Below are 249,147 nucleotides of genomic sequence, written 5' to 3' on the forward strand. Positions count from 1 at the left end.
TTAAGTTATTAAATTAATTTATATTAAAAGTATTATTTTCCTTATATTCTTTTTATAATTAGTAATAATTTTAATATATTATAATTTAAATAATTATTATTAAATAATATTCCTTTATAATAAAAGCTTATTTCTTATTTTAATTACTTTTATTATTAATCTTAATAAAGAAAATTAATATAAATATTTAAATAGCTTTATTAATTTTATTAAGCTTTAATTAAATAATAAATATTTAAGTAATAATGCTAATAATAGCTTTAAGTATTTTAAAGTATATAATTTTAATTAAAAAAGCCTTAGCTTAATTTTATACCTTTTAATTATTCTTTTCTTAGTTTTTCTTAAAGTAATTTTTAATAAACTTAATAATATATTATTTATAAAATACTTTATTAATTTATTTTAATCTTAATATAAATTCCTTATTAAAATCTTATATTTTATTTTTTAAGATAGCCATTAAATATTTATAAATAAATATTTTAATATTCTTATTTATTTTACTTTTTTTATCTTTTAATATAAAATTATTTTATAATAAGTAATAATTTTTTATTTTATTAAAAATTATTATTATTTAATAATTAAGTATATAAATAAATATAATAATAAATTTATAATTCTTTATTAATTTATGCTATTAATATTTCTTAAGTAAGATATAATTATAATATAAAAATTTTTTAAGTAAAAATATAATATCTTAAAAGTTAAAAAGCTATTAAATTATAAAGGTTATAATATATTAAATTCTTAATTCTTTATATTTATAAAGCATTCCTTTTATATTAAAGAAATTAAAGGTAAGAAAGGCTTAATATTATCTTATTAAATTTATTAATTTAATTAATTTTTTTAACTTAAAATAAAAGTTAATGCTTAAAAAATATTTTTATATTATCTTTATAAATTTATTATTAAATATTATTTATTTTATATTAAAAAATAATAATTAATTAAGGATTTAAAATTATTAAATATTATTTAAATAAACTTTATTTATAATAATTCTTATTTTAAAGAAATCTTTAAAAAAGTTAATATTTACTTTTTAAGCAAAGTTTTATTAATTTTAAATATTTATAATATTTAAAAATTATAATATTTTATTAAGCAAATCTTTAAAATTATTAAAGTAAGAAAATTTTATAATTATTAACGTTAAATTATTCTTTCTTAAATTAATAAGCTTAATTATTAAAATTAAAGTATTAAGGTTTTAAAATATTTTATAATATAAGGGTAATTAAAAGCGCTTTTTTATCTTATCCTTTTAATTAAAAGATATTTTAGCTTTTAATTATAAAGAAAGGAGGTAAAGAAAATAAGTAATAAAGTAAAGAGTAAGTAATAAAAGTTAAGTAATAAAAAGAGAAGGTATAATAATAAAAAAAGCCTTATATCCTTAAAAATTATTATATAAATAATTAAGGTAAAAAAGGTTAAAAATAAAAAAGAAATATAATTAATATTTAATTATAACTTAAAGCAGCTTTTATAAATAATTATTATTTATCTTTAAATAAGAATTAAATAAGGGAAAAGATTAATATATATTAAAAATATATTATTATTAAAATAGCTAAGTAATAGTTAACCTTTAACCTTTAATTAATAATAATATAAAAGTAAAAAAAAAAAAAAAAAAAAAAAGAAAGATAAGAAGAAAGTTTAACTATAAATAAATAGGTATAATAATGCATATAAATTAAAGTAGCAAAAGCTAATAACTTATTACCCTTAAGTTAAATAATTATATTAATTAAAAAAAAAAGCAATAAGAAAGCTTATAAGTTATTATTAAAAGCTATTAGTTTATTATTTTATTAATAATTAAAGTAAAAAAATATATAATTTTTTATTTTTCTTAAATAATAGCTAATTATAAAGTACTTTCTTTTTAATTTATAAATTTATTAAGTATAAATTAAAATAAGTTACTTAACTAAAATTTCTTTATAATAAAAAAATAAATAACTTTTTTATAAATAAGGAATTAAAGATAAATAACTTTTTATTAATAATAAACTAACCTTAATTAAAAGCAAAATAGTAAATTACTTTTTTTAATAATAAAATAGCTTATTATTAATATTACTTGCCTTTTTTTATTATAATAACTTTATATATATAAATTTCCTTTCCTTTTTTAAGTTTCTTTTTTTTTCTTTCTTTTTTTAATATTCTTTTAATTTTAATTAACCTTTAAATTAAGCTAAAATTAAAATAAAATATTATAATCCTTTTATTTTTAAATATCTTTTTATAATAATATCTTTATTATTAAACCTTTTTTAATTAAGATTAAAAAGTTTAATATAAAAGGATTTCCCTTTTCCTTTTTAAGCTATTTATTATAATTTATAAGCTAAGTAAATCTTAATTAAAAGTATTTATATTTTCTTTAAGCTAAAAAGCATTTTTAATAAAAATTAATTTATTAAAATTATTCTTTATAATACTTTTATAAAAGGCATTTATATATATAAAATAATTAATATTAAATAAAATTAATACCTTACTTAATAACTTATTAATCTTATTTTTAAAAAGATAATTAAGGAATTATTTAATAAGTTTCTTAATAAGCTATAAAAAGAATAGTTTTTAAATAATATTAAGAATTTAATTAAAAGCTATATAAATATTATTATTATTAAAAAAAGTAATAAAGCTTTTTATAAAAAGTATATAATAATAATATATAATTACTTTAATTATTATTATTAAGCAGCTTTATTTATAGCCTTTTATAATTATTAAAATACTTTCCCTTATAAATATTACTTAAAGTATATAAATTATAACTTTTCCTTAATTATAAATAAAAATATTTTTATTATAATTCCCTTTTTTAATTATTATTTTTTATATAATTTTTATAATAATGCTTATATTAATTATATTTATTATATTAAAGGATTTAATTATATCTTTAATAAATATAATAATATAAAAAAAGTATAAAAGATGATAATAATTAAGTAAATAAAGTTTAAAAGTATATTTAGCTTTATAATTATTATTAATAAGATAATATAATTTAAAGAAATAATTAACTTTAATATTATTTAAAATAAAAAGGCTAATATTATTTAAAATTAATAATTATAACCTTATAATATAAAGTTTTTATTATATTAATTATAAAAGTAAGCTTTTAATAAGGTATAAATATTAATTAAAGTAAAAAAAAAACGGAAAAAGTAAATTAAGTTATTAAAAAAAAAAGAAAGTTTTTAATTTTAATAAAAAAATAATAAATAAGTATATAGTAAATTTTATAATGCATTTTTAAAAAATATAATATTTTATATTTAAACTTAAGGCTAAATTTAATTAAGTAAATAAATATATATAAAAAGAAATTTTATATTATAATAAATATATATATATATATATATATAAAAAGATAACCCCCCCCCCTTTAAATAAATATTTAAGTTAAGATTTAAAAATATTATTAAGCTAATTATATTAAGAATATTAAAAGTTATTTAATTAAAATAAAGAAATATTAATAAATTATAAAGGCTTATTTTTTAAGTTTCTTTATTTTATATATAAGTATATTATAAATTTAGTATTTTAAATATTAAAATTTAAAGAATTTAATAAGTTTAAGCTTATAAATAATTAATATATTTAAATAATAAATAAAGATATATTTAATTAATTTTAATAATAATTAAAGTTAAAGTTATTTAAGATAAAGTTAAATAAGTTAAATTTTATTAAAATATTTAAAAAGAAGTTATTATTTATAATAGCTATAAAATTAATTTTTTAAAGTAAATAAGATTTAAGTTTTTATATTTTAAAATAATTAATAAATCTTTTTAATTATTTTAATAAAAATATACTTAAAAAGTAAATATTATTAAATATTTAAAGTTTATAAATATTATTATAATAAATTTTATAAATAATAAAAGAATTAAATTAATAATAAATTAATTTTTAAAATAAAAAATAATTAGCTTTTCTTTACTTATTAATAAATAAAATTAAGTTATTTTTTTTTAAGGAAATAAATTAAAGGAAATTATAATATATATCTTATTATATAGCTTTTCTTTTATAATTAAAAATTAATTTAATTATTATTTTTATATTTTATAAGAAATTAAAAAGTAATTAAAGTTAAGAATTAAAAATATTTTAAAAAAATATATTTAAAGTTTAAATTTAAATATATTATATAAAAATAATAATCTTAATTAAAATAATTAATTTAAAATTATAAAAAAGATAAAAGGAACTTTTTTTATAAAATTTTTTAAATAAAGTTTAATTAATAAAAAAAGCATAAAATAAAATTTATATTTAGCCTTTAATTTCTTTATTAAGTATTTTTTTAATAATAATTATAATAATAAAATGCTTATATTTAATAATATTATTAATATAAAGATTATATATTAAGATTATAATTTTTTTAACTTTAATTATTAAAAAATATTAAGTAAATTAACTTATATTTTTTTATTTCTTATTTATTATTATTTTTATTAAAAGCCTTTATTTAAAAAGGAATTTTTAAATAAAGAACTTTTTAATGCTTTTTAAATTAATTATTTTAAAAAATATAACTTTAATTTATTTTATTAAGTTATATTATTCTTTAATTAACTTATTATATTTTTAATTAAAAAGTAAATATTAAATATTAATATAAATCTTAATAAATAGTTAATTTAATATAATTAAAATAATTTTATTATTATAAATTTAAATATTTTACTTATTATAATAAGGATAATTAATAATAACCTTTTTAATATTAATATATATTTCTTTTTAATAATATATAATTTAAATTTAAAAATAAATAATATTTCTTTTATAATACTTAAGAAAAGTATAATAGTTTTTAATAATTTCTTATTTTTAATTAAAGTTATTAATAATTTGCTATTATAATAAATTCTTTTTAAGTTATTTTTAAAAAGTTTTTTTATAAATAAAGAAATAATAAGTTTTTTTATAAAAGAATAATTATTATTATAATATTAAGTTTTTAAAATAAGTTTTATAATAAAGATATTAAGCAATTTTAAGTAATTTTTTTAATTAAAAATAATTATTAAGTAATAATAATTTTTAATTAAATAATTAAGGTTAAAATAATTAATTAAGGAAAATATTATATTAATTCTTAATATTTTTTTTAAATTCATAGTTTATTTTATTTAATAGCCTTAATAGCTTTTTAAAAAGTATATTTATAAAAATATTTTTAAAACTTTTAATATAATAAATAATAAAATTATATATTTTAATTATAATTAGCTACTTTATAATATAAGTATTTAATATATTTAAAATTAACCTTTTTAATTATTAAATTAAAATATTTAAATTTATTTTTAAAATAAAATAAATATTATAAATATAAAAGTATAAGTACTTAATTATATATAAAATAGCTTTGCATTCTTATTTTATTATATTATATAGCTTTTAAGCTTTTATTTAAATATTATTTTTATATTAAACTAAGTATTATAATTTATTTTTAATTTATATAAAGTATATACTTTATTTCTTAAGATTTATATTTATTATAAAAATAATTTTATTATTAAAATAATTAATATTAATTAAATATAACTTTAAAGTAATTATAGCTTTAAAAATATTTATAGCTTTTTAATAATTTAAAGTTTATTAATAAGATATATTTTTTTTAAAAGATTAAATAATAACTTAATAATAATTTTATAAAAAAGTATTTATACTTTATAAAAGTTTAATAAGCTTAAAAAAAATTTAAGCTTAATTATATTCTTATAAATATTTTATTTATTAATTTTAATAATTTTTTTATTTAATAAAAATTAATTAAATATTTTATAAATATAATTAATAATATTAATTTATTATTTATATTATTTTAATTTAATAATATTAATTATTTTTTTAATTAACTTAAAATTATAAAGAATATTATTAAGGTTCTTAATATATTTAATTATATATTTTTAAATCCTTAATAAAGTAAGTATTTTTTTATTTTTATAATTTATTTTTAAATTTTTAATTATAATATTATTAAAAAAAAGTTTATATATTATAAAAATTAAATTATAAAAAATTTAAATTATATATTATATAAATTAAGTAATAAAATTTATAGCTTTTATAAATAAATTATATTATTAAAATAATTTAATTAAAATAAAGAAAGTTATAATATTTTAACTTTTTTTTATTTAACTTAATTTAATTATATCTTAAAAAAAAGTTAAAAAAAAATAATATTTTATATATTATAAACTTTTTAATAAATTTATTTATTAATAATAAAATAAAGGTATTTTTAATTATAACTTTATTAGCTTTTAAAATATTATTAATAAGTTAATAATTAAAGTTTTTCTTTTTTATAAAAAATTATTAATTTTTATAAATAGCATAAAATTTCTTAATAACTTTATTAACTTATTAATCTTTAAGCATTTTAATAATTATTTCTTTTAAAGCTTTTAAAAGTTAAATTATTTTTACTTAATATGCTTTATAAAAAATTATTTAAATAAATTATAATAACATTATATTAATATTAATTTAAGTAATATAAAATTAATTTTATATTAAAGATTTCTTTTAATTAAAAAGTAAATAAAAATAATATATTTTTTTTCTTACTTTAAAAAAAAGAATTATAATTTTTTTATAAAAAAGTATTTAATTAATTAAGCATTAATCTTAATTCCTTATTAATTAAAGAAAACTTAAATTAAATTTAAGCATTATATTTATTTTTATAATTCTTATTTATAATTAATTTTATTTCTTCTTTATAAGTAAATTTTAATTAATTATATCTTTAAAAATAATATTATTAAAAGAATAATTATTTATAAAATAAACTTTAATGCTTATTTATTTATAAAAAGTTTTAATTAAAAATTAAATAATTTTATTAATTAATTTAATAATAATTAAAGTAAAAAGAATTTTATTAATTTATTTTTTAATATATATAGTTTTTTTTTATAAATAAATATTATAAATATAAATTAATATTTATTAACCTTCTTTTAATGTAATAAATTTTTTAAATTTTAATTTAAAAATATTTTATAAATATAAAAATTAAACTTTTTATATTTTTATTTAAAAAAATATTTAAAATCTTTTTATTTTTTTTTATTTTAATATTAAAATAAATTAATATAATTAATATATTAATTAATATTAAGCTTTAATTAAGGCTTAAAGAAAATAAAAAAATGCTTTTAAAAATTAATAAATACTTTTAAAAAACTTAAGCTTTCTTAAATAAAGCTATTTTAAAAAGCTTTTAATTCTTTTATTTTAAATTATATATTACTTTAATATTATTAAAAATAAAATAAGTATAAAAATATTTCTTTAATTATTTAAATATTAAGTTTATATTTAAAAAAAAGAATATTTTTAAAAAAATATAATATAAGGTATTAAAAGCTTTATTATTAATAATAAAGAATATAGCTTTAATTTTATTTAAATTAATATAAATTTACTTTTTTATAACTTTAATTAAAAATAAGGAATTTTTATTATATATTATTAAGTTTATATTATTAAGTAAAGTATATAAAAATTTATTATATTTATAATATAATAAAAATAAAAAATTTATTTTAATTTTAATATTTAAGAAAATAAATTATAAAAAGTAATTATTTATTTTTATATAAATTATTAAATAAGCTAAATTAAAATATTTTTAATTAATTATATTTATAATAAATATAATAATAAAATTAACTTAATATTAAATAATTTATAATAAATTAATTAAAATATTAACTTTAATATTATTTTTTAAAAAAGTAATTATATTAACTTTAAAAAATAAGTTTTTAATATAATTTTTAAAATATATTAATTTAAAAAATACCTTTAATAAAATATATATCTTAAATTATATTATTAATAAGTACTTAATTAAAATTAAATTAATATTATTAAGCATTAAAATATTTATAATATTTATTTTAATAATTATAATTAAAATTACTTAAATTGCTTTTTCTTTAAGTAATAAAAGTTATTAAATATACTTTTTTAATTTTAAGTTTATTATATTTATTAAACTTACTTTTATTATAAAAAACTTAATATTTTTTTTTTAAGTTTAATTTTAATTAATAAATAAATTTTTTCTTTTTTTTACTTTTTTTTTATTTTTTAATTATAACTTATTATTAATAATTTAAAGTTAATTATTTTTTACCTTTTTAAAGTTTTTAAATTAAATATAATTAGCTTTTATAATTTTTATAACTTTATTTTAATTTTTAATATTCTTAATTATATACTTTTTTTTAATTATAATAATATTTATTTAAAAAAGCTTATTATTATTTATAATTATAAGCTTTTTTTTAATATAAATTATATAATTTATAAAATTTATAAATATTAAAATTAAGCTAATTTTTTTTTAATTATTAAGCTTTTAAATTATTTTTAAGGCTTTTAATAAAGCCTTTTCTTTAAATAAAGAATTTATCTTAATAAGCTTATAATATTTAATTATATAAAATAAATTAAATCTTTTTTTTTTAAATAAAAACTTCAATTAATTATAAATATATTTTTTTAAATTATAATTATTTTAATTATAATATAATTAAATATAAATAAAATTTAAATACTTTAAAAAATTAATTTAAGCATTTTTAAATAAGCTAAGAAATATTAATAATTCTTTTAATTTAAAAGTTATTAATAAGTTATTTAAAAAAAGTTACTTAAGCTTATTATATTAATATATATTATAATCTTAAAAAGTATAATTATAATAAACTTTAAATAACTTATTTTTTTTAAAGAAAAGCATTAAAATTATAACTTATACCTTATTATTATTAAAATTATTTTAATTAAGTTTTATTAAAGGCTATTAAATAAAATTTATAGCTTTTAATTTAATTATTTTAAAATTATTTTATTATTTATTATAAAAAAAAGCTTTAATATTTTATTAAAATAACTTAAATTTATTTTTAAACTTAATTAAATTAAATTTTAACTTTATAAATCTTTTAATAAATTTATTTATATTTTATAAATCTTAATTATATTTTTTAATAATATTAATATAATTAAATTTAAATAAAAATTCTTAAGCTTATAAGTTTTTATTTTAAAGATAATTTAAAAAATTAAAATTATTTTAGCTTTTTTAAAGAAAATTTAACCTTTTTAAATTAAATAATTTTAATTAAAATTATTTTATATAAATAAATACTTATTTTACTTAAAATATTTAAATATTTAAATTCTTAATTAATAACTTTTAATAAGATATGCTTAAAATTTAATTAAAAAATATTCTTTATTAACTTATAAATAATTCCTTTTTTTATTAATTATTTTTTTAAATATAATAAAAATACTTTATAAAAAGGCTAAGTTATAATAAAAGAAATATTATTTATATTATTAAATTCTTAATTATATTTTATAATCTTTCTTTTTTATGCTTTTAAGTTATTATAAGGGTTATTATAAATAATATCTTTAATAATTATAATTAAGTTTATATTATAAATTTAATTATTAAACTTATAAAAAGTAAAAAGCTTTTCTTTTTAAATTTTTTAAATAAATTATTTAATAATAATGCTTTTAATTATTTTTATTAAGTTTAAAATAATATAATATTATTTAAGTAATTTTAAAATTTAATTATTTAAATAAAAGAATTAATAAATAATAATCTTAAAGCTATTTAAAATCTTAATAATATTAATTTTATTAAACTTTAAAGTATTTAAATTATAAATTATAAATAAAGCTATTTATAATAAAATTATTATATTAATAAAAAATAAAACTTTTAAAATATTAATTTAAGTTTTTAATTTATTATTAATAATAAATTATAAAGTTTAATTAAAATAAAGTTAATGCTTTAATTAATAATAAATAAAATTAAATTTTTCTTTTTTTTTAATAAATTTCTTAAAATTTTTTTTTTAACTTTAAGTAAAAAAAAATAAATAATTTTTAAAATTTAAAAGTATTTTTAAAATAAAAATAAATTTAAAAGGGCTTTAAGCTTAAAAGTATAATATATATATTATAATAGTTTTTATTAAAATAATAATAAAATAAAGAAACTTAAAAGTAATAATATTTTTAATTAAAGTAATTATTTTTAAAAAATTTATTTTTAATATTATTATAAAATACTTAAATTAAAATTTAAAGAATAAAAATATTAATAAATATAATAAATAAAATAAACTTAATAAAAAAATATTTTATTAAGAAATAAGAATTATAAAGCTATAATAAAGAAAGCCCTTTAAATTTATATTTAATGCCTTACTTATTAATATTATATTAAACTCTTAGTAAATTAAATTTAAATTTAATTAAAGCTTAAATAAAGTTATACTTTAAATTTAAATTTCTTATATAATTTAATTAATATAAAAATATATAATATAATGCTATTTATTAAACTTATAAATAAATAAAATAAATATTTTAATTTTATATTATAACCCTTTTTATTTTAAATTTAAAGTTATAATAATAATAATAAATATTAATTAAAAGTTTAAAGTATTTTTAATTAATATTAAATAATATTTATAAAGTTTAAATTTATTATTTTAATTTTAAATTTATATTATTATTATATTTTAAGCATAATTTTTAATAAAAAACTTAAAATAAGTTTAAAACTTAATAATATATTAATATAAAATTAAAATAATATTTTATTTAAATATTAAAAGTATAAAAAGTACCTTAAGATTAAAAAATAATTTTAAAATATTTATAATATTATTATAAGTTTAATTATATTTAACTTTTCTTTATAATAAATTAAAGATAAATATAGGCTTTAATTAAAACTTTAAGCTAATATATAAAAAAGTTTAGCAATATTTAATATAAAAATAAAAAGAAATAAAATTAATAAATAATTAGCTTATAGCTAACTTTTTATTTTTTTTATTATTAATTAAAGATATATAAAATTAAAATTATATTTAAGCTAAATTATTAATAAAAATAAGCTACTTAAATAATAAGAAATAGGTTTTATTAAACCTTTTTAAGGATAACTTAAGGAAAAGCTTTAATATAATAAAGAAGGAAAATAAGAATAAAAGGGAATTAAAAAAAGGGAAAAAATAAATATTTTAAAAATTCTTAAAAATAAGAAAAGCTTAATTAAAGCATTAAATATATAAGAAATGAAAAAAGTTAATTTCTTAAAAGAATATTTAAAATAAGCGTAAAAGCTAGCTTTTTATAGCTAGCTGAAATTTAGCGCGGTATCATTTCTTACGTAATTCCCTGCACCCGCCAACATTATTTATATTACCTAGGTTATATTTAGGTAATAAATTAAATAAAGATTAAAGGTAGCTATAATATTTAGGTATAATGCAATCCAGCCGGTTAGTTTCTTATTAATATTTAAGGTTAAGAGCATATTAAGATAATTAATATATATAATAATGAAAAACTAGGATAATAAGATATAATTTCTTAACTTTTAAAGCATCTTAATAACCCTTAACGTTTCCCTTTTATTAATAATATACCTTATCTTTATATTTAAAAGTTAAAAAAGCATAAATAAGATTATATATATATTTTTAATTATTATATTAATTATTTTAATTCTTATTAGCAAGCTTATAAATTAAAAAAGCATTGCTTTAATTATAAAATTTAATATATTTATATTAAGATAAAATTACTTATCCTTATTAAGTGCAGCGTTTATTATATTTTATACTTTATTATATATATTTATAAATACCTTAGCATATTTTTAGTTTTATATAAAGTTATTATAATTTTATTAATGCATTTAATAAGATTGCTTGCTTATTAGCATAGTTTTTTATACTTAATTTATATATAAGGTTTTAAAATTTAAATTAAGAATACTTAATTAGAGATAAATTCCCTTAAATATAATAAAAGCCATAAAAAAGTATTTAACTCCTTTTAAGTCTTTAAATAGTTTTCTAGCTATGCCTATTATTAAAACCTTTCTTAATATTTATACATTAATTTTATAGCCTTATTACTTAATTTAAAGCTTAAAATAATAATTTATTTTATAAATAAAACTATTTTTAATAATTTTAAGTTAATTTGCTTAAATTTAAATTTAAGGAAATAATATAAATATAAAAAAATAAATAAATTATTAAAAAATTTAGCAAAGGCTATATAATTATTAATAAATTTATTAAATAAGGCATTAAAATATAAAATATATTTTATTATTAATAATAATTTTAATTCTTTAAACCTTAAAATTACTAGCTAAGCTTTAAAAATTATATTTCTTAATACATTATATATATAACTTGCTTTAGCTATGCCTTAAAGTATTTAATTTATAAAGTATTATATATAAAAAGTAATTATTATTACCTTATACTTATTTCTTAAGGTTATTATTACTTTATAATATTTATATATTACATTCCCTTAAAAGAAAACCCTATAGCTTAATTAAAAAATATCTTTAAAAATATAAGCTTAATTATAATAAAGCTATTAAGGTAATAAGGTTATATTATTTATAAATTAATAATTAAATATTATCTTAAAAGTATTAACCTTAAGTAAGAACTTAATATATATTACTTATAATTTAATTATTAGCTATATTTATTTAGCTTTTTTTAATTTTAAAAAGAACTTTAAGGTAAATTAGCGCTATTCCCTTAAATATAATAATTATCTTAATTAATATAATAAGATATTAAGCAATAACTTAATAATATAGCTAATTAAGTTTATAGTCTTAATTTTATTTAAAAATAATGCAAAATAATCCCTTTAAGTATATATTAACCTTTAAGCTTAATTTTAGCATTATTAGCTATTTACTATATTACCTAAGGTAATGCTTATTTTCTTAAATTAACTATTAATTATTAATTAACTTTCCTTTAATAATAATTATTAAAAGAAGCGCTTTTTAATATTTTAATTTAAGTAAACCCCTTATAATATTAGCTTATATATAGCTTTAATTATTATTTTTTTAATTATACTTAAAAGCATTAACTTCCCCCCTAGCCCTTATTCCTTAATGAAAATGGCTAAATTTAATAATAAATCCTTCTTAATTTAGTTTAAATCTTTAAATATAATATTAAAAGCCTACTTACCTTAATCCTATTCTTTTAAAGTAAATAAGGCTTAATTTATATTATTATAAATATTTAGGTTTTATATAAAGAAAGCTAATTAATTCTCCTTCTTTATTATTTTATTTTTATTATTTAAAGTTAAGGCTAATGCTATAATTTTATTATTATCTTTTTTTTAATCCTATTAAGGCTTATTTATCTTTAATAATTAATTAATTAAATATAAGCTTGCTGCATTATAAGCCTTTTTTTTATTTATAAAAATATATATTAATAATATTAATAAGATAAATATTATTATTATGGTTTTTAATTTAAATTTAATAATAAGGGATAATGGCTTAATTATTTAATTATAATTTTAAAATAATAAGCAATTAATATATTTAATTAAGTTTATAAATTAAATGCATTTAAAAATATTCCACCCTTTTTTATAAATTAGGTTTAGCAAACCCTTTTAAGGCTGAAAGTTATTAATTTATTTTTTACCTTATTATTTTAAGTTTATATTAAGGATTTACTATTATTTTATATCTTAATATTCTTATTATATTTTAATATCTTTATTAATTTTATATTAGCTAAAAGGGCTATTAACTTAATATAATGCGAATTTACTAAGGACTTGTTATTTCTATTTAAGAAATTACTTTTATTATTTAAGGAATTATCTTTATTGCCTTTCTTTAAGCCTTCTTAATTTAGTTTTAGTAGTTTAAATGCAAAGAAGTTTGCTTTGGCAAACTTTATAATGCTTTTAATACTTATTTAACCCTTTAAGGTTAATATATTTAAGTTATAATTAATAATTACTTAATTTCTTTATAATTAAGTTTAACTTAATATTATATTATAAGTATTATTATTCTTAGTAATATAAGCTTAATATATAGTTAAAATTCCTTTAATTATAATAAGAATATTAATATAATAATGAATAAAAGCTATTAAATTATTAGCTAACTTAAGGTATATTTCTTGCTTAACTTTTTTTATAATTAAGTTAAGGTATTATATTATCTTTAATTTAATTAATTTTCCTAGGGAATTATTATTTACTATAAGCTAATTTATATTAATATTAGCTATATTACTTTTAATATATTTTAAAGTTAAAGTTTTAATTTTAAAAAGAAACTTATTATAATATATTAGCTTTTTAGTTGCATTTATAACCTTTTTTTTGCTTTTTTTTTCTTTAAATTAACATTCTTAATATTTATTAAATTAAGTACTTAGCTTATATATTATTTAAATTCTTAATAAAAGGAATTAATTTAAAAGTTAAGCTAAACTTAACTTAATTTTTATACTTTATAATAAGAACTTAATATTAAATTTATTATTATTTTATTTATTAATTCCTTAAATAAAGATAGTTTCCTTAAGAGCCTTTTAATTTAATTTACTTATTAAGATTTTCTTAAATATTTTTTTAAGCTTTATTAAAGTTTCTTAGCGTTTTTTTACCTTTAAGTTTTTATTTCTTGCTAGGTATGGAAAACTAAATTATATTATATTCTTTAATATGGATAAGGTAATAAGTTAATAAGCCTTATATAAATACTTATTATTTTTTAGTAAAGCCTTAGTTTAAATTTACTTATTTTTAGCTATTAATAAGTAAACTTCCCTTTTTATTTAAGTTTATGCTTTTTATATATTAAGTATGCTATTTATTACTTTCCTTAATTTTAAGGAATTCTTTAATAATAATATTTTAATTAATATTTTTATAATTTAAGCCTAAGCTTAGGCTATATATTTAAAAAAGGCGTAAATTATTAAGAATAAGCTTCTTAGCTTTAATCTTTACCTTAATTTTATTAATTTAATTAAATAATTAATTAAAATAAAGGTAAGCTTAAATATTATATTCTTTTTTATTATAATTATAATATATTTATATAAAATCTTACCTTTTTACTTAAAAGTAAGAAGTATTATAATTATCTTATTCTCCTTATATAAAGCTTTAGCTTATATAGCTATTATAAATTAATAATTACTATACTTAATTATTTTAATTTAAGGAAATATAAGCAAGCTTATTTATTAAGTTTTATTTTTAATTTATTATTTTAATTTATAATTATTATCTTATATTTTATTAAGCATTATAATTAAATCCTTAATTTATAATAAAATAAGTTAATAAGCTTAATATTAATTATATTTTTATAATTTAATTATATATTATCTTTATAATATTTATTATTTAGCTTATAACTTAATTTTAATTTATAAAAGCCTTATTTATTACTTTATTTTTTAAAAAGGGATTTATTTTAATATTAAGTAAAAAGTAATAATTAATAATATATTAACGAACCTTATTAAATATATATTCCTTAATTAAAATATTATTACTCCTTATTTTCTTATTTATATATAATTAAGTTGCAATTAATTCTTAAATTTTTTAATCCTTATTATAAAGTTTACTGCCTTTTTAATTAAAAAAGTAAAAAAATAGCTAATAAATTAACTTTTAAAATTATTCTTTTTTATATTAATAAAATAGCTTAATGGCTTAATATATATATTTTAAAATTAATTTTATAAATTTATAAGTAAAAGTATATATTTAAGTCTTAATTTTATAATTTAAATTAATAGTTTTTATTTAAAAATAATTCTTAAAAAGAATAGAAACTTTAGGCTAAGCTTATTTATTTAAAGTAAGTTTTAAATATTAATTAATCCTAGCTATATTTTTTAACTTAAAATAAAAAGCTATCTTTATTTCTTAAACCTTAAGGATTTTATTATTAAGTATTATTTTTATGCTATATAATTTTATATTATTAATATATTTCTTTAAGCTTTTTCTTAAAAGTTTTAAAAAGATATTAATAAAGAAAGGAAATATAATAAAATAATTTAAAGGTTTTATTAAATATAATAAAAAAGTTTTAAATTTAAGCAAGCTATTATAATTTAATATTAAATAATTAAGAAAGAAATTATTTAAATTTAAGCAATTTTAAAATTTTTCTTATAATAATAAAAAAGCAAGCTTTAAAATAAAGTTTTTAAGTTTTAAATTTAAATTTAATAATAATAATTTAAAGTTTAAGTTATTAATTTTTATTTATATTTTTAATAATATTTTAAACTTTAATAAGGCTTTTTAATATACTTTATACTTTTTTATTAATATAAATTGCTTTACCTTTAGCATTAATAAAATAATAAAATCCTTAAAAAAGTTATAAATTAAAATATATAATAAGCATAATTAGTTTATTAATTTACTTTTTAAATTATAATTTTAAGATTTAAATTTATTACTTAAAGAAAAAATATATATTTAATTAAGTAAAACTTTATTATCTTAATTTAAAAATATATAAAAATAAAGAAAGTAAAGTAAATAAATTTAAAAAATTTAATAATTTAATTAATATAATAACGTAAACTTAGCGCAATGTTATTTTAATAATATAAGCTTTAGCTTTATTTAAATTTAAGAGTTTAATTAATTTATTCTTATTATATAAGTTATTTAGCTTATGCTTAGCTTTAATTTTAAGATTTAAATTAAAGAATAAGCTTTCTTAATGTAAATCTTAGCAAAACCTTTATAAAACTTTTTAACTTATATAAGAAAATATATTACATTATAAATAATGCAAGCAATTTGGAGGATTTAAGGTATGTATTACTTAAATAGGTTTAAGTTTACCTTCGGAGCTAAAAATTGCCTATCTAGGGCCCTTAGGGGCTAAACGCCCCTGCCCGCACCACACTTTCCAATCCTGCTTGACGTTTTGCTGTTAGTGAAGCAGAACATGGCAGGAAATCATTACGTCAGCAGACCAATTCTAAGCGGCAGGCCCAAGCCAGACTCGGCCTGCGGCTAGCCTGCCGGCGAACCATCTCAGTGTGAAATCAATCCCCACTAGTCAAACTTCGTCACTGCTGGCTTTCTTTGTCCACATGATTTCTGCAACCGCCCGCCAACATTAGCATTGTTCGAGTGTATCACTCTGCAACCTCACCACACCTGGACACACCTCAAACATTTCTCCCACACCCTCACCATCAAAGGAGAGAGTTTGTCTCCAAGTACTATGTCACAGTACTACCCCCCTCCCCCGGGGGTGGACCGACGCCAGAACGCGTCGCGTAACTATCCACCACCCCCACCACCTGTCAGTGATGGTTATGGCGGCGGCGACAGTTATCGACCACCTCCTCCTCCCTCCTACAATGCTCCGCCCCCGCCCCCATCAGGCTATGATTCCTACGCTCCTCCTGGGCATCGCAGCGACCAAGGAGGCCGTTATTCCCGCAATGATCGCGATGACCGCTACCAGCCCTCGCGCCGTTCCGACAACCACCCGCTCCCTCCGAGACCTCAAGACCCGTATCCCACCTTTCGTGGCTCTGATTCATTCCGACCACCCCAGGGTGACTTCAACTTTCGCTCGGAGAAACCCAGGGGCGTAGGTGATTCATACACCAGCTACCGCCCAGACGAACCCAGATCGCGAGCAGATCCGCCTCGCGGTCCCGCCCGGGGTCCTCACAACGATCGGCAATCGTATCGTCCAAACGGTAATCGAGGGCGTGGTGCCTACATGGGAAGACGCCCTTGGAGGCCCTTCATAGCAGCTGATCGTGCTATCCTCCACACGACTGACAACAACAAGCCTACGGAAGACTTTGCAGACGCCCAGAATGGAGTGACTTACAGGGCACTCGATCAACTATCAGATAGTGATGAGGCCGACATGGACATCTCGGATGACGAAAACGATGCCGCGCAGCCAACTGCAAAGCGCGCGCGCACAGCGGGCAATTCGACTTTGGCCGATGAAGCTCCTAAGTGGTCCAACCCGGACCCTTACACTGCACTGCCTCCTGAGCAAGATCCAGACAAGAAGAAGAAGGATGTGGTTCAATTAATCCGCAAGGCCCGCGTTGAACCTGCCAAGAACACGAGGACCTCGCTCCTTGCTGATGACGAAGACTTTATTCGATGCGACTCTGGTAGTGAGGACGACGGGGACGAAGAGGAGTTCATCGATCCCCTGACTTACAGCCGCCAGCGTTCGAACAACCAGGGAGCACCGCAACCTACTTCCGTGTCGGCTGCACAAGCCACCAGCTCAGCACCAAGCAAAGCCTTAGCGACTTCCACTGCTAACAAGGCAATAAAGCGGGTCGATTTTGACATGGACTTGCCCGGGTCATCAGATTTAGGTTCGCGCAAGCGCACACACGATGATGTGTTGAAGCTACCAGCTCACGCACAGCTCAAAGCTGCGCCTAAGAGGCCTAGTGGAGGTTCTATTGTCTCCGATTGGCGACTGAAGAAAGGCGAGAATCACTCGCCGTGGGTTACGTCTCCAAGCTCGACAACTCAGGTCAATGTCAGGTATTGAAGACACCGCTGACAATTCCGGAAGCCAGGCTGACTGACACTATGCAGGTTCCACATGGAAATCAGCGACTTCTATGATTTGGTGAGACCACGTGAGTTCGAAGACCGTCTTCGTGGAAACCTCGTCAATGAGCTTAATCGCATCCTTGACAAGAACGGCAGTTGGCGGGGCCGTAAGCTGCATGCTTTTGGGTCCTTCATGTCTGGCTTGTACTTGCCAACTGGCGACATGGATCTTGTCTTGTGTTCTGACGCCGTGCTCTCCGGAGGTAGCACGCTGCCTGTGGGTCTTAATCAGCTCAAGCAGTTCAGGAATTACCTCCGTTCGAGCCGCGTTGCAGTCCACAACCATTTCGAGATGATCTCGAAGGCGAGGGTTCCCTTGGTGAAGTATGTCGACAGCAATACTGGCTTGAAGGTTGACATCTCCTTCGAAAACCCCAGTGGTGTTATTGCCATTCAAACCTTCAGGGCTTGGAGGGAGCAGTACCCTGTCATGCCTGTTCTAGTGACTATCATCAAGCAGTTCTTGTTGATGCGTGGCCTTAACGAGCCGGTGAACGGCGGTATCGGCGGCTTTTCTGTCATTTGCATGGTCGTAAGCATGCTTCAAATGATGCCGCAGATCCAGAGTGGTGACATGGTGCCAGCACACAATCTTGGTTCTTTGCTCATGCATTTTTTCGACTTGTACGGCAACAGGTTGAACTACAAGATCACAGCCCTCAGGCTCAACCCACCAGGCTACGTAAACAAGGCAGGTTGCACTCAATCCCCATCTGGTTCTCAAACGCTAACAAAATATTCTTGGCTCAGAACCAAGTCACTACGTTCACTTACAAAAACCCTGACCGCTTGTCCATCATCGATCCCAACAATCCTGCAAACGACATTTCAGGCGGTTCCCAGAACTACCCTCAGATCAAGGCCTGCTTCGCCGAGGCACACAAGCTTTTGCAAGAGAGGATTGAGCGGATCGCGAGAGGCGAGAAACACAACAGCATCCTTGAGATCATACTAGGAGGCAACTACGCCATGTTTCGCGAGCAGCGAAACTACTTGCGCAAAGTGCACCGCAAGGTTTTCGGCTACTGCGACGAGTGAACACGTTCGTGAACAAGGGAAGGGGATGACGCAGCCGGCTGATCGTCCTCACTGTCCCAGACGAACCCGCACAGGAGTGGAAACGACACAGGGAGGTGTACAAGGATTTCGGCGTTGGGGAGGAAGTGCGGTCGGTACCTTGAGAATCACCCGGGCGACATCCGAACGTTTCTACTTGGTCTTTTAGTCGCGGCGTTTACGGTCACGGCGGATTTTACGCTTACGGGATACCCGGCAGCAGCTAAAACGCTGTCTGCCATATCCAGCAGCCGAGGTGCTGCTGGATACCGCTTTGCCTCCGGTTCTTATCCCTCCCCAAGAAAGACACTGCGGCTCCGAGCTTAACTCCAGCAGATATGTATGATAGACTTTGTGGTCTTCAGCCCGACATGTCACGCGTCGGTGCTGATGCCCACGCGCCCTTTCGGCCATCCTCCTTTGCCCAGGCGGCTTACATTTGTAGGCTGCAAGGCGGGTCGACAGAGTCGGGGCGCAACCTCTTGCAGCGGGCATCATCGAATGGGCCCTAATGGACACCTCAATCTCCAGCTTTCTCTTTTTCTTCTTTATTCCTTTTCGGTCATGGTGTAGCCGTCGATTACTGCACTCTTCTCAATGCGCTCGTCGCATGGTACTACTGATTCTTCTCTAGGCAATGACTCAGAAGGGTCCATCACTGAAGTCTGCGACACTGATCACCCTCGATACGCAAATGAGCTGGCCCGAGCCAGACATACATCCCTCGCCTTGCGCGCGTCATGTGTGGTGGCACCTGCCACTCGTTCAACGCCAAACAGCAGCAACCTTGACGGTGGTGGATCATTTCTGAGAGATCAGGGGTGATCCGCTGCCACTTTTCTCACTGCAGACAGTACTTTATGTCTGGCTGTGGAGAGGAAATTCGGCATGCTTGCCAAGCAAGTACGACCTCGCCTGAGCTGCGTCGAGTCGAGCAGCGCAAGGGATTCCGGGGGTCACAATATCGACAACATTCCGAAGAAATTCCTTTATCGTCGATTGTCAAACACGCAGGACTTCGACGCTCGTGCTGAGCAGCGCGAGTCGGGCTTACTTCTGGCCAGGAAAGAAGCTTGGGGCACGATCACAGCTGCATAGCCATCAGTCTTCGCCGATCCAAGTCTTGGCAACTTGTCGGATGGGGACCAATATTGGTGCTTAAATCAGTTCCAGCTCTTGCGCACCGTCAGCACCTCGTGTGTTCGAGTCATGCGAGCTCGCTGTTTTGCCAAGTCGGTGTGGCATTCTCGGCATGGCTGCAATGTATGTGCATTCTGGTGCCGCTGAGGCACAGTGAGCCTACATCTCAGTCGAATCTCTCCAACACAATAAAGGGGGCGGCTGAACTTCGGTCGCAGCTGACTGCTGTGCCCGGCAGCCTGACGGCGCGTTGCAGCCAGGCCGTCGAGTGCAAGTATGGGGAATAACGTCCGGTCGGAATTCCTTTCGACCTCCGAACCTGACGATGCTCCACGGTGTCGTCCTAGATCCCGTTCGGCTGATAGCTTGTTCCTTCGGCTCTGATTTTGGCTCAAAGACTACTGCATCTTTCCCCACCAGGAAGCTGGCAAGACCAGACGACCATCTTGATTGCCGGTCCTAGGGCGCGCTACACCAATAAAGGAGGTCTATCAGTCCGTGCCAAGCTGCAGGATCTCATTGCTGAGATCGATGCGCTTGAAGTTGGGTTCGCTTATATTGGCCCGGTCGAGGTGGCCCCATATGGATGTCACCTAAATAAGCATGTAAATACTCCAGCGCAGGGCAGGCCACCAGCTCGGACATTGACTTCATCAACAACTCCGTCCTGTCGCTGTCCCTCAGTCTGCGTTTCCGGGACTCGTGTGCAAAATGTGACCGGCTCATTACCAGGGAGGCAGCTCGGTTGTCTCCTTGAAACGAAACAAACATTATGCCAAGCCGACTTACATGAGGGAAGTCGGCAATCCCTCTGCAAGGCATTTGTTCCAGCGGCTGGCCCAATGAAAATCAACGTTATACGAGTCGGCCGCCTCGGTAATCGCATTGGGCCCAGGGGAGAGGACCACACCACTTGCATCTTGGCGTTTCGTGAGCCGCAAGATGACGAACTGGGACAATTCTTATCTCAAAGGTTCAGGTGTCCATTCAAACGCGTACGTTCTGGGGGCCCATGCTTCCTTAGTAATTTATGTGGCTGGTATGGCAGTGCGAAATGAACGCATTAGATGGATATTTAAAACCAAAATGCAAAAAATTTAGGACTTAGGTATGCATTTATATAGAATGATAATAATGCCTTTTAAACATTCCTTAATTATATATTCTTCTTAATTAGCAATTTTAATATAAATAAAATGTTAAATAAGAGAATTAATTAAGCTTTTTTTCCTTATTTTTATTTTTCTAAATTTCCTTTATTTTATAAAATGCAATTATATTAATTAATTAAGGAAACTTAAGTATATAAAGTACTTTTCCTAATTACCCTTATCCCATTTTTTTAATTCTTAAATAAAATAAGTATAGCTTAAGAAATAATAATTAATAATTATTTAAGAAACTTAAAAAGGTATTTATATAAGTTAAGAAAAATTTGCTAAAAAATAAAAGAAGTTAAAAAAAAAACCTATTATTAAGGATAAGTAAAGAAATTAGGGGCGTACCTTAATCCTTATATAGGTAGCAGCTTGGATATAGACCTCCTTGGCCGCGAAGCTAGCCCGTTCTCCCTAGCCATACCTTACGTAAGTGCAGCCCCTGAGCCACACTTAGCTTCGCAGCCAAGGAGGTCTGTGTGTTAGAGATAAGATAATTCCACTTATGGGCCGGGAGATCCCCATATGTGGGGGATTTAGATGAAGTTTCCGCCAAGCAGGTAAGCCACCGCTTGCAGGGATTGCAACGGACCGTAAGTTGATTGGCTAACACTTGTGGGCCGCCTTCGTTCAACGAGATTCGCATGGCAGGAAGAGAACCGCCATGGAGCACAGAACAATTCTACTCCACGCCGTGGTCCAAGGCAATTACCTCGGCATGACGAATTCCACCCTCCCCGGGCGGACGAAAACGATAGTTGTGCCATAGACGGTTAGCGGGCCTACCTTAAATCTTGGCACTTCTCAACTCCAAGATCGCTTTAGAAAACGCATCTCGCTCATTTTAAGGAACATAAAGAGTACCGGGTTGGGCCTTAAGTAATGCTTAGGCAAGGCCTACCGGCCACTCGCTGCGCTCAACCCTTCGCCCCAGCCGGCCCTTTCTTAATTCAATTGCCAGCCTGGGAGAGCAAATTCAATTTAACTTGAGATATCAAGATTTAAAGTGGGCCCGCTAACCGTCTATGGCATAACTATCGTTTTCGTCCGCCCGGGGAGGGTGGAATTCGTCGTCCCGCAATTACCTAGGCTCGGTAGCTTGTCTAATAGGTACCATCGATCATCGATCTCTGGGGTAGACCTGGCCCGCCGGGCCCATCTAGCTGGGGTGGCTGGGTTGGCTGATGATCAACGGTGGGAATGGCGCTTCCATCCTCACCCAACACGCAGCTACCCACGCGGGGAGGATTATGGAGCAGACCTAGGCCGGATGTTTCGACTCCAGTCTTCCCCTGAAGGTGTTGGCCAGTGCCTTCCGAGATCCCTCATCTGGCTTGTGTTTCCCCTGTCAGAACAAAAAATGGAGTGATCTGGGCGGGAAAAGTTTCCTCGTTGACCCCATTCGTATGTAAATGTCGTCCGCCTCTGAAATTGGCAGGATATGTGATAGTTGAGGGGGCGTGTCTTGGCATCCCTGAGAGCAGCCCAGGTGTATAAGTACAAAGTGAAAGCCTTGAATATACTTCCAGCCCCAGGAGCAGAACAACCAGTCTTGACTCTGTTCACATATTCATTCCTTACACTGAGCTAGTTCTCGGGTACCCTTCGTTCAAGTCCTTCTTTGCGAGCTAGATCTCAGCCCCATCTGCATTACTCCCTTCTTGGGTTCGAATACACAGCACACCCATCTTACAAGCATCAACATCTATCTCGTCAACCAAAATCATGAAGGCTGTCACCGTTCTCTCCCTCCTCGCGGCCGTGGCCCAGCCGCACCCCACCCAAGAGCGTGCTGCTGAGAAGGCCGTTCGTGCGCCTCACCCCGGCGCCGCCCACCAGCTCGACAAGGCCGGCGGCTTCTCCCGCTCCGCCGCCGAGAGGCAGAAGCCCAAGCGGGCTCCCCAGGGCTGGGGCTACGGTGGAGGCTACGGTGGCTGGTGGGGAAACCCCGGTGGTGAGCAGTCGGGTGCTCCCACCGCCACATCTCCTGGTCGCGTCGCAGCTGCCAGCTCCACGTCTGCTGCCAGCACCACATGTAAGTTCTCGATATCGCAGTTGCCTGTTGCACTTTGGTCATTTTACTGACCTCCTATAGGGGATCCTCCTTCGGACCTCGTCCAGGGCCTCACAGAGGTCTGGGACAAGTACACTACGGACAACACCGAGTTCAAGAACCTTGGCTATGACCACATCATGGCCACCAAGGCCAAGATCCAGTACTGCGTCCGCTGGGACGCGAGCAGCAGCACCATCACCGCCGCTCAGCGCCAGAAGCTCGAGACGGTGCTGAGCACCCAGTACAACAAGTGGGTGTCCAAGGCCCTGGCCGGGTTCGACGGCTTCCCCTACGAGTCGGTGGACGTGTCCATCTCCGGCTGGGCCACCAACAACACCGCCCTGCTCGAGGGCGACACGTCGGGCCTGAACATTTACACCGACACGGCCGACGTCGACGGCATTCCCGAGTGCGACCCGGCGTGCGGCCGCGCCATGCACTACACGGACAACGACTTCAGCGGGTGCGCCAAGGGCGAGGCGGGCCGGTACGACGTCTCGCTGTGGCTGAGCCAGAGCATGAACGGGCAGATGGGCGGCTTCGGCGGCGACTGGGGCCAGCAGCTGCCCGTCGACTACATGCTCGACAACCTCGACACGGAGAACATCCACATCCTCCTGCACGAGATGGGCCACACGTACGGCCTGGACGACTTCTACGACTGGCAGCCCACGGGCCAGGACTCGTTCATCATGATGGCTGGCTCAGCCACCGAGATAACGGATTTCGATGCATGGATGGCGCGTGACTGGTGGAGGCACATCAAGAGCAGGTACAGCCTGTAAGCTTGGGGAGTGGGTGTTGAGCTGTATATATACTATAGGAGTCTAGCTCTTTGTTCTTGTCAATAGTTCTATTAGTTGGTGTACGATGTCATCAATTGGAGTCCAATCATGTGCTCCTGAGCGCTGACCGTTCCAAGTTTAAGTGGGCCTGATACTGTATGCCTAATGCAAGTTTTGCATGGCCACGCACGTAGTCTTGGCGAATAGCGGGGTCATCTGAGTCGAATCCGAGGTGTACGTTCTTTTTAGTAGTAGGAATAGCTATTTTCTTTTGTAGTGGGTGCGCGCACGCAAAGAGCTGGGATGGGCGGCACCCAGAAGGTTGGTAGGCGGACACTGCTGGCCTCCGTATGTAGATAAGTACAGTAATGTGTCACTCGGACTGAGGAGGGGCATTGCTTGCCCGGAGACTGAAAGCTGCTTACTGCTTACTACAACCTGGCTCAGAGCCGCCTTCTTCTCCTCTTTACACTTTCACGGTCTTCCATCATTTTGTCATTTCATGATATGGGCAACGAAATCTCCTGATTTCATCACTCTCATCCGCGAAGGTTACTTTGCCTACATCAGAAAGACCTTTAAATCCGAGAAGACAAAGTGAAAACCATTGCGCGGCCAGTGGTCCAATCGCCTTGGTCGGGATGGTTGCTCGAAAACCTCGCATCTTCGTCCGATCGCGCCACCGCGTCCGGGTCACTTTCAAGAAATGTCGGCACCCCAAACATGATTCCGGGTATAAGTCTTGGTCCTCGTACAGCTCTCATCCTCCGTCCATTTCCGCTGCGTCATCTGGGTCTCACCCCTCAGTCTCCGATCCTGTTGAGTCAGACGAAGAGGCCGGGGAGCTTTCATGGGAAGACCACGCTGCCATTCACGGACCTCGCCTCGATGCATCCACGGGCCAGATCCGGTTGCTCCAGATCCTCAGAAGACAGGATCCATGGGATGAAATTGTTCATTGTCACATATTCAAAACGTGTCTCTTTGATGAGATCCCGGGGCCGCCTCTCTTCAATGCGCTCTCATACGTATGGGGAGACAAGGAAAGTCTGAAAAATATCGTCATCAATGGGACCATCATTCCAGTCCGGTCGAACTTGGAAAGTGCTTTGCGTCACTTTCGAGACCATCATTTTGAGGTAACACAAGGGCTACCTCTTTGGGTTGATGCAGTGTGTATCAACCAAGACGATACGGAAGAGCGCAATCAACAGGTTAGATTGATGCGCGAAGTCTACCAACGTGCTCACCACGTACTGCCTTGGCTCGGAGAGGGGAACTTCGACACTGATTGGCTATTACCATTGCTCGACAACGAAGACTTTCGAAAGACCTTTGAAGCCGTCAGTACCGAGCATTCCGAAACTATTGCAGCATCGACGCCCTGGGCAATGCGCGCTCTCGTGGTTTTTCATCGTGATCTGTTGGAGCGAGCTTGGTGGACCCGCGCTTGGGTGATCCAAGAGCTTCTTCTAGCGAAACGGGACCCAATTCTCATCATTGGAAGGTATCACATTTGCTGGCAGCGGGTTGTCCCTGTTTGTCGGCATGCTGTTGCCTTCTTCGAGAGAGCCGGCTATTGGGTTACGTATTACGACATATTTCAGAGCACATACGCAAATAATGCTCCTCTCCAGGAAGAATCATCCTCGAGAGGAGTCTCACATCCAGGGGTGGAGGCCTTGAACTACATTCGAAGCAAAATGCCAAAGTATGGCTACGTTCCATTGGGCACCATGTACGTCGGTGTGAATGTTTTAACCAAATTATGGGCAACACACCCGGCAGATTATGTGTATGCTCTGCAAGGTCTTGCATGTGATGAAGAGAGAATGACCGTTGACTACTCCAAGCATCCACTTGAGATCTTTCATGATTTCATGCGTATGCTCTGGACTTCTAGGCATTTCAGGGCATATCTGGCGTCTGAGTTCAATTACCAGCGACGGGCCGACTGTGGGGAAATTCCCGGTATTCCATCTTGGGTTCCGGACCTGTCAAAGCAGCACAGGTTATCAGTTGTCAGGACCCCTCGCCCCAGCCAACCGTGGAGAACGGCTGAGGTGAGAGTGTCTCAGGATGGGCGGGTGTTGCATCTCCAGGGCATCTATTTGGATAAGGTTTCCCGCATCTGGTGCGCCGGGCATGAGGGGGATTCGGAGGGATTTAATGCCTACAAGCCGCTGGTTCGTGACTTGGAGCAAGGCTTTGGGGATTGGCTATCCAACAACAACAATTACAGACCAAACTGTGTCCGGAATTCCCGCGACTTGAAGACGCGTTTTGTTTGGGGGCTTCTAAGTCCCCACTCTCCCAAAATCACGAGAGAGTATAACTGGCTCTGGGTTAAACTATGGGACAGAATCTGTGAATTACGCGATGAAGACATCACCTCGGAGCTGGTTTCGGTGTCACTGGAGGAGATGCACACTGAGACATCATCAAGGGAGGCTCTAGGTGAATTTTTGGGTTCTTTGAACACCCTCGCCAACGTCGCCGTTTTCGAGACCGATTCGGGGCTCATTGGGATGGGACCAGTTCACATGAAAGCTGGCGATTGCCTTGTTTTCCCATTTGGAATGACTTGCCCATGGGTCATACGACCCGTTGATCCTAGCCGCCCAGAGGCACACGAGCAAACCATGGTTGGCGCAGCGAACATCGAAGATTTCATGTTCGATGAAGGAGAGAACGAGAAGGCACGTGGCCTGCTGGATGAAGCAGTGGAATTCGGCGTGTTCAAGGCGATTGATATAGAGTTGGTATGACAGCTGGCGGAAACACAATCACAGATGGACGAGTTCACATAGACATTGTTCGTATTCTTTGCTGGCTTCAAGTATCCGGCACTCTCTGGGTACCCCTCCATCGCATAATATAGAACTGCTCTCAGCTAACTACATAGTGATATTCACCCTCCTCGCCCTCATAATATCTGTGCTATGGAGCAGACTCTGGAGCCGAGACTATTGTAAGGATAGCACCAATGATGGCAAGGTCTCACATAGGCATTTGGAAGCGTTGGTAAAGATTCAATACTTTGTCATATTGAAGAATACTAGTATATGACTCACTAGCAAATTGGTCACGAAGTGTTTTTACGCAGAAAAGAAAATCAAGGAATCGTAATTTACGATTATGCTGCTGCCTACCACTTCTTACCTCCCCTTAACGAAATTCGAGCCCGCTAGATAGACCTGACTACGATGATCATGGTGGCTAATACGGGCCGGAACTTGAGGGTGGTGGTGGCGGCGCCACAGGCCTTGGTGGTTATTAAGGGTCTTCATTATAAGGAAAGGATCTACTTAAAAAAGAACCATAGCACTTATCCATCTTAGAAAATAACGCAGCATTTCCAACGCTTATTTATATTATAAAAGCTACTTATATTATAAAAAGAGGGAAATTTAATTAAAGAAAAAAGAAAAAAGGGAAAGTTAAGTTTAATTATACTTTACTTTATAAATATATTGCTTAAATATTATTTTCATATTACTTACTTATCTTATATTATTAATTACTTTACTTATATTTAACTATCCTTATAATTTAAACTTTTCAACCTTTTTAAAGAAGTAAATTAATTAAAATATTAATATAATACCCTTTTATTTTTATATTAATATATAATATAGCATTATAATATTTAATTAAGATAAGCTTAATACTTTTATTATTAAATTAAAAAACTTAATTTAATATTATTTTTAATATTTAACTTTTATTAACTTAATTATTAAGGTAAAATATAACATGGTTTATTATTAAGTAATGCATATTATTAAGTAGCGCATTTTTGCAATATTTATTAACTTTTGCTATTTATAACACCCACTTAATATAAAGAAATCAATTAAATTTAGCATTAATTAATATTAATTGCTTTTAATTATTTATTTTTAATTAATTTTATTAATTTAAAATAATTAATATAAATATATTATAAGTTTAAAATAAATAACTTTTAATAAAAAACTTATATTTTATATTAAATAATATTAATTATATTATTAAAAATGTAATTTATTATAAATTATAAAAAAATTATATTAATTAATATTAATTCAGCTAAATTTATTATAATATAATTAAAAATTAATTAATTAATCTTTTTTTAATTTTTTTATAAGTTTTTATATTATATTTAATTTTATTATAATTATTATATTATTATTTAATTAATTTATTATAAATTAATTCTTTAATAATATTATATGTTTTATTAATTAACTGCTTTTTCTTTTATTATTTTTAAATAAAAGCTTAAAATTACCTAATTATAAGTACTTTTTTAAATTATATTTAATTTTTTTTAACCCTTTTATACTTAATAAATATTAAATTAATATCCTTAAATATATAAACTTAAGTCTTTAAAATTATAATTTTATATATTATTACTTATATACTTTTTATTATATAATTAATAGCCTTTATAATTAATATAAGGAAGTTATTTTAATAAATAAAAATCTTATTTTTAATTAAACTTAATTATTAAATAATTTATTAAATATTTAATAATATTTAAAAGTTTTATTTTTAAAAGATAAATAAAAAGAAATTATATTAAAGTTTATAAATAAATATTAAGCTTAAAAGTTATAAATTTAAAATTTTAAAATAAAATTTTAACTTTTTTAAATATAAATTTAACATAAATTTAATATTTTATATTATAAAAACTTTATTATAAGTTTATTTAAAAATATTAAAAAAACTTAAATTTAATAATATAATTAATTAACGCTTAAATAAAAAGATTATTTTTATTATATATATATATATTAAAGATAATATAGTTTATTTTATAAAGTAGTTAATATTAATAAATAGTTAATTCTTTTAATTTTATTTAACTTTAATTAACCTTAAAACTTATTTAATATAAAATAATTAATAAAAATTAATATTAATTAATATTAATTACTTTAAATTCCTTATTTTTAATTAATTTTATTAATTTAAAGGAGTAATAATAATATAATATAATTAAGAATTATTAAGGTTTATATAAAATGGCCTTTTTTAATATTAATTATATCCTAGTTTTTTAAGTTAATTTTACTTTAATTTACTTATATAAATATTTAATGCATTAAAAATTAATAATATATATTTTAAAAGAAAATAAAATCCTTTTAACTATTTAAGTAATTAATATATTTAAAAAAATAATATAAAATTTTTTAATATTTCTTAAATAATATAAATCTTTTATATCTTTAAATAAATCTTATATAAAAAGATAAATTATATATTAATAATTATAAACTTAATTTAATTAAAAAATAAATACTTATTTAATATATTATTAATTAAAATGCTTAAGGATTTCTTATATAACTTTTTAATATAAGAAATATAATTAATTTATTATTAATATTATAAAATATAAAACTTATTAATAAGTATTAACTTTAATGCTTTATAAATTTATAACTTAACTTAAAGATTAAGTTTAATTATTGTTATAATTATTAAAAGGTTATAATAAGCTTAAGCTATTACTTAAGCTATAATGCATGCTTATACCAAGCTTATATTATATTCAACCCTTTTATATAATAAAATGTATATTTAAAAGATAAATTTAAAGTTAAGCCCTTTTAAAACTTAATTTATTTCTTAAATATTATAATTTATAATTCTTTTTAAGTACTTTTTAATAAATATTTAAAGCTAACTTATAATATTAAATTATAATCTTTAAATTATATTAAGAAAGATATTTATATTATAATAATAAATAACTTTATATTTAAAATATTAACCTTTTTATAAAATATATAATTAAGAATTTCTTAATTTATTTTAATATTAAATTATAAAAATACTTAAAAAGTACCTTAACCCCCTTAGCTATTTATAATAATACTTATTAATGTTAATAATAATATTATTATATTCCTCTTTATAATAATACTTTATTAATTTATAAAGCTTAAAGTATATATAAACCCTTTTAATGTACTTTTAATTTAATATAAATTACTTTTAATTAAGCTTTTATTTAATAATAATTAAAATTAATTTTTAATTTAAAATATTATAATATAATATAAGCTATAAATTAATATAAACTTTATTAAAAGTTTTTAAAAATATTAAATCTTTTTATAAAGTTAACTATTTATTAAAATATAATTATATATTATAATATTTTATAAATAAAATAAACTTTAAAATAACTTTAATTTAAATAAATTCTTTAAATATTTAAAATATTATTATAAAGACTTATATTAATAAATAGCTATTTTAATTAAGCTTAAAATATTTTAAATATAAAATTATAATAACTTTACTTAATTTTATATTTAATTTAAATAATTAATAATATAAATTAAAAGTTTTAATTAATTAAATAAAGTAAAGTTAAATTATTTTTATAATTACCTTTCTTTATAGCTTTATAATATAATTATTAAAATTATTAATTTAGCTTCCATACGATTAGTAATAAATAAATAGAGTATATAATTAATTTAGCTATGGTATAAAGGGTAGGTTGCAGCAAAGCTGCAGCCTTTCCTTATTTAGCTATAGGCTAGCTATAGTAATTTATATACAAGGCATATAAACATTAGCTAGTAACTAGCTAATACCAGTTAATAGCTGCTATTAATAAGATTAGTTTAAACCTTACATCTTTAAATTTATGCATTGCTTATAGCGCATTCATTATATAAACACGCTGCATATAATGCTTATACATATTATTCTTATATTAGCAGTCTTTTATATATATGCATATAAATGCTTTAAAATCATGCTTTTCCTTTAAATCATTGCTTAATTAATTAAATTACTTAATTAATATAAATATCTTATTCTTTAAGGGGCTATAAGGAGCTAAGTACCTTATAGCCATTGCTTTAATAAGTTAAGTACAAGTATTTAAGTATAAGTATATTTAAATGTTTTAAGTACTTAAATTGCTTAATTAAATTATTTAATTATTAATACTTTAAAACTTTAAAGTATTTAAATACTATGCTTTAATTAATTAATTATTACTTTAATAGCTTCTTTCTTTTTATTACTAAGTTAGCTAAGGTGCTTAAGGAATAAATTAAGCTTAAGCTAATAGTAATTGCTATTATTATATTTTTCAATAAGGAAAAGGTTATTATTATGGAAAAGGCTATTATTATAAGGCTTGCATTAAGGGTATTATTAGCTAAGGAAAAGATTATAATTAATAAAGAGAAAAAAAAGATATTAGCTTTTTAATAATTAGCTTTATAATAATTAACTTTATTTTAATTAGCTTAGGCTTCTTTTAATATTTATATACCTTTAATTATAAGTAAAAGATTATTATTATAAACTTCTCTTAAGGCCATTAAAGTAATTCTTAATTATTTACTTAAGCTATAATAATTAATACCTTTGCTATTAGCATATAATTATATCCTATATATACCTTATAATAACAAAGTATTTATTTAAGCTTATGAAAAAGCCTTTAATTAATCTTTTAAAAGCATTCCTTTATTTATTTATAAAACTTACATTAAAATTCATTAAAAAGATCTTTATTATAGCTTAAATAACCCTTAAGGCTTTTAATTATATTAATAACCTTTTCTTTATTAAAGAAAGGGGTTATTATTAATGCAAAGGTTATTGTTATTAAGATAAATCTTATAATAATTACTTATAAAATAAAAAGAAAGGAAAGAACGTTTTTGCGCTATATTTATAGATTAATAATTAGCTCTTAAACCATTTACTCATAAGTAGTGGCGCTTAAATATTATTACTGCCTAGCAAACTAATCTTTATTAGCTTTAAAGCAATTTATACTTAAAATCTTATTAAAGGGTATTAATAAGGAAGGCATTAAAAAGAAGGAAAGTTATACTTATTAATTAAATATTAATTATTATTAAAAAGTAAATATCTTAAAAGTTTAATTAAGTTATTTATATAGCTAAATTAGCAATAAATCTTAATTAATCCCCTTAACAATTTTAAGCTAATTAAGTAAATAAAATAATTGCATTAATTGCTTATTTTTACTAATTAATACTTTAAAGTATTTAATTAAGCATGTTAATTAAGTATATAAATTGCTTAAAAGAAATATTATTTATTAATACTTTAAAGTTTTAGTTTTATTAAGTATATAAGGGGTTTTTAAAGGGTTATAAGCTTTAAAAGTATTATATTAATGCCTTAAGAGTATTAATTGCAAATAAGGGCTTTCTTTAAGGGTGCTAAGCAAGGGCTTTTTAAGGGTATTAAGCAAGGGCTTCTTAAGGGTATTAAGCAAAAGCTTTTTAAAAGTGTTAAGCAAGGGCTTCTTAAGGGTATTAAGTAAGAGCTTTTTAAGGGTATTGTAAGGAGAGCTAAGGGTATAATGATAATATAATTAAAAGTTAAGCATTTATTATAAATTAATTAATTTTACTTAAAAGTTAAGCATTTATTATAAATTAAATAAAATTAAGTAAAGCTTATTATTAATTTATTTAATAATTAAGGATATTATAAAAAGGCTTTTAATGGCCGGGAAAAGTTGTAATTACTTAAGGGTATATTAAGGAAGGCTTTTTAACTAAGGCTTTTTATAATTATTATTATTACTATTAATAATTTATATTAATAAATGTAATTAAAAATTAAATATCATTATTATAAATTAGTTTTTAATGCTTAGTTAAGCTTTTTAATAGCTTATAATATTATTATTAATATAAAATTCCTTAATGGAATTATTATAAGTAAATAGGCTTTTAAGGAATAAAATTTATTTCTTTAATATTTAATTATTTATGCTTGCTAAGCAAGTATTAATTAATATTAATTTGGCTTTTATATAGTTAATAATAAATAAATAAAGTATATAATTAATTTAGCTATGATATAAAGGGTAGGTTATAGTGAAGCTGCAGCCTTTCTTTATTTAATTATAGGCTAGCTATAATAATTTATATGTAAGGCATATAATTATTAGCTAGCAGCCAGTTAGCACCAATTAATAGCTACTATTAATAAGACTAATCTAAACCTTGCACCTCTAAATCTATGCATTACCTATAGCGCACCCACTGTATAAGCACGCTGCATGTAATGCCTATACGTAATATTTTCATAAAAATATTAATTTTATATATAAATTATAATAAAGTAATAAATATATATTATTAAATTACTTATAAATTAAAAATATAAAATTTTAAATATTAATAATATATAAGCTTATTCTTATGCTTTTTAAAGCCCTTAACTTAAGAATAATAAGTAATAAATTAAAATATAATAATAATAAATATAATTATAATAAGCATAATAAAGGGCTAAAGCATTAAAAATAAAAGGCTATAAAAGTAATAAAGTACTTTTTTTTTAGCTAATTAATAGCTAAGCTAATATGCTTTAAGTTTTTAAGTTTAAAAAGAAAGCTTAATAAAAATATAAAATATATTTATATTATGATTAATAAAGATACTTTATAATAAATTATAAACTCTTTTTTAAAATTATATTAATTTAAATTTAAATTATAAAGTTAATTATACTTTATAAAAAGAATTTTATTAGCTTTAAAAAAAAAATTAACTTTTAAGTAAAGTTTTACTTAAAAGCATAAGCTTTCTTTATAAGCTTAATTTATATAAAAATAATATTAATAAATATAAAATAAATGAAATAAATCTTTTTTTTAATCCTTATTATTATAAATTATAAATATATTATTATTATTTAAATAAATAATAAATATAATTATTATATTATTATAAGTAAATAATATATATAAAAAGTAAAATTAAAATTAATAGCTTTATTTATCTTAAAAGATTTAAAAATAATTATTAACTTATTATAAAGCTAATATATTATATATATAATATAACTTTTCTTAAATATTAATATATAATACGTTTTTATCTTAATTTATATAATTTTAAATATAGCTTATTCTTTTTTATTTAGCTTATTTTAATTATATTATTATAATATTTTATTAAATTTAATTTATAATTATATAATAATTATTAAAAAAAAGATTAATAAAATATAAATAATTTAGCTTAATTAATTTTTAAAATAATTATAAAAGCATAAATAAATTACTTATTTTATAATAAAATAATAAATATTATCTTAATAAAAATAAGCTTAAGTAAAGTTATTTAAACTTTTTAAATTATAATTTTTTAAAAAAAATAATAATAATATAAAGTAATATAAAGTTAAGTTTTTATAAAAGGAAATATAAAACTTTATTAGCTTTTTTAATAAAAAATAAGCTTTTATCTTTTTATTATATTAAAGTTAATTTAATTATTATATTTACTTATTATTAATAAAAGATAAATTTATATTAATATTATTATAAAGCTTATTATATAATATACCTTAAGATTAATTATTTAAGCTATAAAAATAAGTTATAAAACTTTATAATAAAAGTTAAATAAAACTTAACTCTTTATTTATAATAACTTTAATTCTTTTAATATATAAAGTAAATAAAAATAATAATTTTATATAAATTATTATTCTTTTTTCTTTATTAAGAAAATATTATATTTCTTTTTAATATTTAATAATTTTTAAAGTTAAATATTTATATAGCTTTTTATTAAATATAAATAATAAAAAAAGTAAGAATATTTAATAATATTTTAAACTTAATTTAAATTATTTAAGTAATTAATTTATCCTTTTAATTTATTTAATATACTTATTATATTTTAATAATATATTAATTTAATTTTAATTAATATTTTAAAAATTTATATAATAATGTATTTAAATAATATATTAATATTTTTTTAAGTTTAAAAAGAATCATATAAAGAAGGTATAAAAAGTATTATATTATTTATAAAATATTAAATTAAACTTAAATTAAAATAAATATAAGTTTATAAAAAAAGAAAACTATTTAAGCATTATTATTATAATTAAAATAAATATTTAAATAAATTTAAAAAAAGAATTAATATAATTTAAAAATAAAAAGCATTATAAATAATTTATAATATTTAAAGCTTTATAAGGTTTATAAACTTTTATTATAACTTTATTAAAAACTTTTTTATAATTATTAACTCTTTTTTTTATTTTATTATTAAAAATATTTCTTTTTAATAAAAAAATAAAAAAGATAAATTTTTTTATTATTTTAAAATAATATTTATAAAAATATTAATTTTAATTAAATAAAATTTAAACTTAAGTAAAATAATAAAAATAAATTATTTAAAAATAACCTTTAATATATATTTATTAATTTAAAAAAAGGCCCTTTATTTAATTATTTATTACTTAATAAAGCTTTTTTTAATATACTAAAATTATATTATTTATAATAAAGAGCTATTAATAATAATTAAAGCTTTAAAAGCATAATTATTTATATTTTAAAATATATTTTACTTATTTATAATATTTATAAATTATAAAGGCCTTAAGTATTTTATTAACCCTTAATTTCTTTTAAAAAGGTAAGCTTAATAAGTTAAAACTTTATCTTTTTTTTATTATAATCTTTAATATTATTTAAAGATATAAATATAATATCTTAATATATTATTATAATAAAAATAAAATAAAATAACCTTAAAAAAATTATATAATTAAAATGCTTTAATTAATTTTAATAATAGTTTTTAATGCTTATATTATTATATTTATAAGGTTATAATTATTTAATAAATTAACGTTAATTATATTTTAAAATAAGGAAATTTAATAAAATTTATAATATAAGATTTATTATAAAGTAATTATATTTAATTAATAATAATTTCCTAAGAAAGTTAAAATAATAATTTAAATTATTAATTATACCCTTAATATATATAGCATACTTTAATTTTAAGGCTAATTATAACTTTTAAATTAAAAATTACTTATTATATTAATATTATAATAAGCTTATAACTTTTATTAAAATAATATATTATAAGCTATTTAATATTTTATTTAAAATTATAATATATATTATTAAACTTAACTTAATTAATAATTATAATAAAGCTTGCTTTATTTTATTTCTTCTTTAAATTATTATTAATTTTTAATATTTATTAATTTTATAATAAATTTATTAACTTATAAAAATAATTTATATTACTTAATAATTATTATAAATTGCTTTTTTAAATAAAGTTTCTTAAAAATAATATATTTTATAATTATAAAGAATTATATATAATGCTTTATTATTTTATAATAATATTATTATAAGTTTTTTATATTTTTTATTAATAATTAAAACTTTAATTAAATAAAAGTATTTTAAGAGTTTTTTATATATTTAAATAAATATAAAATGCCTTTTATTTATAGCATATTACCTTAAAATAAATAATAATATAAAGTAAATAAATTAAGAAATATATAAAAGTATTTATATAATATTATTATCTTTTTATAAGATAATTAAGTTAATTATCTTTTAGCTTATTAAATAATATTAAATAATAAAAATTTAATTATAATTAATTAAAGCTTAAATTAATTAATAAATAAATTTAATATATAAATAGTTTTAAGCTCTTTAAATATAATAATATTTATAATTAATTTTAAGGATTAAGTAATTATATTTTTAAATTACTTTTAAATTAAAATAAATATTATTTAAGCTATTATTATTTTTATTTAATAATAATAAAAATAAATAATTAATAAATATTATTAAATAATAAAAAGATTTTATATTAATAATTAAGCATAATTATTTTTAAGGTATTTTTAAATTATTTAATTAATAAAAAAGCTAAATTAATTATATTAAAAATATATTATAATAAATATCTTTATACTTTAAATAATTATTTTAAATATATTAAGCTAAATTTATCTTACTTTTAATATTAATTAAATATTATATTAATCTTAAATAAAGTAAATAAAAGCTAAAATAAAAAGTATTTTATAAAGAAAATTTTAATAATTAAAAATATATTAAGTTATTTTTAAAATAATTTCTTAAGAAATAAATTTATATTAAGTAAAAAAGCTAAAATATATTAATATAAAAACTCTTTAAAAATTTATAAAAATTAATAATCCTTAACTTATTTAAAGTATAATAAAGGAATATTATTATTTATAAGGAATTATTTATTTAAAATAATTATAAAATAAGCTTATATTAAGCTTAATAAGCTTATTTAAAAATAAGGTATAAAGTAAATAAAAATTATAAATAAAGATAAAATAAAAATAAATAAAATCTTATTATATTATTATAAATTATTTAAATAAAGTTATAAAGTAAGCCTTAAGTATTTATTATACTTAAATAAAGTATAATAATAATAAGATTTAAATTTATAACCTTATTTATATGTAAATACTTTTAATTAATTAAAACTTATTATATATTTATTTAATAAATACATTAAATTCTCTTTTTATAAAATGAAATAATATATTAAGTTAAAAGAAAATTAAGCTATATAGCTAATCTTTTATAAGGCAAAATTATATTAAATATATTATTCTTTTAAAATTTCTTTATTATTATTTATTTAAATAAATATATTAAAAATATTTAATTATAAAATTAATAATTATAAAAGCTAATAATAAAGCTATAATAACTTAATAATAATATAAATTAAATTTATAAACTTTTTATTTAAAAATAAAGCTTTTAATTATTTAAATTTATTATAATTATAATAAGGGGCTAAGTTAATTAATACTTATAATATAAAGCATTATAATTAAAAAAAGGTAAGTTTTTAAAGTTTTCTTTTTTATTTTCTTACTTTTCTTTCTTAAATTTATTATAAGTATAATAATAACTTAAATTATAGCTATATTATTTAATATTAAAAACTTAATTAATAAGAGTATTTAAAGTATTAATTATTACATTAAACTTCTTATAATAATAATTCTTAAATATATTAAAATATACTTAAGGCTAAATTAATATTAATATAAAAAAATAATAAAGAGGGGTATTTTATATTAATAATATATATATTATTAATATAATAATTAACCTTAATTTTTTAATTATTATTAAGAATTATAAATGTGGTTATGGACGTGCCATAAGGGGACAGCAGCACTATGGGCGATAGGCATTATGGGCAATTGGCATTAGAGCATTGGCAGGCAAGGGTTATATATAGCAGTACGTAACCACCCTAGATAGTTTATAGCTAAAGAAAGGTTTTGCAGTCTATGGCTGCAACCCTTTTTCTTTTTATATAGTTAATTTAAATATAATTAATTTGCTATTAATTAATATATATTAACTTAATTAATATTAATTAATAAATATTTATAAGTAATTATAAATAGCAAGGTAAGCAAGCAATAAATTTATATTATTATTAATTAAGCAGTAATTATTAATAATAAGAATTATTATAATTAAGTTGCAATATTTATGCTAAATAATTAATATTAATATTATAAAAGTAGGTAATTATTAATAATAAAATTTTACTTAATTAAGTATTAATAATTATATTATAATTAAAATTAATAAAAAGAAATTAATAATGCCTTAATCTTTTTATTATAAAGATTTAACTTATTAATTAATAAATTCTTAATAATGCCTTAAATTTATTAATTATATAGCGCGTTTTATTATATAGTTAATATTAAAAGTGCTTATAATTACTTTACTTTAGCATAAATAATAACTTATATTTACTTAAGTTAATAAATACTTTTTAATAAATACTTTTTTATTATATAATTAATATTTTCTTTTTATGCTTTAAAATAACCTTATTATATTTTTTTAATTACTTTCTTTCTTTTCCCTTATATATAAATTACTTAAATATTTTAATAGCTTAATAAGATAATTAAATTTAATAATAATACTAAGGAAATACCTTTAAATATTAATAATACTTTTATATAAAAACTTTAATTACTTTTTAACCTTAATAAAAGGTTTTAAAGTTAATAAATTAATCTTAACTATTAAGATAAATTAATAATAAAAGCAAATAATATAATTAATTAAATAAAGATTATTATTCTTAAGTTTATAAAGGAAATAATAAAACGCTAAAATATAAATAATAATTTACTTTAATGCTTTATAAAAAACTTTACTTTTTAAAATATAATAATATTTAAAAAGTTAATTATTATTTAAAATTTTAAGAAATTTCTTTAAGAAAAAAGAGTTAATATTAAAAAAAGCATTAATAAGTAATATATTAACTTAAAAGTATTGCTTATATATAATAAGTATTCTTTATAATAAGAAAAGAAATTATATAAAGCAATTAATATATATAAACTCTTTAAGTTTTATACTTAATAGCTTTAATTTTAAAAGTTAAAAATAATAAATACTTAAGAAATACTTATTATTTAAAAAATTTAAAAAACCTTAGTTATTAATATAGTTTCGCTATTTATAGCTTTTACTTTTTCTTATTAAAATTTAAAGTAATTAATTTCCTTTATTAAAAATAATAAAGAATCTTAAAGATTATAACTTTTTTATTTTTAATTATTTATAAAATTAAAATAAAACACTATTTAATTAACTTTCTCATAATAAATATTATAATTATTATTATATAAAAAGAAAACCTTTAATTAATTAAATATAAGGGCTTTCTTAAAATATTAAGAGATATTATCTTAATAAAAATTAAGTTTATTAAAATACTTAAAAACTTTATAACTTAAGAAATAATTTATAAGCATTTTCCTTAAGGAGTTAATAAAGATTTTATATTTAATGCTGCTATTTATTATAATATTAAAATCTTTATAAATATATAATTTATATTAAAACCTATCCCCTTAAGAAATAATAAATAATCTTTTTAATGCTAATAATAATGCATAATTTAATAAGATATAAAATAAAAATAAAAATTAAGGTAATAAATTATATAATTTATTAAATAATAAGATAAGAATCTTTTTTAATATTTGCTAAATAATAAATATTAAATTTAAATAATTTTATATAATATTTTTCTTAATTTTTAAAAATTATATTAAAATTTATTATATTTATTATATTAACATAGGATTTTTTATTTATAATATATACTTAAAGCTTAAAGCTTACTTTAATATAAAGATTAATTATTAATAATATTTTTATAATTAAACTTTAATTATATTTAATGAAATATATATTAATTTAAAAAATATTAATAAGTACCCTTAAGAAGTTTTTATTATAATATTTAATAAACTATAATTATATTAATAAATACTTAATGTACTTTATTAAAGGAATAACTTTTTATAAATAATAATTATTTATGCTTATATAAGCATATTAAAACTATAGCATATATTTTTTAATCCTAAGTATTTATATAAAGTATTATTTTTAAGATTAAAATCTTTTTTTAAACTTAATCTTTAGCATAATGTTAATTAATATTATAATAAAAATAATTAAAGTATTAATAATAAGGAAAATAAAATATATTATATTAATTATTAATATTAAGATAATAAGCTATTAAGCTATAATAAATATAATTAAAAAGGCTTTAGCTATAATAACTTTAATTAAAATAACTTTAATTAAGGTAACTTTAGTAATAATAGCTTTTATTTTTAATATAATTCTTATTATAATAATTAATAAAATACCTTAAGAAATAAAAAGTATTATATTTATAATAATATTATTATTATTAATTTTTAAATTACTTATTAATAAAATATTAATAATATTATAATTAATATTTTATATAAATAAAGTATGTTAATTATAAGGTTATTAATATTAATTATATTGCATTCTTTATTAAATATAAAAAATTTAATATAAGAATTATCTTTAATAAGGAAAAATATAATTAAAAAAAATAATATAATATATTATTAAATTATTATAAATAATGCTTTTCTTTATAATTTTTTTTTAAAAGATATAATTATTAAAAAAAATAATATTAATAAAAATAAAGAAAATATAATATTTATTTTTACTTTTTAATTTACTTTAATTAAGAAATATACTTATATTTAATTTTAAGGCATTATCCTTAATATAAATATTATAATTTTTTTTATAATAAAATATAAATAATATTTTGCTTTTTAATATAAAAACCTTTTTATTTAACTTAATACCTTATAAATAAGAAAAGCACTTATTAAATTTAATAAAAAATTATAGGCTTTATTTTTAAAAATAATAATAATAAAGGTTATAATTAATTTAATTACTTTTTATATTATTAAAAAATATATTTTTTTCTTACTTTATATAAGTAATATAAATAAGCTATATATTTATTTGCAAAATATAATAAATAAATTAATTTAATAATAATTAAATAGCTTTAAAAAAACGTTTTTAATTACTTAAAAGTAAAGATATTTATAATACTTTTTATATACTTTTATTATATTCTTTATAAAAAAGGAATTATATTAATTATATTAATATTTTAAATATTTATTAATTAAACATTTTAATTACTTATTAAAAAATATTAAATATAATATAAAAATAAAAACTTTAAAAGCTATTATAAAGTTTTATTATTATTATTAACTTTATAGTTTTGCTTTATAAAGATTTAAATTTATTTTAAAAAATAATTATAATTTTAATTATAAGATTATTATTAATATTATATATCTTTTTAAAAATAAGCTTATCCTTTATATTATTAATTTAACAATAATATTTTAAGTAATTTAATTTTTTAAATTACTCTTAATTAAAAATATATAAAAAATATTTTATAAGTATTAAATTAATATTTATTTTAACCCTTTTAATTAAATTCTTTATAATATTAATATAAACTTTGCATTTATTAAGTTTTAAAAGATAATATAAATAATAAGAATTACTTATAAATAAGTTTTAATAAAAGCTTATTAATTTATTAATAAAATTAAACATTATTATGCTTTTCTTTAATAAGCATTTAATATCTTATATATTAAATTAATTATTATTTATATAAAAAAAGCTATTCTTTAAATAATAATAAAGGCTATTAATAATACTTATAGCCTTTAAAACATTATATTTATATTATTTATTTTTAAGGCTTATTTATATTTTATAAAAAACTTAGCTTTAACTTTTTTAATATAAAAGTAAGCTAAAGTTATTAAAATAATTATAAAGTTTTTAAGGAAAATAAATATTAAATAATAAGTAAATATAGCTTTTAATACTTATAATAAACTTAATATTATAAAAACTCTTAATTTATTATTATAAAATAATATAAAAATATAATAAAAAAAAAAAAATAATAAAGCTTATATAAACTTTTTATTATTAATAATTATAATTTTACTTTAAGTTTTTTAAATAACTTAATAATTTTTTAATTTATAATAATATAATTATATTATTATAATAAAATAAAAAATGCTATAATTTAAACTTTATAATTAAATAATAGTTTATAATATATTATATATTTTAAGCTAAATTCTTTAAATATATACTTAAATCCTTTAAAATTAAGATAATAAGAATAATTTTTAAAAATAAAGAATAAATTAAAAACTCTTATTAAAATATTTTTATTATAAATATTTATTATTTAAGCATTTTTTAATTAAATATTTATTACTTAATATAAAAAAGATAATTATAAATTTATATTAAAGCTTTAATAAAATAATATAATTATTATATTTAAAAACTTATTTAAGGAATTTAATTATAAGAAAGTATTAAATTTAATTAAATATAATGTTTTTAAGTTTATGCTTTATAATAAGAAGATATATAGCAGTATATAATTCTTTAAGTTTTAAATAATATATAAAATTAAGGGTAAAATTAAAAAGCTTTATAAAAAGTTATACCTTATAATAGTTAATTATAATAATTATAATAAAAAAGAAATTTTTACTTAATTCCTTATTATTTAGCAATTAAGCTAATAACTTTTAATTACTTTAATATTATTTCTTTTTTAATAAGAAATATATATTAAGTTTTAAGATATTATTTAAGCTTATTTATAATTAAAGTTAAAGCTTAAATATATAATACTTATAAAGTTATTACTAAAGATTTATAATAAATATCCTTTTAATATTATTATATATATTATTAAACCTTTATATAATATTGCTAAGTTTAATATATATTAATAAATAATATATTATAAATATTATTATAAGAAATTAAGTATAATTATTTTTATTTATAATTTATACTTTTTTATCTTAAATAATAATATAAATAACTTTAACATTATAATTATATAAATAAATAATACTTTCTTTATTATTACTTTAATATTTTTAATAATAAAGAAAGAAAAGATTAAAAAGGTAAATATTTAATATAAGCTAAAGATAATACTTATTCTTGAAATAATACTTAATTTTAATAATATAAAGATTATTATTATAAAGAATAATATTATTAATATATATTAAAAAGATTAAAATATAAAGATTACCTTTATTTAAATTACCTTTCTTAATTAAAGATAATAATATATTAAGTAATAAGCTTATAATGCTTATTTAGCTTTTATTTATTAATTAAAAGCTATATTTAACTTATTTATAATTACTTAAATTATTAATTTAAATAAAAAAAATTATATTAAACTTAATAAAAGGCTTTAATAATAAGCTAATTATTTTAAATATAATATATAATATATATTACTTAATTTAATTATAATTAAATTGCTTATTTTTATTAATAATTCTTTTATTAATAATTAAGATCTTAGCTTTTAAATAAGCTTTATTATTATTCTTATTAATGAAATTTAAGGTAATAGCTTTATAAAATTAAATATTTATAATAATATTATTTATTAATTCTTTATTAAGTATAAGAAAGTTATTAAAAGTGTTTTAGCTTTTAAGATTTATAATATAGTTTATAAATTTAATATAAGTATTATTTTAATAGCTATTTTATATTAAATTATTATTTATTTTAATATTAATATTATTCCCCTTATAATTTATATAAATTTATACGTTTTATATAAATGCTTAATTAAGCTTAATATAATTAAAGAGAAATGCCTTATAATTAACTTAATAATACTTTAATAATTATATAAAAAATATAAAATCTTTAAGATTTAATAAATTATTAATAATTATAATTTAATAAATGCCTTTATAAAAAGTATATTAAATAAAACTTTTAAGTAATTTATAAATATTAATATAATTATAATTAAGATATAAAGATATATTAATTAAGGATAATTATTTACTTAGGTAAAAAGAAAAAATATATTAAGAATTAATGCATTGCCTATTATTAAGGAATATATTTAAATAAAAGTTAATAAAAGTTAATAAATTAAATTAATTATAAATAAAGTTATAAAAAAAAGATTGCTAAAGCAACTTAATTTTTGCTTTTATTTAATAAAAGTATATAAAATTAATAAAAGTTTAAATTTTTTTTTATTAATTAATTATAAATTACTTTAAAAAATAATATAATATAGCTTATATTTAAAATTACTTTTTTTTTAAGGATAAATTTTATAGCTAAGATTTTTATAATAATACCTATATATTAAAAGTTTAAATAATAAAGGTTATTATTATTTCATAAGTACTTAAGTTGCTAACTTATATTTAATAAGCATTTTTAATTAAATTTTACAATTTAATACTTATATATTAATCTTATATATATTTTATTTATTAACTTAATTAATATTAAATATTTTCTTAATACTTAACTTCTTTTTTTTATTTAAATACCTTATTTATTAACTCTTATAACTTATCTTACTTATCCTTTTTTTTATAATTAATTAATCTTTATTTAATTATAAAAATTAAGTATAATTAAGTTTAAGTTAAATTAAATTAAAATATATTATAAGCTAAAAATTAAATAATAATATTATTAATTTAAAGATTTAATTTAATCCTTATTTAATTTAAGCGCTATAAGCAATAAAAGCATAAATTTATAAAATGCATTATAAATAAAATATTTATATAATAAAAGTAATAATTTATACTTTATTAATTAATATAATTAAGATAATTTATTATATATAATTATTAAAATAATCTTTATTTATTAATTATGTATTTTAATAAAATAATTAACCTTTAACCCCTTAATAATAACTTAAACCTTTTTATATACTTGCTTTTTATAAGTACTTAGTATAATTAAATAAATACATACCTTTAATTAATTTAATTAATTAATAAATTTAAACTTAGCGGCTTTAAGTTTAATTTAACTTCTTTTTCTTATATACTTTTTAAAGATATATATAAATTACTTAATTAAAGATTATTAATATAGTTATAAATATACTATAGGGAAATAGCAGCATTATAAGCAATAGGCATTATAAGCAATTAACATTAAAGCACTAACAAGCAAGGGTTATATGCGGCAACATATAACTACCCTAGATAGTTTATAGCCAAAGGAAGGTTTTGCAGCTTATAGCTGCAACCCTCCTTCCTTTTATATAGCTAATTTAAATACAACCAATCTGCTATTAACCAACATACGTTAACCCAACCAATAATAAAGATATTTATTATTTTTTAAATAAAGTATATTAAATAATAATTATTAATATTAATATTATTAATATAATATATAATTATATTAATATTAATAAGAAATAAAAATATATTAATAAGTTATAATAAAATTAAAAACGTATTCTTAATAAAGTTAATAAAAATATTAATTAAAGCTATATTATAAAAATAAGCATAATTATTTAAATAAATAATAAAAATAATAAAAAATAGCTTTATTAATATAATGCTTATAATTTTATAAAAATTAATAATAATATAATTAAAAGCTAAAGTAAATATAATTATATTATTATAAATAATAATAATAAATTTAACTTATTTAAAAATAAAAATATAGCTATTATTAATAATAATTACTTCTTTTAAATAATATTATGCATTTTATAATAATAATAAATTAATAAATATATATAAATATTAAATATATTTTTATTTATAATAATAATAATTAATATAAAATATATTATAATTATTAAAAATATAAATAAGTAACTTATTAATTTCATAAAAAGTTATAATATATAAATTATAAGGAAAGGATAGCTATTTAATAAGCTATTAATTTTTATTATTAAAATTATTAAAAACTTAATATAATTTTATAATATAATATCTTTATACTTAATTAATAATTATAATAAACTTATATTAAAAAAAAGATAAGTTAACTTTAAAAATTATATTATTAAGGTAATAAGGGAGCTTATTATTATTATTATTAATAATAATAATTATATTAAAGCTGCTATATTAATTATTAAAACTTATAATAAAAACTATTTTTTATTCTTCTTTTTATATAATAAAAAGAAAATAAGTATTAAAGAAGATATTAAGGAATTAAATAAATATTAATAAGCTAAAAGAATGGTACTTAATAAGTATAATATAAATAAAAAAGGGTATATTAAGAAATTATTAAGGAATTAAAAGGGTATTAATGCATTAAAGTAATAACTTTTTAATAAAAAAGGATAATTATAAGGAAAATATAATAAGCGTAAAAAAGAATAGCTAAGAAATTAAATTATAAAGAAGTTAAAAAATTATATAAATATTAATTATATTAAGAAAAGCTTTTTAATTAAAGGTAAGATAAAGTTAAAAATAATTAATATAAAAAAAGAAATAATTATAAAAGTAATAAAAAAGTTATATAAAGATAATAAAATAATATATATAATAAGTATATTATAATAATAATATAATATTAAAAAAAAAGAATTATAAAAAAAATATAATTATAAAGAAATTATTTTAAGTAATAATAATAAATATAATATAAAGATAATAATTATAATAAATAATATTAATATATTAATAAAAGTATATTATAACTTATAATTAATAATATATATATAGCTTATATATAATTATAATATATTAATAAAGAATTATATATATAATAATAATATTATTATATTATAATAACTTATAATATATATAATATATACTTTATATTACATTATATTAAGCATAATATATAAGCATAATTAATATAAAAATAAAAAAAATAATTATTATTCTTAAAGTAAATAAATATAGCCTTAAAATAAATATATAATAAAGGTAAATATATAATTAATATAAAATTGCAAAAGCCTTAAGTTTAATCCTTGCTATATATAATATAAAAGTAAGAAAAGAGTTATATAATAAGCTTAAGTTATTGCTTAAATTATAATATATATTTATATTAAGCTTATATTATACTTAACCCTTTTATATAATAAAATATATACTTAAAAGATAAATTTAAAGTTAAGCCTTTTTAAGGCTTAACTTACTTCTTAAATATTATAATTTATAATTCCTTTTAAATACCTTTTAATAAATATTTAAGGCTAACTTATAATAAAGGTTTTTTATAAAAATTTAAAAATTATTAAATATTAATTTAAGTTATTTTATAATATAATAATTAAATATTAAATTATTAATAATAATCTTTATAATTTTAATAAAATTAACTTTATAATAAATATAATAATTATATTAATAATTATTATATATATTAATAAATATAAAAAGGTTAAATTAATTTAACTTAATAATAAAAAATAAGTAATAATTATTAAATATATTAATATAAATAAGTTATAAATTTTATTATTTATAATTATTTAAAATACTTATTACTTTATTAATTAAATAATAAAATTAAGTTTTAAAAATAATTAAATTATTAAGCTTATTTTTAATAAATAAATAAATTTAATACTTTAATTATAATTATAAACATATTATAAGGGAATAGCAGCATTAAGCATAATAAGCATTATAAATAATAAGCATTATAAGTAATTAGCATTAAAGCACTAATAAGCAAGGGTTATATGCTGCTATATATAACTACCCTTAAATAATTTATAATTAAAGAAAAGTTTTATAACTTATAATTATAACCTTTTTTCTTTTTATATAGTTAATTTAAATATAATTAATTTATTATTAATTAATATATATTAATTTAGCTAATATTAATTAATAATTACTTATAAGTAATTATAAATAATAAGATAAGCAAATAATAAATTTATATTACTATTAATTAAATAATAATTATTAATAATAAAAACTATTATAATTAAATTATAATATTTATATTAAATAATTAATATTAATATTATAAAAATAAATAATTATTAATAATAAAATCTTATTTAATTAAGTATTAATAGCTATGCTATAATTAAAATTAATAAAAAGAAATTAATAATATCTTAACCTTTTTATTATAAAGATTTAACTTATTAATTAATAAGTTCTTAATAATACCTTAAATTTATTAATTATATAATGCATTTTATTATATAATTAATATTAAAAATATTTATAATTACTTTACTTTAATATAAATAATAACTTATATTTACTTAAATTAATAAATACTCTTTAATAAATACTTTTTTATTATATAATTAATACTTTTTTTTATACTTTAAAATAACCTTATTATATCCTCTTAATTACCTTCTTTCTTTTCCCTTATATATAAATTACTTAAATATTTTAATAACTTAATAAAATAGCTAAATTTAATAGTAATGCTAAGAAAATACCTTTAAATATTAATAATGTTTTTATATAAAAACTTTAATTACTTTTTAACCTTAATAAAAGGTTTTAAAGCTAATAAATTAATCTTAATTATTAAGATAAATTAATAATAAAAGTAAATAATATAATTAATTAAGTAAATGCTATTATTTTTAAGTTTATAAAAAAAATAATAAAATATTAAAATATAAATAATGATTTATTTTAATGCTTTATAAAAACTTTACTTTTTAAAATATAATAATATTTAAAAAGTTAATTATTATTTAAAACTTTAAAAAATTTCTTTAAAAAAAAATATTATTAAAGAAAATATTAATAAATAATATATTAATTTAAAAGTATTTCTTATATATAATAAATATTCTTTATAATAAAAAAAGGAATTATATAAGGCAATTAATATATATAAACTTTTTAAATTTTATACTTAATAGCTTTAATTTTAAAAGCTAAAAATAATAAATACTTAAAAAATATTTATTATTTAAAAAATTTAAAATATCTTAGCTTTTAATATAATTTTATTATTTATAATTTTTACTTTTTTTTATTAAAACTTAAAGTAATTAATTCCCTTTATTATAAATAATTAAAAACTAAAAGATTATAATTTTTAAAGTTTTTTATTATTTATAAAATTAAAATAAAACTTTATTTAATTAATTTCCTTATAATAAATATTATAATTATTATTTTATAAAAAGGAAATCCTTAATTAATTAAATATAAGAACTTATTTAAAATATTAAAAGATATTATTTTAATAAAGATTAAATTTATTAAAATAATTTATAAATATTTCTTTTAAAAAATTAATAAAAACTTTATATTTAATATTATTATTTATTATAATATTAAAACCTTTATAAATATATAATTTATATTAAAATTTATTTTTTTAAAAAATAATAAATAATATTTTTAATATTAATAATAATATATAATTTAACAAAATATAAAATAAAAATAAAAATTAAGGTAATAAATTATATAATTTATTAAATAATAAAATATAAATTTTTTTTAATATTTATAAAATAATAAATATTAAACTTAAATAATTTTATATAATATTTTTCTTAATTTTTAAAGATTATATTAAGATTTATTATATTTATTATATTAATATAAAGTTCTTTATTTATAATATATACTTAAAGCTTAAAGCTTACTTTAATATAAAGATTAATTATTAATAATACTTTTATAATTAAATCTTAATTATATTTAATAAAATATATATTAACTTAAAAAATATTAATAAATACTTTTAAAAGGTTTTTATTATAATATTTAATAAATTATAATTATATTAATAAATACTTAATATATTTTATTAAAAAAATAACTTTTTATAAATAATAATTATTTATATTTATATAAGTATATTAAAATCATAATATATACTTTTTAATTTTAAATATTTATATAAATTATTATTTTTAAAATTAAAATCTTTTCTTAAACTTAATTTTTAATATAATATTAATTAATATTATAATAAAAATAATTAAAATATTAATAATAAAGAAAATAAAGCATATTATATTAATTATTAATATTAAAATAATAAGCTATTAAATTATAATAAATATAATTAAAAAAGCTTTAATTATAATAATTTTAATTAAAAATAATTTTAATTAAAAATAATTTTAATAATAATAACTTTTATTTTTAATATAATTTTTATTATAATAATTAATAAAATATTTTAAAAAATAAAAAATATTATATTTATAATAAAATTAATTATTAATTTTTAAATTATTTATTAATAAAATATTAATAATATTAAAAGTAATATTTTATATAAATAAAATATATTAATTATAAAATTATTAATATTAATTATATTATATTTTTTATAAAATATAAGAAATATAATATAAAAATTATTTTTAATAAAAAAAATAATTATAAAAATAATATAATATATTATTAAATTATTATAAATAATGCCTTTTTTTATAATTTTTTCTTAAAAAATATAATTATTAAGAAAAATAATATTAATAAAAATAAAAAGAATATAATATTTATTTTTAATTTTTAATTTATTTTAATTAAAAAATATATTTATATTTAATTTTAAGGTATTATCTTTAATATAAATATTATAATTTTTTTAATAATAAAATATAAATAATATTTTATTTTTTAATATAAAAACTTTTTTATTTAATTTAATATTTTATAAATAAAAAAAGCGCTTATTAAATTTAATAAAGAATTATAAGCTATATTTTTAAGAATAATAATAATAAAGATTATAATTAATTTAATTACTTTTTTTATTATAAAAAAAATATATTTTTTTTATATAAAAATATAAATAAATATTATATATTTATTTATAAAATATAAAAAATAAATTAATTTAATAATAATTAAATAACTTTTAAAAGATATTTTTAATTACTTAAAAATAAGGATATTTATATATTTTTATATATTTTTATTATTTTTTTTATAAAAAAGAAATTATATTAATTATATTAATATTTTAAATATTTATTAATTAAATATTTTAATTATTAATTAAAAAATATTAAATATAATATAAAAGTAAAAACTTTAAAAATTATTATAAAGTTTTATTATTATTATTAACTTTATAATTTTACTTTATAAAGATTTAAGTTTATTTTAAAAAATAATTATAACTTTAATTATAAGATTATTATTAATATTATATATTTTTTTAAAGATAAGCTTATTTTTTATATTATTAATTTAATAATAATATTTTAAATAGCTTAATTTTTTAAGTTATTTTTAATTAAAGATATATAAAAAGTATTTTATAAATATTAAACTTTAAAAAATAATATAAATAATAAAATTAATTATAAATAAATTTTAATAAAAGTTTATTAATTTATTAATAAAATTAATTATTATTATATATTTTTCTTTAATAAGTATTTAATATTTTATATATTAAATTAATTATTATTTATATAAAAAAAGTTATTTTTTAAATAATAATAAAGATTATAAAAAATATTTATAATTTTTAAAATATTATATTTATATTACTTATTTTTAAAGCTTATTTATATTTTATAAAAAACTTAGCTTTTATTTTTTTAATATAAAAGTAAGTTAAAGCTATTAAAATAATAATAAAGTTTTTAAAAAAAAAAATAAATATTAAATAATATATAAATATAGCTTTTAATATTTATAATAAATTTATTATTATAAAAATTCTTATTTTTATTATTATAAAATAATATAAAAGTATAATAAAAAATAAAATAAGGTTTATATAAACTTTTAATTATTAATAATTATAATCTTACTTTAAATTTTTTAAATAATTTAATAATTTTTTAATTTATAATAATATAATTATATTATTATAATAAAATAAAAAATATTATAATTTAAACTTTATAATTAAATAATAATTTATAATATATTATATATTTTAAGTTAAATTTTTTAAATATATATTTAAATCCTTTAAAATTAAGGTAATAAAAATAATCTTTAAAAGTAAAAAATAAGTTAAAGACTTTTATTAAAGTATTTTTAATATAAATATTTATTTTTTAAATTTTTTTTAATTAAATATTTATTATTTAATATAAAAAAGATAATTATAAACTTATATTAAAGCTTTAATAAAATAATATAATTATTATATTTAAAAACTTATTTAAAAAATTTAATTATAAGGAAATATTAAATTTAATTAAATATAATATCTTTAAGTTTATATTTTATAATAAAAGAATATATAATAATATATAACTTTTTAAGTTTTAAATAATATATAAAATTAAAAGTAAAATTAAAAAGCTTTATAAAAAATTATACTTTATAATAATTAATTATAATAATTATAATAAAAAAGAAAGTCTTACTTAATTCCTTATTATTTAATTATTAAGTTAATAACTTTTAATTATTTTAATATTATTTTTTCTTTAATAAAAAATATATATTAAGCTTTAAGATATTATTTAAGCTTATTTATAATTAAAGTTAAAGCTTAAATATATAATATTTATAAAGTTATTATTAAAAATTTATAATAAATATTTTCTTAATATTATTATATATATTATTAAATCTTTATATAATATTATTAAGTTTAATATATATTAATAAATAATATATTATAAATATTATTATAAAAAATTAAATATAATTATTTTTATTTATAACTTATATTTCTTTATTTTAAATAATAATAAAAATAACTTTAATATTATAATTATATAAATAAATAATACTTTCTTTATTATTATTTTAATATTTTTAATAATAAAAAAAGAAAAGATTAAAAAGATAAATATTTAATATAAATTAAAAATAATATTTACCCTTAAAATAATACTTAAATTTAATAATATAAAGATTATTATTATAAAAAATAATATTATTAATATATATTAAAAAAGCTAAAATATAAAATTTATTTTTATTTAAATTACCTTTCTTAATTAAAAATAATAATATATTAAGTAATAAGCTTATAATACTTATTTAATTTTTATTTATTAATTAAAAGCTATATTTAATTTATTTATAATTACTTAAATTATTAATTTAAATAAAAAAGATTATATTAAGCTTAATAAAAAGCTTTAATAATAAGTTAATTATTTTAAATATAATATATAATATATATTATTTAACTTAATTATAATTAAATTACTTATTTTTATTAATAGTTTTTTTATTAATAATTAAAATCTTAGCTTTTAAATAAGCTTTATAATTACTTTTATTAATAAAACTTAAGGTAATAATTTTATAAAATTAAATATTTATAATAATATTATTTATTAATTTTTTATTAAATATAAGAAAGTTATTAAAAGCATTTTAGCTTTTAAGATTTATAATATAATTTATAAATTTAATATAAGTATTATTTTAATAATTATTTTATATTAAATTATTACTTATCTTAATATTAATATTATTATTTTTATAATTTATATATATTTATATTTTTTATATAAATATTTAATTAAGCTTAATATAATTAAAAAAAACGCTTTATAATTAACTTAATAATACTTTAATAATTATATAAGAAATATAAGATCTTTAAGATTTAATAAATTGCTAATAATTATAACTTAATTAATATTTTTATAAAGAGTATATTAAATAAAACTTTTAAATAGCTTATAAGTATTAATAAAATTATAATTAAGATATAAGAATATATTAATTAAAAATAATTATTTACTTAAGCAAAAGGAAAAGGTATATTAAGGCTTAATGCATTACTTATTATTAAGGAAAATATTTAAATAAAAATTAATAAAAGTTAATAAATTAAGTTAATTATAAATAAGATTATAAAGAAAAAATTATTAAAATAATTTAATCTTTATTTTTATTTAATAAAAATATATAAAATTAATAAAAGTTTAAATTTTTCTTTTATTAATTAATTATAAATTACCTTAAGGAATAATATAATATAGCTTATATTTAAAAATACTTTTCTTTTAAAAATAAACCTTATAGCTAAGAATTTTATAATAATACTTATATATTAAAGGTTTAAATAATAAGAATTATTATTATTTTATAAATATTTAAGTTACCAGCTTATATTTAATAAGTATCCTTAATTAAATTTCGCGGTTTAATACTTATATATTAGTTTTATATATAGTTTTATTTATTAATTTAATTAATATTAAATAATTTCTTAATAATTCCTTATACTTAATTTTTTTCCTTTATTTAAATATCTTATTTATTAATCTTTATAATTTATCTTATTTATTCTTTCTTTATAATTAATTAATCTTTATTTAATTATAATAATTAAGTATAATTAAGTTTAAGTTAAATTAAATTAAAATATATTATAAGCTAAAAATATAATAATAATATTATTAATTTAAAGATTTAATTTAATCCTTATTTAATTTAAGCGCTATAAGTAATAAAAGTATAAATTTATAAAATGCATTATAAATAAAATATTTATATAATAAAAGCAATAATTTATACTTTATTAATTAATATAATTAAGATAATTTATTATATATAATTATTAAAATAATCTTTATTTATTAATTATGTATTTTAATAAAATAATTAACCTTTAACCCTTTAATAATAACTTAAACCTTTTTATATACTTGCTTTTTATAAGTACTTAATATAATTAAATAAATGCATACCTTTAATTAATTTAATTAATTAATAAATTTAAACTTAGCGGCTTTAAGTTTAATTTAACTTTTTTTTCTTATATACTTTTTAAAGATATATATTAATTACTTAATTAAAGATTGCTAATATAATTATAAATATATTATAAGGGGATAATAGCATTAAGCATAATAAATATTATAGGCAATAAGCATTATAAGCAATTAGCATTAAAGCATTGGCAAGCAAGGATTATATGCTGCTATATATAACTACTATTAAATAGTTTATAGCCAAAGGGAGGTTTTGCAGCCTATGGCCGCAACCCTCCTTCCTTTTATATAGCCAATTTAAATATAATTAGTTTGCTATTAACCAATATACATTAACCCAACCAATATTAATAAATATATTAAGTTAAAAAGAAATATTAATTATTAAATATTAATTATAAATAATTATAAAAGTTATATATTAATTAAGTTTAATTAATATTATAAGAATAATATAATTATTATTATTAATATATTATTATATTTATTTTACTTATTTTACTTATTTTACTTATTTTACTTATTTTACTTATTTTATTTAATAAATATTATATTATATTTATCTTTAAATATATATATAATAATAAAATTAATTTTTTTATTTAAGCTTTAATTAATTATATTATTAAGTTTAAGTTTTTTTTATATTTAAGGTAATTTATAATAAAACTTTAATTTTATAATTTTTAAGCTTAATATTTATTTATAAACTTTAATATAATTTTTTTTTTATTTCTTTAAAAATAAAAGTATTAAATATTATTTAATACTTAATAAATTATTAAATAATTAAGCTTTATTAAAAATAAAGTTTTTATTTATTAAAAAAACTTTTTTTATATTAATTATAAAGATTATTAATTAATTAATAAAAAATATATAATTAATAATATATAAACTTATTATTTAAAAAATTAAGTTTAAATTTTTAAAAATATTAATATAATATTTATTAAATATTAAAGGATTAAAAAAACTTAAATATAACTTAAAAAAGTATTTATAATTAAGGAATTTTAAGCTTTTATTTAAAAGAAATAAAAGAAAAAGTAATTAATTAATTAAATTTTAATTATATTAAAATAACTTTAACTTAATTAATATTAATTAATATATATATATTTATTTTAATAATTAATAATAAATTATATTTTTAATAATATAATTAATATTATTTAATATAAAATATAAATCTTTTATTAAAAGTTACTTATTTTAAACTTATATTATATTTATATTAATTACTTTAAATTAATTAATATTAACTTTTTATTTATTTATTAGCTTTAAGATAATATTAAGATTAATTATTTATTAATATTAATTACTTATTAATAAATTATATTATTAAAATATTTAATAATAATTATTTATTTTTAATTATTAAGTTAAATTAATTTAATTCTTTTATATTTATTATAAAGTTAATTTTATTAAAATTATAAAGATTATTATTAATAATTTAATATTTAGTTATTATATTATAAAGAAGCTTTAAATTAATTTTTAATAATCTTTAAAACTTTATAAAAAGCTTTTTAATAATTATAAGGATAATTAAATTTAATTTTAAGGTTAAGTTATATATTTATAAAGTATTAAGCTTAATATTTATTAATAAGTTTAACATTATATAATATTAATAAAAGATTATAAAGGGATTTATTAAGTATTTTACTTAATAATATATTAAATAAATATTTGCTTTTTAATTTAATTAAGTTTATATTAATTAATGTATATATCTTTATAAAAGCATTATTAATTTATTTTATAATATAATATAATTTTAAAAATGTTAAAAATTTATATAGCTTTATATAAGTTAAGCAGTTTAATATAATCTTTTTTAAAACTTTTAATTACTTAAATAATTAAATAAACTTTATCTTTTTTAAAAGGTTTTAATATAATAATTATTAATTTTTAATGCATTAAATATTTAAATAAGTAAATTAATAGAAAATTAATATTAAAAGTATTAATATAATTCTTATTAAAAGATAATCCCTTTATTAAAACTTAATTATTTTTATTAATATTATAATTATTTATATTACTTTAAATTAATTAAATTAAGTAAAAATAAGGAATTAAATATAATTAGCATTAATTAATGTTAAATTTAATTAATTTCTTTATATTAAATAAGTATTATAAATAGTAAAAGTTAATAAATATTATAAAAGTATATTACTTAATAATATATATTACTTAATAATAAATTACGTTAGCTTTATATAAGTTAAAAGGTTTAATATAAAGTTATAATAATAATAATAATATATTTATATTTATATTTATATTTATTTATATTTATATTTATATTTATATTTATATTTATTAATTAAGTTAATATATATTAATTAATAATAAATTAATTATATTTAAATTAGCTATATAAAAGAAAGGAAAGTTATAATTATAAGCTATAAAACCTTCCTTTAGTTATATATTATTTAAAGATAATTATATATTATTATATATAATTTTTATTTATTAATACTTTAATATTAATTACTTATAATATTTATTATACTTAATGTTATTATTTTTTTATAATATATTTATAATTATATTAATAATTTTTAATTAAATAATTAATATATATCTTTAAAAAGTATAAAAAAAAGAAATTAAATTAAATTTAAAATTATTAAGTTTAAATTTATTAATTAATTAAATTAATTAAAGATATATATTTATTTAATTATATTAAATATTTATAAAATATAAATATATAAAAAAACTTAAATTATTATTAAAAAATTAAAAGTTAATTATTTTATTAAAATATATAATTAATAATATAGTTTACCACTAAGTAACGAATATTATTAAGTAGTGGATTTTTTATAACTTAGCTAAGTTTAAATATTAATTATATTTTAATTAAATTTAAATATTAAAATAAAAATTATATTATTAAATAGCATTTCTTTTTAATAAGGTTTTTATATAGTTTTAAGGTTAAGGTTATAGGGTTGCAGCTATTTTAAATTAAATTAAAAACTGGGATTTAAGGTATAGCTATAGTAAAGCAAAAGAAATAAGCGAAATTAACCTATATACCTTACTTAATAATAACTTAAAAAGGATATAAACTTTACTATATATATCTTATTATATATTTTAAAATATATTTTATATTTTAAGTTAAAATTAAATCTTTTATAAATATAATTATACTTAAAATTTAATAGTAAATAGCTTAGATTTATTAGCATTTTTTAATAGCTTTTTAAGTACCTTTTCCTTGCATTCCCTGCAAAAAGCTATAAAAATCCGTTACTTGGTGATATCCACCACTTGGTGGTAAACTACGTTAAATAAAGATTATTTTAATAATTATATATAATAAATTATTTTAATTATATTAATTAATAAAATGTAAATTATTATTTTTATTATATAAATATTTTATTTATAATATATTTTATAAATTTATATTTTTATTATTTATAATACTTAAATTAATAATATTATTATTTAATTTTTAGCTTATAATATACCTTAATTTAATTTAATTTAAGCTTAATTATATTTAATTTTTATAATTAAATAAAAATTAATTAATTATAAAAAAAGAATAAATAAGATAAGTTATAAAGGTTAATAAATAAAGTATTTAAATAAAAAAAAAGTTAAATATAAGGAATTATTAAGATATTATTTAATATTAATTAAGTTAATAAATAAAAATATATATAAAACTAATATATAAATATTAAATTATAAAATTTAATTAACAATACTTATTAAATATAAGTTAATAACTTAAGTATTTATAAAGAAAATAATTTATATTATTATTTTTAAAGATAAAAACTTTAATATATAAGCATTATTATTAAAATCTTAAATATAAAGTATTATTTTTAAAATAAAATATAATTAAAAGTTAATTAATTTTATTATTTTATAAAGTAATTTATAAATAATTAATAAAAAAGAATTAAACTTTTATTAATTTAATATATTTCTTATTAATAAATATAAAAATTAAATTATTTTAATAATCTTTTTTTATAATTTTATTATAATTAAATTAACTTATTATTTTTTTTTATTAATTTTTATAATAATATATTTTTTTTAATCTAAAAAAAAAAAAATAATATTATATTTATAACTTATTAAATAATATAATAATAATATAATATTTTTACTTTATATTATATATAAGATTAATATAGCCTTAAATTATTAATTATTATATAAATAAAAATAATAATTTTAAATTTAAATTTAAATTTAACTTTTTTTTAATTAAATAAATAATTATCTTTAATTAATATAGCTTTATATTTTAATTATAATTTTATTAATACTTATAAGTTATTTAAAGGTTTTATTTAATATATTTTTTATAAAGATATTTATTAAATTATAATTATTAATAATTTATTAAATTTTAAAAATTTTATATTTCTTATATAATTATAAAATATTATTAAATTAATTATAAAATATTTTTTTAATTATATTAAGTTTAATTAAATATTTATATAAAAAGTATAAATTTATATAAATTATAAAAAAATAGTATTAATATTAAAATAAATAATAATTTAATATAAAATAATTATTAAAATAATACTTATATTAAATTTATAAATTATATTATAAATCTTAAAAATTAAAATATTTTTAATAATTTTCTTATATTTAATAAAGAATTAATATATAATATTATTATAAACTTTAATTTTATAAAGCTATTATTTTAAATTTTATTAATAAAAGTAATAATAAAGCTTATTTAAAAGTTAAAATCTTAATTATTAATAAAAAAACTATTAATAAAAATAAGTAATTTAATTATAATTAAGTTAAATAATATATATTTTATATTATATTTAAAATAATTAACTTATTATTAAAGTTTTTTATTAAGCTTAATATAATCTTTTTTATTTAAATTAATAATTTAAGTAATTATAAATAAGTTAAATATAACTTTTAATTAATAAATAAAAATTAAATAAATATTATAAGCTTATTACTTAATATATTATTATTCTTAATTAAGAAAGGTAATTTAAATAAAAATAATTTTTATACTTTAACTTTTTTAATATATATTAATAATAAATTATTCTTTATAATAATAATTTTTATATTATTAAAGTTAAATATTATTTTAAAAATAATATTATTTTTAATTTATATTAAATATTTATTTTTTTAATTTCTTTTTTTTTTTTATTATTAAAAATATTAAAATAATAATAAAAAAAATATTATTTATTTATATAATTATAATATTAAAGTTATTTATATTATTATTTAAAATAAAAAAAATATAAATTATAAATAAAAATAATTATATTTAATATTTTATAATAATATTTTATAATATATTATTTATTTATATATATTAAATTTAATAATATTATATAAAGATTTAATAATATATATAATAATATTAAAAAAATATTTATTATAAATTTTTAATAATAATTTTATAAATATTATATATTTAAGCTTTAATTTTAATTATAAATAAGCTTAAATAATATTTTAAAGCTTAATATATATTTTTTATTAAAAAATAATAATATTAAAATAATTAAAAGTTATTAACTTAATTATTAAATAATAAAGAATTAAATAAAGTTTTCTTTTTTATTATAATTATTATAATTAATTATTATAAAGTATAATTTTTTATAAAGCTTTTTAATTTTACCTTTAATTTTATATATTATTTAAAACTTAAAGAATTATATATTATTATATATTTTTTTATTATAAAATATAAATTTAAAAATATTATATTTAATTAAATTTAATATTTCCTTATAATTAAATTTCTTAAATAAAGTTTTAAATATAATAATTATATTATTTTATTAAAATTTTAATATAAGTTTATAATTTTTTTTTATATTAAGTAATAAATATTTAATTAAGAAATACTTAAATAATAAATATTTATATTAAAAATGCTATAATAAAAGTTTTTAATTTATTTTTTATTTTTAAAACTTATTCTTATTATTTTAATTTTAAAAAATTTAAATATATATTTAAAAAATTTAATTTAAAATATATAATATATTATAAATTATTATTTAATTATAAAGTTTAAATTATAATATTTTTTATTTTATTATAATAATATAATTATATTATTATAAATTAAAAACTTATTAAATTATAAAAAAAATTTAAAATAAAATTATAATTATTAATAATAAAAAATTTATATAAGTTTTATTATTTATTTTTTTCTTATTATATTTTTATATTATTTTATAATAATAAATTAAAAGGTTTTATAATATTAAGTTTATTATAAATATTAAAAATTATATTTATTTATTATTTAATATTTATTTTTTTTAAGACTTTTATAATTATTTTAATAACTTTAATTTATTTTTATATTAAAAAAATAAAAATTAAGTTTTTTATAAAGTATAAATAAGTTTTAAAAATAAATAATATAAATATAATATTTTAAAAATTATAAATATTATTAATAGCTTTTATTATTATTTAAAAAATAACTTTTTTTTTAAATAATAATTAATTTAATATAAAAAATATTAAATATTTATTAAAAAAAATATAATAATATTTAATTTTATTAATAAATTAATAAGCTTTTATTAAAATTTATTTATAAATAATTTTTATTATTTATATTATTTTTTAAAATTTAATAAATATAAAGTTTATATTAATATTATAAAAAATTTAATTAAAAAAGTTAAAATAAATATTAATTTAATATTTATAAAATACTTTTTATATATTTTTAATTAAAAATAATTTAAAAAATTAAATTATTTAAAATATTATTATTAAATTAATAATATAAAAAATAAGCTTATTTTTAAAAAAATATATAATATTAATAATAATTTTATAATTAAAGTTATAATTAAATTTTAAAATAAACTTAAATTTTTATAAAATAAAATTATAAAATTAATAATAATAATAAAACTTTATAATAATTTTTTTAAACTTTTTATTTTTATATTATATTTAATATTTTTTAATAAATAATTAAAATATTTAATTAATAAATATTTAAAATAATAATATAATTAATATAAATTTTTTTATAAAGAATATAATAAAGATATATAAAAAGTATTATAAATATTTTTATTTTTAAGTAATTAAAATATTTTTTAAAGCTATTTAATTATTATTAAATTAATTTATTTATTATATTTTATAAATAAATATATAATTTATTTATATTATTTATATAAAGTAAAAAAGAAATATATTTTTTAATAATATAAAAGATAATTAAATTAATTATAACCTTTATTATTATTATTTTTAAAAATAAAGCTTATAATTTCTTATTAAATTTAATAAATACTTTTTTTATTTATAAGATATTAAGTTAAATAAAAAGATTTTTATATTAAAAAATAAAGTATTATTTATATTTTATTATAAAAAAATTATAATATTTATATTAAAAATAATATTTTAAAATTAAATATAAATATATTTTTTAATTAAAATAAATTAAAAAATAAAAGTAAATATTATATTCTTTTTATTTTTATTAATATTATTTTCTTTAATAATTATATTTTTTAAAAAGAAATTATAAAAAAAATATTATTTATAATAATTTAATAATATATTATATTATTTTTATAATTATTTTTTTTTATTAAAAATAATCTTTATATTAAATCCTTATATTTTATATAAAAAATATAATATAATTAATATTAATAATTTTATAATTAATATATTTTATTTATATAAAATATTAATTATAATATTATTAATATTTTATTAATAAATAATTTAAAAATTAATAATTATATTTATTATAAATATAATATTTTTTATTTTTTAAAATATTTTATTAATTATTATAATTAAAATTATATTAAAAATAAAAGTTATTATTATTAAAATTATTTTAATTAAAATTATTTTAATTAAAATTATTATAATTAAAGCTTTTTTAATTATATTTATTATAATTTAATAGCTTATTATTTTAATATTAATAATTAATATAATATATTTATTTTTCTTATTATTAATATTTTAATTATCTTTATTATAATATTAATTAATATTATATTAAAAATTAAGTTTAAAAAAAATTTTAATTTTAAGAATAATAATTTATATAAGTATTTAAAATTAAAGAATATATATTATAATTTTAATATATTTATATAAATATAAATAATTATTATTAATAAAAAATTATTTTTTTAATAAAATATATTAAGTATTTATTAATATAATTATAATTTATTAAATATTATAATAAAAATCTTTTAAAAGTATTTATTAATATTTTTTAAATTAATATATATTTTATTAAATATAATTAAGATTTAATTATAAAAGTATTATTAATAATTAATTTTTATATTAAAATAAGCTTTAAACTTTAAATATATATTATAAATAAAAAAACTTTATATTAATATAATAAATATAATAAATTTTAATATAATTTATAAGAATTAAGAAATATATTATATAAAATTATTTAAATTTAATATTTATTATTTAATAAATATTAAGAAAGATTTTTATTTTATTATTTAATAAATTATATAATTTATTACTTTAATTTTTTTTTTATTTTATATTTTTTTATTAAATTATATATTATTATTAATATTAAAAAGATTATTTAATAAATATTAAAAAAGAGTTTTAATTTATTATTTAATAAATTATATAATTTATTACTTTAATTTTTATTTTTAATTTATATTTTATTAAATTATATATTATTATTAATATTAAAAAGATTATTTATTATTTTTTAAGAAAATAAATTTTAATATAAATTATATAATTATAAAGATTTTAATATTATAATAAATAATAATATTAAATATAAAGTTTTTATTAATTTTTTAAAGAAAATATTTATAAATTATTTCTTAAGTTATAAAGTTTTTAAGTATTTTAATAAACTTAATCTTTATTAAAATAATATTTTTTAATATTTTAAAAAAGTTTTTATATTTAATTAATTAAAGGTTTTCTTTTTATAAAATAATAATTATAATATTTATTATAAAATAATTAATTAAATAAAGTTTTATTTTAATTTTATAAATAATTAAAAATAAGAAAATTATAATTTTTAAAATTCTTTTATTATTTTTAATAAAGGAAATTAAATACTTTAAGTTTTAATAAAAAGAATAAAAGCTATAAATAATAAAATTATATTAAAAGCTAAGGTTTTTTAAATTTTTTAAATAATAAATATTTTTTAAGTATTTATTATTTTTAATTTTTAAAATTAAAGTTATTAATTATAAAATTTAAAAAGTTTATATATATTAATTACCTTATATAATTTCTTTTTATATTATAAAAAATATTTATTATATATAAGTAATACTTTTAAGTTAATATATTATTTATTAATATTTTTTTTAATATTAACTTTTTTTTTAAAGGAATTTCTTAAAGTTTTAAATAATAATTAATTTTTTAAATATTATTATATTTTAAAAGTAAAGTTTTTTATAAAGTATTAAAGTAAATTATTATTTATATTTTAATATTTTATTATTTTCTTTATAAATTTAAAAATAATAATATTTATTTAATTAATTATATTATTTACTTTTATTATTAATTTATTTTAATAATTAAGATTAACTTATTAATTTTAAAATCTTTTATTAAAATTAAAAAGTAATTAAAATATTTATATAAAAATATTATTAATATTTAAAGATATTTTCTTAATATTATTATTAAATTTAATTATTTTATTAAGTTATTAAAATATTTAAGTAATTTATATATAAGAAAAAAGAAAAAGAATAATTAAGAAGATATAATAAGGTTATTTTAAAGTATAAAAAAAGTATTAATTATATAATAAAAGAATATTTATTAAAAGATATTTATTAATTTAAATAAATATAAATTATTATTTATATTAAAGTAAAGTAATTATAAGCATTTTTAGCATTAATTATATAATAAAATGCATTATATAATTAATAAATTTAAGATATTATTAAAAGCTTATTAATTAATAAGTTAAATTTTTATAATAAAAAAATTAAAGCATTATTAATTTTTTTTTATTAATTTTAATTATAATATAGCTATTAATACTTAATTAAATAAGGTTTTATTATTAATAATTACTTATTTTTATAATATTAATATTAATTATTTAATATAAATATTATAATTTAATTATAATAATTCTTATTATTAATAATTATTACTTAATTAATAATAATATAAATTTATTGCTTATTTATTTTATTATTTATAATTATTTATAAGTAATTATTAATTAATATTAACTAAGTTAATATATATTAATTAATAGTAAATTAATTATATTTAAATTAGCTATATAAAAGAAAGAAGGGTTATAGCTATAAGCTATAAAACTTTCTTTTAGCTATATATTATTTAAGGGTAGTTACGTGTTATTGCATATAACCCTTACTTGCCAATGCTTTAATGCTAATTACTTATAATGCTTATTAAGCTTAATATTATTATCTCCTTATAGCATGTTTATAATTATAATATTTATATTTATATTTATATTTATATTTATATATTTATTTATATTTATATTTATATTTATATTTATATATTTATATTTATATTTATATTTATATTTATATTTATATTTATATATTTATATTTATATTTATATTTATATTTATATTTATATTTATTTATATTTATATTTATTTATTTATATTTATATTTATATTTATATTTATATTTATATTTATATTTATATTTATTATATTTATATTTATATTTATATTTATATTTATATTTATATTTATATTTATATTTATATTTATATTTATATTTATATTTATATTTATATTTATATTTATATTTATATTTATATTTATATTTATATTTTATTATATTTATATTTATATTTATATTTATATTTATATTTATATTTATATTTATATTTATATTTATATTTATATTTATATTTATATTTATATTTATATTTATATTTATATTTATATTATATATATTATGTATTATTTATAACTTTAATTTATTATAATTTTCTTTAAATATTTTAATTATTTAAATAATTAAAAACATTTTATTTTTTAAAAAGTTTTTATATTATAATTATTAATTTTTAATATATTAAATATTTATATAAATAAATTAATATCAATTTTATTTAAATTATAATTATTTATATTACTTTAAATTAATTAAATTAATTAAATTAATTAAATTAATTAAATTAATTAAATTAATCAAAAATAAAGAATTAAATATAGTTAATATTAATTAATATTAAATTAAATTAATTTCTTTATATTAAGTAGGTGTTAAGGTTGGCTAAAGTTAATAAATATTGCAAAAGTGCGCTACTTATTAATATGCGCTACTTATTAATAAATTATGTTGTATCTTTCCTGCTTATTATATATGCCGCTATTCTTAAGATAAAAGCTTAAAAGAAAAGGTAATTTATTAAGGGTTTTTATTATAAGGAAAGGATTTACTTAAAAAAACTATAATATTTATTTATTTAAAAAAATAACGCAATATTTTTAATACTTATTTATATTATAAAAGGAGGAAAGTTTAATTAAAGAAAGAGGGAGGAGGGGGAAATTAGTTTAAGTATACTTTATTTTATGAATATATTACTTAAACGCTACTCCTGCGCTGCTTACTTGCTTTATATTACTAATTACTTTGCTTATATTCTACCACCCTTACAGTAGTGGTGCCTGAATCGGAGGTGGAGGTGGAACACACTTTGGTTGAGGTGGAAGTGGATTTGACGGTCCTAAATTTGAAGACATCTGAAAAGTTTCAAGTTTGTGTGAATTTTGTATTTGTGGTTTGTTATTGTGCGCAAATTTTAATCTGGAAGAAGGGACGACAGAAGGAGAGATTCTGAGAACTTGCTCAAATTAAATACCTGGCAGAAGACTGATTTATTCTTTCCTTTCAAACGAACATATGTGTGAACCACTGACCTCATCTCCTTCATAGCTCTCTTATCACTTTCTCCGGAAAGGTTCTGAATTGCTGGGAAACAAGGGTGGGTAGACTGCACACGCGAAGCAATAACTGCCGAAAACCTGATGAGCTTTAGTTTCGATGGTATGGGAGAGAAGGAGTTGTTGAAGCCTTGCAGGTAGTCTCACAAGACGATCAGTTCCGTGCTTGCGAGGGAAAGTATCGGTCAGTCTCAAATTGTGTCTGCCGACCATCTCCCTTGCGTCGAATTGGTGGTTATGGGGAAACCCTGAAAGCCTATGGTATCAGTTACCGCTTCTGGTCTGACCTCTTTGATATGCAGAACACCGCTATTCACAGCATCTCAAGCTCGATGGGAGCTTGTTTCGAAGGTGCGTGGCCAGGATCGACATCCATTCCGCGGCTGACTTCTCTGTCAGGGATCGATATCGATTCGCGGTTGACACCTCTGCCAGGGATCGATGTCGATTGGCGGTTAACTCCTCTGCCAGTGATCGATATGATCCCTGGAAAAGCTTTGATCCACGAGTGGGTTCTTAGATACTCTGAGGGTGCCATCGTCTCAGTCGAGTAACGTTCACCGCAGGCTAGCGATAACCGATGGGGGCTGGGGCTTCCATCCAGGCACCAACTTGCGGCACAGCTAATGGGATGATTTCGTCAAGCGGTCCCCCAAGTATCACGGTTGAGACACAAGGTAACGCCTGTGGTGCTGCCCAAGGCAGTACGTTATGAGCACATGTGAAGGCTGAGCGAGAGTCTCTAGAAGGTGAGAATCATCCCAGGGAGGAATCAAGACAAGAAGAAGAGTAAACGCTGCAAAATCTCCTTCTACACTTTACTTGCAAGCCTCCTTCGCCAATTTTGAGCATGATCAAGCTGTCTGCCGCTGCCTTTTTGGCTGTTGTTGCGGCCTCGTTGTTGGCCCTGTCGACTGATGAACGCACCGTTATGAAGTCTTGGGTGTCTGCTATAGATCATGCTTCGAATGCCTAATACTTTTTTGATTTTTTTCATCGGAACAATGGAATCGAGCATTCGATGTGTGTGTGGTCACACCTTGCAGCTATCTTCATGGTGACTGGGGCTACCCAGATGCCTGGGGTACCACATTCCGTCTCGGCCATCACCTGCTGTCCGCAACCTTGCTGAGGATCATGCCAATCTTTTAGAGAATACTACACCACCGTCACGCATCGTGTCCTCTGGGATATCTCAGTCCAATTGATATCTCCAAGTCTCCTTCAACGCCGATCTCCAAGTCAGGCCTACGTGCTGGTCCGTCTCCACTTCATAAACCAGTATCAGCCAGTCTCGTCGATGAGCAGGCCATCCCTTCGCAAGCTCCAACCTCGATGAATGGAATAAGATTTTGAACAGAGCTCTGGCGAGTCCGCCCCATCACCTCCACAAGAAGCCCAGGTACGAGGCCAGCGTGGCCAGCACGGTGAGCGGCCCAATCGCAGGCGCCGCCCACAGCGCAAACAGCCCAATGTGGATGAACACCACCGCCATGAGCCGCACGACGTCGACGGACGCCAGCATCAAGCATATCAGAATCGCGGCGGCCACCAATGCGACGGACAAGACAGTCACGACGGACCCCAGGCTGGCGGCGGGTTCGTTGACGAAGTCGATCCGACCGAGGTGGAATGGGAGGGTGAAAGCGCCCATGAGGACGACGACGCCGCTGACCCGACGCGGGTTATCCTGCCTGCCCTTTTTGGAGTCATCTTTGTTGTTTGCCCTGTGACCGATGCAGTAAACGCCGCCGCCTCTCGGTTCCTCCGAAGTCTCGTGTGGTAATGTGGTTGGTTGTTTCTTGCTCTCCTTGGTCGCTGCTCCCGGCTGGGTGACTCTTGACTTGAGCTTCTCGAGACTGTAATCGAGACTCGGAAAGGCCTTCTCCAGAAGGTTGGTGATTCGTGGAACCTTGGGTAATCTCGCCATTTCACAGTCTGGTTGCTGTATGCTTGGAAACCCGACAACCGTTGGGGTGCTGGTGAGTTGCGACACTGTGGACGAGGTGATGCTCGTCGACTCGGACCGCTTTAAACCGTGTTTTGCTGTCATCGCAAGATTCGGCTGGCTTCCCGAAACGATGGATGCCCTGACACAGGCTTTGGGGAGAGGTGAGCTCAGTCCAGAACGATAGTTGGATGTCTGCCTACTTACGCCGGTATCCCGTTGCTAAGGAAGCTGGCAGCTCGATGTTTGGGCTGCGCGGTGCAAGGAGACGGGGGTTTCGAGAGAGGAGAAGATGGCGGAAGGGGGGAGACAAAGCCACCTGTGTGATAGTACGAGACATATTGTTCTCGTAGTCCGGCTTAAGAGTGTGTTGATCAGAGATGATTGCAGGTCGAGATGGTCCGGGAAGGGAAGTAACAGAAGGTTGAAGCTATCGCAGGTTGACTTTGGTGCGAGTTGTCTGACTCTCAAAGGTCCCGGGCGGCCTGCTGGCAGGTGATTGAGAAACCACCTGGGCACAGTGAATCGAATCAGGTGAATTGGTGCAAGCGGGATGGAAGAAGGCCTTTTCAATCAACCCCGTGAGCCTAACAGCATCAGTAGTTAGAACGTAGATGGGGCTTCACTCTGCCACAAAACCACATGTCTGCCTCTCCGTTGGCCCATCCGCCTATTCCGTACTCAGATCTAACCATTTGCTTGCCCACTCACATTCCATCACCAACCCCTGGTGTCTCGATTTCTTACTCTGTCTAAATGTTCTAACCCGAATCACCACAGGTGCAAGACCGTGCAATGGGAACAATTGCTTTGTCTCCTGCAACGTGAATGCTCCTTTCGCCCAAGGAGCCCAGCACGCTCCCAGCGCCGAAGAGCGGCCGCCCCAAAGAGCCAAATCAGCGTCAGAAATGGAACAACCAGTCGAGCTGATCATGGCTTGTAAATGAAGGTTGCAGTCTTCGGACTCACTACAAGGACCATGGAAGGGAGCTAGTTTCGGTAGCCATGATGAAATGCAATCATGACCGGTCACAGATTTACTTCAAAATGCTAAGTGGACCTGATGTATATATGTCAGTCTTGCATGGCCACGCACAAGACAAAGATAGGAACATGATAGTAGTCAGCCATATAAAGTCTGATTAGAAGGCAATTCTGTTGTTGTCTTATGACATGCCTTTTATACAAGACTCAGCTCATGTGAATACAGGGTAGCCGCATATGTCTCTGGTTCATTATATGACTGAAACAGGTTGCATGCCTATAAAATGCAATTGGCACCTCGCATCTGTATAAGACACAGTCATGTGGCGGCGCCACGTTCTTGAAACTCCATCGGGAGACCGGTGTCAATATGCCACAGCAATACCGTAAGAGTTTGGGGTTGAATCCCCCAGGAAGCATGGCCTCCAACCAACCGGGGCTCTGGGCTGCTTGGGTACCAATTGCAACCCTCTCGGGTGGCATCCAATGCCAGTTCGTGCACCCACGTTATTTAGCTTCGCCCTGGCCTTCAACGGAACTCGACGTGCCGCCATTGGCTGCCCCCAGCTGTCGTCCGCACAAGGGAAAGGATCGCGCCCAGACCTCCCCCGCAATGAGGCGTCTTGGCCCGGGGCACACAAAGGCGTGACCTGCCATCGGGCCCAAGACACATTAACGAGATGAACTGCAGGGAAGCGTCAAGCGAGGGCGCGATCCTTCGTCCAGATATCAGCCGTCGGGGATCATCGTGATTGGTGCCCAGTCCCGGCCAGAGGATTCTCGAGCTTGGGGAGGTGCAACGTGACGACTCCCGCGGGCCAACCACACCTTGGCGATGACTGCAGCCCAGGCTTTTCTGCAACGTTCAGCCTCTGCTGTTTGTTACCGACAGCGGTGTGTATTGATTATCTATTCGGTCCGTCCTTGTGGCATGACCCCCTTGGCGGAGTGGCTTTCAGGTCTCAAAAGTTCGCCCAAGGGGTGCAGGAGAGGCTTCAAATACCTTGTCTCCTCCCCACTTTCACTGGCATTAGTGAATTTTCTCATCTTGCCCTTCACTCTCGCAGATCCGGCGTGGCTATTAACCATACGGGGTCCAGTATTTGATCTTACTGGTACCAGCTGCATCTCCCAACATTACCGATCTTCCAGGAACCTCAACACGGTTGCCTGTGGTCTCAACTATACCAACACACACGCCAGTTGTTTGTGAAGCCCAGGCAGGCTTTCCATACACAAGATGTATCAAGCAAGCAACGTCTATTTCATCTGCGGCTTCGCCGCCATAGGTATGTCCCACGGACAGTTGACGACTCCGCTCCTGGACAATAACCAACGGCCATTGTTACTTACACTGGTAATAACACTCAGCCGGATCTCTCTTTGGTTTTGACATTTCGTCCATGAGTGGTGTCCTCGGAACTCAGGCATACACTCGATATTTCGACCACCCCCAGGCCCAAGGTTACACCCAAGGAGCCATCACGGCCTCGATGCCCGCCGGCAGTCTGGTTGGATCACTCGCCAGCTCGTTCGTCGCCGACCGCTTCTCTCGCAAGATCGCCCTCCAGGTCTCTTGCATCCTGTGGATCATCGGCTCCACCATCCAATGCGCCTCTATAGACCGCGGAATGCTATGTGCCGGACGTGTCGTTGGAGGTATGTGTTCCATTTCTTTTTCATTGCGATTCACTGGTCCAGAGAGCCTTACACGCCCCCTACCTGGCGATCCCTCAACTGCCAGCACGTTGCTGACTGGTCCTAGGCATGTCCATCGGTATCGCATCCAGCGTCGTGCCCATCTACCAGAGTGAGATTGCTCCCAGGGAGATCCGCGGTCGTGTCGTCTCGCTGCAGCAGTGGGCCATCACCTGGGGCATCCTGATCCAGTACTTCATCCAGTATGGTGCCTCGAATGTAAGAAGTTTTCCGCTTGTTCCCGCTGCTGAGTCACAAGACCCCTGGACGAAAGGCTAATCGCATACTGTATTTAGGTCGGAGGTGGCCCCAACGATCCCGACCAGCCGACATCTGCCTTCCGAATCCCGTGGGGCGTGCAGATGGTCCCGGCAGTCATTCTGTTCATCGGCCTATTCTTCTTCCCCTACAGCCCGCGTTGGCTCGCCTCGAAAGACCGCTGGGACGAGGCACTCGAGGTTCTGTCCCGTACACTCGGCAACGGTGATCGCAACCACCCGAAGGTCCTCGCGCAGTACCAGGAGATTGAGGATGCCCTGCGGTTCGAGCGTGAAGAGACTATCAGCAGTTTCAAGGCATTGGTCGCCAAGGGCATGTTCAAGCGTGTCTTCTTGGGCATGAGTGTCCAGGCTTGGTCGCAGCTTTGCGGAATGAACATTAGTCTGTGCCCCCGATTCCTTGCATCTATCATGAGGCAAAACTGACCTGTCATAGTGATGTACTATATCGTCTATATTATGCAGGGAGCTGGCATAGGATCTCCGGTTAGTTATTGTTCTCCGTACTTAGCCCCATTGATATTCGACATGCACTGACCGCCAATATGCAGCTCCTCACCGCGTCCATCCAGTACATTATCAACGTGGTCATGACCCTCCCAGCCATCATCTACCTCGACAAGTTCGGCCGCCGCCCAGCCCTGATAATCGGCTCCTTCCTGATGATGACGTGGCTGTTCATCAGCGGCTCCCTGCAGCAGTACTACGGCCAGCCCAACACGGACGAGACCCGCACAGTCGAGAACGAGAACATCACCTGGATCATCCTCAACAACCGGCCCGTCTCGAGCGCCGTCATCTCGTGCTCGTACCTGTTCGTCGCCAGCTTCGCCACCACCTGGGGCCCCGTGTCCTGGACCTACCCGGCCGAGATCTTCCCCAGCAAGATCAGGGCAAAAGCTGTCAGCCTGACGACCGCGACAAACTGGTTCTTCAACATGGTGCTCGCGTTTGCGGTCCCCCCGCTGCTGTGGAATATCTCCTACAACATGTACTACATCTTCGGCGCCTTCAACGCCGTCGCCTTCATCCACATGCTCCTGATGGCGCCCGAGACAAAGGGCTTTACCCTCGAGGAGATGGACGACGTCTTTAACTCGGGAATCCCCGCCTGGAGGACCTCGGGTAAGCGCAGCCGTCTTGACCAGCTTGAGAAGGAGATCCAGGAGGGCAAGCTCAAGGTCGGCGCGCCCCATGTCCACGACGATGACACCGTCGAGCAGACCGAGAAGGTCTAGTGGCTTGGAGGGGTCGGCCACGGGGAACCCAGGTTCCAGGAAATGTGGCGATTTTGGAGGAGCTATGGGGGATAATAGTATTTTATAGTTCTGGCCCTCTTTTGGCACTGCGCACCTCTACGTGCACATCAGTTTGGGATAGGAGATACCCGATGATGAATATATTCTGGACCATTTCAGCTGCTCCTTGGAGCTGGAAATCGAATGCTCAATATTTGGGATTGCTGTGTCTCTGTCGTCTTTTCTTCTGGTTGTTATCTGGATGTTCGCAAATGCTTGATGAATGTGCTATTCTGTTATCTTCTCCAAGGGACTGGCGGTGCAATGCTCGGGACACAGCCACCTGTTGGCCTATGTTGCGCAATCGCAGGCAAGTAGTTGCTGCGACGATTCTGGACGAGTGTTAGGAGAGAAGTCTTGAAAGTGACACTTGGCTTCAACACAAAGGATGGCGACATTGTACGGTTCTCAAGAAGCCCCAAGCGTGCCAACAATCCAGGCCCCTTCGATGTAGCTGCATCCAACGCCCCGGTCAGTACATTCCTTTTACGGCACTCAAATAATATTTGCCTCTTGCCATTCTTTGCATCCTATGCTTAAGCCAGTGATGAGCCCTTTTGCAACATGCCTTGTTCGAATACTGGCCAGGCGTATCCAATATTGTGTATGATCACATGTTTCTTGAACCAAATTGGAAAGTTGAGTACGAGTGCAATTGCTGATGTTCGTACCCAATGAGAACACCCGCGTGCTCTTGCTTCCCAGACGACCACCAACTCATGGCACCCTGCCATCCTCTTAATACATAACAATTCGAGGTGCTGGAAAATGAATGCAGCTACACCCTCCGAGTATGTAGTGAGTGGCCTCCATGCAGTCGCCACAAACACGGCAGTGCCATTCTAAATCAGTCCGTACCCATCCTTCCTCGCGGCAGAAAGAGAAGTAGACGGACTGGAGGTCTCGAGCGGTAAGACCCCAGCGGAGCAGCTCCTGTTTTAGGGCAAGGCCGGCGCCGCCGTCTCGCTCCGAGGCACAGAGGCGGTCCCACTTCGCCCTCCACTCCAGGTAGGGCTCGTTCACATAAGGATAAAAGCTGTCGAGCATGAAGTCGTAGCTGTCTTCTTCGAAGAGGACATCGAAAAGGGAGTGGACGTTCGTCCGTTCCAGGGTGGCTTTGTCCTGCCTCGCGACCCATGTCGTGAAGCACGGGTGGACGGCGACAGGGTCCTGGCCAAAGAGAGCGACGAGGTCCAGGTTCTTGAGGGGGTTTTTGCATGCCGTACCGCCCTTGCAGCGGCAGCTCGAAGCGTCGCACTGTTTGCCTGACTTGATGCAGGCACAGCCGGTGCAAGGCTTGGTCTTGGTCTTTGATGAGCCGTGTCCGTACCAAGTGGCCTCAGAGCGCCGATGAATTAGGTCCTTTTGGGTAGCAGCGGTCGAAATGGACGAGAATAAATCGGGCGACGTAAATCTAATTGTCGGCGTCACCTCTGTATCCCGTGAATCTTGGTGAGGTCTAGGCCCGCGAGGAGGAGCTGCCACAGATTCGTCGGCCAGGCTGTCGCGTTCATCATTCTCGTCTATGCTCATTTCTGACCCAGAGTCCGTTTCCGGGCTCCACTGGTCCTCGGGACACGACTCGGAGTCTTCCTCGTCATAATAATCGTATTGCGTCCGAGACCTCTTTGCTGATGCTGCGGCCTTGGTTGGTGATGCGAACGGCGTTCCGGCCGTGCGTTTTGATCCCGCGAGGGTTGTCATTGTTGCTTTCAAAGTTATTGTGGATTTGATAGATGGCAGCAGTGACTATTCCAATGTTTAGGGGGATTTTCAAAGACTGATGATGGAAGGATGAGGTTTGGGATATATAGGCGGCACGTGGATAATGTGTTGTTTGGCATTCCAGAGTCTACCGCGTCGCGCCGCGTCTATGTTGATCAGCGACCAGGGGCAAGGGGGCCTGGCTTGTGGAAACCCTGACCCTCAATCTTAGGGAGATAAAGGCCGGTCTCTCCGACCAACACCCCCCCCCCTTCTCCATCACATTAAAGAAACAAAAACACAACCAGCGCGCTATTGGTCAACTACATTCACCCGTCCTTGGTAAGCAGCGAGAACGATGGATGAGGTCCACTACGAACCAAAGATTTAATAATATGGAAGACGGTATCATTTCATCAAGAAAAACATGGCTTAGTCTAGCTGTTTGAATACAAATCTAATAAATGGTTATGGTTCAGAATCGGCTCCCCAAAATCTTCTCAGTGCATCGTGCATGTCGTTTCCTCTAGCCGGATGGATTACTAGTCGAAATGAATTCACCCGAGCCTCTCCAGCCCCAAACGCCGGTAGCTCATGATGCCTACTGTCCCTCGTCTCAGTCATTCCCTACTTTACAGGACCATGACTCCACCAAGGAAGGCAGCCAGGACGGAGCCAACGAGCGCCAGAGCCTGGAAGTCAACACCAATCAGGGGGCTGACGCTGTTTCCGCTGCTGGAGCTGCTGCTGCTGCTCTTGGCGGATGTGCCTGTGGAGGTGGCGTAGGAGCAGGTCTCGGCGCCTCCGCTGTAGGTGGCGGCGAGGCCGGGCGCGTTGCTGTCGGCGCATCCGAGCTGCACTAGGGCCAGGCCGGTGACCTCGGCGCCGGTGTAGTTGTGGACGGTAGCGGGCATGTCGGTGGCGGTCTGATGATACAGTCAGCTTCAGCTTATTGGGACACATCACAGAATAAGGTCACTTACCACGCTGGTGATGGCTCCGCTGGGAGCGGAGGTGATTCCAGAAGTCACGAGGTCGTCACCACCGTTGGGACGCTCGGGCAGGTCCCAGTTGGACAGGAAAGTAGACTCGGTGATGAGAGAGGCGGCACAAGCTGTGGTCTCCTGCTTCTCGGCGGTCTCGTTGACCGAGGTCAGAGCGGACATGTCGATCTTGAGGTACTGCTCCTTCAGGAATTGGTCTGTGATATGTTAGCGACACGCTTAAGGGGTAATTCGGGTTGTGTCCCCGAGGAAGAACGCATGGGCTTATACATACAATCCTGCATAAGTGTGACCTCCTTGGAGCTGTTGATGGCGACAAGTCCGTACTCATCAGACTCCTGAGTGTACTCGTAGACCAGGCCGCCAGAAAGCACGGACATCTGGTCGCCGTACAGAACAGGGACGTTGGTGAAAGTACGGGGCTTGACGTTGTTGCAACCGTACTCGGAGAAGAAGACAGGGATGTTCGTGTCGGCGAATTCCTCCGTGAGCGAGCTGTAACCTGACTTCTCGAAAGACGAGTCTCCGCACCATTCCTGTTACTGTTAGTATACCAAATCGTACTCGGAGAATAGAGGCGTTTCAAAAAGGCTTTGCTCCTTGAAAATGTCTCATTTCTGGAGCTTTGACACTCGCCATGAAAACTTGAAGCGTTGATGAGGATTTTAAGAACTTACGTAGTCGTTCAAGCCGAAGAAGTCCATTCTAGAGAAGGTCGAGTTCTCAAGCGAGCAGCCCAGGTAGCCCCAGGTATCCTTGAGCATAGTAGCGACATCTGCAGCGGAGTAGCCGACGGGGACGTCCCGAGGAGCATGCAGGGAAATGTACTCCTTGAGGTCACGGACCACGGCACGGATGTAAGCCGGTGCGCTCTTGTCGCTGTCCTCGTTCAGGATCTCGTTGCCGGCGAAGAAGCCCAGCAGGTTGGGGTAGTCCCAGAAGGCCTCGACGACGGCAAAGATGTGGTTCATGTAGTCCTTGGTGTATGTGGACGAGGGGTCGGAGCGGTCAATGTACTCGCCGGACTGGCCGCTGTTGACGTCGATGATCATGTACATGCCGGCAGCGTTGAAGATGGAGACGCATGCGTCGTGGTTCAGGTCGGGCGACAGGTTGTACACCCGGATGGTGTTCACACCCAGCTGCTGCATGAGAATGGCATCTCGGAGACAGGCATCGGCATCGCTGAGAGGGTCGGCCTTGCCGGTGAAACCTGCGGATCCACCAGGCTGGTATCTATTTTATTTGTTAGCTGCTTTGTTCGGGCATCTCATGGAGCTGCGTGAGGGATGCAGGCATATTGGGGTTCCTCTCGTACGTTACGCCGATAACGTCAAATCGGTCTCCAGTCGAGTTGGAGACAAAGTTTGCGCCGGAAATGCTGAGGTACTCAACAGCCGAAGCGAGAGAGGAGAACAGCGTAGCCGCCGCCGCCAAGGAGGTATGTGCTGCCTTCATCTTGTCGGATGCCCACACCCAAGAAAAGCCAAGCTCGGGAATCGAGATGGATAAGCCTAATCGGGGATCGCGCGCGGTTTGGCAGGTCTTGGCACAGATGAGTTCCGATTCGTCGGGTTTTGGAAACTCCAAAAAAGCACGATGCAGAATCTGAAAAAGAGAGACGATGGTTTGGTCAAAAAGAGTGACTGGAATTGAGGGTGATGGTCTTCGTCGACAGGAAGTGTTTACTAAACAACAGAGAACGTCAGCCTGCAGACCAGCCACCTCGAAAAGAGAGAAGACAACCAGGACAATTTCAAGGAAGCAGAGGGAGCCGACCCTGCAAACTGTGGGTTGCCGCGAGCGTGGGTGACCGTCTCAGGGGGTGGGCCCGGTGGAGTATGCGTGTTGATTACGACGCCCGTTCTTTTCTACAGTAAGCTTTCTTGTTTACGCAAGTGCCGCTTGGTTGGCACTCATTGCCCCGTCCAGTCCTCCGAGATCTGCAATAAGATCCACCCTCTGGAAATCCGCGTATCTCCTTGTCGGCCCGCGCAACAAACTGACATCATCTGGACCATTGAAACGCCTTTAATTTGCGCTCGTCGTCCTCGAACATGCATGATAGTCGGTCGATACAGCCCCCTGCCATCCCTGGTCCAGACCATGGGCTCCAGCGCTCACAGAGACAGACCCAAAAGTCAAGCTCTGTGCAGTGGCCCTGTCCCCTGGCGGCGCCTTATTCCTTCGACTCAGTCTCGAATTTGGATGTACGCTGTGGCCCCTTGAAAGAGAAGATCAGAATCCTGTCGGCTCCACGGCATGTCTGGAAAGCTTGTCGTCTCGCCGCGTAACAACTCCGCTCCAGTGTCAGACACAGCCTCAGTCCAAACCGCCCCGACGTTCTAGAGAATAAATGCCGCCGAAGTAGCCCCCTTTCCAGAGATTGCACAACTGCTTTTCCGCTTCCTACACCGCCACACTCGACACTATGGTTCCAGTCGGGGATCTATATTCAAAGACCTTGTGGGTACTTGTTGCTAAGTAGGAAAACACCTAGACTTCTCTGTTACCAAAACGGAGTCTCTCTGCTGGAATTGTCAGCCTCCTCTTTCGATCCGACATTCAGTCACCGGGACATGAGTAACCCCAGATCCAACAAGAGCGTGAGCTCTGTGGAAAGCGCGGTTGCTCCAGCTTTGAGGGATACGAAGACCTAATCGCCGAACCAAGCAACCGAAAAACACGAGACCAGGCTATCTCAACTGCAGGTGCTCGCATTACTCCAAGGGGGCCACTGAGGCGATTTCTATTGCTCGCCGGCTGGTACTCCGTATTGTTACATCATCTTGTTCTCCATTGGAGATTCACTCATCTGTGGTATTGCGAGACGGACGGGAGGTCTTGGTGAATACTCAATTTTTCCGGTCTACGTCAGGGTGGTGAAGATCTAGGATATTTCCGTGAAATTCGGATTTAGCGAGTCTCAATCTACTTTCATGACCTTGGAGCTTTTTAGAAACATTGACAGCCAGCGACGTCCGGTGTCCGGCGATATCTAGGAAGCCCCTTTCTCGTCGATGTCGAGTTTGACCCTAGGCTACAGTGTTTTATTTGGTCCGTTTTCAGCCCTATTGAGACGAATCTACTACTGCTAGCGAATAGACCGTTCGGCCAAAAGACCAGTAATTTCCAATCCCTTGGAAATGCACCCAGCAGTACTATATAAGCGCCGTACCATCACACCTATCGTCATCACTGCCCTTAATGAGTAGATTAAATAGAGTCTCTAGCATATGATTTTAAAGTTCCGCTTATAGATGTACATCATTTCCATCATTTAAGGAGAACCACCCTGTACAATTTAGCTGCAAAGCCTACAGAACCTTATTAATTCTGGAGAACCCATGCTACCCCCCTACTAGTATGATGTTCTTCTGCTGAAAATGCTTACTAAGGTAGATTTGTTCAACAAAGCAGCGTTCAACATGGACAGGTTTAGAATCCATCTGCGCTGTATTCTGTTTTACACAATGGTGTGGGTTGCTGTACACTCAATAAGGTACCGGGCCCGTTCAAGTGTTTGCAATGCTCAAGTGGGTCAGGTTCACTCCACACCACTTGGGCCGAGGCACCAACATATCACGACATTATGTGCAGACAGTAAGGGCTCGGGCAGCAAACGGCTATTCAAGCTTGTGTGTTGTAGTTGTGACATTTAGCTGCAGAAGACCGAGGCCACAGTTTTATCAAACGAATCAAGAAGGGACGGCACACTGCCAGTCACTTGTGATTCAGTCCCCGTGCATGATGGTCCACTAAAGTCTTCCCATTAGAAACCCGGTCCTGTCCCCTGTGCTTTATGGTTCCACCGATTTTGGGTAAAGGTATGCACCTACCTGTATGTAGAACACGGCCTCGATACGGCGAGTGATCCGATGTGCGCAACGGGAGAAAGGTCGACTGCGTATGCCAGATCGTGTCAGCTGAGATGACTTGGTCATGGGTAAAGTACTGCTTGCTTGCTGTGACCACTTACCACAACCCCCAGGGTTTACGTTGTAGGTTGCGCAGTTACCAAGGCTGGGTTCTGCGCAGAGTATCACCTCAACAGTGGCCCGAGCCGTCGCGGCAAGACCAAGGAGGCTCATGATGGCGGTGGAAGCGTTAAACACATTCATCGTGCAAGCGAAGTGGCCTTAGGCACAGCTGACAAAAACACAAAGCTCAAGGGTAGTCTTTTCAGAAAACTCCAACGCGATGCGATCTGATTTAAGTAGACAGAGATCACAGAGCAAGGTCGTCGGTGGTAATTCGGCAAAGAATCAACGATGAGTTGCTGCTGCCTTGGTCTTTTGAAAACCGGGCTGAAGGGTACGATGAGTTCTCCTTAAGGCGGCACCAGCGTCGCATTGGGCCTGCAGCTTCTCGAAATTCCATTCTCAGCCCTCCGAGATGCCCACCACCAAAGCATTCCTCCAGCTTCTTCGGACCGATACCATTGGTCTCTCGCTCGGAGGAAGACCTACTAACCTCCGTGCGTCAGCACGAAGCAAGATTATACGGAAATCCTATCGGGGGGGGGGGGGGATTGTTTACTTCTCCTCCCAAGATCACCTCAGCTGCAACCCTCACGAGGAGGGACCCTTGGATCTCACATGATCCGATCCTAGTCGCTTGCCAGATAACCCTGATCAGATCGCAGATCAGTTCCTGCGAGAGTTACAAGGCGTGATCGTGCCGCCCTGGCAGCGTGGTTTCGTTCCAAGGTTCGAAAATAGAGTTTGGGCCGATGCAGGGACACCCCGCGTGGACCCCGGGGCTTGGCCGGCCGAGCGTCCTCAAAGTATTCCGAAACAGGGTCGAAGGCAAATGGAAGAGATTGCTCGGTGGCACCGATGCTATCCGGTGTACTGATTTACTGCAATGCTTCAGTGTGCTCTTGTTGATGGATGTCGTCACCAAAGGCTTATTTTCTGGGGCCCAAACGATGTGGTACAACATCGAATTCTGTGCTCACTCCTTGCTCGTCAATACCAACAATGTTTTCGCACGCCAAGTATTGAGCTCTGAATTGAATCCAGCGTTATCGTGTGCTTGACAGATCACCCGACGTATTCCATTGCTCCATTACCCCTGCTACCCAGAGATACGAAAAGTCCTGGTATCTTGGTCTGCTGACCGCCCTTCGCTGTTTCTTTTCCAGGTACAAGTGGGGACGCTGTGCCTTAAGAACTTGATTTTGTAGGCTACGCTATTCAGAATCAACATGTACAGGGAGATTAACACTTGGCGGATTCCTTGCTATAATAGCATAAATAACAAATGTTGAAGGCAGTCCAACAGGACAAATGGGAAAGCTCAGTGATCATCCACTGGGCGGCTCGCGCTCTCGAAATCGAAAGGAATCTTGGTTTCGTTCGCGCAACTGGTGGCAAAAGTCGCATTCGCAAATCTCTTCTTGAACGATAAGAGGACCTCGGAGCGGAAGCCATCAATACGGCATTATGGTCCGGCCCAGGGTAGGTGTTCATGTGGGCTGGGTTCCCAGCCGCGCGAGCGTCGGAATACGAGGCCTCGCCCGACTCGATGGAGACAATCGAGTACGAGGCGCCGAGGACGAGCAGGAGCGGCTTTGAAGCGCGGTCAAGCTGGGCCGGAGAATTGAACTCCTGGAACTTGGCCATGGCGGTATCGGACTCGACCGTTCGGTTGGATCAATGCGCAGGTCCACCGTGATTAGGGAAGTGGATTTGTCGCATATTTTCCAAATCTTCGCGAGCTCGACCCGCTGCCCCGGCCTTTCGAATATCCAAGTGGTGTTATACTGTGGGAACTGGACCTTAGTCCCGAGCACCGCGGGACGAATGACGCCCAGGCCCGATATGGGTGGCTGTCGAAGGTGTTGGGGAGCAGGAAGGCGAAGCCACGAAGCAAGTCGATTCGCACCAGGGCGTCGTAGAGCTCGCTCACCAGCGCGACGCCCACGCCACGCCTCCGACATGACGACTGCACGAATACTGTACGAGGTTGTGCTCCGACAGCTTTCAGACGGCATCCCCGCTTTGGGAGTGACTCATGGAAGCCCACTGGTGTGAGAGGGCGTCTGGGAAGGCCTTCTGCGCAGCCACCACGGACCAGTAAGTGCCGTTGGCATTCGCAGCGCTGGCGACGTATTCGTCAGCGCTGTAATTGTTGCGCAGTCCGGCATAGTCTGTTGTAACTACAGCGTAACCAGCGAGGAGAAACGTTGTTTGGCTTTGGTATGTCTACTTGTATTCACTAGGGTATTCTTGAGGTCGTCGTTCATCGTCTATCGCCTCCGGGAAAAGGCAATCTTTTTGCCAACGACGATGAGGCTCGGGAGACGGCGCAGGAGCTTTTTGTCATCGACGACGCTGCCATTGCGTCCTCAGCTCGGGCTTTCGTGGCTCATTGCTTGGAGCCTCCTCCCATTGACCATCTTGTGCGGGCCAGTTCCCGTCTGAGGGGCAAGCAGCACCGAGCATTACGCGAGAAGCCTTCATCATATGGAGCCTGAGGTTCCACCGGTATCGTAGATGGACACATCGCTCCTCGTCTCAGCTACGTAGTTGCATCAGGTTGCACTCTGATTACACTAGGCCACCTGGGCCACTTGAGTGAAGATGCGAACTTTCGGTGACCCGGTCCCAATCGAGGACCACGAGGAGATTAGGGCACGGGCAAAATAGGTAATCCTCACTTGGGGGCAACAGGATGAGCCAGTCTTTAGCTTGGGACGGAACGTTATACCCGTGTTGGCATTAATATACGCCTCGTGTGGGGACCGCGACGTTCGCTAGCAAATTGTCTCCACACTCCGGTCTCTGCAAAGGAGAGAGAACTTCTGGGACAGCGGGGAGGTTGCAAATGCCTGTGAGGCACACTTGTTGGCGGGATAATCCGCCAGCGCTCAAATGCTTTTGCCCAAAGGTCTGCAACGAATGTGGCAGTAACAGTGTATATAGCTGCTTAAGTGAAGGACATGGGTGAGATGTATTCACAAATGGAGTATTACAGAAAAACTAATAAGCTGTTACCACTGGGCTTGGGGTGTAAAAGTTTGTATACACTGCCTTATTATGCACTACCCAAACAGCATCAAACATGCACACGGAGATTTTTATTATTATAATTAGCTAAGTATATAGGCTATCCTATCGTCCTGCTGTCTTGTGACGAGTATCAGGTTATAACAACTAGTCAGACGGTGTATGCAGGGTGCATAATCGCATAAATATGCTATGAGAGTCAGTTCATCTCTTACTCGCTCGCAGCAAAGTGCCAGGTCCGCGAAAATGCTAAGCCCGCGGCATATCCATGTCTAAATGTCTTTCGCCGTTCATCGTTTCGTCAACCATGAGCCAGAAAATATGGGAAATCAGGCAGATAAACACAAAAAAGCGACACGGGTCCGATGAATTGTACAAGTGCCGGTTTTATGACACCAATAATATGAGCAGACGCGCAAGACCATAGTGTAAGCAAATTGTATACGACGGCGTCTCAATGGGTGTCATCCCGTTTGATGGCGGCGTGCGTGCGTCTAGTCATTGCAGTGGATCGGCATCCGTGGGCGGACTCGTTTTTGGGGAAGCGCTCACCAATCATGGACAGATTCTACTGTAGACGAAAAGTCTACTACCCTGCTACCATGAAGCCTTGACAAGCACCTTCACGCACCATCCTTCACGTTTCAGTGCCTGAGAAGGTAGCGATGATGCGACTCGGCTGCTTGATAGCCTGATAGGTGCGCCTTACTGCTGCCGCGTCGCGTCCGGATCTCCGGCCCCACCCCTGCGCCAAGTTCTGCACCACACGGCCTGACAGTCTATGGGACCCAAGGGTCTGTGAAAAACAGTCGTTGAGACACAATGCCTAAGGGGGAGATAGGCACGCGCGTCCGATTGTTTGTGATTACTGAGGTCAGATGCTGCGGGCTGCGTGTCCAAAAAGCCAGCAGTGCGGAGTATTACCGTCGGGAGCAACAGCATGGCTCTCTTGACTGTTTCGGGAGGGTGTTTGTCTGGCAGCACATGAAACATGAAACAATGTTTGGACATTCGTGGTTAGTCCCATCCATTATGTGCATTGCACAGTGTGTTTTCACAGTCCGAACCATCCGTGATCCGCTCATTGCCGAAATGTCTTCGCTATGTCGAGTGTCTGCACGTGCAGGTCGAGACAGATGCAGATGATTCAGAACAGGAGTCATTGTCAGGAATGTGGACGTGCCGCAAGACGCACAGGTTCTCATACACAGTTCCCCGCCTTTGAGGAAACCGTTGGGCACCTAGGTAGTTGGAGGCTCGCGACCACTGCCTGGGTAGCATCGCGTGTGGGCAAAGCCAAGGGCGCCAGGAACTCGGCAGCTGGGGAGATGCCTCGACCACCTGAAGTCAAGCATCCGGGGTTCCAAACGACCCAAAGCGCCCGTTTAAAATACGATGAACCTCTAAGTCCGAGCCAATACGATACACGAAAAATCGGACTGCGATAGCTGGCTCTGGCCTCAGACGCAGAAGACCAGGACCAAGACCTCATTCGATGTTCTACTCAGGCTCACGTATCTTCACACGTGTAGTCCAATTTCCTCGATTTAAGATGGTCATGCAGGTCATACATGATGCAACCAGGCGTCAGCACTCAAAGTTTTGCTAATTCTGTCCCTCGTTGCTTGGCTGCCAATGGCATTCCCGTCCAGCGAGCCGAATCCAGTTTCATTGGCGGGGGATCTGGCGTCTCAAGCACTCGAAAAAGGGAGCTCTTGGAACTCGCAGCGAACTTTGCTGATCTTGTCTCAGCGGCAGCCGCACTGATGCGGCAGTGGTTCAGGGACGCTGCGGCAGCGGTGAGGGTTTCCTGGGGTTGCATTTCCGGGGTCGGCTTTAAGGTTAATGAACTTAAACTGCGCCCCCTGGTGCTGTTCGACAACACCACATAGAAATGACGCTGTCCTCTAACATTGCCGTCCGAACTCCCCTCTATACCCGTTGCAGCACCCTCTGTGTTTCAGAAGTACGGCGTAGAGAACCACGCTCATTAATCCTTTTTCGACGGCTGTCCTCCTTCTCCTCCTGCACAACTTGAGCACACACGGACAGAGGACCCGCAACTCGGCACATGACAAGTTCAACATGTCGAACGCGTCCTCGATATTCGACTTGCTGGGTCAAGTCGACAACCTCAGCGAGCCGGTTCCGACGTTGAACCAGCGGCCGGTTGCGTTTGGTCTGCTGATATCATTTCTCGTAAGTCGCCCGAAGACCGGACCCGCCGGCTCGGACATGATCTCACCAGTCAACAGGCCGTGTCATATATCTGTGCGATTTCACGATTATACGTCCGGTTCCGAGTCACCAAATGTCCAGGCTGGGATGACTTGCTGGTTTTCCTATCAATGGTATGGATGAATGTCCTTGTGACACCGGGCGAGGGCTTGATACTGATGCTAGATCCAGATAGCCAGCCTCGCGCTGACTCTTTCGGTATTACTCTGTGCGTTGCCGTCTAATCCTCCGAGGCCAGATCCCGCCTCTAGAGATACCAATCGGAGCTAACAAGTCATCTCTCACAGGTTTCGATCGAGGGCTAGGGAAGCATTTCATCACCTTCGTCTCTGACCAGTCTAGACTGGTCGACTTCACCAAGGTATGTCTTTGACTGTTTCCGAGCACCCCAACTGGCTCAAAATCAGGGTGTTGTGAGAGTTCTAATCATCTGGCAGAACTCATATGTAATGCACGCGTGCTACCCGACGGCGACGGCGCTCATCAAGCTCGCCATCCTCTTCCAGTACCTCCGACTCTTCGACGAGACGAAATCCATCCTGCGGCAGACGACCTTCGTCATGATCGGCATCGTGTCGCTGTGGGGGCTCGCCTTCTCCTTCATAAGCTGGTTCCCCGCCTTCCCGGTGTCGGCCGGGTGGGACTTCAACGACACGTCCGGCGTCAGGTACGGGTTCGGCAGCCTGGACCCGAGCAGCGTCGTGGCCGCCTCCCTCGCGCAGACGTCGACGAACATGGTCCTCGACCTGATCGTCTTGGCCATCCCGGTGTCGTACTATCTGCAGCCGAAACTGAATTGGAAGTCTCAGGCCAGCCTGATGGTGTTGTTTTCTCTTGGCTCAGTGTGAGTCCGCAGAACGGGTCCCACGCAATTCGCGTTGCACTTCTGCATAACCTATTCTGACAACTCTGGATCGCAGTGTAAATGTCCTTTCTCTGTTCCGACTCATCAGCATCGTCGATACCAGAGCTGGAATCTTCCCGACTTACGACCCGAGCTGGTACGGTTGCGGCGCGATCGTGTTAGCCGCTTTGGAGGTCAGCCTTGCGACAGTCTGCGCTTCTTTGCCGGTATTTTGGCCCGTCATGAAGTTCAATTGGGGAGCTATATTCGTCACCTACGAAGTATCAGTCACGCGCGAGGAGAATTACCTCGCGCTCGATGAGGCTCAAGCGCCACGGGACAGGATCGACCCGTGGAACGCGCATCTGAAAGGGCCATACGTGCATGATATTGAGATGGGGGATATGGCACACCGGAAGGACGTCGATTGGAGCGAGGGGTCCTCAGTGGCGGACTCAGGGTTACAGAAGGTCAAGCATTAAGAGGATGACTTCTGCTCTGCAACATTACTATTACACACTGTAGAGCTTAGGTAACAGTCACCTGTAATTGTACAACTAATGAATTAATGCTGCCTTGGTTATCAAGGCTTAAGCAATGGTATAACGGCCCCGAGCCATCCGGTCAAGCCTTACATTATGGAGTATTTAGTTGTAGCATCAACTCGCATGATTCCAAAACTAATATCGAGGCGCTGCAACAACACTGTATCTGATTCACGTTGTGTTCCTTGTAACTGTGGCCGTTTCTGGTATTTCACTCTATGTTTAGTGCATTTAAGTATTGTGGTGATATAAGTACAGACCCAGGTGAAGTGACAGGTTATATGCAGCTAAACCGCAATGTGAAAGCATTATGTCTACGAACAAAAGCGGCACCTGTGCTGAGCCCGTATCTATCGTCGCAAGAAACGATTTTCTCCTCTTGGTTTCATTCGCCCTTTACAACTCTACATCCAGTTCATGCCCTCGCTGCTCCACTGCGCCGAACTATGACCCAGAAACTTGGCACGCAATAGGTTGAAGCCAAACCTTCTGGAGCTCAATAACAGCCACTTTCAATGCTGATGTCAGGTGAAGTGAGCGAAGAGAATGGGTTGAGGAACATTGTATACATCTATCGATAATTTATCCTCGAAGTTAGGTGTTAAAACAAAAGATCTTTCTAGCCTCAAAAGTGTGTAGAATTCAACTGGTGATCTTTGATCAGTTTCTTCCCAATCTCATGTCCCTTTGAAAATGGGACCACGCGGCAGCATACCTCACAGGGTCTAAAACTCGGACAGATGGGATGTTGGCAGTCAGACAGACGACTCGGACAGCGGATAGGGAGGCGATGCAGTGACGAGACAAAGCCATCAGCATGAAGTAGCCGGAGAGAGAATTGAATACAAACATTGAGTATCGCACCCCGGGCACTAAGATTAGATGTCTGCGTTAAAAGAAACCGATCAAGCAGAATTTGGTCGCCAAGGGTTAGCGACAGTATCACTCAGCCCTCGGGGTCCCGGGTTCACCAGACAATTTCAAGTCCTGTCCGTTGTGATGTGATAATTGCAGCTGATATGATTCGTTCAATTAATAGCCGAAGCTGGCCTCAAAGGTGTTGCCAGACGGGCAGGGCTCTCGTCAGCCTTGGGCTGCACATCACAACTCTTAGGCTTGCGTGATCGAGCAATTCAACCTGGATGATAAGTAAAGGACTATTGTTTTTACATAGGGATGGCATGATCAATGTCCATTATTTTAACTGTGATCACTATGCCTGTAGCAAACGGATCATCCAAGGACTGGACACAAGGGCACATCCAGATGCTACATTTGAAGCGAGGACTGTCAGCTGAGCTGTATGGACTCTTTGCCGGCATTTGCCGTTGGCCCTTGCAAAAACTAGGAAAAGGCGACTGCCTCCGAGACTATCATATGAAAGAATGCGTAATTATGATGCATGTAGTGATAACATGAAGGACAGTGCCAATGTTCTAGGCAATGGTCCAAAGGCTATAGATTGGAGTCAACCCTTAAGTCCCATTTTTTATTAAAATCCTCGCTACGGCCTGCTCAGAGAACATGAACTTTAGTCATGGAATCCATCGGGGCTAAATCCGAAAGAAAGCCAGTCCTTGAGTGGTTGCTTCTAGTCAGTGACGACTTGATCACTTGATCAGTCCGGATGAAAACGCCCTACCTAAGACATGGCGAGAACTGGGGGTTGGCATCTGCCATCCTATTCGCGCATCTTAGATGCCTTCAATTTTCGTCAGCAAGTACCGGCATCCGTTGTCAGAACAACACTGCCCAAAGCAGCTAAGCTGGGACTTCCCGACACGAGGTCGTGGCGGTGGCACGCGAGACCCAGTCAAGCTGGGAGGGGAGACGCGTTGTCGAATAGACGCGTAGGAGATCTGGAACGCGTTTGTCTCAGGCGCGTTCGTGCCAGCTGGAGTGATCCATGCCAGCTTTCCTGCCGAGCCGCCTACGAGGCGTGGTGTATGTATCTGTGCGCTCGACTACGCTCCGCCGCTTGTTGATACTGCCGTTGGGGAAGCCGAGTAGACTACTTGCGGTAGCGACCGAGCTGCTGTTTCTGGATGGCTCCTGAACGAACGCCTTGGTCGCACGACTTGGCGGCAACTGAGCACATGCCCGTGTGCGACTGGCCGCTCGCGGGACGCCAGGTAACGCCAGGCAGCCCAGGCCTCCCCAGGTCGACCTTGGACGTTGGTGTGGAGCTAGCCCAGATGGCCGAAACCGCCGGGACTTGCAGTAGGGCGAGTAGTCCCACCCGGCGTGCTGGAAACAAGCTCGATGTGCCGATGCTGTGGAAAGTATAACGTTGTGATTATAAGTTAGTTTGGATGAGGATTAGGGCGGGACGTAGGGCCACTCCGCGGACAGCGTGCAACCCAGATCTCGACCGCGCCTGTCCACATCAAATTTGAGTGGCCCGCCCCAAGGCACGCTACGTTCGCGAATCGAAAGCGGCCAGATTAAGGTTATTCGCGCCCAGAAGTGGGCACGCGTCCTGGTTCGTCCGAAGGTTTGGAGACACGATGGGACCAAGGCGGTATAATATATTGTCAGAACGATATTATCTGTGCAAATGATATGTGGGTACGTCGAGGCAGAGGTCTAGCGTCAGAGGACTCATGTTTTCCAGACCGGTTGACTCGTATTAGTCAATTCTTCTCAAATTTTTGCTTAGTGTTTTCTTTTCTTCGCTGGCATCCTGTCGAAATCTTGGCGTGTGTGCCTCCACAGATCTAGCCGACTTCCATTTGGATGCCAGCTAGGCAGGAAGCCAAACAAGTTGTCATCCGTGAGTTGGAGCCCCGGTGTGATATCTGGGAGTCGCACCATGACCTGTAAACTGCATCATCAAAAGATTGTTTGCGGAGGATGCGGAAATTGCTTCATTCGACCCGTCTCAAGCGAGATTCTGTCGGAACTTGCTATAGAATGTCGAATTAATCCCAGGGCGGGTCCTGTACAGGGTTGTCTCCTGTCGCCGGGAGGGCCCAATCAATTGACGTGTGGGGCGATCGAATTCATCTGTCTGACACCAGGGAGAATCCCGTCAGTCCATGGGATTCGCAGTTCGAGCCTGCTGAAGTGTGCTCGGCTGCAAGCAAGTCCAGCCCTTCGTCACACGGGTGGCGACAGCGGAGTTGTCAGGAAATGGACAGGCATATGTGTGAATCTTCGACAGCATGATCACACGCGTTTTGTGGCCTCCTGTAATCACCATGAGATGATCTTTCAGAGCTTGACGACGATCGAATCAAACTTGTTCGACTGAGGCCCAAGCGTTTCCCGGATCCTTCGTCGGGACTTTTCCACGTGTTGGCTCGGGAAGCAAAAGGCTGAAGCCTCCACCAGGCCGAACCACAATCAGACCGTTGTAATGACTGATTAGATACGGGTTTCCTGTTTTTGAAACCGAACACTGTACGATGAGCACGTCTATAATGGGTTGTACGAGCCGGATCGCCCGCCCTGATACAAGGGAAGGCTTCTCAAAATTGGACATGCACTGGCCATCTTTCGTCTGATATCTGGCCAGCTTGTCCGATGAACCTTGTCGGCACCCACTTGCATTGGGCAGTGGTTCACCTGGCGTACGGGGATCCCCAGCCCGGTGTGCCACGTTTGTCGAGCCGCGACGGCTCCCAGCCGTCCGGCAGCAAACAACCTTTAAATCCGTTAGGTGATCTTCGACGATGGTTTTGCCCACGAACAATGAGTAAGCCCATGGCCGCAGAGATGACTGTCGAATGCTCTAGGCCAGGTGCCCCGCCAGTCCGCCAATCTGTCAGTCCGCGGCATTGTTCTATCGTTGTTGGCTGCGACTATGACAAAAGTGGCTTTCTCCATGCTCAGAAGCTCACACAATACTGTGATTCAAATGTTTTCAATGAGATCTGGATGAAGGCTCCCAAGCACGGAGTCGGCCGATCAAGTCAAACGGAGACGTTCGCAGCCGATTATCAGTGCTGCAGGTGATATGTGACGGGGATGCCGCGACTGCTACGGTCTAGATTGCTTTACTTTCCCCCCCTCCTTTCTTTCTCTTTTGCTTGGTCCATAATGTGCAACGTCGGTTCCCTGTGCTGTTCGAACCACGACTAACTTTTAATTCAGTCTGATTGGCTTTGGCAACAGGAGCGAAAGGGGCCAGAGAGGCAGACCTGTGGTGCAGGGCGTGCCCGCAAGCTTCGCCCATGGCCGCTCCGCGTACCAAAGGAGTTACAGTGGCCCGCGTTGTTTGCCCACGCGCGGCGCTTGTCTGAGTTGGGCAAGGGGATGGGCTCAGGCACAGGCCCATTATTGGCTCGCGGGCCAGAACACTGCAGCCCGGCCTTGGGTCCCTTGCAGACGCACAGATGCAGATCTCAGGGGTTTGCATCTGTTTGAGGCAAGCAGAAGCAGTGGGCGCTTGTCAAGGACTGTATCAACCGCCGTCGGCTCGGCGAACCTAATCAGAGTCGATTCGTTACCTGTGTTTGCAAGTTGTGGCAACAGGTTCATCGGGCTCCGCACGGCATCCGTATAAGCCGTTCTGCTGTCTCGTCCCGTCCACACGCTCAAAGGATCTGATAACGCGGTGCTGCAAGGGGGGAGGATGACAGTGCGATGCGGCACGATACACGGTCGGCCCCGAGACAGACAATCTCCCAAGCACCAGTATGCTGATATGGTGAGGACCCCGCGATGAAGTGGTGCGGGATTGCTTTGACTCGCCTGAGTTGTGAGACGATGCACAGGCTGGATCAGCTCACGGTTCATCGACTGTTGTGCTGTGAGGTAAGTCGCCAATCATCAACAGAAAGAGAAGGGCAAAAAAAAAAAAGCTGCTGGGCCCGGTCAGCCCTGTTGCAAAGACGCTGGTGGGGGGTGGGGGCAGTTTAGCCCAGCGCGTCGTGACTGTCTCGGCGCCAGTCGTCTGAAGCTTAATGAACGGCGGCAGACAGTCAAGTCCGACGAAGGCAGCCGAGCTCGCAGAAGCAGATTGAAGTCAGATCCTCCAGCCGCAGCATGATGTCGATCACGCTCGAGAGGTACAGCGAGCAGGTATACGGCAGAGATGTTCGGCAGGATCTTGACTGCTCTAGTGGCACCGCTACTGCATATGCCGAAATGTGTATGCAGGTCTGTCCTGCAGGAACGCGGGTGTCCTGTCAGCCTGTCCGCCTGTCCAACTGAAGGGTTCGATGGAGGGCCTGCGGCTGCTTGCCTGGTCCAACGTCATCAACCCGTTCTCGTCCCATGTCTCAGCTAGGGTGGGCAGTCTTCTGGAAAGACGGTGCAGGTGCGAGCTCTCGCTCTTGGGACGAAACGAGACAGTGAAGGGGGGAGAGAGAGACGACATGGAGGGCCCGAGTTGGCAGGGACCAATGCAACGCCAGATGCACGCGAGCCGAGGACCACACTGGAACAAACAGAGTTATGCTACGGGTGGACCTAGCAGAGACGATAAGTTTCATCCAGAGTTTATGATAGTAGTGCGTGATATGGTGAGTGATGTGGCTGTGGGGGCAAGGCTTCATGAAATGAAGATGTGTGGGTGGACTTTCTCTGTATGGACAGTAATCCTCCATGTGCGGACAAAGTTTAAGTTAAGCCCTCCAAGGTCTGCCAGGATCGTTCCCACTGCCGACGCCCTGCAGTTCGGACTTCGCACCCTGCCACCCTGGTGCTTGCGTGTGCTACCTGTACCTGCTAGGTGCCCAGCTATGGTACCGAGCACTACCATCTTCAATACTACGATACCATATCATAGCAAATACTTGTTCCTACCTCCTGCCTCCTGCCGTGGCTGGCTGGCTGGCCGGACATAAACCCCTGCCCCTTGCCGCTCTGACACTCAGGTGGCCCCTTCCCCCTCCCAGGCAAGTGCGGCCCCCTGTTCAGCCCCACAACGTTCCCCGAGCCACTCACGTCGACGTCTTCCATAGTGGCAATCCAATGTCCGGTCGCGCCTGCATCTACTCATTTTTCGATTGTCAATCTCTCAGTCTCTCTCAATCTCCCCCGGCCGGTGTACTTGTCTCTCGTCCCCTTCGTCCCTTTTCGTCAATGGGAATTCCCCTGACCTCGTCCCTCTTTTTGTCCTTGTTTGTGCCGCCTCCGTGACACCTGTGTGTGTTCGTCGTCCACTCTCGAACCCCAGCCTTCGTTCTCGTCCGTGCGACTTGTCGGTCCAGGTACTGCTTGCCGCTGCCATTCTCTCCTCCCTCTTTCCAGCGCCTACGGTTACGACTACGACCAAGACCAAGACCACATCAGACAGGCTTTCTTGGTATCTCCCGCCCGTCGAACCGTGTCCCCCGTTGACCTCGACTTGGTCCAGTCGCATTTACTTCGCTCGCTCTCTTGACAAATTACAAATCCTCGTTCCCAATCTTCTTGCGGACCGGCGACTCCAGACGAAATTCCCTTCCGAATCAGAGCGTCGGATCCGATCAGGTCACTGCACGGCAACCGAGACAATCTTTCTCATGCCCCACGGCAAATCAGCCAACGACAGCCCGTCCTGAGCCCTCTCTGGCATGTGAGCATTCCAGCTTGTGATCTCACCAATCTCCATTCTTCACGGCTGCGGATTTTCTGGCGTTCGACAACACGTCTTCTTCTTGTCGCCAGCCTGGTTCGCGGACGACCACCGGCCTATTCGTGCATCTCAACCGCGGGTGCCCAACATCGCCATCTCGCCACCTCTTTCACCAGCCACCAGCATCCTGGGACAATCATTGATCGCTACTCAGCCCTGCTTGACGGCAAGGGGTCACTGATCTTACCCATTTGTCGTCGTGTCCATATTTCTTCGGCTGGATTTTGCAAGGGTCCGCAATCTGAAGCCAGCTGCTTCTGTGCGCACCGTCCTGTCAAACCGGGTTCCCTCCTGTTCTTTTGAAACGCATCCGACACCGGCTACACACAAAGGTGAGCAAACACCCACAGCACACAATATCCCCACGTTTTAGCCTCAACCCCAGGCATTTATCCCCGCCTTGTCTGGGTGGCAGAAAGGGATGGTGCTTGCCAGCCTGGCTGTGTAGAACGAGAAGCTATGCGCCGGAGTTGGACAGTTCCTGCCAAGGCTTGGGGCGCATCATACGAACAGCTACAACTTCAACTCAATTCTTTTGTCTGCCTCCTTTTGAATACCGATCCGCCATTTTGCTGATGTAAAAATTTCGCAGCTCTCCGTATCGCACGGTCACAGCTCGTCGGATTACGTACCTTGACCTTATCTTCGTCTGAAATCCAGTCCCATTTCCGCTCCCCGAGAGGCTGAGCGGCGACATTCCTTGCTCCTACCCTGCGATGCAAACCTTGAATTGATGGAAGGAATCCTGTGAAGACGGCACTCTTCGTCATTCATTAGCCCACAAGGCACCACCAAACCTCTCAGCCACTGCCGTTGACCGAGCAAGCCAGCACATTCACGATGAACCGATTTAAGACCAAGAAGAGAGTCAAGGATGACGCGGCATCCGCTCGCCCGTCTCTCGAGTCCGAGTCCTCTTTTTCTCTTTTTAGCCGAAAAAAGAAATCACATGAGCAGGAAGAGAAGAAGGAGATCGACCTGGCAACCGCGTTGCCTTCCAGCGACGATTTCCGTACGAGCCTGCTGATGTCGGGACTCTCTGCTCGCTTCTCGATGCTCCGCGAACAGGACGACCCAAGCACCAAGATAGGCAAGGCTAGCGACGACAGCGTCTTGCTTCCCAAGCGACACTCAAGGATGAATGATTTCAACTTTGGTACTGGAGCAGGCCTCGGAGATATCGCTGAGGTTGAATCTATCAAGGCACCACCTTTCTTGCGGACCGATTCCACCGCTTCTGAGGAGTCCGGCTCAGTGCTGTCAAGGGCACGGCCCGTAGAAGGTAATGTCATGTTTGGCGGGAGGCAAAAGATTTATAAGATTGCAGTCGGCTCCTCTTCATCTAAGAATTTAGGTGACGGCATGAGTGGCCGAGCCTTGTATGACAACGATGTGTCTATGTCTGCATTCCAGAAATGGAGGCAGACTGCAAAGGAGCAGGACCAAGATAACGAGCTTCACGGCGAGGCGGTAGGCGAGGAGTCAAGACCGGTGGAGGACTCGTCATTCACAAGGGCGGAGTCTCCACTGCCCCAGGGCTACAACAAGAAACGTGAGACATCCTCTACGACTTCTTCGACTCCCTCTGGCGGGCGCAACTCGACTGCTGCAACCTCCGTAATCTCTCAACCTACCACGCTCCACTCCCAACAAACAACTGCAGCATCCTCAGCTACCTCCACGCCCGCTCTAGAACGACATGTCACTCGGACGAGGAGACTTTACGAACAAGGCCTGACACAGGATCTCCAAGAACAGCAACACTCGGTCCTGTCGAGGGTCGACACCCTCACTCGCCGGCCTGGAGGAGTGCGGACTCCAGATCTGGGACGAAACTCGCCGTCCCCGACTATGCATTCGTTTTCCGACCGCTTTGGGGAGCGTCGGACCATCTTGTCCAAGGCTAGTGCCCCAAACTTGAGGTCCATGAGCCCACCAACTACGGGATCCTCAGTCGGCACTTTGGACCTCAACACCAAAGCCACGAATGCCATTGACACAAAGACCTCTTTCCTGGCATCACCGCCCCTGAGCCCCCCGATCAGCGATCACAGCGCGAGTGACCAACCGAATCTTTCCATTCAACCGAAGGATCTTGGCAAGGCAACTGCCATGGGCGTCTTCCAGAGACCGTCCCAGCCATATGACGACTCCCGCTATGCAGAAAGGCAGCTTCAGTTGAAGCAAGGCCGAGAAACTCCGACCCAGCGATCCCGAAAAGACTCGAGCACGTCATTTACCTACTCTCGGTCTCAGTCAGTAGCATCCAACCGACAGCAGGAGTCAGATTCGAAGGCAAACGTTCTGTCGACCCAGGAGGAAGCTTCGGTCGAGAGCTCGCAGCAAAATGATCCACTCGAATCCCCTATCTTGAATGATCTTGTCCATCAACCATCGTACTCGCCACAAGTCAGGGTTCAACGGCCAGCCGATCAAGACCACCCGGCTTTGCGAGGCTCCGCCATCCCAACACCACTTTCCGTTCCACAAGCACCCAACGACTCGCAATCGAATAATGCTGATCTGCTAAACGTCAAACCCAAACAAGTCTTGTTAGGAGACTCGCCCACTCTGGGACCGAACTCGGGACTGGGCGGTTTGGTTCGGCAACACCTGCGGACTGAAAGCGACGTCTCGTCCATTTTCGGCACTCATGACAGCCGGGAGTCTATGGCGGCACCAAAGAACCCGTGGGAGGATCAAGACTGGACAACGTCTAGCGGCCAAGAAAGCGAGCGCAGCCTCCTTGTTCAGCCCAAGGTCTCAGCCCACAATGAGGAACTTCCTAAGTCCAATGATCACACGAAGCCAGACAGTCTCTCAGGATCGCCGCACTCGCCAGACGAGGAAGATGAATTCGCGAGTCAGCTGGCGAACGCACGGCGCCGCGTGAGGGAAAAGCTTACCTCTTTTGTTGAGACCGACAACACTCCGTCCTTGTCACCCCAGTCGCCATCAGACTCAGCTCGGGACCTGCCTCCACCGTCATCTCGCTCTAACCCGCTAGGCATTCTTCGGGGCAAGGGCAGCCGGGGCTCATTGATTGATCGAGGGCGCGACACCACAACCAAGTCCAATAAAATGAACGGAACGAGCGCCACGACGATGCCGACCCCTCCGAGCTCAGTCAAGCTAGAGTTCGATGAGCACGATCGGAGGACGCCAATCGAGATCAAGGAACACCCCGAGGAAGAGAGCGAAGACGCGGAACTGAAGGAGGAAGCCAACGCCCATCCTGGCCTCCGTGCCTTTAGACAAGCGCGGCGCGAACTGCAGAAGCGCAAGGAGCTCGAGGCTCTGGCGAGACACCCGCCACAAAACGGCCTAGTCACGAGCTCACCCGCGTCGGAGAAAGGCGCCCTCGAGCTAAGGCGCACACCCAGTAGAGAACTTCAGCCGGCTGGGTTTGGCCAGCGGCGCAAGGCCAGTGACGAGCACAGTGGAAGAATATCGCAACCACCTCCACTGTCACAGTCAAGAACTGCAAGAGATCGAAGCGGCTCTGAGGACAGCGCTGGCCAAAGTCGATCGCGAAGCAGGCCGACGCAGAGGTCCAGAGAGAACACAATTTCGAACGACGACCAGAAGCTCAATGCTGCAACGCGCAGACCTAAGCTTCGCTCACCCGGCCTGCCAGGTACTGATATCAGACGCTCGCCTCACATGCCCCCATTGAGAGCCGCTACAGGTGGTCCACAGTCGGTCGTGCCCGGCCCGTTCCTCGACAGGACCAACTCTGGAACTAACCTGAGAGTCCTCCCTCTCCGGACAGGCACCGAGCCTTTGTCCGCTGGGGCTTCACCGCTTTCGCCACGAGGCGGGGCCTTTCGAGCAATCTCGTGGCGCCTTCTCGTCCAGCGAGGCTACTGGATCAGCGCCTCCAACACCAACGTACCCACCCCCGCGGAGGCCTTCGGTCGCACACCCAAGCACGACAACGAGCACACTCAATGATTCAATGAAGAGAGTCATCAACAAGAGTGACATTTCGGAGCCAACATTCATTATGTCAACGAGCCGAGTCCCAACAATGTCTGTTACGGACGCTCGTGAGGCCGAGGCCAGGTCCAGGAGCCAGTCTAGGTCAAGGTCAGATAGCAATGCTGGCGGCGGCTCACCACCACCACTGCCGCCTGTCAACCCCCGGCGCAAGCGCGAGAGCTCTCGGACGCGGACGATTATCAATGGGCTGATGGGCCGCAATAATACCGAAGCAGACGAAGCTACTCTTAGCATGAGCACCCCCCATCTGCCACTGGCGAGACCGCCAGTGGCCCCATTCGCGGACTCGTCAGCCGAAGATAGGAGGAGTGCCTTCTCAGTCAGCGATGACGAGAAGCCAGCACCTCGCAAATTGCTGAGGAAAGCCAGCTCCGAGATTAAGCTTGATGCTCGCGCCAGCGTCGCTCCACCCCAGGTGGCGATTGGACCGCCAGCTGGAAGGGCCGTGATCACGTCCAATATGCGTGGCCCCGCGACCCCCGCGGCCAACATTCCCGGTGGAATGTTTTAAGACGATTCGTTGCGGTCCCGACACAGCCATATCCATCAATCAAAAAAAGAATTGAGCGAGGGTGAGAAAAATAAGTGATGTACGGTAGCAAACCGTGGTCCACAAACCAACAGTTGAACCGATTTCTACGACAGGGCATGGCTGGCGTCGATCTTTGCTTTACATAAAAAGAGCTTTCGGGGCTGAGATACCTATTTGTATACTGCGTTATGGCACATCTGGGCCTCGATACTTTATTTCCTTACTATACTTAATGGACACTCGGCTTGTTGTCTCGGGCCGGTTGTAATTTACTCCCGGGACCAGTGGGTCAGGACACAGCACGATGAGGAGCAGCGAAGACATCTGTCTCTCGGATCGGTTTTAGCCCATGTCTTCGGCTCAGGGTGGTGAGTGTCCCAGCCTTGCAGGTGGGGCGGGGCACACATGAGGAAGCGCATATTGATACCACCACCTCACTCTTATTGCTTCGGACAGGCGGCCGAGGTGTGCGTCAAGCCATGAACGTGCTGCGAGGCGAAGATGGAGATAATTCTTATTTAGTAGTTGCTCGGCATATGAATACAGTGAATTTGTGAGCATCGAGGTTGCCTTGTCCCTTTATCTTGCTCCGATTTGAATGGTTAGCATTGACTTCCACCCAGCATATGGATGTTGAACATAATACAATGGCATACTTCTTCGCTGGGGTCAACGCTTCTTATATCCCATTGCAGCTCCGGGGCTGCGCGAACGCCGAGCCGGCCTGTCTTGCTGACCTGCTTTACCAAAACAATGTTAGCCCCGTCCGGTGGTCTCTCCAATTCACCGCTCGTGGGGCAATCAGCTTCTGGCACGAAGCTTACCTAGATTCAGAGGGGTTCCCTCGTCTTTACTGCTCACATAATATAGCTACTGGTTGGTACTCAAGAAAGCAGCCTAGGCTTCCTCTTCCACGGCCGGCCAAGCGAGCCTCAACTCGCTCCCACAGCCGACTCACTCCACAATGGCGGCGGCTGCTTTCATACGTCCCTACAAGCCCTCAGACTTTGCTGCAACGGCGCACATTGTGAGTGGCGCCTTGCCATCCGTCACACAACTCGTGCCTGGGCCCTCTCCCATTTCACCTCCAGCCCCAAGATTACACGCCTCTAGCTGACCGCTCCCTAACCAACAAAGTGCCGGGCGACCCTGCCCCCAGGCCTGGCCGAGTCGGAACCGGCCGTCCGCCTCGCGCCTTATATATGGACTCACCAGTACACGCTGCTCTCGCCTTCGACCTGCTTCGTGCTGGACGACGGGTCGGGCGAGGCGGTGGGCTACGTCATCGGGTGCCCGGACGTGTTCGCCTTCGCGGACGGGTATCAGCGGTACGTGGACGAGGTGCTCCTCAGGCCGGCCGCCGACGGCGATGGCACGGTCTCTGGTGCGGCCGTGCCACCACCGCGGCAGCTCGATCGCCTGGAGCCGTGGTTTGTGTCTGGAGGAGCGGGGGCTGCCGTGAATGAGGAGTGCCTCAAGCAGTTGGCGCATAGCCCGTTTTTGCTGCTCATCGAGGAAGGCGAGGGCAGGGAGGGGCTTGTGAGGAATTATCGGGCGACTATGCATGTCGACCTGCTGGAAGGGTGGCAGGGCCAGGGCTGGGGGCGGAAAATGATCGAGGGGTTCGTGGCGAGCGTGAGGGATGCTGTCCGGGAGGTCGGGGGTGGGTTGGATGGTGGGAGGGGGGTGCATATTGGTGTGGCTTGGGAGAACAAGAAGGTCGTGCCGTTCTATGAGAAGGTCGGGTTCAGGGTGTACGAGGGTGGCGGTCAGAGAGAGGGTGGGACTATCTGGATGGTTTATGAGTTTGTGCAATGAGGCCACTGAAGGTTGGGGTCGTTGCCAGTCACTTCCGTCTTTTGGCAGTGGCGGGACTCAGGAGTCCAAGAAGTTGCCAGCAAGCTGTGAATAGGAATCCTCAAGCCGTGTTAGACCTGTAGCCCAAACGACCCCTTCTGAGGCATGTTCATGGATAGGACTTCTTCTAGACTTGATATGGCATTACTGCGCTTCACATTCAGCATCCCAATGCTATGTTGCGGGACGTTGGACAATTCGCTTGCCGCGACGTTGTACATTGTGTTATTTGAACAGACATATTCATTGGTTAATTAATGAAGAGACTGTCCCAACACTTTTTTGTTTTGCCCCATGTGGGTAGGGACAGTCGAAGAGCCAGACAGCTATTTGCGCACCTACACCGAGATAGAGTACTGGCATCAGTACAACCTAAATGTTTAAAAGCTATGAGATGGTAAACCTGGGTTTATCCATCGTATACTGCTATCTTGTGAAGGAGGACTTCAATGTTATGCTGAAATGTCAGCAGTGTCAGGCTCTCCTAATTCCGATCCAATTCTTCCAGTCAGTGGTACCACCTCCTTCAAGTGTCTTGACTGTTACAACTCATCTGCAGCTTCGAAATGTTGTACTTGGGGGCCTCCTGCAACTCTTGTGCTCATTGTGCCTCGAACAATGGGAAATGATGAGGCTGGTCTTTACGAGATGATTGCCCATGTGCTACTCACCACCAATGTCGACGATGAACATTCGACCGCAAGAAGAAATTGTTTGTCAGACAACGTGAAACATCGTTCGAACTAAGTCACACCAATCTCTCCAAATCACACATAACCAGCGCTGTTGTCAGTAATACCGCCTGGTTCGATCGCAATACGAGTGTGTTTGCCTTCATAGTGTGTATGTAGGACGTCGCTCACATTCAATCACACCAATTTCTGATGGCATAAATATTCAACGCTTCTTCTGTCTAGTCCAGAATGTTGAAGTTTCCATGGACCCCTACGTAAGTTGGGTCCACTGGCAGTTAAGAGCAATCACAGTCCTATTCCACCAAAAGCACAAAGTATCGACAACCTCATCAACATGAGTGGTGCAACCCAGATTTGCCCGGACTGCGGGCTGGTTCACAATGGCGAACACGTCTTCTGTCCGTTCTACAAAGGCGCGCCGATGCCACACGCATACAAGCCCAAGCCTCGGATGAAGCCGAGGCCACAAAAGTCCAAGCCTAAGGAGGAGCAGAGTGGGAATGATGAGAAGCTGACTCAATATCAGGGCCAGAGGAAACCGAGGGAGTGAGGGTGCGCGGGCTGAAACTGTAGCTCAAGTCAGGGACGTTCACGAGGCGGAGATGTTGTACGTGTACTGGCGAGACCTAGGTAGAGGATAGTTGGGCACACGGGTAACGAACAAGATCAAAATTGTAAACGAGTCGTAACAAGTGCCGCTGTGATATCTTGCTTCGTCCTAGTGTGTCGCCCTTTTACCCAGATTATTCATTTACGAACAGGATCAGATTCAGTGTTCACAAGACACGTGTGTACACTACTCTCTGGGACTGATTCGTACCTCAACTAGCAGGCCTACGGAGGCGCTGTACACAGGATTGCACGAGTCGAGGAAATGAGAGACACGGGTCACATATGGGAATTTTAGAGATGCTTTTCTCCGAAGACCCAATAGGCAATGCCGTGGCATGGAATAGACGGGCAACGACATTCCGGGATGGTCGACAATGTCAACCCGGAGCCAAGCCGGCGCTTGACGGCTGGGGGACGGGATGAAGGGCCAGCCCGGCCGGGAGAGAACGCGCCGAAGTCTGCAGTTGTCCGTCAACTGCCGCCGACCCAGAGGCAAGACTGGTACTTTACGGAACGGATCGTCCCGTCGTCCTGATGCCTCGGGGCGCCGTGAAGGGTGGCGAGAATTCTGCGCTCATTTGGTGGCCAAGATTTTATCCAAACCAGGACGGGACAGATAGATTCACACGGCAGCCCGGATATTTGCTTGAACGGTTGCAATGCGAGCTGCCGACGAGATATCGGGTTTTCTCGCCGCACAGGCATATCCTTCCGGATTTCATTTTTATTTCCGCGGCCTTGCACAATCGGCCACGGTTGAAACACGGCGAGTCGAAAGTGAACTTTATCGTGCCGCTCTGATGCAGGTACTCTGCAACCACAAAGTTTCTCAGGGCTTGCGTGGCCGTCATGATTCTCGTTGGACGTCGGGATGGTAGATTTGACGTCGGCTGAAGTCGGACGCGAGGCACGTTTCATGGTCCCAGGCAGGGCCCGACTCCTTCTGCCGGGGGCCGGGTGAGCGGAGTGAAGTGATGGTAGGGGACGCCTGCTTGGTATCTGGGGTTGCCGAGCCAGGGCCTTGGGGAAGATCGACAATGGGGCAGTTTGTCAAGGACTTGGAAGGGTGATGTCAGATAGGGAATATCTCGGCTTGGGAGGTGGATGAAGCGGCCGCGATAGGCCGCGATATCAAGACGAGACGAAACTTGGCAATGCAGCTGTGACAAGTCGGGACGGGGCTGAAGGCAGCCTGAGTGGCCATTGCAGCTTGCAGGATGCGTCCCGGTTCTCTGGACTCACCTGGGCAGCTTGGCGGTGGTTCGCGAGGCCCATGACTGCGTCTCCCTATTACCTACTGCTTACCTACTATTAGTGGTATTAGTGGTAGGTAGACGGTCCCCGTGCCTACATTTCTGTCCACCCCAGCACGGGCCCAGCCAGCCAGCATGAACAGGGCGACTCAAGCCGGTCAAGCCGTGCTCACATGCCGTTCTCATCTCGTAAAAGGCACGACTTATTACGGAACTCATTACTATAGTGCGCCCGTCCAGAAACGGAAGGCCCCCCTTTCTTATTTGGGAGGGACGAAAATTCCTCGGGTTGTGGCTGCCCTGGGGTGCGAGGGTGGGTGGGGCCGCCGTCACCCCCTGGCCAGTGCGGGGTTAGCATGTGTAAGTGACAATGCAGTGGGGCGGTGCACCCGACCTGTGCTCGTGCTTGGTCCCGATTCATTATCGTGGGCGAGTTTCCGGCCGCACGAGGATGTTGCCTGTGATGAGGCCAAACATTGTCCAACTTTTCGCATCGAAATCGGGCCACGGTCTGGTGGAAAACGAGAAAAGAAAGCAGGAGCAGATACAGAGAAATCATCGCGGGGAGTGACGGAGTCAGCAAGCAAGGTGGGTGTGTCTGATAAAATCTGGAATGCCCTGTGGGGGAGAAGGCTTAGCCTTGGCCTTGGGGATTCCTGGGGAAGAGATAGGGCAAGGGGCTAGCCTCTAGCGGGTCCTTCTCTCGTGGGTGTGGGTGTGGTTCTTTTCTGCCCTCTCCCCTTCTCCACGATGCTCCTTCCAGATTGCAACCCCCAGAATTATGTCCGGGAACGGCAAGGCTCGGAAAGTCTTTCCATGCAATCATCGGCCGCCCAAGTCTCGAAATTCAGAATCCCATGAGACGCAACTCGTGGGCTTCCGATAGGACCCGCGGCGCGTCGGCCAAGTTCCGTATCTGGTGGCATTGCATTCCGCTGCATTCAGCCCTGTTCAGGTTGTGCAAGCGAGCAGCGGCCGTGACTGTGATACTGTTACACTGTCGCGGGTGCAGGTCTGTCCGCCCGTCTGTATGTCGTGTCTGAACTGTGTTTCTTTGGAAGATCTCTGTAACACCTCCCGTCTTTGAATTTTGCCGGCCGATGAGGTGCGGCCGGTAGTAGTAAACTGTCGTCACTGACCACTGACGACAGGCAACTGCAGGTCCTTTCTCTGCTCAGCAAGTGGTAGTGCAGTCTAATTCCAAAAGTCAGCATGTGGAAACAAGGGCCGCTCCTACCCGGCCTATTACCTTCGCCATATTACCCTGTGCATGTCAATTACACATGGCCTTGTGTGCGTATCTGAATTTAGAAGGCAACTGCGGCTCGTGGCCCCTGGTATTTGAGTGGCAAGGCGCCAATGGCAGCCGCTCAATTTGATTTGCTGCCGATCATCGATCAGGCCTGCATCGCGATGTCCCGATCGGAAACAACGCCGGCCCAGAAGTCAACCCTGGGACCTGCCTCCGTCTGCCTCCGTCCGTCTCCGTCTGTCTGTCTGTCTGTCTGTCTGTCCATGGGACGGACATGTCCAATACGTATGCAAAGTACACAACGTTTGGTGCCTGCAGGCAGTGGTGAGTGATGAATTGTGTGAGGTCTTTCGAGGGGCCAAGATTTTGGCCGTGTGCCCGCGTTCCCGTGTGCCTGCGTGCCCATTTCCCCATTTCCCCATTCCCTCGACCCGGCCAGACCGTTTCTCCCCCAGTCCCCAAACCTCCCCAGCACACGACTAGACTATCTAGACTCTCACTCCCGTGCGCACCCACGTCCCAGCAGCATCTACTGCCGCCTTCCTTGTCTTGGCCGTCCGCCCCTGACCCGTAGCCAACGCCCGGAGCGACTAGAAATGACGACGCAAGGCCGTCACGCCCCTCCCGAAGCTTGCAGGGGTGTCTGATGGTCTGCTCCGGCTGGTTTTCGTCAGACGGCAACCCAAACAACCCCAATCAACACCCTCAAGGCCTTTCCGGCCAGTGGAATGCTGTCGTCAAGCTTTAAAGGCTCCACCAGGCCAAATCCTATATATCCTCGGCTCCAGGCGCTATCCCATCGTGGACCCTCAGCTGGAATAACTCGGCCCCAGTTTCAACCCGTAACCGTGCTCGACTCGACCAAGATTGGATCCAACCCGCACCCAAGGTGGACTCGTCACTTTCACAAGCGTCCCAAGTCACAGACAACCCTGTCATACCCAGGCCCTAGTCCCTCCTACTCTGATTTACCCATCTGCCCAATTCATACAAGAAGCATGGCTCCCTCCCACGAACCTGTTGCCAGAACTGCCTCTCCCTACACCGATCCCAAAGTTCAAGGCCCTCGAGCTCAGATTCTCTCCTCTGGTACTCAGTCAGATCTTCGCAAAAGTACGTCTTACACATCTGTTGTCACCTCTCGTTCTTACTTGCCCGTTTGGCGCTGACACATGTCTGTAGTGCTCGTCAACACCGTTAACAAAACCGGCCTCCACCCTAGTGGTGTGCAGTAAGTCTATTTCCTGCGGCCTCTGCCCAAAAGTCGGACAGTCAGGCTAACAACTTCTCTCCCCAGGCCACACCGTGAACACACCGAACTTGGTATGATTCCAGCAATCTCGCCAGTCTGCTCCGCGAGCGACAGACCTACGGAGAGGGAGCCAGCGGGCTAACAGTAGCACAGAGGAGGAATTGCACGAGAAGGCACACATTGACTACGATCGCGTTGCAATTGTATGTTGGGAACAATTCCCGGGCACAGAAATATCCTGAGCCAGACGCTAACTAGCGTCACAGATTCCCAACCCTTCAGTTGCCGCTCTCTACGAAGATGCTCTCGTCTACGAGCCCGGCTCTGCCATCTCGTCTTCCGGTGCCCTGACTGCCTACTCAGGCAAGAAGACCGGTCGTTCGCCCCTGGACAAGCGAATTGTGCAGGAGCCCGGCTCAGAAAAGGACATCTGGTGGGGCCCAGTCAACAAGCCCATGAGCACAGACGTACGTTTTCCCTCTTGCGGTTGTCTTTCAGGTTTTCTTTGTTTTGGCAGCACATCCACCGCTGTGGCAGTTTTGCTGCTTGGTCACACGACCGAGCTACTGCCCATAACAAACCCCTGGCATGTGGTCACGAGTCTCGTGAAAATGGTGGCTGCTGCAAAACAGCAGCGGGAATGACTGTCCGTTTGGTGCCCAAATCAATCAGACGTCATTGGCGATCACAGACTCCACCAGGCGTACCCTCTTTCGCCCCCTTGAGTCGCTCAATTGCGGTCGCTGGAGGCAAATGCTGCTGAATGCGACCTTGGAAGGGCGGCTCTTTCCCCACATGCCCCTCGTCACTGAGATCATCGGTGCAACCCCTCGGCCCAGTTCATGCACCCCGCTTATTCCACAGCCGAAACCCGTCTCCACTTCTGCATGGCGCTTCCTGCCTTTCCCGCCCTCATACCCGTACAGCCGGGAATATGGAAACACGCCCGAGACTAACACGTGATTCACCCTACAGGTCTGGAAAATCAACCGCGAGCGCGCTGTCGACTACCTCAACACCAGAAGCCGCATTTACGTTGTTGATGGGTTCGCAGGATGGGACGAGAAGTACAGGATCCGCGTGCGGGTCGTCTGTGCCCGCGCCTACCATGCTCTCTTCATGCGCAACATGCTCATCCGCCCTTCGCGTGAGGAGCTGGAGAACTTCCACCCCGACTACACAATCTACAACGCCGGATCCTTCCCGGCAAACCGATACACCGAGGGTATGACTTCTGGAACCTCCGTTGCCATCAACTTCGCCGAGAAGGAGATGGTCATCCTCGGCACCGAGTACGCCGGCGAGATGAAGAAGGGTATCTTCACCGTTCTCTTCTACGAGATGCCCATTAAGCACAACGTCCTGACGCTGCACTCGTCCGCCAATGAGGGCAAGAAGGGCGATGTTACCCTCTTCTTCGGCCTGTCTGGCACTGGCAAGACCACTCTCTCTGCCGACCCCAATCGGGCCCTGATTGGCGACGACGAGCACTGCTGGAGCGAGAACGGTGTTTTCAACATCGAGGGCGGCTGCTACGCCAAGTGTATTGGACTTTCGGCAGAGAAGGAGCCTGATATCTATGGTGCCATCAAGTTCGGCTCTGTTCTCGAGAACGTTGTCTTCGACCCAGATACCAGACTGGTCGACTACGATGACTCCACTCTGACGGAGAACACTCGTTGTGCTTACCCCATCGAGTACATCGAGAACGCCAAGATCCCGTGCCTGTCGCCAAGCCACCCGAGCAACATCATTCTGCTCACCTGCGACGCGCGTGGTGTGCTGCCACCAATCTCCAAGTTGAACAGGGACCAGATTATGTTCCACTTCATCTCCGGTTACACTTCCAAGATGGCTGGGACTGAGGACGGTGTCACCGAGCCACAAGCCACCTTCTCGTCCTGCTTTGCCCAGCCCTTCCTGGCTCTGCACCCCATGCGCTACGCCAAGATGCTGGCAGACAAGATCGAGCACCACAACGCCAACGCTTGGCTGCTCAACACCGGCTGGGTTGGCGCTGGTGCCCTCCAGGGTGGCAAGCGTTGCCCTCTGAAGTACACCCGTGCCATCCTCGATGCCATCCACTCTGGCGAGCTCGCGAAGGTTGAGTATGAGAACTACGACATTTTCAACCTTCAGGTGCCCAAGACCTGCCCCAACGTCCCGTCGGAGCTGCTCAACCCAGCGAAGGCATGGACCGCCGGTGGAGACAGCTTCACGCAGGAGGTTACCAAGCTCGGCAAGCTCTTCAACGAGAACTTCAAGAAGTACGAGTCTGAGGCTACCGAGGATGTCATCAAGGCCGGACCTGTGGTCTAAGGCACCTCGTCGACTACTTTAACTGGTTTCTTCTGAACTTCGACCTGTTCATATTTCTTGCTTCCTACTTCCTGTGTGGTAATGACGGTTCAAGCACGCGCACCCACTACAGCATATGGCTTTGGCTTTTTGATTAGAACGAGCGAACACCTATCAGAGACCCGCAACGAGCACACGCGCTCCACGCGATAGGTCCAATGATACCACAACCGGGTTAAACATGGGATGAGTGTACTTATACACTGCATTTTTCCGAGGCGCAGCAACGAGCACACGCGCTCCGCGCATTGAGGCTGCATTACCGGCAGACAAGAATGCCAGTATGGTTTTGAGGATTGATAGCACTCAAAGGGATCGGGAACCGAGACCTAAGTAGCTAAGAAGGAGACTGAGAATGAGAATGATCCGTACATCATAATCGCAAATATTCCCACTGTGAACTTGATCCTACCTTCCCGTGCAATGGCTTTGAGTCCCTTATACCATCGAAGCAGCGATGTGCAAAGATGAATTTGGACTGACTAGACCTTAGAATAATGAAGCAGGCGGCTGGGTAGGTTTCCCATTGGCGAGTGTCTGCAGATATCAGGCAGAGGAGGTGGTGGGTGGCACTTCTAGCGCTTACATAGTAGTATGCATGTGCGAAGATGTCGTGTAACATTATCGAGTGGTTTGTCGGATGTGTTACCACACCTCTTCAACAGAAACGTCTACCAATATTTACAGTCATGTTGTGATCAACAAGTGGCTGTCCGTACTGCGGGTTCTCATGACCGACTATGATGCAGTGCACTCTTGGGCAGCGGAACGTCGTTTTCTATTCTCGACGCGGGCTCTGACGGCTAGATTACGAACACTTATCCTCTCCCCATGCGTATATCCCGATTACCAACCCTCCGCAACCAAGCAGGCGCCTCATCCACGGGTCTTCTTGGTACATATGATCCAGTTCAGGTCCGCCACGGGCGGCAGGTGGCACTCCCTCCCGCTGCGCAGCTCCCACGCGGCCAGCTCCTTCTCGTCGAGGCCGCACGTGCGCATCAGGGCCTCGACCTCGTCCGGGGTGCGGGTGCGCAGCGACGAGACCCAGCCGTCAAACACCAGCACGAAGGGCAGCACGGGGACGGCCCAGCACCAGAACAGCGTGGCGGGGCTGCGCCAGCGCCAGGCGAACAGGGGCGCCGACAGCAGCACGCCGACGCCGAGCATACAGCAGGCGAGGAAGGCGCGCAGGGAGCGGTCCTGCAGCTCGAAGATGGCGAAGCCGTCGGACGCGCGCAGCGTGTTGGCCAGGATCCGCCGGGCGAGGGCGTCGTCGAAGTGGTGGAAGGCGAGGTTGAAGAGGCGGAAGTGCTTCTTGTTCTCGACGGGAAGGTTGGTGGTGTTGAGGTGGTTGGTTAGCAAATCTGCCGGGGCGTCGGACGCGTCTACCGGGTCCGGGGAGAAGTGGACGTTTGGGGAGCGGGAGGCGGCCTCGGTCCAGTTGGCGATGTGGGGGTGCAGGTCGGTCAGGACGAACTGGGCCGGCTCCTTTGGCCTCGCTGATGATGCGCCTTGCTGCTGCTTGATGTCCCGGTTGATGTGCCTCTCGATGCTCGGCGTGGGCCCGCCGCCGCCGGCGCAGAAGTCGATGAAGACATGGTCCGAGAGGCTGTCGCCGAGGTGGGCCTCCAGGAGGCGCGAGACTATACGGGCCGGCGAGACTGGCTGGATGTAGGGGATCTTGGAGTTCCAGGTCTGAGTGAGAGCGGCTTGGACCTTGCCGCGGAACCAGGGAGGAAACCTGAGGGGCCTGTCAGCTGGCTGGTCTTGTGGCGCAGGCGCGTACGAGGGCGTGAGCAGGAGTGAGTGAGATTCAGGGGGTTTACCATGGCTGGTCATCGATCTCGAAGAGATGCAGTCGTGGGACCCAGGGCGCCATGTTGATGAGAACACGGGAGCCGTGTTAATGTATGTGAGTTGTCTGGTGCTTGTCTCACACTTGCCCTCGTTCTCGCTCTTACTGAGGCTGTCGTCAAGAGTATGAGTGTGCGATATGACGGAATTGACTTTGATCGTCCCGGAGGAGCCAGGAGTATGTATGTGTTCGCTTAAAAGTGCTCGACAGGATGAAGTGTTGAGGTGACGAGGATATTCTGTTGTGACCTCGGGAGGAAGCAGAGTACGTACCCTACCAATGGTCTCTTGCATCTGATCTGTTACCTCTCAACGTGCTGTGCAAGCCTGTCTCAAGAGTTGCAGGGGGTCGGGCAAGGAGAGTCGCAGCTGCGCAGGGGCCGCCCAATCGGCACCGTTCCAAAACGCCGCAGGATAATCCCAAGCAGCTGGACGGGTGTTACCAGGGCCTGCAGGGACGGTCAGCACTCAATGGCAACTGCCAAACATCATTCCATGCCCACACCTGCGTCGTGGCGGAGTGCTGTGTTACAGACGCATCATGACGTCCCACCTCAAATGGCAGATCTAGGCTCATTCTCCCCTTGAGCTGGTCTGCACCGCACTGCACTCACTAGCCTTCATGTCCCTTGGAATGGGCTCAATCCCACCGAATACTGCATCGCGATCATGTCGTTCCTCCCTTGGGCTGTCGGATTCGCCGTGGTCGCTCTGATCCTGCAGTCCGTCTTCAGAAAGAGTGGCATCACGAGAGGTGGGGCTCCACTGAGGTAAGACGGGCTGACTCCATTCCTCATCCTTCTCCCGTCTCTCTCTCTCTCTGTCCAGTACTGTTCTCGCTGACCACCCCAACCGTAGGAAGCCTCCCAACACGCTGCCCCTTGTCGGCAACGGAATCCTGTTCTTGCAGGCCCGGCAGAAGCTGTTCTCATGGTTTGTCAAGTGCGAGCGCATCTTCGGCCACGAGACCTTCGAGCTGTACGTCCCCAGCCTGCCGCCGGGCGTGGTCATCAATGATCCCGCCAACCTGGACTATGTCTTCAGGAACGAGGCAATCTTCTCCAAAGGAGATTTTGTCAAGAAGCCCCTGTGGGACCTTTTCGGTTAGTGTACGAATTGCTGACAGGCTACCGGCCCGGAGTCCTCGGCCTTGGGCTCACCCGCGTCGGGCCCGAGATGACGCGACGGGCATCATGCCGGTCTCCGTCTCCGTCCCCGTCCCCGTGCCAACTCCCGTGTCCGCCGGCCTTTGCGTTCTTGTGGAATAGTCGCTAACCACGTATGTGCCCCACTCAACAGGCCACGGCATCATCAACTCGGATGGCGAGCTGTGGAAGGTCCAGCGCAAGGCCGGCCTGGCCTTCCTCAACACCAAGAACCTGCAGGTACTCACTGATGTCGCTCTGCCCCAGTATCTGGCCCAGAGCGTCGAGTTCCTCAAGTCCAGGTCTCGAGATGTGCGGGAGGCAGACTTGCAGTCTGTCTTCCATGAGATCACCACCCAGCTGATGGGCAAGCTGGCCTACAATGTATGCTGCCACCCGACTTTACCACGGCCGGGGCTGATTGCTTTGGTAGATGGAAATGCATGCCGACGACGACTTCACCCTTGCCTTTGACTACGCCTCAGGCGCAACGGCAGAGAGGGTGCAGAACCCGCTCTGGCGGGTCACGGAGATCATTTTCGGTGCGAGACTGCGCAAGTCGATTGCCATCGTGAAGACGTACGGTAAGCAGATCGTAGACACTGCCATACAGAACCGTGAACGGGGAACAAAGGACACCAGAGGCTCCTCCAACCACCCAGAGAGCGATGAGAAGCTCGACAAAATCTCTGGGAGCTTGATTCAGTCGCTGCTTGATTCCATAGGCGACCGTGAAATGGTCGCAGATGCCGCACTCAACTATCTCTCCGCAGGTAACTTGCCTCCCCTCCCGGACTCCGAGCAGCACCCCGATGCTGACTTTGCCCCCTTAGGTCGAGACACAACTGCGCAAGCCCTGACGTGGACGTTCCACCTGCTCATGCACCACCGCTACACGCTAGCCAAGATCCGGCAGGAGGTCCAGCAGGCCCTCCAGAGCCAACCCGCGCAGCGTGGCGACGGCTCCGCTATGCCCACCCTCCTCCCCGTGGACCCAACCCTCTTCACGCCGGCCTCGATGCCCTACACCCTCGCCATCTTCAACGAGGCGCTGCGGCTATTCCCGCCCATCCCGTTCGAGATCAAGCAGGCCCAGTCGTCCACGACCCTGCCCGACGGGACCGTCCTGCCCAGTGGCTCGGTCGTGGTCTGGTGCCCCTGGGCCATGAACCGCTCCAAGCTGACCTGGGGCGACGACGCCGACGAATTCCGGCCCGAGAGGTGGCTGGTGGCCGCCGACATCGAGGAGAAGGGCGCCGGCTTGCCGCTACTGAAGATGGCGGTGACGCAGAAGAGCGCGAGCGAGTTCCCCGTCTTCAACGGCGGGCCTCGCACGTGCCTGGGCAAGAAGATGGCCGAGCTTATCGCCGTGCAGGTCATCGCCACCGTAGCGTGGACTTTTGAGTTCGTGCCGGCGTACGAGGGCCGCGAGAGGGCGAGCAAGAGCAGCCTGACGCTGCCGATGGAGGGGGGCCTGCCTGTGTTTGTCAAGGTGAGATCTCGGGGCGGCCGGGACGGGGACGACGGTCTTGTGTCATGATGCGTGGCTGCCCCTGAAAAGGTTTACTTGGGTTCACATGTAATTGCGAGTTTGCCGCGATAGTCGTACGAGAGTGAACTCAATGTATTAGCGTGTGATCATTCTGAGTGCCTCCGCAGGCAAATAGGTACATCTTTTTCTATTCATCCATGTACAAATGGCCAACCCACTTTCCACTGTGCGTCCCCCTCCTGCCTGCTCATGATCGTATAAAGACTTTTTTTACTGTGCAGACGTGACCGCATGATGCATCAAATCAAATTCTATGGGACATTAACCGTAGTCCGTGCAAAATCCAACTCGCAATTACCAACACCAGCGCATTAGCTTATATAAACCAACCGTAATTCAGTCGGGGAATGACTCTGGGCCGAATTATCCGGTCCAGGAAGAAGAAGATGGTGTGATGTGGAGTGCGATCATCGCTTGTTGTAGTTGAGGAAGCGGCCCTGCCGGAAAAAGAAAATGTCAGCCGACCAGCGTTCCCCACAGTTTTCGGGCTCCTCACGGGGGCCGAGGGCTTCGGGGCACAACAACTTACCGCCAAAAACAGGATGATCAGGTTGCTCCCGACGAAGGCGAGATAAATACCCAGCTCCCTCCAGCGGTTGTCGAAGCTCATGCCCAGGGGCTCGTAGAACTGGTCGCCGACCTTGTAGGCGCAGTACCCGCAGTCGCTGGTGTCGTTGCTGACGATGTAGCCAGGGCCACCCGAGGCGAAGTAGGGCTCCATGTACTGGCCGCAGGTCTGGCCCGCGGGCGCCGTGAAGCGGTTGAGCTCGACGTCGGTGCAGCGGACCTCGAGGCCGTGCAGGGCGGTGGTGACCATGCCGCCGATGAGGCGGGTGAAGGGGTCGAGCTCGTACAGCCACGCGCGCCAGAATCCCGGCATCTGGGGCCCGGGGATGGTGACGCCGCAGAAGAGGGCGAAGGTGATGACGATGAAGGGGTCGAACTGCGACGAGATGAACATTGAGGGCGTCAGCGCCGCCAGGCCCTGGCCTAGGGTGACGGCGAAGAGCTCCGTGATGAGGATCATGAAGAACTGGTAGCCCGCGCGGGACGACTCGGTCTGCAGGCCAGGCATGTAGTACAAGGGCAGGAAGGTGGCGACGGCGCAGAGGACCGAGTAGGGCATCTCGGCCAGCACGATGGAGGTGGTGAAGGTGAAGGCCGAGTACATCTTGGACGACTGCTCGCGGAAGAAGATGGAGCGCTGGAAGTGGTACATGCCCTCGACCTGCGACATGATCAGACCGGGCAGCACCGTCACCTGGAACATGACGAAGACCTTGTTCTGCAGCGACGAGCGCGAGTCGTCCAGGTTCAGGAAGGTCAGGCCGGTGAGCAGGGCGATGATGACGTGGTTGAACAGCCGCGTGAAGAGGTAGTTGGGCGACCGCCAGTACGACAGGCTGGTGCGCTTGATGACCACCTGCAGCTGGTGCGACAGCGTCGACGCGTACTCCTTCTGCAGCGTCGGGTCGACCTGCTCGCCGGCCGCCTTCCGGGACTCCTTGAGCTGCGAGATGTGGTCCTTCACGTTGGCCAGCTCGCTGCTGTCCTCCCAGATGTCGGCCCAGTCCTTGTCGCCGATCCGCGGCGACGATCCCGCTCCTATCGCGTCCAGCATGAACTCGGCCACGTTGTCGGTCTCTCCGGCGACGGCGCCGTGACGCGCCAGGTACTCACGCAGGACGCGGGCGTCCCTGCCAATGTCTCCAAAGTAGATACAGCGACCTCCGGACTTCAGGAGGAGCAGGCGGTCGAAGTTCTCGAAGAGCGCGGCGTTGGGCTGGTGGATGGTGCAGAGAATGGCCTGGCCGGCGCGGGCAAGCTTCTGGAGGAAACGGACGATGTTGTACGCGCTCTGGCTGTCGAGACCGGAGGTGGGCTCGTCGAGGAAGAGCAGAAGCTGGGGTTTCGCCGCCAGCTCGACTCCGATCGTCACACGCTTGCGCTGCTCGACGGTCAAGCCGGCCTCGGGGGACCCGATGATGGCGTCGGCGATGCTCTCCATTTCCAGCAGGGCAATGACATCTTCGACGTATGTGTACTTCTCCTCTTGGGGAGTCTCAACGGGCTGACGCAGATCGGCTGAGAATCGCAGTGCCTCTCGGACAGTTTGGGACGGGTCGTGCATATCGAGTTGCTCGGCGTAACTGGTGGATCGCTGGAACTCCTTGCCGGGCTTGATACCATCAACCAGGATATCACCCCCGATGACACCGATGTTCTTGCGCCCGGCAAGCACGTCCAGCAGGGTCGTCTTTCCGGCGCCTGAAGCACCCATCAGAGCCGTCAACTCACCAGGCTTGACGTAGCCAAACACATTGTTGAGGAGTCGTCGGGTTCCACCGGGAACTGGGACATCATAGACAAGGTTCTCCCACGTGAGGACACTCTTGGACTCGATCTTCATGTCGCCACCCGCATCGACCTCGGTCTTGTTCTTCTGGCGCTCCTCCAGCTTCTTGGCCAGGGCTTCGTTCAGGGCCTTCCTCTCGGCGTTGGGCTTCTGGAAGATCCTGAAGGTGTTGCCGCCCATTCCGAACTTGACGAGCTCACCCAACAGGACGTTCAGGAACAGGAAGGCGACGATCAAAGCTATGATGATGCCGAAGTTTCTCCACAGGTCCTCTGGGTGGTACGAAAACCCCTCGACGATGTAGTCGCTCCCAGAGACCTGATCAGTGCCTGGTCGGGACCCAGCCAGGGTGCAGACCTGGTGGTTAATGTCGTCGTAGCCCGGGCCAGACGGGATGAGCTGCGGGCCCGAGCATGTCATTTCGATCCTGCTGAACTCGTTCTCCATCATGGCGCTGAAGGCCAGGCCAAGCGCATTGATCCAGTAGATCCACCGCAACCAGACCTTCTCAGCCTGGTACTGGATCATATAGCCTGCGGTTGTCACGAAGAAGGTGATGATGACGACGGCGAACTTGATGGCATAGTCAAAGTCGGGACTGATGCAGCCGAGGATTCGGAAGAACAACGTCATGGCGATGTTGCCAACCAGGACCATGAGGTAGAACGTGAAGAATGCGCCGGCGCTCCGGGAGAGATTCGCCATGAAGTAGACGATGATCGAGAAGACGAGAATCTGCGAAGCGGCAAAGGCTTGGTCGACAATGATCTGTGCTATCCACAGGGCCGAAGGCCGATGGAAGGCATATGCTTTGTGCTTGTTGACCACAGCCCGGCCTGTCATGACACCGCCGAGCTCCGAGAAGGCCTGGAAGGCGTTGAACAGGAGCGAGATGAACATCAGACCACCCTTGCTGAAAGCACTGGCTGACGTCTGGCCGAGATTGAGGTACAGGGTTCCGAGGACGATGGCAATGATGATACTCCTCAGCCACCCGAGGATAAGTGCGAGCCGGTCCTGCATCTTGAGGACGAACTGCCGCTTCATCAGAGCCCAGACTTGCAGGTGGAAACCAACCGCGTAGACAGACTTCTTGGCACCGGTCCGCTTGCTCTCCTGCACCGCTATCCTGAAGTCGTCGTGCTGCTGCTGGGCCTCCTTGAGGCGCGCCTTGTACTCCGTCATCTCCTGGGCCAGGTCTTTCGACAGCTGTGAGGCCTTGAACGCCTCGGCCAGGGACTCGGGGTCGTGCGGTGCGTTCTCCTCGGAGTATCCCTCCGCGTACTGGCGTTCGAACTCATCCGTGCAACCCGTCACGTAATCCGGTGTCGTCTGTCGCGGACGAGGGGCGAAACCGAGGCCTTCGAAGTAGGCTCTCGCTGTGTTGGAGGGGCCGAAGTAGACTTGCTTTCCACCGTCGATGACGAGCACCTTGTCGAACTCCTTGTAGATGTTCTCGGAGGCCTGGTACAGAGAGACAAAAGTCGTCGTCCGGTACAAGTCCGTCTGGATCCGGAGCGACTTGACAAAGTCCAGTGCCGTCGATGCATCCAAGCCACGAGTTGAGTTGTCCCAGGACAGGATGCAAGCATTTGTGATCAACATCTCCGCAATGGAGACACGCTTGCGTTCACCTCCAGAGACACCACGCACGAAATGCCCACCAACAATGGTGTTGCGCGTGTGCTCAATGTTGAACATCTTGAGCAGCATGTCGATGACTGATTTCTTGTACTGGTTCTTCGTCAGACCGGCCGGAAGCTTCTTGGGAGTCTTGGTGTCCAGAGCGAAGCCGAGGGTCTGCTCCACGGTAAGGGTTGGGTGGTGCAGGTCGTCCTCGGCGTTATAGACTGCCTCCCCTCGGTACAGGTTGAAGTCCTTGGCCTCGTACGGTCCATAAAGGACCTCGCCAGAGATGCTCGTGTATCCATACCGCTGGTTCGCAATGGTCTTCAAGAAGGTCGTGCATCCAGAACCAGGCCTACCCAGAACCAGGATCATCTCTCCAGGTTGACAGACGCCGCGGAAGTTGTCCAGGAGCGTGGCCTCGGTGCCCTTCCTGCCGAGTCCAAGGATGTTCTTGAAGGGGGAGATGACGTCGAAAAAGTCGATGAATGCGTCCGGGAAGGTCTTGACAAAGTTGGAGAAGCCACCCATTCCCTTGACAGTGAATTGGTCCCAGTAAACACCGATGTGCTTCGGCCGGATGCCGGCCTGCTGCTCGGCGTCCAGGCCCGTCCGCAGGGCCCCCTCCAGGTCGAACTGCTCATCGTCGGAGAGTGTGGTCGATGTTCCGCCGGATTCGGCTACGTCGATGGCCTCGTGGGTTTTCTCCTGCTTGATGTCATGCCTGCTGCCCTTGCGACTTGCCTCGCGGCTGGCCCTGGATGCCCTCGAGAGACTGGAAATCTCACGACGCAGCTGCTGGAAGTCGTCTCGGGCCTGTTCGACTGAGACGCCGGACTTGGTCCTGGTCAGGCCCAGGGGGTTGTTGCGACGGGCCTCTTCCCGCTCGTCTTCAGGATCGCGGGTGGTGTCGCTGTCGGTAGAAGTCCTTCGTGGTGGCTCCTCGACCTCGCGATGTGCAAGGAACTCGGAGTGCTCCTGGTCCCGAGCTTCGAGCGCGGCCTTCTCCACATCTGGATCCATGCTTTCTTTTTGACTTCCGCAAAAAAAGATAAACACAAGTGCTCCTGCCAAGCGATCTGGGCGCGATTGTGGGAACACGCGCAGAAGGTTTCGCGGGGCAGGGCCAAGGTTGAGCCTGGAGATCCCGATGCAACGCGACTTGCTCGGTTGGAAGGTGGGTGAGAGTCAGACAAAGATATTGAGGGCTTTGAGGTCTGATATCGATATTGATATCGGTTTACAAATGGACAGGGAGGGATAGGGTCTGGGTCTGGTCTGGGTCCCGGTCAAAAGTAGGTGTAGTGTGCGGGCCTCTGGAAATTAGAGACTGGAAACGGGTCCGTCCAGTCCTGAAGGAGTGATGGGAGAGGGCACGCAAGAGCGGGGAAATAAAAAGGGGGGGCATCGAAGGTCAAAGAGTTAAATGTTTGTAGACTATGAAACACAGCTCTCTCTCTCCTCCCACGAAGGCAGGGTGAATGCCAGGGCTTCGAGTGCGAAGTGAGTTGATGCCAGCCGCTGGGAGAAAGGAGAGAGGCGCAACAACAAAGTTTGTCAAGCAGCAGGGCTTCAAAAGTCAATGCGGCTCAGATAGATGGGATGGGATGGCATAGATACATGTACGTCGACACAACCTGGGGTCGGCAGTCCGAGGATCGGCTCGGTAGCTGGGCCGGGACCAACACCGCCCTGGAATTATAAATCAGCTTTCTGGAACAGCGCCAGTGGACGATTTTGAGTTTGTGTTTCCTCCCACTTGCATGTCCACCCGCCTGGGTTTAGTCGTTTCAACGGTTCCAAGTCCCAAGTCCCAAGTCCAAGGGCCCTCGGGAGCTTGGGAGAGCTAGGGCAGGGCCCAAGGAGTGCCATAGGATGGGGCGACTGGGGTGACATGGGACTAAAGGGGCATGGGGTCGAGCCGGACCAGAACCATTCACGCCCCCACATCGGCCCTGCTTTCGATCTGGCCGCCCGAATTGACTTCTACCCCCTTCCCTCCTGCTGTGTACATGCCTGGTATCCCGTACAGTACGCGGCAGACACCGCTTCCCTTGGAGTGTAGATGTCGCTGCATGAAATATTGCTTTCTTGTACTGGCGCAGTGCACTAGCATTCACTCTGCTTATCAAGGAGGAGGGACGCCATTAGCTGGGCAAACAGACGCCGGAGATACGGCATTACCGCGTGCCTCAAAACTACTCGACGTCTGCTTGCGCGCTTTCGCAAACGTGGACGTGAGCAATGCTACGTACTAGACAAGGGCAACGGCAGCGCCAAGGAAGACCCCGGCGTGACTCACAGGAACTAACAAGAACGCACGCGCCGCTGTGGTGTTCCGTATGAGCCATCGTGAGCCACCTTGACCGAAGGAAAAGTGCTCACGATTAATCGCGAAAACTCTATCCACTCGATCTTATTAACCAGCCAGCAGATCCAAAATTGACTTGTTACAGTACAGTAGCATGCCAGGACAGCAAGGGCCGAAAGCCACTCCGCAGGAATACCAGCATCTCGGCCCCATCCCAGGAGATGGCCGGTGGGTCTGTCTGAGATCGACAGAAGCTTCGCGCGTCTCGGTGAGGAATCATGCCGGCCCAGCACTCCAGCCGGTAAGTTGCTAGTCCCCGAGATGGGCTCCCCTGCCGGGCCATCACTGCCATCACCTGCCTTGCAGGCTTCTGAGCTTGTGCGTGCCTTTGCACTGCACTAGGACGGCAAATAGACGTGTCAGTGAAACTCTAAAAGATAACAGGCCAGGGGCTGGAATCGACTTGTCCATCTTTGAGATGGTGATGCGCTGCTGCATTGCCAGCTCAGCGGCCTTGAATATTGACGAGGCAACAGATCTTAAGGCTAGGAAGCATACATACATACATACATACAGTAGGCGTCGTGCTACGATGCTGGTATCCTGTCAAGCTTCGAGCCCGGATTTAGGGCTCTTGTTCGGACGTAACCCAACGGCCAACAAGACAGGGCTCGAGCTTTAGTTCGTCTTGTACCTCGAGATCGACCCTGGGCCCAGATATTCTGTCTGATCGCTCTCAGGCTCACATCACACACAGTGCTCCGAACGCCTCCAATTGCACTAGTAGTGGCTTCCGCCATCGTATTGGCCCCCAAGTTGTCCGTCCTGTCACACCCCTCGGCACGACCGTTGGTCGCACCTGTCCCAACTCGCCACCAACAAACCACAACGGCCCCACACTGACACAGTCGTCCCGTCGGCGGCACGTTCCCCTGACTCAGTGAGACAGTGAGACAGTGAGACGGATGTTGCCCCCCAGCCGACAATTACCCGAGACAGAATCCCCAGCCTCAAGTGCTGACGGTGACAGCTTTCCGGGCGGGCGCGTGTGTGCTAGGCCGGATTCGTGGCCTTGTGGCAGGGGAGGGGGGGACAGGGCAGGGTTCGTTGACGTTCCAAAGAACCTTCGGCGAGATATACACAGTACGCAACAAGTAGAAAAACCAGATGAGCCTCAGAATGTCTCCGTCCCGACAGGCTACCAGGCTGCCACGGCGAGAAAGAAGAAAGGGCACCTAGACACGAAAGAGAATGTCTCCGATTGGAGCATCTTCCTCCGCGGATCGCACGGCGAGGGGCCCAGTCACAGGATTTGATTGATTACTATGGTGTCCCCTGGAAATAAAACCCCCCTGCCAAGTCACTCGGGCCCCATACTATCAATTACTACCCAATTTATATGTAATTTTACAGTGAACTATCCGGCTAGCCCAAAGGGGCACTTAATGCAACACTTAACGCAACACTTTAAATACTTACATGCAATTACCCTTTAAAATTATTAATTTAAGCAATAAAAAAAACTCTTATTTTATTATATTTCTAAGGGCTATAATACTTTAAAGCTTATTAAAGCCCTTAATTATTATCACTATTACTAGCTACTATTTAATATATCATTCCTTAGTTATAATTACGTTTTTACAGCGCTTAAGCATATCAGCTATTACGGTTTAGGCTTTGCCCATTGTAATTAGTTAGCGGGCTTTAGCCTTATAAAAATAGGCTTTGGCGCGGGTGCAAATGGGGAGCAGATCTCTTCCTCTACACTTTAAATATAAACCTTATTTAGGCATCTTACGGCAAACAACCCAAGGTTAACTTATAATATATATTTAAAGTTCTTTTGCATTATAAACTTATAATGCAATTATATAAAACTTAATATAGCAAGACTTAAAAAAAATAATAGCAGCTTATTAAGCTTTTTTTTATTTTAAAAAACTTTTATCTTAAAAATACTTAGCAACTTAATTAATAAAGATAAAGATTAAGTTTATAATAAATAAAAAAGCAATTAATATTAAAGGGGCTTAATTTTTTTATATATTTAATTAATTAAAAGATTTTTATAATTAATTCTTACTTTATATTAATTTTATAAAAATATATAAGGAGCAGCTAAAAAGCTTTTTAAAGAAGGTTTACTTTATATTTAAGGACTTTTTTAAATAAAGGTATGTTAAGCTTAGCTTAATTACGTTATAATAGCGTTATAAAAAGAAAATAACAAAATTTTTTACTTAATTTAATTAATTAACTTATATAATAAAGGCTTAAAATTAGCTAAATAAATATAAAATATTATAAATAATTAATAACTTAACCTTTATAATAAAAGCTTAACTTAATTAAAAAGAGTAATTAAATATATTTAAGGCTTTTTACTTTGCTTTATAATAATATAAAGGTATTTTTAATATTATAATAAAAAAGATAATATTTAACCTTAAAATAGCAAAGTAATAAATATTAATATTATAATAATTTTAATAAGTAAAGTTAAATATTTTATATATAATTAACTTAGCTATTATAAGTATAATTACTTTAATTATTATAAGAAAATAAAAATATAACTTTTATTAATTAAGGTTAATAAAGGAAAAGAGTTTATTTAAGGGGGTATAAATTTTTTTTATAAGGTGGGGCTTAAAACTTGCTAGCTTAATGCTAGCTTAAGCTTAAAGTAAGCTAGTTATATATTAATTAATTTAACATTATAAAATGCTTAAAATTTAAGAATTTCTTATTAATAAAGTAAATTACTTATAATTAAGCGTTAATTAATTATAAATTATATAATAAATTTATAATTTTAAAGTTTTAAGTAAAAAAGCTTATATAAAAGGCTTAAATTAAAGGATTATAAAAATATCGTTAATTTAACTGTTAATTTACGCTTAAATAATTATCTTTTATTAACTTGCTTTAATTAATATATTAAATTATAAGGGTTAAAGATATATTAATTATAAAAAATAAGTTAGGCCTTTAATATATTTAAAAGGCATTAAAGTATAATTAAATAACTAAGTAAAAGGTAATATTTAATTTATAATTAAATTATAATATTCTTTATTTTTTATTATATAGCTGCCCTTTAAGGCCCGTTATAAGGACTTAAAAAAGGAGGATATATTACGGTTTAAGCTTTATTTATTATAATTAATTAACGGGCTTTAACTTTATAAGAATAAGCTTTAACATAAATATAAATAAGGAGCAAATTTCTTTCTTTACACTTTAAATATAAACCTTATTTAAGCACCTTATAATAAATAACCTAGGGTTAGCTTATAATATTAACAAGTAAGTTTTTAATAAAGTTTTTATTAATTTACTCTTAAGCTTCTTATACTTATTATTATAGCTAATTATATAAAAGCTTTTTAATATATTTATATTAATCTTTAATATAATTTTTTATGCAATATTAAATTATCTTAATAAGGTTAAGGTTAAGGTTAAAAGTTAATATTATATTATAATTACTTTTTATTTATAAAGCTTCTTATAAGTACTTATTGCTATATAAATACTAATATTATTATATATAAAGATAAGCTTTATTTGCTTTTATTGCTAATATATTATAATTTAGCTATTTGTTATGGGCTGGCCCCAGAGGGGCTGCAGGCTGGCTAGCGCCTTCTTCCATAAGCTGCAAAAGCAGCAACCAATTAAGCCAAAAGGTACGTAATAATCCAAGCTCCCTTGGATTACCTAGCCAGCCACTATAAGGCTTGGGCTTCCAGCCCAAGCCCATTACATAGCCCCCTTCCCCAACTACTAGTGGCACACAATTACCCCCAAGGCTTACCCACGATATCGCCTTTTCAAGCTAAGGTTCTTCTTCACGAAAGGGGTGCCTGCATATTGCGGCAAACGTAACTCAAACCTTCAACCCTAGAGCTTGGATTATTTGTTATGGGCTGGCCCCAGAGGGGCTGCAGGCTGGCTAGCGCCTTCTTCTATAAGCTGCAAAAGCAGCAACCAATTAAGCCAAAAGGTACGTAATAATCCAAGCTCCCTTGGATTACCTAGCCAGCTACTATAAGGCTTGGGCTTCCAGCCCAAGCCCATTACACTATTAATAAGAAGAATTATATAAGCATAATATATTTCCTTTATAATTATGCTTTATTCCTTTTCCTAAAAAAAGCAAGAATTCTTTTAATGATTAGGAATGTTAAAAAAGCAGCCTTAAAATATTTACTTACCTTTTCATTAATATTTCTTAATAATATAATTAAGCAGCTAAATTTTATTGCTTTTATAAGTAATGTATTACTTATAATAAAGGCCTTTAATTACTTATATTTCATTAATTTAAAAAACCTTTACTTATTATTTAATAATTTAATTCTTATAATCTTTAACTTATTAAAAGCATGCTTTTTAAGTATTTTTAATAATAAGTAGCTTTTAATAAGCAATATAATATTTATAACTTAAATAATAAAGCATTAATTATATATAATAATAGCTAATATAAATACTTAAAATTATAATTTAGAAAAGAAAAAAACGAGTTTATAAGGCTTAATAATTAATCTTTAAGTTAGTAATATATATAAGGAGGCGGTTAACTTGCTCTTTAAATAAAAAGGGGGGCTTGTTATGCTTTTTAAAGTAAGTATTATTATTTTTTGCTTAAAGTATATAGCGAATTTAAAAGAGTGTAAATTACTTCTTATAATAATAATAAATTTTAATTTGCAATAGCTTTTCATTAATATAAAGGGTATAAATAAGCTTTTTATTATTAAAAGTTAATTAATATATAAAAACACCCTTAAGGCGCGCCATTTTAAGGGCGAAAAAGTTAGTAATAAAGGCAAGTTAAACCTTTTTTTTAAGTGCTAATGAGAAGTTTTTTTGGCTTTAGGGGTAAAGAATAAAGTTTGTATTATACTAGAATTAGTATGATGGTGGGAACAGGGGCCACAGAGGTATAAAGCAGGGGGGTAATAATTACGCCTGGTACCACAGTAGTCTTGCCAAGGGCCCAAGGGCGCTGTTGTCCGCGGGATACACGTTTACCCATCAAGTTCGTATTTGCGTGCGGCCGCCCGCCCGCCTGCCAGCAGCAGCCAGGCCAGGCAGGCAGGCAAGGCAGGCAGGCAAGGCAGGCAGGCAGGCAGGCATGCAGTTTCATCCCTCCAGCTGTCCGGGGCCCACCCCAACAAGACATTTATGGCGCCGGATGGGCCGCCGAGCCGGCTCCCTTGGGGGTAAGCCCCGGCTTGTTGCTTACAGGAACGCGTGCTGACCCGGCTGGCCGGGGGCCGGATCCTAATCGGCGCCAACGGAAAAAAGCGGAGGACTCCGTTGGCCTGTACTACTCCCTCCGCCTGACTCTCACAAAGGGGACCGATAGGCGCGAGTAAGAACATACGCAGGTTCGGATGGTAAATTTGACTTTGAGTCGTGTTGCTAAAAAAAATTAAAAAAAAATAAAAAAAATTAAAAATTCCCCAGTTACAATGTACACTTTTTACATATCAATCATCAAGAATTCCTGCATGATCCAAGGTCGATGAATATGGAGACCAAGTAAGATCAACACCTCGAGCCGCGTAGCTCGCCCTTGTGAGAGACAGAGAGAGTTCGATGGGACGAACGCCTACGCCATAAACAGTAAGCAATACCAAGAGCCGCAGGTCGTAATCATCCCGGTCTATGGACCTAGGTATGTATGTAGTAAGCGCAGATGTTAATTGCTGGTACCTGAGATCCATCCTGGCCTGCACCACAGACACTGTGACCGTAAGCAATGCAATGCCATGCGGGCTTATCTATGCATCGGTGCAGATGACGTTCCGAGATCTCAGGAGTATGGGCGGTACACTGTTGTAACAGTGTCATTCATACGCTCGGTGTCTATTGGGTAATCTTGCATCTGAAGGTTGCCTTTGCTGCCTAAGGTGTGGTTGTGAAGATATCCACGATACTCTAACTGACTTCATTCTGACTCACTCTAGCCTTGCAGCATGCAAAAGCCTAGCAGCGTACAAAGCAAAATAGAGTGATGAGAGAGGCCAAGGTCGGCGAGTGACACGCGAGGCAGGCGAGAATACCAATACTCGGCGGGACACGGCTGTTCGAGCCCAAGGTGCGCTGGGGGACGGGAAGACAGAGACCAGTTAGTGTGTTGCCGGTCCAAAAGAATATCCAGGAAGACATGCGAGCGCGGGTTTCATATTAGTCTATTCATGCAACGATATTCTGCTCCACCGAACCGTTCCTCTCCCTCCCCACTAAGATGAAGACGCTGACGGCAGTGACAATAGGTGGCAGCAGCACTCCTGGAGGCGGTCAGGAAGAGAAGAAAAGGTTGTGGATTGTACCATCTGCTGCTTGCTGAATGCTACAGCAGAACCATCGTCAAGCGGCCGCGGCCACGGCCACCATCACCCCACGGCCCACACGAACGTATATGTCAAAATTCCATGATGTGAAGGGGAAGAAACAACGCCGACCGCATGCAAGTAATGTGTAGCTTGAAGCATCCTGCCCAACACCTCGCTCCTCCAACACTGTTCCCGTTGCCCCTTCTCATGCCGATCAATCCTTACACCCCTCTCTGCCTTGCTCGTTGCTCTCGGGTAAATTTCGCCGGTTTCTGCGTTCCTGACGGACCCTCACTGTTCATTGCTCAAAAGGGATAGCCGACGCCTTGCAAGCTCCGAATCCCCGGCCCGTCTCGGGTGGATTTATGGTTTTAGAAAGCTTGTAGCCCAGGACAGTGTCAAAGAAGGCGCCAGTCATGATAGTTCGTCCCAGAAAGGATCCATCAGAATCATGTCCTCGCCTCTTTCGAATGCACTGCTGTTTGCTCCGACACCAGATCCAGGCGATTCGGCAGTCTTCGTGTCGTTGTTGACATCGTCCTGAAGAGGATTACGTGTGTCAGAAACATCGGCCGCCGTGGGCTCGGGTGGTGGGACTGGCTCGGCTGGCAAGGTTGTTTGTGGTTGCTGATGTTGTTGGCGCTTCCCCGGTCTCAGAGCACCAGGTAGAGTACGCGTCAGGATGGCCCTTAGTTCTTGGATCTCGGCCTTGTACAACAATTCGATTTCAGGTCTATGAGCCATCGGCCTCTAGAGCTCTGACTCGGCACCGTTTGCCTCGACGGCCATGGGGCTTCCGTTTTGTTGTTGTCTCTGGCGCAGACGGGCAGTTCCACGAGGCCTCCTCCGGGACGGTTTGGAGTTGCCTGTCATGCTCTCGTCGTCATCCGTGTTTTCTTCCGCGTAACGGCGTGCCTCGTCCAGCTCGGACAGGTCCGCAGGCTTGTCGCGCAGCCATTGCATCCGGGGGCCAGAACGCGCCAGTTCCGATACCTTAAAGCCGTAAATCTTTGGCTGGTATATCTTGCCCGGACCTAGACTCGGGGCAATGTTCCTGGCATGCATACCGTTGACCATCCAGTCATCGTCGCCCGACCGGCGACTGATGTGCAGGGAGTTAGATGACATCAGGTCGGAGCCGTGCTTCGAGTAATCGTAGTCGGGGAAGGTGAGGAGGAATAGGGCGCCAAACGTCCGGCCGAAGAACGCGCCATCAACAGTCTGGAAACGACTGTTGGGAGGCACGTAGACATCCTGGCACGAGGGACAGAAAAGCTTGACAGTGTCCTCGCCCGGTATGTCTGACAGCCCGACCGGCAACGTTCTTGCTTGGGAGCAGTTCGTGCGAGGACAGCAGCCGAAGTGGCCCATCTCGTACTTTTCCGACATTTGCTGTATGCCTGCGCGCGAGCAGATATATCGCTGGTGTATGAGGCCGTAGAGCATCTCGGCGGAGGACTCGATCACGGAAAGGTCGCTGGCCATCCTGCTATGATGTCGCCGCTCTCCGGGAAGCCTTCGGTCGAGGCCGTCGCCACTAACGTCTTCCTCGTCCTCGTCTTCATCATCCTCCTCATCCTCGTCGTCTTCTGGCTCGACGTCGAGTATCATCTGCCCGTATCATCTGTTAGAAAAGGCTCGCCCCGCCTTGAGGTGTGTGGAATTGGGGGGCACGGCTCACCTCAAGTGCCTCCTTGTACATGGGCACCTGTGACTGTAGCCCCGTAAGATTGAAGTCATCTTCGATGAACTCCTCCGAGACCTCTGCAAAGTACTCGTGGCCGAGCAGGGAGCAGAAGGAGGCTATCCAGGACTCTGGAGGTCCTGAGGAGGTCGACATGTTGACTCAGCCAACAGAAGCAGAGCGGCACCCGCGAGCGAGAAACAAGGGCGAGCCTCCAGGGAGCACGACCTGCGAAGGGGATCGCGGAATGGGAGGGGGGATGCGCCGGGCAAAGAGACGCGTTGGTGGGGGGTTTGTGTGCCAAGGTCGCGGCGTTGCGTTGCGTTGTGATGGGATGCAAAGTGGGATGGGCCTAGTGCCGAGGGGTCGCTGGCATGTCCACGGTCGCCCAGATACCAGATAAGCCGATCGGATCAGGAGCGCTTTCCCGGAGCCAGGGTATAGGCGACGTTGGTAGACAGCTGATGGCGTGGAGACGATAATGCTGGTTTGCGATATCCTGTTTTTGCGGTCTTTCAAGGCTGGAGGTCAAAGACGCAGATCGGTTGCTGGAATTGCGGCCTGGGCTGGCTGGCGGGATGGCGGAGGTGGCCCGTGCATCACCACCAAGGTACTTCGCCTTGGTAGGACACCAACTAAGGTAGTAGACTCAGCCTTGCAGCGTCCCCAGGCCAGAGTCCTGAAGCCTGCTTAACGACGGTATGCAACTCAATTACCTCGAGCCGTTTATCGCACGCATTTCGGTTGCCTGATCTGCGATCTCAGCACCATGTCACATCGCACCAGTCCATGTACCGTACGGATGACTGACTACTACCCAGTCACAAGCAGCCATGCCGGCAGGAATTCAGAACAAGACTCCGGATGAAGACGATGCTTAGCAGGGCGGCGAGGCTCTATCAGCCCACGTTGCGGAAGTCTGTTCAGGTTCGAGGTTATAGCAGCAGCGACTCATTCATTCAGCATGTCACCAAAGTAGACACCTCTCACGGGAGCATCGACGTGCAGCGCTTCAGGGAGCTGGCCTTCGACGCAGGCAAGCCTTTACTTCTGAAAGGACCCCAGGATGGGCATAATTGCATGCCGGCTATGGAGAAATGGTTCCAGCCCGTGGATGATGCCCACAAACCTCCCGTCACAGTTACAATTTCCCCTTACTTTCAGGGCTTCTCCATGGCTCATGTGCCTTACGAGCTCATGTACCCGCAGCTGCGCGACGGCGCGGGAGACGTTGTCAGCCAATTCGTGGACTTTCTCGAGTCCGGCAGCGATAACACCGCAGGCGAGAGACTCGAGCGAGCTCTCGCCAGCCACCTGCGCCAGCAGCTCCTGATGGTGGGCGCAGAGCCTCGAGGCGCGGGCGGCGCCGCCCACCAACAGCGCCTCCTCCGCTTCGATGCCCCTCTGGCCCTACTCATCGCCGCCCTAAGGTACAACTCCCAGACAGAGGAGCCGTCCCGCCTGCGGCAGCTCTACATAGCCCAGTCTTCCCTGGACGACCTGCCCGCGGAGCTGTCACGGGACCTGCCCGCCCCCCGCGTCGTGGCGGAGGCCGGCGGGGGCGACATCTACGCCTCGTCGGTCTGGCTTGGCCTGGAGCCGACGTACACGCCCCTCCACCGTGACCCGAACCCGAACCTGTTCGTCCAGCTCCGGGGCTCCAAGGCCGTCCGGCTGCTCCCGCCGCAGGATGGGGACACCGTCTTCCGGCAGGTGCAGGCGCGCCTGGGGCGTTGGGGCGGCAACTCTCGGATCAGGGGCGCCGAGATGATGGAGGGCCCGGAGAGGGAGCTGCTGCGCGATATTGTTTGGAAGGAGCCGGGCTTGCCGCTCCAGGAGACGCAACTGGGGCCTGGAGATGCGCTGTTTATCCCGAAGGGCTGGTGGCATAGTGTGAGGAGTCGATTTGAGGACGGGCGGCTGAACGGGTCTGTGAACTGGTGGTTTCGGTGACGGCCTGATTGTTACCACACTGGGACCATGTATCACGACCATCGACGGTGGTTTGACAGCCTTCGCGCATCAGACAGAGCTCCAGGTCGTGTGTTTCCAGGCCGGATTGCCTAGGATCGAATATCTGTCACACTGCCGCTTTCCAGGAATGTCTCATGTGCTGACTTGGTGCGCCTGGACACGCTATACATAGATCAAGGTCCGCGGGGATTTTAGTCGCAAGACGAATGATCGGGGCTCATACCAGGGTCTTCGTCGTACACGATATTGACTTTGACCAATCGATCTCGACACGTCTTTTGGGAAACGTGAGGTGTTGTGAATGCAAGTGATAACATGCACGTTTCATCAGCGGTATAGGTGGGTTCCGCGGGCCAAGTGCCGATATAGTTGGGGAACAAAATCCAGCATGACGGTGGTAGATATAGCGATGGCAGCCCAAATTGATGTGGCATATAATCACACTGTCAAAAGATTTTGAGTTGAATTTAGGAACTATCTGCTATTTCGCCTTCATGAACAATCATTGCGAAAGCACCAACGGGTCGGGGTATTCATGTGTCAGGGCCTTCATTCTAAAAGGGGTCGTATCGTGCAGTGTCATAACGTCGCATGCAATTCTCCCAGCTCAGTACCACTAAAAAGCGGCTTACTCGTCCCGGTGATATCTCACTGTGCCATCGCTAATCGCTTCTTGCTAAGCGGCCTCATCGCTGTCCTAACCGGATTTCTCGGGCTGGGGAATAGTAGCGGACTCCTGGGTGCCGATGCCGCCCTCGGCAGGCTTTACGGGCTGGGTTGTCTCGGTCGTGGTGGTAGCACCAGGGGCGGCGGGGGCGCCAGGACCGGAGGCCGGAGGCTCATTCTTGGGCTTCTCAGCACCAAACACGCGCTCCAAACCGGAAGCCTTGTACGCAGAACCACCGTGCTCATTCTTCTTGAGATCGGCAAGACGGCGGGCCTCAGTGTGAATGTCCGTGACCTGCCTCTGGCTTTGTGTGTCTGCAACGGGAAAGGCATGGTTAGCACCGTGTTCGGCTGTTTCGTTGGTGGGACGAGGAGGTACTGTTGGAACTTACAGAAATCGACCAGCTTCTTGCCGGTGGGGGTGTTGGTAGCCTTCTCGAAGTACGAGTTCAAGCCGGACCAGAGGGTGTTCGCCCGCTGGGAAATGCCATAGCTCTGATCGGCGGTCACGGCTCGGTCGGTGGCGTGGTACTTCTTGTCGAGACCGGTCAAAGTATTCAGGAACCGGGATGAGACGCCGTGTGTGTGGTCAAGCTCGATTGCCCGCTGGATCGCAGCATCACCCACGACGTAGCCATGGGCGAGGTACTCAGCAACAATGCGGGCACGGGGCTTCTCCTCTTGTGTGATCTCGTCGGTATCCCGCTCAGCGTTAGTGGTGGGGTGCTCAGCATCGACAGGGGACGAGCCGCCGGCAGACTCGACGGAGATGTGGGTCGAGCCGAGCTGGGTGTTGTTCAGGAGGAGGGCGGTCTTGGCGGCAGTCTCCTTCTCGAAGGTGACGGTCGCAGACTTGGTCTCGCCCTCGGCCTTGACGTCGAGGCTGGTAATCTTGCCGCTGGAAGGGCCGTTAGGTACCTACGGTAGGCGGGGCACCCCAAGGAGGGACAGCTACTTACCAGAAGCTGAAGAAGTCGCGGATCTCCTTGTCGTCGGTGCTACCGGCGATGTTCTTGACATTCACAGTTGTGGCAGACATGGTGAAGATGTTGAGGGGTCGAGTAGTGGTGTGAGGACTGTCAAAGGTGGGTAAACCTATGGCTGATGCGTGCTTGTTGGAGGATGATGCTCAGAGGAAAATACGTGGATACCTGGCTTTTTAAGAGAAGACAGCAACTGAGAACAAATCGGTATTGCTTGTGATGGGTTACGCGTAGCTGCCAAGAATCGAGCGAGGGAGGGAGCTTAGGGGGCAAGAATGACTCTGGCTGGCGATGATGGGGGGAAAGTACGTCATTCGCTGGTAGCGCCCAGGTGGAGTACATTCGCTAAGCATACGAGCAGATGGCGAAAAGGCCCGCGGGGTAGGTAAAGAGCTCCCCAGAATAATCTAGGCCGAGAGGAGGGCGCAGATGGCCTCTCAGCCCAGGCCGTCGTCGAGCTTCCCAATCTGCGCCACACTTGATACGACAGCTCTTGTCTCATCGGTTGAATCTGCCTCTGCCCTTGCCACAAGCTAATGTTACTTTGCTGGCCAGGGATGGAAAGAAAGTCGATTGCATTGGGCAACCCTCTCCGTTATGGCCTCACTCCGTGCTTCTGAAAGCGACCCCACCAACCTTGGTGCGTTGCTCCGGGGTATTTTTTTATGTGTACAATGGCACAGCAGCTCAAGGGGAGTATATGCCCCGCGGTTGTGAGACGTAGCTAATTAAATGGCTCACACGAGCATAGCAATTAACCTCGTCTAACCCATCTCTGACCAGATACGTGTGCACTGAGCACAAATCACGTATTAACTTGGAACAAGATTGAGGATTTGGGTCAAAAGATCATCTCATTTTGGCTCATTAAGCTACCATCGCAGCTGTCTCTATTGTGTGCGCTTCCAAGCGGGATCTCATCCATTCTCCCTAGAACCTCCTCGACCGGGTTGCACTCTTACTTCTGCTTTGTGCCCTCGCTGTAGGAAGTTTTTGAAAACTTGTCCTTGACGGCGTCGTCCAGAACGCCCTTGGGGTTGGATGACAGGTTCTAACAAGTGTCTCGTTAGCGGGCCACTCGCAGCACTGTATAGCTATGTGTCTCGACAGTCATACCTCAAGTCCGGAGCTGTTGGTTTGCTCCTTGTTGGTGGCGTCGTCGGTACCCTGACCCTGTCCTGGGACGGACTTGAGCTGAGCTCCGCTCTGCTGCTCAGGCGGAGGAGACTGGCGGCCCTCGGTGCTCGACATGTTGACTTGTATTGGGGATATGGGAGACTTTTGGTTCTGAGCAATAGCAAGAATGCTGATTAGCTTTTTTGTTCTCTTCGATGGCCACTATTGATCGGTCGTCAAGGAGAGGTCGAGTACTGAGCTCGTCAGGTGGGGCTTGGGCAGCGCCTGACTTACACGGCAGGTATTGGGTTGGATTCTGCTTCTTGAGAGGTGACGGTGAGCTTGGAGTTTGGAGTGTTTGTTTGTTTGGTTTGTCTGGTTCAAGAATTGCAATTCGAGGGAAAGAGGATGATTCTTAAAAGAAGCAAAACCAGCTCTGAGATTCTGTCGTTGCTCACTCACCACCTGCGCGTCGATTTGGAAACATAGACGTCAGAGGGGTTGGGACATCACCATGATATCATATCTCGCTCCTGGAGGGACGCACATCGAAAGGACACTCACTACTCGCTAAAGGGGACCACCTGCACTTGCTCACGCTTGTATCTTAAGTGACTGCCGTCCGCACTTGCTGGACTTGTCCTACTGCAAGGGCGGATTTGAAGTCTTCTTCTGTACCTGGATTCAATGTAGATTATGCCATACCCAGGCACTGACGGTACTTGTCGGGTACGTACCTGATGCGTTGAGAGGCCCATTGCAGGTGTAGCACATGCAACTACGCTCCCAGCTCTTCAGCCTGAGCTTCCAGATGCCAAGTCGAGAGAGAATAGCCTGGTTGCTGCATGAATGTTCAATCTAAACCCCTGCAGCCGCCGCAGCAGCATCAAATGCTCCAACAGCTGTTGCTACACCACTTCACTTCTACTCGAATGTTTGTTTGTTTTGTATGCCTGTCCAGGAGAGACGGCTGTTTCAATGTGATCTCTCCTCTCCTCCCTCCCTTGCATGGGTGATCTTCGACGGCTTTTCTTCTGCCCATCTTCCCACGATCGCCGACCACAAAGTGGCTCTACCTGCTCAAACCCCACCCCGCCTCGAGCTGTCGCGACGCGATCACCACCACGACCAGCAAAGACCAGCACCAGCACCGCCAGAAGCAGGCTGCAGGACCCACATCTGCATCATCCTCGCGTATCGGACCACCGTCTTCCAAGGTCTCCAGAACCTTTGGCAATGGCCCCGGACCTCAACTCGGTCCCTCCATCACCTCGCGTTCTAGCTCTATCCAGGCGGGCCTCAACTCAGCAAATGCCTCCACCACCAGCCCCCAGCTCCGGCCAAGGCCATGCGCCCTCAACCTCAGACCCAGCCCTCAATATCCTGCCGTCGAACCAGAATGCCGTAAATACCGGTGCTCCCACGACTGCTTCTCTTCCTTCGCCCCGCCTTGTCGCAACTGGCAGTACGGCGCACCCACCCGCAGATGCGTCGTCTCTGGCCTCTGGCCCTGGGCCAACGCGCCACCCACACCCACTTACAGCTGCTGAGCTTCACCAGCAGGTCGAGAAAGAGCAGGAGGCTGTGGTACGTAACTACTTCAGCGCCGCACGAGAGCTTGAACGAACATATTCCCACTGACACCATACCCATCACAGGTCAACCGTCTCACACGAGAACTCGAGATCTTGAGACAGCATAACGATGCGTCCTCGGCCTCGGCCAGTGACTCTGGCACCGAACCCTCCACCTCTACGATTCCCATGATTCCGGATGGCAGACAACATTGTAAGCAGCACAGATGATGCACTGCACTATTGTTATCCCTTTGTTGCAGGCGGTACCATTGTGTACCTAGTTACTGCAATCCCAACCAACAACCTACGGGTTGGATTCTGGGCAGAAAGGACAGTGCTGCACTAGCATGGCACTACACCTGATATATCCTACAAAAAACCTGTTTCATAGGTCTTTGCTAACTCTGGTTGCTGTAGTGCTCTCCGGGTCCGGCTTTAGCATACCATCTCAGACGAGCGGACGTGAGAGACGGCACACCAGAAGCGGGTCAAGTGCGAGCGCACGAAGCATAGCAGCGACGACGGGAAGCACATCCGTGGTTAATATCACTTCACCAGCACCCATCAGGCCAGGTGCTACCGCTTTGAGCCGTCAGAATAGCACCCAAAGCCATTCGCGGCAGAGCCTGAGCAGCTCCCCTGCGCATGCCAGCTCGTTTGCGAGCTCGCACATGGCGGATGCCGCGCATGGTGGCTACTTCCACTTGCGGTCAGCAACGGGCGCATCCTCACAAGCCCCGTCACACACACAGGCAACACCAGGCTCCGGCTCCACGGAGATGATGTCCCCCAGCATGATGTCTGTTACATCAAGGTATGAAGAGACCGCATTCCACCGCCAGGAGTTGGAGACAGTGAAGCGCGAGAACGACGCCTTGAAGAGGAGGATCAGGGAGTTGGAGCGCCAGGTTCGTGAACGCAGGGCGAGTGATGCGAACACCAGACCTCGCAGTGAGAGTGTTAGTACCACAGCGAGTGTGAACGTTTCTGGTGGAGGAGCAGGCATTGCACCACCTAGGGGTGATAGAGTGACGAGCGTGCTGAGCACTGCTGGGAGCACCGCAGGGAGCGTGGCTGTGGGAGTGCCTGAGGATGAACTCAGGGTTGGGGAGAGCGCCGCAAGTGCCGGCCAGCAGAACCCAGCCTCAGGTGACCAGGCTGCTTGAGCGCCTGGAGTTGACGACGGGCGTGACGGCCGGAGAAAGCCCATTTTGAACAACTCCGTCGCGGGTATGAGCACTACTAGCGGAAGATTCCTGGCAAAGAACGAGGGACTGCACACACATCCCCCCCCCCCTCGCCCCCGTTTCTTTTAATCCTACAAGCGTCACATCAACTTTAAACACAAGGGTTTTGCCGGGCTAGGAGTTTAGGATTTGATAGAGAGAATTCTGGATCGAGGATTCAGATGGACAGGCCACCATGCAGGCTCACACAACGTTTCAGGTCGGCACAGATTTCCTAAATGCAAACCACTCTTCCTTCTGGTTACACTCTCGCGTCCATATCAGTACCCCGAGACGCAAAGCGCTTGTTGGTGGGCAGGCAGAACAAATTGTTAAGATCAATAGAGCGATTTCATTTGTAGAACTAGCAGATTCGAACGCTAGACTCACTTCCTGTCACCACTCGGGCTCGAACAATTCAACCGTATGTGCTCGTCCCGTAGGACTTGGGCTCGCCCCCTTCGATATCATTCTCTCCATCAGTGAAGTCGACCACCTTGATATGCGTATCGACATTGCCATGCGTGGCCCTCGAATAAGGACACACCTCCTCCGCCTTCCGCACGACCTTCTCCAGCTCCGCGCGGCCCAGGCCCTTGACCTTCACGACCATATTGACCCTTAAACCAATGTCGAGTCCCTTCATGTTCCCGACGAGGTGCACCGTCGACTCGACGACCGAGTCCTCCTGGCGCGTGGGCATCTTGACGCCCATCCCCGCGGCGGCCGCGTTCATCGCCGACTGGAAGCACGCCCCGTAACCCGCAGCGAACAGCTCCTCCGGGTTCGTCTTGCCCCGGTCGCCCGGACCGCCTAGTGCCTTCGCCATCGTGAGCTCGACGTTGAGATTCTCGCCTTGTACGCGGCCGGACCGCGCCCCGATGACCCGTGCGTGGGCTGAGTATAAGGTTGGTGCGCTTGAGGTGTCGAGGCGGCGCTTTTGTTGCTGCTGGATTGCTGGTGTGGATGATACTCTTGGGCGGACCTGTCGTGCTGCGCCTGCTTGGCGGGCGAGAGGTCGGAGGGCGCGCAGGGAGGAAGACATGTTGGGGGAGGGAGTGTAGGTATTAATTGTTGTTCTTGTCTTTTTTTTTTGTTTCAACTAACAAAGTCTTAAAAATCCAATTGATAAATCTGAAGGCTCAATTGATATACTACACGTGAAATATGAGTATCAATATGGGCGTGCCTGTCACTTTTGTAGCCAGGCCGTCTCTGCTCTTTCACCTTTAAGATGGAGCTGTCAACGTGACGTAGACGACTATCTCGAGCTGCTCGGTCCGCGATCAACTGCGCGTCACAGCTGGGCTGGGCCCAGAGATCGCGCACGCACATCTCTCACTAACACCCACTAGCGGCCGTTTCCCAAAAGGTCTTTGTCAAAACTTCACGAGGAAAAGTCAACGACCCTGACAGACTGTGTGCCCAGGAAGCCGTCGACCCGGGTTTGGCCTTCCTCCTGGGCCGCCCGGTGCTCGGATGTGTCCGTGGGCGTCGGCGGGAAAACGACGACGACATCTCATTCCAGACGTGGGATGGCCGACTGCAACAGGCTGTCGGCCAATAGGCCAGGCGGAATTTGACAGCAATTCTACCTGGCACAAAGTACACACTGCGTGCTGCATTGCGAGGTGTTGTTGATGACAGTACTCAGCTCACGTGAAAATCTCGGTGGCTATGCATCAATCAACACAGGGATGCCACACGTTGGCATGAAAGTTTAAGTTTTGGAGACAAATCGACTCGGCCGAGTGACTTCATATTTGAAACCTCCTAAGCCTTACAAGACAATATGTGTTCTGGCATGATCCGTCACGAGGTTTTCCACTTCTGACCTCATGTGTAGGCTCTGAGCTGTTTTGGACATCTGCGTCGATGGGCCGGAGGGAGACCTTGATACGTTGAGAACTTGACGCGAGGCAACATAAGCCGCGGTCTTCACAGTGCAAGCCTCTCTTTTTTCAGTATCAATCCTCGGGGAGGGTTTAGGCAGGGCTGATTTGCATTTCTCAGGAATGCCACAATGCTCCATCCCTTCGCAAGCCGCGGCGCGCCTGCCGGATCCCCACTATCAGTCACATTCAGAGAGCATCTGTGATAACAGACAGCGTTCATATTAATGAATTAATGTCATGTACGTAAGTCTGGATATCAAAGTATTTTTCATGGAAAACATATGTACGTGCCGACAGTAGCAACATGTGCACACGCAAGAGTGTAAAGTTCACGACCACCACCCCTTTCCTCCACCAGCCATCACCGCCACACGCGACGAAGCATCAAGCACGAAGCATCACGCAGTCAAGACATGAAAAACAGCCCTAGAGAGCCCAACCAGTCGGAAATTTTGAAAAATCGACAAACAAAACACGCTCCCCCGTCTACAGCAGCATCATGATCGATGCGGCGGCGGCGGTGAAGACCACGGCGATGCTGCTCGTCAGGCCCGAGGCGGCGCCCTCCTTGGAGGCGGTCTCGGCGTCCGTGGTGGTGTTGCACACGCCGGGCATCTCGGCCAGAAGGCTCTGCAGGACGTAGGCCTTGGGCTGGCCGCGGTTCATGTACATGGTGACGTTGCCGGTGTCATCGGCGGTGCTGGTGCCGCAGCTCAGGAGCTCGACGACCTGGTCGCCCGCCGTGAAGCCGCCAATGGACAGGCCGTACTCCGGGCCCGAGGACGAGTGGTTGACGATGCAGCTGACGATCTGGTAGCCCTCGGGGCCCTTGACCTGGCACAGGTGGTTGTCGTTGGCCATGAGCGTCTGCGCCTTGGAGTCGACGTAGGTGTTGTCGGTGGTGTTGGTCAGGCCGATCAGCGTGTTGCGGGCCTTGTTGAGCTTCTGCGCCGTCACGTACAGCTCGGAGGTCGTGTTGAAGCCGGACAGCCACACGGCCTCACGGTTCTGGGGCGTGTCGCCGCCGGAGAAGTGCTGCTCTTGGCCCTGGTAGACTGTGGGGGTGGGGGTCACATGTTAGCAAGACTGTCGTTGGTCCAGCGATGATCGACCTGGGGGGGTTCCAGTGTTATCCGGAACTCTCAAGTGAGCTCAATGACCCAGTGGGGACTCACCAAGGGGCATGCCGTCGTTGAGGATGATGTATGCCATAGCGTTCTTGGCGATAGCCATGTCGGAGTTGTAGTGAGCAAAACGAGGCATATCGTGGTTCTCAACGAAGGAGCCGAGGGCCAGGGTGTCGTTGCAGGCTGAACGTGCTTGCTCACGAATGTCGTCAATCATGGTCATGGCACCGTCGTTGAAGGCTTCGATGATCTTGTAGTACTCGAGGTAGTTGGGCATGCCGGGCAGGTAGCCTTGGGTCTGGTACGGGCAGAAGTCCGAGGGCTCGCCAGTGAGGACCTCGCCAAGGGCGAAGACACCGGACTCGGCCACAAACTTTGGCAGGAAGTCGGGGTTGACGTGCTTGGCGGCGTCGATACGCAGGCCGTCAATGGAGTAGTTTGAAACGAGTTCCTTGATCCAGGTGCTGAACATGTCGACGACCTCATCGTCCTCGGTCTTCAGATCAGCAAGGGCGACACCGTAAGGGTAGAGCCAGCAGTCCTGGTAGTTTGTTGCATTGGTCCACTCAGTCACGTTGCAGTAGGGGTGGAAGTAGTCCTGGTTGTCAAAGGGCTCAAACTTGGAGTAGTCGACAGCTGGCGGGACGGTGTTGTTGAACTTTTGGACCATGTTGTTGACGACAACATCAACCAGAAGGTACATGTCACGGTTGTGGAGCTCGTCGGACAGCTTCTTGAGCTCATCAGCTGTGCCGAAGTGCTCGTTGATGGCGTAGAGGTCCTCTGACCAGTAGCCATGGTATGCCTCACCGACGGCGGTGTCGTCCTCAATGTTCTTTACAACGGGGCTGATCTGAACGGCAGTGAAGCCCATGTCTGTAATTTGAATTTCCCGTCAGCCAACCTTTCAGCAGCCACCCCGGCTAAGGGTGCCAAGGTTTCGGTCGGACTCAGGAATACTGACCATGGATGTAATCCAGACCGTTGATAAGACCGGTCCATGTGCCGTTACAGAAGAGAAAGAGTTCATCGCAGGCTGCCGTTGTGGACCCGTCGGTTCGGGCGAAGCGGTCGACGACGACCTGGTAGATGGAGCGAGACTTCCACTGCTCCAGAGTAGCAGCATCGGAGACGCTGAGGAGGGCCGAAGCCGTTGTCAAAGCGAGCGAAACAGCACGCATGGTGCCCGTGAGATTTTGCGAGATGAAAACGATTGACTGGACTCTGTGGATTCAGGACTGGACGCGTAATGTTGAGCGCGTAGTGCGAGTATATTTCCAGAGTCCGGAACTATACACAACAAGTCACCAAATAGGGGTTCAAACGAATGTGGTTCAAGGCACGGCGAGGCAGCAGGACCAAGACTACTTGATCGCAAAGAAGAGGATCATGTAAGGGAAAGAACTGGAGTAGGGATGGAGGAAACCTAATCAGACTTACAGGCTACGGCCTGTGGAGGAGTGTCTGTGTTGGTAAATTGCTTGTTCAGTCTCGTGGCCCTGGGGGCCCGAGGTCCGCCCCAGATCACCAGGGGGGAGGGACAACAGCCTTGGTAACCTGACGCGCCCCCGTATTCCGAATAAAGGCCAGCACCAGCGTCCCACAATTGCCCAGTGATCTTTCCCCTTCTTGCACGACGGCGCATTTGCGGTTACTCGGCAGCTCGGACAAAGCGAGAGACATGCCCTGCCAAGAAGCAGAGAGGGGCGTTACCAGGAGGGTCAAAGAAATCAAAGGCTCGAGTGATGATTTGTTGTGATTGCCCCGAACGGCCGGCAGAGATTTCCAGAAGCGTCCGGGATGGGGCCGTCACGTTGCAGCATCGAGGAACCCCTGTTTATTCTTTTTGCCCCCTTCGAGTGAGAAGAGACAGGCAATAGAAAGTAATATGGCTTGTGAGATGGTGGAAGAGGGTACTATAGGTGGTCTACTATGTGCTGGGTGCACTGGTGCTGTGTACGGGGGAGTCCACTCATCCATCCCTGTCTGCTCCTCCTACAGGAAAAAAAAAAAAGAGGACGGGGAGAGAGACAGAGCGAGAGACATACAGACTTCCAAAAACAGCAACGAGGCTAGTCTGCCGGCCCCTTTACTGTACTGCGCCGATGCTAGTGCTAGTGAGAAGCTGGAGAGTGGACATTGGTTTGGGGGAGCAGACCGGTGGTTATCCGTATCGTATCCAGAGATTGCCAGGAAGCGCCTGAGTGGTTGGTCTGATTTGAGCGGCGATGTGACCCGTCGGGGCCCCATAGCCGGATTTCGTGCATGGCATGGCATTCGCCAGGAGGGCGCGATGGAGCGCGGGCTGGCGGCCGGCGTTGGAGGGTGGTGTGTGTACCGAGCATCTCCTGTTATTAGTCTCGCACCCAGACCACCTCGTGATAAGACAGCGAGATAGCCGTGTGATTGTGATCAGCGAGTGCAGAGAGCGTCTAAGCAAAGTTTTTGTTAAAGTTTGCCGATCGATGGCTGACAGACTGGTGATTGACTGATTGACGGACAGACGTGTCCAGAACACACACACATACACACACACACAGTGACACACCGTGTGTATGTCTGTGTGTGGGTGTGTGGGTAAGCCCGGTACGCGGGCGGAAAGGGGATCAACGCTCGTTCGTCTGATGTTATTTTTCCCACTGTCATTGTCGCATAAACTTCTGGGCCCCTTTCGGCCAGGGGAAGAGGCTTGGTACCAGCTACTAGGTCCCAATAAGCAAACTGACTCGACTCTCATCTCAGGAGAAGAAGGGGGGGGGGAGGCGGACGACGTAGGCGGCTTGCGGGCGCCAGACAGAGATGAGCAGGCACTGACGGGTAGGAGGGCAAGGCCCATCGGCGAGTCAACACAGTGGCAGAGTGGTAGCGCGGTGGGCAGGCCATGATGGAGCCTGATACCAAGTATAGAAATAAAAGAAAAGAGACTCAGTTCTGAGGGAAAAGAAGCGACTGTGCGGTGGTGGACGCGGTTCCACGGTAGGGGACAGGGATGAGATTTAAAACCTTAATGCGCTGATAGGGCCGTCCTCGCTGATTCGGGAAGGGTCCGTCTGAGTGGCTGCAACCCCTGACGAGGTACCGCTTTCTCCTCGTATCGTCTGCACACCAGCAGGGGGGTCCCTGAGATGCGCAGCGCGCCTGCAGCACGCCCATCTTGCTGCCCTGACACCTTACCCAAAGCGATGCCTCTGTCCCTCGAGGGTGCCACACGGCCTTGGGCGCCGGCCCCGGCACCCCTGTCGCCCTGCCCTGTCGCCTGCTTTTTTCAAGGCATGATCATCATCTCTCTCGCAGCTGGGGGCCCGGGGCCCCTGGCTCCCTGCCGCTTTTCATTTGGCGATTTTGCTGCGAGCTGCCGCCTGCCATCTGCCATTCTGCTATCTTCCGAGCCGCTGCGGCCGTGCCTGCGCAGATTGGCCACCCACTCGCACTCGGTGCACTCGGTCACCAGGTACGTATCTACGTACCCACGCACCTGCAAACCGCCAATCCGGGACTGTACCGCTGTTGCTGTACTGTCCTGAAGGCTGTCCTGACTGTACGGAGCACACGATGCAGCTGTCAGACTGCCCGTCCACGCGAGCTGGCCGATCGACTGACTGGCTGACTGACTGCTTAATCTGCTACGTACTGTGTTCACGCGGTGGTCGACCGCGATCGTCACTCATCCTGATCAGCATCACCAATCTGTGCGGGTGTTGGCGGGTTGATTTGCTTCTTGATGGCCGAAGGTCTCTGGCCAACGCGGTCCACGGTCCACGGTGGGAGGATTCGTGCAGGAGGATCCGTCCCGACATCATCACCCTGTCTTGGCTGATCTGATCAGAACCCAAATCCTCCAATGAGCCCCTGGCCCCCAATGCAAGGAGACAAGACTCACACTCAGCACCCAAGACTTCAGCCTCACGGCAGACTGGGAGGATGAAAATCACGACGTCCATCATTGATTGCGACCTCACTGCTCATTGCTGCACCGCGGCACTGCATGTAAGCTGGGAGATCCGGTGGTCAGCACTTGGGAATGCCGGCAGGTCCAGCACCACCGACAAGGCTCAGGCTCGGACTGCTCGCGATGGGGACCCAGGGACCCGTTGAATTGGATTGCAGCTGAACCTACCACATTACAAGCATGCAGCCCAGCTGTCCCACAGCATGCTCGGATTGGCTTCTGTGGAACCCTCCACAAATTGCCCCAACCGAAAACGCGACGAAACGACAGCGAATAACGCTGGACGGTCCGCCCGCCCTCGTCCGGTACCTGGTCCTGGTCCTGGAGAAAGAAGTGAGAACAGACAAAGGAGAATGAGACACCCTCCCCGCCCACAGTGCGCGTCCTCGAAGTGCCCCGATGCCGCGCACCGTAGGGTTCGATCCATGCTGGGGCCTAGCCTGTTCGGTCCCACGCTTGACAGCAGAGATGTTCCCGGTACTTCTCCGGGCCATCCAGTCATTCCACCTCGACCGTTCACCCGTTCAACCGCACCCATCAACGGGCGCGCCTCTCATCAGGCCTCAGTGCTCAGGAACCACTAGGGGTTCCGACGACACGTCCAGACTGCCGGACAGGTCTGTTCTGTATTCACCTCCACCGCCCAAAAATGTCACTGGCGGTGGTCGTCAATCGCCACGCCATTCCCACCCTGCGAGGTGATGTGAAATCTGCCTCAGACGCAGGAATACCCTGGTCCTCTACCCCCCGCCCCCCTTTCTCGCGTCCGCGTTTGTATTCCAGTGTGGCTGAAAATGGATGCTCTCACTCGCCTGACAAGTCACAACACGCTCTCTCGGGAACTTCTGCGGACCTGGGTACCATGGGTTCCTTCTGTTGCAGCCTCGTGTGGATACCGCCTGCTCACAAGCGAGTGCTTGGCCGGGTTTAGCTCGGCCCAGCCGGAGGCGGAGGCAGAGGCAGAGGCAAAGTCTCGAATCCTCCTCCTCCTCCTGCGCCTGGCTGCTGGACCGGTCAGGGGTCGCACTGTCAACATGGGGCCCGTCAAGGGTTCCCCTTGAGTGCCAGAGTGGGAGGGCCCGACGGTAGGGTTGTGCGAGGGTGGGATATTGTGGCTCGCCGAAAGCTTCCATTGTCTTCCCTTTTTCTTTTCGGCATCTTCACCTTTGTCACTCGCTGATAGTCGTCGTCACTCGCTCTTGTTGGAGGATAGACTCTGGTTGTGCTACTCTCAGCACCCTGCCATTCTTTTTTCGCCGTTGTTCTCATCACCACCCCAGACGCTCACCACGGCTCACACCACCGTGAGCTGTGCGTTGTTGTTGTGTGGTGATGATGTTTTCTCTCGCGTGGCTTTCCGCCATTGCTCTTTTCTCGTCTTCCAATACCTTCGTTCACGGCCTCAAATACACTCTTTCTGAAGTAGATTATAATCTTAATGTGAACAAGACAGCTACGAATCCCCTCGACTACAGCGTAGAAGAACGAGCAAACTACACAGCCTCCCCGGAAAACTGGAGGTTTCCCTTCTATACCGTCTTCCTAGATCGTTTCGTCAATGGCGACCCAACGAACGACAATGCGAACGAGACGCTTTTCGAGACCGATATGAGGAGCACTCAGATCCGCAACGGCGGTGACCTCCAGGGACTGGTGGACTCTTTGGACTATATCGCCGGCATGGGCATCAAGGTAATACACGGCCAGAACGCCCAACATCCTCCTCCTCGGTCTTTTTTTTTTTTCTCTGTCGCAGGAGGTTGCCCTTTGCCTTGGAGCTCTATGTTCTGACCACGCGGACAGGGTATCTATATCGCCGGCTCGCCTTTCATCAACCAGCCATGGGGCGCAGACGCATATTCAGTAAGTCACCACTCACGTATTGATCCCTAATCGCGTGCTCTCACGGCCGTGATCACACGCGCTGACATCAACGGCTAGCCGCTTGATCTCACCCTTCTCGACAAGCATTTCGGCAATATCACAATGTGGCAGAAGGTCGTAGACGAGATCCACGAACGAGACATGTATGTCCTTCTGGACAACACCATGGCAACGTAAGCAACTGGAAAGGCCCCGAACCTCGGCGGCGACGATCAATCACTCACAGTCTTGAAATGCAGCCTGGGTGATCTTATCGGTTTTGAGGGTTACCTGAACACAAGTACGCCATTCCTGGAGGAAGAGCACAAGGTTTCGTGGAAGTCATCCCGACGATACCCTGACTTCGACATCGGCAACACCTATAACAGTTCTTGTGAATACCCCACCTTTTGGTATGAAGATGGCAAGTTGGTACCGTCGTCCGAGACCTCGGGCCTCAAGGGCTGCTACGACAGCGATTTCGACCAGTATGGTGACATTGAAGCTTTCGGTGTCTTCCCCGACTGGAAACGTCAACTTTCGAAGTTCGCCTCCGTGCAAGACCGTCTGCGCGAGTGGAACCCTTCGGTGCTTGCTCGTCTGGAGCATTTCTCGTGCATGACCATCGCCGCACTTGATATTGATGGCTTCCGTGTGGACAAGGCCATGCAGGTGACAGTGGATGCGCAAGCCTCCTTCACCACCAAGATGCGCGAGTGTGCCAAACAATACGACAAGAAGAACTTCATGGTGGTTGGTGAGATCACATCTGGTAACACACTCGGATCCATCTGGCTGGGACGTGGCCGCTCGAAGGACATGTGGCTGGACGACATCAACACTGCCCAGACCCTCGAAGATGTCTGGGACGACGCTTCCACTGATTCCATGTTCCTTCGTCCGGCAGGAAATTCTGGTCTCGACGCAGGAGCATTCCACTACTCGGTGTATCGATTCCTGACTCGCTTTCTGGGCATGACCGGAAACCTCGAGGCTGGCTACGATCTGCCAACAAACTGGGTTGAAATGTGGAACGAGATGCTGTTGTCAAACGACTTCTACAACGCCAACGATGGTCACTTCGACCCTCGACATCTCTACGGTGTCACGAACCAGGACGTTTTCCGCTGGCCAGGAATCGAGAAGGGAACACAGCGCATGATGCTTGGCTACATGGTCACGACCTTTTTGTTGCCAGGCATCCCGCTCGTCTACTATGGGGAGGAGCAGGAACTGTACCTGGTTGACAGTACCGCAGGCAACTACGTTTACGGTCGTCAGGCCTTCTCGCCATCCCAGGCCTTCATGAGACATGGCTGCTATACTCTGGGAAGCACAATTTACAACGACTGGCCCGCAACGAAGGCCACCCAAGGATGTCATGACCCAGCCCAGGCGTTGGATCATCGCGATCCATCTGCCCCAATTCGGAACACCATGAAGCACATGTTCGCCATGCGCAAGGAATTCCCAGTTCTCGATGAGGGCTGGCTTCTGGTCTCGCTCGCCAACCAGACATCCTTCAAGTATCCCAACGGCACTGCTTCTCAAACCGAATTTGGCATCTGGAGTGTTGCCCGAGCTTACAACACGGAAACACAAAAGAACGTCTCTGCTACTGCCGATTCCAGCAAGCCTGTGTGGCTGGTCTACCACAACCAGCCTAACGAGACCACCTACGAGTTCGACTGCAATGATGCCGACACCGCCTTCATCTCTCCATTTGATGCTGACACCAAGCTCCGGAACCTGATGGACTCCACCGACACCTTGACTCTCGAGTCTTCTGCCATCTCCAACACAAACTGGACCGGAACCAAAGCCTCAGCGGGCTGCCTCAGCAGCATTACCATGAAGCCGTACGAGTTCAAGGTCCTTGTCGCCGATTCTCGATATGTATCTCCAGGACCCATGATCACCAGGTTCTCACCTGGCCACGACCACCAGATCGACTCGTCGGTCAACACCGCAAACGAGGTGGATATTGAGATTGGCTTCTCAACCGAGATGGATTGCGACTCGGTCTCCAAGTCCATCTCCGTGGTCTCATATATCGATGGCACAGGACCGCAGGAACTTACCACTATGGGAACCGCAACCTGTACAAGCGTTGACGAGGGCATCACCGGAGATTTCACTGGCTACATCCCTACGATATGGGTCTGGTCCGCTACCCTTTCCGGTGTCGTTGACGGAGTCCACAAGCTCACAGTCAAGGAGCCCGAGAGCACGGGTGGGGACTCAACTGCCAGCACCGACCACTTCCTCCTGAGACGAGGTCTGCCCAACAACCCTATCGTTTTCCCTGAGATTGCGAACCACTCATCTACCCTCCTCCACGTGGCCAATGATGTTATGTACGTCAACCACAGTGCCGCTGGTGCTTCCATGTGGCGGTACAGCACAAACTTCGGGTCAAGCTGGAGCGACTGGACGGACTACACAGGCGAATTCGAAAAGATCACATCTCAGACCTGGTCTGGAACCCTTGATCAGGCATGGTATGGCAAGCACCTTATGGTCCAGTACTGGAGTAAGCCACTGGGATCATCCGCCTTTATCCAACATGGAGACAGCACCGACGTCAAGTATGCGCGACAGTTCCCGCACGTGTTCATGCATGGTGATTACAACATGTGGGGATTTGACCGTGGAGCGGCGAGCGCCATGACTCTCGTTGCTGACCACACCTGGGAAATGCATTTCATGCGAGAGTGGCCCGCGTCGGTGCAAGTGAACATCTGGGGTGTCAACCCCGACGGCCAGCCTGACACGACATTCATCTTCGGTGACGTTGATCAGGACGGCATCCTTGACAGGTTGTCTCCAAGCAGTCTTTCAACCAACGTCTTCAACATGTCGGTTCCTGACTGGCCAGGCTTGTCCTACAAGTTGGTCGTCACCGATTCAAGCTGGAAGATCGAGGCCAAGCCAACTGGTACTGTCTACCTGCAAATTTTCCTCTTCTTCCTGCTCGGAATCCTCCCCATCGTCTTGGCTGCCCTTGCCGGTTGGGTGTACGTCCGTGGCTTTTACCAGGTCAAGGTCAACAAGAGGGGTTTCAAGACAAGCCCCAAGAACTGGCTCTCCCTTGGCGCCATCCTCAAGGGCGATTCGAATTCGGGCGAGAAGAAGGAGAAGTACAGCATCGCCCTGCGGGCCATGTCGCCCTCACCATCCTCAACCCCAGTGCCTGCCATCAGGGCCACCGGCGAGAAGAGGACGGTTTTGATCGCAACCATGGAGTACAACATCGACGACTGGAAGATTGGCATCAAAATTGGTGGTCTCGGTGTCATGGCCAAGTTGATGAGCACGGCACTGGACCACGTCAACCTGATCTGGGTGGTGCCGTGCATCGGTGGCATTGATTACCCCATGGACGAGCCGGCAGAGTCGATGTTCGTGCAAATCATGGGCGAGTCCTACGAGGTGCACGTCCAGTACCACAGGTATAAGAACATCACCTACGTTCTCCTCGACGCACCGATCTTCCGTCAACAGACCAAGGCTGAGCCCTACATCGCAAGAATGGACGACGTCGAATCTGGTATCCTTTATGCAGCTTGGAACAGCTGTATCGCTGAAACCATCCGCCGATTCCCTGTTGACATCTACCACATTAACGACTACCACGGTGCTATTGCTCCTCTATACCTGCTTCCTCAGACCATTCCCGTGTGTCTCTCTGCACAACGCCGAGTTCCAAGGACTCTGGCCCATGCGCAGCCCTGAAGAGACCAAGGAGGTCTGCGATGTGTTCGGCCTGCCCATGGACGTTGTGAAGAAATACGTCCAATACGGTTCCGTTTTCAACCTTCTGCACGCCGGTGCAAGCTACTTGCGGTACCACCAACGTGGCTTTGGTGCTGTGGGTGTGTCTAAGAAGTACGGTGACCGGTCACTGGCTCGATACCCTATCTTCTGGAGTTTGAAAACAATTGGACAGCTTCCCAACCCGGACCCTTCAGACACGGCTGCATGGGAGCCCGAGAAGGACGAGGGAAGCAGCAAGAAGGACGGCATCGAGGTCGACGCCGAGTTCGAGGCCGCGCGAGGAGATCTCCGAATGAAGGCTCAAGAATGGGCCGGTCTTGAAATCGACCCCACAGCCGATCTGTTCGTCTTTGTCGGCCGTTGGTCTCTCCAGAAGGGTGTGGATTTGATTGCCGATATCTTCCCCAGCATCCTGGAGAAGTACCCCAAGACACAACTTATTTGTATCGGTCCCGTTATTGACTTGTACGGAAAGTTTGCTGCCCTGAAGCTTGCTAAACTCATGGAGGTTTACCCCAAGCGGGTGTTCTCAAAGCCCGAGTTCACGCAGCTACCGCCTTATATCTTCAGCGGTGCCGAATTCGCACTTATTCCGTCGCGTGACGAGCCCTTCGGCCTCGTTGCCGTCGAATTCGGTAGGAAGGGTGCGCTGGGTGTCGGTGCAAGAGTTGGTGGTCTTGGTCAGATGCCCGGTTTCTGGTTTACTGTCGAGTCCATGTCTCCTGCTCACTTGCTCGATCAATTCAGACACGCTCTCAAGGAAGCTCTGGACTCGAAGCAGCCTAAGCGAGCACTCATGCGTGCATGGAGCGCAAAGCAACGTTTCCCAGTCAAGCAGTGGATTCACCAGATCGACAGTCTCTACGACGAGTCGATCCGTATCTCGAACAAGGAGGCAAGCAAGAAGAAGAAGCTGACAAGCAGGTCAATGTTATCACTTAACACCGCGTCCCACCAGGAGGGACCCGACACGCCTGGCACATCCAGGCCAACCACACCCAACACTGCCAGTGGGCTCCAAATATCAATATCCTCGCCACAAGCAGTGCGAAGCTCGCTGCTGCACAACGTCTCCCCCGATATTTCGACCGCTGGACTTCCCTCTCCCGGCCTGCGGTCGCCGAGCGGTGTTTCCTCTCCAAATCTCAACACCCCCAAGTTCCCATGGACCAACCTTGAGCCGGGATCCGCGCGAAACTCGGCCATCAGCGTGGCCAGTTTCGACAGCTTCGCCATGCGCGCACAGGCCGATGGCCCCATGAGCCCCGGCCTGCCCGACTCGCGCGACTCTATCGCGGGCCTACCCCTCCCACAGCCAAGTTTCTACCAACAGGGCAACCGCAACAGCAGTCAACTCTCCCTGTCGGATGTCGTCGGCGAGCGGCAGGACATGAAGCTGCAGAAGGTGGACCTGACCTTCAACGACACCAACGGCGAGTTCTACGCGGAATTCGAGCAGAAGCTGTCAGCAATCACGGCCAAGAACTCGCACACCGAGCTCTGCATCGAGGAGTTCCTCAAGAAGAGCGAGAAGGAATGGTTCCGGCGGTACCGGGACGCGAAGCTGGGCCGGCGCGACGTGAGCAGGGCGCGCAGCCCCAACGGCCTGGGTCTCAAGAGGCCCGAGAGCAAGGATGGGAAGAGCAGAAATTCGTCGATTGTTAGCCGGGGAAGGCAGCGACATCGCAGTATTACTCCCCACAGCACCATGACCTATATGAGTACGGAAGCGGGCTCACCCAGCGGACCAGATGTTGATGATGAATTCTTGCTGGGCAACGGCTACAAGGCGCCCACAGGTCTAAGGAAGTAAGTTGTGAAACCCTGCCGTCACCAATCGAGAAAGCAGAGAGCTAACGCAGATGTCTACCAGAATCCTCTCAATCAGGATTGGCGACTGGCCCGTCTACGCGTTCCTGATGGCGCTGGGCCAGATCATGTCGGTCAACTCGTACCAGATCGTCTTGCTCACGGGCGAGTCATCGCAGACTTCAGAGCAGCTGTACATTATCGGCTCCGTCTACCTGGTGGCGTCGCTCATGTACTGGTTCATGATACGGAACCTGAAGTCTCTGTACGCCATCTCTCTGCCGTGGTTGTTCTTCGGCCTGGCCTTCATGCTGCTGGGTATTGCGCCTTTCCTCGGTGACGGCACGGTACAAGGGGTGGTGCGGACTACCGCAACTGCTTTCTATGCCGCCGGAGCGAGCAGTGGAGCCGTGATGTTTGCGCTCAACTTCGGTGACGAGGGTAAGGCTATCCTGTTCCCCTCTACCATGGCTCACATGGTTCACCCCCCCCCCCCCTCTGGGCAAGCTGCTGACACAATGTGTTTTCAGGTGGCTCGCCAACACGTCAATGGATCATTCGCGCCATCATCGTTGCCGGCATCGCGTCCGTCTACTCGCTGATGCTCTGGTACTGGGGTTCGCTGGTGGCCATGTCCGCGGCCTCTGTGAACGCCTACGTCGTCAACACAAGCATCCCCATCGCCCTCGTGGTCTGTGTGCCCGTAGCTGTCATGCTGTGGGCCGTCGGCATCATCCTCTTCCTCGGCCTGCCTGACTACTACCGCCAGTCCCCCGAGTCTATCCCCGGCCTGTACATCTCGCTCCTCCACCGAAAGCTCGTCCCCTGGTTCTTCGTCGCCATCATCATCCAGAACTACTGGCTGTCTGCGCCGTACGGCCGCAACTGGCAGTTCCTCTTCGGCTCGCAGTACGTCCCCGGATGGGCCATCTTCATACTCGCGCTGGGCTTCTTCATCGTCCTGTGGACCATCATCCTGTACATCTTCTCCCTCTTCTCGGACGAGCACACCTGGCTCCTGCCCATCTTCGCCATCGGCCTCGGCGCCCCCCGCTGGGCCCAGATGTTCTGGGGTGTCTCCGGCATTGGCTGGTACCTCCCCTGGGTCGCCTCGCCCGTCGGCTCGGCCATCCTGTCGCGCTGCATCTGGCTGTGGCTCGGCCTCCTCGACTCGATCCAAGGTGTGGGTCTGGGCATGATGCTGCTCGCCACCCTGACGCGGCAGCACGTGCTGGCGGTGCTCATCGGCTCCCAGGCCATCGGAGCCGCCGTCACCATGTTGGCTAGGGCGACGTGCCCCAATGCCAAGTACGCGACCGTCACCTTCCCCGACTTCAGCCAGGGCGTCCTGCCCGGTGCTGCCGAGAAGTGGTTCTGGATATGCCTGGCGTTCCAGCTGGTCATCCCGTTCGGCTTCTTCAAGTTCTTCCGGAAGGAGCAGGTTTCGAAGCCATAATCCGCATACACCAGACACATGTGTGCGGCATACATTTTCCTCAAGGCTTATTATCTACTTTAGTCCATAAAACTTGGCTGGCTTTTACATACACATTTTTCAGCATCAGCGTCGGGATGCCTTGTTTGGCGCATAATATGGTGTCTCTGTGGTTACTTTTCCTTCATGTCATTCTTTTCCCTTTAAACTAAATATTGGATACCTCTTTTCAATTGAGCGTGAACAGAACAGTGTAACCACTCGGTTCAGTCAGTCGGTGTCGCGGGTATTGGGGAGTATCTGGGTAAGGAACACAAGGGACAAAATCTGTGTGTGATGTTTACTTGAAACGAGATACCGTACTTACTCATGGCAAATCGAACATTTACCTGTTGCACGCCAAATATCCTCAAATGAAATCCATCTGTGCCTGCCTGTCTGTGAATATCTGTGAGGATGTGTTGTTGATATGTAGTTCTTACATATGGAATGCTATGTCGCTCCGAGAGACTTTCAAAGTGGGCTCTCGAGGGCGAGGTAGCCCAGAAGAGGGCCATTACAGACAGTGCCGTATCTGGTCGGCCCTGTTCCCATGTTTGCCCGGTCTAGGGTAAAACATGTCACACGACATTATGTAGGCAGGCGACGCGAGATAAGGTCGCCACGTGCAGACCTGGCTACATGGGCGCAGGCTCGCAAAATAGGGCACATGGCTCCTGGGGAGGACATGGGCTTTATACAGCCTTGTCTGGTAGATATCGGCCAATCGCCACGAAGTCAAGTCTATTAGGCACTCTTGGACATTACGGGCGGAGCTGCTCACCACCTCCTGACGCCGGGGCTGAGGTACTCATTCACTTGCTCACTTGCAATATGTGGCAACAATTTTTCGCTGGAAAGTTGATTATATTGTTCATCCTTGAGTTCTCGGCTGTAAATGATGACCATAGGGCTTCAAAGCCCAATCATGCCGTCTTTGGGTCCCTTTTCCATGCCTTGCTGAATGCCTGAGCAGTGACGCTATGACCCCAACGCCGAACAACCTGAGCCAGCGTGATCGCAGTGTCCGAAAAGACAGAGACTGCGTACATGATCTCCTGGAACAATACATAACAAAGCAAAACATCAATCCGTGCCGAGTGGCCGTCGTATCGGGTGATACTACTGGCTTGCGGCCAAGTCTAAAGTGCTCTTGTCCCACATACTCCGCAGTATCGCCTGGATCCCGTCGTCGTCGTCGCCGTTGACAAGGCTGGCCCCACTGAGGCCTTGCCCTTCGTGTAGTCTGCTGGCGCCACCATCATCCGTGTCCAAGCTAGAGCCGGTGCCGCTATGTCTGACCGAGGTATTGGCCCGCCTAGGAGTCGCCGGTCTGCGCGCCCCATTGGCGCCATCCCGGACGTCTCTGAAGCTCTGGCTCAGACCGAACTGCCCGCCACCAGTCAAGTTCACAGAGCTACGATTACCAGCACCGCCGGACGTTCCTGGCCGTGGTATCCTCCTCGCACTGTCATTGCCAGGGAGCTGTGCCAGCCGTGCTAGGCTGCGGGCGACGGGGTTCTGGTAGCGACGTACTATGTTGTACTCCACCCCAGTGCGCTCAAGAAGCCTGTTTACCCTCGGATCCTGCGACTCGTACCCTGCGCCACCCAGCAAGGGACCCGCCACCTCGGCCACCTCAGCCGCGAAGCCGCCAATCCCGGAGTGCCGGTGACGAACCGGCTCCATGACCGAGCTGGCCCGCTGGAGGTTTATCTTCTGCTGTGTGCGGCTCTTCTCAGATGGTGCTGCTGCCACTGTGCCCACCTCCCTGGACCGAGCCGTGGTTGCTATTGCACTGCTTGTCACACCCGTGTCCTCTTCGTCTGTCAAGTCATCGTCATCATCGCGCACTTCGGTGGTGCCGGACAGTCCATTGTTGGTTGACGAGGGGAAGTTGCCTATGGACCTGGGCCTCCTGGGACCCGAGCCTGAGAACGAGCTAGCCGCGGTCTGTGAGACGAAGCGTGACGTGACCTCCTCCTGACCATTGCTGCCGACAACGCCCTGGGGCTGTGCCGGCGTCACGGACAGCGTACTGGCAGAATGCCGACTATCGGGTGATCTTGCCCGGGCCATTGCCATTGTGTTGGACATGCCGGTGGTTGCGCTATGCGATGGTGTCCGCTGAAGCAGTCTTGAGGTCAAGGTCCGACTGTGTTCCTTGTCCCCGGCAAAGAGGAGCTTCTGCGGCTCCGCCAGAGGGGTGGGTTCCTCGTCGCCGTTGACGCCTCCTGATGGACTCCCGGCGGCGCTCCCTTGTGCATTCCCCGAAGACTGCCCACTGGTATTGATGGATCCGCGTCTCGACAGGTAGGGGGACGCGGAACTGCTAGCATCAATCCACTCGTCTTCTTGGCCGTCGTTGCCGAGGTCGAAATGTACCGCCGACTTTGAAGACTTGAACTTGTTGACAGCCTTCTCCGAGGAGGAGCGCTTCAGTTGGCCCGAGGGCTTGGTACGTTTGGCGACCTCGACTTGGGAGCGGTTGCGCTTCAAGCTCGTCTGGGAGTGGTTCTTCTTGAGACTTGTGGTAGAGGGGTCGCGGGATAGTTTGACCTCGGACGAGTGATTTCGGCGGTGGATCGTTGGTCGCTCTGGTGAGGGAGAGGTGACTCGGCGGTTGAGTTTTGTGGATGATGCGGAGGTGTTGTGCTTGGAGAGCCCTTTGGATGACGGGACTCTTGCATGTAAGCGGGCGCCTCCACCTCCGACATGGTGTCTCTGTGGTTTGTGATGCGACCGCTGCTGCTGCTGATGATGCTGTTGACTGTGATGTGTCTGGTCGCTGTCCAATGAATCGCTGTCATGCTGGTTTGCAGGCCGTTTTGATTGGCCGGCAGACGGCGAGATGCTGCTGTCTCCCCGTTCCCTGTCCCTGGCCATGGCTGCTTGTTCCCCGGATGGCTGACTGCTGCTGTGCTCTGCCGCCAGATAGGCTCTCCTCTGTCTTGCACTGTCTCTCGAGCTCTCCAGAGCTCTGCCCACTCACTGCTCGTCTTCTTCCACCGCCCCGGGATGTGTATGCGGGCGAGCCCGCGTGGAACGGTCGAGCAACGGCGTCGGTGTGCGCCCCGGTGAAGGAGATTCCTTGCAGATTTGGAGAAGGACTGGGCAGAAGCGCGCGGATTGGAGGTGGCCAGGCTCTAGGTGGGCGCGAACTTTTGCTTTTTGCGCCGACGGACTGGTCCTGGCGGAGGGGTAGGAGGGAAGGGGAAGGGGGGTGGGCAGCGACGTGGAGGCGCAACGAAGAGAGACTACGGTCAATGACAGCGCTGTCGGAGTCTTGAGCAGCAGAGAATAATGGGTGGTGGTGGTGGTGTCGCAGGGACGAACTGGGGTGGCTCAATGGGTGCAGGAGACGGACCATACGAAGACAAGAGTGAGTGAATGAGTGAATGAGCTTGTGCCACGTCAAGATGATGGCCAATTGTTCCCTCCTGCGGGAGAAGGGAGATTATTGATTGACCCGACTGTCGGCGACGTAATGAGACGAAGTCAATCCAATTTGCGCAAACTAGCCGTGTGGACGTCGATTCGAATCGAATCTAGCCCTCCACGGTGCCTACCTACCAGTACCTGCCGTTCCGAAGTGCGGATACACAGACACACACACACTATGGCCCGTACGTACCTGCCTACTGGGTAGGTGCCGTTGCTAGTCACCATCGGCCGTGACCGCCTCTTCAGAGAACAACTGTCAAGGGGTTCTGCAATAAGAGGGTTGTATTCGGTTTCTGGTTGTGGTTCAGTCTAAGTTTGTGCCGAAGGGCCGAGGGGCCGAGGACTACCTATCAATGCCCATAAGGGGTCTGTGCGGTGCTCCTTCCTCACAATCTGCCCCCTCCAAAAAATAGCGGCGCCCTCGCAGCTAATGAACAATTCCGAGAGGTGCGTCCGACAGATCAGTCATCCTGTGTTCCGTCTTCCGGGCAAAGTATTGGGCCTGGACTATCTCCGTCTTCCTCACAGTCTCCGTTTCCGTCCTCCGGAGCGTCGGGGTCATTTCGGGGTTCGTCCCGTGATCCGTCGTGTTCCTTGTAGTTGGCTGCTTTCGCATCTCCACCTGATCCGGAGTCGTCCGTGAAAAGTTCCAACTCGAGAGTGCATCCGTTGTTGAGTGATTTGATGATGACATCCATGACATCTCGGACGGCGAGGAAGGCGTCGGATCCGTCCGCAATCGTTTTGGTGAACAGGGTGTGGTGGCTGCCTTCCAGGGTGTCGATCTGTTTGTCCTTCTCAGTCAACTGGTCTTTCAAGCTGGTGACGTATGCGGTGCTGAGGTTAAGTCGCGTCTGGAGTGAGTTCCGCTGGGTGTCCAATTTGGTGTTTTCCGACTGTAATTTTGCGATTTGGGCTCGCTGTTCGTTGACTTTGGCGGCGAACTTGGCGTTTTCCGTCTTGTATCGCTCGTACTTTTGCTGTTTTGTCAAAGGCGGGGGCGCTGTCGATGGGGAACACGAACGGGTATCGGCGTGTTCCGTCGCGGGCAAGGAAGGTAGCACGGACTGACGGGTCGTCGCGTCGTCGGTGGGAGACATGGTGGGTTGCAGGGACATGTCAAACTTCGTCTTCTTCGGGTTGCGTTGCGGACTCGCCGTAGGCGTTGTGTCGGATTTTTTTCGATTGGTTTTCTTCAACGGACTGTATTCTCCGGTTCGGGACGACATGACAAAGACGTCGGAATCGCTGTCGGAGGAGCAATCACCAGGGGGAGGTGGTTTTTCGAGCAGGTTTTCTTCGATTTCGTCGCGCACGGATTCAGCGGCTCTGGCGTTTTCGTCGGAATCGCTTTCGCCTGAGGATCCTTCGGATTCGGATTGGGATTCGGCCTGAGAAGAAGAAGTGTCGTAATCCGCTGTGTCGAACAAGTGTCGCAAAGGATGTGGCAGAGTTGGGCTTTTTTGGTTGGTTGGTTCGTCTTTGCGTTTGCGTAGAAAAGATATCGACCGAATTTTCCGTCAGCAATGTCCTGCAGTTCGTCGCAAATGTATGTCCACCACTCGTATTCCTTCTTCTTGTGCCTTTTGACGGATCGCGGGAGCTTTCTGTCGTGTTCCCACTCTCGCATCAAGTGGATGAGGGTAAGGAGATCCGTAGCCCTGTCGAGTTCGTCGATTTTGACCCTGTCGGAATCAAGAATCGTTTGTAGTGTAGTGTGCAAGTCTCTCGCGGTAGTCGTCGAGCCGACTTGGTCGTCCCAGCGCGTGATGTCGTCAATGTTTTTGATCCAGGGCTCCGGATTTTGAAAAAGATCCGCGGCTCGGCGCTTTGCTTTGAATTTGCGCCGTTTGAGTTCGTTTTCGGACAGCTTTCTGCTCTTATCTCCTTCCGCCATCGCCGTCGGCGACGGGCTCGGATTGCAAGGCCGTCTTGAGTGTGTCTTCCGTTGAACAAAAACGAATGGAAAAATAAAAGGGAGGAAGAAGTTTGTAGTTCCTGAGAGAGAACCAAAATTGTGCTTTAAGTAGTGCTGTGTTCATCCCATTTTTTCGTCCGAAGTTTTTAGGCAGATGTCGTTGTGAGTCACTGTGGCAGTCACTGGTGGCAGTCACTGGTGGTAGTTACTGTGTCAAGTTTGTAATGGACAGTCGTTTGCGGGCGAATTCGTCAAGCAGCGATTGTGCGTCGGGTCCCAGTTGCGGCAAGGTCATCCATTCTCGGAATTCAGGTCCCAGTCCGACGTATTCGACGAGATATTTTGTGTCCTTCGGTCCTGAGTGTCGTTGGTCGATTATGCGCTTTGCGTGATCTTCGATTCGGATGGGTCCGATCCGAGGTATGTCTCGACCGAACGGATCCAGAGGGTACGGCTCGAGGTGGTCGACGGAAACGACATCATGCTTCAACTTCCATGCGCGCGGAAAGTCGAGTCGGTATGCAGAACGGCCGATCCTTTCCGTGACTCTGAAAGGGCCCGCATATTGTGGTCCGTATTTGCGGCCGACATCTTGTGGAATTCCGTATCCTTTGTGTAGTCGGAGTAACACCCGTGCTCCGACTTCAAAGAATTGTGCGAGATGTCGTCTATCAAAGTGTGCTTTTACCGTCATCGCCGCAAGTGCCAGGGCGTCGTGTACGCGGATACGGCTTTGAGGAAGGTCTGGCAGTCGATGAGGCACTCGGTCCGCAATGATGTCCAGGACGTCGTTCGGGGTGAAGCCTTTGACGATTTCGTTCGGGGAAGTCCCGGTTGCTTGGGATTTGCTGTTGCAGTATTCGAATTGTATCCGTGGCAAAGTGTCCAACCATTTTCGCGGATCGTCAAGGCCGTGGATGAAGTGGCGGAGCGCGGATTCAATGGTCTGTACCGTCCTTTCTGACTGGCCGTCGGTTTGTGGATGGTACGCAGTTGTGTAAAGCAGCTTTGTTCCGGATAGTTTCCATATTGATGACCAGATGCTTGACAGGAATTTGGGGTCTCGGTCTGAGAGGATGACTTTTGGATAGCCCCAGTTACTTTGAAGCAAGTATCGTAGCAAAGAGGAGGCCCATTCCGTGGCTTTCCATGTTGATTTTCCGGGCACCAGCAACAGGTCCTTCGAGAATTTGCAGATTACCAAGAGGATACAGTCGTAGCCTTCTGTCGAGGGAAGTCCGAGGATAAAGTCCATCGTAATCCAGTAGTAGTATGGACACGGTGGGCCGAGCAGCGGTTGCAAGCTCCCGTGGGCTTTATGTCTTCTAATGTCAAAGACTTGGCAATCAGGGCAGCGGCGGGTAAATTTGCGCAGCTCGGAATGCGGTCTTCCGATGCAGAAGGGCCGGAGGAATTCGCTGAGTCGGGCATAACCATGGTGGCTGCCTGCATGGGCGAGTTCCAAGATTTCGACTACACACGATCGAGGGATGCAAAGACGAGGAGTTCCGTCTTCGTTTGATGTTTTCCAGATGAGGCCGAAGCGGATTTCGAACGGAAGGACGGCTTTGTTCTCACGGAGAGCATCGTTTCGCCGTATCATGTCCAGAATTCTTGCCCATCGGGGGTCTGTTCGATAGCCATCTTGGAGGCGCTTGCGAAAGTCGGGAGACATTTCAACGTGCACATTTCCGTTTCGCAGATTTGGTTCCGAAGGTATCGGAGGGGCTACTGGGCGCATTTCCGAGAAAAACGACCAATGTTCGTCTCGATCATCCGGGAGAACATCCAGTCCACCATCTTCAGTTGGCGGCGACACGTTCGGTGACGGCATACGCGACAGTGCATCCGGCACGACATTCTCTCTTCCCGGTTTGTGCAGTAGATCGATTTCGAAGGCGCTGACATATTCAAGGGCACGGATCAATCTCTTGTTGTCTATCGAGGCTGCGGTGGAGTTGACAATGTCAGGTTGTTTGGAAAGGGCGAGGATTGCTGAGTGGTCTGTGCAAATCGTAGGACGGTGCTTAGTGACGTTGATCCAGTGTCGACATTTTTTGAGTACCCATACGTAGCCGAGAAGTTCCATTTCCGTAGCCCAGTACCGGCGTTCCGCGGAGGACAGAGTGCGGCTAAGGTACGCAATTGTTTCGACTGAAGTTCGCGGTGGGTATGTGACGACACGGCCGTCTTTCATGAGTTTCCTTGCGGCTGAGTCCGCCACGTGGTAGACTTGCACTCCGATTCCGGACGCGGATACATCGAAATCGATGAATAGACGCCTTTCCGAATTGAAGTGTACGACGGATGTGAACTTGGTTAGGTCTTGTTTCACGGTGTCGAAGGCAGCTTTCTCTGCGTCGCTGGGCAGGGCGAACATAATTCGTTTTGTCCAATTCTCTCGAGCTGTTTTGCCCTTTGGCTTTGTCGAGGCATTCAGTCGATGGAGATTCGTCTTTCGTTGTTCGAGAGGCTCGATCTTCATTGCGAAACGCGGGACGTTGTGTCTCATGTAGCCCGCAAGGCCGATGAAATGTTCCAAATCCTTCAATGAGCGGGGAAATTCCAAGGCTTTGACAGCCTTCAAGCGTTCTTCGGTCGTGGAGAGGCCGAAAGAGTCGACATAACGGCCGAGCACGACAGCTGTCGGTGCTGCGAAATAGGATTTTTTTGGGCCCATTGAAATGTTCTTCTGTCGCAGTCGGTTGAAAACCAGACGAACATCGTCAATATGGTCTTGCAAGGAGCCGTCCGTGGCAATGACTATGTCGTCGGTATATGCTTCAGCGGGTGTGTCTTCGAGGAGCCGATCCATTTGTCGTTGTACATAGGCTGGGCTGCTGTGATATCCCATGATAGCGCAGTTGAATGTGAATTGTCCGCGAGCTGTTGTGATAGTGAACATCCATCGAGATTCGGGATGGATTCGCCACTGGTAGAAGAAAGCGGTGGCGTCGAGAACCGTGATGTGTTTTGCATTTGTGATCTTTGAGAGAATTTGGTCCTGGCTTTTCATGGGGTATGCGTCGGGGACCGACATGCGGTTCAGTCCTCGGACATCAATCACCATGCGACCTTTCCGGGTACCGTCTGGCATAGTTCGCCAAACAACGAATACGGGGAAAGAGAAGGGAACGGATTGAGTTGTCCGTTCGATTTTTTCGGCAGCTTGCAGTTTGTTTAAAGTTTTGTCAACGACCTCAGCGTCCTTCGAGGTCATGGGGTAGACTCTGCACTTTTTCGGAATCATGTCTTGCCAGTTTTGCCTAAGGCGAACCTTGAGCCATTCGTCTTGTGGAGCTTTGGCCCAACCTTTGTCTTCAAAGATGTCCGCATTTTCATCGAGGAAACTTGAGAGCTTGTCTCGGTCGACAGGGTTCAGGTTGGAAAATACATTAGTGCCTGTCGAGGTGTGCGTTTGGAAGTCGTCTGACGGCATCGTTTTCGGACGCTGGGAATTCGAGGATCCGTGAAAGGCTGCGAATGTGGCCTCGTCGTCTTTGTCGACGGCATGAATTTGGCATTGTGGGTCCAAAGAACACAGGTGTCCCACGAATGTTCTATTGGGTACGATGATAGGCTTGTCCGTTTCGTTCTCGACGACCACGTGAGCCAGATGGACATCCGTGAGGAGAGCGTAAGCGCCGAATCGGGTTGATGCAGGGGTAAACACCAAGTCTTGAACGTCGTCAGTGTGCAGGCGATGTTCAACGGGGAGATAAACAGCTGATCTAGGTGGTATAATAGTATGTTGCGCGGCGAGTACCCTGGCCTTCACCGGGCGGCCACGATTTCTCGTTTCCATGGGAATTCGGACACGGCAGGAGTCGATGTCGACGTATCCTTTCGAATTAACAATGTCGAAGCCCTCTGGTCCCATGGCGTCCATGCCGACGAGCATGTTGGCCTTCAGGTCTTCAACCACGGAGACTTCGCGAGTAAACGAAGCGACTGCTGCGGTCCCGCGGTCGATGTGTTTTCCCAGGAATTGCAATGGCATAAGTACATAGTCGTACGACTCGTGAATTTTCGTTCCGAGTCCGCGTAACTGTAGCGGAGATGCGCGTTTGCGAATTGGCAGGAGGGGATAATTTTGTTGTAACCATTGTCTATCTGCCATCGTTCGGTTGCAGCCGGTATCGCCGCAAACATCTGACGACAATCCGGACGGCAGTTGAATGAAAAGACGCAAATAAGTCCAAGAGCGAAAACCGAATCCTGTCCCAAGTTCCGAGTCGACCCTCACCGGCGACTGGATTATCTCCACGCCCCCTGTAGTATCCGATGGGACACCGGGGCCTTTCAGTTTTTTGCCGGCTGCTCCGGGGCATCTTTCGACGCGCCGTCCAAGCCTTGATCGTCTGGTGGGCTGGCAGTCTCCGCCTCAGCTGCGAAAGCCGTCGACGTCTGTCTCCGTCGGGGCCGAGGCTTTTTGAAATGGACGGAGTAGACATGATCCATCAGCGAATTGTTGCTATGAAAATGCTTGGTGCAATAGCGGCAGACGGATGGTGACGACGCTGATGTGCCGAAAAAGGCAACGTCTGGGTAGTCGTCATGGTCGTCGACGGGAAACGCTTCCTCGAAGGGATAGTCGAAAGCCTCAGCGGCTGCATCCATGGAGAACTCTTCGTCCGGGACTTCCTCAACCGAAGGTGGTTGATATGCGGGCGTATCGGGTTGCTCCACAAAGTCCGCAGACTCGCCATGATAGGCCTGATGGGGCTGATTTCGTTGATATGGTCCGACGGCGGATGGGGCTTGCGGGGCGGGCAGGCGACGGTTCTCTGGGACGAGCTGTTGTCGGCGATCTCCCGGCTGTGGCTGTTGTTGAGCGGGTTGTCGCTGCTCGTCCTGTTGTCGACGCCACGCGGCGTACTGGTCTGGTGGCAGCCAAGGTCGACTGTATCCAGCATTCCAGATCTGGCCTCGACCAGCCGATCGGACCGGCAGTTGAAACTGATTCTGGGTTTGGTTAGCCGTGTACGGTCGATTGTACTGCGGAAGAGCTTGGGGTAGCTGCGCCTGAAAGCGTTGCTGTGGTTGCCATCGCTGGGGCTGCGAAGGCGGATACCGTGGGGCGTAGGGGACGTTCGACCTGCCTCCGTAGGCGGGTGTGGGCTGACGAGGACGGACAACATTCCGAGCAGACGGATATCGTTGTCGGGCCAGGTCGAGAATCACACTCTCGCGGTTTCGGACGTCGTCCAAAAAGCTTTCCAATGTCGTCGCTTCGTTGGGTTTTCGGAGTTCAGACTTGATCTCGGGAGCGAGCGATTCGAACGCAGCAATCAGCTGTGCGGGAAGCTCCATGTTGCAAGCCTTCGCGTTCGCAATGACGGTTTGAAGGAACGAAGTAATGTCCCGTCCCTCTGCGACCTGGTAGAGAGACAAGTGATCCGTCTTGAGACCGGCCATGGCATCCGAGAAGGACTTGGCGAAACGCGATTTCAACTTGTCACAAATCGCTTGAACTGTCGCCGTCTCGAGCAGCTGGCGATCGTTGTCGGTCAAGACATGGGAGTGCCATTCGAGTGCATCCTCCAAGAGACACTGAGACCAAACTCGACGGACGTCGTCCGCGGAATGGACTCGTTCGATGTGCTTCAAACGCTCGATGAAATGGAAGACGTCGAAATACTTCGTGATCTTCCCGTCAGACCAAACGCCTGAACCGGCATGCTTGCGAGGGCAGAAATAGCCAACATCCGCTGGCCGGATGCCAGAACGTCCGTCGACGCCATTCTGCGCGGGCCCGGCTTGAACATGGACTTGAGGGACTGGTGCATTTGCGAACGCTGTGGCAATCAGATGTGCGAAGTCTTGGTTCTGCTGGTTACGGAGCTGTGCCATTGCCTGTGTGATGAGGTTGGCGGCGTCTTCAGCCGTGAGTGGTGCCATATCGTCGTCGTCAGATTCAGGGCCTTCCGATTCCGTTCTGTCGTTCCTCTTCGGACGCGAGGGAGAGCCGAGGTCTCGATTATATGTTGATGTGGGCGGCGTATTTCCGAGGGAAACTCTTGAGGATGATGGCAAACTTGGCAAACTCACTGTTCGGCGGTGCTCGAGTGTTCGAGGAGATTGCGTTCCGGTCGATGCATGTGATGAATCACCAGGAAGCGGCGTCCGGCTAACTGGGGAAGTGGCTTGGGGATCAGACGCTGGAGGGGATCCGAGCGGCAGGAGCGCCCGCCAGCGGGCGAGAAATGCGGGAAGGCTCTTCCGCTTTGTTGACCAATTCTGCGGCCAACAAGTCTCGCCTTGAGGAATCGGATCGTTTTCGTCGAAGGTAGGCTGCAAGAGACGGGCGTATTCGAGCTCGTCGTTCTGAATCTTCGTGATATACGGAGACCCGGATAGGCAGTGGAACCGTAAGAGCTGTCGAGCACGCAGTCGTCTGAGTTCAGCCGTGGAGTCTCGCGGAGCCATACGACTGAATAGTCTAGACGAATGAGTGTCGAGACGGTCGTGCGAGAGCGAAGCAAGCAGTTGGAAATCGATGGTAAATCTGCGGTGGTGCTCTCGTCGTCTCGTCGGACGAGGCTATGTCTGTGGTGGTCACCGGCTGGCGTTCGATTCCCGTAATCCGAGCCAAGTTGTCAAGGGGTTCTGCAATAAGAGGGTTGTATTCGGTTTCTGGTTGTGGTTCAGTCTAAGTTTGTGCCGAAGGGCCGAGGGGCCGAGGACTACCTATCAATGCCCATAAGGGGTCTGTGCGGTGCTCCTTCCTCACAACAACCCAGGCCCTTGGTGCCTTGGAACCTTAGCAGGCAGGAAGACAAGAGACGGTTTTCCGAACTTAGGCCCGGGCACCACCGGAAGGAACCACCACCCCCCTCCCGCTTCACTTTCCCCTCCGCATCTAGTCTAGACTAGTTTCCTTTCGAGTCACGTCAGTCGGCAGGCAACAACCCACTCTCCCGTAATCTCCGTTATCATTTGGCCCGAGGCTGGTTAACCTTCAACGTCCACTCCTCTCTCACTCCAGTAGCCAGTAGCACCGTCTCCATCATCACCATCCATCACCGCAACCCTACGCCACTGTCTCGACACCGCCGTGGTTCTACTCTCCAGCTCAGGTACTCTCGGATAGCTTCTCCAATACCGCGGGGGAAACATTACTCAAAATGAGTGCACAGCTTACACAATTCGAAGAGGAGAGGAAGGCCTACCAGGAACAGGTATGTCGTCTTTGCCTTTGCGTCATCAGGTCCAGTTTCGCAGCTTCGTCTCGAGACACACATGCTGACCATACTTCAGCTGGACATTGTCTCCACATCCCTCAACGATGACCCCGAAAATGCCGAGCTGCTCGCCCTCAGGGCTGAGCTGGAGGAGATGATCAATATGATCAACGAGTCCATCGCCGACATCCAGCCGAAACGAGCTGCAGCAGCACCTGCAGCAGCCGTCCCGAGCAAGGCTCCCAGACCGGCAGAGACCGCGCCCGAGAAGTGGTCACGCGAGAATCACCCAGCCTTCAAAAAGGCCGCACAGGAGGAGAAGGACAGGCAAGAAGCAGCTGCGGCCGCAGCAGCAGAGTCGGCTATCCCCATCTCCTACCAGGTCAATGATACAGTTCTTGCTAAGTGGGTCTCGGGTGACAAGGGATTCTACCCAGCACGCATCACCGCCGTCACCGGCTCCTCCACACAGCCCATTTATACCGTCAAGTTCAAGAGCTACGATACGAGCGAGACCCTGCGCGCAAACAACATCCGCCCAATCAGCAACAAGCGCAAGGCAGATGGCAGCAACCCGACTGCAGGCCCTTCGGCCGCAAGCGGCAGCGTAAACAGCCCGACCACGTCTGGAGCAACGACACCGGGCGGATCAACGAGTGTAAACAACGGGATTGTCCTTACGTCCGCCCCAAGTGTGTACCCACAGGCCGACAAGAACGCCGCTGCTGATGGAGAGAAGCCGGTCAAGAAGTTTAAGAAGATCAAGGCGAACAAGGAGCTTGAGAAAGGCAAGAGCAAGTGGCAAGACTTCAACGCCAAGTCCAAGTTCGGAAAAACACAAAAGAAGGACAGCATGTTCCGCACACCTGACGGCGTTCACGGTCGAGGTTAGTACTTCTTCTTCTGCCCGCCACGAGAAAGCTATTACTAACTTGGTGTGACAGTCGGGTTCACCGGGTCTGGCCAGACCATGCGCAAGGATCCCACTCGAAGTCGTCATGTTTACCAACCAAATGAGGACATTGACTAAGTTCATTTTCTGCTGCAGGACCTTCCGTGCCTTGGACAGACCTCTTCGAGCTCATCGAACTTGGAATTATGGCGCAGGCGGGCGGGACCGGCACCTTGCCGTGGGCTTTTGGTGGGCGTTGGGTCTGGGTGGACTTTCTACTACACGGTAAAACACCTCTGACTTTTTATATGGAGGCTAACTTGGCGTTTCTTCTCCTACGGCAACAAGGCAGCATGTACCAGTCTCTGGTGAAGCTTAGCGTACTCTGTTCATAGGAACGGGCTTGCTGTATGTTTCGGCATACCAGCTGGGCTCGCCGCAGGGCCAGTCGCACATATTGAAACACCGTGATTTCCCCAGATCACCAGTCTTTGGATCGATGCTAAGCTCCCACAGGCTTTTGGCAGCTATGTCACCTCACGTGCCAGGGCTGCTTCCGTTGACTGCTCCATTCCGGCAGGCATACGCACAACCACGTAATCGGGCATTAGTCTCATACTTGTTTAGGAGGTTGTGCGTCGACAGCGAGCTCTCTTGCGTCCTCACGGACTAACTCCGCATGTGAGAACGCGGTGTTCGGGTTACCTCGGCATGTCTTGGCAAGGCGTTCCATGACCTCTTGCACACTCGCTTCTCCCTACCTGCTGAGGGGTCGCCATACCTCTGTGGGCGGCGTCGTCACCGTAAGGACCTCATTCGATGACTATCTTCGTAGCCCTGTAGCTTGCTCGGTTTCGCGACTCCGATGTGAGAGGCGACTGAACGTGTGTATGTTTCCTGTCTACTCTCGTTTGACAAAGTGAAGGACAAGAGGCGATCATGTGTCCAAGATCATGCCAGGTTTGTTGAGGTATGGCGTGCACCGTTATGTCTTCGGGACTTATCCACCGGCATTTCGACTGGTGTTATAAAGAGTCTGGATAATCCGGGAAATAAAACATGTGGTGATTATCAGTAGAGCAGCGAGATTTGGGGCCAAAAAATACAACGAGATGCCTGTGGGACGCTTCTACAGACGTGACGGACGGGTCCAGCTTTGCCGACATCTGCGCTAACACGCGATCCCCGGCCGGGTACTCACCCCGGGATCACGGCCAGGATCTCTAGATTGAACAAATGCTTTCCTTTGGTATTGTGATGTAGCCGCTGGAAAGATACTTCATTAGATTTGGTGAGGTCGGAGGTCACCAGACGTGGTCAGGGACCCTCGCTGCAGACACGCGGAGGAACCCAATCTCCAAAGTTCACACTGTCACGAGGTGCTTCACTTGCGAGGGATAGCGCGTGCTTGGTATCTGTCTGTCTCTCTAACACGTATTTGACACCACGAACCAAACCGGAAATGCCCAATATACTGTGCCCAAAATTGTTGTTGATGCGACCCGTCTATACCCGTATTTAGTCTTTTTGAAGCTTCCTGAAGAAGTCCGTGACGCCCTGGAAGACCACGAGAAGAATTCCACCTCCCTGTTTTTTTCCACCGTCAGCAACCAACACTTGCATTTCGGGAGGCCGCGTGTCGGAGTGTTCAGCAGTTGATCACTTACCGGTCCTAACCTCAGCACCTTGGGCAGGAAACCCTTGTACAGGGCCGCGAAACCCTCCTCCTTCAGCACCGTTCCGACGGCCGGGAAGGCCCAGTTGTACTTGGGGGTGACGCCGGGGACCTTGACGGCGTTCTGGATGCGCGACTTGACGACGTCGAGGGGCGTGTTGAGGATCGTGCCGACAGTGCCGCCGACGGTTCCGGCCATGATGTCGTTGACCATCTGGCCCGACTTATCCTTCGCCTTGGGGAGCAGCTGGCGGACCTGGAAGATGCAGCCGAAGTAGCCCGCGTTCCACAGGATGTGCCTCCACAGGGTGCTCTCGAGGCCCTGGTACATGGCGAGCACGCCCTCCTGCTTGACCGTCTTGGCGACCACGTCCAGCATGCCGTTGTACTTGCTCGCGTTGGCCTTGTCCTGCAGGCGGATCTTGACGAGCTCGAAGGGGACGACCACGAAGGACTCGGTCGCGCCGGCGGTGGCGCCCGTCAGGACTGACAGCGGCTGGGTCATCTTTTCGGCGCCGAAGGCCTTGCGGTAGAACTTGCCCCACTCGTCGTTGGCTGCGAACTTGGTGGCTCGCTTGGGCGCCTCCATCAGGATCGGGGCGGTGATGCCGCGGTACAGCCGGGAGAAACTGCTCCGTGTGTCTTGTCAGTGCCTGCTTGCGAAGCCTTTCTCATGCCCTGCAGCATTGCATATGATCTGTCCGGGTGTATGATCGTTGTGGGAATAGGATCGCGTACGCACCCCTCATGTCGGATAATCTTCTGGAAGCAGTCGAACATGCCATTGTAAGAGTCCGCACCGACTCCCTTGCCGGTCTGCAGCTGTCTGTTGAGCCTGTCAGCAGTGCCAACTTGTCCAGTGGGTCGAAGACCTTACACTCTGGTCTTGACGACGTCCAGCGGGTACCTAGGTAGCACGATCAGCATTTGGCAAACAAACACAACCCGGCAAGCCTTGCGCCCTTAATGTGGACATACATGACCAGAATCTACAGGAAGAGACATGTTAGCAAGTCAATTGCACCCGGGAAACGGCGGAGCATACTTCAGACACACCGGCGACAGCGCCTACGAGGACGAATTGTCAGCCATGGACTCTCACAACATCTTGCGACAATCCCGAGTCGTCGGAGCGCGAGTCGGCAATGTGTTTACGCACCGGCGGCAAACTGGTATATGAACGGCAGGGGCTTATCGGAAGACATCTTGACAGCTGCTATGTGGACATGTTAGCCGGGATATAAACCTGGGCCTTCCGAGAGACGACTTGCCTGGACCGAAGGCTGGACGTGGATGGAGTTGGAAAGGAGGGACGGGGAGCAAGCACCTCAGCTACGGAAGAGGCAGAATGAATCTTGTCAGCGCGGCCGGCGCACACAAATCCTCCCAGGTCCCCTAGCGGCATCGGACTGCCGCAAGCCTACCACAAACCAAGCATTGTAATGGACCCTTGTCAGTTCCCCACGTTTATCCGCACATGCACGCACGGTTGGGGGACTTCTGGTAACCGAGAAGCCGATTATTACGGGCGATACTTGGACCACCTACTTAAGTAGGAAGGTATTTATTATCACACACGCAAGCATGGACGCATCTTGTGGAGCCAGCCACTATTCCTAAATAAACCCAGCTTTTGATTCTCCTCATGCCATGGTTAGGCTATAGCTTGCGTGCTGCACCGGCATTTGACCCCGGTGCATTGGCCGGCGACCAGAATGCGAGACCTTCCTGAGTGGCCAAGATCTATCTACCTTACAGACAAGTATTAGACCTGCTCACTGGTCCTGAATATAAATCTCCATGGCGTCCATGGCCATCCATGGTCCTCAGAAAGTATTTGGCTCCTTGCCATGTTTGGCAAGCTGCTTAGGCAGCATCCTCGGTGTTGAGTTTGATGATCTTTCCAATAGCGATCGTCTGACCTTGGTCACGCTGCGAGACAGTCAGTAAGGCATCGGGAAATAGTTGATCTCGCGAACAAGTACTTACCAGAGTAAAGCGACCCATCTGAGGATAATCCTCGAATCTCTCCACGCAAACTGCGCCTGAGGCGCCAGTAACTTCCATTCGTGCAATAATGCTGTCACCCTTCTTTGCGTGTGTAGGCGGCCGCTTGCTCTTGCGGTTGGTGCCCTTCTGCAGGCTGTGCAACAGAGCCGCAAATGTGACCTCTTCGATGGCTGCGTGAACATGGAGCACACAGTTGAAACCAGCCGAAAGGATGGACTTCAGGTCCAGAATTCGGATCTGGGCGTCAAAGGACTTGACACAGTGGACCAGGCGCTTTGGCGAGCAGAGCACGAATCCTGGGAGGATGTCGTCCTCCTCAATACCTCGCAGCCGCATTCGTACTTGGTCGCCGCACTGTGCGTGGGGGATTTCATCTTCTTGCTCGCCATAGATTGCAGAAATGTCGATCTTGGCCTTGTTAGGCATCATAGTCAAGGTCATGCCCTTCTTCACCACACCAGCCTCGACACGGCCCTCGACCATGGTGCCCATGTCGCGGTACTTGCCAGACACGGCCATCATGAAAGGCGCGTTGATCTTGCGCTCCAGAGCCTGCATGTTGTCCAGGTACTCCAGCAGTGATGGCCCATCGTACCATGGTGCGACTCCTTCCGGTAGCCTGTCCTTGATGTTGAGCAGTGACTGGGCTGCGGCGGGCATGAAGAACACATCCGTCTTCAGATTGTACCCGGTACCCTTGAGGAAAGTGGCCAGTTTAGTCGTGCACTCCTTGTAACGGTCATGCGACCATTCCACCGTCGGGTCGTCCATCTTGTTGATCACCACCACCAACTTGTTGACACCTTGGGTTTTGGCCAGCATGGCGTGCTCACGTGTCTGGCCACCCTTCTCGAATCCAGTTTCGTACTCGCCCTTTCGTGCACTGTGCTCTTGTCAGCCTTGATGTTGCACGTACGAGAACCAAGGCCGCTCATCTTCTCGCGGTGAGATGTTCATCCTTACCTAATGACGAGAATACCAACGTCTGCTTGTGAGGCTCCGCCAATCATGTTTGGCACGTATGTCTTGTGGCCGGGAGCATCCAGAACACTGTACTTCCGCTTTTCCGTCTCGAAAAACCCTCGACCAACTTCGACAGTCTTACCCTTTGACCTTTCTTCGTTTGTAAGATCCAAAACCCACGAGAGGTACCATGACGGGTTACCCTAGGAACATAGTCAGTATGTTGGGATCATTCGACGATAAAGGGTACGTACCATATCCTTGGCCTCCTTCTTGTACTTGTCCAATGTCCTTTGATCTACCATGCCTGTGACGACGAGAATAGAGCCACCAAGAGTGGACTTTCCGGCGTCGACGTGACCGATGAAGATAATGTTGACGTGCTCCTTACCGTACATATCCTTCAACGTCTCCTCGTCGACATCAGCAGTCTGCTCCTGCTCGACAGCCACCGCATCACGACTGGCGCCCTTAGGGCCGGCCCGTGAGGGGCTGGATCGCCCAGAGGATGGTGTAGGGGACGTCTTGCCGGAGGACGCCTTCTCCGAGCCGGCCTTCTCGCCAGTCTTCTCGATCGCTTTTGCCGCTGTCACCTTGGCTCCCTCGTCGGCGGCGGCCTCCTTGGATTCTGACGCAGCCTCCTCGGTCTTTGGTTCCTCCTTGGGAGGCGCCGTGCCACCAATCGAAAGGACCTTAGCCTTGGGCATGGGGGCGTCGCCTCCGATGCTCAGAACCTTGGTACCGCCCTCCTTCTGAACGGTAGGCTTTGGTGCGGATTCGGAAGAAGCAGCGGCAGGGTCGTTCGGTCGCTTGGCGATGGTGGGAGTCTGTCTGGGAGCTTGTGCTTGTTGCTGTTGCGGGGCTTGTTGTCCTTGAAAGCCTTGTCCCTGGTATTGGCCTGAGGTCCAAGTCAGTCAGTAGTCCCGCGAGAAGCTGCGGATTGGTTCAGCAGGCGTACCATATGCTTGGTTGTACTGGCCCTGGCCGTAGACATTGCCGTAACCACCCTGCCCATACTGCGCGTAGCCTTGGCCCTGACCGCCATACTGTGGGTAGTAGCCTTGCTGACCGCCATAGTATCCTTGCTGGTACTGAGGGCCGCCATAGCCTCCTGGAACAAAGGGTTGTCCGGGCTGGAATGCAGCAGCTCCAGGGGAGAAGGTCGCAGCGCCAGGGCGGAAGCCGCCTTGCGATTGGGCCTGGGGCTGGTTGCCCAGGTTCATCTGCTGGGCCTGCTGGGCCAGGTTCTCTTCCTGGGCCGCAGGGTCGTCTTCCCAAGAGTTAAGGTTCGACATAATGGTTGTTGCTGGGTTGTTGCCCGGTGTGGAATACGGCGATACGGCGGAGGGTGGGCGTGGTGTCGGGTGGTGTCTGCGAGGGTATTTCTATGCTCGCAACAGCTTGCCCGGGGAGCCACAAAATGCAGGGGTTGGGTTTGATTCTCCTGGCTGGAAAAGCTGCCCGTTGATCAGGTTTTGGATGGGCAAGCTGTTGGGTATTGCTCTGCCTCTCCTTTCAATATGACTCCTTGGTCTTATTGCTGCCTGACTGCGCCCAGTGTCTGGAACTCTGGGAATTACTGATGGCAGGGAGAGCAGTCGGGTCAAAAGAGCAGCACAGCAGGTAGACTCCGTGAAGGATTTGGTGCATACTCTGGGCGGCGGGGTGAATGATCTGGATGATTTTTGCCCCACCATGACGCCTGGGTGGGCTGGCTTTAGGCTGCTGCCCCTGTGGAGAGTCACACAGTTCCAGGCTAAGGAATGGACACGGTCGAGGCTGTCCAGAAGGCTGAATCCACTTACAGTGCGAATATGCATCCCCACACCTCGCCCTTTCAACGCAGCACAGTTCACTTCGACCAGTCAACCAAAAGACAGTGTCTGCCAGTATTGGTTCCCCGTTCAGGAGAAACTTTGTTTAAGAGCCTTAGTTGTGGCTCCTTCATCAAACAAATTATTCCGTCAGGCTCGTACTGGTGCAAGGCCATGAACCAGCTTGCACTTGCCTCCCAATACGGCCAAGTCGGGTGAGGTATGGTGCGTGGTGGTCCTCGCATAACTCGACCTAACCATGGACGCCCTACTAGGGCGGCTCGGGGCGCAACTAACGAACTATGCCATACGAACTGGCATAACCCTTACATCCACCTATGCCGTTGGGCAGTGCTCGAGACTGCTCAAGACCATCGATGACAGAAGCGTCCGCGCCGAGCTCAAGAGCCTGCAAGACCAGCTCAACGGCAAGGTCAAGATCCTGTCGCCCATCATAGACTTGATAGAGTTTAAGTCAGTCGCATTTGATCCGCGGGAAGATATTCACTAACACATCGCTAGGTCTGGACGGGGCAACGTCTTTCTTGAATCCGCCGTCCCGTTGGCAAAGTCTCTGCACCGCGACATTGTTTCTCTAGGCACTAGACTTGAAAATGCCGCCATCGCAGAAGAGGGCTCTCAGAGGTCAGGGACCAAAGCCAAGACCGCCGAAGCTCACCATGCGGAACTGTTGAGCATCATCCGCGACATCAAGGCGCTGTTGGCACGTATTGACAGAGAGATCCCCTCCCTGCAAATCGCCATCACTGCCTCCGGAGAAACCTTGTCATCGACCATGCCCACGGGCATATCACCGTCACGATTCCTCCAGGCCAGCTTCTTCTTGAACCTCGGGGACACACAGTTTGCCAGTGATCCCTCGCGCCCGGTTCAAATCGGCCCCAACTTCAACCTTTCCCTTTACATGCTCTTCGTGGGACACACCCAGGCCGCCACGCAACCCGGCTCCCGTGGACTTGCAAGACCGGCTACCCCAGACCCATCCCGAGCAGGCTCCCCACAGAAGGATGAGCCGTACGGGTTTGGAGAGGGCGAGAGGAGACCTATTTGGCAGGAGGTCTTGCACAAGGCTCGAGTGCGGCTATGCAGAACCCCGATCCAGTGGAAATTTGACCATAATCAAGGGTACGTCCCCGACGGCTTCTCAATGCCAGGCCAGGAGTCTGGCTACCCAGGAGACGGGGCCTTCGGGCGGCCCGACGAATACGCGTACCATTTCGAGCTCGTGGAGGACTTGAACGATGGTAGAGTGCATGAAGGCGGCGACACCAAGACTCGCCCGTATGACACAATCACTCAAGCAGGAATACGCGAATCGATCCCCATCCATCAGATCTCCCGTATCTTCTACACAGACAGTGGCAGAATTCTCAATATCGGAAACTCTGACGAGGCCGGCAACAACCCTATACTTCTCCTGAAGAGAGAGGTGAACGCTGCAGGTAACATTGAGGTCGAAGAGGAGACTGTGGAAGCTCATCAATTCAACCCGATCAAGGTTATCAGCGCCTCGGGCGGTGATGATGCCGACTATGAACAAGACGAAATCGACCGGCAGTTGCGTGAGGAAACTGGGGTGCCGGACTTGAAAGCCGTGGCGAAGCCACACCCACTAGGCCTGCATTTGCCGCCTCACCTTGATCCCGAATGGCTCGCTTTTGAGGTCTTTTCAGAGGACAGTAACTGCGACTCATCAGACTCGGAAGATGAAGCAGACGAGGACAGCGAGGGCGAGCAGACAGTGCCCACCGTCAAAGCAAAACGACCAGCGGCATCTCACAATCCCTCACTCGATGCGAATTTGATGGCGCAGATCAAGACACTCTCTGTACAATCCCCAACAGGGCTCAACGACATATCCAGCAAGTCAGCATCGAAAGAGTTGGAGAGGCTGGACGCACGGCGGGAAGAGCAATTTGTGGCTAGGTCGCCATTTAGCTCGATCACCTCATCGCTGTCGTTGATGGAAATGCTCATCCGGCTCACGAGCCTTCAAGAGTTTCAGCAGGCGGCGCACCTATCGATACCGGACCACATCCTATCCTTCTTCTTGGAGGAGACGTCGACCACGGGGCTGAAGGGGGAGGAGAGGTGGAGGGTGAGGAACGAGGCGGAACGGCGCGTCGGGTTTGACCCTTACACTGATACCCCTACCAAATAAGAATTAGACTGCTTCCGCGAGAGCGAGACATGAACAAAGAAGTACATGCATGGATGCTAGAGAACCTCATGCGCTGCGGTGTCTGGAAAGGCAGGACCACGGTACCATCTAGTGGCAGGAAAATCATGGCTTCCAACGTTGCCAGTATCCCGATTACATGCAATATTATGTTCAATGGCTTCTACGGAGCGGCGCGGTTCCTCCACTCACAACCAGCCTTACCAGATATCGAACGCACCATGATGGAAAGTTGCTCTAGTTGCAGGGAGGGAGGAGACTAGAGTAGGTTGGGAGCTGTAGTGTCCTCAGAGGAGGCTTGAGAGAAATCAAACAATGCCGTGTGCACCCGTATTTTGGTTACAAAAAATGCAGCATTAACAAAACCCATGGATGGGGGACAAGGCCGAGCGTGTCCTGGCGGTCGTGTTTGACTCGCGCCAGGCTGCAGCACCGCTGTCGCAGCAACCGCCCCACTGCCTTTGTGACTATGTCATCTGTTTACTTTAGAGCCAGGGGTCCCGCAAAGTCGCCCCTCACCTGCAACCTGCAGCACTCTAGACACGAACACGCGTTCCTGCATTGACCGTGTTAATACGTTGCAGCAGTTGGAAATTTCTTTGATTCTCGTTTTAAGGAATGCAGACCACCGTCGCACATTTCAAGTCTTGAACCACCCTCCTATCCCTCTTAGATTTTCGCTCCAGTACAGCCCCGGTCAAAAAAAGGCACAGCCAGCCGTGAACGAGGCAGACCAAAGCCAACTGTTTCTGGAGCGCCGGGCGACCCGCGACAAATTGAAACACGCACTCTTCACCTCCGAATGAAGAGGCACCCCCGCCTGAATCACCGGACACCGCTGCCATGGCGCGCCTGACGCGAGCCGAGTCCTCTGATGAGGATGACTATCTCGATAACATCAACTCACAGGTTGCGAACAAGTCCCTGCACAACGCTGCCTCGCCTGCCTCAGGCACCCCATCACGCCCGGGCAACCCTCCAAGCGACAACGTCGTCGACCTCACGAACAGCCCCGAGCCTGCGCGCGGCTACAAATCGTTGAACTCTCTGGGTTTTGGGCACTCGGATAAGCCCGTGTTTGGGAAGCCAGGAAAGCTCATGTCCAGCCTTAAGCAGAAGGCAGCCGGCGCTTCCCACATGTTTATCCAGCCCAGGAATCGACCAGAACTACACAGGGACCAGAAGGTGCCGCCACCTCGCAATCCCGCCGAGACGAAGCCACCGACATTCAGCTCTCTAGGTCCCGAGGCGTATCCCCCCGAGTACGTCCAGTCGTCTTACTATAGGGGAGCCCCGAGCGATGCTGCCTTCGAGGACAACACCTTCTATACCGACCCTACCAAGGCGAACGAGGACCTGAAGGCTCTGCTGGAGGGCGGGCTCGAAGACGATGAGGAGGAAGAGAACAAGGGCGACTTGGACGACGGCACACTGGAGGGAATCAAGGTTAAGCTCCTCCCGCATCAGGTTGAGGGAGTCAAGTGGATGAAGGGCCGAGAGCTGGGCCCTGTCAAGCGCGGGAAGGTGCCCAAGGGTGGCATTCTAGCGGATGTAAGTCTTCATACTGCCGTATTAGTTGATTCCCATGCTTAAACATCATCTGCAGGATATGGGCTTGGGAAAGACTCTGCAGTCCATCTCGCTCATCCTCAGCAACCCCAGGCCGGATAGGGAGCATCCAGACTGGAAGAAGAGCCTGAATGGTGTTGAGCGGGGCACGCTCGTGGTTGCGCCCCTGGCACTGATTCGACAGTGGGAGGCAGAGATCCAAGAGAAGGTGACGAAGTCGCATCGCCTCAGCGTCTGCGTTCACCATGGACCAAACCGTACAAAGCGGTTTCAAGACCTCGCTAATTACGACGTCGTAATCACCACTTACCAGATCCTGGTCTCTGAATTCAACTACACGTCGGAGACGGTAAAGGCAGGGTGCTTCGGCCTGCACTGGTACCGCGTGATTCTAGATGAGGCCCATACCATCAAGAACCGCAATGCCAAGGGCACGAAGGCATGTTGTGCCCTGCGCTCCGAGTTCCGCTGGTGTTTGACCGGCACACCTATGCAGAACAACCTAGATGAGCTGCAGAGCTTGGTCAACTTCCTGCGCATACAGCCTTACGACAACCTCCAGCACTGGCGAGAGAACATAGACAAGCCCATGAAGAACGGAAAGGGTCATCTCGCGATTCGCCGGCTGCATGCTCTCTTGCGATCCTTCATGAAGCGCCGGACCAAGGACATCCTCAAGGAAGAGGGCGCTTTGCTGCCAGGTGGGAAGAAGGCTCTTGAGGAAGCCGCCAGGAACGGATCAGGCGAGGCGCCTGAATCAAAGTTCAAGATCACAGAGCGCAAGGTCGTGGCGGTCTCGACAGAGTTTTCTGCATCTGAGCGGAGGTTCTACAACAAGCTGGAGGAGCGTGCCGACAAGAGTCTCGAGGCCATGATGAAGCAAAAGGTCAGCTACGCCAACGCTCTGGTGCTGCTGCTACGGCTCAGGCAAGCTTGCAACCACCCCAGCCTTGTGGGAAGCAAGTTGGACAAAGACAAGGATGCCCTCTCGACCGATACCTCTAACCAGAAAAACGCGGACACAAGCGTCGATGACCTGGCGGATGCTCTGGGCGGCATGGGAATCCAGGCGAAGAAGTGTGAGCTGTGCATGATCGACCTGCCTCGCGATGTCTCTGCACGCGGTGAAGTCCACTGCGAGGAGTGCTTGGCGAACATGGACGAAGTCAACGCTGATTTCACGGGCGCCAACAAGACCAAGAAGAAGGCCAAGAAGTCCAAGAAGCACAGGAGCAAAGCCGACGACAGCAAGCGCAAACCACGCAGGCGAAACGTGGTCGTTGATAGTGACGACTCGGACGAGGAGGGAAGCTGGCTCGTGGGCGAGGACCAGCGAGGTTCGTTGCGTCTAGGCAAGGCTGGTGGCACTGATGATGAGAATGCTGAAGGGGCGGGCGAAGATATTGGGTCGGATGACTCGTTGCACCACTCCGAATCCGAGGCCGGCAGCCGACTCGATAGCTTCGTTGTTGACGACGAGGTCGCCACTCAAACCACCTATGATGATGGCTCTGATGACGACAGCCTTGTGTCCCTCGATAAGTTCGGGTCGCAGCCTGTCAAGCCGAAGAAACAGCGGAAGCCGGTGACCAGAGTGGAGTCCGAATCCGAGTCCGAATCTCAAAGCGATTCTGATGAGGAGGATTCAGGCGTCTCGGAATCCGAACTTGAGAAGACGGAGATCCTTTACACGCCTCACAAAGCGGCCAAGGGCAAGTCCCATCTCATGAACTCGTCCAAGATCCGTGAGATCGTCAAGATCCTGCACGAGGAGGCCCACGAGCACAAGTTCATCGTCTTCTCCCAGTTCACATCCATGCTGGACCTTGTGGAGCCGTACCTGCGCAAGGAAGGCCTCAAGTTTGTTCGGTACGACGGCGGTATGAAGAACGACGCCCGCGAGGAGAGCCTGTACAGGCTGCGCAACGACAAGAACACGCGGATCCTGCTGTGCAGTCTGAAGTGTGGGTCGCTGGGGCTGAACCTGACAGCTGCTACGCGGGTCATCATCATCGAGCCGTTCTGGAACCCTGTGAGTGACCCTAGCCCCTCCACTTTTTTCTTTTCCCGTACAGAAGGCTGACACTGACCCCTACCTAGTTCGTCGAGGAACAAGCCATAGACCGCGTGCACCGCCTCACGCAGACGGTGGACGTCATCGTGTACAAGCTGACGGTCAAGGGCACGGTCGAGGAGCGCATCCTCGAGCTGCAGGAGAAGAAGCGCCTCCTCGCCATGCACGCCATCGAGGGCGGCATGAAGAAGAACAAGGACTCGCTCAAGCTGTCCCTGCAGGACCTCCTCAACCTCTTCAAGCCCCGCAGCGACGGTGGCGACAACAACAACGCCCACGGCGGCCCAGGAGAAGATGACGACGCGCTGAACGGGCTGGCGGACTTTAGGAGCAAGAAGCCGACCGCGCCCAAGAAAGCGCCCAGGAGGGAAGATGATGTCTACGGGCGCCGGTGGTGAGCGGTGGCCAATGACGGTGTTCTTTTGGCCCGCTGGCTCTCTGGGGGCGGCTGATTCTGTCATGAGGGATGAATGAGTTGATGATGTGCTATGTTAGACAATAATACCCAGGCTGGCGGGCGACGGGTGTCACCAGTGATTTTGTCCCACTCGACTGCCAGCATACGGACTACGGCGGCGTCGGCGTTAGGTACTTCTGAAGTCGCGTTTGGCTGTCTTCCGGTACTAGATATACACCATAGAACACGGCCTGGAATATGCGCATTTCTTTCCATGACACCTGGTTGTGGTCGATCAATTGAATCCCACGCGTCTAGGCCGGAGCGGTCACCTGTGTTGATGAACTGCCTGCCAGAGGAACCTCATGCCGGGTATCTCAGTATTACACGGAAACAATCATGTATTGATGAGACGCGTGAGCATGCCATGTACTGGTTAATATTGATTTCTAACGCCAATGCCGGTTGCAAATTGTTGCATCACGATTTATCGATGCAAGACCACCGTGAATGCCCATTGGCAGTTATCACACACACAACTATCCTCACCATATGTTCCTTTCAACCAGGCCCCCCCCCCCTACCCCCAACACATATCCTGGGGTACAATCCCATAGTCAAGGCTGACGTCAAATTCACCAACGACCCCGAGCCGCTTGTTCAAATCTCTCTCAAATCCCGCCCTTCGAGAGCATACTCAAACTAATAAGCATTCGACGGAGGGACATAAGGCTTGTAATGCGACTGCCCTCCCGAGGCGCGCCTCGCGTCGTACGCGGGCCCGCTCGGCTGCAACGGCGGTGGTGCGCCAGGCATCAGACTACCGGGCACACCGGGTGCGGAAGGGGCCGAAGGGGCGGACGGAGCGGATGGCGCGGTGTATGAAGGCTCGCTCGGTGCTGACGGTCCATCATCTGGCGAATAAGCAGAGGAGGTATAGGTGGCTGCGGATTGAGGGTTGTGTGATGCGATGGGGGAGTCGTAGACGGATGTGGCCAGCTCCTGCGGGTTGCTGGGACCTGAGCCCGGTCCGTATGTGCTCTGTGGTCGCTGATGGTCTTGTGGTGGTGGTTGTGAGCCTGGTATAGGTGGGCGGGAGTAAGGGACATATTGGTTCGCCGGTGGCGGCGACGTGTTTGTCCTGCGATTTCGTCGTCAGTATTCGATCATTTGTTGCTAGATGAATGAGTTTGTCATCCAAAGGACAAAAGGAGCGTGATCAACATGCGGAGGGTATCAGACACGGCGTTACCCAGGCCTGAGGAAGTTCTCAGAATTTCATGTGAGACTGAGTAAAACATTGCGATGTCCTTACTGGATAGGCGGGACGTCAGGCTGTTTCCCAGCAGAGGGAACGCGCTGGCCCTGATTCTGAGGCGGATACTGATGCTGGTTCGCCGTAGACGGCACCTCTGCACCAGCCATATAGAAGGGTGCCGGTGTGGCGCTTGGTCTCTGGAACGCAGGAGATGGGGTGGACTGAGGATGCTGTTGAGGAGGGTATGCTTGGTATTGATGCGGTTGTTGTTGATCTGCAGCGTTATTCGTCAGGAGCGACACTTATACATACATCCTATGACACTATGGAGATCTAACCTTGTGCGGGGGCGGGAGTGTAGAATCTCTGAGGATCTTGTGAAGGTTGTTGTTGTTGAGGGTAGCCTGGACCTGGGCCTGGGGGTGCACCGTAGCCTTGGGGCTCTTGCTGCGGTGGAGGGCCTTGCCCTGGATAACCTCCTGGGCCTGGAGGACCTCCATATCCCTGGGGTATTGCTGGTCGCATGGCGTACTGCGTGTAGTTGGACTGTGGTGGATGTGACATGGAGGATTCGAGTAAAGCTTCATAGTCCCTGCGTGCCTTGATGAATTTCTCGTTCAGTTGAGTGAAGTCATCTGTGACGCATGTTAGCCTGGATACCCCCTTCCTTCGCCTCTGGATGCGCGTGAGACTCACCCTTCTTCTGTGAGTACTTCTCGATCAACTTGATCAGCTTGGGCCGAATGGCCAACGTCTGGTGGTACAACTTCGAGATCTCCTCGTTGTCCTCTTCCCGCGGCGCACTGTTCGTGCTCAGCAGCGTTAAAAGCTTCTCGACGTTCTTGATCTCAGCAAAGACCTCGGCCTCCATCTGCGCCTCGCGCTGCAACTCATCAGGCGTGGGGTCCGTCAACTTCTCGACATAGTTCAGGGGGAAGATTCCCGTCTTGCCCTTCAACGAGCCCCGCCACCAGTCCTTGTACACGCTCTCCAGGACTGCAATGACATCGCCCCTCTTGAACTCCAGCTCGCCGGGCTCTGACGGCACGAAGTCGTACAGAGCGCGCACGCGACTCACCGTCGCCGCGGTAGTCCCCGAAGGCATGGGCTGTAAGGGCGCAGCAGGGGCAGCCTCCTGGGGACCCGTGCTGCTGCTTGGGCCGGCGGGGGCTGGTTGCTGGGCTGACTTCTTCCTGTCCTCCTCCTGCAGGCTCAGCTTCAGGGCGATCTGGAGCTCCTCCTCCTCCTTCTGGCGGTCGACGTCGGTCAGGCTGTTCTTCTGCGGCGCGGAAGGCGGTTGTAGCTGGGGGTTGGACTGCTTGAGGCGGAAGTAGGCGTCGTACATGATGCCCAGGTCGGCGTCCTTGCTGAACATGTCGGACCACTCTTTCATCCTCTCGAGGATCTTGGCCTTTACCTGGTTGTGGGTGTTGCGGTCGTTGGCCAGCTTAAGTAGGGCATCCGTAAATGCGCGGCTGGCCAGCTCGCGGTGCATGGGCTTCCCGCAGTTCTGGCTCAGGGCGTTGGCGACCTGTGGTGGAGAAGGGGAGACGTCAGCTTGTGCGGCGCACGGGAGGAGGCCAATCTCTGCAAACGAGGGACTACTCCATTCAGGCAGGAGAACCGCGGATAACCCACCTCGAGGGTATAGAGTTGCACGTTGGCGTTGCGGTGGGCCAGGCGCTTGATCAGGGCCTGGACTGCCTGCTGAGAGCCGTTGGCGTCGCCGGACACGCGATCGCAAACCTCCATGATGGAGCCCCAGTCCTCGGAGGTGAGGTTCTCGTCCGTCGCCTTGGCTACACATTGCAAGTTGGGAGTCAGCGATGATGCGTGTTGGATCAACAGCCCACTTGGCTGTGGGCTCGACCTGACGTACCGACGGCCTCATCATAGGGCCCCGGAGCTGCTGCGCGGAACATGGTTGCAGCTTGCTCTGTAGCCGAGGGAGCTCTGGACGGGCGGAGTCGAGTCGTGCTGGGCGATTTGGCCTGACGGCTGATGAGATGCGGTTTTGTTTTTGGTGATGGTATCTGCGTCGGATCGTTCGCCGTCGGTGAGGAAGTAAAGTTGAGCTGCTGAGCTGCGCAGGGTAGGGTGGTGGGGGCAGGAGGGAAGGTCACGAGCAAGAGACAAGATGGGAGGAGTGGCAGCCTGAGCCGACTGGACGGTACCTATGAGAGGTGATGTCGGAGGCGATGACGAAGTCACGGTAACTAACCCGCCAGGTATGCGAGGTAAGTACTCCGGTACAGTAAGCCGAACCAGGGGGACACCCCAGGTGGAACTGCAGCACTGAGGTAACCCTGGCACCCACTGCTTGCCTAGGTAAGTCTATTTATTCTTAGGCAGGGCTTGAACCGCATGTGTCAAACCGCTGCCCGCTGCTGCCCCAATTCTTGGGTGGGGATCCTTCTTATTACAGTGGTGCAGTGTCAGTGGCGTCTCTTACACGCAACGCAGCCTCCCGCAAGCCAATCCGCCCGTCCCCCTCCACTCTTGTTAATTTTCCGGGATCCTCTCAACCAGCTGCATCGCTCTCGCATTGCGTACGTACCCAGCTTGCGCCACAATGGCGCACCTCAAAAAAGGCACCCTCCGACAATCTGTGAATGAATCAGTCCCGTCTTCACGCCCGATCCACCACGGAGAATTGTTACTGTAGTGTCGTTGGGCGATCCGTTGGGCACATAGTCAGTGTCGCAGGATTCAAGCGAGCAAGCAGCCTTGCCACGCCGGGCTGTGCTGGCTGTAGAAAGTTATCACGCATTGTATTGTATTCTGGCACCTCGTCTTACCCTTCGATATGCTCTGCTGCGTAGCTATCACGAATTGACACCTGCACGAGAACCTCCATCCATATGTCTTTGGGCAGTTACATGTTGAGAATTGATGTCCTCTATGTCTATGTGCAATCCATGTGCTCCTCCGCAATGATGAGGCTGCCCACTATGTGCATCTGTGCCTCAGCTCGCCCAGTTCCAACAGGCCGGCCGAGGCCTGCGTGATTCTGTATCATCCTGTGCTGTTTGTTGTGTCCGTGTGTCCGGGACACGTCGTGCGCATGCAACTCTGTAAACCCGTGCTGGAGCGTTCGTCGCTCCCATCGACAAGGGCATCGCCGGCCACTCTGTCCCAATCCAAGTAACGCCTTGGTAAAGCAACTCTGCTTCTGCTGAACCATCCAACCCTCCCAGGCTGCAGGTCTGAGCTCCCCGGGCACCTGCAAAAAGAAAACGATCATGTGCAGTCTGATATCGAGAAGAAAAAACAGTGCAATCCTTATGACGACTCCTCGACTCCTGTGTGCGCCCAGCACTTGCTTGCCCAAATGGTCTGCCCTTTGGCTAGTCCCCAATTCATGGTCTGTGTCCAAAACAGAACTCAACATCTTTCTTACCACCCTCGTTTCGAGACTCCTCGCGGCTCATACCGGTCATTCGAACTGCTGCCGACACTGCCTCCCCCACGGCCTTCTTCCAGGCTTCGACGCCCCATCTCGCTCACCTGCATGTCGAACACAAGTGGCTCCTCATCGGCGTCGTTGTCCCCACGCCCCGCGCCATACCGCCCGCTCGTACTGCCCGCAAAACTGCCCCTGGAGGATTGTGGCGGCGTCGGCCGACCGCGCGTGCTCGTGTAGCGAAGACGGCCCGGCGAGCTCGCAGAATTGCCAGCAAGGAGACCTCCCGGTGGGTTCCTCTCGTCCGCCAGGCTTGGCGACCCGCCTGCCGCAGTAGTCCGTATAGTTGCAGCGGGCTGGAGTCCCGTGGCGTCATCCGTCGAGTCACCCCGCTCCATGCCGAACAGAGTACTGGCAGTTGGTGGGTCCCGTTCGGCCCCGAGACTGATGCTCCGGTGTCCTCCAAACGCCAGCTCTGCCTCCTCATCCTCAGCCATGGCCCGGTGTTGCTGTGCGACCGAGCTTGATCGTCGGTTGGTCTGCAGGATTCTAGGTGACAGGGGAAGAGGAATATCGATCGCCGTGGTGCCCTCGGGGCTGAGCGCAGCGTCAGTCGCTGATTCTTCTTCTGTTGACGCAAATCGAGGAGCCACACGCGCGCCTCTCTCATCAACTTGACCCTGGGCTTGTGCTTCGTAGTTGATGATTGAATTCTCACTGAGCCGCGACGGAATGGCCGGCGTGTGTGGAGTGTGTGGGGAAAGCGGTTTTCCAGGCGATGAGGACACCGACATTGAAGTTCCTGGTGCCACCATTCCCGGTACACTTGTCAACTGACGGCTGGACGAGCTCGATGATCGTTGCAGTTGCACCGAGGAGGCCATCGACTCCGTGAGGGCGTTATTTGAGTCGCGCATGTGCTGGAACTTCGAAAGCTGTGCCACTGTTCGCTTGGTAGCCGACTCGCCCTTCCTTCCAGGCTCGAGGCTCGGAAGCGTCTTCTTGCTATCCAGGACCTTGAGGAACTCGGAAATGTTATCATCATCAGCATTCAACGAACCTGAACTGGTCTGACCGCCAGCCTCAGCTAACAAGCCAGATCCAGGTTGAGCGATTGAAGACGAAAGACTCTGCCGTCCACTACTGGCTTGGTCGTCATCGACTCCTCTGCTTTGGCCGCCGAACGACAGCCTCCCCCTGCGATGACTGAAGCTGCTGCTGATTCGACCGCTGGACGGCCTGGGAGATGAGCTCACGGGTATCTCACCAGGGGGCGGACCACCTCGGAGGGAAGCTGGCATACCAGCTGTTAGCGAGTTACGATTTCGAGCTTGTGCGAGTGCACTCGGCCCCGACTGCCTCTGGCCGGAGAGAGGCGAGGCGGATATGTCCCCATCCTGGATCCTAGGGGAGCCTGACAGAGAACCTGCCTTGAAAGGCTGGAATGAGACTGAAGTGCGCCTTCCGGAAGTCTCCCTACCACGGACCGAAGGACGAATTGGCAGAGAATGACGTGGCTCTTCCACGCTTGCCGGAACTGAACCGGAAGGAGAGCTGGTTTCCGACCCCATGGGCTTTACAGCCTTAAGAGCCGATATGGGGCTGGTGCCCAGGGCGCCGGCTCCATGAAATGTGGAAAGGCTGCCGTATGTCTGTTGAGCATCCGAAGAGCCTCTTCCGTGTCGCCCAGAGGGCAAAGAGCCCACCTCAGCCGAAGATTCTCGACGGCTGGGCTCCCTGCCCTGGGGTATTGACGGCTTGAAGAAGTTCTCATCTACCCCCATAAAGCGGGAACTCAGGAGCGACTCCGCGTCATCGACCCGAAAATGGCAGTCATTGCGGTATGCGACCGAGGCGTAGAACCGGCCTACGGGCACTTCCAAGTCTCCCAGCATGTAGTCGGTCACCACGTCGCGGCCGTCGCCGAGCGGTTGCCGAAGCGCGTCATGCCCACCAGACCCGGTCTCGCCCGTCAAGACGCGACACTTGACTTCTAGGGCCGGCTGAGGCTTCCTCGTCATGTTTTGCTGGGAGAATTTGTACGAGGGTATTATTCGACTGGCCGTGAACAGCGCCCGGAAGAATATTATGCACTTCTTGTAAATGGTCGGCAGTGTCGGTCCGAAATCCTCGACGTCTTCGATCGGTGCAGGCTTCAGTTCGAAACGCCACCGCTCCAGTATGACTTCAGTGTGTCGCCTTCTCGAGGTCGGGCTGTCATCGCTGGTTTCCGAAGAATTCAGGGCTTCGAGCACATCCCATCTCTTACCATTATCGTCAACCACGACCAGGCATTGGCTTGGTGACAGGCGAGAGGCATCCAAGTATGTCTCAATCACCATTGCTGGGAAAGGGGTTTCGAAGGCGCTGCAATTCTTCCACAAGCGGAAATCGTTTCGAAATTCGTCGATCTCGTCAGTTTCTAGTGAGAACTTGTGGTTATGGTCAGAAGCCGCCTGCATAATTCATGTCGTCTGTGGACATACCCATTTGTTGGTCTTGCCTGCCCCCAAGGGCGTTGTCTTGATGCGCGCCTGGGCAACGAGTACGGCAGCCTTGAGAAACAGATTCTAGAGCGCGTCAGCTCGTACGGACTCCAGAAATAGGGCACTCCGGCTACGCACCTGGACGATTGAATCCAGCTTCTTGATGGATTCGGGACTCGGCCCCTTGAGCTCGAATTCTCCGCTTCCAACAGAGCTAGAAGGTCCTGGCCGGGGTGACTCCGGCGAGGCCCTGGCCTGAGCTCCTATGCCTTCTCTGGGATTATTTGATCTTGTGGGATTTGTTTGAGGTGAGGAGGCAGGAGATGCCGTCCTCGGCGGATGTCTAGGGTGCTGATGCATGTTGAGGGTAGTTTCGGTATTTGAGTTTCACGTGGTACGTTGGCTTGTCGGTCCAGTAGTAGGGTGGGTTCAATGGGAAATGATGCTAGTGGCTTGCAGTATGCTTGATGCAAGGCTGAGGGCTGACGAGAAACGATGGTGGTGGTGAGGCGGCTGCCGGATGAGGGTGTCGTGGAGTGAACGGGGATGCTGAGTATCTACTCTCGATTCCAGCGCACATCGGCATCCATTGTTACACTTTGGCAGGAGGGACTTGTGAAGAGACCATGAGGCAGACTCGTGAACTCTCGCACGCAGAGCTAGGCAGGCTGTGGGTGGAGGTGGGAGCTCCAAGGCTGGTTGGCTCGAGAGAACAGGCACCGACGCGCACCAATTGCTCAATTCAGGGGTGACAGCTGCAGTTGCCGTCACGGTTGAATTCTGTGGCTGGCCGCGATCTAGAAAGCCGCAGCCATGGTGGATATGCACCTATGCTCGGGCAGACAGACTGGTGATGGGTGTGGGTGTTGAGAGCCGGATATGCAGTCCAGGAGGCGGACGGACAGGACGACGGCCAAGGTCACAAAAGGAAGGCCTGTAGAGCCGGATGGAGGTCGAGCAGATGCTCGGTGTGCATAGATGCAGAAGAGAACCGACGTTACGAGGGTGGACCTATGACCGGGATCGATCTGCGATGACTGAGAATATGCAGTCGAAGTCATGGGTGTTGAAGCATGCCTCGTGATCCTGGCCGCTCTGTCGTCATCCGGTGCCGAGGAAGCTACTTGACTAGAGAGTCTGTTGTTGCGAGGGCGGCCGCCCAGCTGTGCAAGCCAGTGCAGGGGCCCGGGACCAAGACGGGACAGATGTCTGGCTCTGCTGGCTGTCTGGAGACGCAGAAGACAGAACAGACGGAAGAGAAGGGCAGGTATCCAAAGGCAAAGATAGCCAAGGAACGGGCAGTTGGGAGAAGATAGGAGGCCCGGCCTGATGGAGTGAGCGAGTGTGCGAATGACTGGACTGGGTGTGACTGATGCGAGGAAGGATGATGGGTATTGGTGTGGTGTCAACCGAGCGGGATGTGGAGCAATGCGTCTGTGCAGTCCGGCCAGCAGCAGCAGCCCAATCTGCCAAGCAGCAAGTGGACTACCTAGGTACAACGGGCCTGGCAGCCTCACTCTCTGTAGAGATCACTCGCATCCGGCATGTGCACTGAGCTGAAACAGAATACTGTGTGCCTGAATGTATGCTACGGTCTTGTTCTCCAGTGCAAGACGCCATTGTGCTCCACAGTCGGGTGTCTGTTGGATGAACAAAGCATTTCCTGCTCACCTAGATCTTGAATTCATGCGGCACCTGACCGCTGCTCAACAGTCACCTCTACTTCGGACTGCCTAGATGGGAAGTGCAGCAAGTAGGCTCTTGTGTGGGAGGGATACCATCTCCTGCCTGGGTATGCTCTCATGCACAGGTCTGAATCATTCCATATGGATATATCATCATCATACATGCAGTAGTGATTATACCCACCGCTCTCTTGATTGCTCAACCATAACACCACCACCCTCACTGAATCATTCCCGAGGTCCGTCCCTGAGCACAGTACGACAGCCAAGCTCATCCGTGATCAGCGACAGAAGATAGATAAGAGATAAGATAAGAAACGGTTTACTGGCACTGCATTGGACGTCATGATCTAAGTCGTACAGCACCAACCCAGGCATGGTTGGCAGCATCTGGCTGTGCTACACCAACTTCATCAACAGCGCACAATACCTTCTCTGCATCTGCATTGCTTGCGTTATCATCTAGTCTACTCTAGTCTCCTGGCTCATCTGGCTTCTGCATCCTCCGGTGTTGCAGCCGTCTGACCTCGCGGCACAGCCCAATTCTGGGCCGTCTACCTCTGCAAGGAGTGGACAATCCCGTCGTCGGTGTTTGCCGTCCCTGATCCAACTGCAACACACCTCGCACCATTCACCCGTCTCTTTAGCTCCGGTCATTCGGAAGTTTTTCGCGAACTCTACCAGGTAGGACTATTGGATCGAGGTTGTTTTGCCTGGATGTTTTGTCCCGGGGTCTCCACCACGTGTACTCCTAGGTCCGGTTCCCTGACATTGTCTTCCCGTTCCTATGTGAATCTCGAACTGAACAAAGATACCTGAGATAGAGATACCTTAGGAAATAATGGGAGGAGTTTTTAATAAACACCAAGTTAGAAGCGCTTTGCTGCCCACTTCCTGTCAGTAACTATGTCACAATACGATCTATACGTGTGGAACAACGGTCAAAGCAGGCCTTGTGCTACGCAGTCACATGGAATTCTCGAATCAATGTCTCTCACGTCTAGTCACAACAGCTAGAACGACATAAATTTAGGAAACAACATCGAGGAGAGTGTCAGAAAGAACAGATTCCATGTTGAGCTTTCCCGCTCTGTTCAATGGTCTGCCGGATCTATAGATTGTGTCAAGATAATGTTGATACAACAGGCAAAAGCCTAGGATACTCAACTCATATCTCATCAGTCGCAATAACTCGCCAGAGAATATGAGCACCCGTCGTACTCTTGTGAAGGGGTAGTCCCAAAGAGGTCCGGTGGCTGCATCGTATTGAAAGTGGGGGGTATATACAGCTCGAGCTCGCGAGATCATCATATGAACGGATACAGTAACTTGTAAGACAAGCATCAAGGGCTGTCCCGTATTTCTTGAGGAAGTTGACCATTGCTGGGGAAGCTTGTCTACACAGACCATCCTACCATAGCATCAGTCGATTTGATTGAAGTTCTTTCGCCGAGCCACACGGTGTTATCCAGGGCGTCGTTCAAGGAGAAATCCTACAGTATTCCTCCACCAACAAGTTGATGGCCCAAAGAAGCAGAGTTCTCCCACAAACAGAACCCACAAGACATCCCATAGTAAAATTGGCAGGATATAACACACCATCTTCATGTCTTCTTATTCTACGGGCTCGATCTGGGAATATGTACCACGAAGCAAAAAACGCAACCACATCGCAGAATCGATCTCGAAATGGTACGTCGATCTAATTAATCCATGCAGAATGATCGCGTGACTTCAAGCTTTACATTGCAGCATTTGAATTGCGTCCCTCGGCCCCTTCTCGGCTCCCGGTGCTGGCAACAGCCCACAGCCGGTAGCACTCGCCCAATTTTTCCTGCGGCTTGGCCGTGCGTCAAGTCGAGGCCTTCGCAGCACCACCACGACCCCTGCCGCGCCTGTTGCCCCGGCCTCCTCGCCCCTGGTCCTGGTTCTGTTGTCTCGCCGCCTCGCCCTCGGCAGCCGCAGTGATGGCCGTGTCGGCGCTGGGGCCAGGGTTGACACCGCTGGCCCCGCCCCCTCTGCCGCCTCTGGGCTTCCCGCTCCGGCCTCGTCTGCCTTTGCTGCTTCTCCCTTCCTCCCGCTCCTTCTCTCTGGTTGACCTCCTCGCCTCTTCCTCCTGCGTCCGCCGTGACTCCTCCTCCCACCACTCTTGGAACGCCTGCTCCTGCTGGATCTCCATCAGGCTGCGCTTGGCAACTGCCTCCTTCACGCTTTCCAGATTACGCCTCTCCTGATCGATGATATCGGACATGCTCAGCCCTATGATCGGCTCTGACTTCGTTGCTGGTTTGATGTACGATTTGGAGTGCGGAACCACAGGCTTGCTGGACATGTCGGCCGAGAAGGTGGAGGTAGAAGTAGTCCTTGGTGGTGGGCGGACAGGTGGTGTTGCTGCCGGTGTCCGCGACTGGCCAGAGTGCCGTGTATCTGGAGACTGAGTCCGTCGTGGAATAGACTTCCCTGACGCTTCTGCCGCCAAAAGGGGCTTCGTGTTTGGCGGAGCTGACCTTGGCGCATCTGCACGAATATCCTGAGAAGGGGTTTTAGACTCACTAGACACTGCCTTCCATGGCGGTGACTTGAGGTCTGTGGTTGGTTTTTCCCATGCAGTCTTGTCCGAAAGCGCTTGGGCGAACTGAGCCGCCTGCTCTGCTTGAAGCTGCTGCTGCCGCTTTCGCTCCTTTTGTGACAACTTCGTCTGTGAAGGCTTGGCCGAGGCTTCTTTCGCTTTTTGTGCAGCCAACCCCGCAGACAAAGCAGAACGGGCAGGCGGTGTCTCATTCATGATTTCTCGCAGGTCAAGCTTAGCAGTTGGCAACTTTGAAGAAGCCCACGGGTTGCCTGACTTGAGAGACGTGGCCGAAGGCTGGTCAGTCACGGAAGTCGAGCTTAGTCCAAGCCCTGCTGGCGAAGAGCCCAAGGGCGAGTGTCGGACGGGTTTCGACTGCTGACCGCGGAAGGACTCGCTCAGCGGAGGGATTTGGTCGAGTTCGACTTTCTTCCTTGGATTTATCGCCCTCTCAGGCCGCATGGATGGACTCTCTAGCGGGCCTTCATCCTCATCCATATCGAACATCAGGTCAGCCTGGCCAGCTTTCGGGCGTAGGTTAGGGCTAAAGGGCTCATTTCTTCTCGCCGCCCCTTTGCCCTTGGACCTATCCAGAGAAGGAGACGCGGGGTGAAGGTCTTCGAGGCTGCCAAATTTGCCCTTGAGCGAGGAGGAAAGCTTCTTCTCATCCTCCTTTTGGCTAGCCTTGAAGGCCATTTCCTTCACCCTGCGTTGCCTTTCCTCATCTATGTCCTGTGCCAGGTTCGGATATTGCTCGTGAAGCAGGAGTGTTGCCCGACCGCTCCTTGCGAAAGGGTAACGAGCAAGCTGATTGCCTCTGACCACTTCGTCCAGGTCAAGTAATAGCTCCTCGTCGAGCTCGGCTAGAAGGTTATTCTCGAGCATGTTTTCCAACTGAAGAGTGATATATTCCAGGCCGGCGTCTTTGAATTCGGTAACGGAACATGGACTGATGGCGTTCAGGAAATGTGCGATGTTGCGCGTGTTGATAAACCGAGACAAGACCTGCTGGCAAATTTGCGACAGGCGGTCAAGCATAAGCTCATTGGCGACGGAAAGAACGTCCATTACCAAGTCCGTAAATTCGTCCAGATTGTCAGCCACCACTCCGTCGAACATTCGGTCCCCTGTGTCAGAGTAAAGATAGCTCAGAACAAATTTGAAAGTCTCTGGATCGATGTGCTTCAGATCGACGGGTATCCTTTCTGAAGGCCCCTGGGCATCACGGCGGCTTGCTAGCCACATACCCTGGGAGCGTCCGTAGAACAGTCCCTCGAAGAACGGGCACCTCTGACACAACAAGCCGCTATGAACTAGCAATTCATCGCCGTCGAGCTCCAAAACCGCGTCGGCGTCCTCGAAAAACTGTGGATCCCCCAGGGCTGATCGCAAATCCTCATCTAGTTGTCTTTGAGGGTCGACTTGCTTCTGGGCTGCGGCTTCCAGCTTTCCCAGCTCCAGGTTGTTCGCTGTCCTGACGACTTCAGCTCGGATTTGGCGATACCTATAGGCCAGTGACGGATCGTGGCGAGTGTAATTCCATGCCGGAATGACACGATCTTCGTACATGTAGACAACCAGATTTAATAGTGAAATGATGTCAATCCCAGCAAAGGTCACGACAATTTTTTCGTCATGGGTTTCAATGATGAACACATCAGAAGGTTTGTAAGTGCCAATGGTTCGAAAGGACCATAAAGCTTGACGGAGAGTAGGGCTCCTGGCGGATAGTAACCAGCTGTGAACTGGGACTTGGAGCTCTGGAAGAGACGAGGAGCGGATGACAGTGTCCAGAGCAGACTACGAGAGATTAGATAATGTACCCAAGCGTTTTCCAAAACGGAGTGTAAATGCAAAGCACGTGAATATGTGGAAAGATTATGAGACGCAACGCAGGGAAATGGTGCTAGAGGTGCAGAACAGGGGGGCGGATATCTTCACCTGGTGTCGAAGTAATCTAAAACAGTCGAAATGTAATGTGCGTTGAGATGCGTACTCGGCGAAAATTGGAGGAACATCAACCAGTCTGCCACATACCTGTGAAGATTCGTTCCCGGCACGCCACGACAGCAAGTAGTGCTGAAGGTCCGTTTCGAGGTTGGGGGATTTCAGCACTTCATACGCGACGGCCCCCAGTCTCTGCTGAAGCGTACCGGCATCCCAGGTTTTGATGATGGCCTTTCCTTTCGGGCCTGGGTCGGACGATTTGAAGTCCCGGAGACAATTGAGCGGCGCGATGTCGTCCCAGAGGGTCTGACGACCAACGGTGACTTGCTCGCGCATGACTTCAGAGTCTTTTCGAACGGCAGCAAAGGCTCCGAAGACAGAGCTCCGTACAGTGACGATGTTGGTGATGCTAGGGACACGCTGGAATTTGAAATCCTTGCGTTTGGCTTCACTGGAACCAGCCACGTGAGTGTCTTTCGCTTTGGCCCGGAGGATACGCCGCCACACTGCCCCTGTTTGCGTGCTGATTATGACTGAACCATGCTCGCCAACGTCGACGGACCTTACCCCGTCCTTGTGAGCGTTCCAGATGCAGATTGGCTGGCTGACAGCACCTTTGATTTTTGAAGGGTTGGTAGTGGACATCGACAATTGAGTATCCGCTTTCTTGGTGAGATTCATGGAGAAGAGGTCGCCACGACCACTCACTCCTACGATGGTCTCGCCGCCCGAGGCAATATACTTGATCCGGTTCCGCTCTGCGTCGTAACGCGAAGACATGGATATATTGCCCAGATGATGACTTGCCAGCCCGACTTCACCGAAAGGAAATTTCACGACGTTGTAGCCATAACTTGTGAACACAACCACGGTGTAGTTCGCGAGAAGGCAGGTGGTCGCCTTGTCGATGGCCGAAACCATGGTGATACCGCTGTTCAATAAGGAGGCGGCTACTTTCCTGGGTGTCTGCTGTACCTCGAGTGAACGCGAATCGGCGTCCATCAGAGCCAGCCTGGGATTCGTCAGCAAACTGGGTCTCGCCAGAGATGTTGCTCGAAATCACTCACTGTCCGGTGTTGCGACCCCAGCAGTAAAGACTGCCAGCACTCGTGAATGCCACCGAGTGAATAGTTGATGCAGCGACACCAACGATGACCTCCTTTTTGAGTGGCCCGAACAGCTGCCGGGGTAAAAGACTCATAGCCTCTTCTCCAGGAGGGGGCTCAGGCAGCGCATAGCCGAGCGCCGAGTTGGCATTGGACCCCCAGCTATACAAGCCACCTTCTGACGTGACTGCCAAAGTGTGGTTCTGTCCCACTGCAACTTGAGTCACTTTCTTATTCGCGAGGCTACCTTGGACTGGGGTATATGTGAACCGCGTGTTCTCGTCTCCCAGTCCGAGTCTACCCCCACGGCCAATACCACAAACGTACAGGTTGGAAACAGGGTCGGTCGTCAAAATGGCACTGTGGTATTTCGACAAGGCGACGTCGTGCACGAGCAGCTCCTTGTGACGAGTGAGCGTTGGGATTTGGTCGGGCGTCTCAACACCGCCTTTCTCCAGATATTCTTCGTAGAACCTCTGGATCAAATGGCCAGGGCGCTCAAGATAGACCCGCTCGGGGAACTGCCGGTCATCCTCGTCTCCGAGACCAAGGGACAAGTTCTTGTTGCTGCCAAACGCGAAGACCTCGGTGCCATTGTTCAGGTCGAGCAGACCACCGCTGGCAACATTGTCCGTCGCAACCGCGATTTCCTCGCTTTCTGAATCATCATCCGAGTTATCCGCGTTATCCAGGCTCTTCAGATTGCGTTCGCCAATAGTCGAGTTGTACAAGTCGAATGGACTGTTGCCCTCGTTATCCTTTGTCTTTATGAGCCTTCCAACTTTGGCGACAGATGCGCCAACGGTCAGGCCAGAAAGGTCTCTTCGCTCTTTGTCTAGCAACAGTCTCGCGATCGAGACGTTGCCCGTATACAGCGCGCGATGGAGGGCATTCCAGCCACTCTCGGGGTCTTGCATATAGATATCGACGGCAGGGTGATCGAGCAGGGCTTCGACGAAGGCGATGGCGTTCTCGGAGTCGGAGGATGCGGCGCGCAGGAGAATGGTCAGGCCCATGTAGTCGCGGCTGTTGACTTCGGCGCGACCAAAGTTCACGTTGCCAGAACGCGCACCTCCTGCGCCTGGCCCCAGGGCCGAGGCCTTGCGCGACTTGGGGGCATTCCTGGGTGATGTCCCGAATGCGCCGGGGCTGGCGGATCCTCCTGTTCCTATGCTGGGGCTCTTGGAAGCGCTCTGGGCATTGTAGGCGGCGGGGGCCAGCAGGCGCCGAAACTTGTCGACGTTGTCCTCATGATAGGCTTTCCACAGCAAGTTGTGACTCATTGAGCCGGAGTGACGGGCGGGTTACTCTTCCAGCACTTCGGTGCACCTCGCTGTGAGTCTCGATGCGGATCACGGCGTTTTTAAAGGTGCAAGGGAAGTGCGGAAGAGGGACTCGGAAGTCGGGATGCGATGTCGAGTTGGACGCGCGCAGTCGGTGGAAGATTTGTCGCTGATCGGGAGGGAAGTTGCCACCTGTAGTAATAAGCTGTGGTGGTGGAGACACGGCGAGCTACCAGTGACTATTTTGATTGATGTTGTACTGTCTGGAAGGTCGGTTTATCGTGCGTAACAAATAAGGGCCTGCTGGTCAGATCGGCAACAATTCCCAAGTGTTGGCAGAAGAAAGCAGGAAAGGGTGTACAAGTTGTAGTTGATAAGGCCAGTAAGTTGAGGAGGGGCATTCCCCCGGAATGAGGCATAGTGACGACGAGACGAGGCCCAGCTGTAAGATAGACCCGGTGCGCGTATCACCCGCGCCGAGGCCCTCTAGCTGCCGAGCTGCCCACCAATCAAGTGACACCCGTCGACCGTGCTCAAGGCGAGGCCTCTCCGGAAAGCTCCAGAGACAGAGGTAATTGCGCACATGGCAATGCACATAAAAATCAGAACTTTTGGGGGTTGAGGCTCGACTGAGACATCCCAACTCCTTGGCGAGGAAGACCCGGGAGACTTGTATGATTCTCATCGTGTAGTTCAAGAATCCCAAACGCCAGGCTGTGACTTAACTGGTGCATATCTTTCTGCTTAAGGAGCTGTGGGATGATCTCCTGTAGCACAAAATTCTATAGAATACCTGACTGCAGTGTAACTTCTGGTGTATATCTAGTCTGTAAGGTGGTATTATGTTCAGTATTCCCAAGACAATAGATAATTGGCGATTCTTCAGGATCCCTGCAAGCCATGCAGATGCAGGCCGTCAAAAGCTGTTGTGGGGCGTATAAGCTGTGCCAACCTTGGAAGGTTACCTCCGGTCCTCCGCCGGTCTGACAGAAGCAAGGAGACGACCGAGACATTTGTCTTCCGCTCATAGAGTCATGAGTTCTCAACTCAGAACTCAGGCACACGGAATTCTGAACGATTACTTAAAACCGTTGGCAACGCATCGATAACGTGTGCTTCTTATGAGCTACTGAAGTTATCCGCCGCCAGGGAATCACTACCAAGCCGGTCACGAAACGAACAAACATGCCTGCAGTCAGGCCATTTACCAGCAAGAGCGTCCAACAGCCGGGGCGTGAGCCCAAGGCCAACCCAGAGAAACGGTCAAAACCAAGAGAAACAGAGCAATCCGTCCAAACGCCGCACGTAATGTCACTGAGCCCTATCCTCGAGTCCTACCCCCTCATTTACTTGGTGAGCCAACCGAGGTAGTCGGCCACGATGAGCGTCACCATGGCATGCGGCGCGATACGCACGTAGTACGTTCCGAAGCCGCGGTAGAAGCGCAGCAGGCCCTCTTGCTTGGTAACCTTGACGAAGCAGTCGGCCATGCTGTTGTATGGCAGCTTGCCGTCAGGGCCCTTGCTCTGCTTCTGCAGCCGCGTCTTGACGAAGTCGAACGGCAGTGAGAAGAAGGATGCGAAGAAGCCGGCGATGGCACTGGCGCTCAGTGTCTGCGTGCGCGACGACCACTCCGTGCGCGTCTTGAGCTGCGCCTTGGCCTCGCTGAAGAATGCGAGCTGCCCGAAGTTGAGCGCCATCGCCCGCACGACCGTCGGTGCTGCTCCGGCCCACAGGGCGCCGACGCCCTCGCTCTTCGCGATGCGCGACAGGGCGTCGATGACCGACTTGTATTTCTTGCGCTGATCCACAGGTTTCAGGCCGTCGCTTTGCATGCGGATCAAGGCCAGGTCGGCCGGGTTGCCGATCATGGCTGCGATGCCGCCGGCTGTGAGGCCTGCCGTGGCGCGTTCCGCGAAGCCGATCTTTTGATCTTTGGCCTTTGCCCTGGCTGTCAACTGGCCCATGAAGGTATCGAAGAAGCCGATGCGTGCGGTGGTGTAGACAGCTTGCCGCAGGAGACCAGCCGACAGGCCGGTGTACAGATCAAGAACCTTTCCTTTGGCGATGATCTCGCGAGTGACGGAGAGGGGTGTTGGTTTCGGGCCCGTTGCCACGCCCTCGCCGGCCAGCTGGATGCGTACCTTGACCATGTCGACTGGTTGGATGACTGTAGTTGCCACCATTCCACTCAATCCGCCGTTGATGAAGGGCAGCGCGGCCCTCATGTAGGGTGTGTGCAGGAAGTCATTGGCCACAGCTGCGCCCTCGCTCTGGACGTTCTTGGCCGAACCCATGACTTCTGATGTCTTGGACCTGGCTGCCTCAGCGGCCTGCTTGATTGTGTTGGACATTTCTGCTGGATAAGTTGGGATAACGCAAAGCTCTGATGCACTTTAAGGTCGACTGCGGTTCTTTTCTATGAGACGCGTAGACACACCGGAGAGAGGATCGATTTGAAAGAACTGTGCGTTGTCAGAACCACAGCACAGGGCAGAGCAGAGTGTATGAAGGGGGATGAGTTGTTGTTCGAAGTCGGGAAGGTGCAGGGAGCTCAGCAAGGTCACAAAGCAGGCAAGTGCTCAATCAAACGGGGCACTGGGAGGTAACTTCCTCAACCAGTGGGAGGTTAACGTTTCGGGGAACGGAGCGGCGAGGAGCAACCGTCGTGCCAACGTGAGACTGACGGACTGGTAGGAAGACAGACAGACGACAGGAGCCACGGGCAGGTAAGTTATACGCCTGCCCGGCCCCTCAGTCCTGGGTTCTGAGTTCGAACTCAGTCTGCGCCCAGCTGGATGGCATCACCATGCATTCCATGGGGCACTACGGCACTTCTCAACTCCGTAGTAGCGCCCGCCAGTCACATAACGGCCGGTCGCGTCAACCGAGGTGGACGTGCGGCTGAGATCGGCTACGTGGTTGAGGGAGGAGGTTGCAGCCATCCCAGATTGGGTTGTTGGCATCGACGGCACCAGGTCCGTCGGGAAAACCAGGAACCAGGCGACTCACTTGCCGTGGTGGATGGGATTCTTCGACGGGCATGGTTTGGTTGACCGGCTCACTAAAGCCGATCATCCAGAAACCGTTGACCAGAGCTTGTGTCGAGGTGTGTGCATGTGTGCGCGCGCGGATGTGGTTGGTGCAAGTGCGAGTGCGGGTGCGGGTGAGACTCCCAGAGCTGCGCCTGGGAGCTCCTTTCCCAACCAACCGGAGCTGGACAGAGTGGGCTGACCAGCACCCCTCAACAATCTCGGCAACTCACATTCAATTCACGGCCCAAAATCCAGACCCTGGCCTCTTTTCTATGGGGTACTTCTCTCTACCCGGCCTCTTCGATGCCAGCAACGGCAGCCACCGGACTGTCCCGGGCTCGCTCTGTCGCACCCGGCGGGCTGGCCCACGGTAATCGAGTGCACTATCAAGGTGGGGGACCGCTGACGCGATTCCGTAGCCCAGAGTTGAGTGCCGCGACTCGGAGATTGTCTGGGCGGGTGTTGACACCGCTCGGAGGAGAGGATACCAAAGCCGAGAGGGTCGAGTATTGAATAGGATATCTGAGAATCCGCTGACGAAAAAGGAGAAATCCAAACTGTAGTCCACGGTGAAACGGAGACTGAGTGGTTCTGAGGAGAAAGAAAAGACCAGTCCGGCCAGGCCGTGAGGAGGGTGGGCGGCTTCGACTAATAAAAGGGTAATTGGAGTCAAACAGGCACATCGACCTTGGCCATAATAACTCCAGTTCCCGAGGCGGGGAGCGCATTGTCTACCTACCTAGGTATGGGCATACTGTTCTACCAGGTCTAACGTGCTGGTGTGCCAGCTACGTACCTAGGTAGTCTGCAACCTCGCTGGTGTGGGACAGACCCGGCGCCTGCGACTGAGACTGGGACAACGGCTGCTGGACGGGTCGCCCATCCTCCTCCTCCTGGTCCAGCTCTATTTGGGAGCCGCCCGCATGTGACAGACCTACGAGCTGGCGAGATGCCCATTTCCCCAAGATTCCAAGCCTGTTTCCGATGCGACACTCGCCCAGTAACAAGCACTCAGGGATCCGCTTGTGCGGGGGGCCTCGTCACTCGCACGACTTGCTCGAAGCTGGCCAGGAGCTCTGCTCGGGGGAGGGGAAGAGGTGCGCGAGAGACATGACGCAGCGGTCATCAGCTGGTAGTCCGTCGAACCGATGGCGCCGGGGAGGTACCAGCGCTTGACATGGCACTCGGTCCCCCACCAAACATCGCACTAGCGCGCCTATGGACAATCTAGTGGACTAATGGCATGCGACCAACAGCTCTTTCTGTAACAGACTCGAGGCCACAGCTGCACCGCCCGCTGGCCGCCGGGATTCGTCTCGCCAGGGATCGCGCCCAGGGCGGACGAGATCAAAATAGCTGCGCAAATCAGCAGCGGCCGGGCTTGGGGGCCGGTCCACCGGCGTGGCCTGGCCTTTCTCAGCTAAGCATAATTCTGCTCTCCCTCACATCGCCATGGCCTGAGGCATGTCTTGCTTCCTCAGTTCCGCCATACCTGCCAGCGAAGGGAGCACAATCTCCAGGCTTGAGGGGCACAACTGCTCCCTCTCTTCTTATCGCAAGGATTCCCGGCACTGGCCGTCGCATCATTCACGCCTCAGCCTTGACACTGCGGGGTAACGACGCATCCAACAGTAGCGTAACATGCCACGCTGGGGCGACTCCACCGCTCCCGTCCGACGAAATCTGGGGTAACAGGCCTGGCTCAGGCTCGGCAAGCAGATCGCCCCCTCCCCCCAGGCCAGACTCCAGGAGCATAGCACACCACCTATTCTTCGTGCAGGGGCTGACTCCGTATTATCACCGAGCCCCTCCGTAGTGATGACGGGCTTGCACGCAACACAAAACACAGAGTCAAATAACACAAACAAGTGAACTTCTTCCAAGGTGGGGATCCCGAAGGATCTCCTGAAGCTGACCATCTCGTCGTTACACAGTGGCCAAGATCTGCGGAGTCTATGGGTTCTATCTACACTACAGAGTTCCAGCAGTACCCTCTTTCAATCAGAGCATATGACTTCAAGACCCACGGCCGATGGTGAGTTGAATTATTTGAGCCGCCGCCTCGCGCGCGTCTTTATCTCTACGTCAACATCTTGCCACTCATAGATCGAACACTGGGCAATCATGACTGTCAGGGGCGTGCTTTCACCTTGATATCTTGATGAAAGCCGCAACTTCTAATTGGCAATCAAAATTCGAGAATAGAGCATGAGAGTAGAGCTTCAGATCCGAAGCTGCGACTGGTAGGTCGACTGATGCATATGGATTAGGAAGGCTATGGCGATGCTTCTTGCTCGTTTGGGCGCTGCACGCAGTGGCTCATTCAAGGTGCCAACACCCGAAAAGAACAGCTGCCCAGCTTACAGAGTCCTGCACCTCGTCTGTCACGGAATACCATCGACGGCAGCTCGACTAACAAGCCCTGCCGTTTCGCCCGTATCCCGCCCCGGCACAATCTAAGCAGCGGGTCTCCGAAACTGTCCGGCTCCGAGCTGGTAGCCGGCTCCGTCACTTCCAGCTGGCTGGGACCGGAACTCAGAGTTTCGATTGTCAGCCGTCAGTCTCCCACGCGGCAGATCGGCCTCGTCTGAGCGTGATCGAGCGACTAGAAGACTCTAAAATGCCCTTCGATTCGCACTCGGTGCCGTCCGCAATTAGCAGAATCCACCGGCACAGCCTGTCAAACTTCTTTGGGTGTAGCACTGGCTCTCGCATTGAACCCACGCGTCGGGCCTCGGACAGATTCGAGCTCCTTTGTCAATGTCGTCACAGCTCTTCCTAGCCCCAACAGAGCTTCATTGCGCCGGATGAGACTGTGGCTGGGCAACACAACTTGTCGTGAAGACTATATACACTGGACCCTGTCAGAGACTGTCCCGTTCTAGCTCTTCCCAACTCTCAACCCACGTTTCCATACCAGACAGCCGCAGCCATGGCTCTCGTGCAGAGGCTCCTACACCTCACCAACTTCTCATCCCCGTTCCTCCGAACAGTGGTGCCATCCGTGTCAGCCGCATTCGCGATACAGGCTGCATTCGCCGTCCCCTCCATAGTGGCCCAGACGGAGCGCTTCTATGACCTCTCAGGCGCCCTCACCAACATCAACATCGTCGCGCTGAGCCTGTACCTGCCGGCCCTAAGGGCCAAGTACGCCGCAGGGGCCGCGGCGGCCGCGGGCAAGGCGCTCCCAAGCCTGCTCACCCCCTTCACGAACCCGGCCGCCGCGGGCCTGAACTGGAGGCAAGTCGCGCTCACTGGCTTCGTGACACTCTGGGCAGCCCGACGTATGTGGCTCTTGTTCCTCTTGGCCGTCAATTCTGGCCCGCGCTTCCCCCTCGAGAGGACCCTGGCTAACCCAGCACACAGTGGGAACATACCTGTTCCAGCGCGTTCTCCGCGATGGCCACGACTCGCGCTTCGAAGAGATCAAGAAGTCCACGCCCAAGTTCTTCGTCGCCTGGATGGCCCAGGCCACCTGGTGCTCCCTGATCTGCCTGCCCGTCATCGCGCTCAACGCCGTCCCCGCCTCCGCGTTCGCGGCTATTCCCGGCGTGAGGATCATTGATTTGCTCGGGGTCGCACTGTGGGTCGGGGGCATCACGTTTGAGGCCACCGCCGACAAGCAGAAGTCGCAATGGCTGAAGGAGAAGCGCGAGAAGAAGCACCATGAGGACTTCATGACCCGGGGCCTCTGGCAGCGGAGGTAAGTCTGACGGGGACGACACTTCTCCGTCTGTGTTGTTTAGGATGGGCGTGCTAACGTTGGTGTCACAGTCAATATCCCAACTACTTCGGCGAGTCGACCCTCTGGACCGGTATTGCGACCACCGCGGCGGGTGTTCTCGCCAGCCAGCCCATCCAGGCGGCCATTGGGTTCAGCGGAGGTGCGGGTGGTATCCTTGGTGCCCTGTCTCTGGCCTATATCAGCCCGTTGTTCACGACTTTCCTGGTGACCAAAGTGAGCGGCATTCCCATGTCGGAGTCTAAGTACGACAAGCGGTACGGCGATCGCAAGGATTATCAGCAGTGGAAGCAGAACACCCCAAAGTTCTTCCCCAAGCTCTTCTGAGCATGCACTTATCATAGACGGCGGAAAGTGTCGGCCAACATTGGCGTATAGACATAAAGTATTTGACAGGGCAATAATCGTGCCTTTCTAAAACAAGTCTGCTCCGTCGCGTCAATAGTCCTTGCTTCTTTGAAGCTATAGATAGTTTCTCATCATAGTAATGGTTCTCTCCTGGTATCATATCACATCGCAACAACGCCTGTGCCGTGGTGTACACTCTCCATCTCCCCCCTCCCTCCTTCTTTTCCTCACGGCAGCTTTCTCCCGCCGCCCTTGACATTGCGCGACGGGCCCTCGGCGGCCGCAGCCATCTTCCACTCCAGATTATCCGTCACGACAGCACTGCCCTACTTCTGCTTCCTAGTCATCATAATCTTGGTGAACTCGTCGACGTTGACGCCGCCCTTGCCCTCCGAGTCGAACTCCTTAATCATCGACTGGAGTTCCTGCTCCTCCATGCTCTGGCCGATCTCGCGCATCGTGCGGCGCAGGTCGTCGAGCGTGATGATGCCCTTGCCCTCGACGTCGAACAGCTTGAAGGCGCGGTGGCACTCCTCGACCGGGTCGCGGTTGTACATGAGCGTGCCCGCGATGCCCTGCCAGATGGGCAGCGTGAATTCGCGCCACACGGGCGTGCACTCGCGCTTCGGGTCCCACTCGATCGGCTGGATGCCGTACTTGACCAGGTACGGGTACGTCTCCGACTTGGGAAGCTCGAACCCCAGCGCCCGCAGGCAGAACCTAAGCTCGTGGTAGTCGAGGCGGCCGTCCTTGTTTACGTCGAATACGGAGAACTAGAAGGCGGGGGCAGTCGTTCGTCAGCAGGGGTCAGGCGCGGCGCGGCGTAGCGCGAGCTAGATCGTGCAGTTCCAGAGGGGGGTGTAAGACAACATACGACGTCGTTTATTTGGTCCCTTTGTCGCTCGTCCAACTTGGCAAAGTCGTCCCTGGAGGGTGCGCCATGCGCAGGGAGGTTGTTGATATTTCTTGAGGACATCATTTTCGAAGGATATATCGTTCGAATGCGGTCGAATACAAATGTAGTACCAGAGCGCGAGGCCGCAGCAGGAAGGCCGGGCTAGGTAGGTGCGGTATGGCGAGGAAGCGGTGAATCGTGTTTCGAGTTGGTTCGCTTTTATTTGGCGGGTTGACTAGCTAGCAGATGCGCGACAGAAAGCAAGTTATTTCGAGATTTCGCCAAAGAATCGTGATGGTGGTATGTGTAGGAGCAATCTCAGGGAGGTGAGGGTGAAACCAGAAGCGATTGAGAATGTAGTATCCTGAAAGTGATCATCCTGCGCCCGCGCGCTGCACGATACATACACGCACGCACGCACGCACTTTCTCTATGTCGAAGGGGCGAGCCCAGGCGAGGGTGTTGATGGCAGCCGCCTTTGTTTTCGAGCGGTCGAGAATGTCCGGGTACGTGGGTGGTCAAGAGCGGCCGGATCGAGCACCAGTCTGCGCTTGCTTCCGAATAATCAATCAAATCGATCAATTGTTCTCCAGAGATCCTGACCTGCCAGGCATTGATGGTTCTCGTCGAGGGGCTGGGATCACTGGGGTCGCAAACAAATGTGGACCGCCGTTTAAGTTTTGACAGGGACGCCTCGACGCGACCGCTGCAGTCACTCGACGCGCTCCCTGTCCGATACTTTTCTGCCGAGCGAGAGCGAGGGCGAATGACTACCAGAGAGCAAGCAGCATCTGCAGTGAGCTAGCTGCGTTACAACCCCACCAACTTCTAGTTCAGTCCGATGTGGTCTAAGTGCTCTCAGGGCGGATGGATTGACAGAACGGACTGCAACGGCCCAATCTGTTAGAGTTTTGGACATAACCTCACGGAATGTACTAACAGATAAGACTCGAAGCTATGATCTTCAAAAATTTGGCTGCCGAAAGCTTAACCATTTCACAAGCTGCACCTACACACACCCCTTGAGCCATTATACGAAAGGTACAACCGGGCCCTTAGACTACAAGGCACACCACGCCCGACAAGATGCCTAAGCGGAAGAGAGATGATCTCCAGGAGAAGCTGGAGCACCACAGCACTGCGCTCTCCCGCGCTTTGAAAGTAGCGAAGGGATTTGAGAGACAGCGCATGGCAAAACGGCAGCGCGATCCCAAGTCAACTCGGGAGAAGAGAGGCAGGATAGAAAAGGAGATCGAGGTGTTGAAGGTGCGCATTTCCGGAATCCCGACTAGACAATCTCACCTGCAGCCTTCGGGGACGAACATGTCAGAGCGAAGCTGACCGGCGCTGTGCAGTCGCTCGACCTACACTCCGTCGCTCACGCCCATCTTTGTTCAGCCCTGCTGAGGATCAAGGCCGTTGCCGAGTCCCCGAGACTACCAGACGAGATCAAGCACGGCGTCCCAAAACCCGACCTCACGGAAGAAGAGCGAGCGGCCCTACACAATGTCACCAGTGGACTCTACAATCAGCCCAAGGTCCGGACCACGTTGGACGCAGCCGTTGCCGACATTTGTCGCGTGCTACAGGTACCAGTGCCCGAAAAAAAGGGCAAATTGAAGAGGGGAGACAAGAAGAGCGAGCCGGCGACCAGGGAAGACACAGAGGAACAGCCCGCGGACAGGGCTGCGAAGAGTGCACCGGAAGAAAAGAAGGCCAAGCCAGAGGAGAAGCCGGCCAAGGATGAGGTTTTGTCAGGGGATCAGTCATCGGATGACGAGGAAACCGAATGGGGCGGCCTCTCCGACGGCGACGACGACGAGGATGAGGAGCTAGTAGAAAAGGCCCTTTCGCGGTTTGAGGACAGACTCGGGGGCTTTGATTCCGACGAAAAGGCCGATTCCGACGATGAAGACGACTACGATACCGCAAATGAGGAGCTCGACCCCATGGAAATCACAGACGAGTCCGCATCCGAGGATTCGGAGGACGATGGGCCGGGGACACAGTCCGGGGCGGATGAGGACGGATCGAGCGACTCAGAGGAGGTATCTGTGTCTGTGTCTGTGTCTGAATCTGGGTCCGAGTCCGCGTCCGAGTCTGAATCTGATTCTGATGTCTCCGCCATATCACCGCCGCCCAAAACGTTACGAAAGGAACCCAAGAAGGGAGGCTACCTTCCCAGCTTAATGGGAGGGTATATTTCCGGCTCGGAATCCGATGCGTCTGACATTGATGTGGCGCCAGCTGCACGAAAAAATAGAAGAGGCCAGCGAGCTCGACAGGCGATATGGGAAAAGAAGTTCAAGGCCAAGGCCAAGCATCTAAGCCAGGAAAAGGCCGGTCGGGATTCTGGATGGGATTTGAAACGCGGCGCGGTGGACGGCAGCGACAGGACGCCGTGGAAGAAAGGGATCAAGGCGCCATTCGAGAGGAGGTCTGATGGCCAGCGCGATGAGCAGGAACATGCCGCGCCCGAGCCGAGGCGCCCAAGGCCGCCGACGAAGAAGGACGACGAAGGCCCGTTGCATCCTAGCTGGGAGGCGCGGAAGAAGGCGAAGGAGGCGCAACAGACGGCGGCTTTCCAGGGCAAGAAGATTACATTTGATTAAGAGATACCCATACCTGCGAGAAAAATTGAACTCAAATTATGGAGAAAGGATTCGCCGGAGCTCCAGTCATGGCTCGTCGTGATTGTCATCAACTGCAAGTAGTTCAATGTTCAGTCATCTGTCAACCTCAGGGCGCCCGGCGCAAGGGTCGTGGGTGCCATCTGCGGGAGCTGCCCGGGACGCAACTGCGACGTCAACAGTCTTAGTAATGAGCCGCGAGGGGCAGCATCGTCTCGGTTGCGATTAGTATTGAAGAGGTCATGACTACACTTACAAAGGACCAATTCCCTCAAGCAGTAAAACTTTGACACCCGGTTCTTCTGCTTTTAACGCATGACTGAACAATTCCCATCTTCCAATACTTGACTCAGGAATTTGAAGCTCAAGATATCATCATGTCGGACGGAACAGGCAACCCGACAGAGCTGTTCTCTGTGAAGGGGATGGTCGCACTGGTATGTCACCGGCTTGCAGTCGTGTTCTCCCCATTGGTTCCCAAACATGCGGTGCGACCGCTGGTGGCTTTGTGTAATGACTTGGAAGATACCCACGAGTTTGCGGGCTGTGAAACCTTATGTGCGCCCATTCATGAGCATCTACTAACAAGATTTATGATTGATAGATCACAGGTGGAGGAACAGGTACCAAAACGAACCTCTTTACACGAGATTTTCCTCTCTACAGCATGCTAACATTGTTCCAGGCATCGGCCTCATGATGGCTCGGGCCATTGCCGATGCGGGCGCCGCCAAGGTCTACATCGCTGGCAGACGCCTCGAGGTTCTCGAGTCGGCCGCCAAAACGATCAACAAGCCTGATGTAGTCATCCCGCTCACCTGCGACGTGACCTCGCAGTCCTCGCTTACGTCGCTCGTCGAGGAGGTCGAGAAGCGATCGGGCTACCTGAACCTACTCGTCTGCAACAGCGGTATCGGCGGCCCCCAGGTCCCCTTCCCCTCTCCTGAGACCTCCCTGCAGGAATTCCGCGAGAAGCACCTCGCCATCCCGATGGACCAGTACGACAAGACGTTCAGCGTCAACGTCACGGCGGTGTGGTACACCGCGATGGCCTTTCTGGAGCTGCTGGACAAGGGCAACAAGAAGGGGAACCTGGACTGGGAGAGCCAGGTCCTTGTCACGAGCAGCATCGCCGGCTTCAACAGAAGGGCACCCGGCGGATGGGCTTACGGGCAGTCCAAGGCAGCTGCGACGCACTCGGCGAAGCAACTGGCCGGCATCTTGCCCAAATGGGGCATCAGGTAAGTGTATTGCTGGAAGCCTTGTGGAATATCATGTCTAATGAGGCAATTGCAGGGCAAACGCCTTGGCGCCAGGGCTGTTCCCATCTGAGATGTCAGCACCTATTGTCGAGGCCATGGGAGGTGATGCCTCGAAAGGAGGTTTGATTCCTCTTGACAAGAGCGTGGTCCCTCTTGGAAGGATGGGTGATGCACAGGACATGGTCGGCACGGTGCTTTACCTCGTTTCGCGGGCTGGGGCATACCTGAATGGCAATGTCACAGTTCTTGACGGAGGCAGGTTGGGCACGTTCCCTTCTACATACTGATCTTGGTTGAGACGGATACATCACACTGAGACGCCTTTGTGCACCGTTTACCAACTCGGCAAGAATGGGAATGGAAAGAAATAGAACTTAGCGTCGGTTTCGCGATTGCTCTGTAGTAAATGCCAGTCTTGGGTCTTTCCAACATCGAATTTCCTGTATCACAAATTATGGCGGTGAAATGGGTCTGTCTACATAGTACTCATCACAAAGAGTTCAAGATCGGGTTAAGCGATTCCTAAATTGACGGTAAGAGGGCTTGCACGTCTGTTGGAACACAGAAGGCTGTACCTATGAATGTGCTGAAACAAAAAGCACATTATATCTATTGAGGAGGGATAGAATGCTGGAAGCACGGAGTTTGGCTGTTCGAATACACGACATTCGATCCTCCTAGATATCGTGAATCACAGACAAGAGTGAAAGGTTCTCCAAGCCTGCTTCTCGACAGTCCTCGAGTACTGTTAGGCCGGAATATCTTACGGCGTCGATACTGTCAGTACCACCTAAGTTGGTCCCTGTTAGTTTGTCGCCGGACCCCTGGAGTTGAACCCCACTACGGGCCGCGGCACGCCCCAGCTGCAGCTCCAGCAACGTCGGCGGATGAATGGCATGCGTGCGCGCGTCTACTCCATTCAAGATCCCGAGCCCAGTTTCGTTTCAGCTACAAGAGGGCACCACGATGCCACCTGGCGACCCGGTGCAATGGACGCGGATTGGGATGAGGTAAGTCGCTAAATACTTCCTTCTCCAGACCACCCAACTATGTTTTCGGCCGCATCCCAGAGCCGGCCGGGAGGCACCGAGTCCTGCGCGACGAGGCGGAGCCCCGCGATCACCTGGTGCGGCGGATTGTGGACTTGGGACTGCGATTGCGACCGCGAGCTGGACATCCGCGCAACGAGGAGCGACTGGGCCATGAATGAGGGATGCTAACTCGAATGTCTACAGTTGAGTCGTCAACTCCTCCCTCCACCGGGAGGGCAGTCGGTGCCTACCGTCGTCACCGCGCTCGCCTTCGATTCAAGCCAGGAACTCCTGTGGGCTGGAAACGGATATGTATGCTCGACCGGACGACATCTATGGTCCCCATTTCCGGTCGCAAAGCAATTTCTGACAGCGTCCCAGGGCCGTGTTACATCCTTCTATGCAAATAACCTTCAAAGATACACATCCTTCCGCGCGCACCCACCGTCCGAGGGTGCGGTGCACCAGCTGCTATTCAATGACAAGGGGGTTCTCGCACTGGGCGCCCGAGGCATCCACATGGCCCTTCGGAGAGGACCGCCAGTATGGCCACATATCAGGTGAGAGCGGCTGCTGCTGTGACACTGCTATTCGAGAGAGCAGCGCCTAATAGCTGTCGCGCCGTAGTGCTGAAGATATGAGAGACCTCCGGTGCATGAGTTTCACCTCGAAGGCGACCTCCGAAATCCTTGTCGCCGGTGTACAAGATACAATGTTTGTGATTGACACGAACAGAGGAGAGATAGTCAAACGAGTAGGATCGCCCCGTCGTCGTCTACTCGAGCACTGGCTAAAGTCGTCCAGATATCCACCGCACACCACTACATCAAGATGAAAAAGGGCCGTTACATATGCGCAGCTACAACCGATGGCAATGTCCACATCCTCGATCCCGTCAAGTTCAACATCATACACAAATGGCGCGCCCACTCTGCCTTTATAAACGACATGGACGTCCAGCAGGACTTTGTTGTCACGTGTGGTACCTCACTGAAGCAACCCGCGGCTACTTATATGCTCGACCCTTTTGTCATGGTCTTCGATCTGAAAAACCTGGCCACGATGCCTCCTATACCCTTTCCCCCGCTGGCAGCCTATGTCCGCATGCACCCGCGCATGCTCACGACAGGAATAGTTGCTTCTCAGGGTGGTCAGATGCATGTGGTGGACCTGCTGAATCCAAACACTAGCAATGTACGCCAGGCGAATGTCGTAGGCTCGGTACTCACAGGAATAGAAATCGCACCATCGGGGGAGGCCATCGCGCTGGCGGATACGGACTGTAATATGCACCTTTGGGGCTCTCCTTCTAAATGTCACTTTGTTGAGCTGCCACAGCCCACTGAATGGCCCGATGAAGAGGTCCCGCCGCCCCATATTGACTGGAAAGAAAATACGTGAGTTGTGAGCTTGGAGTGTGGTGGCGACACCTTAGACTGACTCTGCCAGCCCGCTGAACTCCATCGGCATGCCTTACTATCGAGAGGCTCTTTCGTCAGCCCTACCAAATACTTCCATCTCAGATGTCGGAGCGCCGCCTCCCAGGTTCGCACAGAATGATCTAGCACATCTCACAAAAGCATCCTTTGGTTTCTATGGTCCAAATACCCGGGGTACACGTCGAAATCAGGTCGAGGACACACGGGTAGCTGAGAAGACCACACTTGCCATACGCGCACCGAAGTTCCTCAGTGAAAAGGCCAGAGATGCGGCGAAGGTATCAAGCAGCGCGACTGCCCCCGATGGGCAGGTGGATATGGCCGTTGGCGCCTTGGGTACAGCCGAGCTGGAAAGCCTGCGGCTGGATGTTCCAGCTCTTTACCAGAGCGTCGAGATCTCGTTCAGCAAGTACGGAGTGGATGACTTCGATTTCGGCTTTTACAACATGACCCGATACGCTGGCCTGGAAAACCACATCGCAAATTCCTATGCAAACTCCCTTCTCCAGGTCTTGCACTTCACACCGTTGGTTCGAAACTTGGCTCTCCAGCACGCGGCGACAGATTGCCTGAGCGAGATGTGTCTGCTCTGTGAGCTTGGGTACCTGTCGGACATGTTGCAGAAGACGGAGGGCTCATCATGTCATGCGTCAAACCTGTTGAAATGCCTTAGCAACCATCCTCCAGCGTCTCGCCTTGGCCTCTTGGAGGAAGACTCGCGACAAGGCTCTCTTACGAAGATGATGCAGCAGCTCACGAGATTCTTACTTCAAACCATGGCAGACGACTACCGCACCAAGTCCCCCATCCCTACCGCGATGCAGGAAATCCTTGCTACGTCTGCCCTCACCACGATCAAATGCTTGAACTGTGGGAATGAGACCAGTCGGTCGGGCTCGAATTATGTGACGGACTTGACGTACCCGATGACCAAGGGCCGCGGAAGCCGTTCCACGAAGACAACGTTCTCTCAAGTGTTGAAAAATAGCGTGGAAGGGGAAGGAGCCATGAAAGGCTGGTGTATCCGCTGCAATCGATACCAATCCCTACAGGCCCGCAAGACCATACAAGGTATTCCCTCAGTATTGACGCTGAATGTCCCGGTGGCGGAGCATCGCGACAACGAGCTCGAACAAAGGATGTTATGGGCGAACCCAGGATGGCTTCCGGAGGAGATCGGTATCATAGTAGACAACGGCTCCTTCTTTTGCTATCAGGGCGAGGACCTGAAACTACACCTTCAACGCGGAGTGCACAACATCCAGGTTTACTCGCTCATCGGCCTGTCGGTCAACATCGAGAGCGGGTCACCGCAGAAATCACACCTTGGGGCCCTGTCACCAGGAAGCGTTGATACAGGATCGAGTCATAAACCGCACCTTGTAGCCATGGTCAACGGTAAGTCCTCCCGCGGTGTAGTCAAGCCCCGAGCAGCTGTACTGACCAGCTTCCAGTTGCGCATGCCGAGCCGTCGCCCCCAGGAGACAGCCAGTGGCACCTCTTCAACGACTTCTCCGTCAAAGTGTCAGCTGCAGAGGCTCTAACCTTCAACGCCAGGTGGAAAATGCCGTCTGTGCTTGTCTACCAGCTGAAAACTGCAAACAACAATCTCGACACCGAATGGGTCAAGAATATAGATACCTCGGTACTGCACATTGACTTCAAGTGCGTTCCCCAACATCTATCCGTTGTGAATCCTAGCTTACATTGTACAGGCCTGACGCAAATGAGCACCCATATCGTACCCTCGACCCGGTCATAGAACGGCCGGGACCCGAGACCACGGTTGCTCTTGACACGGAGTTTGTACTGGCAAAACAGTCAGAGGTGGAGATGAAATCGGATGGCGTTAGAGAGGTCATCCGGCCTAACTTCCACGCGCTGGCTCGTGTCTCTATCGTGCGCGGCGAGGGCGAGGACGAGGGCCTGGCCTTCATAGACGACTGGATCCAGGTCAGGGAGCCGGTCATCGACTACCTGCACAGCTACTCGGGCATTAAGCCAGACGACCTCGACCCGCGCAACAGCAGGCACTGCCTGGTGTCCCTCAAGGTCGCGTACAAGCGGCTCTGGGTGCTCCTGAACCTCGGGTGCAAGTTCGTCGGGCACGGCCTCAAGGGGGACTTCCGCGTCATCAACATCCAGGTGCCCAAGGCGCAGATCATCGACACGATCGACCTCTTCTACCAGAAGAACTACCGGCGCAAGCTCAGCCTCAAGTTCCTGGCCTGGTACCTGCTCAAGGAGGGCATCCAGGTCGACACGCACGACTCAATCGAGGACGCACGCATCGCGCTCAAGCTCTACAAGAAGTTCCAGGAGTTCGACGATGCGGGCATCACCAAGATGATGCTCAACGAGATCTACAGGGCCGGCGACAGCGTCGGGTGGAAGCCGCCCGGGAGCACCACCACGGCGACCGAGCAGCAGCAGGCGGCTTTGCAGAGGAGCCCCACGCCCATCTCCGAGGGGCCCTCGACGCCCGTTAGGAAGGGGCTGGCTGGGGCTCAGGGGGCACTTACGCCCAGCTGGTCGGCCGGGCCAGGAGCAGGTGGGTTCACCCCGGGAAGAGGGAGCCCTCTTAAGTAGACTCGCTCGACCCGGAGGGCCGGAGGGGAGTACATAGACGACGAGACTAGATGTCACGCAAATGAGCACAAGTTTTTTTAATGAGTGTATTGGAGTAAGTCCTAACGAGCGTGTTGAGTTTGTCCTAAGTCAAAAAATCATCGCGTAACTGATGTTTGAGTGGAGTGTGAGTAAGAATGCAACGCGGTGGGTGTCGTCAAATCGTACTAAGTCGTCATGTGCTGTGGGATGGGATAACCTTCTAGTGGGGTAACCTCCTAGTGGGATAACCTCCCATGTAATAACCTCCCGTGGGGTAATCTCCGTGGGGACAACCTCCCGTGGGGTAACCTCTCGTGGGATAACCTCCCATGTAATAACCTCCAACTGGAGTTCATCCAGTCGTCATTCATAAAGACCTAGGTTGGGGCCAAAACTGCATGTCGGTGGTAATGAAACAGACTCTTGAGCGGCGGTGGAGGGGGCATGTGATGATATGATGAGCGCTGAATGACGCCTTCGGAGGACCCTCCGCCCAAGATGGATATTGGTGAAAATAGCGATGCTTTCTGATGAAGCTCCGAAAGAAATTAGCAAAGCACACGCCTAATGCGGCAGAATCGTTGGTGAGGACTCAAGCATCCTAGAATGACCACGTCTGGGCGAGTATGAGTGGAAGAGACCCAGTACGGTATTCGCTCGGCTTCTGCCGCTTGGTATCACCACCTCCTTCACTGGCGGGACTCGTCAGCCGTGCCCGCTTAGTACCTGGATTGAACAGGGCAGGTACGCCATCGGCAGCCTCGATGGCGCCGTTCAAGTCGTCGTCCTTGGCCGGGACGCTGCCTTCCTCCTTGTCCTCGCCTGTTTCGCTGGCGACGTTCTCGTTCTCGTTCTTGTTTTCGTTCTCTGCCTCTTCATCGCTATCCTCGGCGGTCAGATCAATGTAAGAGTTGCTGATGTGAGGCGACGAGGCGTCAACATGCGGCGCCGAGGATGCGCGACGTGCCTGTAGGGCACTTGTAGAACGTCGTCCGGGCGTGCCACTGGTGCGAGGCTCATTCGGCCCGGGAGTAACAAACATGCTGAGTCTGGACGGCTGCCTGGCCGAGCTCCGCCCTGTTGTCGGTGCTTGCATCTCCACGATGTCGTCGTCCTCCTCTATCACGATGACCGGTTGCCGAGCCCTGATGATTTCGCTGCTGACGCGCGAGATAGACCCTCCTTCGGAGCGGGTTCTCCGGAGATTCTTCAAGTTTTCAGTGTCCTATCCTGATGAAACTTGAGAGTCGTCCCGCAGATACTGATGCAGACGTCTCCGGCGAAAACCCTCAGTCGTGACGGAAGAATCATCGTCCTCATCGCTGTCACCAGAATCGCTGTGGTCCGAGCCGCTGCTGACAGAACGCTGGCTCTCGTCCGGCAAGTCGCCCTCACTCTCGCTGAGCTCTTCCTCCTCGGCAACACCAGGGCTGGGTGCTGGTGTGAACGGGCGGCGTCTGCGCGACGGACCGGGCGGTGAGTGAAGGGAGGGTCCGGACGAGTCGTCATCTTCGTCATCGTCAGATCCATCTTCGCCATCGTCAGAAGAAACGCTCTCTATTGTGCCCTGTGACGACGTAGCGTCGTAGTCTAGGTCATTGAGACGGTTGTCGTAACCGGTATCCTCGGTGTAAATGGGCCGGATTCGGTCGAACTCCTGTCTCGAAGGTCTCCAGGAGGATCCAACCGGGAACAGAGGATCAAGATTCTCTAGTTTCGACTTCTCGAACCGTGATGGCACTTTCTCTTGTGTAACAACTCTCTCAATGTCAATGACGAAGCTCTGATCACGGATCTTTGCCACGCTTCTCTCAGGATCAGCGATTTCCTTGTCTAAATCATAAATGTGCGTCCAGTATAAACCTCGGAGCTGGTAAATATTGTCAATTCCCATGAGGCCCCTCATACTACGCGTCATCCGAAAGTTGGGCTGTCCTGCGGTTTTGCCCGCCATGTAAACCTTCTGGTCGTGGGGCTCATGTCTGCGTCTAATGACACCCTTGTGTGACTCTCTGACATGGATGCATAAGGTCTTGAGCGATGCGGCTTCCATAAACCAAGCGAGTGGCGACGTGCGTCGATTCAGTCGTTCTCCTGATCTCTTGCCGAGATTGAACTTGACGCATTTGCCGCCAACCCAAGTAAGCTCCACATTCTGAATTCTCTGCCATCTCGCTGGCCCTATGCCTGTGGCAAAGCGGTCCAATTCTCCAAGACTCGACCAGGCGAACGTATTTGAGCCGTAAAATATGTGGATGCCGTAGAATGCGAATTTTCGTGACACGCAAAGCGCTGCCAGCACTTTCTTGGGGTCCTCGGTGTCCCAGGTCAGAGACAAGTAGCTTCGTTGCTCACTCGAAATGAAGAAGCGTCCACGAATTCCAGTGGAAGAACTTGAAAGACCCTGCCTACTTGGAAACTCGACAGGCTCGCAGTGTGGATCGAGACGAGAGAAGCAATGGACAAGACCGTCCTTGGTAAGCAGTTCCGTCAAGATTTTGTAGAGCACGTTGTCAGGAAGAGGCTTTGTCGAGCGGATTTCCTCATCCGAGCGTACAGATTCCAGATCATTTAGAGAGCTCTCTCGTGAGCTGATACTCTCATCACCGTCCTTCATGACGAAACGAACCTGGGGATGGCACATGTTGGGGTCGATTGGCATATTCAAGGCCCTGTAGCTTGATTTCCATGCCTCCTGGTAACTGGAACCGTTGACAAGACAATCTTGGAGCTTCTCCTCCCAACTTGGCTCGCGGCCCGGGTTCTCTGATCCTGTGAACCGCTTGAGTTCCTCTTTCAGTCCCCGAATCTCGCTATTCGCCGCATCGAGCTGCTGCTGCAGGTAATCAATCGTCTGATTCTTGGCGTTGATTCTCTTGTTTGCATTCTCGAGCTTTCGAGCCGCGCTTTTCGCTTGCTTTAGACATGCCCGAGTGCAGGGTTCCGCATCGTCGCTGCTGCTGTCGTTGTACTCCATCTCAGCTTTTCCATTGCCACCAGCATCCTCGCGCTGGCCTCGGGCAGGCTCGTTCTCAGGCGAGTGGGCGCCTTCCGGTCGCTTGGGCTCAGCTTGCACCTCCTCCTCACTGTCGTCGTCGAGCTGTGAGGACTCGGCGTCATCGGCGTTAGGCGACATGGTAGCACCTGGCTGATTGGAGGACATGGAAGACTCCCGTGCGGGAGAGACGCTTTCTGGGCCCGCTGATTCGGCAGGCGCGTCATCGTCATCGTCCTGCTCCATAAACATGGGAGACTCGCTGGCGATCGAGGCGGGCGCTTCCTCCTCGCCATCGGAGAGCACTATGGGGGAGCTCTCGTCCCCTTGGCCCGGATCATCCATCGTGGCTGGAAGTGGTCCCCAACGGGTGTCAGCAGAGGAAGTTGTCGTAAGGCGAGGCAGTGTCCCTGGAGAGTCGTCAGAGAAGGCTGACCTTTGCGTGTATGTGTCGCTGAGCAGGTTGAGGGTGAGAAGAAGGGGTTGAGAGGAAAAGCGTGAGAGGAAAAGCGTGAGAGGAAAGGGGTGAGAGGAAAGGGGTGAGAGGAAAGGGGTGAGAGGAAAGGGGTGAGAGGAAAGGGGTGAGAGGAAAGGGTTTCACGAGAATATGTAGGTAAGTGTGTAGGTAAGTGTGTAGGTAAGTGTGTAGGTATGGGTGAGGTTGGGTATGTGTGTGGTTGATTGAGTGTGCGATGTAAGCGTCTGGTGTAAGGGTCCGGTGTAAGTGTCCGGTGTAAGTGTCTGGTGTGAAGGTATGAGAGGGGAAGGTAAGTCAGGTGGCAGGATACGTACGGAAAGGATAGAAGGAAAGCGAGGGGGCAGAAAGCAAGAGAGATCGAAACAAATGGGAGAAAACTAGACAAAGAAGACGAAAGGCAAATAGATATGCAATTCGATGGTAGACTGATGCAAGAAAGAGACGTCACTTACCACTGAGCCTAGGAATATTGTGAGGCTGACAAGCCGTATGTCAGCATGGAAGCGTTGAGAACCCAGAAAAGATGCTCCTATTACGCCAGTTGAGGACAGGAGAGAAAGCAGCGGAGAAAGAGAGGGTTGCGTGTGTATGTGAGAGAGAGTCGAGAGTGAGAGTCGAGAGTGAGAGTGAGAGTGAGAGACAGGGTGTGTGTGAAAAAGACTGAATGAGAGAGTGTGTGAGAGAAAATATGAGTGAGCCTGTAAGAAGGGGTCTGTGAGTGCGTGTGTGTGCGAGGAAGTCTGCGAGGAAGAATTTGTGAGAGAACGTGTGTGTGTGAGAGAGAGAGGGAGGGAGGAAAGGCAGGTTGAGAAAGGTTTTGGAGGGGAGGGGTTTGTTTAGGGGGGGTTAAAGCATGTTTATAGGTGAGCGAGGGGAGGAGACAGAACCAGTGAAAGTAAGAAGACCACGATATGAGTGAAATACATACCTAGGTTTGGGAGGGAGATACCACGCAGTGTGGACTCAGGGAATGTGTAAGACTTGAAGATGTCAAAATCCGGTTAAGGGCGAGATGAAAACGAGGCACTGCTGAAGCAGGTACTTGCAGAAGCCAGAGAGTGGCAGGGCAAGTGAGGAGGTCGTGACGCAAATATGTGAAGATGGGACGAAGACAACGTTGAGAAGAGACTGTTGAAGAAGATTTTGAGGAATACGTGCTCACGAAAACAACTGGATGAGATGCTTCATAGGAGAGCACTGCGTGTTAGTGGGAGAGGGTGATAGGAGAGGGGAGGGGGAAAGGAGAGAAGGGTAAAGAGATAAATGACCCATAATGAAAAGTGGAAGTAACCTCACGGGACGGCAAACGTGAGGAAGTGTAGCAAAGTCTGTGGATGTAGAGTGAGAAACCATTTGGATGCCCTAGTGGTGATGTGGCCATTGAACTAACGAGAATGGAGTAAGGTTGATCTCACATGCCTCAACAGTTTGGAGAAGTTGTTCGTCTGTGGTATCTGGAGAGAGGTAGGGACCTGACCAAGAAGACCGATTCTGTGTGCTGGATATTGATATGATCTTGATCGTTGTGCGATGATTGCGCAACGATTTCACAACGAGACGTGACGTGAACGCTGAAGATTTGCGAAGCCGGTGTGGAGCCATCAAATAAGGACACAGCTAATGGACATCACATAATCTAGATGATAGCGATTGAGGTACAGAGCTACCATTCGTTGGTGCTGCTGCGACCGATGCCCTGAAGTAAACCGTCATTCTCGTAAGGCATATGCGCACCACGCTCGTAGAGTCCATTAACTAATGGAACTCATTCCGGGTTTCTGATTCAACCAGGTCACACGTTCATAACTCAACAATGGCCCGGAGCTCTTGGTTACTTACAGTTCCAAGCCTCCATCCATCCTGTGGCGAAGTGTTCAACTGAGAAACTCAATGTTCAGCAGTCAAGCCTGTGTGTCCAACAATTCTGAAGTTCTTAAATAATCCCGCATGGTGGCGGCCCGATATCAGTCAACCTGAACATTACGTTCATCTTGTTGCCATTGCACTATTGAGAACTGCACACCTGCAGTTTCCCTGCTGAAGAAAGGGGCAAAGCAGAGTGAGGGGACTGGGTAGAGGTCAAATTGAGCCTATCCTCTCTAACTCCGAAGGGGAGGGTCGCTCTCCTTCGGCCAGATCGATGAGTGACTAGAGCTATATGAACTGAATAGCTTATATACAAATATATTGTATCTATACTTTATAAAAATTCTACCTTCTGAATGGACGGGTTGTAACCTTGAGAAGACTCTTAACACATTGATAACTGTGTAGGATAATCATGAGAGCCACCCCCTCCCCCCCTTCGGAGTTAGAGAGGATAGGCTCAATTTGACCTCTACCCAGTCCCCTCACTCTGCTTTGCCCTTTTCTTCTGATATGCTAGCCTGTAGCTATCCTCTTAAGCCGAAAGAAAACTCATCTTTAGCTGGGTGCCGTAAGCGAGTTGTGGCTTTATTATGCTGTAAGTGCCGAGTCATTTGAGCTTGAACCGATCAAAGTGGATAGTTTCCCAATAAGCTCGTGCGAGCTGTGAACAGCAAGTGATGCGCACAGCCCATCACCACAACCCATCACTTGGTGGACGCATTTGCCAGAACCGGACACAACTGGAATCTAAAATACAGCTGCTCAGGGATCATCTGAATATCTGCAATAAGCGTCTCTCTATATTTTGTTTAAGAATTAATATGGCCACTCAGTCAAGCTCGACGGAAGCAAGTGCCTGGCTAATGAAGTTATCTGTCCCCGCATCGGCCCGTCTCGTGTCCTTCGGGGCCGCCTCATTAACATCAAGGTCATCTGACCGTACACTGGCCTCCCCGTCGTCACTTTTCTCGCTGCTCTCCTCGCTTTCTGTCTCAGGTGGTGTCTGCAAACCCGTCTTCTCTGCGCCGGGTGCGAAGTGTCTCTTCAATATACACATCTCCACCGCCACACCCGGCCCAAAGGCGCAGCCCACGATGTGGTCTTTTGGGCCTCTGCCATCTGGTGTACAGGCATCCATGTCTTTTGAGCGCAAGCGGTCCAGCACGCTGAAAATCGTGGCGCTGCTAGAGTTGCCGTGGTTGATGTACGTGTCATAGCTCGCCCTCATGTGCTCCGGAACCAGCCCCATCGCCTTCTCTGCGCCGCTGAGAATCGTTGCACCACCTGGGTGCATGGCCCAGTCAAAGTCTGATGGCTTGGCGTCGTCCCATGGTGGTGACAAATCCAGTGAGGACGTCAGGTCTGCAAAAGTCTTCTGCAAGGCCCCCTGGGCAATTTTCGGCACGCGCGGGGATAGAACCACCTTCCAGCCCACGGGGTCAACATCAAAGCCCAAGTCTTTTGTTGTGTCTGGGATAATTCGATGATCCCAACCCAGTAAGTCGTACACTGGGCGCCCGGGAGCAGAGCGCTCGTCACCCAGCCCATTACTCAGGACCACTGCGCTGGCACAGTCTGAGAACAGACACACTCCTATCCTGGTTTCCTGAAGCTTGTCGATGCTGTCCAACTCACTTCGCACCATTGTCGTGCTCACTTCGAGGGCAAGCACCAGTATGCGCGCTGGTTTCCGTCGGTAGCTGTGACCCAAGGCGAGGTTCGCTGCCGTTCTCAGGGCGGTCAATCCACCTGCGCAACCAACACCATGTAGGAGGACTCTTTCGGCCTGGTGTGAGACTCCTAGCTCCTGGCAGACAAAGTGATCGAAGCCGGGATTGCCGCTGTCCGTACATGTTGTCGAGACGACGTGGGTCTATCTTGTGGTTAGCTTGCGCTACATACCATGAAAAGCAGCGAAAGGTTCATCTCTCAGTCCTGCACCTGGCACACTGCGGCTCAGGCACGGGCGGCGGCCCGATACTCACAATTTGATCCAGGTCGATTTTGGCTTCAGCAATGGCTTTCCGGGCAGCACTGACGGCGAGCGGTACTCCATCATTCATGAACACCTCATGAAGCTGTGCTATGGATGGAGGATCGGGGTGGTTGACGACCGGGTGGTCGGGGTTGCCGATGGACGAGCGGGTGTCGATGCCGGTGAACTGGTTGATGGCGCACACCTTCTTCATGGAAGGACTCTCTGGATGGTAGCGTTTCGCCAGAGTGTCTATGGCATCTGGCTTGAGATCGTATGGTGGGTATTGGGAGCCCACTCCCAAGATGGACAGGCCCAGCTGCCCGAAGGTGTTTGGTGAGGCCATTGCCAGCTTTTTCGCGGTCCTTTTGGCGATTGATTTGACGATTGAGCCTTGTGAGGTGTATCCTCTGTCTTCTCCACCGGCTGATGCACGCTTTCGAGGTGTAGACCAGTCACTGTTGGTTCAATGGCTGACGGGCGGCCGGCACGTGCTATCAGGATCGTCAACGTTCCCAGGCAAGGCCCAAGAGGTTGGTACGCAGTCCAAGCCCAGCACGTTGGTAGCAAACTGATAAGTGAGATTTTCCCTAGTGTCTCTTGTACTTCCTGCTCCCAAAGAGTCACAAGGTCGACGAAGCGCTGGTAGAAGAGTAGCGGGTTGAAAAATTGCGATTCAGTTGCGACGGCTTCAAGGTTGGCAACCACGTGCACGAATTTCCCGCGAAATTGTCTCAAGAATTTGAAACAGTCTTGACATGAGAAGGTATATTCATGAAGAATCCTTAGGTAATTTGGCCAGGTGAGGAGGGGCCTCTCACTCAGTTACGAAGACTGGTCAGGATGGGTTGTGACGCGAGGCGACGATGTTTGAAACAGGACGGGAGAGGTGTCCCAACAAATTATGGTGCCGCCGAGAGTATGAACAGGAAGGGGCGACGGGCTGTGTAAATCATTCCGTGCTATGATTGTGATTGCGATTGCAATGGGACGACGTGCAGCAGGAACCCAGTAGGTACTTGTACCATGTAGCTGTCTGTTGCAGCTGCAGATACAAGGCCGCCTGGGTCAGTCACGGTCCGAGGTCCAGGTCCATTCTTGGTGAGGACTTGCCCCATCCCCCGTCCTGGTGGCGAGAGCTTGATTCTCAAAAAAAAACCAAGCCCCAGCCCAGCCCAGCAAGCGCGTATGATACCGAGGCATCTGCAGCATACCAGCATGCACAACACTAGTCATTCGGCCGTCAGCCCACGCAGACACCATACCTGGACGACCCTGGGGATGGATGCACAGGGCTGCACCGAGTCGCAGGGCCCGACACCGAGACATCTAGGACTGCACTGGTTGCCCACACGAAGCTGACAAGGTCTCCTCCCAAACGCAAAACACGAAATCTTGAGTTCCCGCTGCAGGAAGTGTAGCAGAGCATGGCTGTGAGAACGGCCAGCTGCCCAAGGTGAGCTCTCCAGTGCTGCCATTGGCAAGAGCTGCAAGCCCACCCCTGACATTCCAGATCCTCCCCTGCCGCATCCCGGCAGACCTTCAGGAGCTTGCCTCCCTGCTCCTCTCCTTGCCATGCCTATCTACCTGTCTAGACCTGCCCCTTCGGGACCAGAACAGAGGGTGTGGCCGGGACGCAGGAGTCAATGGTCCTTGACCAGGACGCTGAGACAATGCTCGGCAGCTCCAACCACACAACCATCCACCAACACACAGCCGCACCCACCTTGACCGTTTCCAGGAGACAACAAGACAGCTCACAAACCCACCATCTTGCAGCCCACTAAGCCCTGTGCGACTGTCAAGCCCGTCAACATGACATGAAAATTACACCATACAAGCAACAGTAGGCGCCAGAACACAGCAGGCTGCAGCCAGACTGCCCAGACGAGGAGCAACGGAAGCGAGGTGAGCCGCCTCTGCGACGCAGTCAATGAATCATGGCCAGTGCAAAACTAATCATGGGCGCCCGTTACGTTCTAGCCATTGACCAATTGGACGCACAATCTGCACAGCCGCAAAGACCGCATTGGTTCGTCGCCCGGAACCGACCATCCGGAACGGCACCCGGAACACACAATTCCACCTTCAACGGTCACAATCCGGCCGACCCAGCCCCGCCCGGGGCACGAATTGCGCCGGGCCCGAGCCGCCGCAGACCACGGAAGCAGTCTCTCCCAAGGGTCGAGAAAACATGCATTTCGGCAACCTGGCCCTCCTCTTCCACGTCCTCATCGAAGCGCCCGCCTCGCTGTCCTTCCTGCTGAATGCGCCGAAGCAGCTCCGGGAGGCGAGGCCTAGCCCAGAGGCTGTCCTCGTGTGCCAGAGCTACGGCGGCCTGCTGTTCGCTACCAACGTGCTGTGCGTCCTGCTCCTCTACTCCAGGGGCAGCACCAACTTTGACGATGCCAGCGCCATCATCGCCACATCGCTGGCTATATGCCACGTCATGCCTATCCGCAGGGCCTGGATGAGAATCAAGGCGCAGGGCGCCGGCCGTGGCTGGCTACAACAGGCCGATGCGCTGGGTGGCCCTTATGTGCACTTGATGGTGCATGCTCTATTGCTTGTGTCTCTGACATGGGCGGGCTTGCATGGGATAGTGCGTGGAGAGCTTTGAGATTCATATGGAGGTTTATATATTTAGGGGCTAGCGTCCTGTACAGCACCACATGGAGGGTTGCACAGCATTAGCCCCGGTCAGCCTCTACCTAGGTACCGGGCGGCCCTCCAACAACGCCGTGGAGGCCGTCGCCGGCTCCTTTACTTTCTCGGCCGCGTCGGGGCTCACGCCCGGCTTCTCTGCGTCCGTCGTCTAATTCCTAAACAGCTTGAGCCCCTCCTCCTCGGCCGCGAGGTCATCATCTTCTTCATCAGAGATATCCTCCTTGAGCTGCATGCGCTGCCCGAACAGAGTCCCGAACAGCCGGTCGATGGCCTCGTCCTCCCAGGTCCGCCTATCCTCAGGCGCCATGAAGTTCTGTAGCTTCTCGTGCACCGTAAACCTCAGCTTGCGGCCCTTGCTCGCCCGCCTGTCCACCTGCTTCCGCGTCTTGGCCTCCTTGAGCGCGGTCCACCGCACTGTGGGCACGCCGTCGTTGCCCGTGGTCCCGGAGTCGGTCGTGCGCTGGTCGACGAGCTCCTTGAGCAGTATCTGGTAGAAGTCGGCGTCGTCGTAGATGCTCGGGTCCTCGCTGACCTTCTTAGCAGCCTGGAGGGGAGCGCAGGACCTGGGCACTTGGGTGCGCTGGACCAGGCGGTCCGAGTTGAGCATGTGGTCCTCGAGCACGGACACCAAGGACTGCGAGCCTTTCGCGACGCCAAGCTGACGAGTGTTCATGGTCGTCGCCTTGCTCTTGACCCTGGTGGACCACTTCTCGAGAACTGTGTTCCGCTTCTTGATGGCACGCTCCTCGGTGGCTTGCATTTCCTCCCAGAGCTCGTCGTTAGACGTAGTAGTATCAACGTCACGCTTGCGCTTGTCTCCCGCTTTCGGCTCGGGAAGCAGGCTGGCCCTGAAGCCATCGATGGCGTTCCACAGCTTGATCGCAGCCTCCTCGGCTGCCTCATAGGGCTCCTTGCCTGCGTCATCAGCCCCAGTCGCCTCGTTCAAAGAGTTGGTGGCAATGAGGCCCTTTTGGAGGCGTATTCTGAGGCTCAAGAGAGAGTCGTAGGTGCGGCGCTGTTTTCGGACTGCAGCACCCTTTTCTGCGTCCTCTTTGGCTGCCTCAGAGATGGTGGCGACCTCGGTCTTCTGGCCCTTCTGCATTGCCTCGCGCATTGCGGCACGGCTGTCCTTGGGCCCAGTGCCCTCCATCTTGACGTCTTCGTCTTCCTCTTCATCCTCGAAGCTCTCGTCTTCCTCGGAACCCTCATCTGAGCCCTCTTCGTCAGACGATTCCTCAGCTTCTCTATCGATGAGATCGTCCCCTGAGTTCAGGTCATCCAACGAATCGTCTCCTTCTGAGTCGCCTTCGGACTGAGAATCTTCCTCATCCTCGTCAATCTCGTCGTCCTCGCTCCCCGAGGTCGACATGAAATCGGCCGCGACAGCCCTTTTCGATCGCCCGTTTGTAGCAGGTTTGGAATCATTTTTGGAAGCTTTCTTGCTGTCTTTGAATGTGAAACCCTTCTTCCTGAAAGACTCCTCCTCGCCGTCCATGAAAGCCTCGTCGCTATCGATCTCACCGTCATCATCGATTATGTTGTCTCGTTCAAGGTCGGCTGTATTTGGGTCGTCGTACTCTTGGGAGTCTTCCGAGCCGCTGTCGTCGTCCTCTTCCGAGTCGCCTTCGCTGGTACCATCACTGTTATCCTCTAGGGCTGCGCGGCTGACTTTGACGCCGCTGTAATTTGGACCTAGTGCCGGGGCTTCCTTTTGGCGGAGCTTGCTCTTGCTGCAGGAATAGTCAGACCCATGTCATGTTGGGATAAGATTACTTCGAGAAGGACGTACCCAACATTGATATAGTGTTCAGTTCCTGCCAAGTCCTCGTCGGCTTCACTGTCACTTTCGTCCTCGGACGGGGGATTCGCTTCCGGGTCGTAATCTGCAAGAGATGCTGTCAGTCAAACCTGGGCGCTTGCTTGTTTGCTCCGGAAATTGGGGGCAATGAATGCATACCCTTCACAGCTTTGTCTTCGAACGCAGCGAACTTCTTCGCGCGTGCTGACTTTGTTGGCGCCATGGTTCTTGTTATGCGGGACGTTGGTTGGAGGAGTCTGGGAATTTTCAGCGGCGCAAAAATGCAACTTGAAGCTTCTGAACTTTTTAGTGGAGCCGATTCGGCAATTTGGGGTACCTGTTGGGCGGGCAGGCCCAGTGATTGGTCGCTAAAGTCGACGGACCCAAAGTCCCTTCTGGGGTCCTCGTTTAAGCGACTTGCGGCTTGCGGCTTGCACACGGCATCCCACGCTGTGAAGGTCATCATATCTACGTTCACACGTGTTAGTTCTCATTCCATATTTTCTATATCTCAGCCAGGGCTGCAAGCCAGACATGGTAGAATCCTCAGCATGATCACAGCTATTTCGTTAATCCCTCCTCCTCATTAATCTATTTTTGTGAAATTGCAGCATATTTCTGAGCCTCCTAGTTCAGTTTGTTGGCTAGATTCTGACATAAAAATGACCGTCATGACCCCAATACAACGGCGCTTCTTTAGCACCCTCCGCGCCTTACAACATGAGAACCCTCTTGTGAGATCCTTCCTCTGCTGTTCAGCTCTATGAATACTAATCAAACTTCCATAGGGTCTCCCCCGGACAGGCTCCATCCCTCGGATGCAGCGTGGCCTTCCTGAGCGGCGTCAGATCAAGGATGTTGCCAAGGTCATCGCCGTATCCTCCGCGAAGGGCGGCGTAGGGAAGAGCACCATCGCTGCGAACCTGGCCCTTTCATTTGCGAGGCTGGGCCACCGCTCGGGAATCCTGGACACAGACATCTTTGGGCCGTCGATACCCACGTTATTCAACCTCAACGAGGAGCCTCGGCTCTCCGCAAGTGCGTAGTCAAACCTTGCGGGCGCAGGGCGCAGCCACGTCGCTTCGTGTAGCTGATGACTGCGGACCAGATAATCAGCTGCTTCCCCTATCGAACTATGGGGTCAAGACCATGTCGATGGGCTACCTGGTCGGGGAGGACGCCCCTGTCGTGTGGCGCGGCATGATGGTCATGAAGGCCTTGCAGCAGCTTCTTCACGAGGTTCACTGGGGCGGTCTGGATGTGCTTGTCTTGGACTTGCCCCCAGGCACTGGTGACACGCAGTTGAGCATCACGCAACAGATCGTGCTGGATGGTAGGCCCGCCTTCACCTCCCTTCCCACCGCCCAACGGGCAGACTCGGAAACTCACAGGCTGCACACACAGGCTCAGTAATAGTGACAACACCGCACTCCCTCTCGGTGAAGGATGCGGTCAAGGGCATCAACATGTTCAAGAAGGTCAACGTGCCCCTCCTCGGCCTCGTCAACAACATGTCCCTCTTCACCTGCCCGGACTGTGGCGGCCACCACCACATCTTCGGCTCCAGCGACGGCGTGCAAAAGGTGTGCACGGAGCACGACATCGCGTTCCTCGGCGACATCCCGCTGCACCAGAACATCGGTAGCCACGCGCAGGAGGGCAAGCCGACCGTCGTGGCGGAGCCCGGGAGCGAGCGGGCTGAGGTGTTCCTGAGGATCGCGAGGGAGCTGGGTGGGAAGATTGGGCTCTAGATCTCCCGGTGGAGGGGCATGTTGTGAACTGACGACCAGTCTACTGTTTGCCTACTTTCTATGGGACCCCCACAGCCAGTGCTGTCAACTTGCGCATACTTCGTCATTACCCTCCATTCAAAGCCCCAGGGCTCCTATGATGCGATGTTGCTTGCGCCTAGCCCCAAGTGAGAGGTTACCCTGTGTTCAGTGGTGTCTTCTTTCTTGTGATATTTCATGCTGGGCCTTGATGGTGTGTGACATTGGCCTGAGCTCCCTGTCGCAAGCTGATGAAAGCCCGTTCAGTGTCTCTGTTGTGGCACGCAAGACGCTGTCTGTTGCCCGTGGTTGCTGTCGGTCGTATGCCTCAATGACATATGCAGGTGGCAGTCTTTCGTTGATCACAGATGGGCAGCAGCGAAATGCAACCCCCCAGGAAAGCTGATACAGGAAGGCAGGAGCGAAGAAAAAGGAAGCGAGGTGTGCCAAAAGGTCAAAAGAGTTCGGCCCTCGATCGGTGGGCCTACATCTCTTGTCGTCGAGCCGGGTTGTCGTACACACGCAGCGCGGAATATTTGGCCTCACCGACGGTCCCGATCGTTGCCGTAGCCGGCGCGGAATATTTGGCCTCACCAGCAGTCCTGCGGAAAATCCATTTGGTTTTTTTAATCGTTCGTTCGATCGATCGGGGAATTGAACCTGGGGCGTTCGGTCGGGAGTGGCGTGAGGGAGATGGCTTCGCAGTAGGGCGTCCCCTACCACTAGGCCATCTTCCCTGGCAGATGGTTTGCGATGGAAGTTTAAATGGCCTGGTCTGCTGGTTTGTTTGCGTGGAGGGGCAAGTGAATCACTGGGGTGATGGGATGGAAGGGTTCGTGACGCGTTCGTGGGCGCGCTTGCGGTGGTGGTGGGTTTGCAGACGAGGCGGGCGACGAGCTTCCAACCCTCAGCTTGGACATCCAGGTTCGAGGGTTGTCACAGCACAGACACAAGGAGCACAATATCCACGATGCGTTGCTTCCTCTCGGGGGTCCCCGTGGCTTGATCTATGTGATGGTGTCTTTGTCAGGCAGGTGCTACCACATGTACCCGTTGCCTTGGTGATGTGTTTACAGGCCGACTCATGGACAGGACGACGCGTGTTGGCTTTCCCGCACGCGCTTCGCAATCGCAGAGGAGATATCTGTTACAAACACAGTATTCGTGTCCATATATACTTGTTACTGGACAGGCCGGACGGCATGTGCTCACTACGGGAGGCGAGCACCAGGCTTGGTGTCCACTATCACGCTACAGATGATACATGGCCCAGAGGCAGTGGAGCATTTCTCATGACACCTCTTCGGCACATATAACGCTCGAGGACCTTTGCGGTCCAGCTAGTGATATCAAAGCGGACGAGCGGCTCGCTAGCCCTCACCCGAATATTGACTTCATAACAATCTCAGTATAAGTGGTCTCATATACAGATAAAACAACAAGACTTTGAATGAAATCAGCCGCCATGGGAAAAGTTGCTACCACGAGACCAAATCTCAAAAAGCTGCGACGCTGGCCCGTCTCATCATGGGCGCAACGAAAAAGGAAGAGCACCAGCCTGTGAAGAGAAGGATAGCTCTTATGGACCAATTACTCCCGGTCGCCATCGTCTCACATCATTTGAACGCCGTGCCGTCATTCTGTCTGTCTGCCCGCCCATCTGTCTGTCCATCTGCCACCCATTCAAGCCGTCTTCTTCCATATCGCCACCAGACCGATCAGACTGCTGACGGTGCCGGCAATACCGACGATGCCGTCGTCAAGGTTGACCCAGCCGAGTGCCGAGGTAGGAATGGTCAGATCGCACAAGTCGGAGATGAGCTGCAATTGGCTGGCAGACCGCTCACTGTGATAAAGGTTAGCCATATCTCAACAACCAGATAAGAAAAATGGCGAGGCAGAAACACTTACATTGCTATCCGCTTGCTCTCCACAACGCCCTCGCCCTCCTTCTTATCGACCTTTGCCTCGCGCTGCTTGAGCTGGTACAGCGTATAAGTCTGTGCGACAACGGAGCTGATCAGGCCCATGGCCCAGAACCGGAATGCCTCGCGCTGGAGCCTCTTGGTGGACTCGCTCTTGCGAATCCCCGCGGCGTCCAGCACGGTGGCCATGTCGAGGGATAGGTAACCGGCATAGCCGAGCTGGCGGGCGACGGCGGTGTAGCGCAGCACCGGGTCGAGGGTGCCGGCCTTGGCGTCCGCTGCGGCGGCGGCGGCGCGCAGGTGCTCGACGTTCTTGCCGACGCGCATGAGCTTGCGCGTCAGGCCGAACTGCTTCTTGACGGCGTCCCAGGGGGCGATCTCGCCGGGGGCGCCGTTGGTGCGGAACAGGTACCAGGCGTAGAAGCGCGCGAAGTACTGCAGGGTGCGCAGGACCTTGTCGCGGCCGGCGGTGGTGGCGACGAAGCGCAGGTAGTGGGCCACGCTGGGGTGGTAGATGGCGGCGTCGGCGACCATTGTGGCGGTTTGTGTGTTTGTGACTGTCTGAGTGATCGTTCGTGGGTTATTCGGCGAGGTTCGTGAGTTGGTGACGCTGCGCAGATCGGATGTCACGAGGGCGTGAGGTTGAGGACGGTTCTACAGAAACAGTGGGGATGAGAGAGGGGACGGGCTGGACGGAATGTCGTCGTCAATCACAGCTGAACGGACACACAATGTGAGCAACAGGTTGATTAGACTGTAACCAGAATCGAGTCACTTCGAGGAAGACAACTCGCGTCGCGAGGCGTAAGTGGGAGTAGAGCTCTGATGAAAAAGAAGACGCCGTGAATTGTCCGCATTGGCATCGGCAACGGCGTCCAACGGGTCAGTCGCACGCGTGCGTTGGCGCATGTGCCGAGGTCAAAGTCGGCGATTTTGGCACTGACTGAGTCTGACAGGCGCCGATGGCGCACAAACCCGAACCCTGGCGTGCGGGATGAGAGAGACTGTCTAGTCTGTAGCATGAAGCAAGAGTTTAAGACTAGAGACCAGTGCTGCTACAGTCTCGAGACGAGCATGTGAAATTGCTGGTACAACCTTGGGTGACGTCTGTGGATGGACATCCCTGGTTGACAATCTCCTATGGAACGGTTTTGGTTGGTCTGCAGGGTAATCTGTAGAGTAAATGAGAGGTGATGTTGACCTGTCTTGATTCGTTCTTGTCACTGATCCTGGGAGCTGTTCATGTACTAAACGGAGGTATCTGGCGTGCAAGTAGATTGTCTTCGCAGTAGATGGGTGGTATGCAGCTACGATGAGGTCGACAGCGTCCCGGGAAAATTGTCTTGCATCAATGTTGTGTCAATGGACAAAGGGGTGAACCCGTCGGGCCCAGTCGAAGGCGGGACCCACACCGTGCTTGGGAGCCACGGAGAGCCACAGCGCGCCCCCGCATTCCTCCGCCTGGGCCGTTCTGAACCGTCTGGAGCGTCAGTGTGGAGAAATCGTATCTTGACATGCAGCTGGGGCAGATCAGGCCGATCAAGCTGACAGCGACCCGGCTGCCCGGCTTCCCTTCGGAATCGGAAACGGAAACGGAAACGGAAAAGCTTCTTTGCTCCAATTAAACGTCACTGCTGCGTACCGTTTACCCCATGGCCGCCACTGTGCCGAAAGCACGGCAACGTCAACGTCCCTTCTGCTGTCCTGGCCGTCTGGATGTCCCGGCCCAGTGAGGGGCACAGGTGGGCGTGGAGGTTGCCCCTCCTCCTCATGGGCATGGGCAAGAGGGATGGATGTGCATACTGCCGCACCTACATACCCATCCCGATTACACCTAGGTACCCTGCCCCTCGTAGCCGAAGCCGACGAAGGGGCCCCTCCGGCCGTGTCATTATCGTGAGTCCCTTCGTGGCTAGAAATTGATCTGATCTGCTCTGGCCTGCGCTGGCCTGTCGCCCGTCTCCTTCCTTCCTGCTCCTTCTCTTCTCCTCTTGCACAATACATCCTACCCTGTCTCGAAACATATTGCAACCCATCCTCTCTACCTAGCACACCCTAGAACCGGACACAACGACACCCTCATCTTCACCTTCACTCTCACACTCCACAGCAAGCTCCTTCTCTCTGCGAGCCATCTATATACCCGGCTATTCAAGGCTGTCGTGATACGGCCCATAGCTTCCTTCAACTCTGTTTCAGGCCCTGCCCCCACGTGCTCACCATCCCGCGACCAATCCATCTGCTCCCTTCTGCTCAGTTCTCAAGCAGTCTGCTTGATAGCCGCTAGACTCTTGTTCTGTTCTCTGTGTCTCTTGCTGTCCTTCCCACCACAATGTCTGCACAATTAACATCCAATGGCACCGGCAGCGAGGCCGAGACCATTAACACCAACATTGTCACTCTCACACGCTTCTTGACCGAAGAGCAGGTCAAGGTCAAGGAGGCAACCGGAGACTTCACGTATGTGCCCCCATCCAACACATCCAGCCACTGCTCCCCAGTCAACTGACTATATTTACCCTCTTGGCCAGCCTGCTTTGCCACGCCCTGCAATTCTCCTTCAAGTCAATCGCATACTACATCCGAAGAGCAACCCTCGTGAACCTGACAGGTCTGGCCGGCTCCTCCAACACTACCGGCGACGACCAGAAGAAGCTCGATGTCATCTCCAACGACCTCTTCATCGCCGCAATGCGCTCCTCGGGCAAGTGCGCATTACTGGTCTCCGAGGAGGAGGAGAACGTCATATACTTCAAGGAGAACAAGAACGCCCGCTACGCCGTCGCCTGCGACCCCATCGACGGCTCCTCCAACCTGGACGCCGGTGTCTCGGTCGGCACCATCTTCGCCGTCCACAAGCTGGCCGAGGGCTCCACGGGCACCAAGGAGGACATCCTGAAGCCGGGCACGGAGCTGGTCGCCGCCGGCTTCACCATGTACGGCGCTTCAGCCCAGCTGGTCATCACCATGAAGGGCGGCGGCGTCAACGGCTTCACCCTCGACAACGGCGTCGGCGAGTTCATCCTGACCCACCCCAACATGCGCCTGCCCAAGCAGCGCGCCATCTACTCCGTCAACGAGGGTAACTCGCTCTACTGGGAGGACAACGTCAAGGGCTACTTCGAGTCGCTCAAGCAGCCCCAGGGCGACGACGCCAAGGGCAAGCCCTACAGCGCCCGGTACATCGGATCCATGGTTGCCGACGCCTACCGAACGCTGTTGTACGGCGGAATCTTTGCCTACCCCGCGGACAAGAAGGCCCCCAAGGGCAAGCTGAGAATTCTGTACGAGTGTGCGCCGATGGCCATGGTCTTTGAGAACGGTAGGCTCTTGAAAAATTCCCACGTGCGTTTTCGTGACCATTCGATGCTGACAACATCGCAGCCGGCGGACAAGCCGTCAACTCGAAAATGGACCGCATGTTGGAAGTTGTCCCTGAGTACATACCCCTCTCCTCTCCTCCCACCTTGTCCAATTTTCCCCCTTCACATTGAGGCATGTTTCTGACAGCCACCGCAGGGATATCCACGACAAGTCAGGAATCTTCATGGGCAGCTGGGATGAGGTCGAGAAGGTCAAGCAGTTCCACAAATCATAAGATACCCGAACGGATAGGCGCTCTGTCACTCTCACTCTTTGGGCTCGGAAGTATCATGGAGGAGCAAAAACGGCGTTGCTGCTTGCTTGCGCTGCTGTCACGATTACCCGGTTGGATGAGGGACCAGATTGGCAACGGTCATAAAGTGCATAGCTGTGTATCTACACGAATAATACCATGAAAAAAGTAAACGCGAAGCAAAGCATTGCACCGATTATACAGCGATGGGATGCTGTGTGCATATGTATCTTCTAAACAACGGCACTCGGGATGCGTTAGGCCTATGCGCCTCATAAATTACACTTGTCGACTGGGCAGTTATTTGGAGCATTAAGCTTGTCTTGTGTGACTATCTAAAACTATCTGCTGAGAAAGTGACATTTGTCTTGCCACTTGTGTAGAGGCGGAATCCCCCTTTCTTTTCGTCTCGTCTTTCTAAGACGGTTTCGTCCCTGCCAGTATTTTCTCATATCCCGTCTCGCCCGCAATGTGTCCCGCAGCCATTACCTGAGAGCCATGGGTAAAAGTCAAAGACGTAAATGAATACCATGCTCGCTCGCTCGCCTGTCCACCTCAAGGGTGGACCACCATATTCGACGGAATTCCCTTTCATCCAATCATCCACGCCCGACCATGACGTCCCTGTAATACGCAAAGGCCAGCTCGTTCGAGTACTTCAAGTACGCATCCTCCGTGAGCGGCAGGCCGAGGACCTGGTTGAGTGAGGTCTGCAATAAAGGATCTGGTCAGCATGGTGCCATCGAAGATTCATACGGGGGAAAAGAGGAAAAAGATTGGGATCGTGAACGTACCTCGCCCTTCTTAGCCAGCTCAACAACCACCTTGGCCACCTCGCTCGCCATGTCCGCGACGGCCGCGACCTCCAGCACATCCGCGTCCTGCCTGACCTGGACGCTCTCGTGCAGCGCCGGCAGGCCCGCCATCAGGCCCTCGACCACGCGCGGCGGCACGGCGGCCGCCGAGCCGTGCTCGACGTGTCGGACGAGCTCGATGAAGTCGCGGTAGATCCTGCCGCCGAAGTTCCAGTCCGGCACGAACCTGGCCGCGTCGTCGCCGAACTCGGACAGCAGGTCGTCCAGGCCGTCCCAGTCGCGCTCGATGATCGCCGAAGGCGCGACCTGCTTGGTGAAGGTCTTGTGGGCCTCGGCGTAGCTGCCCGCCCGCAGCAGGTACACGACCTCCTGCCTGGGGTTGCCCTTGACGCTGCGCATGTACAGCGCCTTGGCCTGCCACACCCACTCCGCGGGGATCTTGAAGGTCTGCGTGAGCGTCGCGAAGTCCTCGCTCTGCTCGCTTCCAATCAGCTGGGCGTGATGGGAGAGGTGCTCCTGGATCGCCTTGGCTCGAGCCGCAGGGTTGGTCAGGTGCAGGAGGACGAAGACGGCTTCGAGCCAGTGACCATCGTTGGTCAGCTGCCACGCGAACGTCAGAGTCGCAGCGTCAGCCTTATCGTCCGCGTCGCGTCCGAATGAGACCTTGCCGGTGTTGACAAGAGCCTGGCCCAGCTGCCAGCACAGGCGGTTGTCCAGAGGGGATAGTTGCGAGTTCTCGGGCCGGAGGATGTCGGCCAGATCAATCTCCTTGTCGGCATACAGCTTCAGTAATCCCCACAGTAGATCCTCGCGCAGGTCCTTGTCAGGGTCATCCCATAAGGCAGAGATACCTTGCTCGGCGAACCATGGCTGAGGCCTCGGCTCCTTGTCTTGCTGGATGTCGTCGGCAAAAGAGTGGATTGCTTCGACGACATCATCGGCTGAGGTGATTGCGTACCATAGACGAAGCCCGAATGCCTGCTTCCAGTCCAAGCCGAATCGTTGTGAGAGCACGAATGACTCCATCCGATTCTCCATGGCCCCCTTAGTTCCCTCGACGGCGCAGACGTTACCTCCGAGTAATTCATAAATGGCACGAATTGGCTCAGTGAACTCGGACAGAACGTTGACCTCACGCCATTCCTTGACCTGTTCCCGCATGTCTTGCATGAGCTGGTCACTGGTCCCAATGAGTGAGACCAGCGTTGCCAACCGGAAGTTCTTGCCATCAAGCAGGTGCTTGCAAGCGTCTGGGATCTGGTGGCCGGATAGGGACGCGATGGCCTTATCCTCGGGGGATCGAGCCATGCCGACAGCTTTGTTAGACGCCTCTTCGACAGTGTTCTGCCAGAACTTGGAGAGGTTACGTCGGCGAGCCTGACGCAGCCCAGACGGTGGAACTCTGTTTCCATCGACGTCGGTAACTTGATCGAAGAGGATGCTGGCGAGGTCCCAGACCATCTTCTCGTGGGCGTTGGCCGGGTTCTGCAGGTCCTGCCCGTGGAAAAAGGCCGTCAACGTGCTAATCGGTCCCAGCGACACGGTGGGGACGTTGTCGACGAGGTTGACACGGGTCAAAGCCATTTGATTGGCCAGTGACTTTGGCGACGTCTCGTTGGAGAATTTCGCAAACCGAATATCGCGATGCTCAGAGACGATGTTGAGCTTACCCATAGCCATGATGCCGTCCTTCTCGAGAGCTCGCCTGGATGATCTGGTGATGGTCTTTGGCGTGGTAGAGATGACCAGGGTGCCATCCGGGCCCCAGCTTGGGCGGAGGGTGTCGTGGAAGGCTTTGTCGGCAGGATCCATATTGGCTTCGTCCTCCTCGCCAGTCTTGTCTTGTCTCTTGTATGGCCACTAGAAAAAGGGAAAGTCTTAGTACGAAGCACATTTTATTAAAGTCAATGCATATGAATAAATACAAAACGTCCACAACCACCATCCAAACCCATGCGTGAAAAGCAATCTAACAGACAGATGTGGTACCGACCTTGAATCCTGACGTGGGAATGGGAGCCGGCGCAGATCGAGCCGGCGCCTTGGGCTTCTCGAACAACGAGTTCATGAGCTCAATGCTCGTGGCAAATCCACGGCCATCCGGCACGGCTCTTGGCTTTGCCTGCGCAGCATCCTGTCGTATACTGGCTTTCAGGTCCTCATAGGTCTCTTCCTCATTGATGGCTTTCAACGCAGCGCGATCTCGCTTTGCTGGGCCGATGGTTTTCTGGAGCATGTCCATCCAGTCATCCCCATCGGCGACCTGAAGCTTGAAAGGCGTGTTCGAGTCCTTGATAGCGCGCATTCTGGCCCTCATGATGCCGCCAGGCGTCTCCTGGTACTCGGCCATCGATCCATGGTAAGGCGAGTCGTAATCTGGCTCCGCGGCTTGATGATACCCCAGGTAAGCACTCGTATCTTGTGCCTCGGGTAGAGCATGCTCTTCGTCCATTATTTCATCCTCGTGGTGTTCTAAGGCTTTGGACAGAGAGCCCGCGGAGCGGTTAGATAAAAAAGACTGCTCGTTGGCGTCGGCCATATCCTCTTCGTCGTCGGAAACAGCACCTGTGTAGTCGAAAGCGCCAGGAAGGGCGCGTCGCTTCCGCCTAAACTCAAAAGTGTCCTCAGGCTCAGCGGAAGGGTGCTCATGCTCCACATGAAAAGATGACACGGGTGGCGCAGGAAGGTCGGCATCCTCCGGGGCGACCTCAGCGAGAGTATCGCCTTCAGTGTCTTCCTCGTCATAGTCGAGGCCGTAGGTAGTGAAGTGCTCGACCTCGAAGGTCCACACCCCAGTTTCCGCGTTGTAGTCGATGAATTTCGTGTCGGGGATCTTCTTGAGGCGCTCGACATGCTTGTTGAACGCACGGCCGGACTTCTCAGCGATTGGTGTCCGCTTGTCCCGGCCACGCGGCCAGGAGTGCTCCAGAGAGATCTCAGAGGGTACGTTCAAGCCCTTGCCCACTGGGGGCTTCTTCGCAGCGACTGGGTAAACCGTGCAAGACCGGGTCTCCAGGACAACGACGTTTCCTGGAATCTCATCCAGGTCGATATTGGTGAGGTCAACAGGTGTCTTGAATTGTACCTGTCCAACGTTCTCCCGACCAACAGTAAAGTTGGGTACCTGAGCTCGCTGCACACGGTTCATCTTCAAAATTTCGTCCTTGGAAGGACTCAGCCAATAAGCTCCGGCTTCTTTGCTCGGAGAAGAGGTGGCGTTCTGGGGTGCAGGTGCAGAGGAAGGCTCCTCGTGCACAACTGCCAGTTCGTTGCCCTTGGCCTGTTCCATCTCAGGCTGGGCATCCGGGCTCTTCGAACCACCATTGGCTGTAAGGTTACCTCCATTTGTTGGGCGGATGAAGCCCAGATCCTGAGCAGAGGCAGTAGGGGTTCCCGGTGCGCCATCAAGCGTGCCATTCTCGGACGCGTCAAGGCTCGTATCGAAACTAACCCGTTTGGGGAGCTTGCGGGGACCATTGGGTAACTCTGCGGGCTGCTTATCTCTGGAGGGAGAAGAGAACAGATCGAGGCGCAAGGACTTGTCAATGTTCAATTTCTTCAAGCCTGCGCTGCCGTAGGGGCGAGTTCCCATGCTGGATGAGAACGAGCCCGGCGTCAGGATACTATCCTCGGCATTGAAACTCTTGCGCAGGTTGCTCGAGGAAACACTCTTGCTGAGGGACCGATTCAGATTCCCTGTACCAAGCAGACTCTGTCCGAACCCACCAGGTGTGCTACCTGCACTTGATGGTGTAGCTGGGGAGCCGTAGGTACTGTAAGAGAAGCCAAAGCCCCGCTTGACTGGAGTATTAAACCTGGTGGAAGATCCAGGGTTCAGCTTCCACATGGGGAGAATAGAGCCCTTGCGCTCCTTCTTCTTGCCGGACAATGGCGTTGCAAGGGGCCCGGGGTTCTGCGCCTCTCCATTCCCAAGACCCGAAAAGAGGGACGGTGTGCCGTAGGCATTGACGTCGCCAATGCTAGCAGTCAATGCTTGGGGAGCCGCCTGATTGTTCTGAGAGTTGTTGAAAAGAGAGCCTCCCAGGACGGAATTCTGTTGTGGCTGTTGAGCTGTCGACTGTCCGAAGAGACCGCCCCCCGGTTGTTGTGCAGGTTGTGTTCCGAAGAGACCACCGCCAGTAGATTGTCCTGTTTGGCCGAAGAGGGATGGCTTTTGTTGGCTCTGGGCGTTGTTCAAGGTTCCAAACAACGATGTGGGCGCACCCTGCTGCTGCTGCGTCTGGTTGTTGGATCCCAGGCCGCCGAAGAGACCACCTCCAGCCTGTCCAGTCTGTCCAGCGGTGCTATTCCCGAAGAGGCCACCAGTTGCCGGTTTGTTGCCCTGTCCAAACAAGCCACCACCGCTTTGCTGCTGGTTGTTGGTCTGACCGAATGCACCTGCGTTGGTGGTGGTGTTGTTCCCGAATAGACCTCCTCCAGCGCTTTGCTGAGTGCCGGTGTTGCCGAAGAGCCCTCCAGTAGTGGCTGCAGGCTTGTTCTGGCCTCCAAACAGGCCGCCACCGGCCGGCTGTTGGTTGTTCTGCCCAAAACCACCGGCGCCGAAGCCAGTGGACTGGGGCTGCTGCTGGTTGGTGTTGCCAAAAAGACCACCGCCGGTGTTGGTTTGTTGCGTGTTCGTATTCCCGAAGAGGCCACCGCCTGTATTCGCGGTGTTGTTCTGACCGAAGCCTGTGCCGGTCCCGGTGTTGGAGCCAAAGCCAGTGCCCGTCGTGGCGCCCCCGAATCCCCCGAATCCGGTTGTGGTAGCAGGCTTGTTCTGGTTGTTGGTGCCGAACAAGCCGCCGCCGGTATTTCCGGTACCGAAGCCACCCGTGGCAGTGTTCGTGGTTCCGAAGCCACCTGAGGTAGCACCTGTAGAACCAAATAGTCCGCCGGTCTGCGCTGGCTGAGTCGTCGTGGTTGAGTTGCCAAATAGAGACCCGCCTGTCGCAGGTTTAGACTGTCCAAAAAGACCACCACCGGTCGCAACGGCACCGAACCCGCCCGTGTTCGTCGTATTGCCGAAGCCGGTCGTAGCCGCGTTATTTTGGGTGTTGCCAAAGAGGCCGCCGGTGGTGTTGGCGGCTCCGAAGCCTGTGTTCTGAGTAGCATTGTTGCCGAAGCTCCCTCCACCAAACCCGGAGGTTGTGCCAAAGGCGCCGCTACCGCCTGCTGGGCCGTTGCCGTATTGCCGACCCTGAGTATAGTCTGCCATCCTGAGTTCTTCGGCCGAGAACTTCTTGTATGGCTCTTGGAACAAAATGTTCTGGAAAGAGTTCTGTGCGGTGCTGTTGGGCTCCTTCTCAAGATAGGGGGAGAAAGCCAGGACAGCAGTTCCAGGGGGCTCTCCGACATTCGTGCCTATTCCGGGATTGTTGGTCGCACCTCCGAACGCACTGGTGGTGTTGCCGCCTGTGCCGAACCCACCACCACCTCCGAACATTGAAGTCCCAGTGCCGGTTGTGGTATTCGCCCCGCCGCCGAAAGGAGTTGACGTCTTGTTGGCGCCGAACAGGGAGTTGGTGCCTCCACCACCGAATGGCGAAGAAGTGGCAGCAGTGTTGGTTCCAAATCCACCTCCTCCAAAACCAGTACCGCCTGTCGTTGCCGTCGTTGAGCCGAAGAGTCCGCCTCCTGCTCCGGATGTAGCGGCACCAAACGCGGGTTTTGCGGCACCGAATCCTGTGTTGCTTGACGTGCCAAAAGCGCCTGTGACGAAGAAGTTGTTAGCAAAACAAGACTGTCTCAAAGCAGTCCAACATGTAGGTCAGCACAAGCCGGCGGCGTTAGAGATAGAGAAATCCCTGAAAGAGGGTTGACAATGAGGCGAGACACTTCGAAAAGACGCCTGGCGCATTCCACGGTAGTGCGGTGAGTCCGCCTAGGACCACATCGACCAGTGAAACGCGGCGCTCGCAGCGTTCAAAGGAAAGTGATGTATCATACCCCCAGTGTTGCCAAAGCCACCTGTGGTGCCTCCTCCACCAAAGAGGCCGCCCCCGGTGTTGGTTGTCTGCGCCGGCGCCCCAAACGCAGGAGTGCTGGATGATCCGAAGGCTGGTAGTTGGGGACATCGTGTCAGCCGAGGCGGGTGAAGGTTGAGGCCTGGCGCAGGAGCAAGAAGAAAAAGGACACGAAAATCACTGCGAGAAAATAAGATGAACGAACGTACCGGAGGTCGTGTTGTTGGTGTTTGCCCCAAAGCCGCCGCCGCCGAAGGTATTACTGCTCTGGGTATTCTGGCCGAAGCCACCACCGCCAAATCCGAAAGACATGTTGGAGATGGTCGGGGTTGTGGTAGCCCTGCCAGGCACAGATGGATGCGAAGGGTGGGATGATCAAGGGCGCGAGGGCCGTTGCCGTGGATCGCGCGCCGAACGCGTCAAGGTGACGAAGGCGCGACACGGCTGGGCCCAAGTCGCAGTCGGCAATCGAAATACAGTTATCGGTCGCGACGTTTGGGTGGGACCACGGGTGCTTCGCGCGATCGCGGTCGGTGCTCGAGCTTTGCTCTGCTCAGGAGGAGGTTGGGGTGAGGTCGAGGATGGGACGGGTGGGAGTTTTTTTTTCTTCAGTTGCAGGGGAACATGAGGAAAGCAGATCTCCGGTAAAGAAACAAAGGAGCTGACCGTCCTTAAAAGGTGACGAGGACAGACAGAAATGCAAGACTCGCCAGAATCAAAAAGAAAATGAAGCCATCTGAAGGCCGCCGCGGACAGGGTGATTGAGGGTTGGTGACAGCTCCTTTGCAAGCTTCCTCTCGGGTGGTGGTGCGGCGTGGAAAAAAAGCGGTGCTTGCTGGGAGTGACTGGGGGCGACATCAGTTCAGGCCAGTGGGCAGGCAGTCGGTTCACTCAGGTAGGCGCGAGCAGCCGACTCCTGGGCTCTAAAAGGGCCCAGCCACTGTGCCTGGACCACCAGTATGAGCCAATCATGGACGCTTGCAGTCCTGCACCGCTGCTGCCTCCCGGTGGATTAGTCAGTCTGGCCATAACAGGCCAGATTCATTGGTCAATCCCACCGGATAGGTCCCTCCTCGATTCTGCCTCGGGGGCTCCAGACTGTGAATACATGTCACAAATGTCACAAATCGTATCAGATGACCAACACTGCCTTTGTAAAGCAGGACAATGGGACAGAGTGAGTCAATGCCAGCCTCCAACAGGATAGGTGGCCGAGAGAGAGAAGGTCCAGGCTGCTGCTGTCCCGAGAAAATGCTGTCACATGACACCAGATGTCGGCTATTTTGGAAACGGTCAGCGTCCATGAAGATCACTCCCTGGCCCCTGTGGACTGCACTTTCAGGAACCGGAGATGCTTGCTCCCCATGAAGTTGTTGGCACAAATCCTCAAGAGGAAAGTTTACCATTCCGAAGCCAGCAAGAGGTTTGAATTGATTTATGAAGGTTGCCCAGGGACTTCCGCATGGGATGGAATGCATTCCGGAACTCGAGCAGTTTACCCGAGCCGGCAGCACAGAATTATTGAATGTCCATGTGATCTCTGTTGGAAGGTGCGAGGGTCGTATGCCCATACGCTAACGCTAGCCTACAAATAGGCTCCTTCTGAGCGTTCGATAGCGGGAGACTTCTCTCCTTAACACTCAACAATCAACTATCGTTTGCTTAATTGCTTCATCAATCTCTTCCTCGACAACCATGCTACACAAGCAGTGCTAGGCTTACTTTTCATCAGGCCTCTTGGTCACTTCAACTTTCCGTTTGGCGCAGACAACAGTTTATTGACATATAATTTGCCAAAAAGTGCAGTCAAAAGGCAGAGGGAGTGATATTGCCGGCGCAATGGATAAGTTGTTGGAATTGATCCCAAAACGACGGCTACCAACTGGACACTTGCACGTTCCCGTCAACGCACCCACATACCAGTTCACTTGAATCATAGCATCACTCGCTTCCCATAACCCTCTTACACCAGACTGGCCAATAATTCTTCCAGTTTTTGGCCATTTTTCATCTTAGACACCCAAGGACTGCTGGACGTAGTTGATCAGCAGCGGCGAGATTCTTGACTGGATCAGCCTATCACCCTGCTCGTTTGGATGGACGCCATCTCTCAGCATGGAAGTTGTGAAGCCAGTGTAACAGTCCGCGATGACTATGGGGGACTCCGTGCTGTTCAGGCCAGCAGCCCAGGAAGGGATGGCATCGTTAATGGAGACGATGGCGTTGTTGTTGAAGGAGAGCGGAATGACCTTGTCAACCTACCATGTGGGTGAGAATTGTTAGATGTGGCTCGTATGCGAAATCACCACCGCAGCACAGAACCATGGGGCATGCTTACGATAAACTTGGCCTTCGGGTTGTTCGCGCGGACGGTCTGCACAATCTTGGTGTAGGCAGCGGTGATCTGGGCAGCAGTATTACCCCGGGTGACATCGTTTGTGCCCAGCATGAACATGACAATGTCAGCTGGCGTGTTCTTGATCCAGTTGGCGATGTAGTTGTTGGCAATATCAATGGCCAGCCAGCCCGAGTGACCCTCGTTGTGCTGATCCCACTATTATGATCAAGGTCAGCCATATACGAAGACACCCTTCGTCCACAGTGTATTCAGGGAAGATAGACCCACGTTCGCCGTTGTAGGCTTGCAGTTCTGGGGGTTGCTGTTTTGCGATCCGACATACTGCACGCGGCTCGACAAGTTGGCAGCCGCGAGATCGTCCCAGACATAGGCGCGCCAGCATGTGATCTCCGTGATGCTGTCTCCCAAGGGCACTGCGACGTTGTGAGTAACTGAACACGTCTATATCACTCAGTATCCATGAGATTAGACTCACTGATGCGCAGTTTGCTCTGAGCAAAGCCACAGCTAAGAAGGGCCGAGGCTGCCAACAGAATCTTGGGGAGTTGCATGTCGTTCACCTAAATTGAGTGGCCTTGAATTGCGGGTCAAGAATCAGACACTGGGAATCTAAATTCTGGAAGACGAGAGTAATTGTCGCAAATGCCAAGTCTGTGTGCTTGGAGGGAGATTCAAAAGAATTTGTATAAAGTTTTCTATCTTCTTTATCACTAATTTGGAGAGCATTCAAATCTACGGCTGATCTGCAGGAAACGCAACTGGCGAGAATGGAAACCAAGATGCAGAAGAGTCTGATCAATTTACCCCTGGATTTTGATAACTTCTCGAGCACGGCAAGGAAAGTATGCAGCCGTGTTGGCGGGACAGTCCTTTCCCGGTGACATTCAAAAGACTTTGGTAAATTAGGCTGAAGTGGGTTGGCATGCGGCACTGCAATAAGACTGGCACCAAGGTCGTATCCGCGTCTTCGGTTTCGTTTCTCCTGCATCTTACTATGGCAGGTCGTCTTAGCATCTCTTTATGACGGCTTATAGGCTGAGTCAGCGTACGCCCACCTAGCTTTTACAATACGCCTACCTAGCTTTTAGCGTTGGCTTACCTAGTATAAGGAAATTGGCTGCATGTATTAATAAAATATAGGTATACCTTGGGAGCTAGCTTTTTAAAACTGCAGCTACCCCATTACTTTATTATATTTACCCTGCTATTCTTTACGTAATGTATTTAATTTACGTTTATTATATTAATATAAGGCGTAAAAAAAAATTTTATAACTTTAAGTTAGCTTACTTACTTTATTATTACCTACTTTATATAATATTTAACTTACCTTATAACTTTATTATAAAATTACTTTTTGCTTATTTATTTATATATTTAATTAACCTACTTATAAAATGACGTTTATTTCTTTTCATTTCCTTAAATTAATTATTTTATAGCCCTTATCTTTAAATACCATTTCATTATTAATACCCTTAAACTTAACCTTAGCATAATTATAAATAATTAAGATAATAACTTAAAAATAATAATTTAAATATTTAAAATATTTATAATATATTATCTTTATCCTTTAAAGCAATTATAAATATTTCTTAAATATAGCTTATAAAATTGCATTTAAATTTAAGTAACTTCGCTATTTATTTATTAAAATGCAATTTAATAACTATGGTCCTTATATTAATATTTATAGGGTAAAGCATAATCTTTATCTTTAAAATGCATTTAATATTTAAATTAAGCTATATAGATATATAGTTATGATTGTATGAATTAAAAAAAACTTATCTTATTATTAAATTATTATTAAATATATATTTAATGGCAAAGTAAAGTATCGCAGCAAAAGAGCAAATAAAACTATAAATAAGTTTATTAATAACTTTAAATAGCAAGTTAAAGAAGCAATAGTAACTAGGTAAAAAAGGTTAAAAAAGCTATTAGTTTTATATAAAATAAATTGCTTATTTAACTTTATAATTAAGGAAAATATAAGCACTTTAAGTAAATATACTTAATTATATATTTTATATATATTTATTAAAATATATAGGTCTTTTTTATATTATAAAGACCTTTTCCTTATATAACCATTTAGTATTTAAAACCCCTAAAAACATTCCTTTATTAAAACTACCCTTTTACCTTACCATTAAGAATAATGTAATATTTAGCTATAATAATATTTATTAAGTACCTTTATTATTTACTTTCTTTACATAATCTTATATAAGTAAATAACCTTTAAGAATATTAATAATTAACGCAAATTACTTAATAATTAAAATATTAAGGGCTAGCCATTAATTAAACGCCTTATTAATAATTTAATTAAAAATAGCTATTTAGTTAATCTATTAATTAATATAAAATATTAGGTTAAGTATATTATATTTTATTTTATAAAAGCAATATAATTTAAAAGCTTTAATAACCCTCTCTTTCTTATTATAAATGCTACTTATAATATTAATTAATATGAATTATTACTTATTTATATAATTAGGATAATACCTTAGCAATGCTTATATACTTATTTATTAACCTTAATAAGTAGTTAAATAACTAAGGATTTTATTTAAATGTTTAAGATATTAAAAAGCCATAGAGTTAATTATAACCTTTAAATAATAAATGCTAAGATTATTAAAAGCAATGCTATTTAAATAATATTTCCATAAGTATAAATTATTATATGCTAATAGCACCTCCTTTAAGCATTTAAATATAATATTCATATTACTTAATATATTTTAAATAATATAATATTTAAAAAGATAAAGGCAAAGTTTCTTGCTATAATTAATACTACCTATATTAATAACTTTAAGAGACTTTAAAGCTTATTTTAATAAAAGTAAATAAAGGTTAATAGGAATGCAAAAGCTATTTATTATATTAATAAAACTTAGCTTAATTACCGCTAATAAAGCGTTTATTAAGCATACTTCTTATATATAATGTATTTTAATATTCTTTTTATATTTATTGTAAAGAGTTTGTATTGCTATTTAAAGATATGGCTTAGCTGCTAAAAATGCATATACGCAATTATAATAAACGCCTTTCTTTATTTAATAATAGCTTTATTTTAAAGGTTTTAAAATATTTTAACTAAAGAATTAAAAATAATATTAAGCATATTACTTTATTTTTTTATATCCTTAGCTAGTTTATTATTTATAATATCCTGGATTATAAGTAACCTTTTTATTAATTATTATAATAAGTTAAAAAGTTTAAGTTAACTTAATATATTATATATAAAATTATTTTAGCATATTATAAAATGCTTATATACTTATAAAGTTAACGCTATAATGTAAGAAAGTAAGGTATTTTACCTAGTTAATTTTTATTTATATTAATATTAATTAAAACCCTTTATGCAATAATTAATATAAGAATTTACTTACTAGCCATAGCATTATATTATAAAGCTATTATTATATTCCTAAGAGCTTTTACCATTAAAAAATGGTTTAATATTATAAATTAATGCTAAAAACCTTAATAAGCCTATTAATCTTAAGCTTAAACTTATATAAGAACTATACTTTGCCCCCCCTTTATTAAATAATTTATTGCAAGATATAAGTATTCTTAACTATTTCCTTATTAGTAATGTTGCTCTTAGGACTAGATTAAATAATTTATCCCTAATCTTACCCTTAATTCCATTCAACCCTATTAACACTACATATACCCCCTTAAATAAAGCTAAGCTTAATACCCCTAAGCTTAATCCTAATCAATATACTTATATAAACGCGGAAATAAATGCTAAGCCCTTTAATAAAACAAAGCCCTTTTTATTATTAAAGAAAAGGAAGATTAAGTAGGCTAAGAATGGTTTTAAAAGGGTAAAGGCAAATCATTATACCCATAAGTTAAATACACTAACTGCCTTAATTAAGCGATTATTAAGCTAAAATAAGGTAATAAAAAAAAAAGGGTAGCCTTTAAAAGGAAATATAAGTAATATTATTAGCTTAAGCATAAATATATAAATTTTATTTATTTAAATATGCCATTAATTAAAATGGCATAAATATCATTAGATTTTATGCTTAATCTTAATAAATAAAACTTAAAGCATAGCTTTATATTAAGGCCTACTTAGGATATTAGCTTTTTAAAAAAAACAATATAAGGCGCATTAAATATAACGAAAGTAAGCAATTTATTAAAATGCATATCCTTATATTGCTTAATAATATCGCTATTGCATTTAAGCGATATGCTAAAGCTTATTCACTAATTTCATCTGCCATTTCCTTTAAGCATTTCAAAGCACTTTTTATTGCTTATCCTTAATCTCCTAATGCTTTAGCCTTAAACCCTGCTTCTTAACCTCACAGTATTAAATAATTATTTAGCCTAAGCCTTCCTAAATTAAGCAATGCATAAAAAGCGCATTAAAGTAGCTATTGCTAATTATAAATTAAATTAAGCTTAATAATATATTAAATAAAGCATATTTAAAAGACTTAATGATATGCAGTATAGAAAGAAGCATAGGCTTTATTACTAGCTTATGATTTGCATTAATATAATCCGCGCTAGCTGGCTTATAACGAACCGGGCCTTATTAAATAATCTATTAATATATAAAAAAAGCCTAATCATAAGAAATATTATAAACCATAGGTTAGTTAGCTAAATTAATAATAAGAAATATATATAATTAAATTATATAAAGAGTAATAATAATATAAATAATAATAGGTATTATAAAGGCTTGAAAAAGTTTAGCTTTATATCTTTAGCTAATAGGATCGCGGTTAAAAAGCAAAGATAAGGCAGGTTTGCTATTAATAATAATATATTATTTTGCGCAATTTAAGCACGAAAGATATATAACTATACTTTATTCATTATAAACCTTAATAATTAAATCTTTAAAAAGATTTAAGAGAAGTTTAAGGTAAAGAGGAATTAATTATTTTATAAGACCTTTTACTTTAATTAAAATTAATAAAAATATTATATTAAAAAAGGTATATTTCCTAATATATTAAGAGAGTTAAGTAAGGAATTTATATAAAACTATATTATTATTAAGGGTAGTTCTTAAGCAAGGAATATAGCATTATAGCATTTAATTAAATATATAATATATATATATAATGATTCTTAAATAAGTTTACCTAATATTAATATCTTAAATCATGCTATATTTATCTTAAATTTATTTAATATCTTTAAGCGCGTTATTACTAAGGCTTTTAAGCTTGCTGCTTATAATATAGTTTATTATTTCCTATTAAGAAATCTATACTCCTTAAGTTCCTTATCCCGTTATCTTTTAATTATATATCTTACTAAGATTTTAATTAATATTCCTTTTATATTGCTTAATAAGCTAGCTAAGCATGCTATATTTAAGGGTATAAAGATTATTATTAAATATTCTTCCTCCCTAAAATAAGCAGCGGGGGCAGGGTTTGGTTTTCCTTTTTCCTTATAATTATAAGATAAGCCTTAGCATTTAATACTTAACTAAATATGCCATAGCATATAAATATTAAAAGGCATAACTTATTTATTTAAATATTCTTAAATTCTTTATTTATTTATATTTATACTTTAGCTTATTTACTTTCTTTATATCCTTAATTAATATTATTAAAATGCCTTTTAAGGCTGCTAATAAGCCTGCCTTTAAGGGCTTTATTATTATCTTTAAGGCTCTTAAAAATATAAATGTTGGCGAGATCGCTATTTTTAATAATAAAAAGCATATTAAGGCATGTAAAACTTACTTTTATATTTATAAGAGTGTTAAAAGCAAAGCATATTATTTTTAAAGTGGGTATGATTTGCATAATAATAGATTATTAATTTCTTTTATTTAAATATTTAAGTATCTTATCCCTATCCTTTTAAACTATTTCATTATTATATTTATATAAATCTTTTCTTTAATAAAAAAATTCTTTTATTATAGCAACGGCAAACTTAATTATATTTATTTAGGGATTATTAAGTATTAATTGGCATTAATTAATGCAAATAAAAGGAATTTAGAAATATATAGCTGGTATTATTTAGTGTTAACTTATAAAACGTTTATATCCTTAAGTAATTAAATTGCTGCTTTTGCTTATTGCTAAATATATTACTCCTTTTCTTACTATGCTGCTATATACTTTCTTATAGCTTTAAGTTTTTAGGTTGCAATTTTAAATAGCTTTCCAGGGTTAATCTTAGCATGGGTAGAATTTTTAAGGTTATATTAAAATGCATTAAACTTATTGCTATGGTTAAATATATTATTTAAGGGTAATATATTATTAAACTTATTATTATAGCTAAATATATTATTTAAAAGTAGCATATTAAAGTTATCCTTTAAGTTAAATATAATAATTATTATAATAAACTTAAGTTTCTTTAAAAGGGTATTATTAACGCTATTATGCTTACATTTACTAACTTTCTAAACCTTATTGCTTAAGATATTTATTGCTTATTGCTTTTAATTAATGCTAAACTTTATAATTGCTTATTTTGCATTTACTTAATTTAAGAGGTTTTTATTAAATTTAGTACTTTAAATAAATGCTTATAGCTAATCTTATATAACCTTATCTTTATTAATAAGGGTATTATAATTCCATATAGTAGGAATTATAAAAAAGATATACTTAAAACTTTTTATTAATTTCTTAATATTTATAAGTGGCTTAATAGTCCTTAGGAATAGCTAAGTAAGCAAGCTATAAAATTTAGCGGCTATATGCATTGCATTTAATATAAAATCTTAGATTTCCTTAGGGTATTAGGTTTTTTAAACTATATAGTAAAAGGGCTGAAATTATATAATATGCTGCGCTTTATAATAAGCAAGATTGCAAGCAAGCCAATATTTATTTATTTAGCCTTAAAATAATAATTAAGCATTTAATAACTTAGCTTTCTTTATAATTACCTTATGCTTAGTTTAATTATAAGCTAAGTTATTTATTATTAAAATAATTTAAGTTACTAACTTTATTTGCTTTAGCTAGATTAGGCAGCTAATGTATTAATTAATATAGCTAAAGCTTTAAGGCATTTATACTTAAATCCTATAGCTACATGCATAATATAAATTAAGCTTGGCAAAGCTTATTATAATGTTTATTAAGAGTATATTAATATTAGAGTTAGGGTTATTAAAGTTAGCAATAGCGATTGCCTTTTCTTATAAAGATATACTAATATAGATAAATAATATACATAAATTGGCCTTTTTCATTATTTCTTACAAGATCCTATAATTAATTAATAACTTACGTTATATATATAGTTGGCATTAATTAATATAAAGGGATATAAAGGTATAATTAAATGGAGTTAGCATTAATTAATGCATAAAATTTAATGGGAAATTGCATTAATTAATGCTAATTAATTAAAGTACTTATAACTAAGCCTAAGGGATTAATATTATAATAAGCATATGCTTGCCCTTATTTGCTTATTAAGCATATAAGTAAAGCGTATAGGTTTATATTAGGAATTAAGCTAAAACATGGCTAAGAACCGCTTTTCGCTTTATTAAAATGATATTAAATGGATTGGCGCTAAGGCTAAGTACTTATAGGTATTTAAGGCCTTAATTGCTAGTATTATAAAGTAGGGCTTTTAAGTAGGCAAACCTTAATTAAAGTACCTTACCTTCTTTCTTTTAATTCCTCTTTTTTATTACTTTATAAGTCTTTATATTAATAAGTTTGCTATTAATCCTTAGGTCCTTTAGCATAACCTTATATAGCTATATTATTACTTTATTTAAGACTTGCAAGGCTTAAAAGCTAAGCAAATTTATAAACTTAATGTTAAGGATTTAAAGCAGGCTATTATTTAAGTAAACCTTAGCGGCCTTATTATTACCGCTAGCATTTTTAAAAACAAAAACTTTGCCATTATAAGGGATAGCTATTATAGTTTTTATTAGCCTAGCTTTTTAAATGTTAATAGCTAGGTTATTAAAGTATGCATTTATAATGTTATCTATATAGGGCTTTAAAGTAGCATAACCCAATTTATAATATTTAATATAGTAGGCAAGGATGCTATTATATAGGCAAATTAGCTATAATAAGCTGTTTATATAGTTTAATAGCTTTAAGATTATATTTATTTCTTATTATATATTTATGCAATTTAATATACCTTGCATAGCCTTTTTATTAATATTAGTATTTATTGCAATATTATATTGCTATTTAATAAGCAATAAGCATTATTACTTCTAGCCCTTAATAATAGCTGCCTTTATTAATGCTTCCTTTTGCTTATTAAATATGCTTAAGTTGTTTAAGTACTTAAGGTGTTCCGTTTTAAAGTTTACCTTATTAAATGCATTACTGCTAAAATCCGCGGAAAGCATTATATTCTCTTAAAATAGGCTGCTTAAATTATAATAATTATTAATATTATTAATGGCTGGTATTATAAAAACTAATATAAAGCTTATTAAGTTTTACTTAAGCTTAGGGCCTTAATATAATAGCTTAATATTTAATTAAAGCCCGTGGGATTATAATATATTAGCCTTATAAAGAAGATAAGCTTTATTATAAATTATATAGCCTTAATAAAATTAATAAGGATAGAAAGTTATCTTATAGCATTTAATATATTAAATTATTATATTCTTTATTACATTTATCTTTTTATTTAAGTATTATATTAATTAGCTACTTATAATATAATTAGTTAATAGCTTTGTTTAAATGCTTTTAAGGATAAACTTAGTTAGTTTACTATTCTTACTACCTTTATTAAGCTTATTAAGCTTATTATTAGCATTAGTATTAGCATTAAATTTCTTGCAGCTTATGGCTTTAACCTTAGCTATAATGCTAAAAATATAATTTAAGTTATTCTTCTTATTATTATAAATAATATTATTAGGACTTTTTATATTCTTTAAGGCTAAATATTTTTTTATTATAGCCTTCCTTATAGCTTAATCCCTAAGGTAAGTATTAGCGATTGCTAAGCAAAGAATATTAATTTGCTTTTTATTTATTATAGGCATATCATTATATATATTATACTTTTATAAACCCCATTAATATAATTAATTACTTATATTCGCGATAAATGCAATAATAAAAGTTTTTTTTATTAAGTGAAAGATAATTATAAAATATAAGAATATTTAAATCTTTATTATATTTTATATAATTAATTAATTATATATATATAAGTTAGCATTAATTAATACAGGAATGGGTTATAAGTTGGCATTAATTAATGCTAACTTATGGGAAAATATATATTTAAGATAAGTTGCTATGCTTTACGGCTACTTTTATTTAAATAAAAAGCTCCTTAATTATTATTATAGCTACCTATTAGGCAAGCTTATGGTTAATATTGCTTCTTAATTTATAAAAGACTTTTACGTTAAAAGTATTAGCTAAAAAGTATTTATAAATCTCATTAAAGTGCTACTTAATATTAACAGGTGCTTATATTATAATAAGCCACATCTTATTAAAGCCTTTTTTAATAGCATTATTAAATATAAATAAGCTAACCGCTTTAAGCTTAGCCTTATGCTTTAAAAGGTAAAAATATTGCTTTAAAAGCATAATTAATATTTTACCTATGCCTACCTTATTAATAAGAAGGATACCTTTTAATAAGCTATTTATTATTTAGCGTATAATAATAATATTTATAAAACCCTTATTAGCTAATATATAAATAAGGGGCTTATAGGCTAAATTAGCACTAATTAATGCAAAGCAAGGGCGCAACTTTGCATTAATTAATGTCAACTCAGCCCATTTAACTTACTAACAACTTAGGCCGCTATAAGATTAATATTATATGGGTTAATTAAGTTGCCATTAGCATTATTATGCTGATTAATATATAAATTAATATACTTTGCATTATCTTTAGTATTTAGCTTATATTATTTTAGAAATTTTAAGGCTTTAATAAAGTTAACAGCTATAGGGAATTAATTTAATATAAGTGCAAGTAGGGTATAATACTGCTTAAGATCCTTATAATATTATTTATTTACTTAACTATTTATAAATAAGGTGCCCTTATTAATTATTTATTACAACACCTTACTCTTCCGCTCTTTTATAATTATATATTGCTAAATATTATTATAGCTTAAAAGCATTACTTTAAACTTCTTAAGAATATTCTTACTTTAAATAAAAGTAATCCTTAGCCATATAAGCAAACCTTTTATATAAATCTCTTTAATAAGAGCTATAATAATTTAATAATTAATAAAAGGGAAGTAGTTTATAGTATTTATAGTATTTTTATGGTAAGCTATCTTATAATTAACGCTAAATTCTTAGCTAAAGGTATTATATATATTAATGCAGGCAAGGAAGCTTATGCATTTATATAAATTTATAAAAACTTAATTTATATTAACTTGCTTATTCTTAATTTTATCCTTAGCAAAACTCTTTTTTAAGCATAATTTTGCCTTAGCTTTTATATATTGCTTTTGCAAGGTATATATTTATATTATTATAATTATAATTACCTTTTAGGCCTTATTAATAAGAATAACTTTTATTATATTATTTATATTATTAGCAAGATATTTATTATAATGCTAAGCCTTAGCATAGGTAAACTTATAAATAATTATCTTTTTATTAAGTAAGATCTTTAATAAGAGTAAATTACTTACCTTTTTCTTCCTTATTTTAATAAATATAAATTACTGCATAGCATAATTATTATAATAAGCAACCTTATGGAATAAATTATTATATAAGAACTTATATAAATATTCCTTACTAAGTTTATATTGCTTATATTGCTTAATTTTAATAGCGCTTAATTTAATATTAATAGGGCAATATATAAAGTATTATAAAATTATAAAGTTGGTAATTGCATTAATATTAATACTCTTTAATTAAGATATTATGCTTAGGTTATTATTTTAAATAATTAAGGTAGGCTGCAAAGGGTTATTAATAGCAAGCTAAAAAATAACGCGCTATTGCAGTTAATTAAAACTCTTTATAAGCTTATTAAACTGCTTGCTAATATTAAACTAAATAAATAAGTAACCTTAAAAGCTTAATTTCTTAACCTAAGCAATAATATTAAAAAAGGTAAATGCTATAATATTATTAGCTTATATAATAAATATTAAGGGAGGCTAATAAGTTAGCATTAATTAATGTAAATATATAGGCATAATAACTTATATAAATCTTTAAGGAAAGAAGGGAGGGTTAAAATAAAAGTTAACATTAATTAATATAAATCGTTATAATAAAAGTTGCATTAATTAATGCTAATTATTTAATATAAGGTTAAATAAATAATAATAAGTATTAATAAGGGAAACTTAAAGTTATTTTATTTAATGGTTTTAAATTTGCATTAATTAGTACCAACTTAGGGACTAAACCAGCTAAGCATTATTTTTACTTTGCCTTACTTATTATTATTTAATGCTTATAAATATGCTTTACGGTTTTAAGGCTAAGAATTTCATTAAGTTCCATAGCGTTTATTTTAATAGTTATTAAAGGGTAAAAGAGCGTAACTTAATAATATTGCTTTTTAATCTATCCTTAATTTCGCGTAGTATTTGCATTTAAGGGTATTTAAGGCTTGAGTTTAATAAATTTCATAGCATTATCCTTAAGATCCCATTAAGTTAAGTGAATTACCTTACTATCTTTATTCTTAATTTTATAAATAGGTAGAAAGCTATAGTTTAGGGGCAAATTATACTTTATTAATTAAATCTTCTCTTTAGCAAGATTAACCTTTATTTCCTTAATAAGGACCTTAGGGTATTTAAATAGGCTCAGCAGAGCTATAATAATAAAAAGGTTATTACCATTATAAAATGCTTTAAACTGCAAGATGCTATTGCCTTTAGCTAGTTTACCATTTAAAGCATTAATTAACTAAGCCAATTTCTTGGATTTTAATACTTTAGCCGGTTTTTTAAAAGCTTTTAAAGGGGGCATAGGCTTAAACTTATTAACCTTAAGGAATAGCTAAGCAGCCAATCTACCCTTTCCTTAGGGCTATTTATTAAGTAAATTAAAAGCTATAGTGCTACTTTAACTATAGCTTATGCTGCTATTATGATTTATGCTATTATTATAATTATTAATCTTAATATTTACATAGCCTTAGCTTAAAGGCATTAATAATTTTATATTAAAATCCTTAGCTAGCTTATTAAGCATAATATTCTTTAAGCAATAACTTAAGCATAATATT

The 249,147-nt window shown here is 43.2% G+C and overlaps 52 protein-coding genes across 52 annotated transcripts; 23 read left to right on the forward strand and 29 right to left on the reverse strand.

The window, feature by feature from the left end:
- Positions 1 to 17,366: 17,366 nt before the first annotated feature.
- Positions 17,367 to 19,647, forward strand: INS49_009689 (uncharacterized protein; the record flags this gene model as incomplete). Its single annotated transcript, XM_043170417.1, has 4 exons — positions 17,367 to 17,567; positions 17,810 to 18,537; positions 18,592 to 19,141; positions 19,360 to 19,647. The coding sequence occupies 4 exons, from the start codon at positions 17,367 to 17,369 to the stop codon at positions 19,645 to 19,647; spliced, it is 1,767 nt and encodes a 588-aa protein (XP_043024982.1).
- A 4,040-nt stretch (positions 19,648 to 23,687) lies between these two features.
- On the forward strand, positions 23,688 to 24,803 carry INS49_009690 (uncharacterized protein; the record flags this gene model as incomplete). The annotated part of the gene is made up of 2 exons (XM_043170418.1): positions 23,688 to 23,997; positions 24,058 to 24,803. The coding sequence occupies 2 exons, from the start codon at positions 23,688 to 23,690 to the stop codon at positions 24,801 to 24,803; spliced, it is 1,056 nt and encodes a 351-aa protein (XP_043024983.1).
- Positions 24,804 to 67,844: 43,041 nt separating this feature from the next.
- Positions 67,845 to 68,102, forward strand: INS49_009691 (uncharacterized protein; the record flags this gene model as incomplete). The annotated part of the gene is made up of 2 exons (XM_043170419.1): positions 67,845 to 67,899; positions 67,948 to 68,102. The coding sequence occupies 2 exons, from the start codon at positions 67,845 to 67,847 to the stop codon at positions 68,100 to 68,102; spliced, it is 210 nt and encodes a 69-aa protein (XP_043024984.1).
- An 827-nt stretch (positions 68,103 to 68,929) lies between these two features.
- INS49_009692 (uncharacterized protein) lies at positions 68,930 to 69,836 on the reverse strand (the record flags this gene model as incomplete). The annotated part of the gene is made up of 2 exons (XM_043170420.1): positions 68,930 to 69,648; positions 69,704 to 69,836. 2 exons carry the CDS (start codon positions 69,834 to 69,836, stop codon positions 68,930 to 68,932), a joined length of 852 nt encoding a protein of 283 aa, XP_043024985.1.
- A 1,884-nt stretch (positions 69,837 to 71,720) lies between these two features.
- Positions 71,721 to 73,694, forward strand: INS49_009693 (uncharacterized protein; the record flags this gene model as incomplete). Its single annotated transcript, XM_043170421.1, has 6 exons — positions 71,721 to 71,769; positions 71,852 to 72,139; positions 72,246 to 72,397; positions 72,475 to 72,838; positions 72,893 to 72,942; positions 73,008 to 73,694. The coding sequence occupies 6 exons, from the start codon at positions 71,721 to 71,723 to the stop codon at positions 73,692 to 73,694; spliced, it is 1,590 nt and encodes a 529-aa protein (XP_043024986.1).
- A 798-nt stretch (positions 73,695 to 74,492) lies between these two features.
- INS49_009694 (uncharacterized protein) lies at positions 74,493 to 75,458 on the reverse strand (the record flags this gene model as incomplete). Its single annotated transcript, XM_043170422.1, has 1 exon — positions 74,493 to 75,458. The coding sequence occupies one exon, from the start codon at positions 75,456 to 75,458 to the stop codon at positions 74,493 to 74,495; it is 966 nt and encodes a 321-aa protein (XP_043024987.1).
- A 632-nt stretch (positions 75,459 to 76,090) lies between these two features.
- On the reverse strand, positions 76,091 to 77,920 carry INS49_009695 (uncharacterized protein; the record flags this gene model as incomplete). Its single annotated transcript, XM_043170423.1, has 5 exons — positions 76,091 to 76,384; positions 76,442 to 76,659; positions 76,737 to 76,998; positions 77,140 to 77,698; positions 77,781 to 77,920. The coding sequence occupies 5 exons, from the start codon at positions 77,918 to 77,920 to the stop codon at positions 76,091 to 76,093; spliced, it is 1,473 nt and encodes a 490-aa protein (XP_043024988.1).
- Positions 77,921 to 80,220: 2,300 nt separating this feature from the next.
- On the reverse strand, positions 80,221 to 80,583 carry INS49_009696 (uncharacterized protein; the record flags this gene model as incomplete). The annotated part of the gene is made up of 3 exons (XM_043170424.1): positions 80,221 to 80,227; positions 80,302 to 80,365; positions 80,442 to 80,583. 3 exons carry the CDS (start codon positions 80,581 to 80,583, stop codon positions 80,221 to 80,223), a joined length of 213 nt encoding a protein of 70 aa, XP_043024989.1.
- A 344-nt stretch (positions 80,584 to 80,927) lies between these two features.
- INS49_009697 (uncharacterized protein) lies at positions 80,928 to 82,089 on the reverse strand (the record flags this gene model as incomplete). The annotated part of the gene is made up of 2 exons (XM_043170425.1): positions 80,928 to 80,930; positions 81,904 to 82,089. 2 exons carry the CDS (start codon positions 82,087 to 82,089, stop codon positions 80,928 to 80,930), a joined length of 189 nt encoding a protein of 62 aa, XP_043024990.1.
- A 360-nt stretch (positions 82,090 to 82,449) lies between these two features.
- Positions 82,450 to 82,712, reverse strand: INS49_009698 (uncharacterized protein; the record flags this gene model as incomplete). Its single annotated transcript, XM_043170426.1, has 2 exons — positions 82,450 to 82,616; positions 82,676 to 82,712. The coding sequence occupies 2 exons, from the start codon at positions 82,710 to 82,712 to the stop codon at positions 82,450 to 82,452; spliced, it is 204 nt and encodes a 67-aa protein (XP_043024991.1).
- Positions 82,713 to 85,560: 2,848 nt separating this feature from the next.
- On the forward strand, positions 85,561 to 87,039 carry INS49_009699 (uncharacterized protein; the record flags this gene model as incomplete). Its single annotated transcript, XM_043170427.1, has 6 exons — positions 85,561 to 85,674; positions 85,731 to 85,826; positions 85,885 to 85,921; positions 86,001 to 86,074; positions 86,151 to 86,557; positions 86,634 to 87,039. 6 exons carry the CDS (start codon positions 85,561 to 85,563, stop codon positions 87,037 to 87,039), a joined length of 1,134 nt encoding a protein of 377 aa, XP_043024992.1.
- Positions 87,040 to 94,507: 7,468 nt separating this feature from the next.
- INS49_009700 (uncharacterized protein) lies at positions 94,508 to 97,621 on the forward strand (the record flags this gene model as incomplete). Its single annotated transcript, XM_043170428.1, has 1 exon — positions 94,508 to 97,621. The coding sequence occupies one exon, from the start codon at positions 94,508 to 94,510 to the stop codon at positions 97,619 to 97,621; it is 3,114 nt and encodes a 1,037-aa protein (XP_043024993.1).
- Positions 97,622 to 97,697: 76 nt separating this feature from the next.
- INS49_009701 (uncharacterized protein) lies at positions 97,698 to 98,180 on the forward strand (the record flags this gene model as incomplete). Its single annotated transcript, XM_043170429.1, has 1 exon — positions 97,698 to 98,180. The coding sequence occupies one exon, from the start codon at positions 97,698 to 97,700 to the stop codon at positions 98,178 to 98,180; it is 483 nt and encodes a 160-aa protein (XP_043024994.1).
- A 985-nt stretch (positions 98,181 to 99,165) lies between these two features.
- On the forward strand, positions 99,166 to 100,019 carry INS49_009702 (uncharacterized protein; the record flags this gene model as incomplete). Its single annotated transcript, XM_043170430.1, has 2 exons — positions 99,166 to 99,228; positions 99,339 to 100,019. 2 exons carry the CDS (start codon positions 99,166 to 99,168, stop codon positions 100,017 to 100,019), a joined length of 744 nt encoding a protein of 247 aa, XP_043024995.1.
- A 4,849-nt stretch (positions 100,020 to 104,868) lies between these two features.
- INS49_009703 (uncharacterized protein) lies at positions 104,869 to 107,441 on the forward strand (the record flags this gene model as incomplete). The annotated part of the gene is made up of 6 exons (XM_043170431.1): positions 104,869 to 104,983; positions 105,053 to 105,101; positions 105,168 to 105,193; positions 105,276 to 105,325; positions 105,389 to 105,589; positions 106,098 to 107,441. 6 exons carry the CDS (start codon positions 104,869 to 104,871, stop codon positions 107,439 to 107,441), a joined length of 1,785 nt encoding a protein of 594 aa, XP_043024996.1.
- Positions 107,442 to 108,356: 915 nt separating this feature from the next.
- On the reverse strand, positions 108,357 to 109,362 carry INS49_009704 (uncharacterized protein; the record flags this gene model as incomplete). The annotated part of the gene is made up of 2 exons (XM_043170432.1): positions 108,357 to 109,224; positions 109,310 to 109,362. 2 exons carry the CDS (start codon positions 109,360 to 109,362, stop codon positions 108,357 to 108,359), a joined length of 921 nt encoding a protein of 306 aa, XP_043024997.1.
- A 644-nt stretch (positions 109,363 to 110,006) lies between these two features.
- Positions 110,007 to 112,022, forward strand: INS49_009705 (uncharacterized protein; the record flags this gene model as incomplete). Its single annotated transcript, XM_043170433.1, has 5 exons — positions 110,007 to 110,107; positions 110,196 to 110,440; positions 110,637 to 110,866; positions 110,916 to 111,255; positions 111,316 to 112,022. The coding sequence occupies 5 exons, from the start codon at positions 110,007 to 110,009 to the stop codon at positions 112,020 to 112,022; spliced, it is 1,623 nt and encodes a 540-aa protein (XP_043024998.1).
- A 419-nt stretch (positions 112,023 to 112,441) lies between these two features.
- INS49_009706 (uncharacterized protein) lies at positions 112,442 to 117,039 on the reverse strand (the record flags this gene model as incomplete). The annotated part of the gene is made up of 2 exons (XM_043170434.1): positions 112,442 to 112,471; positions 112,564 to 117,039. 2 exons carry the CDS (start codon positions 117,037 to 117,039, stop codon positions 112,442 to 112,444), a joined length of 4,506 nt encoding a protein of 1,501 aa, XP_043024999.1.
- Positions 117,040 to 125,433: 8,394 nt separating this feature from the next.
- On the reverse strand, positions 125,434 to 126,523 carry INS49_009707 (uncharacterized protein; the record flags this gene model as incomplete). Its single annotated transcript, XM_043170435.1, has 2 exons — positions 125,434 to 126,294; positions 126,365 to 126,523. 2 exons carry the CDS (start codon positions 126,521 to 126,523, stop codon positions 125,434 to 125,436), a joined length of 1,020 nt encoding a protein of 339 aa, XP_043025000.1.
- A 717-nt stretch (positions 126,524 to 127,240) lies between these two features.
- On the forward strand, positions 127,241 to 128,320 carry INS49_009708 (uncharacterized protein; the record flags this gene model as incomplete). The annotated part of the gene is made up of 1 exon (XM_043170436.1): positions 127,241 to 128,320. The coding sequence occupies one exon, from the start codon at positions 127,241 to 127,243 to the stop codon at positions 128,318 to 128,320; it is 1,080 nt and encodes a 359-aa protein (XP_043025001.1).
- Positions 128,321 to 129,038: 718 nt separating this feature from the next.
- On the reverse strand, positions 129,039 to 130,046 carry INS49_009709 (uncharacterized protein; the record flags this gene model as incomplete). The annotated part of the gene is made up of 3 exons (XM_043170437.1): positions 129,039 to 129,322; positions 129,400 to 129,905; positions 129,967 to 130,046. 3 exons carry the CDS (start codon positions 130,044 to 130,046, stop codon positions 129,039 to 129,041), a joined length of 870 nt encoding a protein of 289 aa, XP_043025002.1.
- Positions 130,047 to 130,948: 902 nt separating this feature from the next.
- Positions 130,949 to 131,241, reverse strand: INS49_009710 (uncharacterized protein; the record flags this gene model as incomplete). Its single annotated transcript, XM_043170438.1, has 2 exons — positions 130,949 to 131,041; positions 131,107 to 131,241. The coding sequence occupies 2 exons, from the start codon at positions 131,239 to 131,241 to the stop codon at positions 130,949 to 130,951; spliced, it is 228 nt and encodes a 75-aa protein (XP_043025003.1).
- Positions 131,242 to 132,342: 1,101 nt separating this feature from the next.
- INS49_009711 (uncharacterized protein) lies at positions 132,343 to 133,849 on the forward strand (the record flags this gene model as incomplete). The annotated part of the gene is made up of 3 exons (XM_043170439.1): positions 132,343 to 132,693; positions 132,765 to 132,894; positions 133,101 to 133,849. The coding sequence occupies 3 exons, from the start codon at positions 132,343 to 132,345 to the stop codon at positions 133,847 to 133,849; spliced, it is 1,230 nt and encodes a 409-aa protein (XP_043025004.1).
- Positions 133,850 to 134,327: 478 nt separating this feature from the next.
- Positions 134,328 to 134,954, reverse strand: INS49_009712 (uncharacterized protein; the record flags this gene model as incomplete). The annotated part of the gene is made up of 1 exon (XM_043170440.1): positions 134,328 to 134,954. One exon carries the CDS (start codon positions 134,952 to 134,954, stop codon positions 134,328 to 134,330), a length of 627 nt encoding a protein of 208 aa, XP_043025005.1.
- A 1,336-nt stretch (positions 134,955 to 136,290) lies between these two features.
- Positions 136,291 to 138,112, reverse strand: INS49_009713 (uncharacterized protein; the record flags this gene model as incomplete). Its single annotated transcript, XM_043170441.1, has 3 exons — positions 136,291 to 136,859; positions 136,980 to 137,807; positions 137,896 to 138,112. 3 exons carry the CDS (start codon positions 138,110 to 138,112, stop codon positions 136,291 to 136,293), a joined length of 1,614 nt encoding a protein of 537 aa, XP_043025006.1.
- A 4,103-nt stretch (positions 138,113 to 142,215) lies between these two features.
- On the forward strand, positions 142,216 to 149,785 carry INS49_009714 (uncharacterized protein; the record flags this gene model as incomplete). The annotated part of the gene is made up of 7 exons (XM_043170442.1): positions 142,216 to 142,572; positions 142,684 to 142,743; positions 142,822 to 142,937; positions 143,004 to 146,423; positions 146,473 to 148,329; positions 148,394 to 148,770; positions 148,860 to 149,785. 7 exons carry the CDS (start codon positions 142,216 to 142,218, stop codon positions 149,783 to 149,785), a joined length of 7,113 nt encoding a protein of 2,370 aa, XP_043025007.1.
- A 1,140-nt stretch (positions 149,786 to 150,925) lies between these two features.
- On the reverse strand, positions 150,926 to 152,689 carry INS49_009715 (uncharacterized protein; the record flags this gene model as incomplete). Its single annotated transcript, XM_043170443.1, has 1 exon — positions 150,926 to 152,689. One exon carries the CDS (start codon positions 152,687 to 152,689, stop codon positions 150,926 to 150,928), a length of 1,764 nt encoding a protein of 587 aa, XP_043025008.1.
- A 1,019-nt stretch (positions 152,690 to 153,708) lies between these two features.
- INS49_009716 (uncharacterized protein) lies at positions 153,709 to 155,144 on the reverse strand (the record flags this gene model as incomplete). Its single annotated transcript, XM_043170444.1, has 2 exons — positions 153,709 to 154,664; positions 154,757 to 155,144. The coding sequence occupies 2 exons, from the start codon at positions 155,142 to 155,144 to the stop codon at positions 153,709 to 153,711; spliced, it is 1,344 nt and encodes a 447-aa protein (XP_043025009.1).
- A 4,323-nt stretch (positions 155,145 to 159,467) lies between these two features.
- Positions 159,468 to 161,594, reverse strand: INS49_009717 (uncharacterized protein; the record flags this gene model as incomplete). Its single annotated transcript, XM_043170445.1, has 1 exon — positions 159,468 to 161,594. One exon carries the CDS (start codon positions 161,592 to 161,594, stop codon positions 159,468 to 159,470), a length of 2,127 nt encoding a protein of 708 aa, XP_043025010.1.
- Positions 161,595 to 162,292: 698 nt separating this feature from the next.
- INS49_009718 (uncharacterized protein) lies at positions 162,293 to 163,379 on the forward strand (the record flags this gene model as incomplete). The annotated part of the gene is made up of 3 exons (XM_043170446.1): positions 162,293 to 162,346; positions 162,426 to 163,236; positions 163,294 to 163,379. 3 exons carry the CDS (start codon positions 162,293 to 162,295, stop codon positions 163,377 to 163,379), a joined length of 951 nt encoding a protein of 316 aa, XP_043025011.1.
- Positions 163,380 to 164,759: 1,380 nt separating this feature from the next.
- On the reverse strand, positions 164,760 to 166,121 carry INS49_009719 (uncharacterized protein; the record flags this gene model as incomplete). The annotated part of the gene is made up of 7 exons (XM_043170447.1): positions 164,760 to 164,828; positions 164,909 to 165,545; positions 165,659 to 165,742; positions 165,794 to 165,823; positions 165,895 to 165,905; positions 165,962 to 165,984; positions 166,076 to 166,121. 7 exons carry the CDS (start codon positions 166,119 to 166,121, stop codon positions 164,760 to 164,762), a joined length of 900 nt encoding a protein of 299 aa, XP_043025012.1.
- Positions 166,122 to 166,782: 661 nt separating this feature from the next.
- INS49_009720 (uncharacterized protein) lies at positions 166,783 to 169,184 on the reverse strand (the record flags this gene model as incomplete). The annotated part of the gene is made up of 5 exons (XM_043170448.1): positions 166,783 to 166,848; positions 166,906 to 167,809; positions 167,890 to 168,092; positions 168,144 to 168,787; positions 168,848 to 169,184. The coding sequence occupies 5 exons, from the start codon at positions 169,182 to 169,184 to the stop codon at positions 166,783 to 166,785; spliced, it is 2,154 nt and encodes a 717-aa protein (XP_043025013.1).
- Positions 169,185 to 169,962: 778 nt separating this feature from the next.
- Positions 169,963 to 171,885, forward strand: INS49_009721 (uncharacterized protein; the record flags this gene model as incomplete). Its single annotated transcript, XM_043170449.1, has 2 exons — positions 169,963 to 170,177; positions 170,226 to 171,885. 2 exons carry the CDS (start codon positions 169,963 to 169,965, stop codon positions 171,883 to 171,885), a joined length of 1,875 nt encoding a protein of 624 aa, XP_043025014.1.
- Positions 171,886 to 172,746: 861 nt separating this feature from the next.
- INS49_009722 (uncharacterized protein) lies at positions 172,747 to 175,944 on the forward strand (the record flags this gene model as incomplete). The annotated part of the gene is made up of 3 exons (XM_043170450.1): positions 172,747 to 173,454; positions 173,510 to 175,504; positions 175,573 to 175,944. 3 exons carry the CDS (start codon positions 172,747 to 172,749, stop codon positions 175,942 to 175,944), a joined length of 3,075 nt encoding a protein of 1,024 aa, XP_043025015.1.
- A 701-nt stretch (positions 175,945 to 176,645) lies between these two features.
- On the reverse strand, positions 176,646 to 179,123 carry INS49_009723 (uncharacterized protein; the record flags this gene model as incomplete). The annotated part of the gene is made up of 7 exons (XM_043170451.1): positions 176,646 to 177,084; positions 177,354 to 177,475; positions 177,540 to 177,705; positions 177,764 to 177,836; positions 177,898 to 178,732; positions 178,840 to 179,000; positions 179,081 to 179,123. 7 exons carry the CDS (start codon positions 179,121 to 179,123, stop codon positions 176,646 to 176,648), a joined length of 1,839 nt encoding a protein of 612 aa, XP_043025016.1.
- Positions 179,124 to 180,150: 1,027 nt separating this feature from the next.
- On the reverse strand, positions 180,151 to 183,450 carry INS49_009724 (uncharacterized protein; the record flags this gene model as incomplete). Its single annotated transcript, XM_043170452.1, has 7 exons — positions 180,151 to 180,211; positions 180,635 to 181,201; positions 181,451 to 181,674; positions 181,872 to 181,898; positions 182,311 to 183,036; positions 183,091 to 183,174; positions 183,229 to 183,450. 7 exons carry the CDS (start codon positions 183,448 to 183,450, stop codon positions 180,151 to 180,153), a joined length of 1,911 nt encoding a protein of 636 aa, XP_043025017.1.
- Positions 183,451 to 186,627: 3,177 nt separating this feature from the next.
- INS49_009725 (uncharacterized protein) lies at positions 186,628 to 191,680 on the reverse strand (the record flags this gene model as incomplete). The annotated part of the gene is made up of 3 exons (XM_043170453.1): positions 186,628 to 189,144; positions 189,382 to 190,303; positions 190,359 to 191,680. The coding sequence occupies 3 exons, from the start codon at positions 191,678 to 191,680 to the stop codon at positions 186,628 to 186,630; spliced, it is 4,761 nt and encodes a 1,586-aa protein (XP_043025018.1).
- Positions 191,681 to 193,026: 1,346 nt separating this feature from the next.
- Positions 193,027 to 194,034, reverse strand: INS49_009726 (uncharacterized protein; the record flags this gene model as incomplete). The annotated part of the gene is made up of 1 exon (XM_043170454.1): positions 193,027 to 194,034. The coding sequence occupies one exon, from the start codon at positions 194,032 to 194,034 to the stop codon at positions 193,027 to 193,029; it is 1,008 nt and encodes a 335-aa protein (XP_043025019.1).
- A 3,613-nt stretch (positions 194,035 to 197,647) lies between these two features.
- INS49_009727 (uncharacterized protein) lies at positions 197,648 to 198,784 on the forward strand (the record flags this gene model as incomplete). Its single annotated transcript, XM_043170455.1, has 3 exons — positions 197,648 to 197,999; positions 198,082 to 198,418; positions 198,490 to 198,784. 3 exons carry the CDS (start codon positions 197,648 to 197,650, stop codon positions 198,782 to 198,784), a joined length of 984 nt encoding a protein of 327 aa, XP_043025020.1.
- Positions 198,785 to 199,131: 347 nt separating this feature from the next.
- INS49_009728 (uncharacterized protein) lies at positions 199,132 to 199,784 on the reverse strand (the record flags this gene model as incomplete). The annotated part of the gene is made up of 2 exons (XM_043170456.1): positions 199,132 to 199,578; positions 199,680 to 199,784. 2 exons carry the CDS (start codon positions 199,782 to 199,784, stop codon positions 199,132 to 199,134), a joined length of 552 nt encoding a protein of 183 aa, XP_043025021.1.
- A 1,002-nt stretch (positions 199,785 to 200,786) lies between these two features.
- Positions 200,787 to 202,312, forward strand: INS49_009729 (uncharacterized protein; the record flags this gene model as incomplete). Its single annotated transcript, XM_043170457.1, has 2 exons — positions 200,787 to 200,966; positions 201,056 to 202,312. 2 exons carry the CDS (start codon positions 200,787 to 200,789, stop codon positions 202,310 to 202,312), a joined length of 1,437 nt encoding a protein of 478 aa, XP_043025022.1.
- Positions 202,313 to 202,707: 395 nt separating this feature from the next.
- Positions 202,708 to 203,879, forward strand: INS49_009730 (uncharacterized protein; the record flags this gene model as incomplete). The annotated part of the gene is made up of 4 exons (XM_043170458.1): positions 202,708 to 202,767; positions 202,935 to 202,953; positions 203,016 to 203,571; positions 203,627 to 203,879. 4 exons carry the CDS (start codon positions 202,708 to 202,710, stop codon positions 203,877 to 203,879), a joined length of 888 nt encoding a protein of 295 aa, XP_043025023.1.
- Positions 203,880 to 204,558: 679 nt separating this feature from the next.
- INS49_009731 (uncharacterized protein) lies at positions 204,559 to 208,651 on the forward strand (the record flags this gene model as incomplete). The annotated part of the gene is made up of 9 exons (XM_043170459.1): positions 204,559 to 204,602; positions 204,631 to 204,718; positions 204,828 to 204,935; positions 205,005 to 205,183; positions 205,251 to 205,341; positions 205,428 to 205,817; positions 206,254 to 207,460; positions 207,517 to 207,727; positions 207,778 to 208,651. 9 exons carry the CDS (start codon positions 204,559 to 204,561, stop codon positions 208,649 to 208,651), a joined length of 3,192 nt encoding a protein of 1,063 aa, XP_043025024.1.
- Positions 208,652 to 209,273: 622 nt separating this feature from the next.
- INS49_009732 (uncharacterized protein) lies at positions 209,274 to 212,012 on the reverse strand (the record flags this gene model as incomplete). Its single annotated transcript, XM_043170460.1, has 2 exons — positions 209,274 to 209,879; positions 210,033 to 212,012. The coding sequence occupies 2 exons, from the start codon at positions 212,010 to 212,012 to the stop codon at positions 209,274 to 209,276; spliced, it is 2,586 nt and encodes an 861-aa protein (XP_043025025.1).
- A 2,831-nt stretch (positions 212,013 to 214,843) lies between these two features.
- INS49_009733 (uncharacterized protein) lies at positions 214,844 to 216,335 on the reverse strand (the record flags this gene model as incomplete). Its single annotated transcript, XM_043170461.1, has 2 exons — positions 214,844 to 215,887; positions 216,000 to 216,335. The coding sequence occupies 2 exons, from the start codon at positions 216,333 to 216,335 to the stop codon at positions 214,844 to 214,846; spliced, it is 1,380 nt and encodes a 459-aa protein (XP_043025026.1).
- A 1,848-nt stretch (positions 216,336 to 218,183) lies between these two features.
- On the forward strand, positions 218,184 to 218,609 carry INS49_009734 (uncharacterized protein; the record flags this gene model as incomplete). Its single annotated transcript, XM_043170462.1, has 1 exon — positions 218,184 to 218,609. One exon carries the CDS (start codon positions 218,184 to 218,186, stop codon positions 218,607 to 218,609), a length of 426 nt encoding a protein of 141 aa, XP_043025027.1.
- A 195-nt stretch (positions 218,610 to 218,804) lies between these two features.
- On the reverse strand, positions 218,805 to 220,677 carry INS49_009735 (uncharacterized protein; the record flags this gene model as incomplete). Its single annotated transcript, XM_043170463.1, has 3 exons — positions 218,805 to 220,386; positions 220,446 to 220,539; positions 220,614 to 220,677. The coding sequence occupies 3 exons, from the start codon at positions 220,675 to 220,677 to the stop codon at positions 218,805 to 218,807; spliced, it is 1,740 nt and encodes a 579-aa protein (XP_043025028.1).
- A 595-nt stretch (positions 220,678 to 221,272) lies between these two features.
- Positions 221,273 to 222,205, forward strand: INS49_009736 (uncharacterized protein; the record flags this gene model as incomplete). Its single annotated transcript, XM_043170464.1, has 3 exons — positions 221,273 to 221,492; positions 221,563 to 221,787; positions 221,859 to 222,205. The coding sequence occupies 3 exons, from the start codon at positions 221,273 to 221,275 to the stop codon at positions 222,203 to 222,205; spliced, it is 792 nt and encodes a 263-aa protein (XP_043025029.1).
- Positions 222,206 to 223,906: 1,701 nt separating this feature from the next.
- Positions 223,907 to 224,682, reverse strand: INS49_009737 (uncharacterized protein; the record flags this gene model as incomplete). The annotated part of the gene is made up of 2 exons (XM_043170465.1): positions 223,907 to 224,069; positions 224,135 to 224,682. The coding sequence occupies 2 exons, from the start codon at positions 224,680 to 224,682 to the stop codon at positions 223,907 to 223,909; spliced, it is 711 nt and encodes a 236-aa protein (XP_043025030.1).
- A 1,798-nt stretch (positions 224,683 to 226,480) lies between these two features.
- Positions 226,481 to 227,746, forward strand: INS49_009738 (uncharacterized protein; the record flags this gene model as incomplete). Its single annotated transcript, XM_043170466.1, has 4 exons — positions 226,481 to 226,608; positions 226,680 to 227,470; positions 227,533 to 227,587; positions 227,668 to 227,746. The coding sequence occupies 4 exons, from the start codon at positions 226,481 to 226,483 to the stop codon at positions 227,744 to 227,746; spliced, it is 1,053 nt and encodes a 350-aa protein (XP_043025031.1).
- Positions 227,747 to 228,363: 617 nt separating this feature from the next.
- On the reverse strand, positions 228,364 to 234,854 carry INS49_009739 (uncharacterized protein; the record flags this gene model as incomplete). Its single annotated transcript, XM_043170467.1, has 5 exons — positions 228,364 to 228,474; positions 228,559 to 230,439; positions 230,573 to 234,288; positions 234,526 to 234,636; positions 234,752 to 234,854. 5 exons carry the CDS (start codon positions 234,852 to 234,854, stop codon positions 228,364 to 228,366), a joined length of 5,922 nt encoding a protein of 1,973 aa, XP_043025032.1.
- Positions 234,855 to 236,554: 1,700 nt separating this feature from the next.
- Positions 236,555 to 237,452, reverse strand: INS49_009740 (uncharacterized protein; the record flags this gene model as incomplete). Its single annotated transcript, XM_043170468.1, has 4 exons — positions 236,555 to 236,800; positions 236,881 to 237,096; positions 237,169 to 237,314; positions 237,377 to 237,452. The coding sequence occupies 4 exons, from the start codon at positions 237,450 to 237,452 to the stop codon at positions 236,555 to 236,557; spliced, it is 684 nt and encodes a 227-aa protein (XP_043025033.1).
- Positions 237,453 to 249,147: the final 11,695 nt, after the last annotated feature.

Source organism: Diaporthe citri (genome assembly GCF_014595645.1).
Source record: "Diaporthe citri strain NFHF-8-4 chromosome Unknown scaffold_4, whole genome shotgun sequence".
Lineage (NCBI taxonomy): Eukaryota > Fungi > Ascomycota > Sordariomycetes > Diaporthales > Diaporthaceae > Diaporthe > Diaporthe citri.